Genomic DNA, 243,793 nt, shown 5'->3' with positions numbered 1-243,793 from the left:
GCAACGGAGGGGGGGGGGCAAAAAAGAGGGGGGCGTCCTTCGGCCTAGCGCGACCCCCCGCCTCTTCTTCTCCTCCTCCTCCCCCCCTTCCTCCCTCCCTCCCCCCCCCCAGACAGCGAATGGTCGCTTCCAAGCCGGGTGGCCATGTTCCCGCTTATAGTCGCGAGCGAGCGCAAGCGAAAGCCGAGGAAGGGGAGGAGGAGGAGGAGTGGGGAGAGAGAGAGAAGAGCCAGAAGGAGTGGCCGTGCCGGGCGGAGGCGAAGGGCGGCGGAAGGCGAGGCAGCGTGAGAGGAGAGAGAGAGAGAGAGAGAGAGACGCCGGACGGAGCCTCCTTTGCGCCCGCAAACAGACCCCAGCGCGAAGCATGGCCGTGGCGGTGGGCAGACCCGCGGTGAGTCCAACGGGGAGGGTTGGTGGGGGGGGGAAGTGTGTGGTGAAAAAAAAGCGACCCCCCCCCCCCCGCCCAGCGCTGGAAGCTTGAGCCGGCCGGGGCCGAAAAAAACACGTGTCCACTGAATGCCGTCTGCCTGCCAAGCGGCCGCTGGTGCCGACGGCGGGAGGGCGCGAAAAAGCTTCGCCCGGGAAGGCGGAGAGAGCTCGAGCGTCCTCCCGTGGGGTGGTGGTGGGGGGGACAGGTGGTGGTGGGGGGCTTCGGAGGAACCCTGGACCTGAGGAGCCGAAGGAGGTTTTTTTTTTTTTTTCCCTTCCTTCCTTCCCGCCGTTCAGTGCCCCGGGAAAGCCCGCATGAAGGGGGGGAGAGCGGCGGGGCATTGGGCTGTGGTGGGGGAGGAGGAGCCGTGGGCCTCTTCAGACGTTACGGGACACGTGGGTTTGAGCTCTCTGGGGTGGGAGGGTGGGAGAATGGACCGTATAATGGACCATATAAAAATATTTTTATTTTTATTATTTGATTTATATGCCGCCCTTCTCCGGAGACTCAGGGCGGCTTACAATGGGCTAAGCAATTTTTATTTTATTTATATTTAAAAGCCTAGCGGGTTTTTTTTTTTTAAAAAAAAAGGCAAACGCTTTGCTTTTTGGAAGGTATTCCAGGGTTGGGGGTTATTTGGGGGGGTGGGGGGTTATGCAGTGGCGGGGAACGAGGATGGGGGGTGTGGGGGGGTGAAAGCAGCGTATTTCTCGGGGTTTTAGATACGTGTTTGGGTTACAATGGCAATCCTAATGATAATACAAACACCCACATACACAACAATCCTTGCAATAGGCTTTTGCAATGGGCTGGGCATCCCTCCCATACAACTGTGAATTAATAGAGCTTTTTTTTTTATACACGTGTGAATGCATCTTTGGGGCTTTTGCAATGGGCTGGGCATCCCTCTGATACAATTGGGATTTAATTAAGAGTTTTTTTCTACACGTGTGAATGCATCTTTGGGCTTTTTGCAACGTGCTGGGCATCCCTCTGATACAATTGGGATTTAATAAGAGTTTTTTTTCTACACGTGTGAATGCATCTTGGGGTTTTTGCAATAGGCTGGGCATCACTCCCATACAACTGTGAATTAACAGAGTTTTTTTCTACACGTGTGAATGCATCTTTGGGCTTTTTGCAATGGGCTGGGCATCCCTCTGATAGGACTGTGAATGAACAAGCTTCTTTCCGCCCGTGTGAATGCATCTTTGCAGCTGCCAACTTGGGCTCCAGCGCTGTTGAACCCGGAAAAGCTTCTGCCATCTTCCTTTCTCTCCTCCCCCCCCCACTTGCTGCCCTAAAGGTCCGTGGGAGGAGAACCTTTCAAAATATATTTATTTAGGAAATTTATTTGTCACCCGTCTCATATCCCGACGACTTTTCCCAGTGCAGCCTTCATCTGCAATCTTTTCCCGCCAACCTCCTCCTTTTCCTTCCCACCCACACACCCCTTCTCCCTATTCCCTTCTTTTTTCTCATAGCTCTTCTTTTGGGGGGAAATTAAGTGCAAGCACAGTTCTAAATTCCCAAAGATGAATTAAGTGAGCTGTCAAGCCAGAAATTCCTAGCCTAATTCTCTCCTCCCGCTATCCTGCCGTTTTTTTTTTTTTGGGGCAGTTCAGTCTCTCCCATCCTTTATGTCTCCCATCTGTTCTACAGGAACAATACGGATGAAAGTTTTTGTAAGTCTAAAAAATGTGGGCCGCTCTGATAAATTCATAATCCTAATTGAACAGGGCAGATGGATTTCTTTTCGCGGATTCTGACCTAGTCGCCAAACATATAGGCTTTCTCTCAACCCTTATATTTCTGGACTGATTTCATCTCCTTGGTATTTATACAAGGAAGTGGAAAACTCTCTGGGGATTCAGCACAGTTGATACTACAAGGGCAAAATCTGGTGCAAGAACAGATGAGAAACAGACGGTCCATCTGCGGGTTTCGAAGCATTACTTTATAGGGAAATGGTAAAAACCTTTCTTCCAAACAACTCCAGAAAGTTGTTGGGAGAATGTATACAGAAATGAATATATTGTGATTTTGATGGCCTCTTATCGTATTTTTGAATAAAGGCAAAATGTAACACCGTAGCGTTGGAGGTCTGCCTTTCAAGACTGAATTCTTAGAAGGGTTTCAGACGCCCTCTGTGCTAAAAGCAGTGATGTAAGTCAGTATTATAGACCCACAAGATTAATTTAATCTCTTTCTATCACCGCCCCTCCCAAATTTCATGCAACATTTAGCCAAAGAGTTCTGGTGTGCTCTGTGACTAGAGCAGATCTGTATTTTGGGAGGAGGGGACTGTAAAATCAGCCCTAGAGAAGGAACTGTAAAACACCCCCCAGTTGGAGTTGCATTTCAGTTGTGTGTTCTTCTCTGTGTGTGGCACTCAGGAAAATGAAGACCAGAATATGAAGTTAATGACTCAGTTCATTTAGCTGATTTCTATATTTTTCAGAAAATTTCCTAGGTAGTGAAAAGGTTCATCTGGTGGATTCCACAGTTGTGGTGGATATGTGTGTGCACACAAAAAAATCGAAATGTTAATGCATGTTCATGTTAATTCGTTATTGCAAAACCATATCTAGTTTCTGTAGTTTTGTGAAGGCTATTGACGCGCCAAAGAACAAGGTGGCATTATAGATGTTAATTAGTGTTATTGGTGAAATTGTTAAACAGAGATTGAAAGTGAGCCATTTTGGTCTAGTGGATAAGGCACCAGGCTAAAAAGCAGGAAATCCTGAGTTCAAGTCCCACCTTAGCTATGAAAGTGAGTTGGGTGACTTTGGGCCAATCAACAGGATACTGAAAGTTCTAGTCCCGCCTTAGGCGTGAAAGCCAGCTGAATGACTTTCGGCCAATCAACAGGATACTGAGAGTTCTAGTCCCGCCTTAGACGTGAAAGCCAGTTGGGTGAATTTGAACCAGTCCCTCTCTCAGCCTAACCCACCTCACAGGGTTGTTGCTGAGGGGAAAATAGGAAGAAGAAAATGTGTTGGTTATGCTCACTGTTTTGGGTTATTTGTAAACATAATAAAAGTGGGATACAAATAAATAATTTTTTAAAAAAATTAGAGGGTGTTTGTGTGTTTCCAAAGACAGCTTCACTCCTTTCCCTCTTCCTCTCTCCTTTTTTTAAACGCCTTTTGAAATTTACTAATAATAAATCGGTAACAATTTACTATCAGTAAATTACTAATTATTATTTGATACTATTATTTAATAATACTGATTATAAATTAGTAACTCTTGAGAAAAATGTGGGCTTGATCTCTTGTGACCTACCAGTGAGCCTAATATGAGGATTCTTACTAAAAAAGAGAGAAAAATGAACGTCTTGTTATGTCTATAATGCATATAGAGATGTCGGTGAAAGTAAATTCTAAACATATGAAGGTAATCTTACTACATCCTCGGGAGGAAGGAGGGAGGAAAAAAAAAGATTTGATTGACTTTTCCTGCTTACTTTTTTTTAAAAAATGTGCATGCCTGTAGAACAGATGTTATACATGAGCAAATGACTTTACTGTGGCTCCTTTCAGATTGTGGAAAAATAGATCTCTGTTTAAGACGAAGTCTGGCCTTATCTGGTTTCTTTGGCCATTTATAATGCAGTGTTTAGCTGTAATATAGGCTCACGCATGATCTATTTTCCTTTCAGCCAACATTGTGGATTTGACAGTAGGAAAAGGGGGATTGTTCAGCCTAAATCAGTTCGCAAACTCCAAAGTTTGTACCATAAAAAGATCTCTTGAGTTTTGTCCATCTTTTATAGGAAGAGGCGGGGGAGGGGGGAGGGAATACAGATAGTCCTTGACTTAACAACAGTTAGTCGGGTGTAGGGGTCTGCAGCCTTAAATACTCAAAGAGCCATTTGGACCCGTTTTCCACATAAAAGAAAACACCGGGAGTCACAAAACCTGGGTGGGCGTGGCCAACTCGATGTCACTCACTTCCACCAGTCACATGACCCCCTAGCCATGCCTACCCAGCCGGTCATTAGGGGGAACCACACAATCCTTTTGACATCTCTCTCTCCCCCCTCCCTCCCTCTCTCCCCCCTCTCTCCCTCTCTCTCTGTATCTCTCTCTGTCTCTCTCTCTCCCCCTCTATGTCTCTCTCTCTCCCCCTCTCTCTGTATCTCTCTGTCTCTCACCCTCCCTCTCTCTGTATCTCTCTCTGTCTCTCTCTCTCCCCCTCTCTCTGTATCTCTCTGTCTCTCTGTCTCTCTCTCTCCCCCTCTCTCTGTCTCTCTGTCTCTCTCCCCTCCCTCTCTCCCTCTCCCCCTCTCTATGTCTCTCTCTCTCCCTCTCTCTGTTTCTCTCTATGTCTCTCCCCCTCCCCCTCTCTCTGTATCTCTCTATGTCTCTCACCCTCTCTCTCTCTCTCCCCCCCTCTCTCTGTCTCTCTCCCCTCCCTCTCTCCCTCTCCCCCTCTCTATGTCTCTCTCTCTCTCCCTCTCTCTGTTTCTCTCTGTCTCTGCCCTGGCTGCTTCTCCATCCCCCACTGTCACCCTTACCTTCTCAGGCCAGGCGAGGAATGACTGGGAGGGGAGGGTGAGGGGCAGGGCCAGCCAGTGGTGGGATCACCTGACAGGGAGCCACAGCAGAGGGCCCAAAGAGCCGCATGCAGCTCCGGGGCCACAGGTTGCTAACCCCTGGTCTAACGACTATTTGAAGTTGCAACGGCACTGGAAAAAGTGACTTACAACCATTTTTCACACTTGCGACCATTGCGGCATCCCCATGGTCAAAATTCAGACACTTGGCAACTGACTCATATTTATGACGGTTGCAGGGTCCCAGGGTCACGTGATCCCCTTTTGCGACCTTCTGGCAAGCAAACCAGAGAAACCAACCAGATTCACTTAACAACCATGTTACCAACTGAACAACTTGCAGTGATTCACTTAACAACGGTGGCAAGAAAAGTCGTAAAATGGGGCAACGTTTGCTTAACAAATGTCTCACTTAGCAGCCCTAAATTTTGGCCTCAATTGTGGCCATAAGTTGAGGACTACCTGTGTAGCCATTAAACTTAAATTCACATTTCCACAACTCTTTTTTTTAATAATAATAACAATTGCTGTCACTAGAATTTGTATACTGGGGCAGATTTACAGCTTGGAATAATCTGTTTTGAAAAATCCCACTGGCAAGGCTGCATAAAAAGGAAACTAGACCCCAGTAGGTGGTTGGGAGAGTTTATAAAAAGAGCAGAAATATTCTCTAGGTCAGAGTGTGCAAGTTTCTGGCAACAGGCAGCCACATTGTTTATATTACATTTTTTGCATAGCTGAGGGTCACAGTGGGCCCTTGTGATTTTGTGTGCTGAGAAAAGAAGAATTTAAACCAGATGTGGCTGTAAAAGGTAACGAAGATGTGTTTGGCTTAGTGTGTCATATGAATGCAGACACTGTCACTAAAAATCACCCTGAATACTGACTCGTATTTATGACGGTTGCGCTGTCCTGGAGTTTTGTGGTCATCTTTTGTGACCTCCTGGCAAGGAAAGTCAATGGGGAATTCAGGTTCACTTAACAACAATGTTACTAATTTAACAACTGTAGTGATTCACTTAACAACTGTGGCAAGAAAGGTCGTGAAACGGGGCAAAATTCGCTGAACAAATATTTCACTTAGCAACAGAAATTTTGGGCTCAGTTGTGGTTGTAAGCCGAGGACTGTCTGTATATCATCAAAGAAGTACAGTATAATTTATTATTTATTCATTGTTGGAAATCGCTGCTCATCTGGCATTCAGGACCACCTATATAAAGCATGCTGTGTTTTTAAAATTCTTTTGTCTTTCAGTGTTCTTTTTTGTCTTCTTCCTTCCTTCCTTCCTTCCTTCCTTCCTTCCTTCCTTCCTTCCTTCCTTCCTTCTTATCCTTCCCTTTCTAATCTCCCTACCTTCTTCCTTTCCTAACCTTTCTCCCTCCCTTGCTCTCTTCTTATCTCTCTCTTCCTAACCTTCCTTCCTTCCTTCTTATCCTTCCCTTTCTAACCTCCCTCCCTCCTTCCTTTCCTAACCTTTCTCCCTCCCTCGCTCTCTTCTTCTTATCTCTCTCTTCCTAACCTTCCTTCCTTCCTTCCTTCCTTCCTTCTTATCCTTCCCTTTCTAACCTCCCTCCCTCCTTCCTTTCCTAACCTTTCTCCCTCCCTCGCTCTCTTCTTCTTATCTCTCTCTTCCTAACCTTCCTTCCTTCTTATCCTTCCCTTTCTAACCTCCCTTTCTCCCTCCCTCGCTCTCTTCTTATCTCTCTTCCTAACCCTTCCTTCCTTCCCTTTCTAACCTACCTACCTCCTTTCCTAACCTTTCTGCCTCTCTCTTTCTCTTCTTATGTCTCTTCCTAACCTTCCCTCCCTTATATGTGATATATTTTATAGATAGCCCTTTATTTGTATGACATTTAAGTGCAAGATGATTGATTCCATCTTCTTGCTCGATCTTCGGGAGGGGAATCCATTGTGATGCTCTTCGACCAAGATAATTGGCTTAATCGTTAAAACACTGCTGTTACGTGTAGAAGGGTTTTCTCTCCGCGCCCCCCCCCCCCCCGCATCGTAGTTTGCAAGTAGGAGGCAGGGCACAAATCGAGGAAAAATCTGCGATCTGTTCAGTTTGATTAACTCAAACCACGATAAACCGTGTTGAGTCAGAAGCTTTTATCAGGCAATATGATGTTACATTAAGAGCACCCTTCAAAAGTAGCTAGCAGAAACATTATAAAGAAACTATACTGTTCCATAACAATGTTTCCTTTGGTTACTTTTATAAAGTAACTTTAGCCTAATGGGTTACATTTTTCTTCAGTGGAAGCAGAGTTGTTACTATGTGGTTTCAGTTTGCAACAATGACCTGGCTGTGAATTTTATTTTTATCCTTAAGCTTCTGATACTTCAAACCAAGATCCACTTTAAACCACTTCCTGTGGAATCGTCATACTTTCTCTTCTGCTTGGTCTTTGTCCCACCACTGGTGTTTTTTTTTTTTTAATTTCAATTCCTATCCCTGTGTCGTTGTTTTTAATCAAGCAAACATTTAAAAATGGAAAAGCAAACTTTTAAAAATACACCTTTAAAAATACAAGTAGTCCTCGACTTAACAATAATTCATTTAGTAACCGTTCAAAGTTACAGCGGCCCTGAAAAATGAGACTTATGACCAATTTTCCAACTTAAGACTGTTGCAGCATCCCCATGATAGCAATAGCACTTAGACTTATATACCGCTTCACAGTGCTTTACAGCCCCCTCTAAGCGGTTTACGGAGTCAGCCTATGGCCCCCAAACAATCTGGGTCCTCATTTTACCCACCTCGGAAGGATGGAAGGCTGAGTCAACCTGAATGATCATGTGGTTTACATTCAGAGGATTGACACCTGATTCATATTTATGACCGTCACAATGTCCTAAGGTCATGTGATCCCCCTTTTTTTGTGACCTCCTCACAAGCAAACTCAATGGGGAGGCCAGATTCACTTAACAACCCTGTTACTAACTTAATAACTGCAGTGGTTCACTTAACAAACGTGGCAAGAAAAGTTGTAAAATGGGGGCAAAACTCACTTAACAAATTCCTCCCTTAGCAATCCAAATTTTGGGCTCAATTGTGGTCATATGTTGAGGATTACCTGTATATGTCTATTTGCATCATGTTACAAACCATTAGCTTGATGTGAAGTTTCACAAAGTAGCAATACCTACCAGCATGATTTATAGCAAGTTTCTTAAGCTTATTTTAACACAACGATTCCAGGGATCTCTAGTTTTACTGATGAATAAATATACTCTCATACAGCGGTCACCAACTGGTGGTCCGTGGACCACTGGTTGTCCGTGAGAAAATTTTGGTAGTCCTCAGAAAAATTATTTGCATTTTTTATATTGCACTAAATCAGGAGTTCTCAAACTACGGCCCTTGGGCTGGATACGTGCAATTAACATTTGTGTTCCTGCAGAGAGTCTCCCCCTTTGGGGTCTTTTTGTGTAGGTCGAAGGGGGCAGAAATTCTGATTTGGGGTCTGCTTCAGCCTCCTGGTGTGGGGCGAAGGCTGCAGGGAAGTGCCACTGGTGGCAAAGAGCCGGAGGGCCTCGTTCCAGTGGGACTGCATCATGGCCTGGAACTGGCTGACCATCTCAGCTCGCTGAGCCTCCAGGCACCAGTACCTGGCCTTGCACTCCCCCAGGTCTTCCCCCTGCTTGGAAAGCCTATGCTCCTAGTCCTCAGTGAAGTGCTTCTGCTGAGCCTCCTTCTTGGCCAGATCCAGTTTGAACTGAGCCAGCTGTTTTGCCAACTCTTTCTCATGATGGCTGCTTAGCTCCAACAGCTGCTTCCTGTTGGGGCCCTAAGAAGTCTGGGCGGGCAGGCGAGGAGTGCCTGGGAAGGGGAGGGGTGAGTAGAGGCTGGCGAGGTGCCCCTTGACGTGAGTGACATTGAGTTGGCCATGCCCACCCAGTCACATGCCCACCTAGCCACGCCCACCCAGTCGGTCATTAGGCAGATCATATTAGTGGTCTGCCGGATTTAAAATTATGAATTTAGTGGTCCCTGGGATCTGAAAGGTTGGGGACCCCTGCTCTAAAAATCATATTATTCTGGACTCATTTTGAGAAGGTGACTCTAGAGAGCTGGTTAGCCAGAAGGCAGGTAAATAGCTCCCAACATTTATTCATATTTGGAACATATGTTTCTAATAATTTAGAATCAGTGGTAAAGATATTGGACTGGAACTGGAGAAACTGAGGTTGAAGGTATAGGCAGCCCTTGCTAAGCAAGGTGGCCATTAAGTGAATTTTGCTTCATTTTACCACCTTTCTTGCCCCCATTATTAAGTGAATCACTGACGTTGTTAAATTAATAACCCAGTTGTTAAATGAATCTGCCTTCCCCATTGACTTTGTTTGTCAGAAGGCTGCAATAGGGGATCATGTGACCTTGGGACATAAATTCCAGTTGCCGAGCTTCTGAATTTTGATCACATGTTGTTGGGGATGCTGCAGTTGTTGTAAGTGTGAAAAACGGTCACAAGTCACTTTTTTCAGTGCCGTGGTAACCTTGGATGGTCATTAAATGAATGGCTGAAAGTCAAGGATGATTACCTGTAGTCTTCAGCCGCAGGGGATCCCCGAGTGACTTTGGAGCAGTCATGCTCTGCCAGTCCATCCTAGCTCTAAGGTTGTTCTTGTGAGCATAAAAATGTAAGACAATCCCTCTGCAAGATGCTTTCAGTCTCCAGAGGAACACAGGATAGAAATCTAACAAATAACTGGGAAATAGCAGTGTTGGAGACTTGATTTCTAGTACCCTGAGAATCCTTTGATTTGAGTGGATAGGTCTCCTGCCTTCAATTCTGCTTTGAAAACATGCTTAGGTTTTTCTGTCTGCAAACTCTGGAAATAAATGATGCAAATCAGCTTCTTAAGAAGAAAGGATTTTGCAGAAGTCATTAGCCTGTGGTCCAAGTAGATAAGAAGAGCTTTTCTGCTGGAATCACTTACCTCCTTTTGCCAATAGCGCTCCAAAGATTCTAACTAGAGGATCATAATGGATTTTAGCTTAGTGTATCGTATGAATCCAGATATAATGGCTTTGCATATCGTTTACAGATATGTAAGGTTGCATGAACCCAACAAGGTATGGCTTATTTAACCAATCGTGATTTACAAAATCCTTTCATTAGGACACAGTGTAAACCCAATGAGTAATGTACTAGTATGTGCTTATGGTACTTTTTTTTTTAATTTGATTTATATGCCGCCCTTCTCCGGAGACTCAGGGCGGCTTACAATGTGTTAAACAATAGCCTTCATACTTTTGTATATTTATACAAAGTCAGCTTATTGCCCCCACAAACTGGGTCCTCATTTCACCTACCTTTAGAAAGGATGGAAGGCTGAGTCAACCTTGAGCCTTGGAGAGATTCGAACCAGCAGTAATTGAACTTGTTCTCACTGGCTGCCATTGGTAACTGTACAGGTAGTCCTTGCTTAGTGACCACAGTTGGGATTGGCAACTCTGTTGCTAAGTGCCATGGTCACTAAGTGAAAAATCACATGCCAGAGAAAGATAGCGTCACTTCCCATTCAGTTGTTAATTGAGTCACCATGGTTGTTAAGCGAAACATGTAATTGTGACTTGCAATTTGACTTCTGCGTTCTCCACTAACTCTGCTTCTTCCAAGCAATTCTGTTGCTAAGTGCCATGTCACTAAGTGGAAAATCACACCGGAGAAAGACAGTGTCACTTCCCATTCAGTCATTAATCAAATCACCACAGTTGCTAAGTGAAACATCACGTAATTGTGACTTGCAATTTGACTTCTGTGTTCTCCACTAACTCTGCTTCTTGCAAGCAACTCTGTTGCTAATTGCCATGGTCACCAAGTGGAAAATCACACAACGGAGTAAGACAGTGTCACTTCCCATTCAGTCGTAAATTGAGTCATCACAGTTGTTAAGTGAAACATCATGTCGCCTTCCGTCGCGCGCTTAAGACGTTCCTATTTCATCAAGCTGGCCTGACCTAAACTTTTCCTCTTTTTAAATGGGAATTTTAAATTTGGTTTTAAATTATTGGGGTTTTAAAATGGTTCAGCCAAATTTATTTAATTTGTTTTATCTCTATTTTAAATTTTGTATCTACATGTTTTATTTTATGGCTGTTCACCGCCCTGAGTCCTCCGGGAGTAGGGCGGTATACAAATTTAATAAAATGAAATGAAATGTAACCGCGACTTGCAATTCGACTTCTGCATTCTCCACTAACTCTTGGGAAGCAGGTAAAATGTCAGTCAGGTAATTGCAGGATGCTGTGATGATTATAAATGTGAGGTTTGGTCCCAAAGCTGGTTTGTTATACTGTTGTTACGTTGAATAGTCCCTAAACCAGGCAGTCAGTAAGCTATCCAGGTAATCCTCAATTTACGACTGTAATTAAACATCTGTCCTTGGTGTTTGCGTTGTATTAGCCTTCACTACCTTGTTATGCTCCACATGAGCTGAGATCACTATTGCCAGGATTCCCAGCCAGTGTGACTAACTGCTAATAGCCATACTATCTGGGAATTCCAGAGCAATAAGAAGAGGAACATATTGGCAGAACGTCCGCAAATTCTCATGGCAACAAATTCTGGAATGGTGCATTGTATTAAAAATAACTTCTTTGTTCTTTTGAAAGCGCTTGCCAATCGGCTTCGTTGGCAAAGCTCACGTTCTCAAATCGTGAAAGAAGCAAATGGGACCCTTTCCCAGCTTAATCTTTCCATGCCGTGCCCAGTTCGATAAGACTTCAGCCAGGTTGCCACTTCTTTTATTTTTCTTTCTTTAAAAACTGTTTATGCTTTCGTTGGACAAGCACAGACGCTTGATGATTTTGACTGCTTTTTCCTGAACTTTTTCCAAGTGATTAAGTTAGGTAAACAGAATGATACCCAGTATTCCAAAAATAGTTAGAAGCCTAGGTTTTGCTTCATAGCATTGTGATGTTAGCAATCCTATTTTCCATCTAAAAAAGGTAAAGATTTCCTTGTCCAAGAGTGTCCAATTTTGGGGCGTGGTGCTCATCTTAGTTTCTTGACCAAGGGACCCATTATTGTCCGAAGACATTTCCGTGATAGTGTGGCCAGCATGGCTATAGGCCAAAGGCCCATGAAACGCTGTTACCTTCCCACCAAAGTGGTATAAAAGTCACATACTTACATACATACATACATACCCTGTTTTCCCCAAAATAAGGGGTGAAATGCTCCCGGCTTGGACCGGATCGCCTGATCCAGTAGCGATGGAGGCGGGTGGTTCGGAGAACCGGTAGCAAAAATCCCTGCCGGCGGCCCCCCCCCCCCATGCCCAGCTGAGCTGCACAATCATCAGAGGCTTTTTTTTTTTTACTTTTAAAAGCATTTTTTCTACAAGCTCTTTGGCCAAAAAATGCTTTTAAAAGTTAAAAAAAAGCCTCTGATGATCACGAGGCTCAGCTATGGTGCTATGCCATCCTATTTAGTCATGTTTATTAAGCCGCATGCATGCATGGAAGCTGCATGGAAGCTGCAGCTAAGCGCATGCACGGAAGGCTGTGCACATGTGCTGAAGGCACGTGCACACATTTTCAGTGCTGGGCGAACCGGTAGGTAAATTATATCAATCCCATCTCTGATCCCTGGCCCTTTGTAGCTCCATCTTAGAAGCAGACACCATTTTCAAAGTGGCTGCTATGAACCTCTGAACATCTGTCATGTTTTGCAACCCTAATCAGAAGGCTCCGTTATGGCCATGAGTCAAGGACTACCTGTAGACAGTTTGCCATGATAGCGACAGGAATTCTAGATGGGGCAGTTAACTATTTATTCTAAGGACGTCTTCATTTTAGACGCTCTAATCCCCGGTGTCCCTGAACATTTTGCACCTAAATATGCTAACTAAAAGTGTTGCCAACTAAAAATATTGCCAATTTAAAATGTTGCCAATTGAAAATATTGCCAACTAAAATGTTGCAGAGTGAAGTAACCAAGTGCCCAATAACAAGTTAAGCTGAAGAGAGCCAGTTTGGCGGAATGGTTAAGGTGCTAGCCTAGAAACCGGGAGACTGTGAGTTCTAGTCCTGCTTTATGCATGAGAATGGGCTGGGTGATTTTGGGCCAGTCACACACACACTCAACCCAAGTCACTTCACAAGGGGAAAACACGAGGAGGGAGAAGCATTACGTATATTTGCTGCCCTGAGTTACTTACAATGTAATAAAGTTAGGAATAAAAAGTCAAATAAACAGGGTGGATTTGATTTAAATCAAGTTGATTTAAATCACAATTTAAATCATGATTTAAATCACCAGTAAAAAGGCTTGATTTAAATCAACTCGATTTAAATCATAATTTTTAAAGAGCAACTGTCATCTCTGCTACTCCTTTGACCCACTGTTGACTCACCGATAGTCCCAGTGCTGCAGAATATACAGCCTCATGCTACATAACTAAGCTCCATTTCATGCTGAATAAACTAAATTATTTATGTATCTTAAATAGAAAACTCTCTTACGATAGATTTTTACCCCCAAAGTTTTTTATTAAAATAAATTCAATAAAAATAAAAAAATCTGATTTAAATCAAAAAAATCTGATTATTTTGATTTTTTTTAGAAAAATCATTGATTTTTATCCACCCTGCAAATAAATAAATAAGATAGTTATTCCTGCATGAAAAGGCACTTGTGAACTAATTCTAAATCTGCATTTAGAGAGCACTCTTCATATGCTTTTGAGCTCGAGGGATAAGAGGCAAAAAGCAGAACTCAAGGAAATTATAAGTACACGCATCGGAATCAGTTCATCTGGTTTCAGGGTGAACATTTAATCACAGCTTTACCGTTCTTGTAAACTGTTATTGCTACAAGAATTTGCTCCTGTATGCTGGAGGCATTCAGGCTGGGTGCAGAGAGAGACATACGATTCTTGCTTTGGAATATCTATTCCTTCGGAACTTGGTCAGTATGCCATGCGTACAAGGAATAGAAGTAGGCGCTGCATATCTATTTAAGTATATCTCCCAACCAAATGGAATATTGTAGTCAGGTTTTGATTTTTTCCTCCCTGTTCTCTACAGATAGTCCTCGATTTACAATAGCTCGTTTAGTGACTTTTCAAGTTATAACGGCACTGGAAAAAGTGACTTATGGCCATTTTTCACACTTACGATGGTTGCAGCATTCCTAAGGTCACATGATGGCCTATGCTCCATGGCATAGGGCCTAGTTATCTTCGAGACCGCCTGCTGCTACTGATGATCTCCCACCGACCCATGCGCTCCCACAGAGAGGGCCTCCTCGGGGTGCCATCAGCCAAACAGTGTAGGCTGGTGACCCCCAGGGGGAGGGCCTTCTCTGTGGGGGCACCTACCCTCTGGAATCAGCTGCCCCCTGAGATAAGGAGAATCCATGACCTCAGTGCCTTCCGCCATGCCCTTAAAACCTTCTTTTTCCAGCAAGCTGGGCTGGCCTAATTTTTTAAGTGTTTTAATTGTTTTGTTTATCGTTTTTAATTAATGGGGCCAAATTTATATATATATTTTAACTGTATTTTAATATTTGTATTTGATGTTTTTACTTGGCTATTCACCGCCCTGAGTCCTCAGGGAGAAGGGCGGTATACAAATTCAAAATAAAATAAAAAATAAAATAAAATAAATGATGCTTTGGCAACTGATTCATATTTATGATAGTTGCGACCTTCCAACAAGCAAAGTCATTGGGGATGCCATTTTCACTTAACAACCGTGTTTATTAACAGCTGCAGTGATTCACTTTATAATGTGGCAAGAAAGGTCGTAAAATGGGTCAAAAGCTCACTTAACCAATGTCTCGCTTAGCGACAGAAATTTTGGGCTCAGTTGCAAGCCGTAAGTTGAGAAGTACCTGTTTTAGTGAGTATGATTGCATTCATTGTAATAAGGTTAATTAGTATCAGTTAATTTTATATTGCATTGAAATAGTATTTCTGAAACAGACAAGTTTGAGGCTAAGGTAGATTGCCATCATTTTCTGCTTTTTGCAACTTTTGCACACCTTGCTGGTCTCAGACTTCGTCTGTTCATAATAGGAAAAGTGGGAAAAAAAGAAACATTTAAAAAAAATTAAAGTATTAGCCCTATCTACATGTGCGTTAGTTCCCTTCTTTAACTGAAAGCTGATTTAACCATTTTTCAAACAATACGAATCCATGAAACATTATGAGAAAAGTTGCATGGATCTTGAGCACGTTAGCGATTCTGTGGGTTGTTTTTTTTTAATAAAATCTATTTGCGCAGAAATTATTAGCTAAGCACAATTTGGGGAACGTTGTAATATTATACAACTTGCTTGCGATTGCAGACAGACCCTTGCTTCATAGCCATTTTCATCCCTATGGAGTGGACTCCTTGCTTGCAGCCAGCCCCTTTTAAACATAAAATGATTTTTTAGCAAAGTCTGTTAACTTTTCAGTGCTTTTTCAGTTGCTTGACTCCAGGGAAGCTGTGTGAGAGAGTTGAGTGTCAAGGGAGCGTGGGAAGTTCTTAAACATCTTCCTTAGCAAAAGAAGACGGGGTTGCCAGATTAGGAGTTTCCATCAGACCCCTTAAATGCCGACAATGACTCTGTCACGTTGCAGTTTGTCGGGGGAAACCCGTTTGGATTTTAACAATAATTAATTGAATCATTTTCATCTGTAAAGCAACAGGCCCTGAGAGAAATCTGAGTGTGTGTGTGTGTGTATAATTGTATAAAAGGGGAGATTATGCTTTGCCTCCCTCCCTCGTTGGCATTTATTCTTCGTTCTTTAGAAATGGCTCCAGGGCGCTTACAAAAGGGTTCCTTTTGTAAGGAGCGCAAATCACATTGTCTGTGGGATGCTGGGAACATGGGAGCCCACTTCTTCTCGTATGTGGACAACTTGGCAGTGGCCACAGCCTTTCACACAGTGCAAGTCTGAGTTGTTTCTTCTCTGAAAAAAAGAAAGCATAATAATTATTATTATTATTCCTTTGGTCAGTGAGAGCTCTGCTCAGCTCTTCCCCAAGGCTATTGCAAAGCGGGGTGTGTGTGTTCTGTCTCTCTCTCGGATTCTATTCTATGCTCCCTAAATATAACATGTTTCTCTCTAGATAAAAAAAAACTGGGGTTTTATGTTTTGAGCCAGTTTCTTCCCTGTTACAATTGTTGGAAGAAACAACAATTGGGTTCAGTTCCAAGTGGGGAGAAAGACGCTGGAAACATGGTGGCTGTTTGGAAAGATGGATTTTAATGGTGGACAGGATCACATGCCTTGAAAATCTTGGATGAAGAAAAAAAAAAGGGGGGGGGGAGAGATGCTGAGACTGCCTGAGTTTTATACCCTCTCTGGGCTTTGGAATTTGAGCTTGTATTCTAATTGGTTGTCAGACTCCCATGGAGCCATGCAAGGGCAACTCTGTAGGCTGTCCTGCGTTCCAAGCTTGGTTGAGCCTTGCTGGGTGATGTAATCTTCCCAGGTGCCATGTGGTGAGATGGGTAGAGGGTTAATCTTACCTTTGTTGGATCTTGGGTGAGGGCATTTGCCTATGAATAGACCTAAAGGTAAAGGTTCCCCTCGCACATATGTGCTAGTCATTCCCGACTCTAGGAGGCAGTGCTCATCTCCGTTTCAAAGCCGAAGAGCCAGCGCTGTCCGAAGACGTCTCCATGGTCATGTGGCCGGCATGACTCAACGCGAAAGGCGCACGGAACGCTATTACCTTCCCACCAAAGGTGGTCCCTATTTTTCTATTTGCATTTTTTTTTACGTGCTTTCGAACTGCTAGGTTGGCAGAAGCTGGGACAAGTAACGGGAGCTCACCCCATTACGTGGCACTAGGGATTCGAACCGCTGAACTGCCGACCTTTCAATCGACAAGCTCAGCGTCTTAGCCACTGAGCCACCACATCCCTTATGAATAGACCTAGCTATCTCTTAAGTGCGGACATCTGCTGTGGACTATTGAGGAAGGTGGGGGCTATTAAGAGTGAGTCTGCTTCCTGCCTAAAAAACATGTTTCTCCATTTCTCATCCAGGGAAATATAATATTCTGCCTTTTTAATATTTCCTAGAATATTTCATTTTTCTAGGAGAGGGGTGGGTGCTAACTTCCTAGACATGCAATTCCTTTTCATGTTGTTATGCCTACAGTATTATGCCTGTAGCTTAGGAGACCAATACACTACAACAGCATTGTAGAGATAGTCCTTGACATGGGACCAGAATTTACACTGCTAAGTGAGGCAGTTATTAAATGAGTCACGCCTGATTTTTCTACCTTTTTTTTTTTTGCCACGGTTGTTAAGGAGATCATTCCAGTTGTTAAGTGAGTCATGTGGTCCTTAAATGAATCCGGCTGCACCCATTGACTGCTTGCTGGAAGCCAGCTGAGATTGCAAGCATCAGTCATTTGACCCAAGAATGTTATAACTGTAATAAATACATACCGGTTGCCAAGCATTCCAATTTTAAACCATTTAAATATTAACCCATATTTAATATTTTTTTCTGATATGTAGACTGAACACAGTGCTGAGAATCCTTTCGTTGTTGAAAATTCAAGCATGCTGATGAAAATTCAAAGTTTTCTGCACCCATGGATATCATACTCCCAAAGGTGCTTTTTTGCAAACTGGACTTTCTTTGTTTTTCCTTGGAGGCGTTTTGCTTCTCATCCAAGAAGCTTCCTCAGTTCTGTCTTCTTGGATGAGAAGCAAAATGTCTTCAAAGAAAAAAAAAACCCCAAGAAAATCCAGTTGCCTCTTGAAAAAACACCTTTGGGACAGCCATGACCTGGATGATTTTGAGAATCTCCATAGATACCGATGTTACCAATTGCTAATTTGTCCTGTTAAGGACCGCGGTCTACCCATTTTCAGGCATGGGAATGCCACGTTGCTTTGTTTTGAGTGGATGTGGAAGAAACAAAAGAGGTTTTAGCTTTGTAAGCTGCTCATACAGGAAATATTTACTCACTGATCACAGGGGTTAAATTCCTTGGAATTTGTATTTTCCCCCCATAAAGATCTTGTAACTTAAGGAACAAACCTCTATACCCTGTTTCCCCAAAAATAAGACATTCCCTGATAATAAGCCCAATCGGGCTTTTGAGCAATGTGCTAAAATAAGCCCTCCACGAAAATATTTAAACGCAGAGCTGGAAATTAGGTAAGACGGCAAGAGGAGCCCCCTCTTGTTCCACGTGCCCCAAAATAAAAGACCTTCCCAAAAATAAGGCCAAGCGCTTATTTCGGGGTTTAAAAAAATATAAGACAGGGTCTTATTTTCAGGGAAACATGGTATTCAGCCCATTGAATCTGTGCCCAATAATCTTGATATCCAGTCGTGTTTTTCAACCTTGGGCAACTTGAAGATGTGTGTCCTTCAATTCTCAGAATGATTTGAAATCTATACATCTTCAGATTGCCAAAGCTGAAAAACACAGTTATAAAGGATCTCTTGTTCCAAAAGATATTGCTGCTATCCACCTGACCTTGGCTAATCTCAGAAAACTAATTGGAGTCAGATATCAATAGAAGAGAACATTCGTAGCTCAGGGTTGAACTGTGGGGTCCTTGGTGCTCCCTGAGTGGGTGATTTTCTTGCAAATGTTTCATTACTTGACTTGAATTGGAGAAATTGCAAATAACTACTCTGCTACACAGCACATATCTACCACTAATATTTGAGGGGCTGCCACAAAGAAGAGGAGTTAAGCTATTCTCCAAAGCACATGAAAACAGAGCAAGAAGCAATGGGTGGAAATTAACAAAGGAGAGAACCAACCTAGAACTAAATTTTCTGACAGTTTAGAACAGGGGTCAGCAACCTGCAGCTCTGGAGCCGCATGTGGCTCTTTCACCCCTCTGCTGTGGCTCCTTCTTGTCACTCAAAATATGCATCACAACCACCAATGTGTGACATCTACCGGCACACGATTTGTTGAGCTTTTCAACCCCCGGTAGTCCAACCATGGATAAATCCAAGAAAAGAAAAGTTTCAGAAGAAAACAGAATGTTTAATTCAACTACATATGCTAGTTTTGTGGCCACTCAAGAAATAGTCAGGCACGGGAAAGGTTTTGTGGCTCCCGGTGTTTTCTTTTCTGTGGGAAACAGGTCCAAATGGCTCTTTGAGTGCTTAAGGTTGCAGACCCCTGGTTTAGAACAATTAATCAGTGGCACGACTTGTCTCCAAAAATTGTGGTGCTCCAACCAAAATTTTAAGAAGAAATTGGACAATCATTTGTGTTCTGTCCCCGTCCCACACACGCACCCCCACAGACGGCCCGGAGTTAATAAGCCACACGACAAAATCTGCCGAGGGTCCAGCCAGCACTTATCTCCTTCATCACTGTCCACCTGTGGCTGCGGGGACGTGCTTGGCTCTGGGCCTATCTCTTGGCCTTCGGTGTCCTCCGGAGGCATTGCCAGAGAGGAGGGTCCTGGAGAGGGAGGCCTTGCCAACTCCTCTCCCTTACTCTCAGAGTCTGCATCTGTCGATAGCCCAGGCTCACGCAATGGAGCCACAACAATTTGTCTGAAATGGTATATCTCCTGCTTGAGAAGGGGGTTGGACTATAAGACCTCCAAGGTCCCTTCCAACTCTCTCATTATGTTATTCTAGCAGCACATTTGTATGCATATGGGGGCATCACTGATCAAAGTCTATGTTTCACTGAATTCTGGAGTGAAGCGACAGTGTAAACTTCAGCACATTTTTCCTACAAATTTAAATGGATGCTTGCTTTTTTTTTTTTTTTTAGGTCTTGCTGTTTAAAGATTCAAAATAAGAAAACAGTGAATATGGTGGGCCCAGAAATTTGGGATTCCTTTCAGACAATTCTTTGTTACACCTCATTGACCCAAATAATTTAGCGCACTTGTGTTAACATTCTTCAGCCAGGTGTTCTCCAGATGTTTTGGAACTTCAGCTCACAGAATTCATAGCTAGAAGTAAAAGAAAGATGATACACAGTTACCGGTAATATGGAGGTTTTGCTCTCTTAAGATGTGGCAGTGACCACTGGCCAAAGTAAAAGGCAGTTGTGCACCATATGTGAAAGTAAGCAGTTTGGTAGCTATTAAAGTGATAACTAAATAGAGTCTCCATATCAAGAAGCAGTTTAACCCTGAATGCCAATTGCAGGGGAACAAGAGTATAGAAGAATTACAGGTAGTACTCGAATTATGACCATAATGGTCATAAGTCATGATGGTTATAAAGTGGGTCATCATGTGACCAACCTAATTTTACAAGGTTTTTTTGCAGTGGTCATTAAGCAAATCACCATGTTTTAAGTGAATTGGCGCTCGTTAAGAGAACCGATTGTTTGCTGTAGGGTGTTTTATCTGAAAATCGGAAGTAAATGCTGGGTTTTGGCAAAAATGTAAATTGTCATGTGACTGCAGTCGAAGTCGTAATGGCAGGTTGGTTACTGAGCGCTCGAAATGCAATCAAATGATCACCTGGGAGGGGAGTTGGTATCTATCATCTCTATCTATCTATCTATCTATCTATCTATCTATCTATCTATCTATCTATCTATCATCAATCAGTCTTACCACCTATCTCTATCATCTCTATCTCTATATCATCAATCAATCAGTCTGTTGGTCTATATCCTTCCTTCCTTCCTTCCTTCCTTCCTTCCTTCCTTCCTTCCTTCCTTCCTTCCTTCCTTCCTTCCTTCCTGTCATCTATCTATCATCAATCAGTTTATATCTATCTCTCATCTATCTCTATATCCATCTCTATCATCAGTCTGTCTGTCTGTCTGTCTGTCTCTTATTTGCTGGCAACTCTGAGCAGTGTCATCAGAATTTTGAAATCAGATCCTAGGTTTCAAACCTTTATGGGGTCAGTCGCTTATTGGACCGGTCATAAACCGAGGACTACCTGTGTTGCATTTATATTGTTGGGAATGAGATATTGACAAGAAGGACCCTCTAGTCTTATTAAGCAGAACTCCTCTCTGGTGCTTACGTACTCTCTAAATGGATGCTGTCATGCTTGCTTAGTTTTCCAGACATCCTGTGCGTGGATACGAAAAATATCAAGACATTCCCATGATAATTTCAGCAAGAAGGAAAAAACGGAGAGGTTTCGTGCATTGCAATTTGGCTCCCGGTGCCTGTGATGTGGGTTGGGTTTTTTTGTTTGTTTGTTTGTTTGTTTGTTTGTTTTTAATTTGATTTATATGCCGCCCTTCTCCGGAGACTCAGGGCGGCTTACAATGTGCTCAGCAATAGCCTTCATACTTTTGTATATTTTACACAAAGTCAGCTTATTGCCCCCACAAACTGGGTCCTCATTTAACCTACCTTAGAAAGGATGGAAGGCTGAGTCAACCTTGAGCCTTGGAGAGATTCGAACCAGCAGTAAATTGCAGGCAGCTGTGTTAATAACAGGGTGCTTTAAACCACTGTAGTACCAAGGCTCTTTTGTTGTAAATGTTTTGCATTTACAAGTGAGAAATAATCCCTTGAAATGACACAGTGCTGGTCTGTGGTCCTATTTCTGCCTGGTTATTTTCTTGCCCTATAACACTGAGAGAAGGGGAATCCCTGTTCCTTCTCCAGAACCTCAGACTTACGTCTCCTTCTCCTGTCCTTCCATGGTGCCGTCCTTCGACTTGCTCATTGGTCAATCACCTGCCCGATGTTTGGATAACTGCTTTGTCCCATCTCAAGAGTTTGTTTCTTGGCCTTGACAGTTTTGGAACTCGTTGGAACCACATGTTTTCTGTGGAAGGCAGTTCTCGTGAAATTGATGGGCTTTGCTTGGGTGGAGCTGGCACAAAGAATGGAAAAAATAAAATAACTGGATGCCAGTCACTCAAATACCCATTTTATTTGTGTCTGCTCAGATTTCCATTGGGCAGAATTTTACTCCCGCTGAATAAAGTTCTCACTGACCACTTTTTTCTCTGTCTCCTTGATTTATTTCTGTTCTTTCCTTTGTTCTGCTAATGGAAAGTTTTCATGCCTCCCTTTTGTGAGTAAATGAGGCCGTTTTGACTAGTTGCATACTGTACTCGCAGAAAGAGTTGTATTATTGGCAATTGGGATGGATGCCGGAATACTCGAATGAATTTTTTTGGTGTCCCTGTTAGGTTGCCCAAAATTAACCTTCTCTGGCAAAAGGTGTTTTCCAGATTTGTAGGATTGCATCCCAACAGTTGGCTAAGGATTATGAGGGTTGATGTCCAGCCCATTGGCTTAGAGTATCACATTTCTATTCCTCATTCTTGCCAATTGTTTTATCCATTCCAAATGCTTTTCCGCTTCAGCTCTCAACCCACATTGTGCTGAAACTTAGTGAAACAAAAACTGCCAGTGAAGTCAGCTAAGGAGATCCAAACGGGCGACCTTTTCAAGGAATAGTTTGGAAGTTAAGACTTGGGGTTCCCCCCACCTTTTTTTTTTTGTTCTTCCCTGGGCCTATACCTGGCTGGGGACCCTGTCAAAGCCTGCTGACAAACAATTTAAAATTTAAATTGAGTTACCACTACAGCAGTCTAATTAAATACAGTTAATTTGTTTATTTTCTGTCTCCCTCCCTTCCTCCCTCTCTCTGTCTTTCTCTCTCACTGTCTCTGTCTCTCTTTCACTGTCTTATCTCCCTGTGTCTTTCTCACTGTCTCTCTTTCTTTGTCTTTCTTTCTCTGTCTCTCTCACTGTCTCTGTCTCTCTCTTGCCCTCTCTGTCTGTCTTTCTGTGTCTCTCTGTCTCTGTCTCTCTCTCACTGTCTGCCTCTCTGTCTCTTTCTGTGTCTCTGTCTCACTCTCTCTGTCTCTCTTTCTCTGTCTCTTTCTGACTCTGTCTCTCTCTCGCTCTTTCTGTCTCTTACTGTCTCTGTCTCTGTCTTTCTTTCTCTGTCTCTCTTTTTTTGTCTTTCTTTCTCTGTCTCTCACTGTCTCTGTCTCTCTCTCGCCCTCTCTGTCTGTCTTTCTGTGTCTCTCTTTCTCTGTCTCTGTCTCTCTCTCACTGTCTGCCTCTCTGTCTCTTTCTGTGTCTCTGTCTCACTCTCTCTGTCTCTCTTTCTCTGTCTCTTTCTGTCTCTGTCTCTCTCTCTCTCGCTCTTTCTGTCTCTTACTGTCTCTGTCTCTGTCTTTCTTTCTCTGTCTCTCTTTCTTTGTCTTTCTTTCTCTGTCTCTCTCACTGTCTCTGTCTCTCTCTCGCCCTCTCTGTCTGTCTTTCTGTGTCTCTCTTTCTCTGTCTCTGTCTCTCTCTCACTGTCTGCCTCTCTGTCTCTTTCTGTGTCTCTGTCTCACTCTCTCTGTCTCTCTTTCTCTGTCTCTGTCTCTCTCTCTCTCGCTCTTTCTGTCTCTCTGTCTCTTACTGTCTCTGTCTCTGTCTTTCTCTGTCTCTCTTTCTCTGTCTCTCTGTCTCTCTCTCACTGTCTCTCTCTCTCGCGCTCTCTGTCTCTGTGTGTGTGTGTGTGTGTGTGTGTGTGTGTGTGTGTGTGTCTGGCTGGCTGGCTGGCTGGCTGGCTGGTAGGTACTCTCTCTGCACAGGTAGTCCTCAACTTAACAATAGTATTGTTTAGCTACCATTCGAAGTTACAATGGCACTGAAAAAAGTGACATGACTCTTTTTTCACACTTACGGCCAATGCAGCATTCCCATGTTCATGTGATCAAAATTCACATACTTGATAACTGACTCACATTTATGACGGTTGCAGTTTCCTGGAGTCATGTGATCCCCTTTTGCGACCTTCTGACAAGCAAAGTCAACGGGGAAGCCAGATTCAATTAACAACCGTGTTATTCATTTCACAACTGCCAACGATTCGCTTAACCACTGTGGCAAGGAAGGTCGTAAAACGAGGCGAAACTCACTTAACAAATGTCTCGCTTAGTCGCAAAAATTTTGAGCTCAGTTGTGATCGTAAAATCGAGGAATTACCTGCATGTGCAATTTCTCTCTTCCGTCACATTAAAAAAATGTAGTTTGGAAGTATAAGTAGGCCTCTGGTTTCATCCATTCGTTCAACGACCATTTAAAGTTATGAGTTTATGCCCGGGCCTTCAAAATTCCGCTGCTGCAGCATAATCAGAATTCAGGCACTTGGTGTGTAGGCCACATTGGTCTCTCTCTCTCTCTCTCTCTCTCTCTCTCACACACACACACACACACACACACACACACACACACACACTGTGTCCAGTGGTGAAATCCAAATTTTTTTACTACTGATTCTGTGGGCGTGGCTTGGTAGGCATGGCAGGGGAAGGATATTGCAAAATCCCCATTCCTATCCCACTCTGGGGCCAGCCAGAGGTAGTATTTGCCGGTTCTCTGAACTACTCAAAATTTCTGCTACTGGTTCTCCAGAACCTGTCAGAACCTGCTGGATTTTACTCCTACCTGTGTCCCTACCTGGCTTTCCTTGTCTCCCCTCCCCCTCCACTGGGCCCACGGAGGTATCAGATTGGGGGAAACAAGAGGTACAAGATTTCCTGTGATCTTCTTTTGAGCACAGAGTATTGTAGAAAATGCAAATTAACCAGCCAGCATACGTTGAGCAAGGAGAAGACCACATCCTGTGCCAATTTTTGGTGGTCAGTTGCTTTAATATGCAGGTTTGTCTCGTTTCGCCAAGGTAGACCTAAAGTCTACGAAGGAAAGTTTTGAGTGGCTGCTGTTAAAAAAAGGTAGCAACCAGGCAAAATAAAAATAAAAATGCTTCTATGAATTCCCACTATGGCTTTAGAAGTGATCATCCTTAAGGGGACTTTTCCTCAGCTTCTATGTTGTATCATGACTCTTTCCAAATTTCCTGGGGAACGTTGGATCAAGAGAATGGCTAACATTTTACACGTAGATGTCCTGATTTTACCCTCATTAAGATACAAAGTTAGTCTTTCTCTGCTTCATCCGTCTCGTTAATATAACATGCCACTTTCATATGGTATTTGATGCAGGCGTTTTCTGCAAATATCACAACAGTCGATGTAGAAATTAGAATTTCCCCCTCCTTCTGGAGGAAGCAGCTGCTGTATGTATAAAAATAATTGGCATTTTTGGGTAGCACGTGATTTGCTTTTCTTCGTTTCCTCAACTGCTTTTTAAGAAACCTCAGTTAAGACAAAACGTTATGCAGGTTCTCTTTATTTCTTTGTCAAAAAAGAATGGAGCTCAGCTAAACACGGAAATTAAAAGTGTGCAAAGATAGAGATTAATATTTCCCATCATGCTATATATAGGTAGTTCTCAACTTACAACCACAATTGGAACTTTGTTGCTAAATGAGGTAGTTGTTAAGTGAGTGGCACCCAATTTTTCAAACGCTTTTTGCTTTGGTCATTAAATGAATCACCACAGTTGTTAAATAAATCACATGGATGTTAAACGAACTTGGCTTTCCCCGTTGATTTTGCTTTTTGGAAGATTGCAAATGGTGATCGTGTGACCCCGGGATGCTGCAACCATCATAAATACATGGAGATTAGCAATGCCCAAATTTTGATTATGTGACTGTGGGGATGCTGCAATGGTGATAAGTGTGAGGACTGGTCATAAATACGAGGACCTGACTTTTTTTTTTTTTTTAAGCACTGCCGTAGCTTCGAATAGTCGTAAGCCAGGATCTGTATCTTCAGACATTGAGATATACAAAGCTTTGAAGATATTTTTAAGTATCTTAACAAGGGAATAGAATAGAATAAGGACAAGAATCTTACAGTGGCCCATTTGGAAAACTGAGAGTGTGGTGGGAGGACGCTCTTACGAAATGGCTGCCCTGGGAGACTTGCCTTTTTGCAAAATGGCTGCCTCACAGGATGTAGGATGCAGACTAAGCCCACCTTTTCACCAAGCTAAAAGGAGCTTTGTGAGACCAGTGGCATTGCTGCAAATAAATATGACACTAGAGATTGGAATTTCATTTTTGGAACCTCCCAGTCTTCCTGTTTCTATCTACCTGTTTGTCAGTCTTATCTAATGCATTGTTTCTCAATCTTGGCTACTTGAAGATGTGTGGAGATAGTCTTAAGAGAATTCTGGGAATCGAAGAAGTCCTTGCATCTTCAAGCTGCCAAGGTTGAGAAACACTGATCTAATTAATGCATATTAAACAGGAGAGTCAAGTTGACATGAAGAAATCTATTCCCAGCTTGGAAGCATCCCTGCAGTAGGATACAGTCTTTGAAATGATGTTTAGTTGTAATTAAAAGTGTTTAGACAAGTGGTATCAGACACATGAAGATGTGGAAAATGGCGTTTTGTTTGTTTGTTTGTTTGTGCTTGTGTAAACACCCTGACACACTTGTATGTCCTCCATGCTCTAGGGCCGTGATGGCAAACCTATGGCACGCGTGCCACAGGTGGCACGTGGAGCCATATCAGTGGGCATGCAAGCATTGCCCTAGCTCAACTGCAGCACGCATGCACGCACCAGCCAGCTAATTTTCGGGCCTTTCGGGCCCACCGGAAGTCGGGAAATGGACCGCTTCCAGCCTCCGAGGGTGTGGGGAAGGCCGTTTTCGCCCTCCCCAGGCTCCAAGAAAGCCTCTGGAGCCTGGGGAGGGCGAAAAAATTGGCCTACCGGGCCCACTGTGCCATCACGTGCCAAAACCGTAGGAAGCACCGGGGGGGCGGGGTCATGCGCACATGTATGGGGGGGGCGGGGTACATTGAATTATGGGTGTGGGCATACACGCATGTGACACCCCCCCCCCCCATGCTTTTGGCACGCGACAACAAAAAGGTTACCATCACTGCTCTAGGGAGAGTTTGAACAAGTTTGAACAAGACTATCTTGAGATGTTTCTCAATATATTTCTTAAGAAGATTCACCAGTTCAGAAGAATTAAGAAATCCCTCTGAACGATGGTAGAAAACTCTAGGATTTCAGGGTTAGGAGAGTTTTATGTGGGCATTGGTGAAGTGGTCCCTATTTGCTTAACTTCCACAAGTAAGATGCCTTCTTAAATTAACTGGTTTTATGGGTTTAGGTTGCACAAAGTATAATATCAACAAGAACAGCAGCTCTGGTGGCCTAATGGTTGGCAGAATTCGTTTTATTGCAGAGACGTATCATAATTCCATCTTGGAACCAACCAATATGCAACTCTATTATTTATTTTATATTGGAATTAGATTTCACAGGGCTGTCTGCTTTTTGTTTTCTCTCTGCAACCAGAAGGAGACATTTGGATGGTACTTTGCCAACATCTACCACTCACTGTTATGGAATACGAGCAGATGCCTTTCGCAATAGGCTGCTCTCGAAACCTTGCTCAGATTGAACAACTGAGGGAAAATTGCAGACCCAGACAGAAGACAATGCAGTTCGTCCTCGACTTATGACCACAACTGAGCCTAATATTTCGGTTGCTAAGCGAGACCGTTGTTACGAGTTTTTCTCCATTTTACAACCTTTCCTGCCACATAAGTTGCACCATATATTGGTGCAATATATCACAATGCAATGTTACGCAGATATATGTATAGGGGATTGTGTGTTGTTAGTATGATTTATTGGGTTAGGGATTTTCTTTCACTGTGAGTTATTGATGTGTATTTATGTTGGGAGGGGTGCACGAAGGGAGGCTCAGCCAATCTCATTGTACATGTGTTGTGCTTTGGCAATAAAGGTTGAATTGAAGTTGAATTGAATAAAATAGGAATATAAAATAGGTCATAAATATGAAGCAGTTGCCAAGTGTCCCGAATTTTAATCATGTGACCAAAGGGACGCTGCAAGAATAGAATAGAATAGAATAGAATAGAATAGAATAGAATAGAATAGAATAGAATAGAATAGAATAGAATAGAATAGAATAGAATAGAATAGAATAGGAATAGGAATAGGAATAGGAATAGGAATAGGAATAGGAATAGAATAGAATAGAATAGAATAGAATAGAATAGAATAGAATAGAATTCTTTATTGGCCAAGTGTGATTGGACACACAAGGAATTTGTCTTTGGTGCATATGCTCTCAGTGTACATAAAAGAAAAGATACGTTCATCAAGAATCATAAGGTACAACACTTAATGATAGCCATAGGGTACAAATAAGCAATCAAATCATATTCGGAAACAGTCAATATAAATTGTAAGGATACAAGCAACAAAGTTACAGTCATGCAGTCATAAGTGGGAGGAGATGGGTGATAGGAACGATGAGAAGATTAATAGTAATGCAGACTTAGTGAATAGTTTGACAGTGTTGAGGGAATTATTTGTTTAGCAGAGTGATGGCGTTCAGGAAAAAACTGTCCTTGTGTCTAGTTGTTCTGGTGTGCAGTACTCTATAGCGTCGTTTTGAGGGTAGCAGTTGAAATAGTTTATGTCCAGGATGCGAGGGGATCTGTAAATATTTTCACAGCCCTCTTTTTGACTCGTGCAGTATACAGGTTCTCAATGGAAATGTGAAAAATGGACATAAATCATTTTTTTCCCAGTGATGTTGTAACTTCAAATGATCACTAAATGGATGGCCATTTAGGCCAAGTAATAATGCCAACTGTACAGTAGTAAGGGCTCTGAGCAGTAGACATGCTGCAAATGTAAGAAATTATTGCTTTTAAAACATTTTCCTTCTATGTCTATGGAGATTCTCGGCCATCCAGGTCATGGTTGTCCCAGAATTGCTTTTTCAAGACTGGACTTTCTGGTTTTTCTTTGAAGACATTTTGCTTCTCATCCAAGAAGCTTCTTCAGCTCTGATTGAATCATTCCCCACCATCCAGTCAGAGCTGAAGAAGCTTCTTGGATGAGAAGCAAAATGTCTTCAAAGAAAAACCAGAAAGTCAGTTGCTGCTTGAAGAAGCATCTTTGGGACATTTTTCTTCTACCGTATATTTATTCCAAAGCCTTGATTTCTGGTAACCTCATGGGCATGTCTCTTCGTTTTTCTAGTGGCAATGCTCTCTATATGGGACTCCCCTTGAGGAGCACCCGGAGGTTCCAACTGGTCCAGAATGCAGCCGCACGGGTGATTATGGGGGTGACATGGCGCTCCCATGTAACACCTCTCCTGCGTGAGCTGCACTGGCTTCCGGTGGTCTTCCGGGTGCGCTTCAAGGTTTTGGTTCTTATCTTTAAAGCGCTCCATGGCTTAGGGCCTGGGTATCTACGAGTCCACCTTCTGCCACTGATAACCTCCCACCGGCCAATACGCTCCCACAGAGAGGGTCTCCTCAGGGTGCCGTCCGTCAAGCAATGTCGACTGGCGACCCCCAGGGGGAGAGCCTTCTCTGTGGGGGCACCCGCCCTCTGGAACGAGCTACCCCCAGGGATACGACTGATCCCGGACCTCCGTACTTTCCGCCGGGCTCTGAAGACTTTCTTGTTTCAGCAAGCCGGGCTGGCTTAAAATTTTAATTGATTAATTTTATGGGCAAGGGTTTTTAAAATTGGGAAGCCAAATTGATTTAATTATTTTTAAAATTATTTTAATTTTCATATTGTATGTATTTTAATCCTGGCTGTTCACTGCCCTGAGTCCTTCGGGAGAAGGGCGGTATAAAATTTTAATTAATTAATTAATTAATAATGATGATGATGATGATGATGATGTTCGGCACTGCTGTCTTCTGGAGGTCTCCCCTCCAAGGACAAACTGGGGCAACCTTGCTTAGTTTCTAAATCCAGGCAAGATTTCCCAATAGCTTTTTTAAGAAAAGGGGGAAAAAAAAGAAATTAAAACCTCTGTGCCTATCTTGAATCTGCACAGCCTTTGATTCTGAATCATCTCAGCAGTTCAGGTTTTAAGTTGCCACACTGTGTAGGAGATAAAATGATGGTGTAGTCATGTTTACACATTGGAAAGCTTTGGAGGTAGAATTCAGCTGGGCCTTTTAAACCGTGTTCCTGCAGCTTATGATCAGCTCCAGTTCTGCACTGTCTATCATCTGTTCTAATTGCAGAGAAGAATCTCATATCAGATGGTGTGGGGGCAGAGGAGGGATGAAAAAAAAATAAAAATAACCAGAAATAGCTTTGCGATGTGTAAGTCATCTTAGGGACAGAGTTGTACTGTAATATGTTTGCTCCAATGCTGGTTGGCCTTGACTTTTACAACCACAATTAAGCACATTATTTCTGTTGCTAAGCAATTCAGTTTGTTAAGTGAGTTTGGCCTTTCTTGCCACAGTTGTAAAGTGGATCGCTTGTGAAAAGTGATCATGGGACCCTGCAACCATCATAAATACACTCCCCATTGCTAAGTGCCCAAATTTTGATCCTGTGACCGCAGGGATGTTGCAACGGTCGTAAGTGTGAAAAATGGTGATAGGTCACATTTTTCAGAGCTGTTGTAACTTCAGTCACGAAACAAATGGTAGTAAGTTGAGGGCTACTTGTAACTTACTAACTTAGTTAATTGGACAGTAAATGCATTTCACCAAGAACAGTAAACATTGTGTGCTATACTTGGAAAATAAAAATCCTTAGAAATGGATATAATAGCATCGGGAATGATGGATTTAGGAGAGTTGAAAAGCAATTATCAGTGTTGTCTAGAACAGTGTCTCTCAACTTTAGCAACTTTAAGATATGTCGACTTCAAATCCCAGAATTCCCCAACCAGCTGGCTGCGGAATTCTGGGAGTTGAAGTCCACATATCTGAAAGTTGTCAAATTTGAGACGCAATAGTCAACTCTAGAGTATTCATTCCAAGTACAGTGATATGGGGATGTCCTCAAACTTTTTTGTTCATTGTTTCAACCATCAAGAGCCTTGGTGGTGCAGCAGACTAACGCACTGTTAAGTAACACCAGCTGCCTGCAATTACTGCAAGTTCAAATCTCACCAGGCTCAAGGTTGACTCAGTCTTCCATCCTTTCAAGGTAGGTAAAATGAGGACTCGGATTGTGGGGGCAATAAACTGACTTTGTATAAAAAAGAACACCGGTTAGGGGGGGCCCGAAAGCCCTACTAAGCAGGTATATACAAAAGTATGAAGGCTATTGCTTAACACACTGTAAGCCACCCTGAGTCTCCGGAAAAGGGCGGCATATAAATTGAACCAATGAATGAATGAATGAATGAATGAATGAATAAATAAATAATAAACAAACAAACAAACAAACAAACAAATAAATGGAAAATAATTATGGAAAATAATCCCCTTACCTTTGTTATTATTTATCTGTTTACTCATCTTCTTCCCTAAAGACTCTTTATAGAGTCTAGTCTAATGAGTCAGTGTCTGAAAAATTCTAGTTCTATGTTTATAAAACTTGCACAACCAGATATGTATCTTCATGCGTTGCGTAGTTTTATTGGATCATCCAGTCATAAACATAAGTCATGCCGAAGGCCAAATTTTACTTTAGAGCTAGTCTTCCTCCTCCCCCTCCCCTTCCTCTTCCTCCTCCTTTTTAAAAAGAATCCTTAATATCAAATCCAGTAGAAACCTATTTCTGTTAGCTTTTATTTTAGTTTAGATTTTTAAAAAATCCTGTTATTTTTTATTTTTATAAATAACTCAAGGCAGTGAATGTACCTAATGCTTTTCCTCCTCCTATTTTCCCCACAACAACAATCCTTTGAGGTAGTTTAAATGACTGGACCAAAGTCCTTCAGTTGTTTTTCATGCCTAAGGTGAGACTAGAACGCACTGTCTTCTGGTGCTTGGCCCAAAGTCACCCAATTGACTTTCATGCCTAAGGCGGGACTAGAACTCATTGTCTTCTGGTGATTGGCCCAAAGTCACTCAATTGACTTTCATGCCTAAGGCGGGACTAGAACTCACTGTCTTCTGGTGATTGGCCCAAAGTAACCCAATTGACTTTCATGCCTAAGGCGGGACTAGAACTCACTGTCTTCTGGTGCTTGGCCCAAAGTCACCCAATTGACTTTCATGCCTAAGGCGGGACTAGAACTCATTGTCTTCTGGTGATTGGCCCAAAGTCACTCAATTGACTTTCATGCCTAAGGCGGGACTAGAACTCACTGTCTTCTGGTGATTGGCCCAAAGTCACCCAATTGACTTTCATGCCTAAGGCGGGACTAGAACTCACTGTCTTCTGGTGCTTGGCCCAAAGTCACCCAATTGACTTTCATGCCTAAGGCGGGACTAGAACTCACAGTCTACTTTGGTTGGCTCAAAGTCATCCAGTTGGTTTTCCTGCCTGAGGCTGTGCTAGAACTCACCGTCTCCTGGTTTCTAACCCTGGTGCCTTAACCACTAGATTAAACCGGCTTTTATCTTACTATGATGTGTAGTTTGACTGTTAATTGGTTAGGTTTGCCCTGCATATTTTTTATCAATTTTTTTTCTGAGCATGTTACGTTGTTGATGGTCTATTGTAAATATTTTATTGCTTCAAATCTGCAGTCAGTTTGGTGAGGTACAAATGGCCGGAATAAATAAATGAAGCCAGTGATCCCAGATTTAAAAGCATTGAGCCACAGTGGCACAGTTGGTTAGAGTGCAGTACTGCAGGCTACTTCTGTTGACTGCCGGCTGCCTGCAATTTGGCAGTTCAAATCTCACCAGGCTCAAGGTTGACTCAGCCTTCCATCCTTCCGAGGTGGTTAAAATGAGGACCCAGATTGTTGGGGGCAATAGGCTGACTCTGTAAACTGCTTAAGAGAGTGTTAAGCACTATGAAGCGGCATATATGTCTATTGCTAGTAATGAGTAAGGTGGAAGTCCTATTACTCTGTTAGGCAAGTTAACATAGGGAGGGAGGGAGGAGGAGGGAAGAGATAGTTGGGGGGCAATATGCTGACTCTGTGAACTGCTTAGAGAGGGCTGTAAAAACACTATGAAGCGGTATATAAGTCTAAGTCTAAGTGTTAAGTGCTATTCAACCTGGAAAGCACATTCAGGAGACTTCCTATTCTGATATCTGCTTCTACATGCAGTTTATATGTAAATACGGTGTGGCTTAAATCCCACCCAGGAACAATGATGGCTGGTCTAATTCCTGAGTTGTTTCTTCAACGAACTTGGGACAATTCCAGCGAAAGGCTGATGCTTTAGCTACTGGCTTCTTTTTTAGAAAGCAGCTCTTCAGTGAGCTGCTTTGTGTCTGTTCTGAATCCAAAATGAAACCTGAACTGAAGGATGAAATCAAATCATTTCCCCCTCAAATATTGTAAAGCCTTGCAGGCACATGATGATGGGAGCGTAGAGGCAGGAGAGAAAAAAAACAGAGCTTTTCCAGAAAAAAAAAAAGGCATTGCAGGCCATTTACAAGAATTCTTATCTTGTGTTTGAAGTTGTTTTGCCTTTAGTCTCTTGTTCATTTTGATTGAAGTAATTCTTCCTAATGCTTATTTATAGAATACGCTCCAAGATGCAGTGAGGTCTTTGCCACTAATATGCCTATTTTACTAGACAATACAAGTCGTCCTCAACTTTCGACCACAGTCGAGCCCAAAATTTATGTTGCAAAGTGAGAAATTTACTAAGTGAGTTTTTAGAACTTTTCCTGCCACATTTGTTAAGTGAATCAATCCAGTTGTAACATGGTTGTTAAGGGAATCTGGTTTCTCCCTTGATTTTGCTTCTCAGAAGGTTGCAAAACGTGACTCCAGGACACTGCAACTGTCATAAATGTGAGTCAGTTGTCAGTTGTCATCTGATTGCAAATCATGTGACCACGGGGATGCTGGAGCGGACATAAGGGTGAAAAATGGTCATAAGTCACTTTTTTCAATGCCTTTGTAACTTTGAACGGTCGCTAAACAAATTGTTGTAAGTTGAGGACTATCTGTAATGTCAGGGCTTTTATTGTACAGATAGCCGACAATTGAGCCCCGAATTTCCATTGCTAAGTGAGACAGTTAACTTTGCCCCATTTTGCAATCTTCCTTGCCACAATTGTTAAGTTAGTAATAGCAATAGCACTTAGACTTATATACCGCTTCACAGGGCTTTACAGCCCTCTCTAAGCGGTTTACAGAGTCAGCCTATTGCCCCCCCCCAACAATCTGGGGGGGTAATCCTCATTTTACCGACCTTGGAAGGATGGAAGGCTGAGTCAACCTTGAGCCTGGTGAGAATCGAACTGCCAAACTGCTGGCAGCTGGCAGTCAGCAGAAGTAGCCTGCAGTACTGCACTCTAACCGCTGCGCCACCGCGGCTCTTAACACAGTTGTTGAGTGAATCTGGCTTCCCCACTGACTTCGTTGTGAGAAGGTCACAAAAGGTGAACCTGAGGCATTGCAACCATCATAAATACACACCAGTTGCCAAGAATCTGAATTTTGATCACGTGACCATGGGGGGGGGGGTGCTGCAACGGTCATAAGTATGAAAAATGGCTGTAAGTCACTTTTTTCAGTGCCGTTGCAGCTTCAAGCAGTCACTAAATGAACGGTTGTAAGTCAAGGACTATCTATACTGGGCTGCAGTGTGCAGCTTAGGAAGCCATCTAAAATAAACCCCGTCCAGCCAGTTAGAATTTGATTGCAATTTTTTAGCTTGCTCATTATATGATAGTAAGCAAAGGGGGTAACAGGCAATCCTTAACTTACACCATTTGTTTAAGGACCATTCTAAGTTACAACAGTAACGAAAAAAAAGTGACTTTTGGCTAGTTTTCACACGTAATGATCCTTGTAGCATCCCCATGGTCATGTGATAAAAATTCGGGCTCTTGGCAACTGGCATGTACTTACGACAGTTGCACTGTCCCAGTGATCACTGCTTGTAACCTTGCCAGCTGACTTTCAACAAGCAGAGTCAGTGGGTGAAGCCAGATTCGTTTCTAACTCTTGAGTAAGAATCCAGGAAACGCCAGCTACTAAATAACCACATTAACAGAGGAGAAATACAGATTTTAAAATCATTTTCTACAGGAAAAATTAAAAAGCTGCCAAATAATCCCTCTTGAGTTGTTACGGAATAAATGTTCATCGTTTTGGAGACTAGGCATATGTGCGTTCTATATTTTCTGTTGTTGTCATTATTTTCCTAATTTAATTTTAAAAAATACGGTTCCTTAAACGCTGAGCGCTCCATATGCTTCCTTTTAAACCAAGTCAGCCAGAAAACCCGAAAAGTAAATCCAGCAGGACTAAAGATGATTCCCTCTTTTGAAAACTAGGTTGGAATTCTTTTTAGAAAATGCTCCTTCACCACCAACCACCCGTTATGGATCAGAGTAAGAGATTGTACGCTCCAATGGCGTGCTTTAACTTAAATTCCTTTAAAAGGTAATGCCAATTGGGACATGACTTTGCTAGGCTGGCTTTGTTTACACAGCACACATTAAAGTAAAATAAGTACAGGTAGTCCTTAATAATGGACCCTCGAATTTCCATTGTTAAGTCCTGACAGTCATTTCTTAGTCTAGACTACAGGTGTCAAACTCAATTTAACTGAGAGCTGCATCAGGGTTGTGTTTGACCTCTGGGGAGGGGGGGGGCGTGTCGGGGGCGTGGCCAGCTCGACATCACTCGTGTCGGGGGCACCTGTGGTGGCCAGGTATTCAGGAATGACTTCCTTCAGACCCTCCCTCCCTCTCATTATAATCTCTTTCCTTCCTTCCTTCCTTCCTTCCTTCCTTCCTTCCTTCCTTCCTTCCTTCCTTTTTCTTTCCCCCCTTCCCTCTTCATTTTCCAGAGTGCTGCTCCCACTGTCCATGGCTGGGATCTTCACTTCATATCCTGTCAGTAACTGAGTGAGAGCTGTTAAACTCTCCCTGTTAGGACACGCCTCCAGTCCCATGATCCCCCAGTCTATCACTCAGTTACTGCCAAGAACTGAAGTGAATTTCAGAGCTGTGCTGTTTTAGACTTTAGTCTGTTAATTTCACTGCTCTCCCTGACTTCTTTTCTCCTCGTTTAGGTTTTTGTTTTTTTATTGTTGATTATTCCTTTTTCGTGCTTCTGTGAAATTATTTCTGGCTGCTGTTGCGTGCGGTGAGTCTTCGGGCCGCCCACGCCTGGAGCGTCGCAGCCGCCGGATTCCGACTCTTCGGGGCGGATCCGGCAAGCTATTATTGGCCGCTAGCGAGGGGATGAGCGTGCAGGCTTGTCGCTCTCCCCGCTGACTTTTGGACATCGGCGGCGGCTTCGGGGCAGCGTCACACGGTCAGTGCGCTCCCCGTCCTCTGGGCTCCCGGCAACGGCGTGAGTCAAGAATTCGGCGCGCAGGCTTGCCGCCGTTTTAAAATTGCCGCTTTTCCCTTGCGTTTGGAGGAGCGTCATTCTCGAGGTGCGCCCTCCGTTTGATAGCGCTTCCACCGGACCGGTGAGCAACGTTCCGGTTGGACTTTGAGGGGCTTGCAGGTTGCCTGGATCGGGCCTGAGGGCGACAGCGGGCGCCATTTTGAGAGACCTTTGAGCGCCGCCATTTTGCCTGAGCTTGAGCCCGCCATTCTACTGCAGTGAGGGGCGGAGTTTGGCCTTGGAAGCCTTTTGTCTCAGCAACAGACAGTTTAGGCCTTGGTCATTTGAAATACTTCTACGTCTCAATCTAGACCAGAGGAGCTCTCGGCCTCTTAGTATTGGACTTCCTCCTCTCTTCTGTATATAGTTACGCCTGTTCTTTTACAAAAAAAAAAAAAAAAAAAAAAAAAAGAGAGAGAGAAAAGGAATTAATCTTGCTGTTTGCATGCTAACTGCATCATTTAACATACCCCTTCATTATTAATATTTACTACAAAAAAAAAAAAAATTGTTATTGATATTTGTATATATAAAATACCTAAAAGGACAGTTGGCATCTGTGGACTACATCCAAGACCCGGTCCCCTTATACTTACCTGCCAGTCCCGTGCCTCCTTGGTCGGTCTGAGCAATTTATCAACATGGCTGACCATGCACTATCATCTGACTTTGAGCCAGACCTTAGCCCGCCACACAGCCCAGCCAAGCGGGCCAAAAAGGCATCCAAGAAACGCTCCACGTCTTCCAGCCACACCTCTCGGAAGTCAAAATCTTCCAAGGCTTTGGACAGAGACGCTCAACGCCGCCACAATGCGCTGGAGAAACAGTGGGACAAGGCGAGGTTGGCGGCTGTGGCAGAAGTGGGTCTGGGCACAAGCGCAACTCAGCGAGACTCCATTGTCCGGGACTCTTCGTCTTCGGACTCTCCTGCCTCATCTCCAGAGAGGCACGCCATCGAGGCTACCCAACAAGCCCGACAGTTACACCTTGCCAAGGGTGTCTCTCAGTCGCTACCTGATGTGTCTAGGGCGGGGATCATTCCCTCCCAGAGACCTGCTTGTCGCCCCCCTGAGGCCACGTTTACCCCTACTGCGGCTGGACTTCGGGGCCCTGATGGGGCGCTTACCCCGGCACCTGTTGACATGCAAGCCTTTTTCGCATCAGCTTTTTCTTCGTTTTTGGCTGCCGGAATGCAACAAGTGTCTCAGCCTCCATCGGTCGCATCCTCGGCTCAGCCCGCTCAACTGGGTCATCAAGTCACCTCGACCCGTGCTGATAGGAAACAGTCTGCCTCCTCTTCCCGGGCTGGCTCTGACCAAGGTGAAGAATGCCCGGAAGATATCGAATTTTCAGAAGATGAGGACTTACCTCCGGATTCCCCGGCTTTCACGGGGTTGTTCCGTCCATCAATGTTTAAGTCGCTGCTGCACAAAGCTCGTCTTACCACCAATTTGAACACTCCTGGCGTAGACCCGGCTGGCGCTTCTACGTCCGCGGGACCCCACGACGCTTTATTTATGTCTGCTAAACCGGACAAGGAGGTGATTCCGTGTCCCCGCCTGTTCCTGGACGTTCTTCAGTCGCCTTGGGGCCAACCCGGATCACTAACATCGCCCAGCACCCTTGACAGGAAGTTGTACTGTTCTGCACCTGAATTGGAGGACCTCTTGGCTCTTCCTACCGTTGATCCACCTGTAGCGTCCTTGGCCTCCAACTCCTCAGTGTCTACTGACTCTCTAGATGGTCTCAAGTCAGAAGACCGCAGAGCGGAGCTAGCCTTCCGGAGGTCCCATCAAGCAGTAGCCTGGGCGATCAGGACGGCGACTGCTACTTCCTTCTTCAACAGGGCCACGCTGATTTGGCTTAAACAGCTCCAACAGAGACTGCCTCCGGAAGAGACTAGGTTACACCAGGACATAAATAAAATTGTGGCTGCCACCGAGTATTCGGCAGACGCCTCTCTTAACTCGGTGAAGTTTGCGTCCAGGGCTTTGGCATCATCTGTCTCTTCCAGACGTCTGTTCTGGCTTCGACATTGGAAGGCGGACCTCAGGGCAAAGTGGAGGTTGGCATCTGCTTCCTATAAGGTTCCGAATTTGTTTGGACCTGCCTTGGACCCGCTCCTGGTGGAGGATCGTGACAAGTGCAAGGTCCTCCCGACAGCATACCGACGCACAGAGAGGAGGTACACTCCTTACAGCCAGCGCCCGTCCTTTCGTCCCTTTCAAGGTTCAGGCGGCTCCTTCTCCCGCAGGCCCTCTTTTGCTGGCCCTGACAGGGCACAGGGAAGGGATTCCTTTCGGGACCGAAGCAAGTTCCAGCCACAACCTAAGCGCCCCTTCCGTGGTTCCAACTTCAGGCAGTCTCGCAGAGGCAAATGACTCGCCTCTCACAGGGCCCATAGGCGGGAGACTTCAATTGTTCCATCACCAGTGGGCCCTTTCCACCAAGGACTCTTGGGTGCTGCGCACCATTTCTTCTGGTCTCTCTATCGACTTTATCGGAACTCCGCCGAGTCGCTTCGTCTCCTGCCCAGTTCCAACGTCTGTGGAGCGGCACCATCTGATGCTGCAAGAGATTGCCCATCTGTTGAGCATCAGGGCAATAGAACCGGTCCCCCATTCGGAACGGGGATTGGGCTTCTATTCGACTTTCTTTCTTGTCCCCAAAAACTCGGGGGGCTGGCGCGGTATCCTGAACTTAAAGCTATTGAACCTGTCGGTGGAGTACCGCAGGTTCAAAATGCATTCGCTTCGGTCGATACTAGCGGGGGTTCGGTCGGGAGACCTGCTCCAATCGGTGGACCTGAAAGAAGCCTACCTACATGTTCCGGTTCACCCTCTACACAGATGCTTCCTGAGGTTCGAGTACGACGGGAGGCACTTCCAATACCGGGCGATGCCGTTCGGTCTCTCCTCCGCTCCCCGCACATTCACCAAGCTCGTGGCGGTGGTGGCTGCTTCTCTCCGCATTCAGTCGGTGCGAGTGATGTGCTATCTCGACGATGTCTTGATTCTTTCTTCCTTTCCAGACCAAGCATCGTGCGACCGGGACCTGGTACTGGACACATTCCAACGCCACGGATTCTCGATAAATCTGGAAAAGAGCCACCTTGTTCCAGCTACAAGACTGCTTCACCTCGGAGCCCTGATCGATTCGGTCAAAGGACAGGTCTTTCTCTCGCCAGAAAGGGCTCAAAGCATCACCGACCTGATTCGACAAATCCTACCACTGGGGAAGGTACCGCTCTCGCTCTTATCACAACTGCTGGGGAAAATGGTGTCCTGCTACAACATCGTTCCGTGGGCACGCAGACACTCCCGAGCGTTACAGTGGTTCCTCCTTCCCTTCCAAAAATCGGGCCGTGCCAGTTCGAGTCACCGGGTGTTCTTGCCCCCTCAGATCCGCCTGTCGATGTCTTGGTGGCTGTCACCGGCGATTCTACAGGGCTGCGACTTCACAGAGCCGGACAGGCTGACCCTAACGTCGGACGCCAGTCTACGGGGCTGGGGAGCACATCTGGACAGCCTTGTGACTCAAGGGCAGTGGTCAACAACGGAGAGCCGCTGCAGTATAAATCTACTCGAGCTGAGGGCGGTGAGGCTGGCGCTTTGTCACTTCAAGGCGGCGGTGGAAGGTCGACACGTCTTGATTCTTACCGACAACACCGCAGCAAAAGCGCACATAAACAAGGAAGGCGGCACAAGATCGAAGTCGCTAATGTTCGAGTCGGAACATCTGTTCAGCTGGGCGGAGCGTCATCTAAGGTCAATAAAGGCGGACCACATCTCGGGTGTGGACAATGTCCGGGCCGACTGGCTAAGCAGGGAACAAATAGATCCAGCAGAGTGGCAACTCCACCCTCGCTTGTTTCAGGAGATCTGCCAGAGGTTCGGTACCCCCGATGATCGACCTATTCGCTTCACGAAAGAATGCCCAACTGCCTCGCTTTGTATCCCGGTATCCAGATCCATCGGCGGAGGACAGCGACGCCCTGAGGTGTCGGTGGCCGGAGGGCCTCCTATATGCATTTCCCCCCATTCCTCTGATGTCACGAGTCGTGAGGAAATTGCTGAGGGAGCAGGCAGACCTGATTCTGGTGGCACCCAATTGGCCACGCAGGGCCTGGTATGCGGACCTTCTATCCCTCTCGGTGTCTCCGCCCTGGGTGATTCCGCCCACTCAAGTAGTCCTACTCCAAGGGGCCGTCTGTCATCCGGAGCCCCAATGGCTCCACTTGGCCGTTTGGCGTTTGAGCGCGTGCTCCTAAAAAAGTCACATCTGTCAGACGGAGTTGTCAAGATTATACAGGCTGCTAGACGACCGTCCACTTGCCGTATCTACGAGGCTTCCTGGAGATCCTTCTGCGCTTGGGGGGCCTCGAGGCATGTGGATCCCACCTCAGCGACGGTGGAGGAGGTCTTAGAATTCCTGCATTCCGGCCTCCAGAAAGGCCTGGCCCCGGCGACTTTGCGGCGACAAACTGCGGCCTTGTCTACCGTTTTGAAGTGTCCTCCCTACGACTCTCTTTCGCGACACCCGCTCATCAGAGGCTTTCTTCACGGTGCGACCAATCTCTGTCCACCACAGGTCCACAGATACCCTACCTGGGACCTCTCCCTGGTGCTTCGGGCTCTGACAGCTTCCCCTTTTGAACCTATTAGGACGGCTACGCTGAAACATCTGTCGTTCAAGATAACATTCCTGTTGGCTATCACCTCCGCACGTAGAGTGTCAGAACTCTCGGCACTCTCTATTCGGGAGGACCTTTGTCTTTTCCGGGACAGTTTGGTGATTCTCAGGCTTGACCCTGCGTTCCTTCCGAAAGTAAATACTCCTTTTCACCGGGCGCAGGAACTTTCCTTGCCAGACTTCTGCCCGTCTCCACGGAATTCTACGGAACGACGCTGGCATAAACTGGACGTAAAGAGGGCTTTACGCATCTATATCCGTCGGACCGCTTCATTTCGTCGGACAGAGGCTCTGCTTATTTCTTTCCACCCAACCTCGATGGGGCAGAAGATTTCTGCGGCCACGGTGGGCAGGTGGCTTAAGGCGTGTATCTCTTTGGCGTATGAGTTATCGGGAAAGCCTGTGCCGGGAAGAATTCTACCACACTCCACTCGCAGCGCGGCTACCTCAGCTGCGTGGGCGTCTCAAGCCTCGGTGGAAGATATCTGCCGGGCGGCCACGTGGTCCTCGGTGTCACAGTTTATTCGTCACTATCGGATTGACTCATATGCTTCTTCGGACGCCGCCTTCGGGCGACGAGTTCTACAGAGAGTAGCCTTGGACACGGGTTCGGGGCATCCAGTCTCCCACCCTAGTAATTAAGCTTGGGTATGTCCCAGCCATGGACAGTGGGAGCAGCACTCTGGAAAATGGACGTTGACTTACCTGAACGTCCCTTTTAGGAGTGCTGCGACCACTGTCCATTCCCTCCCTTGTTTGTTATGTTCTTTGCTGTTGCAGTTTTTTTCAGACTGTCTGCCGTGTATCCAGTTCCCGTGTTTGGATTATTTGTTGGAAGTTTCTCCTGGAGTTTTGCTGTGTCTTCGTGATAGACTGGAGGATCATGGGACTGGAGGCGTGTCCTAACAGGGAGAGTTTAACAGCTCTCACTCAGTTACTGACAGGATATGAAGTGAAGATCCCAGCCATGGACAGTGGTCGCAGCACTCCTAAAAGGGACGTTCAGGTAAGTCAACGTCCATTCTCCTTTCTTCTTCCTTCCCCTCTTTCCTTATTTTTTCCTTGCTCTCTTCCCATTTTTCTTTCTTTGTCTTTGTCTTTCCACTTTCCTTTTCTCCTTTCCTGTCCCTTCTTGGATGCACAAATGCAAAAGGGGAAACATTTCTCCTTTTGTTGTGTTTTTAGCTTGCTTTGCTAGCCCTCCGCCAGCGAAAACGGAGCCTGAGAGGCAGAGGCAACACGGGCCAGTCCTTCGCTGTTTCCAGGGTGCCCCACGGGCTAGATCTAAGGACCCTGTGGGCCGCATCCGGCCTGCGGGCTTTGAGTTTGACACCTCTGGTCTAGACAGTTAGTCTAGGTGCCTACGTGTCAAGACCTGATTTTACAATATTTTTTTATGGTGGTCATTAAACGAATTACCACAGTTGTTAAGTGAGCACCATGGTTGCTAAGTGAGTGCTGTGGTTGTTGACCAAATCAGTGTATTCTATGACATATTTTGCCCGAAACCAGCAAAGAATTTAAATTGTGGTCACACGGCGATGGAACATTGCAACTGGCTGTACATATGAGTCGATTTCCAAGCAACCAAAATGTAGCCACATGTGACCGCAGGGGTGTTTGCAGCCATTGGAACTCCTGTCATAAGTAGGGTTTCTTTTTGGGGGGGGGGGCTCAGTTGTAGCTTAGAATGGATGCTAAGTGACCAGTTGTTAGTTGAGGGCTACCTATTTTAGTTTGGTTTGGTTAGGCTTGGCTGAATGAGCTGTGTGAACCCAAACAAATTAGTTTGCAGTGCAGATCAGGCCCTACAGTGGTGTGATGGATAGGGCCCCAAATATTTGTGGACCTTGAGCACATTTGGCATAATGATATTGGTATCTAGTATCCAAACAGACCATCTCGCACAAATGAATTATAAAATTAAAAATGAACTCTCCAAGCTGAGCTTGGATAATATTCATTCATGAGCCATTGTGGCGCAGTGGTTAGAGTGCAGTACTGCAGGCTACTTCTGCTGACTGCCAGCTGCCTGCAATTTGGCAGTTCAAACCTCACCAGGCTCAAGGTTAACTCAGCCTTCCATCCTTCCGAGGTGGGTAAAATGAGGACCCAGATTGTTGGGGACAATAGGCTGACTCTGTAAACCGCTTAGACAGGGCTGTAAAGCACTGTGAAGCGGTATATAAGTCTTAAGTGCTATTGCCATTCATTCATTCATTCATTCATTCATTCATTCATTCATCATCAAAATCCTATAGGACTCTACAAGTTTTCTTGGCAACATTGTGGTTTGCCATTGTAGTCCTCTTGGACATTTTTTTTTTTTTAATATATATCTTCTTGGTCTAGTCTACAACCCAGGAATTTTGTGGTGGTTTTCCATCTGAATACCTGGGAGTTGACTTACCGTATTTTTCGGAGTATAAGACGCACTGGAGTATAAAACATACCTACCTTTTTTGGTGAGGAAAAGAAGAAAAAGGTGTGTCTTATACTCCGAAAAATACAGTAGGAATCAGTTATCATGAATTAGATTTTGCATTTTTGCAAATGCATCAGTTAAAATTCTAAGCTTGCACACTTTTCCTGGGTTGTGTCAAAGAGAGTAGATCATTCCTCCCAGTAATAAGCAGACCTCAGTCTTTACATATGAAAAAGATTTTAATTCCAGAAATTACAACTGTGATTATAAAGTAAAATTAAGTGATGAAACTACTCCAATTATAAATGGTACCTTTTAAAAATTGTGCTGTAAAAATCTATCTTCATCGCGGCAATTTAAAGCTTATACTTTCAAATAAAATCATAAACAATTCTCTTATTTTTTTTATGACTTAATGATGTACGGCCTACGTATACCTTACTGCAATTAACACATATTGTAGATTACTACTACAGTACATTAGGACTTTGATCTTTAATGTGCACCCACATTTGCATGAGATACTGGTCTGTTTCCAAGCTGAGTTCAAAGTCTTGGTATTGTTGGAAAATTACAGTAGGTAATTTCCAGTTGAATTTGCCCCCCAGCACTATCGCAGCCCAACTCCGTATCCGGATTAGACAGGCACCTATGCCACTCAGTTCAGCTACGAAAAATATAGCTTGAGGTTTGTTTATTAAACATCAAAACTTGGCAAACATGGATGAAAGCAGAGAAGAGGGGAAAGGAGATGATCAACAGGGAACAGATAAAAGATAAAAAGAGTTAATAGCAACAATCTACACAGTATCTATATCCAAAAGGCAAAACTTTCCAGAGCCACTGGAAACAATTGCAATTTAACACAAATTGTCCTAAAGGAAGCGGCTTTTGGTTGTTCCAGATTTTACTCTTTTATATACAGTAGTGGCCAAAATTGTGGAAATCTTTTGGGAAAAGTGTATTTTCTAAAACTACCTAATAACACCACTTTTTTTTTTAGTAGTACCATAAAATTATATATCAATGGAAAGATAATTTAATCAAGAATGTAATGCAGTAACTTTTATGAAGGATTTGCTATTAGAATAGCAGTTGCAGTATTAAAGAAAAGTGAAACACATAGAAAAAAACGAGATACACAAAAATTATCACCGTGTCAGTTAATACTTAGTTGGGTAACCTTTAGCATGAATTACGGCCTTACAATGTCTTCCCATGGAGTGAACCAAGCCTTTTAGTTCTGCAGCTGTTCTAATGTGAAACCAAGATTGAAGGATTGCTTCTATTAACTGGGTTTCATTGCTGGGTCACTTCTGACTAATAAGTTTCTTTAGTCGGCTCCATAGATTTTCAATTGGGTTAAGGTCTGGGCTATTCCCAGGCCTTTCCAGCAGTGGAATAGGATTATCTTGAAACTTCAAAAAGGTGGTGTTATTAGCCATCAAACCTCAAAAATATACTTTTCCCAAAAGGTTTCCACAATTTTAGACGCTACTGTACATAGAAAATAAAGATGGAAAGTAAGACACCAGCTGATCCCTTCTTTATTTTGTACCAAGAAGGAAGGAATTTGCTAAACAGGGATGGTATATTTAATAGGTTTTAACTTTTAGAACCTAAATGGATTGGGGCCATGTTACTTTAAAAAAGTTTTCTCCCATAGCTACAGAGAGAGCAAAGCAATGGTATCATTGCCCAAAGTAAGAAGTTACTTTAGTAACTTCTAAATGAAGCAAATTGAGAATCTTAAGACAGCCTTTTTAATAAGCCCATTAACATCTGGTAGTCATTCCTTCATAAGTTCACTTTGTTTTCCAGGTAGTCCTCGAGTTACGACCACAGTTTAGCCCAAAATTTGTTTTGCTAAGTGAAACATTTGTTAAGTGACTTTGCCCCATTTTACACTTTTCGTGCCACAGTTGTTAAGGGAATCATAGCATTTATTAACTTAGTATCATGTTTGTTAAGTGAATCTGGCTTCCCCCATTGATTTTGCTTGTCGGAAGGTCAATCACATGACCCTGGGACACGCAATTGTCGTAAATATGAAACCACTTGCCAAGCATCTGAATTTTGATCATGGAACCATCGGGTTGTAAGTGTGAAAAATGGTCATAAGTCACTTTTTTCAGTGCAGTCACTAAATGAACTGTTATAAGTGGAGGACTACCCATACTTTACTGCTGTAGGTTTCTTTTAATGTGCATTTTTTTAAAAAAATTGATTTATATGCCGCCCTTCTCCGGAGACTCAGGGCAGCTTACAATGCGTTAAGCAATAGCCTTCATCCTTTTGTATATTTATACAAAGTCAACTTATTGCCCCCACAAACTGGGTCCTCAATTTACCTACCTTAGAAAGGATGGAAGGCTGAGTCAACCTTGAGCCTGGTGAGATTTGAACTTACAGTAATTGCAGACAGCTGGTGTTAATCACAATGCTTTCAGTCTGCAGAGCCACCAGGCTGTGTTGTGATTATTGTTTTAAAAAAGAATAGTAATAGTAATAACCTAGTTAGCTGTTACAAGGAGATTGCCCAGATTGGTTGCAAACAGCAGCATTGCCCAGATTGGTTGCAAAGTAGCAACAATAGTGTATTGGAACACATGCAAGAAATACCACTTGCCCATAAGCAAGAATTGGCAAAACTGCAAAAATCGATAAAGTAATAGAGAAGAAGTTAAAATGCTCTGGGACCTTAGAAATTCAAATGGACAAGCACCTACAACATAACTTCTCAGACTTAATAATTGCTGATAAGGTAAAGGTTCCCCTCGCACCTATGTGCTAGTCGTTCCTGACTCTAGGGGGTGGTGCTCATCTCCGTTTCAAAGCCGAAGAGCCAGTGCTGTCGGAAGACATCTCCGTGGTCATGTGGCCGGCATGACTCAACACCAAAGGTGCACGGAACGCTGTTCCCTTCCCACCAAAGATGGTCCCTATTTTTCTACTTGCATTTTTAACGTGCTTCCGAACTGCTAGGCTGGCAGAAGCTGGGACATGTAATGGGAGCTCACCCCATTACGCGGCACTAGGGATTTGAACCGCTGAACTGCCGACCTTTAGATCGACAAGCTCAACATCTTAGCCACTGAGCAACCATGTCCCTTTAATAATTGCTGATAAGAAAGACCAAAAAAGTCTAGATTCTTGATATGGCAGTACCCTGGAGACAGCAGGTAGGTATAGGTAGTCCTTGGCTTGCAACCATTCGTTTAGTGACCATTTGAAGTTACAACAGGATTCTGGGGTCATGTGATCTCCTTTTGCAACCTTCTGACAAGTAAAGTCAGTGGGAATGCCAGATTCACTCAATCATGTTACTAACTTATTAGTTACTAACTAGTTACTAACAAGTGCAGTGATTCACTTAACAACTGTGCCATTAAAGGTGGTAAAATGGGGCACAACTCACTTAACAATCATCTTGCTTAGCAATGGAAATTTTGGGCTAAATTGTGTTCATAAGTCGAGGACTACCTGTAGAAGAAAAAGACCTGCAAATAGAAGTAGAACAACTATGGCAAAAGAAAGCAAAGATAGTATCAATAGTACAGGTAGTCCTTGACTTACAACAATTCATTTTAGTGACCGTTCAAAGTTACAACGGCACCGAAAAAAGTGACTTATGACTGTTTTTCAGTTACAACCTTCGCAGCATCTCCAAGATCACATGATCAAAATTCAGATGCTTAGCAACTGGTTCATATTTACGACCGTTGCGGAGTCCCAGGGTCACATGATCATCTCTCGCAACCTTCTGACAAGCCAACTCAATGGGGGTGGCCAGATTCACTTAACAACCGGCTTGCTAATTTATCAACTCCAGTGATTCACTTAACAACTGTGGCAAGGAAGGTCGTAAAACGGGGCAAAACTCACTTAAAAAATGTCTCAATTAGCCGCAGAAATGTTGGGCTCAATGGTGGCCGTAAGGCTGAGGACTACCTGTAATAATGCACCTTCGTTCCAGTCCCAAAACATCTGAAACACCTCTCGAAACCCGTCAACATCCACAAAATCGCCATCGGTCAATTGCAGAAGGCAGCCTTGTTTGGAACAGCTTACATCTGGTGGAAATCCCTTTAATATTATTAAACAGCCTATTCCAGGTCCTTGGAAAGGACTTGATAAATAGACAAAAATGCCAGTTCCAATGCTAAACATCTGTCTGTGCGGCCAACCATCATAATAATACAGACATTTTGTAGCTTGGTGTTTTGTGTTAATGTCGCTTTGGTTCTTAACCATTTTGGTTGCAGTGACTGTATATCTGTCAGCAAAGGTCTTTTAAAAGCTATTTGGAATCGTCTTTGACATTTTAAAAATCAGTACAGCAAAGAGCTTGGGTTCGTGTTGCTGCCATTCCTTTCACTTGATCTACACCCTAGATCCGTGATGGCGAACCTATGGCACGCGTGCCCGAAGTGCCACGTGGAGCCATGTCTCTTGGCATGCACGGCGTCACCCGTTCCTCTTCCGGATTTCTGCCATGCATGCGCGTGTGATGATCAGCTGGTCTTTTTACTTGTAGCAGTGCTGGTAACTGGAAGAGCTGGTCTTCCCTTTTCCTGCATGAGCATGCACGCCGTCCAGCTGATTGTTGTGAGCGCATTCACAAGAGAAACCCGGAAGACTAGCTGGCTGGGGACCATGCGCGTGCTGGAAACAGGAAGTTCATTTTTGGGCGCGTGCATGCGCCATTGGCAGCTCCTCTTCCGAGTTGCGGCTCAGACGAGCACGCGTGCTAGGTGCCGAAAAGGTTCGCCATCACTGCCCGAGATCGAATGTTCCAGGAAGTAGCTGGTGAGAAATTGTAGAGCATGGTTCGATGAACACATTGTAGGGTCATAATTCCAGAGTTAATCAAAGTTGTTGTGTTTCGTTTTTGGCAAGATTTTTGCCGTTGCTGTTTTCTTGGGTTTTGTGACCCCGATTCCTGAGCCTATCCTAATAGAGGAAGAGGACTCAGATGGGGAGGAACTGACAAGGCCTCCCTCTCCAGGAGCCTCCTTTCTGGCAATGCCTCAGGTTCCATCCGAAGGCCAGGAGGAACAGGCTGGGATGTGCCAGGAGGAACAGCCTGGGATGTGCCAGGAGGAAGGACCAATTGATAGGGAGCGAGGATGATGAATTCTGGCTTGATCCCAGGCAGCGTCGGAGGGAGAATCGTGCGCAGCAACGGAAGAGGCGTGGGAGGGCCAGAGATTGAGCTGAGTCACTGAGCCACGCCCCACCAGGAATAAAAGTGGGTGGGATTGCTGCAAGTCACATCGTGATCTCTGAAATTCGGCTTGGATATATTTTGGATTGAACATTGACTAAACTCTTGTCTCGTGGATGATTTGTTGCTCCTGGAACGGATTGAAGATAAGTCCTCTTCTGCTTTATGGGAGTGAAAACGGTCTTGGCAGGCATTCGGCAGCTTGCGGCCAAAACCTTGGTCTGCCAAGAATTCTAATCTCTTTACCTAATAAAATATTGGCAGGCGTGCTTGGTATTACGTTTGCCTGTGTGAGGAAGGGGGACAGAACATTGGGACTGACAGTGAGTGATTTGTTCAAGGTCACCCATTTGGCTTCGTGCATAAGGTAGAACTAGAACTCCCAGTCTCTTGATTTCTAGCCTGGTACCTTAAGAACGACATCAAAGTGTCTCTGTTCTTAATTACTTGTCTTTAAAGTTGCAGGTGGTAAGCGTTTCCCCTTCAGAGGGTTTCTATTTAATTCAATAGCATTACCTAGAATCACAAGTATTGGTAACCACAGCCTTGGTTCGGCAATGCAATAGGACTTTGATTAAAAGATTAAGAAACTTTGCAGAATGCATGTCTTGTTTTAATAGAGATTACAGATTAACAGAGTTGGAAGGGGCCTTGTAGGTCATCTAGTCCAACCCCCCGCCCAAGCAAGGAGACCCTAGACCATTTCTGACAGACGGCATTCCAATCTCTTCTTGAAAGCCTCCAGTGATGAAGCTCCTACAACTTCTGAAGGCAACTTCTGTTCCATGGGTTGATTGTTCTCACTGTCAGGAAATTTCTCCTAATTTCCAGGTTGAATCTCTCCTTGGTCAGTTTCCATCCATTATTCCTTGGATTAGTGTTGAGGTCCACAACATAAAATTCTGGGTTTAACCAAAAAGTGGATTCCATATTAGTGATGAATTCATTGTTTCTTTGTAAAAGGATATGAGTGGTGGGATTCAAATTTTTTTACTACCGGTTCTGTGGGCTGGCTTGGTGGGCGTGACATTACTTGGTGGGTGTGGCAGGGGAAGGATGCTGTAAAATCTCCATTCCCACCCCACTCCAGGGAAAGGTTACTGCAAAATCCCCATTTCTTCCCAATCAACTGGGACTCGGGAGGCAGAGAATAGATGGGGGCGGGGCCAGTCAGAAGTGGTGTTTACCGGTTCTCCGAACTACTCAAAATTTCCGCTACCGGTTCTCCAGAACTGGTCAGAACCTGCTGAATAGCACCTCTGGCGTGAGTGAGTGTTATATGTGCAGTCCCCTTACATTTCTTACATATTATTTTGTTTTCATAAATTCAGAGCAAGATAGAAATATGTTAACAATCTCCTTTTGCTTTCATTGGGTCAAGCATATCAAATATTGAGTTATTGTCCCATCTTTCTTTTTTTTTGCCATAGTCCAGCATGGGACAACACATTTTGCAGCCTGAAACCTTTATTAACTACTGTTTATATATAGGTTATCTTTGCATAATACCTTAGGCTAGTATAGTTATTTTATTGTTCAACATGCAATGCAAACTCAGCCATCTGAATTAATTTAACAAACCATGTTTTAATTGACATGGATTTACTAAACCTTTCTTGGCTTTCTCTATTTTGCGTTTTTGTTTATTCCAGAATAGCCCTGGTTTTTCCCGCTTTTAAGCAAAATATAAGCAGGATTTGATTAATCTGGGACAGTTTATAATTTCTCAGTATTTTTTTTAATAACGACACGAATGGAAGTGGAAGGAAGTCACATCACATTTAGAAAATATTAAAAAAAAAAATCCCAGAAGATTAGAAACATAAGAAGCTTCAAATGTTTTTAGTAGGAGGTGTAACTGAATTGCATTAAAAAATTAAAAAAAAAGTGAAACTCAATAGAGACAAGATGCAATGGTACAAATTTGTACTTTTAGAATTGGAGAACTGTAGTTTGGATATATTGTGAAAAGGATCTTAAGATCACAGTCATTTCAAAAGCCCAACGTAAGCTGTGTTGCTTCTGCAAAGATGATATATATGGTATTCTGCTATACTACAGTACTTGTAGTCCTTGACTTACAACAGTTTAGTGACTGTTTGAAGTTACAACAGCACTGAAAAAAGGGACTGATAGCCTTTTTTCACACTTACAACCATTGCAGCATCCACATGTTCAAAATTCAGATACTTGGCAATTGATTCATATTTATGATGATTGCATGTGATCCCTTTTTATGACCTTATTGTAAAGATCATGTTACTAACAACTGCAGTGATTCACTTAACAACTATGGCAAGGGAGGTCATAAAATGGAGCAAATCCTACTTAATAACTGTCTTGCCTAGCAGCAGAAATTTTGGGCTCAGCTGTTAGTCATAAGTCAAGGAGTACCTGTAATAAACATTCCTGAATATTTTGTGTCAGTTTGTCATCTGGAATAGCGCTCACATCTGAGTGGAGATGCTCAGGAATAATGGGAAACATCCTGAAAAACCATATGGAAAAGAAGAGTTGGCTTAGAGGTGAAATGTGGTGGGAACCAAAAAAACAGATTTAGCGTCTGCACAATCACTTAATCATTTCCACAAAAGTTGGGTCCGATCATTTTAGTATCATCATGACTTACGACCATAATTGCCAGGCTCAATTACAGTCATAAGTTGGGGACTACTTGCATCTCTTTTGTATTCCAGCTTTGTGGTCATTCCTTGGCTGTACTTCCTGAGAATGCTCAGGAAGATAAATCTATCTCAGCATTTACTTCTGTCCTACTATCGCAGCACCATTGAGTGTCCTGACATACGGCATTCTTGCATGGTATGGGAGCAGCTCTGTAGCAGACAAAAATGCTCTACACTGAGAATCATTAAAACTGCCCAGAATATCATCGGACTCCAGCTACCAGCCCTGGATGACATCTTCGAATCTCGCTGTTTGAGAAAGTTGCATAACATTCTCAGGGACTCTTCCCATCCTGCTTACAATCTTTTTGGACTGTTGCCTTCTGGCAGAAGATACAGAACAATTAAAACTCAGACCACACGTTTTCTGAATAGTTTTTATCCCAGAGCTATAATTGCATTCAACAATGAACTAAAGGGCCACCATCGGTGAGCTCTTGGACAGCATGACTTGGTCTGTTGAGTGGATGTTTGGGTAGTTTAGGGGTGGGGAATTGTGGTGGGTGAGAGTGTGTTTGGGGATTGTTATGTGTGTTGGACCTGGTCTTTGGGTGTTAAATGAATTTCGTTGTATGGGTATACTGGGTATACATGTACAATGACAATAAAGTTATTATTATTATTGATGACATTGTAACTCTCTGAAGCATTTCATGGACTGGACAGTCAGTGTGAGAATGTAAAATATCAACAATGTACTTAAAACTAGTGGGATTAAATGCATGATATCCTTGATAATAGATCAGGAGAGGATGGTGAGAATAGAATTAGAATAGAATAGAATAGAATAGAATAGAATAGAATAGAATAGAATAGAATAGAATAGAATAGAATAGAATAGAATAGAATAGAATTCTTTATTGGCCAAGTGTGACTGGACACACAATGAATTTGTCTTCTACATGTTCTACATGTTGATGGGGGTAATGAAGTTTAAAGATTCTTAGTTTCTACGCTCATCTATTAATGCAGTAACAAAAAGGAGGAATTACTTTATCGGATGACATCATGGTTCATTCTAACCCCTCCCCTCAAATGCCTCAATTAAGCTATTTTTTATGACTCTGTTTTGCTTCTTGGCAATTTATTTTTGCTGAATTCTCTCATGCACAACTAATATATATTTGCCTTTGACTGTGTGTCAGAGCTAAGCACTTAGCTCCAAAAGCTTAAAACACGGTTTAACGCCCAGAGATACTGGTTCATTTGAATAGATTGATTTTGCACATATTTTCTTGTTAAAAGAATCAGTGGCTTAGATTAAAATTGAGGAGTACATCCGTGGAAAGGAACAAGGGGTGTTTACTGACACTGAAGAATTTTTGCATTTTTGCTTTGAAAGTGCAGAAAAGAAAAATCCAGTAACACCTCTATAAATAAAATGAAATTGTGCGCCTTTAAAACAACCTCAACTCCTGGATAAGCTTTTTCAGTTTTCTTGGCATCATTTTGTCAGTGGTTTCCTAGGGCTGAGAAAAAGGAATTGGCTCACAGTCTTGCAGTTGGCTTGGTGCCTAAGGTAAGACTAGAAATCACGGTCTCCCAGTCTCTAGCCGGATACGTCAAGCTGACTCTTAAAGTATAATAACACAAGATACATATGAATTGAATTCCATCCGCGTTTCCCGATTTAAAACTATATTTATCTTCTTGTGCCATGGCTGTTAAGAAAGGGATTGGAACGTTAGAGATTTAACACTTCTCAGCAGCCCATCATTTCCAATGATAGTTTGTTTATTGATGTTCTCTCTTGCTGCCCACCATTCTTTATGCAAGGTAACTCGAGACTTTTTAATGATATGGGCAGCCTTGAGTGCCTTCCGTCTGGTGGCAAAACTATCCCTGACTCCAAGAGAATCTTGCTCTGTGAAAAGTTTAAGACAGCTGCTTGTTAAAAAAAAAATGGCTCGCTAGATGTACATTGGTTGTGCCATTGAAAATTTAGTTTTGTTGACTAGCCCTATTCGAGAATTAAGTAGGATAGATTTTGATAAGTTAAAACAGATAGTTTTCTCTCTGTCTCCCTTATATATATTTGTGTGTGTACGTCCATGATTCCAACCAGAGTTGAGCACAAATTTTCTGTTGTTAAGCAAGGCGGTTAAGTGAGTTGTGTCTCATTTTATGTTCCCTTCATGCAGTCGTTAAGTAAATCTGAGAAGGTTGCAAAATCACATGACATTGTGACAGTGCCACCGATATAAATACATGCTAGTTGCCAAGCGCCAAAATTTGATCACATGACCAATGGGCTTGCTGCAACAATTGTAAGTGTGAAAAATAGCAATGGCATTTAAGACTTCTATAGTGATCCTCTCTAAGCGGTTTACAGAGTCAGACTATTGGCCCCAAGAATCTGGATCCTCATTTTACCCACCTCGGAAGGACGGAAGACTGAGTCAACCTTGAACCAGTCAGGATCGAACTGCTGAACTGTAGGCAGCCGGCAGTCCGCAGAAGTAGCCTGCAGTACTGCATTCTAATCACTGCACCACCATGGCTCATGACCATACATTATTTTCAGTGCTATTGTAATACACGCACACGCATACATTACCTTCTCCCCCTTATGGGGTGGTCTGTCTTGTGCTCAGTTTGGGGTCTTCTACCAGAGGCCTAGAGACGCAGTCACTCAGTGGCTAAGATGCTGAGCTTGTCAATCAGGTCGGCAGTTCAGCGGTTTGAATACCTAGCGCCGTGTAACGGAGTGAGCCAGTAATGGGTTGCCCCCAGTTTGGTCCGGTTCTATAGAACCGGTAGTAAAACTGGCGGGAGACTCCGCCCACCCACCATGATGTCATCACGGGTGATCTGCGCAGGCGCAGAAGCGCACACACTCCCGTTGCGAACAGTAAAGATAATTAGAACCCACCTCTGGAGTGAGCTCCCGTTACTCATCCCAGCTTCTGCCAACCTAGAGGTTCGAAAGCACGTAAAAAATGCAAGTAGAAAAATAGGGACCACTTTGGTGGGAAGGTAACAACGTTCTGTGCGCCTTTGGCATTTAGTCATGCCGGCCACATGACCACGGAGACATCTTCAGACGTCTTCTCTCTCCATGTGGGAGATGCACACATTGCGTGGGGTCATGCACACGTGTGGGTCGGGAGTGCGGAGGACGGCGCACCCCCTCAGCCCATTTTTTGCTCCCAGAAAGCTGCAGGGAGGCCTACTGGACCAAAAACGGGGCGTTGGGGGATTGCGCATGCATGCAGCGAGGGCAGGGTGTATGTGTCGCACTGCATTATGGGTGCTTTCAGCCTGCGACGACAAAAAGGTTAGCCATGCCTGTCCTAAACCCTCCTGCCTGCATCTTACACCTTGTCTTGGATTATCTCTGAGGCCTCTCTGCTTATATGAAAATCCCCACTGTTAAAAGGGGGTATTTTTCCAGCCCCATTAATTTTAGACTTCCTATCCAGAGTCCTGTTATTGTAATCAAGGCAGTTACAGAGGTAAACACGCGAGTCCCTTCTCCTTTGCCCTTGAAATATTTGGCTTTGGCTTTTCTTATTCTAAAAAGGGAAGGAAAATTTCGGGAAGCGAATGGGCACGGAATCCAAGAGTAGTTCAGCCAGTTGCAATTGGAAATATTAAGCTCTAGAGTCTCTCTGGTTTTCCTTAAGTCATTAGGACTTGGGTTATTTTAGCTCTCAAACATGAAACTGGCAGTTGGAATAGCAATTTGGCACTTCCACTAGGGAGTTTTGGATATGACTGATTTATGTTCCTCCTTATCAGCTTAAATGCAGCAATTCAGTTAAAGACAGGCCTGTAATGGCAGAATAAAATCTGGTTTTGATTGGAGTTTGGAAATTCTTTGTATTTCTTTGTCACGTTGCTGTGGCGCGTTTTCCCTTTTCTCTCCCCTCTGTTCCTCCTTTTTTTTAACAAGTTTTACAAGCCTTGCAAAGAACGATTCTTAGCTTGTTTCTTTCCTTTTGCTGTTTTGCTATAAAAAAATAATAATGCTGATAAAATTCAAATTTTTCTTCCTGGTTAGGAAGTTGAAATGAGAACCGTGATATACAGGAATCACTTCTATTCCAAATAAGAAACATTAGTGGTTTTGTTTAAAAGCCTTAAGGAAAATAACCTTTTTATATCTCTTCTTGGCAGAAGTTCTGTGTTGCTGTTTTGAGTTTGAATTGACCTTCTAACCAAACAACTTTGCCTTGAAAATCCATGTTCTGGTCTCACTATAGAAAACAGAGTTGGATTATTGTGCTTAAGGGGGAATATTTGTAAAAAGATAATAATAACACTCTCTACAGAAAGTGCTCTCGGCAAAGTGGAACAAAGAACCATCTTTTTCAAAGTGAAGGTTGAGGAGGTAAAATAGTAACCCTTTTTCGATTGCTTTCTCATGAATCGGTAGTACAAATAGTCCTTGAGTTACAACCACAATTGAGACTGGAACTTTGGTTGCTAAGCAAGGCAGTTATTAAATGAGTCACATCCAATTTTATGACCTTTTTTTTGTCGTGGATGTTAAGCGAATCACTGAAGTTAAATAAGTCATGTACTCAGTAAGCGAATGGACATAAATGAATGATTGTAAGTCGACTACTTATATCAGGGATGGCTAACCTTTTTGCCGTCGTGTGTCAAAAGCGGGGGGAGCGGGGGGGTCGTGTGCACGCATGCCCACATCCATAATTCGATGTCCCCTGTCCCCCCCCCGTGCATGCGTGCATGACCCCCTGCGCTCCCGCCGCTTTTGGCAAGCGGCACAGTGGGCCTGGTAGGCCCTTTTTCAAGGAGCCTGGGGAGAGAGAAAACGGCCTCCCCCCCACCCCGAATGCCCTCCAAAGGCCGGAAACGGCCCATTTTCCGACTTCCAATAGGACCGGAAATCCCATTTTTTGCTCTCCCCAGGCACCAGAGGCTTTCTAGGAGCTTGGGGAGGACGAAAACTGCCTTCTCCACTCCCTGGAGGCCCTCCAGAGGCCGGAAACAGCCCATTTCGTGACTTCCGGTGGGCCCGGAAGGCCCAGAAATCAGCTGGCTGGCGTGCACATGCACGCTGAAGCTGAGCTGAGGCAACACTTGTGTGCCCACAGATATGACTCTGTGTTCCACCTGTGCACGCGTGCCATAAGTTCGCCATCACGGATCTATATAGTCCTCGACTTACAACAGTTCACTTAGTGACCATTTGAAGTTACAACAGCACTGGAAAAAAAAGTGATCTAGGACCATTTTTCATACTGCAGGATCCCCATGGCCACGTGATTTACATTCGGTCTTGACTACTGGTTCATATTTATGACGGTTGCAGTATCTGGGGGGTCATGTGATCCCCTTTTGCGACCTTCTGACAAGCAAAGTCAATGGGGAAGCCAGATTCACTTAACAACCATGGGACTAACTTAACAACTTAAGTGATTCACTTAACAAGCGTGGCAAGAAAAGACATAAAATGGGGCATAACTCACTTTAACAAATTTCTCCCTTAGCAACATACATTTTGGGCTCAGTTGTGGTCGTTCGTTGAGGACTACCTGCAGTTAGTCCTCAATTTGCAGCAATTCATATAGCGAATGTGCAAAGTTGCAGCGGCAGTGAAAAAAACTTATACCACCAATCCTTGTGCTTACAACCATTATCCCCGCAGTCATGTGATCAAAATTTAGGTACTTGGCAACAGGCATGTACTTACGCTGATTGCAGCATCCCGGGAGTCACATGATTGACTTTTTTACCTTTCCCAACTCGCTTTTGACTAGCACAGTTAATGGGTGGGGAGAAACCCGGTTTCGCTTAATGACCGAAAGATTCACTGAACAACTGCAGTGGTTTGTTTACTCCAAAAGCACTTTATTAAAATAAATTTGATTAAAAAAAATAAATTTTTCAAAATAAATTTGAAATTTTGATTTCAAATTGATACATTTGAAAAAAAAAATCCAATTTAAAATTGAAAAATCTGATTTTTTTTTATTTTTTTTAAAAAAATCAATTTTTATCCATCCTGGTTTCCATCCATTGCTTCTTATCAAAGCATCTCAGGTGCTTTGGAGAATACATGACTCCCTCTTCTTTGTGGCAGCCCCTGAGATATTGAAACACTGCTATCATGTCACCCCTAGTCCTTCTTTTCATTAAATTAGACACACCCAGTTCCTGCAACCGTTCTTCATATGTTTTGGTCTCCGGTCCCCTAATCGTCTCTGTTGCTCTTCTCTGCACTCTTTCTAGAGCAGGGGTCAGCAACCTGCGGCTCTGGAGCCTCATGTGGCTCTTTCATCCCTCTGCTGCGGCTCCCTGTCGCTCAAAATATGCGTCACAACTGTCAATGTGCAACACCCACTGACGCGCAATTTATTAACCTCCAGTAGGCCAACCATGGATAAATCCAAGAAAAGAAAAGTTTCGGAAGAAAACAGAATCTTTAATTCAACTACCTATGCTAGTTTTGTGGCCGCTCAGGAAATAGTCAGGCATGGGAAGGGTTTTGTGGCTCCCGGTGTTTTCTTTTCTGTGGGAAACTGGTCCAAATGCCTCTCCGAGTGTTTAAGGTTGCTGACTCCTATTCTAGAGTGTCAACATCTTTTTACATCGTGACGACCGATACTGGATGCAGTAGTCCAAAGTGTGGCCTAACCAAGGCATTATAAAGTAGTATTAACAGCAGGGTGGATAAAAATCAATGATTTTTTTTTTAAAAATAAAAAAATCATTTTTTTTAATTTAAATCGGATTTTTTTTATTTTTATCAAATTTATTTTAATAAAAAACTTTTGGGGTAAAAATCTATTGTAAGATTTAAGATACATAAATAATTTAGTTTATTCAGCATGAAATGGAGCTTAGTTATGTAGCATGAGGCTATATATTCTGCAACACTGGGACTATCGGTGAGTCAACAGCGGGTCAAAGGAGTAGCAGAGATGACAGTTGCTCTTTAAAAATTATGATTTAAATCGAGTTGATTTAAATCAAGCCTTTTTACTAGTGATTTAAATCATGATTTAAATTGTGATTTAAATCAACTCGATTTAAATCAAATCCACCCTGATTAACAGTCATAACTCACTTTTTCAATGCCTTTGTAACTTTGCTACCAGTAGTAGCAAAAAGAGTTGTATCAATGACAGGCTGAGAAGCTTTTTATCATTTGTTGGGATCCCTAGTACGTTTCCCACCAGCTGCCCCACGTGACTAAATAGTTGTAACAGGTTTTTTTTTTTTTAATTTTAGCAGGGTGTCTTAAGAAGAGCAATGATTTTCAACTTCTAAGCGTTTCCTTGGCAAGGAAAAGCTAGGGAGGAAGAGCTGATTCCTTGGAGGGAAGAACTTAAATGAAATCAAGAGATTGCTTTGTTAGGGTTTCTTCTTGTGTTTGTTGGCTGGATCAAGTTTGCCTATGTGGCATCTTTTAAAATTAGCACGAGCTGGAAAAGGGAGCCAAGGGAAAGCATCGGAACTTGGCAAGTTTATAAACTGAGCAAAGAGGCTTTGGAGGTAGAAAAAGGATGATGTACCAAAGCTTTGAAATAACTCAGTGTTTAAACTAGCGGTGTCCAACCTTGGCCACTTTAAGACCTGCAAAAGGCTGCATAAACAGAGGGATAGAATCAAGATCACGTGAAGTGTTAATAATACCACTTTATAATGCCTTGGTAAGGCCACACTTGGAATATTGCATCCAGTTTTGGTCGCCACAATGTAAAAAAGATGTGGAGACTCTAGAAAGAAGAGCAGAGAAGAGCAATAAAGGTGATTAAGGGACTGGAGGCTAAAATATATGAAGAACAGTTGCAGGAACTGGGTATGTCTAGTTTAATAAAAAAAGAAGGACTTAGGGGAGACATGATAGCAGCGTTCCAATATCTCAGGGGCTGCCACAAAGAAGAGGGAGTCAAGTTATTCTCCAAAGCACCTGAGGGCAGGACAAGAAGCAATGGGTGGAAACTAACCAAGGAGAGAAGCAATTTAGAACTAAGGAGAAATTTCCTGACAGTGAGAACAATTAACCAGTGGAACAACTTGCCTCCAGAAGTTGTGAATGCTCCAACACTGGAAGTTTTTAAGAAGATGTTGGATAACCATTTGTCTGAAGTGGTGTAGGGTTTCCTGCTTAAGCAGGGGGTTGGACTAGAAGACCTCCAAGGTCCCTTCCAACTCTTCCTGTTATTCTCTTAATTTCTCACCCCTATCCTAAATATTGTCATTTTCCATCACCCTCGTTTCTTTGAAACTGATGTAATAGAAGTCTCTATTATTGGATCAGGTAATCTGATTCTTTATATAACACTTTATTGAGGATTTGGACAGTATCTAGCAGCTGCCAAAAAGCCAACACAACGGAAGGATAGTATCAAAGTCACTTGAAGAGCTAGTACCGCTTTATATTGCTTTGAAATATTGCATCCAGTTTTTGTCACCATGGTTCAAAAAAAAAAAGTTGAGATTTTAGAAAGAGTATGGAGAGCAACAAAGGTGATTAGGGGGCTGGAGGCTGAAACATATGGAGAATGGTGGCACGAATTGAATATGTCTAGTCTAATGAAGTGAAGAGGGGTGACATGATAGCAGTCTTCCAATACTTAAGGGGTTGCCACAAGGAAGAGGGAGTCAAGCTATTCTCCAAAGCACCTGAGGGCAGGACAAGAAGCAATGGGTGGAAACTAATCAAGGAGAGATTCAACCTTGAATCAAGGAGAAATTTCCTGAAAGTTAGAACAATTAATCAGTGGAACGACTTGCCTCCAGAGTGCTCCATCATTGCAGGTTATGGGTGCTCCATCATTGCAGGTTTCAAAGAGACTGGAGAGTCATTTGTCTGGAATGGCATAGGGCAGTGATGGCTAACCTTTTTGCTGTCACGTGCCAAAAAGAGGGGGACCTGGGAGGGTCAAACACACACACACGTACCCATACCCATAATTCAATGCCCCCCGCGCATGCGACCCCAGTACGCTCCCACTGCTTTTGACACACGATGGCAAGGTGGACCTGGTAGACCCGTTTTTCGCCCTCCCCAGGCTCCAGAAGCTTTCTTGGAGCCTGGGGAGGGCAAAAACAGTTCTCCCCCCCACCGAGGCCCTCTGGAGGCAGAAAATGGTCCGTTTCCCTACTTCTGGTGGGTCCAGAAGGCCCGAAAATCAGCTGGCCGGCATGCGCATGCACGCCGGAGCTGAGCTCGCGTGCCCACCGATATGGCTCCACGTGCCACCTGTGGCACGCATGCCATAGGTTCGCCATCACGGGTATAGGGTCTCCTGCTTGAGCAGGGGATGGACTAAAACAGGGGTCCCCAACCCTGTTAGGAGCTAGGCCACACAAGCATGTGAAGCGTTATCGCCTTGTGCCTTCATGAATCTAGGTAGCACACAAAACCGTTTCCCCCAACCCACCTCAGGTCTGTAGAAAAATTGTCTTCCACGAAACCAGTCCCTGGTGCCAAAAGGGTTGGGGACCGCTGGACTAGAAGACCTCCAAGGTCTCTTCCAGCTCTTATTATTCTATATTCTGTTTTGTATGATTTTTCTGCTTGCACATGACCTCTTGAACTGCCTGGCTGTGGCCTCCAGGTATCCTTAGTTGCATCAGAAATGCTTCGAACTCTTGATAGGAGTAAAAAGCCTTATAATAAATTATATAAATGTTCTTACGAGTTAATTCTTATGCCACTGTTTGAAGATTCCAAAAAAATAAATAAATCTGTTTTGACATATCCACAGTGAATAAAATTTTACAACCCGGGGCAGAGGGTGAATATGTCTCTCTTGAGGCTTTTTAAGAGCCTGGCATTTAGGACATTTTTTTAAAAAAATTTGATTTATATGCCGCCCTTCTCCGGAGACTCAGGGCGGCTTACAGTGCGTTAAGCAATAGCCTTCATACTTTTGTATATTTATACAAAGTCAGCTTATTGCCCCCACAAACTGGGTCCTCATTTAACCTACCTTAGAAAGGATGGAAGGCTGAGTCAACCTTGAGCCTGGTGAGATTCTAACTTACAGTAATTGCAGACAGCTGGTGTTAATCACAATGCTTTTAGTCTGCAGAGCTAGCCAGGCTCCTAGGCTCCAGGCTCCTAGGACATGTAGGAAGCTAACTCAAGTAGCCCTTTAGATGACTAGAACAGAACAGTAAATGTTTCTGTAACTAGGACGGCCTCCTTTCTTTATTTTCAAGCTGCCAGTTGTATAACGAATGACTAATATAAACAGGAAAAAGGTTGTGAATGACTAGCTTGTGGAGAGTTGTGTTGAAAGATGAATCTGAAGGGTGTTTCTGGTTTGGTCTGAAGGTCAGGATGGGGGAAAAAGTACCTTATACCAGCGTGTTAGATATGAATTACACCGCTTAATATTATATACAATGTTTAAGAAAATTGGAAATAATAATTGATAAGTGAATTGGATGAAGAGCCTTGGTGGCGCAGCAGACTAAAGTGCTGTTAAAGTAGCACTTAGCTGCCAGCTGCCTGCAATTACTGTGAGTTCAAATCTCACCAGGCTCAAGGTTGACTTAGCCTTCCATCCTTTCGAGGTAGGTAAAATGAAGACCCGGATTGTGGGGGCAATAAGCTGACTTTGTATAAAAAGGAACACCGCTTGGGGGGGGGCAAAAGCCCTACTAAGCAGGTATATACAAAAATATGAAGGCTATTGCTTAACGCATTGTAAGCCGCCCTGAGTCTCCGGAGAAGGGTGGCATATAAATCGAACCAATAAATAAATAAATCGAACCAATAAAGTGCTGCTTGGCACAGAACAGAAATGAGAGGTAAAATGCTTTCTCTAATATTAGAAATATATTCATGTTTATTGCTTTCCTGCCTCACCTGGAATAAACCACAGTGATCCCAAATGGTGCTTTTTTTAAAAAAAGCAACTGGACTTTCTTGTTATACTTTGAAGACGTTTCGCTCCTCATTGAAGAAGCTTCTTCAGTTCTGACTGCTGAAGAAACTTCTTGGATGAGAACTGAAATGTCTTCAAAGAATAACAAGAAAGTGCAGTTGCCTCTTGAAAAAAGCACCTTTGGTATAACCATGACCTGGATGACTGAGAATCTCCATAGAAACCACAGTCATCTTTAGCGCTAGGAAAACTGTGGAAGAATTAATTTTGCCTGCTCCATGGAGCGCGATGTCTCAGTGATGAAAGATGTTGAGCTTGTCAGTGGGTTTGAGACCCAAGCAATGTGCGACAAGGTGAGCTCCCGTTACTTACCTCAGCTCCTGCCCGCTTAGCAGTTTGAAAGCATGCAAATGCAAGTAGATAAATAGGTACCACTTCAGTGGGAAGGTAACCACATTCCTTGCACCTTGGCATATAGGTATGATGGCCACATGGCTGTGGACATTGTCTTTAGACAATGCTGGCTCCCTCGGCCAAGAAATGGAGATGAGCACTGGGCCCTAGAGACAGATACGATTGGACAGGGGAAACCTTCATCTTTTCAATATAAATGAGGTTTTAAAGGGACAATTCTATTGTGGTCACTCTAAGAAAATGGGAAAAAATGCAACAGAAAGAACATAAACATGAGAGCAGGGAAAAAGAGACCTTATGAATATTTCCTTTGCAAACAGACAAAATGCGCAGAAAGAAACTTGGTTAAATGTTTGGCAGTCATGTAGTAGTAGATTTAGTAGATCCATGGTGAACTGCTATTTATAAGGATGCTTGGCAACCGATATGTATTTATGATGATTTCAACATCTTGGGGTGATAGAAAGAGAGGGGGGGGAGAGAGAGAGGGAGAGAGAGAGGTGAAATCCAGCAGGTTCTGTCGGAAAACCGGTAGCGGAAATTTTGAGTAGTTTGGAAAACCGGCAAATACCACCTCTGGCTGGACCCAGAGTGGGGTGGGAATGGAGATTTTGCAATATCCTTCCCCCAGGATTGGGGAGGGAATGGGAATTTTGCAGTATCCTTCCCCAACCAAGCCACCCCCACAGAACCGGTAGGAAAAAAAATTGGATTTCACCGATGGATGGAGAGAGAGAGAGAAAGAATAACTTTATTGTCACTTGAAATGTACACTAATTGGCATTCATTAAAATGGAATTTTGTTGCATACAGCTCCCAAAGAATCACCACTTCCAATATACACTACAGTCATAAACATAACAAAATAATAAATAAATATAAAATTATGCACATACTCACATATATTATATGACATTGTGATGTATGCGATTGCCATTTTCACCTTCCCAGCTGGCTTCCAACAAGCAAAGTCAAAGGGAAAAGCCAGATTCACTTAGTAACCATGTTTTTCACTCAACAACTTCACTTAAATCCCACAGCAAAAGAAAGGCCATAAAATGAGGCACAACTCACTTAACAACTGCTTGCTTAGCTACAGAAATTCTGGTCCCAATTGTAGTCATAAGTCAAAGACTACCTTCCCCTCCTCCCACCCTTTTAATTTTAATACTGTTGTTATTTTTTTGCTTCATTACATTATTTTAATGTGTAGTAGTTTTAATGTTTCTAAGGTACCCAGAGTCATCCTCTAGAGAAGATGGGTGGCACATAAATTTAATGAATAAATATTAAATAATAATAATAAATAAAGCATTCTGGTTTGGATTAGAGGAGGCAATACATTGAAATGCCACAACTGTGTCTTAAGTAACCTGCTCTTTGACGCCCCCTGGAGGTAAAAGGTAAAGGTTTCTCCTGTCCAGTTGTATCCGACTCTAGGGGGCAGTGTTCCTAGCTGAGGGAGCCAGCGTTGTTCGAAGACACTTCCGTGGTCACGTGGCCAGCATGACTATATACCAAAGGCGCACGAAACCCTCTTACCTTCCCACTGAAGTGGTACCTATTTATCTACTTGCATTTGCATGCTTTCAAAGTACTAGGCGGGCAGGAGATGAGACAAGTAACGGGAACTCACCTTATCGCACATCGCCCGGGTCTCGAACCCAGGATGTCAGCTTTTCACTGACAAGCTCAGCCACTTTAACCACTGAGCCATCGCGCTCCATGGAGGAGGCAAAATTAATTCTTCCATAAACACTAGTTTTCCTGCAGCAAAAGATGACTGTGGTTTCTATGGAGATTCTCCGGTCATCCAAGCCATGGATGCATCTTTATGATTTATATTATTTAGTTTCCTAGCATGATTTTGATTGCTTATTTAGTATCCTATGACTATCACTAAGTGTTGTATTTTAGGATTTACGATAAATGTGTTTTATTTTTCCTTCATGTACATTGAGAGTTTATGCACCAAAGACAAATTCCTTGGGTGTCCAATCACACTTGGCCAATAAAGAATTCTATTCCTATTCCTATTCCTATTCCTATTCCTATTCCTATTCCTATTCCTATTCCTATTCCTATTCCTATTCCTATTCCTATTCCCACTCCCATCCCCATCCCCATCCCCATTCCCTTTCCCTATTCTACTCTACTCTACTCTACTCTACTCTACTCTACTCTACTCTACTCTACTCTACTCTACTCTACTCTACTCTACTCTACTCTACTCTACTCTACCCTACCCTACCCTACCCTATCCTACCCTACCCTACCCTACCCTACCCTATCCTATGATTATTTTGTCCTATCAACTGAATGCTTTCTCCTTACATTAAAAAAAAAGAAAAAACCTTAGAAAAGCATTGTAACCTTTGAGACACATTGTGGCATGATATCTTTTCCTGCCAGCAGTTTCCAAGCGCTTCCTTTAATGCAGGTCACTACATCCTTAAAAGTCTCGGGGACCACCCTATAAGCATGTTGTTTTAAATTTGTCTATCATGAACATATTAGATAACAGTCATTGCTACAGTTTGGGATTCCCATGTCCTAACCGCAAAATGATGCATAAAAAAACATTGGGTTATGATGATACTGCATAAGGAGCGCCTATTAAAATTCGGAGAAAGTTGGGTTATGAATGTTTGTGAGTCAATAGCATTTCAAATAATCATGTCATCTCCAGTTTACTTAGCAATCAGCATGAATCGAAAATGGATCCTGGAGTACAAATTGGAGGTGATAACATAAAAATTGGTTGCTTGCTGGAACAAAGTTGGGGTAGTCCTCAATTTAGGACCACATTTGAGCCCAACTGTTGCTAAGCAAGACAATTATTATGAGGCTTTTTTTCTGAAGCTCTGTTTTGGAGGCATTCAGAGGAAGAAAAAAAAGGCTCTGAAACAGAGGTTTCAGAGACTGAAAAAAAAAGCAAGGCACAGAGCTCACAACCAACAAACCCATTGCTAAAATTCACCTCTGGGAACAGCTGATTGGGGATATTCCGGGAGGCCGATCCACCTGCCAATCAGCTTTTTTCTTATTTTCCTCCCCAAAAACTAAGGTGCGTCTTATACTCCGGTGCGTCTTATATTCTGAAAAATATGGTAGTTCTGCAGAGGCCTTCAAACCTTTTCTCTTTGGACTTGCAGAATGACGACCTTCGAAATCTCGCCTTGTCAGGCCATGTCGGCTTCGACAGTCTCCCTGATCAGCTGGTGAACAAGTCAACCTCACAAGGTTTCTGCTTCAACATCCTTTGTGTTGGTAAGTCCCACTTTTGAGACACCACTGAAGCAATTTTCTGCAGTAATTTCCAAATGCAACAAGCTGGGTTTGTGATACGGAATTCCTTCCTCTTAAAGATAACCATGTGTAAGACAGGAAGCACCGCTAAGAATATATTAGCAGGATCTGTGCCAACGCCTGTGTTCACCGGAAGGGCAAATGGCAACACGTCATACATATAATACCAATTACATCATTATGGTACATAATTTGCATCATTTGCAAAATCAAACTCCTTCAGTGTTCAAAATGTGACATTTTCTACATTTAATTTAATTTAATTTAATTTAATTTAATTTAATTTAATTTAATTAATTTAATTTAATTTAATTTAATTTAATTTCCAATTTATATACCGCCCTTCTCCCTGAGGACTCAGGGCGGTGTACAGCCAGAATTAAGAACATGAAATACAAATATTAAAAAACAATTAAAAATATATATAAATTTGGCCCTAAAATTAAAATCACAAACCAATTAAAACGTTTAAAAAAAATTCTTCTTAAGCCAGCCCGGCTTGCTGGGAAAAATGGGTTTTAAGGGCACGGCGGAAGGCACTGAGGTCACCCCAATTTCAGTTCCTTTGAAACTATTAAATTTTTCTGACAGGCAGTCCTTGATTTAGGATCACAGCTGAGCCCCAAAATTTATGTTGCTAAGCAAGACAGTTAAGTGAGTTTTGCTCTGTTTTACGACCTTTCTTGCCACCATTGTTAAGTGAATCGCTGCAGATGTTACGTCAGTAATACGGTTGTTAGGAGAATCTGGCTTCCCCATTGACGTTGCTGGTTGCAAAAGGTGATCGCATGATCCTAGGATAGGGCAGCCATCATAAATACATGCCCCTTGCCAAGGATCTGAATTTTGATCACATGACCACAGGAACGCTCATAATTGTGAGAAATGGCCACAAGTCACTTTTTCCAGTGCCATTGTAACTTCGGGTGACCGAATGAATGGTTGTAAATTGAGAACTACCTGTAATTGTTGGATTCCCAGACTTTTGAAGTTTGGAAAACTTCAAAAGTTAGGTCAGTATCCTTATGCACTCAACTTGAATTTGCTCTGCCCTGAGTTAATTTTGCTGTTGACTGCCCTAACTTTCTCAGCTTAGTCCTAATGTTTCAAACTAGGCAACTTTAAGATGAGTAGAATTCAACTAAAAGAGTGCAGAGAACAGCAACAACGAGGATTAGGGGACTGGAGGCTAAAGCAAATGAAGAACGGTTGCAGGAACTGGGCATGGCTAGTCTAGTGAAGAGAAGGACTAGGGGAGGCATGACAGCAGTGTTCCAATATCTCAGGGGCTGCCACAAAGAAGAGGGAGCCAAGTTGTTCTCCAAAGCACCTGAGGGTAGGACAAGAAGCAATGGGTGGAAACTGATCAAGGAGAGATTCAACCTAGGAATAAGGAAGGATTTTCTGACAGTGAGAACAATCAACCAGTGGAATAGCTTGCCTTCAGAAGTTGTGGGAGCTTCATCACTGGAAGCTTTCAAGAAGAAACTGGGCTGCCATCTGTCAGAAATGGTGTAGGGTCTCCTGCTTGGGCAGAGGGTTGGACCAGAGGACCTCCAAGGTCCCTTCCAACTCTGTTATTCTGTTAACTTCCAGAATTCCCCAGCCAGTATGAGGGGTTAATACTTCTGCCATTATTAAAAGACTAATATGGCTTCCCCTTTTAAGAGACACAATTCTGACCGTCCACTGCTGAGGTACAAAACAAAAACACTCTAAAAACAATGAAAGTAGAGGTGAAATCCAGCAGGTTCTGGAGAACCGGTAGTGGAAATTCTGAGCAGTTTGGAGAACCGGTAGCTGAAATTTAGAGTAGTTCGGAGAACTGGCAAATACCACCTCTGGCTGGCCCCAGAGTGGGGTGGGAATGGAGATTTCACAATATCCTTCCCCTGCCACGCCCACCAAGCCAAGCCACGCCCACAGAACCGGTAGTAAAAAAAATTGGATTTCACCACTGAATAAAAGCAAAGTGATTAAGGTATAAAAACCTAGCATCCCAACCAATTTCGGACAAAGCAGCTAGCATCACCATTTCCAATCAACCTCACCCCATTTAAGCACATAGAGATTATTTCTAAGCATAAAAACTTTCAAAAGTTCTCTTCGGCAAATGTTATTAAGCCCTTGTGATACAAGAATTCAAGCGAGTGAACTAATTTCCGTTTGCAACTAGTATATTCATATGTACATCAGGGCCAAGACTTTTCAAAACTGTTATTCCAGCTTTATGGGGCTCTGGAATGGAGGTCAGCACCTTCCCTGATAAAGAAGGAATCTACAGCAATGCATTATTTACATAATGGTTTCCTGACTGGTTTATCAGTCTGAGAAGCAAATTCTACAACCTAAATTATAATTGCAAAGCAGCATCTGGATTTTGCTGCTTTTAAAAGCAGGGGCTGAAGTACTACATTTTAAAATGCCTCCTTGTATCTAAGCCATCTTTGGTTTAGAAAGTTGGGATAGTACAGAGAACAGACTTTTTCCTTGATGTTTTAATCTTCTACATGCAAATAATTTTATTCTTGTTAAATGTGGGAAGCATTTAAAAAAATGTAATAATTTACTAGAGTTTAGAGTTTTGTCATATTCCTCTACTTTAATATATTATAGAATAGGAATAGAACAGAACAGAACATTTTATTTGTCCAAGTGTGATTTGACACACAAGGAATTTGTCTCCGGTGCATAAGTGTACCACAAGAAAAATGGGTGATGTAAGATATTCTCCAGAACATATTTGAGCGTTTTAATCATATGAATATGTTTTAGATTCCTAAAGAACATTGGGAGTTGGATGTTTACAGGTAGTCCTTAACTTACAACCATTTGCTTAGTGACCATTTGAACTTACAATAGCGTTGAAGAAAGAAGCGTACATTTTTCACACTTACGACCGTTGGAGCATCTCCTTAGTCACGTGATCAAAACTCAGATGCTTGAAAACTGATTCATGTTTATGACGGTTGCCATGTCCCAGGGTCATGTCATCCCCTTTTGCGACCTTCTAACAAGCAAAGTCAATGGAGAAGCCAGATTCACTTAACAACATGTGCAACTAACTTAACAACTGAAGTGATTCACTTAACAACGGTGGCAAGAAAAGTTGTAAAATGGGGCAAAACTCACTTAACAACGGTCTGGCTTAGCAATGAAAATTTTGGGCTCAATTTTGGTTAAGGCGAGGACTGCTTGTATTTTATGTTTTTTTAGACACTAAAAGTTCAATTTTGGAGCTAGAAAAGGCTGATTCTATGTAATGTACAAATTACATTAAAGTGCACCATTTTTTTTGCAGGGCTATTTAGAAACGGCTAGTTCTGAGGAAATTGGCATTTGATTGCAGCCTATTCCATGTGTGTTAGTTGAAGTCATTTTCCAAAACTTTTTCAGGCTCTCAAGATTATATTTACTGCTTCTTCATTCACATACATTTGCGTTTGACTTTTGTATAAACTGACTGCTACATTTGATACTGTATCCTGAATTTTAACTCATGGTTTCCTCGTGATTGCTCGTGCAAGTTTTTTTTTTCTTTTGAGATACTGAAACAAATTTAAAGTTGGGATCAAAGTCACTGTGCCAAACAAAGAAGCTATGGAATATCCAAATCAAATGTCTCCAGAGATTTGAGTGTCTCTGGAATGCAAAAAAGTTGCTTCCTCCCAGCAACATTAGTCTCTTCTCTTCTCTTCTCTTCTCTTCTCTTCTCTTCTCTTCTCTTCTCTTCTCTTCTCTTCTCTTCTCTTCTCTTCTCTTCTCTTCTCTTCGAGTCAAGCTATTCTCCAAAGCACCTGAGGGCAGGACAAGAAGCAATGGGTGGAAATTAATCAAGGAGAGAAGCAACTTAGAAATAAGAATAAATTTCCTGACAGTGAGAAACATTGATCAGTGGAACAACTTGCCTCCAGAAGTTGCAAATGCTCCAACACTGGAAGTTTTTAAGAAGATATTGGATAACCATTTGTCTGAAGTGGTGTAGGGTTTCCTGCCTAAGCAGAGGGTTGGACTAGAAGACCTCCAAGGTCCCTTCCAACTCTGTTATTCTCCTCTCCTCTTTCTTTCTTTCTTTCTTTCTTTCTTTCTTTCTTTCTTTCTTTCTTTCTTTCTTTCTTTCTTTCTTTCTTTCTTTCTTTCTTTCTTTCCTTCCTTCCTTCCTTCCTTCCTTCCTTCCTTCCTTCCTTCCTTCCTTCCTTCCTTTTTGTGGTTAATCTGCTGCAAGCTATATAACCAAGTAGTTTAGTCTTCTAACTCCTCGGTGTGACTGATAACTGTCTTGAGACCTCTTGCATTCCTGAAAAACCATTTTTTGTGCGCAAGAGTGAAATAGTTGATCTCTGCCCTTTCTTTGGCAGAGATGAGCTATTCCCATTTCTGTCCCTTTATCTGATATCTGATTTGTTTTTACAGTAAAACTTCGTTTATTTCTTTAGAAAGAGACCAACATTGACTGAAGCCTTATGCGCTTTAAAACATTTAGCCTGTGGAGACAGATTTCATTGTTGAATTCCTCTCTCTTTTTTTTTCCCCCAAATCAATGTTTAGGGGAAAAAATAACAGAAATTGCACTTAGGGATATTTAAGGCATGCCAGGAAACTTCTGATTATAATGATGTGAAGCTGACAAAAATTAGTTGCCTTTTTTCCTCTTGCCATTCCTGTTCTTTGGCCAAATGCAATTTTGGAAACACAACTAGCAAAAGATGAGGAGGTCTGTTCAGTGCAATGTCATGACAAACAAAAGTTCAAGAGCCAGTACAGTTGGTCCTTCACTTATGACCGGTCACTTAACAACTGGTTGAAGTTATGACAGACCCTCCCAAAGGTACTTACAATCGTTTCTAAAATTCTGATCAATTGTTCCTCCTACACAGACATGTGACATTTATGACTATTTGCGGTGTCTTGTGCTCGTGTGATTGCAATTAACAACACTTTTTGTCAGTTTCCAGTATCTTGAGCTGGTTTCAGGCAAAAAATGACCCTAGGAATGCATTGCATCATTTAATGACCTGGGCATTCATGTAACAACCATTGTATTTACTTAATGAATTCTGCTAAACAGTGATAAACTCCCTGCTTTGCTTTTGCTGAAAATCAAGATTTATTTCCATTGTTTTTGGCAAAAATGCCCCATTACAAACAGTGGGTTTGCTTTATAACTGCTGCATTCAGTTATAATTGCAACAAAAAAGTCATAAAATCAGATCGGTCTTGTAGGTGACTTTTCAACCGTCCTGACTTATAACCATAATGGACAAGCTTCATTGTGGTCATATAATTGTTAATAAAACAAAGGAGATCATTGTAGATTTTAGGAAGAGCCGGCATGGTCCTACTCCACTCAGTATCAAGGATGCAGCTGTAGAGGTAGTTGACAGTATTAAGTATCTGGGGGTACAGATAACTAACAATCTGAACTGATCTCTCTGCACGTCATCCTTAGTGGAGCATGCAAACCAGCATCTGCATTTCCTGCATCTCATGAGGAGAGTACATCTTTCTCCTTCTGTGCTGGCCACTTTTTACAGAGGCACAATTGAGAGCATTTCAACAAACTGCATTCCTGTTTGGTTTGTTGGCAGCAGCGCCTCAGATAGAAAGTCCATACAGAGAGTGGTGAGGACAGCAGAGAAGATTTTAGGAAGCTCGCTTCCTGTCATTCAGGATACTGCTTCTGAGTGCTATGTGCTTAGAGCTCAAAGCATTGTTAGAGACCCCACATACCTACTTTACGGTCTGTTTCTGTTGCTCCCCTCTGGGAGGAGGTTTCGAAGTATTTCTAGCAGGACTACCAGGTTTTGTAACAACTTTGTTCCCTAGATCATCCGTCTGGTAAACTTGCAAGTTTCATTTTTCTCGCCATGTACAGGTATACATCTGAACTAGACTGTATTGTTACTCTGTATCATATAATATATCTGGGTATATGCATAATTTGGTATTTATTTATATTGTCATGTGTATGTAGTGTATATTGGCGGTGGTAACCCTTCGAGAGCTGTATGCAATGAAATTTCATTTTAATGTATGCCGATTAGTGTACATTCAAAGTGACAATAAGTCTAAGTCTATATATCCTTCTCAAAAGCTCTCAGCTGGAAAGTTTTAGATGAGTGGACTTAAAAGGGTTTGTCTCATCTTCAATCTTAATCCAGTCACTATGGTGGTCATAAGCATGAAAGCACTTAATTTCACATTTTCACTGTCGTAATTCACAGGAGCTGTAAACGGCAGCAGAAGAACAGTGGTGTGGCATCTGGAAATTCTCTGGAAGCTTTTAAATGTTTTTGTGTACAGTTTTATAATTCAGTTTTCCTTGTGTAGTTTCTCATCATAACAACCCCTCAAAGTGTCATACAGATTGCAAGGCATATGCACGCAAAGCCGGGTCCTGAAATACATTCTTTTTTTCTAGGATGTCCTTAAAAAAAAATCTTGGTACCAGCAATTTATTTTATTTCCTGTTTGATCAGAGAGGGGTTGAGAAATTTTTTTTAAAAAAAATTGCTTAAGGAGACAGTTATCTACTGCTTCTTCAAGAAGCCATAGTTGAACCCTTTTTGGACAAGGTTCTGGAGAAGGTGGTGGGCCTATAGCCGTGATGGCGAACCTATGGCACACGTGCCACAGGTGGCACTCGGTGCCATATCGGTGGGCATGCAAGCTCAGCTCCCGCCACCTGATTTTTGGGCCTTCTGGGCCACCAGAAGTAGGGAAACAGGCTGTTTCCAGCCTCTGGAAGGCTTCGGGAGGGTGGGGAAGGCCCGTTTTTTCGCTTTTCCCAGGCTCCAGAGCCTTTCTAGGAGCCTGGGGAGGGCTAAAATGGCCTTTTCCACACACCCCCGGAGACCCTCCAAAGGCCGGAAAGTTGGCAAATGGGTCATTTCCGGCCTCCGGAGGGCCTCCATGGGGGTGGGGAAGGCCATTTTCACCCTCCCCGGGCTCCTAGAAGGGCTCTGGAGCCTGGGGAGAGCAAAAAAATGGGCCCACCGTGCCATCTCGTGCACGGAAGGGGAGCACGGGGGGGGCGTCATGCGCGCATGCGCAGGGGGCATAGAATTATGGGTGTGGGCATGAGGGCGGGCGGCCCCCCCTACTCCCCTCACTTTGGGCACATGATGGCAAAAAGGTTAGCCATCACTGGCCTATAGCTTCAGAAGATTCTGAGGGAAACAGATTATCTAAAACAGGGGTATCAAACTCAAGGCCCATGGGCTGGATCCGGCCTGCAGAGTGCTTATATCTGGCCTGGAAATAACAATGGACCAGCGCGTGGTGCCTCTGGCAGCCAAAACAGGGCATGGGGAGAGGCATGTACCCTCTTTTTGGCCTGGACGGCCACCTGTAGCATTCACGGGGTCTGCATGTGGCCCCTGCGTGCCCCATTTTTGGCCTGGATGATGGCCTGCAGCACTCTGGCAGCCAAAATGGGGTGCGGGCGCCCGTGCGCAGCCCTCCCACACCTCGTTTTGGCCAGCAAAATGCTGCAGGAGGCCGTCCAGGCCGAAAACAATGTTACGGTGTGGTGGGTTGGGCTGAGAGAGAGTAATTGCCCTGAAGTCCCCAGTTAGCTTTCATGCCTAAGGCGGGACTAGAACTCACAGTCTCCTGGTAATTGGCCCAAAATCACCCAGCTGGGTTTTTTTTTTTTTTCATGTCTGAGGCAGGACTACAACTCACAATCTCCTGGTGATTGGCCCAAAGTCACCCAGCTGTTTTTTTTCCCATGCCTAAGGCAGGACTACAACTCACAGTCTCCTGGTGATTGGCTCAAGAGCTCACTTTCATGCTTAAGGTGGGACTACAACTCAGTCTCTTGGTGATTGGCTCAACAGCTCACTTTCATGCTTAAGGCAGGACTAGAACTCACAGTCTCCTGGTAATTGGCCCAAAGTCATCTAGATGGCATTTTTTTTTCCCATGCCTAAGGCAGGACTACAACTCACAGTCTCCTGGTGATTGGCTCAACAGCTCACTTTCATGCTTAAGGCAGGACTACAACTCACAGTCTCCTGATGATTGGTTTAAGAGCTCACTTTCATGCTTAAGGTGGGACTAGAACTCACAGTTTCCTGGTAATTGGCCCAAAGTCACCCAGCTGTTTTTTTTTTCCATGCCTAAGGAAGGCTACAACTCACAGTCTCCTGGTGATTGACCCAAAGTCACCAACTCACTTTCATGCCTGAGCCAGGACTAGTACTCACAGTCTCCTGGTTTCTAAGAAGTAGCCACTAATCCATATCAGCTCTCAGTTTCTGGTAGTTTCAAACTGCTCTCTGAGGGATTGGAGATAGAAATCCATCATATGGCAAATACTCAGGCTTCCTGTTCAGAAATATCTATGAATTTAAACATCTCTTGCCCAATTGAACTAGGCAGATCAGTCTAAGTTCTAAACATGATTTGGTGAGAAATGAATGTACCGGTTTTAGTATTTCCCAGATCTACTAAATAGGCAAAATAAACCACATTTCTTTGTGCCAATATTTGTCTTTTGTATGCGGATTATGGAAATGTGCATATTTCAGAGATTTTTCGTAGGAAAATTTCTTAGAAAAATGCCAGTGGATAGGGGATGACAAATCTTCAGGTTAAAACAAATGAAATGGGTAAATGCAAATTCAACAGATTCTGCCATCTCTATTCCAGCATAAACCTCACTGAATATGGTGGGGGGGGGGGTGTACTGAAAATTACATTGTTAGCAAACATGAATAGAATTGTATTGCATTAAAAGTTCTCTTGGGCTGTTGGTGGATTTTCTGAAGGCAATTTTGTTAGCTAGTTTAGGAAGTGAAATTGTGGGTCAGCGGGAACAGGAAGGCTTTGTAGGGTCTGCTAAACCCAAAATATGAATTTCGTATTGGATAAGGCAGTTTAGCTTTACAAGAGAAAGCGATTTGCAAATATTGGTGGTTTTTTCTTCTGTTGCAGACCAAAACCCAAAGATTGTAAAAATAAATAAGGGAGATACCCACAATCTGAAATCTATACTTTTAAGTATGCTTTTAAAAAACGTTTTCCCCATAAACCATAAGTTACGGTGATTAAGAGTGTATCCCCATTGCTCATCAATTGATATCTTTGTTGTTGTGTTGGTTTCAGAGTGAAGCCTGCCATGAAAAGCAGCTGATTTCCTTCTTCAAAAAAAATGTGACTCTCCTTATGCAAAGACGAGACGTATTGTAGAATGTCGGAGCAAAACGCAAATTGCATTTGTGCGTTCTGTCGCTCTGCACTCGTGATTTATTTTTTTAAAAACAAAAATCTGACATTTTAAACTATTTTTTTTTCTTGGTAGCTAAACATAGGTTTGGAATGGAAAGTGTGGGAGGAGAATGAATTTAAAGGGGTAATTGGAAATGGTTTGAAGGAGTAAATACAGTGTAGTCCTCAACTTCCGACACTATTCGGCCCAAAATTTCTGTTGCTAAGCGAGACATTTGTTAAGTGAATCACTGCAGTTGTTAAATTGGTGACATGGTTGTTACGTGAATCTGGCTTCCTCGTTGACTTTGCTTGCCATAAATATGAACCAGTGGCCTAGTGTTTGAATTTTGATCACATGATCAGTGGTCGTAAGTCTGAAAAACAGTTGTAAGTCACTCTTTTAGGGCTATTGTAACTTTGAATGGTCACTAAATGAACGGTTGTAAGTTAAGTGTGTTAAGTGTGTTTTGTCTCTTGCTAGAGACAAAATGGAAAACTGGAAATTGCCGTTCCTTTTGATCTGTTTTATTTAGTCTCATTGAGCCTTCATGAATAAGCAACAAGACCAATTCCTGCTCCAAAGATGCATGCAAATTGTTCCTTTTTCCTCTTTTTTTAAAATCTGGATTGGCACCATATTGTAAGGAAATTGGGAATATTAATCCTGATCTTCCAGAGCAGGGGTCTCCAAACGTGGCAACTTTAAGACTTGTGGACTTCAACTCTCAGAATTCTGGGAGTTGAAGTCCACAAGTCTTAAAGTTGCCAAGTTTGGAGACCCCTGTTCCAGAGCAATTATACAATCTGGGGAAATATTCTGAACCAAAGTACAAAACTACCATTTTTAAAAAATCCACTCTGACATCACAAGTCTAAAACGATCATGTCTTCTACTTTCAATTATCATCTACTCTACACTGACTTTCAATTTGAGTTAAACGTGTTTACGTGGAAATGATCCAACAAGAACATGTTTACATTCTAATCATGTGCTTTGCAACAAGAAATACAGTTAATTTAGATTAAATGTCTGTTCCTACCAGATTTCTTGTCTGTTCCGTCCCAAAATTGTAGTTTCTGTCTCTTGTGTTATGTTTTCATGCTAGTAAAGAACAAATTTTTAGCAATTGTACTTGGCTGTAACTTCTGTCTGTAATTTAACTTGTTAGCAGAAATGCTATGCCGTGCCAAAAATATTCACATACTGCAGGTAGTTCTTGATTTACAACCACAATCGGGAACCAGAATGTTGGTTGCTAAGCAAGGTCGTTGTTAAATGAATCACGTCCAATTTTTGACCTTTTTTTTTTTTTTTGCTACAGTTGTTAAGTGAATTATAGGTAGTCCTTTACTTATGACCACAATTGGGATCAGAATTTCCACTGTTAAGCAAGGCAGTTAAGTGGAGTCACGGCCTATTTTATGACCTTTTCTGCTATGGTTGTTAAGCAAGTCATTGCATTTGTTAAGTCAATCATGTCAATATGAGGTGAATCTGGCTTCCACATTGACTTTGCTTGTGAGGAGGTTGCAAAAGGAGATCCTGGGACACAGCAATGGTCATAAGTACGAGTTACCTGCCAAGCGGCTGAATTTTGATCACATGATCATAGGGATGCCGCAAAGGTCGTTAAGTGTGAAAAACAGTCATAAGTCACTTTTTCCAGTGCCCTATTTAACTTTGAATGGTTGCTAAATGAACTGTTATAAGTCGAGGACTACATGTATTAGTACCCATCTCGTTTCAAAGCGACTTTGGGTGGCTTACAGCATTAAAAGCATTGATGACTGTTAGAAAATGACTATTACCTAACTTGTTGGGTTGGCAATATATAAACCCTCAATATAGCTTTAAGACTGCTGTACTGCATCATACTGTGTCCTGATTGGTTAGCTCTGTAGCCAGTGTCCTTAAGAGGGAGCTAGAGACATTGTTTGTTTCTCTTTGCTGTTCTTGCTCTCTGATATCTCTGTATGCTACTATTTGCAAATCCAGAAGAACAGTTTATTGTGAATGACTATGACGACTGGTAAGAAGACTTTGTTATTGGATTATCCCTGGACTGTCGTTTTGCTATCTCCTGCTTTATATGTGTATGACCTGGACTGTTTATTGGACTGTGCCTTACTATTTCCTGAAAGTAAACACAGCTGAGTGTATCTCTGTGTTGGCTGTATTTATTCGTAATTACTCTCAATTGCTTTCATCTGCACACCCTTGCTATTCAAGGGTTACTCTGCGAATTCCTTAACAATGACTTTAGTATTCTTGCTATTCTCTTAGAGAGAACATCCAGTTCTTCAAATGAAGCAGAAACTTTTGGGATTGGGATGTCCTAATCTAGATGTCTTTTTTCCAGGGGAAACCGGCATTGGCAAATCAACCCTCATGGACACGCTGTTCAACACGAAATTCGAAAGCGATGCCGCCACCCACAAGGAGCCAGGCGTACGGTTGAAAGCAAGGAGTTATGAACTTCAGGAGAGCAACGTCCGTCTCAAGCTGACCATTGTCGATACAGTGGGATTTGGAGACCAGATCAATAAGGATGACAGGTAATGTGAAAGATGATGATGATTCATTCACAGTCGGCAAGGCCTGTTCAAACAGTTTATATTTATCAACACAGACCTTATCTCGCTTGGAAAGCTGCCAGGTAACTAGTTTCCAAACACAGTACAAGGCAAAACTTGGCACAGAGTCTCTCAGAGTCACGGAACGAATGAATTGCTTCCTGCAAAAGCCCACGCCTTGTTTGCTCCTCTTTTATTTCCTGTGGGAGGGGCCAATCTCCAAGGTGTGGTTTTACTTCCAAGTCGACCCTGCTTTCTGAGTTGTTCTGGCAGCTCTGTGCATGCACACACTGGGAACAGGCTCCAGCTCTTCTTCTGCCTCACTGCTGTCTATCTCCCTCTCTGCCTCCGACGCAGAGCCCTCGTCCAAGCTTTCCCCAGCCCCCAAGATTGGCCCATATTCAGGGGTGGGTTCTACTTATCTTTACTACCGGTTTGCAATGGGGTCGTGCGTGCGCGCTTGCTTCGCTCGCGCATGCGCAGATCACTTCTGATGACATCAGGGTCAGTGGGTGGAGCCTCCCACCGGTTTTACTACCGGTTCTATAGAATCGGTCCGAACCGGGGGCAACCCACCACTGTCCATATTCCTCCCCAACCTCCTCACTGTCCAACTCTGCTGCCAACTCGACTGGCCACCGGCGGCCCACAACAGATAATGATGGTATCTATTCAGTCATGTCCGACACTTGGTGATTCTGTGGGCCAGGGCTCTCCACATCTTCTGATCCTGCACTACTTCTTTGACCCAAAGTTGCCTTTTCAGGAGGGACTTTCATGTTTCTTGTCTACTTCGCATCTGATTTAATCCGGGAAGGGTAAGCAGCAAGCTTTCCTTCATCTGTCAAGATCTTCTTTGTTAAAAAGGCACCCTCTGAAGGTGATATAAATAGGCAAGCTGCTATCCCAATAGGCCTTGACACAATCGAAGGCTTGTTTCAAATAAACATTAGCCAAAGCTGGCAACCATAGTTAATCTCCTTTCATAGTTGCTTTAAAAAAAAAAAACACCTGTGACGTCTAAACAGCTGCTAATCAAAGATGGTGATTGAATCCTATATTTGGAAAACCTTCATAACAGTAACAGAGTTGGAAGGGACCTTGGAGGTCATCTAGTCCAACCCCCTGCTCACTCAGGAGACCTATACTAAGGATTCGAACCGCCGAACTGCCGAGCTTAGGTTGCTGAGGTTGTTGATCGAAAAGTCGGCAGTTCAGCGGTTCGAATCCCTAGTGCCGTGTAACGGGGTGAGCTCCCGTGACTTGTCCCAGCTTCTGCCAACCTAGCAGTTCGAAAACACCTAAAAAATGCAAGTAGAAAAATAGGAACCATCTTGGTGGGAAGGGAACAGCGTTCCTTGTGCCTTTGGCATTTAGTCATGCTGGCCACATGACCACGGAGACATCTTCAGACAGTGCGGGCTCTTCGGATTTGAAACGGAGATGAGCACTGCCCCCTAGAGTCGGGAACGGCTAGCACATATGTGCGAGGGGAACCTTTACCTTTACCTTTTAGCACAGTGTAGGTTTATTTCAGGCCTAAATAAAAATACTCATTTCAACCAATGGTGATAATTTAAAAGTTATCTTTTTGGGCATCTCTTGTAACTTTGAACAGTCGCTAAGCAATTGGTCATAAGTCAAGAACCACCTTTACCATTCTTGCATGTTTCTTCTCAAATGAGTGAGGTTTGTGGGCTGCCGAAGGAAGATTGGATGAGTTCATGTCATCCTTCTTCCGTCTCTGATAGAAAGGGCCTTGTATAAATTATGTTTAATGCAAAGTGAATAAGATTTGCAGTGCAATAGTTACCCAGCTAGATAAGCAAGCTCGTTCCATATATGGTGAGCCAAAACCATTCTTTTTTTTTTTTTAATGTTTTCGTTTGTGCAGTGACCCACAATTTGAAATCTCTTACTTTGCTTGTCTTTATACTAGACCATTCTGGTGTAAAGAAAAAGATTATTTCCACACAAGCACACTGTGGGAAATGTGGATTTGTTTCACATGGATTTGAAAGTTTATAGCCTACCTAGTATGTTGGGTGGTTGAGTTGATTTTAGCTAACAGCCGGACTATTTTAACAATTCTGACTGATTTTTCCTAAATAGGGAATAAGTCTTTCACTAGGAATTTGTGGAATGTGTGGTTTGGGGGGAAAAAAGGAAGAAATTCAAGATGCGTCATTTTAAGACCGTGGAAGCATAGAATGGGAAAGTGTTGGGTGGAAGTCTCTCTCCCTCCCTCCCTCCCTCCTCTCTCTCTCTCTCTCTCTCTCTCTCTCTCTCTCTCTCTGTGTGTGTGTGTGTGTGTGTGTGTGTATAAAATAGCATGGGTGATCTCTAGCAGATCCTGTCTTTATTAGTTTCATTCCTCTGTGAAATTTAGCATTCTTTTCTTTTTCTGCCATCAGCTTTCCATGCTTCTCCAATACACGTATATTTTGGAATAAGGAATACTGTGTGAGCAAATCAGCTTTTTCATTATTATTACATTGGATACCAGATCACAAAATCATCACTGGATTTCATTGGATCCTGGGTTCACACCGTATCGGCTGATGCTCTGGTCTGTTATCTAGTTGCTTTCACAAGATCCATCTAGGCCTGTGATCAGACTTTATCACAGGGTTGTCAAACTCGATTTCATTGAGGGCTGCATCAGGGTTGTGTTTGACCCTGGGGAGTGGTGGGGGGGTTCTGGGGGGCGTGGCCAGCTCGATGTCACTCGTGTTGGCCAGCCTGTAGTGGCTCGAGGGCTCTGCCAGAGAAAACAGGCTCCCGAGCTCCATTTTTGGCTGCGGCGGCCTCCTGCAACCCTCCACCAGCAGAAATGGAGCTTGGGGGGCCCCTTGTAAGCTCTGTTTTCGCTGTCAGAGGCACAGCGGGTCCCCGCAGGCCAGATCTAAGCACCCCACGGGCCCCCAGTCTTGAGTTTGACACCCCTGTTTCTATTAGACTCTCTGAGGCTCTGGAAAGAGTGCAGAAAGGAGCAACAAAGATGGGGGCTGAAGGCTAAAACATATGAAGAACGGTTGCAGGAATTGGGTGTGTCTAGTCTTGTAAAAGAAGGACTAAGGGAGATATGACAGTAGTGTTCCAGTATTTGACAGGCTGTCACAAAGATCAGGTGGGGGCGAAACTATTTACCAAAGCACAAGAAGGCATGACAAGAACCAGTGGATGGAAAGCTAATTAAGGAGAGAAGCAACCTAGAATTAAAGAGAAATTTCCTAACAGTGAGAACAATTAATCAGTGGAACAGTTTGCCTTCAGAAGTTGTGGGTGCTTCATCACTGGAGGTTTTCAAGAAGAGACTGGACAGCCACTTGCCTGGAAGGACATAGGGTCTCCTGCTTATGCAGGGAGTGGAATAGATGACCTCCAAGATCCCTTCCAAATCTGTTATTCTGTGTTGTGTCACCCTTTTGTGGGAATGCCTCAAAGCACATTCTGCTATGTTTCTGTTTTGTATGTGAAATTTATTTTCTTGAGCATCTCTTCAGTTCTCTTGAAGGGAAGAATGCCTGGTCGTTTTGTCTCTGGACAAGTTCCACGGCATAATAAATAAGTCTGGTAGAGTCTGGGAAGCCAAAAGATTCTGCTTTTCAATATCAAAAGCCAAAAACAGATTTTTTTTCGCCATGAATTCAGATGGAGTTTAAGTATCATAGGTTACTCCTTGTCTTTTCCCATGATTAATAAAACAGTAGACAATTGAACAAATGGCATTTGCAGATAAACATGAATTATTTCCTAAATTTGCATTATATATGCAAGTTATGACCCGTTTTATGACAAAAACGGGATGCACAATCACAGGATGCTTCTTTTTATAACAACATGGACACATTGTGTCATCTCCAGGGCTGTCTTGTCTTCTTGTAGAAGATGCTTATAGCGATCTTCTAAAGCAGTGTTTCTCAACCTTAGCAATTTTAAGATGCAAGGACTTCAACTCCCAGAATTCCCCCCCCCCCCTTTTGCTGGCATGCCAAAAATTGAGCTTCAAATTTTCTGTTATGGAATCTAGAAATGAATTATAACACTGTACAGAGCAAGGGTCTCCAACCTTGGCAAGTTTAAGACTTGTGGACTTCAACTCCCAGAATTCCTCAGCCAGCTTTGGGGTCTCCAACCTTGGCAAGTTTAAGACTGTGGAGTCAGTTGCCAAGTGTCTGAATCTTGATCATGTAACCACAGAGATGCTACAGTGGTTGTAAGTGTGAAAAACGGGCAGACGTTGCTTTTTCCAATGCTTTGGTAACTTCGAATGGTCACTAAACGAACTGTTGTAAGTCGAGAACTACCTGTATCGTTGCTGCAGGAGCAAGGTGAATTTGAACTCGTGAGTTGGACCTAATATCCAGAATAGGTTAAGCTCTCCAAGCCAATGAGCTGATTGAGGCTGCGGAAGATCTGACTTTGGACTGTGCATAGGGCAATGTCCGAAATTGTTGCTTATTCAGATTTGAGCATTTCTAACCACAAGATGAAGTCCAAGAAGGGACAACTCAGTCACATAAATCTATTCTCCTATTTTATGCTGGGTCAGCTTCTGTTATAATTTCAGCTGCATCCTATAAAACCTTCCTTATCTTTAAACTTGGAATTCACTATAAGCCCTCTTCATTCCCTCAGTGTAAAGTTTCTTCCTTGTTTAATGCTGACGTGGGGGAGATTGGGAACAGCTGTCAGAAGATGCTGGCAGTTTCTTTTTAAAAAAATTCCAATGAGATGCCCTGATAAACAGACCCTGAATCAGAGCATCCTGCAGCTCATTAGGAGCTATTTGGATACGAAGAGTTCATCCTCAGTTGAAGAGCCAGCTGTCGCAAAAATGTTTCTGAAAAAGAATAGCTCACTGGCCCCCTTAGTATACAAAGATGCTCACGAACTGTGTAGAAAGTTGTTCAGAAGCAGCACATTACTAAATGGGGGAGAGGACCAGACTGGGCCCGAGGGCGGTGGGCCCGAGGACGCCCGAGGGCGGTGTCAAACACATCATTAGTCTGGAATCTCTACACCTCCATAAGAGGCCTAAATCCAGCTCTCCTTAATGTTTAGTTTAGTTTAGTTTAATGCGATTTATATGCCGCCCTATCTCCAATGGACTCAGGGTGGCTCACAACAATAAAATGCACAATTGCACATTAAAACAATATAAAATTAAAAGTCCAAATTAAAACTATTTAAAATCTATTAAGAAAACCCCCCCATCAGTCCAGGCTGCGAAACAGCCAGGTCTTCAAATCATGGCGGAACGAGCGAAGGTCAGGGGCCATCCAGAGCTCCAAAGGAAGTTGGTTCCAAAGGGTGGGTGCACCCACAGAGAAAGGTCTCCCCCTGGGGGTCGCCAGCCGACATTGTCTGGCCGACGGCACCCTGAGGAGGCCCTGTCTGTGGGAAAGCACCGGGCGATTGGAGATTGTTGTTAGCTGCAGGGGGTCCGACAAATATCCCGGGCCTAGACCAAGAAGGGCTTTATAGGTGATAACCAGCACCTTGAACCTCACCCGAAGGGCAACCGGTAGCCAATGCAGGTCGCGCAGGAGGGGTGTAACATGGTAGTGTCGGGACACTCCCATCACAACCCGCGTGTCCTTTGACTCTTCTCCGGTGCCAGTTTGCTTTGACTGTTAGTAGTTCAGATTCTTATGTAGAGCTATTATGAAATAAACTTGTAGCACTTTTGAACTCTATCCTCTAATCCAGTGTTGAAATTCAGCCGGTTCTATCCGACTCGGGAGAACTGGTAGAGCCAGCGGTGGGAGACTCCACCCACCCAGCCGGATGTCATCATGTCCCGTTTTTTACCCTCCACGCATGCGCAGAAGGCTCTGCACGTGCGTGGAGGAGGTGCGCGGTCACATTTCCGAACCGGTAGCGAAGGTAAGTAAATTTCACCCCTGCTCTAATCCTTGCCTAGCACTTCCTACGCCTCGGTTCCCAAAAGGCTGCGGCCTGGCACTGGGCCATGGCTTGGAGGTTGGGTACCCCTGCTCTAGCCTATCCCGGTTCCTTTTTTTTTTTTTAAATTAATTACATTTCTTAGTGCTTAATAAACATCGTGTTGTCTGGGTATTTAATTTGCTTAACAATACTAATCTTAATCGCCACCCCTTTTTTCCAACCACTGGTAGAATGAATTCCATGTTCGATAGTATTCCGCGTCTTCTTTCTGCCTAATTTTCAATGTCAATCTATCCATTTCTGCACAATCTAGTATCTTCTTAATTATCTCTTCATCTCGCGGTGTTTCTTCATTGTTCGAATGTTGTGCGGATATAATCCTCGCTGCTGTTACAACATGTAATATTAAATACCTACTTTTCTTATCTAATTTTTCTGATATTATGCCTAATAAAAACAGTTCAGGTTTAAAATGTACATGTTTCCTTATCATCTTTTCTAGCCACCTGTGTATCTTTGCCCAATTTTTTTTTGTTTTTATCACAAATCCACTATATATAATAAAATGTGCCCGTCTCTTGTGAAAATATTTACAGACCCCTCACATCCTGGACATAAACGGTTTCAACTCCTATCCTCAAAACGACGCTATAGAGCACTGCACACCAAAACAACTAGACACAAGAACAGTTTTTTCCCGAACGCCATCACTCTGCTAAACAAATAATTCCCTCAACGTTGTGAAACTATTTACTAAGTCTGCACTACTATTAATCTTCTCATCTTCTCATCACCCATCTCCTCCCACTTATGACTGTAACCTTGTTGCTGGTATCCTTACGATTTATATTGATATTGTTTCCTGATTGCTTATTTGTACCCTATGACTATCATTAAGTGTTGTTCCTTATGATTCTTGATGAACGTATCTTTTATTTTATGTACACTGAGAGCATATGCACCAAGACAAATTCCTTGTGTGTCTAATCACACTTGGCCAATAAAAAATTCTATTCTATTCTAATAAAAAATTCTATTCTAATAAAAAATTCTATTCTATTCTATTCTATTTTGATTACATTTCCAGCATTTGCTAGACATATTTTTAAACATTTTAGCTAACCTAGCAGGTGGTAAATGCCATCGATAAACATTTTATATAAATTTTCTTTATAAGAAGTTGCCATTGTTATCTGTCCTTTTAACTCTATCTTGGTTCCTGACTTCTTGCACCTGACCATTGAGATGACATCACCTGTTGTTGAGCAACTATGATTAGCATAAATATATGTAAATATATTTAAATGCCACACGATTAGCATAATATGTAAATGTTGTTCCCATGTGGGTTGTTCGGAGTCATGAATACAAATAATCCTCTATTTAAAATTGTATTGGAACCTGTCCATTATGGTCGTAAGTCGTGACAGTTGTAAAGTGGATTGTCACATGACCAGATCACATTTTTTACAACTTAATGGCAGTTGTTAAGCAAATGCCACAGAAATGAAGGGAACCTATTGTTCACTATGGGGCAGTTTTGCCAAAAATAAATGGCAGTTTACACCAAAAACATTGTAGAATTGGATATTGCAGATGACTATATATATAGGCCAGTTGCCAAATGCCATCACATGATTGGGACAGTGGTGGCCATTGGAACTTTGGACCATGTCATAAGTACCCCTGGGGAGATCCGTCATAATTGTGAACGGTTGCTAAGTGACCAGACGTAAGTGGAGAACTAAGTGAGCAAACTGGGCCAGTTTCCCGTTCTTCTGATCTGTTTGATATAGTTATTCAAGATGGATGGGTAGCAGAGGAAGTTAAATCCCATTCAACACCTTTTATAATCCCAAATCAAGGAGAATAAATAATTCTACTTTACTTTGCTGCATGGAAAGATATGTTAGTTAGAAGCCTGTTAACAATGGCAATTGCTCCTGTTCTGAATGTGAATTCTTTTGTTTCAGCTACAAGCCCATTGTGGAATACATAGATGCACAATTCGAGGCCTACCTGCAGGAAGAGCTGAAGATCAAGCGGTCCCTGTTTAATTATCACGACACCAGGATCCACGCGTGCTTATATTTCATTGCCCCAACTGGGCACTCGCTGAAATCTCTTGACCTGGTCACCATGAAGAAACTCGACAGCAAGGTACTGTTCACCTAGATGAGATAAGAGTTCAGTTCTTGTTTTATCATCACATAGTTAATCTAGACCAGAGGTCTCCAACCTTGGCAACTTTAAGACTTGTGGACTTCAACTCCCAGAGTTGAAGTCCACAAGTCTTAAAGTTGCCAAGGTTGGAGACCCCTGGTCTAGGGAAGATCCTTGTTTTCCGAAATGAAGATGGAATTTGGAAGGTGAGGCAGAGTCTGAGATTGGTTTTCTTGAGGAGGGGGTGAGCCAATGCCTCCTTAAGAGGCCAAAGGGACATGCCCCTCTCTCAAGGTTGAACTAATCATCACCAGAAGCCACATGTCCCCCACCAGGCAGCCTTAACTATGCAGGAAAAGTATGCATCTAAGAAGCAGGGGAAGTCTTAAAGACCCTGTCCATTTTCTCAGGTTTAAACTGTTTCCAGATAACAGATTGAAACTGGGTTTGTTTTATTTGCCACTCTGCAGATGCTTGTGTTCCCAAAGGTATTCTTCAAAATAAAAAATGATCCTGGTAACTGGGGCTGACACTTTAATTTAAGCTGGTCCAGAACGCAGCAGCGCGGGTAGTGACAGGAGCAGCATGGCGCTCCCATGTAACACCGCTCCTGCGTGAGCTGCACTGGCTCCCGGTGGTCTTCCGGGTGCGCTTCAAGGTGTTGGTTATCACCTTTAAAGCGCTCCATGGCATAGGGCCTAGCTATCTTCGAGACCGCCTGCTGCTACCGACGACCTCCCATCGACCCGTGCGCTCCCACAGAGAGGGCCTCCTCGGGGTGCCATCAGCCAAACAGTGCAGGGGGAGGGCCTTCTCTATGGGGGCACCTACCCTCTGGAATCAGCTGCCCCCAGAGATAAGGAGAATCCAAGACCTCAGTGCCTTCCGCCGTGCCCTTAAAACCCATTTTTTCAAGCAAGCCGGGCTGGCTTAGGAAGAAATTTTTAAATGTTTTAATTGGTAGTGAGTTTTAATTGGGCCAAATTTATATATCTTTTAATTGTTTTTAATATTTGTACTGCATGTTTTTTAATTTTGGCTGTACACCGCCCTGAGTCCTCAGGGAGAAGGGCGGTATAGAAATTTAAAATAAAATAAATAAATAAATAAAATAAATAATTTGCAAAAAAAATAATTTCTGAAATATATTAAAGCCCAGGTGAGGCTGAGCACCTGATAGGTCTGAAGGGAAATATCCCCAACTGCAGTGTTGCTCCCTAGAGCGTATTCAGAATTATAGCTAAAAGGTGCATCATGTCACTTCAATACAGGGAGTCCTCAACTTACGACAGTTCACTTAGTGACTGTTTGAAGTTACAACAGTACTGGAAAAAAAGTGACTTATGATCATGTTTCACACATATGACCGTTGCAGCATCCCCATGGTCATGAATCCCACATGTGATCAAAATCCAGATCCTTGGCAACTGCTTCACACTTATGACCGTCGTTGTGTCCCAAGGTCATATGATCCCCTTTTGCAATATTCTGACAAGCAAAGTCAAGGGGGGGAGGTAACCAGATTCACTGAACAAACCATGTTACTAATTTAACAACCAGTGATTCGCTTAATAAAAGTGGCAGGAAACGTTGAAAAAAGGGGGCAAAACTTACGTAACAAATTTCTCACTTAACAACATAAATTTTGGGCTCGATGGCGGTTGTAAGTTGAGGACTACCTGTATATATTATTTATTTATTTATTCGGTTTGTATAGCTGCCCATCTCAAACAAGTGACTGGGAAGCAAAACCTCCTATGTCTAATTTGGAAAAGCAACACAGATTCCAATGGAATGTTTCTGCCAAGTTGTAATGGCTTCAATTTCCCAGCAAGTATGTGTTGATTATATTTGGAAATTACTTTATGAGATAAGCAGCTTGCCAAAACTTTTTTTTAAATGGTTACTTGTTTGGATTTAGTAATTAGTTGAACAAGCTTGCACAAAATCTCAGTTGTGTCCTGGGCCCCCTCTGGCGTGGTTATAAGAAACAAAGTGGAAAATTTTCTTCTCTTGTTGACTTCTGATACACAAACACAAGGCAAGATGTGATTAGTATTTCCTATGCTTTGTGAAATAAATTTAAACTTAGTACATGAACTTCGATGCCGTGGAACAATTCTTGGAATTTACTTTCACAGCGATTCTTATCTCCTTCCTTTAAAATAGTTGCTAATAGTTTATGAGGCGTATAATATTTCCTGTATAAAGCATATGCTATAGAGAGAGGAAATAGGGAATTGTGTTACTCTACTTACTTTGTTTGCAGCTGTCTTCTATATGCATAGTCCTTGGCTTACGGCCACAAATGAGCTCAAATTTTCTGTTGCTAAGCGAGACATTGGTTAAGTGAGTCTTGCCCCCATATACCTTCTTTGCTGCTGTTGTTAAGTTAGTAACATGGTTGTTAAGTGAATCCGGCTTCCCCATTGACATTGTTTGTCACAAAAGCTGAACACGTGATCTTGGGACACAGCGACGGTCATAAGTATGAACCAGTTGCCAAGCATCTGAATTTTTATCACGTGACCATGGGGATGCTGCAACGGTCATGCCATTTTTCTCCCCCCCCCCAGAGCCATTGTATTTTTGAACGGTCACTAAATGAACTGTTTATAAGCCGAGGACTGCCTGTACTCTGAAACGCAAATTAATGGATCTGATTTTATGAATGCTGCCATTATTGGAATTTTTTTAAAGAAAAAAATGAAAAGTGTTGTTCTGAAAAGTGTTAAAAAAATTTAAAGTGTGTCTGATAGGAGGACCCTCTTCATTTTATAATGCAAATTTCATCATCCAAATTTGACAGCTTGACTATGAACTAAATAGGTAATTGAGGTAAATAAATTAAGAATGTAAGACTCTAGCACAGGGGTGTCAAACTCAAGGCCCGGTGCTTAGATCTGGCCTACACGGCTGTCCTGAAAACAACGAAGAACTGACCCGTGGTGCCTCTGCCACCGAAAACAGAGCTCCGGAGTGCCGGGTGTGGCCCTCCGGAGCTCTATTTTCACTGGCAGAGGGTTGCAGGAGGCCATCGCAGCTGAAAATGGAGCTTGGAAGGGCCACAGGTAGCCCTCCCAAGCTCCGTTTTTGCTGGCAGAGGGTTGCAAGAGGCCATCGCAGCCGAAAACAGCTCAGGAACCCATTTTCTCTGGCAGAGTGCTCAGATCACCACAGGCGCCCCTGACACGAGTGACATTGAGCTGGCCACGCCTACCCTGGCCACGCCCCCCCTCGAGGTCAAACACAACCCTGATGCGGCCCTCAATGAAATTGAGTTTGACACCCCTTAAGCCTTATCAGGTTAAGCCTAATATTGATTGATTGATTGATTGATTGATTCGATTTATATGCCACCGTTCTCCGGAGACTCAGGGCGGCTTACAATGCGTTAAGCAATAGCCTTCATACTTTTGTATATACCTGCTTAGTAGGGCTTTCGGGCCCCCCCAAGCGGTGTTCTTTTTTATACAAAGTCAGCTTATTGCTCCCACAATCCGGGTCCAATCTAGTCCAGCCTTCTTTATTATATAACACTCAGATGGCTATAATAAAGAAACACACAAACAGGATGGGAAAGTGTCCGTCCTTTTGACAAGCGAATTAATATACCACACAACCTCTAAAATTAGTAACTTTGCTCAGTTTCTTGGCTTAGATGGGTCTAGCCCCCTACAAGGAAGATGTGAATTTTGTTCTGATATTGTTACTATCTTTTATTCCTTGTTTTTAGTATTTAGGATTGTTTTATTGGTTTTTTTTTCCCTCTGTGAGTTTACTTGTGAGCCATCCAGAGGTATTAGGAGTCTGGCAGTGTCCAAATTTAATCAATCAGTTTAACCAATCAAGTGTTGATAATCCCATCCTCTATGAATTTGTTCACTTATCCACTAAAAACATCTAACACTAGTGGTCATTGCCACACCCAGTGGCAGCAAATTCCAACTTGGATATTTGATATATAAAGAAAGAAATCCTGAGTCATCCCATAATTGCTTTTGGTGCTGATCCCAAGTTTTTAATACAGCAAGGAAAAATCTTTCCTGACCAACTTTTCATGCCATGCATGATTTTAGAGTAAATATCGCTACCGTGTTTTCCTTTGCTAACATTCTTTTTTAAGCAAGAAATCCACCAAACTCTTAATTTGGTAGCCACTTTTTGTACTTTTTCCAGCCGAATGGCATTTTTTTTCTTGAGATCTGAAAATGAGAATTGTTCTCTGAATGCAATTGTGCCGTAGATTTATACAGAGGCATCACTGCCACTGGTAGTTTTATTTGCCTAACGTGAAGTTTGCCCTTTTAAAATGTAGCAGTATGCTAATTACTTCCACTCAAACGGAGACCACAACTCACAATAAAATAAGGCATGTATCTTGGATGGTAACCTAGAGTGAAAGAGAGATTTGATTCATTAAAAGGATCTACTGTGCAGTTCAGTCAAAAGCCAGCATGTAGTTTTTCGACAAATATTGGGGCACAATATTAAAGCAGGAAGATCTGGACTCCATACTAAAACAATGCATCATTAACCTGGTGATGGCTTTAAAAGGGGTATGGATGAATTCATGCATAACCATCCGTCTTGTTACTTCTAAGTAGAGGAAATCTGTTCCCAGAACAATGGTGGGAGAAGGATATATCTCATCTTCTTCTGATAAGGACCAAAGAGGCATCTGGTTGGACAGTGTGAGAAATAAAATGTTGGACCATGATCCAGCAAGATTGCTGTTATATTCATATGTAACCCGTGAAGAGGCTGGACATCTTTCCATCCTAGTTTAATTAAAGCATGCGTTGCTTCCAGATTTGATTGAAAGTGGGGGAAGGAGAGATTTCAAGGCACATAGAGAGCCAAATTGCATGTTGTATTGCATCTCCAAATAGGTGGAATCCAGCAGCTCTTTCTCAGCTGCAGGATGCCTTCATATGCCATTATAGCTCTGTTCAGATTCATGGGTGGAAATTAAAAAGCTAAGGAAGGCTGCTGATTCAGTTCTACAGAGGAATGATTGAGTCTGTCATCTGCACCTCTATAATTGTCTGGTTTGGCTCTGCAACCCAACAAGACAGACACAGACTTCAGGGGATAATTAGATCTGCAGAAAAAACCATGGCTACCAACCTGCCTTCCATGGAGGACCTGTATACTGCACGAGTCAAAAAGAGGGCTTGAAAATAGTTACAGACCCCTCACATCCTGGACATAAACTGTTTCAATTCCTACCCTCAAAACTATAGGGCTCTGCACACCAGAAGAACTAGACACAAGAACAGTTTTTTCCCGAACACCATCACCCTGCTAAACAAATAATTCCCTCAACACTGTCAAATAATTTACTAAGACTGTATTAATATTATTCTTCTCTTCCTTACTAGTATCTATCTCTTCCTACTTATTACTATAACTAGTACATACTAATATATAACATACTATACAAGCAACATACTATACTATATGTTGCTTGTATCTTCCAATTACATTGTTTTTATTTGTTTCCTAGTACAATTTGATAGCTTATTAGTAACCTTGACTATCACTAAATTGTATCTTTTTATTCTCGATGAATGTGTTTTATTCTCCTTATGTACACTGAGAGCATACGCACCTAAAACAAATTCCTTGTGTGTCCAATCACACTTGGCCAATAAAGAATTCTATTCTATTCTATTCTATTCTATTCTATTCTATTCTACTCTACTCTACTCTACTCTACTCTACTCTACTCTACTCTACTCTCTATTCTACTCTACTCTACTCTACTACTCTAATCTAATCTAATCTAATCTAATCTAATCTAATCTAATCTAATCTATTCTATCAGTTGTCTAATATAACTTAGCATGAAGGGAGCTATCATGATTGTCTACTTCAAGTGGCCAACGTGATCCAGGTAGCTTAATAAAAGTGATTATTTTCAGGGTCTCCATGAATCTTACTACAGATAGCCTTCGACTTACAAGAGCCACAGTTGTTAGAACGTAGTGTTGCAGCTAATTCTGCTGACTGCCAGCTGCCAGCAGTTTGATTTGTCACGAGCTCAAGATTGACTCAGCCTTCCATCCTTCTGAGGTCGGTAAAATGAAGAGCCAGATTGTTGGGGTGCAATAGGCTGACTCTGTAAACCGCTTAGAGAGGGCTGTAAAGCACTGCAAAGCGGTATATAAGTCTAAGTGCTGTTGCTATTGCTACAACAGTTCATTTAGTAACGGTTCAAAGTTACAGCGGCACTGGAAAAAAGTGACTTATGACCATTTTTCACACTTACAACCATTGTAGCATCTCTGTCATTCATTTAATGACCAGTATTAAAAAAAAATGTAAAATCAGGTTGGACACGTGATGACCCACTTAATGATGGCATGACTTAATTCTGGGCTCAGGTACAGTCATAAATTGAGGACTACCTTTATCTATGTCCTTGTATTTTTTTTACCTTCTTATTGGGATCGCTTTTCTTTTCTCTTCTGCCATCGCCAGGAACTAATGCAGTATGTTAGTTATAATAAATAAATAAATAAATAAAATAAATAATGATCCTTTGTTTTGCAGGTGAATATCATCCCAATAATAGCCAAGGCTGACACCATTGCCAAAAACGAGCTACATAAATTCAAAAGCAAAATCATGAGCGAGCTGGTGAGCAACGGGGTCCAGATTTATCAGTTTCCAACTGACGAAGAGACGGTGGCTGAGATTAACGCCACGATGAGCGTAAGTCTTACTTACTTTTCATCTTCCAAATTCGCCTTGGGATAAATGGCTGCATTGTTATATTTTTATTTTTTTTATATACTACCGAAGCCAATACATCTTGAATTTTACACATTCTATCCGGTGGTGGGATTCAAAAATTTTTACTACCAGTTCTGTGGGTGTGGCTTGGTGGGTGTGGCATGGCTTGGTGGGCATGGCGGGAAGGATACTGTAAAATCTCCATTTCCTCCCTACTCCAGGGGAAGGTTACTGCAAAATCCCCATTTCCTCCTGATCAGCTGGGACTCGGAGGCAGAGAATAGATGGGGGCAGGGCCAGTCAGAGATGGTATTTACCGGTTCTTTGAACTACTCAAAATTTCCACTACCGGTTCTCCAGAACTGGTCAGAACCTGCTGAAACCCACCTCTGATTCTATCTGTGTGCATATGTGTGTGTGCATACCAGGGGTGTCAAACTCGAAGCCCACAGGCTGGATGTGTCACGCACTGGCCATGCCCAACCTCGGTTTAGCGAAGGGGGGGAAAGTTGTGATACATCACGTGATGACAACGTGTCGTCGTGAGTTTGACACGCCTGCCCTATACCATGTCAGACAAGACATCTGTAACAGCCTTTTTCATCAGTTGCTCTGAATGAGTTTGTAGCAAAGCAGCTGAAATGTATAAAAGTGAAACCTGAAGGAATAACCTGAAGTTTTTGGTTCATCTGAAAGAGATGCTTTGAAATTAGTTCAGTCCCATCATATTCACGTACTTCCATGCCGTGCGGCTGGAAAGTTTATACTTTCCTAGGCAGACTTGAGAGCAGGAAAGAAAGACCACAAAAATACCAGTTGCAATCATCCCACGGATCGTGGGCCAAAGTCTTGTCACACCCATATGCCCAGTTCTTAACCCAGTTTATGAAAATGGACACGGCTGCCAACTTGCTCAAAATGGAAACTGAAAACCGCAGAATGAAAACAGCACCTGGAAAACTCTCCAGAGATGGAAAGAAACAAATGTTCACTTCCTCTGCCTTTGGGTCTCCACTTCAAAATGTATAATATCCCGGAAGGGGAAAGAACCCCAAATATATACTTTATGGCTTCCTTGGTGAGGCTGGAGATGTCCCTTTTTCTTTAGGCAGAGGTTCAGATGTTGTTTACTGTAAAAATTCCCAAGCCTCCAGGGTGGTTTTGAGGTTTTGGTTTGAAGCTTAAGAAATGGAGGAAATTCATTGTAGACCAGATCAGGCTTTGAGGTGCGTGTGAGAGGGAGAGAGAGAGAGAGAATATGAATGAATGCATGTGTGTATATTTTGAAACTGTCAAGAGTTTGTTGCAAAAATCAAATCCAGAAGCACACACAGATAACTGAATCAGCTGGATTCATTAACTTCTTTATATTCCTAATAACACATAACGTATATTTACAATACCAACAGTTGATTCTTCAACTCAGATCAGCAGACATGTTCACACACACTGGTTTTACATCTCAGAGGTTAACATGCACTGGTTTCAGTTTCCCTTTCTCTGCACAGAATCAGAAGCTGCAGACTAAGACCCACCTTGGCTCCAGTCTGTCTCAGCTCCCAATTGGCTGACCTTGTTACCATGTCTTTCCAGTCATGAATATTCTGACAGGAATTAATTGCATGCTTTAAAAAAATAAATAAATCGGTGGCTTTGGGCCAGATCTGGTCTTCTGGGTGTTGTCACAAACCTTGCTAATTAAATTAAACCATCTTGCCAAAGAAGGCCAGAGAGGAGCTCTCATAAAGAAAAAAAAGATTAAATGAAACCGTTTTCAGAAAACCCTCAAAATTTAATATAAAGGGACAATCAAAATGAAACGTCTTTAAAAGACAAGAGTAGTTCCCCAGCGGCAGTTCTTTTTTAATATGCAAGTGAACAACATGTTGAGGTTGTGAGTTAAAAAATAGACAGGGTGGAGGCCAGGTGTGGTGCAGCATGCATCAATGGGAAGGTCCTTACGCATTTTATTTACTTATTTGTACCGCGCCTTTATTATTTTTACAAGCAACTCGTGCAAGTGGAGTCCCACCCAGATCCCTCCCAAATTATCTGCATTAGTAATCTAAGTGGTAGTGGAATAGCAAGAGTCCTGAAGACGTGTTGGCTCCCTCTTTTCTGTAATGTTATCTTCAGATAGATAAAATACCAAACAACGAATAAATAAAAATGCAGTCTGAGCCATGCAAACGTTAACCTTTCCCTCTGACATTTGCAAGAATTCTCCAAAAGGTTTTAAATCAAACGGTCTTTGGCATTTCCAGTCATATGACATACAGACTGCAACAACTACTTCCTCCCCCTCCTCCTCCTCCTCCTCCTCCTCCTCCTCCTCCTCCTCCTCCTCCTCCTCCTCCTCCTCTCCTCCTTCTCCTTCTCCTTCTCCTTCTCCTTCTCCTTCTCCTTCTCCTTCTCCTTCTTCTTCTTCTTCTTCCATATCTGTCATTGGACGTTGGCGATCTTATTTTTATCAACAACCGCACGAAAAAGTGCTGCTGAATTTCATCCAAACAAGTCCCTTAGATTTTGAAGCCATGATGATGTTCTTCTGCCTGGACCTCGTTTGCCTTCAATCTTTCCTTCTGCAACTTATATCTGCTTACAATTTCAAGTGTTCCTGTTTTTATGGCACAGCTGTGACTTTTGACAAATACTGTGCCTGATAATAGAGTATTTATTACTGAGAAGAAGACTATTGCAGGTGCTTTTGCCTTTATCTGTTGCTCCTTCATTCTACTCCTCTCCCCCTCTCTCCCTCCCTCCCTCCCTTTTTTCCTTCCTTTTCTCATCTCTGCCTCCAAAGCACCTGAAGCAGGACAAGAAGCAATGGATGGAAACTAATCAAGGAGAGAAGCAACCAAGGACTAAGGAGAAATTTCCTGACAGTTAGAACAATTAATCAGTGGAACTACTTGCCTCCAGAAGTTTTTTTTTTATAAAAAGTTTTTTTATTTTTTACACAAACACACAAGCAAACATACAATGTATTTTTTCTGAACAGAGGTATTGGCCGGTTCTCAAATTTAAACAATTTTTAATCATCTCCAACACACAGTTTTTGCCATAGTGTTTATTCTCTCTAGTTTTTATAGACCAATATTACCCTTTCTCCCAACCTCTAGTCTTAATAAAATTCAATTTTTCCCTTCTCATCTCTAAGTTAAACCCCTTAAATTTAAAATCTCACAACATAAAATAATTCCTAATATTTCCTTGAATTCCCTTATTATAATCACAAATATTTTTCATTATCAACTGTTCCAAATAATACAATCTGACATCTTAATAAAAATCAGTTAATTATATAGCATTACAATCATTCATTTCGTTTCTATTGTTTTCTTTTTTTCCTCATATATAACAATCTTTTCTTATTAAGTAATAATAATAAGCTAGCCTCCAGAAGTTGTGAATGCTCCAACAATGGAAGCTTTTAAGAAGAGATTGGACAACCATTTATATGCAGCTTCCTCTGATTGCTAATCTGTGGATTCTCCCTCAAATATTGCATTGGCTAACTGGTTTGAGAACCTTGCAATGCAGACTTTTTATTACATCCTCTCTTCCTTCCTCTTTTAGTAGAGGGCTATAAAATAGGGTGGGGTGTGGGCCTGGCCAAGCGTTGACTTCCTTCAATTCACCATAACCGACTTCCTAGGAAACGTCAACAGTCAACTCGTATTATAGACTGTCAGAGTTTAAATTGAATGCACGTTCCGAAGCGTAGGAGAGCAAGCAACGAGCCCTGAATTTATTTAAAAGTGTAATTTTCGTCACCGTTCCTTTTTTTGGGGCCCAGATATTACTTGGGTTATTTTGAAGGAGAGCAGACGAAGAAGCTTTTTTTTTTTGGCCGCTTATAAAGTTGAGTCAAAGTATTCAGTAGCCATGTTTCCCATGATAATTTACGGCTATGTGAAAGTTCCGTGGAACGAAGGATGCATAACAAAGAAAGGCGATTTTCACAAGAAAGAAGTGACAGGATTCCTTTGGGTAGACGGAGTGTGGGAGGGTTTATGATTTACGTTATAGATCTTAATTTGGATATTCTTAGAAAAAGATGTTATTCTCGCTGTCGTTCTCTGAAGCACAGAATAATACAAAGCATCGTTTCTCACTTGTCTTGAGAATCCACTTCTTAAAAAGTGTCAGCGATCGTTTTAGACGTGCGAAGATAGCTTGAAGATGTTTGATCGTTGCTGGTTGGAACCTTTTCAGAACATCAGGGTGTTTTTCATGCTTGTGCTTTGCTCTTTTTTGCTCCTCTGTGTGCAACTGGGTGGTGTGTGCTGTAATGAGCTCTCTTCAGATATTGTTGCATAATGCAATTAGGTGTTGTGACTTAGGCTTCCTGAGTCATTAAAACACACCAGTAGTCCCAAAAACCTCTTTTATTGCAACAGCTGTGAATTACGTTCATTCACAGCTGAGTCCCAATTGGTTGCAAAAAGTCCTTCGGGAGAAGCCGTTCAGGATAATCACCAACCTTTCTCTCCCTTGACATTCTGCCAAAGACCTACTTGGCAAAGCCACACGGAGTCCAGAATCAAACAGAGATGCCGACTGGGAACAGACTTAGCAACATTGCTTTCCTGCAAAGGGCCCACGTGCCTTTGCTCCTCTTTTAAGCCTTATGGGAGGGGCCAATCATCTCCAGGCCTTACTCCCGAGTCGTCCCTTTAGTTTTAATTGTTCTTGCCTTCTGGCAGCTCTGCGCATGCGCACACTAGGAACAGGCTCCTCCTGTTCCTCTGCCTCTCTGATATCCGACTCTGGAGGCTCCGGTGTCTACGCATAACTCCCAGATGGCCCTGGCCCCATCTCTGCCTCCGACGCAGAGCCCTCATCCAGACCTTCCCCAGACTCTAGGACTGACCCATGTTCCTCCCCAGCCTCCTCACTGTTCGACTCCGCTGCCAGCTCTGCAGGCTGCTGGTGGACCACAACATTAGGGTTGTAATGAACTCTGGAGAAGAAGTTGTTTTGATGTCAAACCTGCTGTCTCTGATACACACCCCCTTCAAAGACTACAGCTGTATTCCAGAGATGCTTTAATCCCACCCCCCACCCCAAAAAAAGCCAGCACAGTGTCCTGAATGTTGCCTTTTTCTCCACCCGGCTCTTTCTTAAAGGAAACTGTTTTTGGCAGGAGAACACAGAGCCACCATGTTTGTTCTGGGTGGTGTGCAAAACATCGAATGACTTCAAATTCAAAACGCCACACTTTCAAGTCTGAGCCCATTCATCAGGTTGCAGAATGCCCCCTTTTATTTCCAAAATAATAATAAACAGCTGCCTCAAACATGGGACTGCTACTTTGAACCTTTAAAACAAATGTTTTGAAATAAAAGTGAGATTTTTCTACCAAATAACAGAGTCGAAAAGGCCTTGGGGGTAGAATAGGGATAGAGATAGAGATAGAGATAGAATAGAATAGAATAGAATAGAATAGAATAGAATAGAATAGAATAGAATAGAATAGAATAGAATAGAATAGAATAGAATAGAATAGAATAGAATAGAATAGAATAGAATAACAGAGTGGGAAGGGACCTTGGAGGTCTTCTAGTCCAACCTCCTGCTTAGGCAGGAAACCCTACACCACTTCAGACAAATGGTTATCCAATCTCTTCTTAAAAACTTCCAGTGTTGGAGCATTCACAACTTCTGGAGGCAAGTTGTTCCACTGATTCATTGTTCTAACTGTCAGGAAATTAGTTCTCCAAGTTGCTTTTCTCCTTGATTAGATTCCACTCGTTGCTTCTTGTCCTGGCTTCAGGTGCTTTGGAGAATAGTTTGACTCCACCTCTTTGTGGCAGCACCTTCTAGTCCAACCTCCTGCTCAACCAGGAGAGGCCTTATGCCATTTCAGACAAATGGCTGTCTAATCTCTTCTTTAAAACTTCCAGTGATGACCCACCTATTAAGAATGTCTGCCCCGACAAATAACTTTGGGTTGTCCTATACCCACTTTAACCGGGGGGAGCGTGATGGCTCAGTGGTTAAAGACGCTGAGCTTCTCAGTTGGAAAGCTGACACTGCACGATGGGATGAGCTCCTGTTACTTGCCCCAGCTCCTGCCCACCTAGCAGTTCAAAAGTATGCAAATGCGAGTAGATAAATAGGTACCACTTTGGTGGGAAGGTAACAGCATTCCATGTGCTTTAGTGTTTAGTCATGCTGGCCACATGACCACAGAAATATCTTCAGACAATGTTGGCTTCCTTGGTTAAGAATTGGAGATAAGCACTGTCCCCTATCATTTCACCTGGATTTAGAAAGTCTCTAAAGGTCCAAAGTCAGTGGTGGTATTCCGCGGGTTCGGGCCGGTTTGAGAGAACCGGTAGTTAAATTGCTGGTTGGCTCTGCCCTTTCCTGCCCTGCCCGTTCCAGGAGTCCCCACGTGCCCCATTTTGGCTCCCAGGTAAGTGTAGGCCCAAAACAGGCCATGGGGGTGGGGGGGAATGTGGCTCCCCTCCCATGGCCCATTTTCGCTCCCAGGAGGCTGCAGGGAGGCCTACTAGGCCCAAAACGGGGTGTGGGAGGCAGTTTTTGCTGCCAGGGCGGTGAAGGGGACCGAGTGCTGCCTGGCCACGCCCACCATGGCCACGCCCAACCAACTGGTCATTAGGGCAGAGAATCGGTTGTTAAATTATTTGAATCTTACCACTGTCCAAAACTAATGTTTGGATGCAGGAGTGGGCCAACGGCAGAAAGGAGACTAAATCTTGGGATAGTGTTTCATTGGAAGCGTTTCCTGGTGAAGGAAATAAGTAGCTTGGCTCTTCAGAGCTGAGTTGGGCTCTTTCTGATGGATAAGTGGCATCGGTCAAGAGTGGCACAGAACCTGTCACTCCAGACCCAGGTGATCAGTCGCGGCAATGAGGGCACCTTTTGTAATCCCTGTGGGGCCTTGGTGCGCTCTGAGCTTGGTTGTTTTCTTGCAAACATTTCATCACCCAACTAGGTAACATTATCAGGGCCAGAAGGGAGTGGGGTTTGCTCTAATTCAGGCTGGTTTTGGGGAATACCTGACCTGTCTTATGTCAACCTAATTGCAGGTCCATCTCCCATTTGCCGTGGTTGGCAGCACTGAAGAAGTGAAGATTGGCAATAAAATGGCCAAAGCTAGACAATATCCATGGGGAGTGGTCCAAGGTATGTTGATGGGGACAGATAAATCTTTGTACGTTTTATACGAATGGTACCAAAAAAAAAATATTAAACTAGGGTGGGCAGGTGGCAGCTATCCAAGTTTTCTTAAATCAGCAGGAAAGCAAAACAACAGACGTGAAGTTTGTGACTGAGATCTGGAGAATTGCATCGGATGCACACCAAGAAAATGTGTCCTTTTAGATTTCAGCACATGGGGTTTCTAATTTGTAAATTTAAAGATTGTAATTAGACTAATTTGCCTTTATTGCTAATAAAAGAGCTACTAATTTTAGATGAATATAAATTTAGCACATTGATCACAATGGACACAAATATAGTAAATATATTTCTGAATCACAGAGGAGATTGAGCAATCAATCTAGCTCATTATGAATTCTCAGAAGTCAACTCAATATCTGTAAAGCAAAAGGACTTTTCCACCTCCAGAACTGTTGATTCCTGGAATAATGGAAAACAAATAATATAAGCTCTTAGAAAAATCTTTTGGAGATATAATTATGGAGATATCATCACCTTTTAATGACCCCATAATCCCTTGCGGGGTGGAGTCTGGGCAACTGAATGGAGCTGAGTGTTTACTGGCCAGATGCCCTTCCTGTCACCAATGTGGAATTTTATTCAGCAGATATATTCTCATTGTGCCCAGAGAGAAATGTCTGCCTCTACCTAGGATCGAACCCACAGCCTCCTGATTGTGAGGCAAGAGCTCCACCTCTAGGCCACTGCACCACTCATATAATTATGGAGATATAATGACAATAAATCCTGGTTTTGATTTTTTTTTTAATGAAAAATAGGTTTTTGTGTTAAGAAAAAAAAAAAGGGAAAATCGGGTTTCCACCATATCCTTGACCTACATTTCCACATTTTTATGATTTATTTTTTTTAAATAGTTGAAAATGAAAACCACTGTGATTTTGTAAAGTTACGCGAAATGCTGATCAGAGTGAACATGGAAGACCTGAGGGAGCAGACTCACAGCCGACATTACGAGCTCTACCGCCGGTGCAAACTGGAAGAGATGGGATTCAAAGACACAGATCCCGACAGCAAACCGTTCAGGTAGGTAAGGAGTAGGTGAGCTCCCAAACTAACTCCAAAAGAAGTTCGGAGCAAGTACTTACTGGGTAAAGAGAAGGGAGGGAGGAGGGGGGGAGGGAGGGAAGGAAGGAAGGAAGGAATTATGGCTGTCAGATGAATATTTCTGGCCTTGGTGGTACAGGGGTTTAAAGCACCCTGTTATTAAGCTTATTAAGACCAGCTGCCTGCAATTACTGCAGGGTTCGAATCTCGCCAAGGCTCAAGGTTGACTCAGCCTTCCATCCTTTCTAAGGTAGGTGAAATGAGGACCCAGTTGTGGGGGCAATAAGCTGACTTTGTATAAATATACAAAAGGATGAAGGCTATTGCTGAGCACATTGTAAGCCGCCCTGAGTCTTCGGAGAAGGGCGGCATATAAATCAAATTAAAAAAAATAAAAAATAAAAAATAAAAATATAGTCTACCATCTACTTGAACAAGATGCTTTATTGGTTTGCTCTATTAAAACAAAACCTGGGTAATTTTGCCAAGTGACAGATGATTCTGAATTCCCTTTCACCACCTACTTTGTCTTATTTTCTTTCTCCTCAACCATGTGGTGAAGCAGTTCCTCATTACAGCTTGCCAAGTCCTATTTAATGGATCTGGTCTGGAGCCAAACCCTCGTTCCTGTTTCACTGCCACTGTATCAGCCCATGTTTAATCAGATTCTTATGAGCGTATTCCCCCACCCCCACCCCACCCGAACTGTTCCCACACAATAAATGATGTAATGTTGTTTAAGAGCCTTGATAGTACAGTGGTTTAGTGCACCCTGTTATTAACACAGCTGCCTGCAATTTCTGCTGGTTCGAATCTCTCCAAGGCTCAAGGTTGACTCAGCCTTCCATCCTTTCTAAGGTAGGTGAAATGAGGACCCAGTTTGTGGGGGCAATAAGCTGACTTTGTATAAAATATACAAAAGAATGAAGGCTATTGCTTAACGCATTGTAAGCCGCCCTGAGTCTCCGGAGAAGGGCGGCATATAAATCAAATTAAAAAAAAAAAAATTGGGCAAAGGAATATCTATCTATACCAGGGGTCTCCAATCTTGGCAACTTTTAAGACTTGTGGACTCCAACTCCCAGAATTCCTCAGCCAGCATGTCCACAAGTCTTTAAAGTTGCCAGATTTGGAGACCCCTGAAATAAATAAATCCACCACATAGGCAGCATGAGTGTCTGTGGTAGGACAGGACCCAATTTGCATCCTTTAAACCAGTTGTTTCTCAACCTTGAGAGCTTTTAAGGTGTGTGGACTTCGACTCCCAGAATTCCCTAGCCAGCATGAGGGATTCTAGGAGTTGAAGTCCACATGCGTTAAAGTTCTCAATGGTGGAGAAACACCATTGTTTCTCCACCATTGGTGGAGAAACCAGGGGTCTCCAACCTTGACAACTTTAAGCCTGGCGGACTTCAACTCCCAAAATTCCCCAGCCAGCCGGCTGTGGTTGAAGTCCACAAGCCTTAAAGTTGCCAAGATTGGAGACCCCTGATCTATACCATTCCCTTGGATTCAATTTCTGGCATACAGCACCAGGTACAACAGCATGATTCCAATCAGACGTATGAAACATAGTGCTTCATATTTTTCCAATTATTCAGATAATTGGGTATCTTCAGATAAAAATTCCTTATTCCCCTGAATTGGTTGTGTCTATGTCGCTGAGCAAAATGATAACAGGATCACAGAAAGGAAAGTGGGTATTTAAGCCAACAGATCAAGATTTATGCTTCCAGGACTGGAATTCAAATTATTCCAATTAAAAGAGGAAGCAGCTCTTTTAACAGCTACTGTACTTATTTAGAAGAATAAATCCGGAGGTATCCACGAATTAAACTAGTTACGCAAATGGCAACTGGGTCAGGTGAAGATCATTGACATCCTTCAGTCTCAAAAGACTATGGTATCATGCCCTGGAAAGAGGTCCTAAAACAGCATCTGGTGTGACTAAACAGGCCAATTCGAGAGAGGGAATCCCTTCCACACTGAGGGCAGATACATTCTGTCCCCTGCCCAGCCCTCCGGATTTCGCTGGTTCCGGGACTGCCTCTTTGCCTCAGCCTGCCGAACAAGCGTCTCTTCGAATGGGAGAAGGCCATGCTGCGTCTTTAGCCTCCAAGCTGAACGATCGGAGGTCAAGGTTTCCCAGTTGTTAATGTCTATTCCCAGGGCCTTTAGGTCCCTCTTACAGATATCCTTATATCGTAGCTGTGGTCTCCCTCTGAGGCGCTTTCCCTGCACTAATTCTCCGTACAGGAGATCTTTCGGAATGCGACCAGGTGAAGGTGGAGATAAAAGATAGAAATTCACAAGTATTATTTTTATTTAATTTTAAATAAAAATTAAACATTTTATAATCTGAGTTCATCGCCCTCCCTTCCTCTCCACCAGGTTTTTAAGGAAAAGGTTAGGATCGCCGAATACCGCTTTTATTTGAATTAAAAACAAGTTGATTTCAGTCGTGGTTTGTCTTTGGAAAAACAGCTTTTTCATGCCAAGAGTTAAATTTGGCTTCTAAATAGCATGTTGAGAGATGCCTTCCAGTTAAGAGAACAAGGCCAGGACAAAACTTTATTTTTTTAAAAAAAATACAATTCGTATATTAACTAGTTTATTATTTTTCCCTTCCTGCCACATTAACAATCACTGCGACCTTTGGAGGAATTTCTGAAGGCACGCATGCAGATTGTAGGTTTATCGAAATAAACCAAGGTGATAAATTAGAGATTTAAGTTCTCTGTGCTGCTAATCTAGTATCACGTAAACTAGTTTGGTGTAGTAGTTAAGACACCAGGCTAGAAACTGGGATACGGTGAGTTCAGCCTTAGGCATGAAACCTAGCTGGGTGACTTTGGGCCAATCACCAGGAGACTGTGAGTTTTGTCCCGCCTTAGGCGTGAAACCCAGCTGGGTGACTTTGGGCCAATCACCAGGAGACTGTGAGTTTTAGTCCCTCCTTAGGCGTGAAACCCAGCTGGGTGACTTTGGGCCAATCACCGGGAGACTGAGTTTTAGTCCCTCCTTAGGCGTGAAACCCAGCTGGATGACTTTGGGCCAATCACCAGGTGACTGTGAGTTCTAGTCCCGCCTTAGGCATGAAACCCAGCTGAGTGACTTTGGCCCAGTTCCTCTCTCTCAGCCCAGCCGACCTCACAGGGTTGTTGTGGAGAAAATAGGTTTGTTCGCTGCTTGGAGTTATTTATGAAATTAATATTTATAAAAATAGTAAAAGAGATTTTAAAGAATCTTTAAAAAATTTACCAAGGGTAGAGTTCAACTTATGACTGGTTGCTTAGCAACTATTTGAAGTTCTGAGAGACCCTACCGGGGGGGGGGGCAGAGAGGTTACTTTTGATCTGAATTTGAAGTTCCAACGATCAGTGCCCTTCCCCCCATGGTCACACGTTGGGTGCTCAACTGCCCACAGTGAATCATTGGTTCGGTTAATAACTGCAGTGTTCATTTAACAACTGAAACAGCCCCTGTAGCAACCACCATAGTTGCTCAATAACTGCTGCAAAAAAATGCTGTAAAATTGGGTAGGTCATGTGACCGACCTGCTTTACAACCATCACGAGTTACGACCTTTATGGGCAGGCTGCATTATACCCTGTTTCCCTGAAAATAAGACATCCCCTGATAATAAGCCCAATCAGGCTTTTGAGCGCATGCACTAAAATAAGTCCCCCACCTCCCGAAAATAAGCCCTCCCTGAAAATATTTAAATGCATGCCCAGCCGGTCCCCGCCATTTCCTCTGGTTGGGGTTAGGGAGACAGAGCTGGAAATCAGGTAAGACAGCAAGAGGAGCCCCGTCTTGCTCCACACACCCCAAAATAATAAGACCTCCTCGAAAATAATGCCAAGCGCTTATTTCGGGGTTCAAAAAAATATAAGACATTTTCTTATATTTTCGAAATCTTATTTTTGAAGAAACATGGTAGTTGTAGCTTGAAGACTGCCTATACTTCAATTTCCTCCCCCCCCCCATGACTATCTCGAACAGAGAACAAAAGGCTTGCTGCGTTCCTCTTTTGTTCATAGAAATTTTATTTATTTATAAATAAATATCATTTATCTCTCTATTGTCTCTATCATTTTAGAGACTTTCATAAGAATTCCTTCTGGTGTTAAAGGTTAGTCTTTTTTTTTCTTCCTTACTTCCCTCTTCTTCTCATCACTTCCAACCATTCTCTTTGGGGGTCGTTGTGTTGGAAACAAGCCTACAAGAAACCTACGAAGCCAAGAGAAATGAATTTCTGGGTGAACTACAGAAGAAAGAAGAAGAAATGAGGCAGATGTTTGTCATGAGAGTGAAGGAGAAGGAAGCGGAGCTGAAGGAAGCAGAAAAAGATGTAAGTAGAACCCAGAGAGGAAAAAGGAAATGAAGGCCAGATTTTAGGGGGTTGCTGAACCTCAACCAACTGGCCTTCACTCCTCCCCTTTTTTTTTTTTTTTTGCTCTCCAACACAGGTGGAGGAAAAAAACAAAACCTATTGTTGAAATTTTTTTCCTAAACCAGATAGATCCAAAGAGAAGAACATAAAGTGATTTGAAAAACATAAGCTGTGGTTGTGATCTGCATTTCAACATCTACATTCTTTGTGCCTTTTGGATAAACCAGTATCCACAAAATAATCTCTTCTTAGATGCATCTCTTTTCTCCCAAAAAGTGGAGAAAGGTCTGGTATGAGACAAAGTGAAGTAAGCTGAAGATAATACTTTTATTGATCAGGCAAACCTGGATCAAATCTATTTATAGTTCTTCAATTACATGGTACTAAAAACGTTGTGTATTCTGTTGCCCTCTGACCTTGAAGAGGGCAGCCGAATATTTAGCTTATATTCTAGAATATTAGAATAGAATAGAGCTGGAAGGGACCTTGGAGGTCTTCTAGTCCAGCCCCCTGCTCAAGCAGGAGAACCTATAGAGTCTCAGACAAGTGACTATCTAGTCTCTTCTTTAAAACCTCCAGTGATGGTGCGCCCACGATTTCTGAAGGCAAGCTGTTCCACTGGTTAATTGTCCTTACTGTTAGGAAGTTTCTCCTTGATTCCAGTGGACCGGTTCTAGCGAACCAGTAGGTCCGACCATCAGCTGGCCCCGTCCACTTGCCCCCGCCCTATCCTGTCCTATATTTCCTTCTTTCTGGCTCAGCTGATTTGCGCAGCACAGCTGATTTCCATGCCTCCGCTGTTCTACTTACGGGGCTTCCTTAGAAGATAAGCAGCTGAGCTTCAAATTGCTGTACTTTGAAGGCTGTGCGCAAGCGTGTTAGGCGCGCTCACGCTCTCACAGAACCAGTTATTAAACTGGTTGCAGCCCACCACTGCTTACCATGACTAATACAGGTAGTGGTATATAAGGCCAAGTGCTATTAATATGGCTAGTCCTTGACTTACAACCGGTCATGACCATTCGAAGTTATAAGGGCACTGAAAAAGTGACATGATCATTTTTCACACTTACGACTGTTGCAGTATCCCTGTGGTCACACGATTGAAATTCAGACGCTTATATTTATGACAGTTGCAATGTCCCGGGGTCATGTGATCCTCTTTTGCGACCTTCTGACAAAAAAATGTCAAGTGGGGAAGCCAGATTCACGTAACTACTTACTAATTTAACAGCTGCAGAGATTCACTCAACAACTGTGGCAAGAAAGATTGTAAAATGAGGCAAAGCGCCATTGGGCTCAATCGTGTTGTAAGTCAAAGACTACCACTGTCAGGGCTCCAACGAATGCCCTGATTAACTCATGAGCCTCGAGCCAAGTTTCAAAAGAAATCCAGTTATTTATTAGGAGCAACATGTCGGCAGCTTCCCAAGTGCAGTCAACTCTGCTGCAGGTAATTTACGGCTCAACTATGACCCTGTTTCCCCCCCTCCTCTCAGGCTGTGTCATAAATCACATTCTCCAATGAGGCACTTTCATGGGCTGTAGAAACCACACCTCACAAACTGGCTCTGGTAATCTGAGATCCAACCTTGGAATTGCGTGGAATGTACTTGTGAACGTAGCTGCTGAACTGCTCCGACAGATCCTCCTCCCTTTCTGCCCATGACAACTTGAGAGCAGACTAGAAATGCTTTGCGAGTTGACAACCTGTATATATTGACTGACTTCCCACCTGAGGTCCTGAATTACCCAGTACAAGCCATTATGGCCCTATCTCCCCTACTCTCGATTTTCCGTTATTATTTCCTTTGTCCGGTGACCGTCCTATCTTTCTCTCTTTTCGCCTTTTCCCTTTGAGCAGCTTCATGAGAAGTTTGACCATCTAAAGCGGACTCACCAAGAGGAGAAGAAGAAAGTAGAAGACAAGAAGAAGGAACTTGAGGAGGAGCTGAACAACTTCCAAAAAAAGAAAGCAGCAGCTCAGCTATTACAATCACAGGCCCAACAGGCTGGCTCTCAACCCACCAAGAAAGACAAAGACAAGAAAAAGTAAGCCGTTATCCAAGGTTGAGCTCTGTGGGCATCTGTTCCAGTGTGCTATCTTCTGTTGCATGTCTGTATTTGCTTCTTCCCATTTATCAGACTGGAAACTGGGCTCCCCCCACTTCTAAACCCAGACTGAATTTTTTTTTTTTTTTGAAACACTATTTTTCCAAGAGAAAAGAGGGACGGGGATGGGAGGGCGGTAGGGCTTCGACTTTATTTTTTTATACCTGAAATATTTTTTGACTTATTATTTTTTTTTTCAACGAGATGGGGAAGCAGAGAGACCAAAAGCCAAGCCACGAAATTGGCTTTAATATACTGTACTCACCGATTTTTGATAACTGACGCAACACCCAGGAGCTGTTAAAATTCTCAACTGTCTTCTCTGGTAAAGTTCTTAAAAGCGTTTGCTAATTGTGTAGAATCCAAAGCAGGAGAGGTTGGTGCAGGTGTGACATCATCTTGGATGCGGTAACTAGGGTGAAGGGTTTGATTTTTGGACCTTGGGAAGAATTGAGAATTACCCAGGTTTACTTTATCAACAGTTGAGGAAGAGAAAATTAATAGCTGGAGAGGGAGGAGGGAGGGAAGGAAGGAAGAAAAGTGTGAACCTGCGGTCCAATCTCTTAATTTTATCTAATTATGGATTTTCTTGTGCCAAAGATCTGAAAGAGCTAGGAACGCTATTCGTGATATCGCCATCTACATTCTGAACTCTCTGTAGGGTGTTAATTAAATAACGAAGCACAACATTAGGGAACAGTACAACATTAATCCTGTTAGATGGGCTGCCATTGCACAGTGATTTGGGGAGGGGAAGGTAATTTGAGGCCTTGGTGATGTGAGAAGGATCCAAGTATTTGCAGTGGAAGTGGAACAAAATTTGGCGAGCGGAATCAGAGTGCCATACGTAGAACATGGGTGGATCTTGTAAAATTGGCTGTATAAGGTTCATGATGCCTTTCTCTTGAATAGAAGCCTGTTTGAAGCGCTGATGCGAGGTTCGTTTCAAAGGAAGATGGAGTAGAGCGTAACTGACCTGGCTTTGCACAGATAACAGCACACTCCCTCTGCATTTTCAGTGCTTTGTCTCCTTCTGGTGGCCAGCTGGGCTTCATTTAGATTCTTCATACAGCCTTCTCCACATTCTAGATCAGGGGTGTCAAACTCAATTTCATTGAGGGCCGCATCAGGGTTGTGTTTGACCTCGGGGTGGGGGGTGGAGTGGGTATCGCCAGGGTGGGCATGGCCAGCTCGACGTCACTCGTGTCGGGGGCGCTATGGTGGCCCGAGCGCTCTGCCAGCAAAAACGGGCTCCCAAGCTCCATTTTCGGCTGCGACAACCTCCTGCAACCCTCTACCAGTGAAAATGAAGCTCAGGAAGGCCACCACAAGCTCCGTTTTAGGTTGCGACAGTTTCCTGCAACCCTCCACCCGCAGCCTTCCCGAGCTCTGTTTTCACTGGGAGAGGCACCACAGGACAGTCCTTCGCTGTTTCCAGAACGGCTCCGCGGGCCAGAACTAAGCACCCCACAGGCCAGATCTGGCCCACGGGCCTTGAGTTTGACATCCCTGTTCTAGATCAATGTTTCTCAACCTGGGCAACTTGAAGATGTGTGGGTTTCGACTACCAGAATTCCCCCGCCAGCATGCTGGCTAGGGAATTTTGGGAGCTGAACTCCACTCATCTTCAATTTGCCAAGATTGAAAAACGCCGATCTAGCTATCTCTATGGATCAACTCTCAGAATTTTTCACAGTGAACATGTTGGCTGAGAATTGATATCAAGGCGTAATATTCCATGCAGGCATAATTAGAGTGGTTGAAAAAATCAACGATTTTGTGCCATGGACATTGGGCAGCCTAACGTGTCCCAAACAATGCGCTTTTTAAGACACTTTCCTCTTTACATTGGTGCTCCTGAAAGTCACAAAAAGAACTGAAAAAAAATGCCAATCGTAAATTTGCTCCTAATCATGTTTTGAATCGGTTAATGGTTTTGAAGGGCGAGAGCATTAAGTGATGTATAAATAGCACCAATAAATACATATGTATGTAACTGTACCCAGAACCTTTATAAAGTGTGGCTATGAGCATGACTTGAAGGAGCCATCTAATGTTCTTGAGATGTCATCTGAAAGAAGATATCTCCTTTACCGCAAGTGGCTTTTCTGAGTTGAGTAGGCATAATGGTTAGTTAACAACCCATAATAGCTGAGTTTACCAACCAGGGTTCACATTCATTGCCTACTGTGCCAATGTGGGGGTCCATGGGTGCCCACAGAATGGTAATGAAAGTCAAAACGGCAAGCATAACATTGCAAGCAAAGCTCCAGCTTTTTTTTGTAGATTTTCACCTGAAAAGCAGACAGGGCATTGAACATTGATCGTTGTGGCTGCCATCTTGACTTTATGTCCCTCTGGACATTCCTCTTAGTAGCCGTAAGAATATTTGGATCAGAAGATTGTTAGCTGCCTAGTTTCCAACTTAACGTTAGTCATCCGAAAAGCATTTTCGTATCCATTCCATTCTTTTCTCTTTAAGAGTCCCAAACATGGATTAAATTTTCTTCCTACCATAAGTAGAATGTAAAATTAGGTGCTATCTTAACATCTAGAAATTTTCCTTATAAATGTTTGTGACTAGATAACATTTTTTTAAAAAAAAAATGTATAATACTTCTTTGTATGGATATATAAAGGGAGTCAGAGAATTGTTTTGCCAAATACTTTTGAAGTACAAAGGACGCTAGCTAATTTGTGACATTTCTATAAAATGTAAATAACTTCCAAGGTAATATAATACTTCCTCCATTTGTTGATTTAGATTCCCTGGAAGCTTATTCTCCCAAAAAGTGCATGGTATTTAACAAGACATGATGCTTTGTTTTTGCTGTGGCAGACTGCTCTCTGCTGCTAAGGAGCCTTCAAAATTGCAAAATTGTACAAGGAGCAAAACGAAATTTGTATTGATAGCATCTGTGATTCAGCTCTGTTTTCCTAAGGAGCAGCGATGAACGTGTAGACGTGAACGTTAATCATTTTTTAAATGAAGGATTCTATTTTTGATAACGCTGCATGCCAATGGCCGTGTGCAAACGTATGCACACTCGAGCAGTGTGCAAAAATGGGTGTGAAGTTCTATCTTTGTAGATTATGATTGTGTTCAAATGAAGGATTCTTTGATGGCACTGTTTCGCAAGGAAGAAGCTGTGCATGCGTGTGTGTATGTACACAGACTGTGGTGTGCAAAAAAAAAAAAAAAAACCCTTTTGAATTGCCACACCGCTGGTTATGGACCGAACAAGGGCTGGAAAACTTCCAGTTGAGGTCAGAATAATCGATATAAACATTATCTCTGATTCACATCGATTATGTTTTTGGTTGATGTATTTATGGGGAAATCCCAGGTTCAGTCCTATTTGCAAATAAAGAATTTAACGCAGGAGATTGTTTCCGCCTGAAAATCATTGCCACCATATTGCATGATTTCAGCCTACACTCAAATGTGTTATGCTTGCGACTTCCCTGCCATTTTGAGCAACATCTATGGTGGGTGACAATATCTTTCATTTCCCGCACATCTGGAGAATGATGTCAAGGAAACGGCAGTAGCTCATTTCAACATGGACCTTTTTAGTCTTGTTCTCAATGCCATCTCTCTTTTTTTCCCCCCTCTATTGCAAACAGTGTGTGGACAGTCCATCCAGAAACTCTTTTTGCAGAACCCACTGAAACAAATGGAAGGGCCTGAGAAAGCTCTAACATCCATTCTGTTCACTGAGACTGATGAAGGAGAATCACTCGATAGATTAAAACTGAAGTCTTGAAAGAATGTTAGCATTCCAGCAGCGTTCCGGTTTTTAAAATTGGAGGATTTGCACCACCTGGATATTGTTTTCTAGGATTTGGAGAGTCATTGTAGCTCTTCACTAAGACTTGAGCATGAAGTTTGTCTCCTTGTGGCTTCGTACTTGAATTCTTGGTAATATTATGAAATTACCTTCTTGTAACACATTATTTTGACTTCTCATTCTAACCAACTTCCCTGAAATTCTATTGACAGTCTCTCATCTAAGGACAAGCCAGGCTGAAGTTTATAAGGGACAAATATTCTGTAAGCTCAAAGCCACCTCCCTACAGTCACATCTCATCTTCCAGAGCTGAAAACAGCCAGTGAAATATTTCTGTGGTTCCTTTATAACTCAGATCAAGCTGAGTGTTCCATAACTTGTTTTCTATACAAGATTGTTACTACAGATATCAAAGCAAACCCTTTGTTCTCTTGTAATTTCCCACATCTCGCTAGCTGACACAGTCTTGGTGATCCTGCAAGTTGGAAGTTCATTTCCACACGTGATACTCCACAATAGCGTCTTTTCAAATAGCACCATCTCTTTCTTTCAAAAGAAGAAATAATTTGCTTTGATCCTAGTCTAGATCTGCATTACCATGTCCTTGTTTGACTGTGCACTGAAAACACATCATTGTTTGATGCAGTTGTGAAGGATTCTATCAGGGCTCAGTCCAGTTTGCAAATAAAACGAATAACGTTTTGAGCTTGAAACTCTTGAACTGAACACTTTGTCATAGATTATGAAGAGGTTTCTCTTTGGAGAATGCAAACACTTCTTAAAAGTACCTCAAGAGAACATTTATATTAATTAATTGTGTGTTCGTAACATGACTCCTCTTCTTGTGGAATCTAGTTTTTCAAACAATTTGGTTCTTCTACAAAGAAAAGTGTTCTGAAACCTAGGTTGGGAAAGACCAGGAACTTTTGAAAATAATTCTGACACTTCCACTTGAGCTGCAGTCCTACCCAGGGACACAGTCCTGTACTGCAGCTAGAAAGTGGAGGTCACCAGAGCAAATAATTGTATTATTATACCTCATTGTAAGATTTTTTTTTCCTGCAACAATAAGAGGTATAGTTTTTAAAAACAAAATGGAAGTCTTTTAGACTTCTTGCAAGTCCATAAAACCCTAATTGCAAGTACAATTTCTTTTGTATTCATGGAGTTCCCCCCTGTGGTTATAATCTCGCATTGCAGTTTATAAATGGAGGGAGCAGTTCACACGTACAACTTGATTTGTGTGGGCCATTTTCAATACACTTACATTTGTTTCTGTGCTGATATAAGCATCCTGCTAAGCAGCAGTTTAAAACCTCTTCTTTACATGGGCATCTAAACGGGCATCATTGTTAGGTCCAGCGCAGAATGGCAGGTAGCTACGCTTAACTCAGATTTCCACAATCCATGGCTAGAATAGGACCACTATTGGATTTTAGCTATTCATAACACACTTGTGCAACACAAAAGGGGGTGCGATGGCTCAGTGGTTAAAGAGCCCAAGTTTGAGTGCTGCGCAAAAGGAGTGCCCTGCTCCAGCTCCTGCCAACCTAGCAATTCAAAAGCATACAAATGCGATATAGATACCAATTTGGTGGGAAGGTAATAGTAGGCACCTTTGATGTATAACCATGCTGGCCATATGACCATGGACAATGTCATTGGACAATGCTGGTTCCCTTGACCAAGAAACAGAGATGAGCACGCACACCTCAAATGCAATGCATATGCACCCCCTGCACATACCACCACCACCCCGTGCATGGGCATGCGTCCCTGCACACGCCCCACCCCCCACGCATGCGTGGCAGAGACCCGAAGACCAGCTGGCCAGCAGGAGGTGTGAACGCATGCACAGCAGAGCTGAACTGGGATGACGGCTCGTGTGCCATCAGAGATGGCCCTGCGTGCCACCTTTGGCATGCGTGCCATAGGTTCGCAATCGCGGCCCTAGAGAGTCACACATAACTAGACAGGGAAACCTTCGCTTTTTGTGCAACACAGGATCTTTATGGTGTATCCCTAATGCAAGGATCAATGCTTTTGGTGTCAAGAAACAGTTCTGCTTCAGCATAAGAGTCTAAAATGCCAAATGCAAGGTGCTAACAAAAAAAAATTTTTTTTTAATCGTCTCAGTTGAATTGCTTGCTAATTCCTATAAAAAATTTCTTTCTGGCAAGCTGCCTTTTCAAAAAAGAACTGGTCTATATCAGAGGCTTTCAATCTAACATTTGCTGTAGGATGCTTTAAGTAGGAAACTGAGGAAAGATTTGCTTGTGGCAGCCGACAGTAGTGGCCAAAATTATGGAAACCTTTTGGGAAAAGTGTGTTTTTGAGGTTTGATGACTGATAACACCACTTTTTTTTTGGAATTTCAAGATAATCCTATTCCACTGCTGGAATGGCCTGGGAATAGCCCAGACCTGAACCCAATTGAAAATCTATGGAGCTGACTAAAGAAACTTCTGAGTCAGAAGCGACCCAGCGATAAAACCCAGTTAATAGAAGCAATCCTTCAATCTTGGTTTCACATTATAACAGCTGCAGAACTAAAAGACTTGGTTCACTCCATGGGAAGACATTGTAAGGCCATAATTCATGCTAACGGTTACCCAACTAAGTATTAATTGACGTGATAATTTTTGTATATCTCCTTTTTTCTTTTTTCTTTTTTTTTTCTTTTTTTCTATGTGTTTCCCTTTTCCCTTTTCTTCTTTATACTGTAACTGCTATTCTAATAGCAAATCCTTCATAAATGTTATTGCATTACATTCTTGATTAAATTATCTTTCCATTGATATATAATTTTATGGTACTACTCCCCCCAAAAAAGTGGTGTTATTAGCTAGTTTTAGAAAATACACTTTCCCCAAAAGGTTTCCACAATTTTGGCCACTACTGTAGTCTGGAGTTCTACTCCTGAAAGTTTTTGTGTTTCCTTTTAAGGAATTGCTCCAATTTCCTTAGATAAGAATTGAAGCTTGAAGCTTTCTTGGTGACAAAATTACGATGGCATGGCTGCACTGCGATTTAAATCCATTCGCTAAGACTAACTTCACATCTAAATCCAATAGGTTACAGTGCCAATCAGGCAGGTGAGATTGTCCATACACTATTAACCAAAGCAAAGCAGTGTAGAGCACAGGAATTAAATTGGGCTTGCATAAGAGTTTTCCAAACTGGAGTAGTCTTTTATTATTTTTGTGAAGATCATGCTTAGTGTAAGACTATCCTTAGGACTTCCTAAGTTCAGGTTCCACGTTAAAGTATGTTAGAGAAAGACTTCTTACTATTGACATTGATGGATAATATTCTGGTTTTAAATTGTGTTCTCATGTTAGAAATCTTTGCATCAGGGGTGAAATGCTCCCGGTTCGGACCGGATCACTTGATCCAGTAGCGATGGAGGCAGGTGGTTTGGAGAACCGGTAGCAAAAATCCCTGCCCACCCCCCATGCCCAGGTGTGCCTCATGATCATCAGAGGCTTTTTTTTTTTTTTAACTTTTAAAAGCATTTTTTCTTCGGCCGAAAAAATGCTTTTAAAAGTAAAAAAAAAAAAAAGCCACTAATGATTGCGCGACTCAGCTGGGATCGCCAGAGCCTTTTAAAAGCATTTTTTCTACAACCTCTACAACCTCTTTTTAAAAGTTAAAATGGCCATGCCCACCCAGTTACATTACACACACCCCCAAGCCACACCCACAGAACCGGTAGTAACAAATTTTACATTTCACCACTGCTTTGCATCTATAGTAAGACTCTTTGTCCATGGTAGAAAACATACCATGAGAAACAGTGTAGAGTCAGATCTAGAATATGGAGAGAGAGATCTTATTTGCAAATATATCTCTGAAATTTCAATAAATATGACTCATAAAATGCTGTTGGCAGGCAAACTGTTTTCAGCGGTTACAGGTTTTAGAAAGGAAACCTTGCAAATTTGGCTTTTTAACGTCATTGATTTGGATTGAATTCAACTGTCACGTGACACAGGGGTGGGTTCTACTTACCTTTACTACCGGTTCACAACGGGACTGCATGCATACACAGAAACTTCCTGATGACATCTGGGTCGGTGGGCGGAACCTCCTGCCGGTTTTACTACCGGTTCTTGTGAACCGGTCCGAACCGGGGGCAACCCACCACTGACGTGAAATCTAGGAAAGAATAAAGATACCTGCTTGTGAAGTTCTGAGGTTCTTTGAGGGTTAAATCAGAACAGATATTTTAGGTTAGTTCCCAATCTGGATCATAAATCAGATTTAAAATTCTGTTTAGCAACTCATAAACCAGGGAATTATTTCACCTGAAATCATTTTCTCCCTTAGATTTTGAACTATAAACCAACAAAGTTCCAAGCTGGTCCAATAGCGGGAAAATATTTTTAATACTTCCAACTACTCAATAGGAATGACTTATTTTTATTTCATGAAAAAGCAGCATTTAAGGCAGAGACACATACATTCAGAAATAAGCCACTTTCTCAGTGCTTTACTTTTTTTTTCTTCTTGCATCATAGATTAGATGTCATTATTTCAAATATACATTTCTGTCCCATCAATGAATCACTGATTTAATAGGAACAGATCACTGGTTTTATTAGAGACTACATCCAGGCATAAAAAAATATCAGGAAGAGGGATTTTCTTCTTAGATTAGTATTGCCTATGCAAGGAGTTTTTTGCCTCCTCTATAGAGCATAGAAACAAGATATATTTCTGTTACAACCCTGGAAAAGCTGTATTTTCTAGTTACTGTAAAAGGGATTGCAATATATATTGTTTAGCTGTGATTTAAAATACAGCAGCTTGTTTAAGTCGGGGAATTATGTACCGTGCCCAATTCAGAGTATAGCTAAAAATTATTTCCACCACAATCCAGTGGCTGAGTCCTCCAGTGTTATTTAATCTACTTTGCTCAAGTGCTTTTAATCCAAAATTCAATGTATTGCACAGAAATACCTATTTTGCCTGTTAACTGATTAATACTTTCTAAATTCTGCATGGATTTACATAATCTGTCATAGCTTTTGCATTCTTGCAAAATAGGGAATCCCCATCTAGGTGTGTTGATATGTCCAAAGTTACGTTCAATAAATCTAGGTGAATAACTGCATTCAATTTATGGTCATACCAGAACAGCAACTGCAAAAATAGGTTTTGCGTGGTAAGGGAGCTCAAGTTAAATTGCTCCCTGGAGCACAGTTGGGGAAAAACTTCTGTCTGAGAGTTTTTAGAGGGACGTAGAAAAGCTGCCTTAAACTGACCTACTTTGGACATCATACTGCACTTTTAAGTACAAATCATTCAAATAGTCTCAGTTGGCTGGGTCAGGATAACTCAATCAGCCATATTTTGATTTTCAAGCGGCACCAATGTCCTTTGTGCAGTCAGTTTAAAACAAAGCCAACCTCCTGATGGTTTAATGCAATGGGAAAAATCGAGCGGTTAAGTCAGACTGCAGATCCATTTGGCTGTTGTTCGGTTTTGAAGCGTCTTGTTTTCTCTGCGTTTTAACTATGCAAGTGTCATCATCAGTCAATCAAAACAACTCTGCTTTTGGACTTTCTCTTTCCTCAGAGAAAGTGCTCATCTGTAAACAGCTGGCAAATTCGGTTTGCGGTGTTGTATCCTTTGCACAAGATCTTTCCTGCAGTCAAGACGAGGAAGGAGCGATTTGTGGTTTTGCTTCCTTTTATTTTACGTTCCGTAATAATTCCTTTGCATGGGTCTCCGCCATGATGCAAGAAACAAATGTCGACTCTTTTCTTTTCTGCCCGTTGTTCCCCCTCCCTTTATTTTCCCCTCCTTTTGAGTTGCTATGATTTCTAACATTTCTATTTTCGTGTTTGTTTTTTAATTTGCAGTTCAAGCTTCACATAAAGGCTGCCAAGTCAAAGGATGTTCCTGCATTCCCCTGCTTTTGCAGTAATGTGTTTCAGCCATCTTATATTTCTATTTCTTTTAAACACAAATCCTTCTGATTAGTGTCTTAGTATTAAGGGGGCGGGTGGGTGAAGCGAGAGGCTTCTTCCTCCTCCTCCTCCCTCTCCTCCTCCTTCTTCCTTCCTTCTGTTTTCTTCTTCCTCCCCTTCCTTCCTTTCCTCCTTCTCCTCCTCCTCCTCTCTTCTTCCTCCTCCTCCTCCCTCTTCCTTTCCTCCTCCTCACCTTCTTCTCCTCCTCCCTCTTCTTCCTCTTCCTCCTTCTCCTCCCCTTCCTTCCTTTCCTCCTCTTCTTTTCCTTCTCCCTCTTCTTCCTCCTCCTCCCTCTTCCTTCCTTTCCTCCTCCTCCTCGCCTTCTTCTCCTCCTCCCTCTTCTTCCTCCTTCTCCCTCTTCCTTCCTTTCCTCCTCCTCCTCACCTTCTTCTCCTCCTCCCTCTTCTTCCTCTTCCTCCTTCTCCTCCCCTTCCTTCCTTTCCTCCTCTTCTTTTCCTTCTCCCTCTTCTTCCTCCTCCTCCCTCTTCCTTCCTTTCCTCCTCCTCCTCACCTTCTTCTCCTCCTCCCTCTTCTTCCTCCTCCTCCCTCTTCTTCCTCCTCCTCCTTCCTCTTCCTCCTTCTCCTCCCCTTTTTTCCTTCCTTTCCTCCTCTTCTTCTCCTCCTCCCTCTTCTTCCTCCTCCTCCCTCTTCTTCCTCCTCCTCCTCCAAAGACCAGCAATGGTGATCAAAAGTTCATGAATTTAGTCCCTTGGGTTCAGGGGTGTCAGCAGAGAGGGAGTCAAAAAATCAAGAGAATAGCCATAACCGTACAATCCCTGTCCTTTTTTTTTTTTTTTTTTTTACATCCATCACAATTCTCAAAAAGAGATGACAGGGCTTCAATCAACGGTTGTGATCACCATATTGATGTTGTTTGGAGAACAACAGGTAGTCCTCGACTTACGACCACAATGTATCTCAAACATTTCTGTTGCTAAGCGAGATAGTTGTTAAGTGAGTTTTGCCCCCTTTTTATAACCTTTGATGCCACAGTGGTTAAGTGAATTACTGCAGTTGATAAATTAGTAACCCAGTTGTTAAAGTGAATCTGGAATCTGGTTGTAAGTCAAAGACTAGCTGTACATCCATGGGAGACTTGCCTGTTGATCTCTGGGTCAACAGAGATCCTCTTGAATGAAACATGGTGGCTGATGAATATCTTTAATGGCAGACTTGGCTCCTTTCTGTCTTGCAACATCCTATAGAGGAGCAGGGAGGACTAAAACCAAGTCCTTGACTATCCTAATATTTTAACAGAAAGCAACACCTTTATCTGGCAGTCCCATTGAAGTCGATGGGATCGTCTTCTGAGTTCACATATGAAGGATCGCATGAGCCTTAATTTTTAATTCCCATTAAAACCACTCGTATTTTACAAATTTGATTGTGCCTTGATTTTCTTCAAGAAGGTATTCTCTTTAGGACTTTAGACATGTAATATCCTTCTGTGGCTTCAATTTGTCACACATTTTTCTCAATAAGGATCATATTTTTTAGAAACCCATCATCATAGTTCTATTTGCCTTGCCTTTTTGTACCTTTTTGTCCGTTTTTCTAAAGCTAGCAGCAATGAAAATCATTGCAGTCTTTGAGTAACTGTATGAATTATGTCCTTCCAAAAGCCTCTTAAGATATTGCAGAGATCTAGCATGGAAGGATTGCTGATTTTCTCTAGAACTCTCCAAGATAACTTCAATTACAAATACATGTTTTTTTGCCTCTCTGGAGAAAAATATGATCAGGCTAAATTCCAAGTCGCATTCTGTCATTGAGGAATTCCAAAGTCAGAGTGCAAATGCCTAGTAAGAACATCATCCTTATCTCCTACAGCGGTGTGGCCGAGAAACTTAAGCAGACCGATTCTTGGAGCGTCACTGGTGCATTCATTTTGGTTGCCATGAATCTCCTTGAGACCCAACTTTAAGGTCCCAGGCTCAGATCTTTGAATAGTGGCTCTCCATCCATGAGTCAGTGCAATCACGGAAGTCCAGAACATTGTCTCTGACTTTGTTTAGGCTTTGTACTGGAATTCTCAGCAGGAAACAAGACATATTTTGTGTACCAAAAAAAAAACAAAAACAAAACCCTGTGAAGGAACTTGTTTGTACTTCTTAACCCCATCTTATAAATCACCTGATGATTATAAGTGAGGAACAATAAGGACTTTTCAACCTTACACGAAAGCTATGCTGTTGTGTTCTGCTTTCATAAAGTCCTATTCAATCCAGTGCTTCTTCCAAGGAAGAATTATAAGATGATAGAAAAAACTAGGAACTTATTGCATGTTGTTTTCTGTTTTGCATGGCTTTCCACTGGCATAATACTTTTGAATTTCCCTGGGTGTTATTACATGGGCTTCCTGCTTCTTGATTTTTTTTTTCTTTAACCAATCAGCTAAAGGGAGGTCGTAAAACTTAACAAATGCAACCTATATCCAATGCAGAGTTGCAATGGTTTTTTTTTTTTTTTGATTGATGATTGATTCCATTTTGGTTTCTTCATCTAAGGCAGTATTTCCAACCTGAGTCATTTTAAGATGGGTGGACAACTCCCAGAATGCTGGCTGAGGTATTCTTGGGAGTTGAAGTCCACATGTTTTAAAATGGCTCAGGTTGGAAAACACTGACCTAAAGGAAGAATAGGGCATCAAGTAACTCCTTGCAAAAGACTCTGGAATTCTAGATTTTCCAAAATCAAAGGGTGTATGAAGGAATTACTTAACTGCCTATTCGGAAAAAGAGAAACATAATCCATTAGAGTTGGGATCAAACTTAATGGAATAATGGATATTAGTGCTATGCCTAGTCACCTGACTTTAATTCAATAGCACTATGTACCTGAATGTCAAAGGAAGTATTTCATACAAATTTTTTTTAAAAAAAAAATTCTTGCCAATTCTAGTAAGTATGCAGAAGCCTTTTCCAACAGCTACCCTCTAATTAAAGGAGATATCAAACTTTTTGGTACAACAACCTGCTGAAATGATAAATAACCCAATGAACAAAATAGATGATGACTTCCTTGTGGATAATATTGGTAGAAAATGCACTTTTAATACTTGCTTTTTTCTTTTTAACTCCATCCAATAAAATGGTAGAACAGCACATTATAAAACAGAACTCGTTTGCTGAATTTTTTTTAAGGTCTCAAAAGGATCAGCTTGCCTACTCTTGCATAAATCCTAAAATCTGGATTTCATCTTTGTGACGCAGTGTCTACTGTATGTGAGAATCTTGTCCATTTCAATTGTTTTGAGCCACAAAATAAATTGCCCTTCCATCCAAGCAAATGACAATACTTCACTGTTGATTGGACATAATAGTCTTTAAAGGAGTCATTCAGACTTTCTGAAAAATAAGCAGACATACAAGCATAAGAAAGATCATTTTCAAAATAATGTTCTGTGACATTTAAATGATGCAATATTACTAGGGGTTTGCGGAATCCTTACGCCACTACTAAGAAAAGGGGGCAAGTGGAAAGAAGGTTTGTAAGTTTAGTAATACTCAAAAGTTAGTAGTTTGGGAATCTTTTCTGAGATGACACCTGTCACAATCCACAGATAACATTGGTGAAATTGATGCTGGATATGAATTCCTGGAATTGTGGTCTAACTTTTCTGGTTTCCTGTAACTTCAGACAATGATGGAAATCTTGGTTTGGCAGATGGACATCTTGGCATACTGGTTAAAACTGCACTTTTCCAAGGGTCTTGAGAAAAAAAAAAAGAGCCGTGAGTACTGAGCCAGTTGAAAACCTGTGAAAATGTTCAGTGTAGACTTCGGATAGGGAAAAAAGGAAGTTATTTTGCCAGTATGATTTTTTTACTTTCATCATTGTTAAATGGCGAGTGCCAGCAAAGTTGAATGTACAAATAAAATATATCCTCTGTTTTTATGAAGTTCTGCAAAGATGAAGTGTTGAATTATTTCTGCTGGATAGATTCTTTTCCTTTCTGATATATTGTGACCTCTATTCAGCTCCTTGGCTTCTGAATTCCTTTGTGTTTTCAGCTGATGTCCTATCAACTTTGTCTCGGCATCTTCTGTTTCTTGCCTTCTTAAACCGCTTTTGGAATATATACCAATCCGCTGAGTCTTTGCTCACTTTCCGCATTCCATTGCTTCTCCTTTCCAACAGTTGAGATGGATTTCAAGGTTTTCTTGCTCTTAACTGATGCAAAAACTAACCCGTGATGAAGCTCGATCTTTCTTCAACTAAACAGGGTTTTTTGGGGGAAGGGAGGAAGAGGTAACAGGCTAAGCATGGAGTTGAGCTATCACAAAAGATAAAACAGATAGAAGGTATAGTGTGTTCCTCAAAATTGGTAACTTTAAACTGTATGGATTCCGACTCCCAGAATTCCTCAGCCAAGCTGGCTAGCTGGGGGATTCTGGAAGTTGAAGTCCATACAGCTTAAAGTGTCCGAGATTGAGGAACACCAGGCAAGAGAGTGAAGTGACTAAAAAGCTTTTACGATGAACAGTTGCAGGAACTGGGCATGGCTAGTCTAGTGAAGAGAAGGACCAGAGGAGACATGATAGCAGTCTTCCAATATTTTGGGGGATGCCACAGAGAGGAGGGGGGTCAAGCTATTTTCCAAGACACCCAAAGGTCAGACAAGGAATAATGGATGGAAACTGATCAAGGAAAGACTCAACCTGGAAATAAGGAGACATTTTCTGACAGTGAGAACAATCAACCCATGGAACAGAAGTTGCCTTCGGAAGTTGTGGGAGCTTCATCACTGGAGGCTTTCAAGAAGAGACTGGACGGCCATCTGTCAGAAATGGTGTAAGGGCTCCTGCTTGGGCGGGGGGGGAGAGGGTTGGACTAGATGACCTACAAGGTCCCTTCCAACTCTGTTAATCTGTATCTGTCTCTCTCTCTCTGCTGGTAGACCTTAACTTTTCCCAGACTTAAAAATTGGAGCCAGTTTCCTAACCATGCCCTTGTTCGACGCCTTTTGTGCAATTCTCCGGAGTTTGAGTGCTTTTGTTATGGTGTGCTTCTGCCAACCGTGTCTGTCTGTTGTCCTATTTTTCATTGGCTTCCGTGCCTGCTGAATTTGTTCTTCTCCTGCTTAGTTTTGTGGAACTTGTGTGACACCCCAGTGCACATGCACACATTGGTTGGGGGAGATGTAGACAACCGTTTGCTAAAGATGGTACTTTTCACAAGATGTGTGGGAAACTTAACGGGCTACCCAGTCTTCCATGACATCCTTTTTGTTCGTGTTCAATGAGTCAAAAATTAGCAGGAGGGTGATGACAATGGGGTCCTCATTTAGTGGGGAGATCCCCACCTGCAGAAGGGCCCTGACCCTTCCTCCAAATGAAATTGGGAAAAACAATTAGGTTAGTCCATAAACAAGCAGACCTGCCCCCCCCCACTTACTTAACTGTCATTAAGTAAGGAAATGACTGCTAAATATCAACTGTGTTAAGTGTCAGGATATTGAAGGTAGTAGCTGGAACAGCAAAGTGTACAATAGGCCAGAACACCAATAAGTTGTACAGGTCGTCCTCGACTTACGACCGCAATTGAGGCCAACATTTCTGTCGTTAAGTGAGACATGGGTGAAGTGAGTTTTGCCCCGTTTTTACGACTTCTCTTGCCACATTTGTTAAGTGCATCGCTGCAGTTGTTCAATGAATGACATGGTTGTGAAGGGAATTTGGCCTCCTCCCCACCCCAACCCACCCCCGCCATTGACTTTGCTTGTCAGAAGGTCGCAAAAGGGGATCACAGGACCTTGGGACACAAGCAACGGTCGTAACTATGAAATGAGTTGCCAAACGTTTGAATTTTGATCACGTGACCGTGGGGATGCTGGAAAGGTCGGAAGTGTGGGAAAAACGGTCGTAAGTCACATTTTTCAGTGCCGTTGTAACTTGGGACGGTCACTAAACGAACGGTTGTAAGTCGAGGACTGCCTGTAAGTTGATTAGTTAGAGAGTGCTGACTCATGCATGCGGCGATCGACGCTGTGATTGGTTGCTGTAAGCATAAAGGGGGCGTTTCCCTTTTTTCCCGCCTTTTTCTCTTCAGTGGGTTCTATATACTGTTCAGTTTTACCTCATGATGTTCCTTGCGATCCCAACTATCTTACATTGTTTCTTTCTGATTACAAAAGACTCCTGAGCAATTCCATGATATTCAGTTAGCCAGGAATCATTGCTTGTGTACTAACACAGTTGTAAAAGTTTGGCCCTTTTCACTTTTCATAGACAAGTCCTCGACTTACGGCCACAGTTTAGCCCAAAATTTCTGTTGCTAACTAAGCGAAACATTTGTTAAGTGACTTTTGCCCCATTTTACTCTCCTGTCACAGTTGTTAAGCGAATCCCTGCAATTAAGTTAGTAACATGGTCGTTAAGTGAATCTGGCTTCCCCATGTTCTTTGCTGGTCAAAAGGCAATCACATGACCCCGGGACACTGCAACTGTCATAAGTATTGAGGGCCACACAATATGGACTTGGTAATACTTGCAATATGGTTTTTGTAGTACTGTTACACTGGGCAGCTGACTTGGGTTTTCTGGTATTTTAAAGCTTACGGCAAATCATTAGCTGTCCATTTTGAAAAATGGCAAATTTAAAACACAAGAAAGCCCATGTTAGTTGGCCAGTGTAACAGTACTACGAAAACCATATTGCAAGTGTTACAAAGTCCATATTGTGTGGCCCTCCATATGCCAAGGGTCCGAATTTTGATCACGTGATAATGGAGATGCTTGCAACGGTCGTTTAGTGTGGGAAAACGGTGCATAAGTCACTTCTTTTCAGTGCCGTTGGTCACTAAATGAACTCTTGTTAAATCGAGGACTACCTGTATTATGGAAGGCCCTGGTCAGAGATTTCCCCATGCTAGTAATACAGTTTGTTCAGTGAACAAATCTGGGTTTGTTTGTTTTTAAAAAAAAAACTTTGTCAGCTTTCAGGGTCCATCATTTTTTGCACAATTGATGTTGCAAATCATTTGGACTAACATTGGTAGGAGAGTTGCTGTGATACTTTTAATGTCTCTGTTAAAGCTAAAAGAAAAGTTCCTGATGGACAGTCGTGCATTTAGGCTTCCTCTGCTTTCATAGGGCATTCACAGACACACTCAGCTTTTGTGTGGCTCCTGTAAAGCTAATCACAACCCAGCCTTGTTTGCTGTCTCATTGGCCCTTAATAAAAAAGTAACCTTCTTCAGCATTATCAAATCATCTGAAGCAGGTTTTCCAACCTAGGCACTTTGAAGAAATGTGGACTTTCAATTCCCAACATGGCTGGCTGGGGAATTCTGGGAGTTGAAATCCATATGTCTTCGAGGTATCAAGGTTGGAAAACCCTGAATCTAAGGGATTCATTTATTTGCAAATCTTTGCCCAGTGAGTTTTGTTTTTGATTGAACTAGACAGGGTGGTAGCCAAATATGGTGAAAAAGAACTGAGAAAAAAAGAACTCAGTGAGTTTACTGAAGAAAATAATCCCCCTCTGTTGCCATATTAGAAAGAAACTTGGCATCATAAAAAGCCTACCATTTTCTGCTCCTAGTGCCCTAGATACTTAGGATTCAATTCCCTTTTATTTCAGATAAAAGGTAAATGTTCCCCTCGCACATATGTGCTAGTCGTTCCCGACTTTAGGGGGCGGTACTCATCTCTGTTTCAAAGCCGAAGAGCCAACGCTATCCGAAGACATCTCTGTGATCATGTGGCCAGCATGACTAAACACCAAAGGCGCACGGAATGCTGTTACCTTCCCACCAAAGGTGGTCCCTATTTTTCTATTTGCATTTTTTACGTGCTTTTGAACTGCTAGATTGGCAGAAGCTGGGACAAGTAATGGGAGCTCACCCCGTTACGCGGCACTAGGGATTTGAACCGCTGAACTGTTGACCTTTTGATCAACAAGCTCAGTGTCTCATCTACCGCGTCCCAGTTATTCCAGATAGCCTTAGACTGTGACAAAGAACTTCAAAGTGCAAAATATCTAGAAGACACCAGGTTGTAACCTGGGTGTAATCACTACAATTCCCATTCAGCTCTGCTTGCCATATTCACCCCATGAATTTTAGTTAATTTCCCTCCAATATTTTTTTCTCCTTCTAGGGCCCATCAAGACACAGTGCAAATAAAATCTGTTAGAAAAGTTAAAAGTCTTTTCTCCCCATTTATCTTGTAATTGCACCAGCCCGTAGGGTGTAAATGTCCTCCAGGAAAATTGGCGGAAGTAAATAGGATGCAAATGTCTATGTACACTGGATCTGCAGCCCTCATTCCAGACCCAGTAAATCAGGGGTTCCTAAACCTTGGTCCGCAACTTGGTACCAGGCCACGGCCCGTTGGGAACCAGGCCGCACAAAGAGCAGGTGAACGCACAAAGCTCAAATTGTGTAAGCGGCAGACGCATGCATGAAACCATCGCCTCTCCCCTACCTGTCAGTCTGCAGAGCCAGAAAGGTTGGGGACCACTGCAGTAAATGATAGAAAATGGGGAGGCTGTTTTTCTTATTTTTAACTCTGCAGATTAGGGAACTAAATAACAACGAAACGAGAATCTTGTCCTGTTTTATGGCACTCTCTGAGCTATGTGTAGTTCGTTGACTCCTGCACTTGCTTTTCCTTTCTGCATCTATCTATGCCTTTCTTCACAGTAACCCTTGGCTGTGCACAGAATAATGTCTCTCCTCACCACTTTTGGGATGTGCTTTCACTCTGCATGTAAGTACAGCTTGAGAAGAAAAAGTTTGTCTGTTTTTGGAGGGAGCTTACAGGCATAATGAGTATGGTTCAGAATAAGTCTCTGCTTCTCTTGGCCAGGTTAAACAAGCATTTCTAATTGGAACATACGGTAAACATACTGATTCCACCTTCAGGAGCTGATGAGTTTTCAGCCCCTTTGAGACCAGAGGCACAGAAAAGTCCCATAGATTTCAGTGGGAAATAAAAAAAATAACAAACCAAATTCATACAGTAGCAAATAGATCTGATCTACTTCATTCCCCATTACCTATGCTTACCCTGGTAGTTTCCCCACACCATAAACTTTCTAATTTTGAAATAAATTCAGTAAATTCCAGTTATTGCCTGAATTTCAGTTGCTTCAGTGAGAAATCCCATCTAGAGCCATTGCAACTTCATTCTTTCGTGGTTTAACCTAAAGTATTTTGCATTATAGTGGGAAATCCCTTAAAGGAATTAGCGTTGACCTGTTAATTCAGTTTCCAGATAGGTTTCAGTAAACAACCCTTGAAACACAATCGGGGGTGAAATCCAGCAGCTTCTGACAGGTTCTGGAGAACCAGTAGCAGAAATTTTGAGCAGTTCGGAGAACTGGTAGCGGAAATTTTGAATAGTTTGAAGAACCGGCAAATACCACCTCTGGCTGGCCCCAGACGGGGGTGGGAATGAAGATTTTGCAATATCCTTCCCCCAGGAGTGGGGAAAGAATGGGGATTTTGCAGTATCCTTCCCCTGGAGTGGGGAGGGAATGGAGATTTTGCAATATCCTTCCCCTGCCACGCCCACTAAACTACGCCCACCAGGCCACACCACACCCACCAAGCCACGCCCACAGAACCGGTAGTAAAAAAAATTGGATTTCACCACTGAACACAACGCTACATATTTTAATATTAGGTTGTTGGATACTGACAGAATTAGGGGAGGGGTGTATTAATATGTGTACGTGTAAACAAAAAAAGATTCAGACATTCACCCAACTATTTTAAGGGTTAATCTCATATTAGTATTTCAAGTACCAGAATATAGAAATCAAATTTTAAAATAGCATGGCTGGCTCAGGAATTCTGGAAGTTGAAGTCCACTAGTCATAAAAGGACCATCATTCACCATCCCTGATCTAAAACTACCTTAGCATTTCGCTCACATAGGCTTTGCTTATTTAGTCCTATGTCTAATTTCTTCTCTCCTCCTAAAAGCCCCTGAAATGCTATTTACATTTCAGTCCCATGGATTCTAAACTATGGAACAGTGATCTCCAGATATGGATGTCCCCAAAAAGGACAATTACCAGGACAGAAAATAAACCAAGAGTAATTAGGTAGGTAGGAGATAAAAGTGTCTTCAAAATATTGAAGTTGAAATAATACAAAATTGGGTTTACCTAGGATATGATCTTCACAGTGAACAACTGAACAAGAAATACTAATTGTAGGCTACTAGGCATTACCACTTTAGTAGGATCCTTGATCAAATGGCATCAAAATTGATCCTGATTGATGAATTCATAAGCAAATAGACAAATCAGACATGGTGCCCATAGGCACAACTTCAAGGAGGGGAAAAAAGATGAGTGTTGAGATGATGGAACATCTCCCTGAAATTCCCCAGCTTCAAGGATTATTTGAATGAAGTGGGCACAACACATTCAAAAATAGGATTCCTCAACTTAAGTACCATCCAGATACATCATCTTCAAATCCCCAGAATTCTTTGAGGTAGACAGGCTTGAATAGGGAATTCTGGGATTTGAAGCTTCAACATGGACCAGATGGCTTCAGTGGGGCTGAAAATCTTAGATCCAAGACCTTTCTCCCAGCTGGTTAGAGATCTGCTAGTAAATACTACATTTTGCAAACATTGGTGTACTTGTGAGCTTGTGTTGTTTCTGAACATGTGAATTGTATGTGTGACTTACCATTCTTTGGAGTTGTATTGTTTTTACTAGAACTTTGCCTCAAAAAATGGAATCAAAATCGCAGCTATATTTACAGTCTGTCTATAACTGTCTAGCTTGAGCCTGGCAGTGTATTTTTAAAATTTATATGAAGGTTTATGTTTTACCTCTCTCTCTCCCAGCTTATTGAAAAATAAAACTGTGAACAACAGTAGGAATATATTGTTTGTATACTTCTATTTTTGTGGGGTGTTCTTTTTAAGTTTACACAAGAGCCTTAAAACTTTTTAGGTCTACCTTGTTTATTAACTTTCTAAATATCCTGTTTTTACCAGAATGAACTTGTAACCAATTTACCATGGCTAATGTATGTTATGTATCTGTCCATTAGACTTTTGTTATCAAAGTCAAAAAAGTCTTCATTTTTTTCAAAATACACTAATGCTGGGAATTTTCTGCATTTGAAGAAGCTGGGGCTTTTTGTATATGTTCTTAAGTGTCCACTTCCCAAGAGCCTGAACACCTAAAGTGGGAAGGAGAAAATACATTTAAAGAGAGGGGAAAAAACCCCAGCCAAGTAATTAATACTGCTTTGTGTGTATGTGCCTTTTTTAAACAAAGGATGTTTTGATTTTTGATTTATTATTCAGTATTTGTATGGGTTGGGAATGGGGAGGGAACCTGACAACAAAATAATTGATGGATTTTTACATTTATTTTTCCCATATTTCTTTGAAAACACACCCATTTTTGTTTCACTCTGTTTTTCTGATAGTTTACAGATTTCACATATCATCTTGTGCTCCTTTGTTCAAGTAAAAACATTCTGGCAAGGTTCAAACATTCTGTTTCATGTGTTTTCATGTGCTGGGCATGTATATTCAGGTCTAGTTTTGACCCTATGAATTTCCTCGCCTCAAGAGCCAAGACATTTTGGACAGCACGAAAGGGCTGTCGAAATAGTGGCAGCCCAGTTTGTCACCTGATTGTAGGAATAACCATTTATTTCCCCTGTCCTGTGTGGGAAACCATATCAAATACAGAACAGAAATAAAATATCCTGAAAGAAAATTATCAGTTTGCTGGCTTTAGTTTCTTTGGGGGATGAAAGTTTCAATACTAGTAGACCATTTGGTCGAGTGGTTAAGGCACCCAGCTAGAGAACTGGAGATAGTGAATTCTAGTCCTGCCTTGGGCATGGAAGGCAGCTGGTTGATTTTGGGCCAGTCACCAGGAGATAGTGAGTTCTAGTCCCACCTTAGGCATGGAGGCCAGTTATTCTCTCAACCCAATTCATCTCACGAGGTTCTGGGAATAGGAGAAGGAAGGTGTGCTATATGATTGTCACCTTCTGTTATTTCTAAAAACAATAAAGGTGCAATACAATTTTTTTATTTAAAAAAGTATGCAGATCCCAGTAGCTAGACTTGACTATATCATCCCATTTTTCATGTCTACATTCACACCTTTACTTTGGAAAACAAACAATAGCTTGTTTATTTTTCTGTTGTGTTATTTTCCCTTTCTTTGTATTCTGAACCTTTTTCCTTTTCTTCTCTTTTTTCTGTAGCTTCTTCTTTATGTAGCTGTCAGTCACCTTGCCAAGTTCCACTTCCCTTCTAATGGACTATAGCGCATTAGAAGAACCATCAGGGTTTCTCTCACAAACCCTCCCCCAATTGGGAGACAAGTTACCTCATTTTCTTCCACCTCCTCCGCCTTTGTGGTCTTTGAAAAATTAACTTGTTGGGCTCTTTGCATTCACGTCTTTGACAACTCTCAGTCCACATTCAGACTTTTCACTTTTCTGCCCAGATTGGTAGGCAGAAAGGTGTCAGAGAACCTGGGCGCCATCATAGTTTGTTGCACTGAGGAACTTTCTAGGTTCTCCTTTGGGGTGATGCAAGGAGAAAGGACTCCTGAAGTGGATCTGCGGATGTGTGTGTGTGCGTGTGTGTGTCTATGCATGTCAGAGGGTTGGGTGTATTTATATGCAAACTCCAGATACTTGCTGAAGTATCTTGCTGAAGTGTTAGACCAAATCTAGCACTCAGTCTTAATTCTTTCTGAGAGGGACTATATCCTAGTCACTTTGAAAGCCATATGAATTCGCACAAGTTCCTAAAGTTTGTCTTCACAACACTCCTTAACCCGAGCCTACGGAGACTCAGACTTCAAACTTAAGGATGGAGCCACCATTTTGGATGACACTCTATTTTTAATCCAGTTTAAATCAGCCTGACCACTATAGCTTTAGGAAATTCCTATGAACATGACTAGTCTCTTTGCTGTCTGGTCAACACTTCATGTACAGGTAGTCCTCAACGTACGACCACAACGGAGCCCCAAATTTCCATTGTTAAGCAAGACAGTTGTTAAATGAGTCACACCTCATTTTATGATATTTCTGTCACAGCTGTTAAGCGTATCACTGCAGTTAAGCAAATATGGATTCCCTCGTGGGCTTTGCTTGTCGGAAACCTGGCTGAGAAGGTTACAAATGGTGATCGCATAATCCCAGAACAGTCATAAATACATGCCAGTTGCCAAGTTGTCCAAATTTTGATCACGTGACCATGGGGATGTTGCAAGGATCGTATAAAAACTGGTCACAAATCACTTTCCTCAGTGGTGTTGTAATCTTGAACAGTCACTAAAGGAATGGTTATCAGCTCAGGTCTACCTGTATTGCATATTAGGAAATCATTGTTTACCTTTGGTACTCGAGGAATTGTTGACGATTCTGACTTTTGCATCTCTACGGGGATTTGTTCTGTTCCGCTTTAAAAGTTCATCCCTGTCAATTTAAAACACAGTAAACATGTCCTGAAAACAAGTTCAGAACTGTGTGTGGAACAGAGAATATCCTCTAAGGAGTTCAACCTGATTAATGATTGTTTCACTCACCATACCTCTGTTTTCTGGATCAATAAGCAAGGAATTTGGTAGTTGAAACACTCCACAATTTTCATCCCTAAGGCCTAAAGTGCCCTAGAGTCCATTCTTTTTGTTATTACTTATATTTTTCAAGCCAAACTCTAACCAAGCAGTTCCAATTAAGTCAAAAATTAAAAACTAGTTGCAATAAAATGCAGTGAAAAATCAAAGCAATGAAATAACACTCAAAGATGCTGTGTCAACATTAAGCAGACTTGTCCAAGATTGGGTGAATTCTCCAGTTCTGTGTGGATTACACAAATAGTTTGAGTCAGAAGCAACATATGGGTTGTGGAGTGTCCAGTCACACAACAGGCTGACTTACTGTGAGAACGATGAAACCTGAAAATACATGTGACGGGGTAGGAATTCTCGGCCAAAACTATAAATGGATTATCTCCCACTTTTTTTTCAGTCTTAAAACCTGGATTGTAAATCTGTTCACTTTATATCCTGGTATGTAAATTACATTTCTTGTACGAGGTATGTCAACCCTGGCTCAGCTGTACTAGTGGGATCCCTGAAGAGTGAATCTCTGTGGGCACAGTACGATTCATTTTCAGAATTGTTCTAGTAGTGTTTATTCCACTTATTTATTTTTCAGGCGTGCAGAATCCTGCACAAAACCCAGACTGATTCTGAGCAGCAGGAAAATGTAGTCCTGTAAATCGGGTATAGAAATCAAAATATAAACCATGGAAGATACAAAATTCAATAAACAAAACCACAAATACACAGTATAAGATGCAGTCCAGGAATAAACCATACAGTATGTACACAAAGGCACTCTGCTACACACTCGCACAATTCCGGCAGATGACTCACTTCTGATCTAGCTTGATTCCAATTCTGATTCTGAATCCCCCGAGCATCGAGATCAGGAAAATAATGCATGCACAAGTTGAAGATGCCAAAGAGGGTCCTGGAGAATGTAGAAGAAGCCGGGAAGGCAAGGTTTTGGGCCCATGTTCGGTGCCAGATTTGGGGTCGGCGGGGAAGCTTTAACTATTGGAGAAGAATTGAATTTTCTGCATTGCTTGCTGGGTCTAGAATTATGGCTGCAATCATCTTGGAAAAAGAAGGTACAATTCTTACTGGAACCTTGAAAAGAAGAAATGTGATGCAACAGGATTTCCACTTGTCTTGGAGTGAAGTGAGAGAAAGCAGTGGGCACGCCATGGATTGTGAAATGTCTCTTTATGGTGTTCTAATGCTTTGAAGCTAAAAGCTCCATAGCTTTTAGTTCTTTGTTCAATTGATTAAACAGGCCTAACGACTCTTTAAAATGTTTTATAGTTTGCCCCTACTTATCTGGAAAGTACTAGATAATCTTATTTTTAATATAAATTATTACCATTTCAGGGAGTAAAAAGTTTTATCGACTTAGCTGTTGCTGTTACCAGGATGAATGTGGAGCAGTGATGTGTTAATGTTGTTTTATGGCTCTTGTTTATTGTGATCGCCGTTTCTAAATCCTTTTGATTTGTCTCTGAAAAGATGTGCATTTTTGCCATACGGCGATGTTCACCTAATGTCTTATTGCCTTGATATGAAATACACGTTTCCGACGTTTAAAAAGACGTTTTTGCAACAGTGAAAGTCCAGAGCTTATTCCTACGGTGTATTTTTATGCATAATCAAAGCGCATTGACGATGTCTCCTCGAACGGTGATGAAATGTTTGCAACCAAATTGCTCAGACCAACAGCCCAATTAAATTTCATGTTGTTGGATAAGGCCCATTGTTCAAGTCTGTCAAGATCCTTTTTGGATCCTGAGCTTCCTACCACTCAGAATCACAATATGTCCATCTTGATTCCCATAGCTGGACACTCTCCAGCTTTTTTTTATATAGCTAAAGATTCCCCTTGCACATATGTGCTAGTCGTTCCTGACTCTAGGGGGCAGTGCTGTCCGAAGACGTCTCCGTGGTCATGTGGCTAGCATGACAGCGCACGGAACGCTGTTTCCTTCCCACCAAAGGTGGTCCCTATTTTTCTACTTGCATTTTTTAATGTGCTTTTGAACCACTAGGTTGGCAGAAGCTAGGACAAGTAATGGGAGCTCACCCCGTTACGTGGCACTAGGGATTCGAACTGCTGAACTGCTGACCTTTCGATTGACAAGCTCATTTTTATATATACTAAATCCATTTAGCCAGCATGACTTGACACTGGGAATCGTGGTGCGAAATCATAAAAGACTCTGAAAGCTGTGTGTGGCGGCTGATTTTTTTTCTGCTCAGAGTAGCTACGCTGCAATACTGCCTCAAGCGTGGTGGTAGGCATAGGTCACTAACGAAATGTGTGTAAGTTGAGACTTGTGTACTATGGACACAAGTCAAGAAATTCTGTACTGGGCCAAGGGATGAATTCCATGAGCTTCTCCCGATTGCTGACTTGGGCTTTTAAGTCCCTACTTGGCACCTTAAAAATGTGGTACCGCTTCGCGATTTCCCATCGAGAGCTGCGTAATATGCAGGCCCAAGTATGCGGAGCAGTGAAGCCGATTCTTCAGTTTCAAGGCAGGCCGTTCATTCTACGACCTTCTTTTGTTTCAAAGTTCTCTCTCTCTCCTGGCCGGAGAGATCCAGTTCCAGGCACAGCTGCTTCCCTAGTTGCTTTGCTTAAATAGCCAAGGCGGGGATCAACTAAGCTACCCTTTGTATTTATTCTTGAGACGCTCACAGCGGGTGGGGGGGGGCTTAGCTGTCATTCTGTTGTAGCCCAGATGAATCAACATCCATGCAAGTGCTTGGTCTGCAGAATCACAGTCTGGATGAAGTACAGAGGGGATGAAGAGCAGGATGACAGGAGCTGCTGTGATCTATTGTCTTCTAAAGCTTGCAGTCAGAAGAAGACTGTTCTGCTTTCGGATTGCGAAAATTGTAATTTTCACAATCCTTATATAATTTTAATTTTCACAATCCCTGGCCAAGCAGAATGGCCATATTGTATATAATATGCATAAATACAAGTATAAATATATAAACCACGCCTGTAATTTTATCAATTCGTGGAGTTGCCTTTGTCTAAATTGTAGGCAAACAGCCACAATGGATTTGAATGGGGAACCCCAAATGAAAAAGTCCCAGTTCAAGCAAGGGACTTTGGGCTACTCATTTGACTTGGCCCAAACGAACGTGGTAGAGCAACAAGTGAGGATTTGTTGATATACAGGTAATCCTCAATTTACAACCACAACTGAGCTCAAAATATATGTTAAATGAATTTGTCCGGTAGGCCCGTTATTTACCCTCCCCAGGTTCCAGAGCCTTTCTTGGAGCCTGGGAAGGGTGAAAATGGCCTCCCCCCCCCCCCCCGGGGGAGGCTGGAAACAGCCCGTTTCCAGACTTCCGGTGGACCCAGGCAGCCTGAAAATGAGCTGGCTGGCGCACGCATGCGCGCGGGAGATAAGCTAGGGCAACGCCATAGGTTCGTCATCACGGTCTTAGAGAAAGAGGAAAAGTTGTATTTTAAACCCCTTAATATGAGTAAGCCAGGGGCAGGGGTGAGCTGCTGGGGGTTCGGGAGAACCTCTAGCTAAGATTCTGTGCAGTTCAGAGAACCCCCAAATCCCATTCCTGGTTGGCCCTGCCGCCCCTTCCCATCCTCGGAGTCCCCATGCGGCCCGTTTTGGATGCAGGTAAGTGCAGTGTGCAGTGTGTGCGCGGAGTCTCGGGGAGGGCAGAAAACGGGCCTACTGGAAGTTTGGGAAGGCCAGAAACGGACCCGTTTCAGCCTCCAGAGGGCCTCCGGAGCCTGGGGAAGGCAAAAATGCCCCTGCCATGGTGCAGGAGGCCGACTAGGCCACATTCACCCAGCAACCGGGCAGAGAACCCCTTGCTAAAATTTTTGAAGCCCACCCCTGGCCAGGGATCTACAAATTTGGCAACTGTAAGACTTGTGCACTTCAGCTCCTAGAATCCCCCAGCCAGTATGTCTGGCTGAGGAATTTGTTGAGTTGGAAGTCCAGAAGTCTTAAAAGTTTGGAGAGCCCTGAAGTAAGTAATGGAAAAAGCTGCCTTAACAGTTGACCAAAGGGGAGCAGAGAAGAGAAACGGCTATAAGGCTGAGCTACTCATTTATTCCAGCCAGACTTTTTTCTTTTTCTTTTCGTTCCCCCTTCGAAAGAAATCCAAGACTCAGAAACTGAAGGACAACGTATTTGTTTTTATTGCTACCCGAAGCCTTTCTCCGCGAGACTGGCAAACACAGTACCTTCCACGAGGGGAACTGTGAAGAGAGCTTTAAAATCAAGGAGATCCTTTCAAAAGAAGGCTATTCCAAGAAGCAGTGCATTTAGAATCGAAACAGAAGATCTTTAAAAGTCTTTTTTTTTTTCTTCCTTTCTTTTTGTCCCTGTCTTAAAAGTTGTAAATTTACACAAACATAAAAGGTCAGGGAGAAAACATAAGGAAAGGGGAAATCTAAGATCGTTTATACACAAAGCTACAAAAATGGCCTAAAGGACACAGGTGCTTTCAATGCCCACCATTTGTTTTGTTTCGTTTATATTTTGCATTTGATGCACAAAACTTTTTCTGTATATAAAAACACAAAGGAAGGCGTTACGTTTCGGTTTGGTCAGTCCACAAACGGCAGCCAAAGAGGTTTTCTGTAAAATTAAAATCGTAATTATTGTTCAGCTTAACCCTTTTCCAAACCCAAACATAGAGCCGTTCTCAAGTGTCCATTTTTTTTTTACTTCCTACGAATAGGACAGCTTATACAAAGGTTTTTTCGTTAAAAAGGAAAGCTTAATTTTTAAAAGCAAGTTTTAGTTTGAAGCTACCACAGTCAAAAGACCAAAAGCGATCGAATGACAGAAAAGAGGAGAACTCGACAAAAGAGAAAATGTTTTCTCTTTTGTTCGTGAAAGATTATCAAGGGAATCTTACCCAAAATAAAAGTGCAAAACAAAACAAAACAAAACAAAAATATCTAGGAAGTCATACAATTTTGGAAATCATTTTTAAAAGAAGTTATAGGCGAAGGGAGTTCTTTTTAAAAAAAAAAAAAAGGAAGGAAATTTGGAAGAGAACACAGACAGAAATCTGAAAAGCATTCAGCACACTCCGTGTCAATTCTTCAAAACAAGACGTGAGAGATTACGATACACAACAGTCGATCGAAACGGTGGAAACGAACAACACTACAGAAAACGATTTTTTGCTACTATTATTTTTTTTTTTTGGTTGGTTTTTGGGGTCTTTTTTTTTTTTTTAAAGGACTTAAAATCAAGAGTTTTGAATGTGGAACAGAGTTAAAACTATCATTAGCCGCCAAAGGAAAATGAGGGAAAAGGGGGAAGATATATATATATATTGTGTGTGGTTTTTTTTTTTAAAGGATAGCTAGCTCCCTTCTGCTTAACCCTGTTAAGGTACGGCCTTCCCACCATTAGCCCAAAAGGCCAGTGGCTGCCTGATGTTGGTTGCATCTGCATGAACAGCCTTTCCACCGAAGGCGCATGAAGACATAGGACTACACCCATGTTTCTCAACCTAACCAACTTGAAGATGTGTGGACTTCAACTCCCAGAATTCCCCAGCCAGCTCTGCTGGCTGGGGAATTCTGGGAGTTGAAGTCCACACATCTTCCAAGTTGCTGGAGTTTGAGGAACACTGGACTACATGACAGAAACAGGCTGCAATGGAGGGCAAGAAGAAATGCTCCCTCCTTGCCACGAGACGTCGACACCACACCCGGCGGCGGCTTTGCCATCCCCGCCATCCGGAGGACTCTCTTCGTTGTACAGCCGCTTGATCCCGTCGTAGAAGTCGTCCACCTCCATCTCTTCCACTTTGCGCTTGGCCGTCGCGGGTTTGCACCTGCCGGGAGGGAGCCGGCGGCGGCAGAGCGAGGCGGATCCTTTGGCTGGCACTACCGGCTTGTTGCTGTTGTCCTGCAAATCGGGGACTGGGACCGCGGGGGCGTGGAATCGGAAGGCCCCCGTGGGGCAAGTCACCAGGTTGTGCTTGAGGGGACTGTAGACGTAGACCGAGTTGGGCAGCAGAGGAGGCTGCAGAGTGCAAAGGTGCTTGGATACCAACTCCCGACAGTGGATCAGCTGGGAGCTATCCATCTGGGTTGGGGGGGAAGGAGAAAAAAAAAACGATTCTTTAAAGTTGTTACTTTTGGGATTGGAAGCATTGGAAGGGACTTTAGAGATCATCTAGTCCAGGGGACCCCGGACTGTGGCCCATTATTGTGCTATGGCCTATTCCAGTGATGACTAAACTTTTACGTCACTGCGTGCTGGAAATAGCACCCAAAACCATCCGGTCTACACCGTGTAGCTTCGCTGGCCTTCGCATGCACAGGAGCACCGTTTTGGCACATACCCAAACTTCCGGTTTCTGGTGCAGATGCACGCCTGACGAACAGCTGGCCATCACACATGTGCACAACAGAAACCTGTAAGTTTGGTTGCCGGGGCGTATGCGCACCAGGACGCTGCTCTTTTGGCACTCCTGCACGTGTGAAGGCCAGCTGACTGGCGCGCATGTGCACAGGAACACGGGAGAGGAGCCAGCGAGGATGCACGTCCCACGCAGGATGGTTCTGCATGCCACTTCCAGCATGCGTTCCATAGCTTCGCCAACACAGACCTATTCGGAACGGGGCCACGCAAGAGGCGGACTGGTGTGCACGCGCAGCTCAACATGCAGTCCAGCTGTGTGTGCAAGCACGAGAGCCGGCCTGCTACACGCATGAGTTGAGCTGCACATGTGCCAGCCCACCTCTTGCACAGCCCAGGTCCCCTCTCCGCCCCCCCACCCCCAGCCAAACCGCAAAGGTTAGGGACCACTGATCTAGGCCAACATATACAAGAGGGTATCAACCTATTCTCCTAAGCACTGGAAGGCAGGACAAGAAGCAATGGATGGAAACTAATCAAGGAGAGAACCAACCTACAGTAGTGGCCAAAATTGTGGAAACCTTTTGAGAAAAGTGTATTTTCTAAAACTAGCTAATAATACCACTTTTTTTGTAGCAGTACCATAAAATTATATATCAATTGAAAAATAATTTAATAAAGAATGTAATGCAATAACTTTTATGAAGAGTTTGCTATTAGAATAGCAATTACAGTGTAAAGAAGAAAAACGAAACATGGAGAAAAAATGAGATATTCAAAAATTATCACCATGTCAGTAAATACTTCGTTGGGTAACCTTTAGCATGAATTACGGCTTTACAACGTCTTCCCAACTAAAGTCTTTTAGTTCTGCAGCTGTTATTATAATGTGAGACCAAGATTGAAGGATGGCTTCTATTTACTGGGTTTTATTGCTGGGTGGCTTCTGACTAACAAGTTTCTTTAGTCAGCTCCATAGATTTTCAATTGGGTTAAGGTCTGGGCTATTCCCAGGTCATTCCAGCAGTGGAATAGGATTATCTTGAAACTCCAAAAAAAAAAGTGGGGTTATTAGCCACCGAACCTCAAAAATACACTTTTCCCAAAAGGTTTCCACAATTTTGGCCACTACTGTACAACTAAGGAGATATTTCCTGTTATTGAGAACAATTAATCACCGGAACTGCTTGCCTCCAGAAGTTGTGAATGCTCCAACAAGTTCCTTCCAACTCTGCTATTCTGTAGGATTTCTAGTGATGGTGATAGTGAACTCGTGACATGCCTATCACAAGTGACACCCTATGTCATTTTTCGTGACATGCCAAAACTGGATGTTGCACAAGAGGGCCTTGCTCTCACGAAGCCACTGAAGTGTCCAAAAATTCACACACATTTTTCTGAGGCTCCAGAGGACCCGTGAGAACAGGACCTCTGAAAACCCCTTTGGAACTGGAGTTAAAATAAGAGCAATCCCTACACCCTTCTAGCACTGATGATGTTACCTAGTTTGGTCATGAAATGTCTGTAAGCCCAAAGAGCACCAAGGACCCCAAAGTAACTCCAAGTACAGAGGCCCATTTGCTCATTGCGGTCCCATCCCAGGGACTCGCAGCTGAACAAGTCTTTGGTTCCTGCAATTTACAGATTAACAGAGTTGGAAGGGACCTTGTAGGTCATCTAGTCCAACCCCTCCACCCAAGCAGGAGACAATACACCGTTCCTGACAAATGGCAGTCCAGTCTCTTCTGGAAAGCCTCCAGTGATGAAGCTCCCACAACTTCCAAAGGCAACTTCTGTTCCATGGGTTGATTGCTCTCACTGTCAGAAAATGTCTCCTTATTTCTAGGTTGAGTCTCTCCTTGATCAGTTTCCATCCATTATTCCTTGTCTGGCCTTCAGGTGCTTTGGAGAATAGCTTGACTCCCTCTTCTCTGTGGCAGCCCCTCAAATATTGGAAGACTGCTATCCTGTCTCCCCTGGTCCTTCTCTTCACTAGACTAGCCATGCCCAGTTCCTGCAACTCTTCTTCACATGTTCCAAAATTCCAAGACAGCATCAAGATAAAAGCTCCACCTTTTCACCTAAGGTTCAAAGGTCTGGTCCTACCTGTGCCTTGTGGAGCAGCTCAATGATGAGAGCCAGCCAATCAGGGATCAGCTTCTCCACTTCCAGGCTCACAATGGCCAGAGCCAACATGGAGCCCTTGAACTGAAGGAGTTGGTAGCAGGCTAGGCAATGCAGTAAGTGCTTGGTCAACAAAGCAACGTGCTGGGACGGATTCACCTTGGGCAAGCTGGTTAGCAGTTGAGGCCTGGTGGACAAGGCGACTGCATGGAACTGGAATGCGATGAGAAAGAGAAGAGTGAACCTTAGCATCTCACCTGGGGAAGGCATGTTCTGATCTGCAGGTAAGCTCCAAATCTTCTCTCCCTTCTTTTGACACAGGGGTTTTATTGGGAGTGATGGTGCTAGGAAGTTTATTTTCTCTCTAGCGGATTCTTCCACTTCTGTTTTATGTCCTGTTTTAGACTGCAGTTTATTCCATTCTCCCCTTTTTCCGTTTTTTTTTTCCCTCTTAATTTTTTAGGTTTTTCTATGACAGGTATTTCTTTATTGAATCAATATCCTGCCTTTATTATTCTTTTTATATACAACTCAAGGCAGCCTAAAATATGTGTGTCAGGTTTCGAGGTCGTCTCAAATAAATTGCATTTCAAACCAAGTCTTTGATGAAAAACTCCCATTTATTAAGCACGACATTCTAACTCCGACTCCATCGCAGCCAACACTGACTTCCAGACCCAAAACCCTCCCTTTCCATTCCCCACTCCTCTGCACTCATTGGCCATCTTCCAAGTCACTCTACTCCTAATCTACTGCTCCAGCTCAAAGGAATTTCCCCCCTTCCATCCCATCTCCTAGGGCAGTGATGGCTAACCTTTTTGCCATCACATGCCAAAAGCGGGAGGAGCGCAGGGGTGTTGCGCATGCATGTGCCCACACCCATAATTCAGTGCACCCTGCCCTACCGTGCATGTGTGTGCGACCCCCCGCGCTCTCCCTGCTATTGGCACGCGATGGCACAGTGGGACTAGAAGGCCCGTTTTTCGCCCTCCCTAGGATCCAGAGCCTTTCTAGGAGCCTGGGAGAGCCTTTCTAGGAGCCTGGGGAGGGCAAACCCCCCCCAGAGGCCCTCTGGAGGCCAGAAATGGCCCATTTCCCGACTTCCGGTGGGCCCGGAAGGCCCGAAAATCAGCTGGCCTGCATGTGCATGCGCACTGGAGCTGAGCTAGGGCAATGCTCGCGTGCCCACAGATATGGCTCCGCGTGCCACCTGTGGCATGCATGCCATAGGTTTGCCATCATGGTCCTAGGGGATATTATCTCCAGGGAAAATAAGTAGGTGAAAAGTCAAACGTCCCTTTCCAGATGCCTCCGCTTCTCCTTCTTATGTCAGCACTAGAGTAAATGCAGCTTGAAGTGCTGACAATGTGATTCAAAAGGAGGGCTAACATACTTACTCTGATGGTACCCTGAAATCCGTTTAGGGGGAAAAAAATCTGGCAAGTATCATTTGGGGGGGACGGGGACGGGGGGGACAATTGAGAGACTAAAACCAGCCATCTTTCCTGCACCCTCCAGCTGAGACATGTTTCTAACAGTAGAATAAGTTTTTGTCCCAAATATTTACAATGTGAAGGAAATCCAACGCAGTTGCCGTGTGAAGATCCCAGTTCAACTTATCCAGAATAATCTTCTCCATTCTCCGAATCTCTGCTGGAGAACAGCCACAAAAACTGTCTCTGGCCAAGATCTTCAGCACTGGAATCTTCTGAAAGATTAAAGCAGAGAAGAAAATGGGGATTAAGAGCATCCTTCAAGAAACGCCCTGCAGACCATTGAGGAAAAGCGTTCCCAATCTGGCAACCTTCCAATGGTGCTAAACTACCATAACCGAATTGGAAGGGACCTTGGAGGTCTTCTAATCCAGGGGTCTCCAACCTTGGCAACTTTAAGACTTGCGGACTTCAACTCCCAGAGTTCCTCAGCCAGCTGAGGAACTCTGGGAGTTGAAGTCCGCAAGTCTTAAAGTTGCCAAGGTTGGAGACCCCTGTTCTAGTCCAACCCTTGCTCAAGCAGGAAAGGTAGTCCTAGACTTACAACAGTTCATTTAGTGACCATTCAAAGTTGCAACAGCACTGAAAAATGTGACTTGACCATTTTTCAACTTTACAACCTTTGCAGCAATCCCCGTGTGGTCAGGTGATCAAAATTCAGAGCCTTGGCAACTGGTTCTCTATTTATGACCATTGCTGTGTCCGTCCGTCCGTCCCCCCACAGGCATTGTCATGGGTTGCAGAAGCACAAAAATGTATTTTTGGGCTTCTGAATTCTGCTTGTTGTTTAAAAGGCACAGAAGAGGAAGAAAGAACCTCATTGAAGAGACAAAAATGTGGGGTTATTTTGAGACAGCATTAAGAAGCTTGCCCATTGATGGCTTTAGGGCCTAGCAAATGGTGATGATCCTGAGTGGAAATAAATATTGGTAAACATGGAGCTCATTTCATAAATCAAATTAAAATAAATTAAAATAAATAAATAAAATAAATTTCAAGAATGATTTCCTTTGTTTGCTTTATTAAAACATCCTTATCAAAAATCAAGTTATGCAGGTGGAGCCATGACTTTTTATTCAAACTGGAATAACCCAGACTTGATACCTAGAATAACCCAGAATAGTAGTAACTGTGAGAGGGATCTTGGAGTCCTAGTGGACAACCATTTAAATATGAGCCAGCTGTGTGCAGCAGCTGCCAAAAAAGCCAACACAGTTCTAGGCTGCATAAACAGAGGGATAGAATCAAGATCACGTGAAGTGTTAATACCACTTTATAAGGCCTTGGTAAGGCCACACTTGGAATATTGCATTCAGTTTTGGTCGCCATGATGTAAAAAAGATGTGGAGACTCTAGAAAGTGCAGAGAAGGGCAACAAAGATGATTAGGGGACTGGAAACTAAAACATAGGAAGAACGGTTGCAGGAACTGGGTATGTCTAGTTTAATGAAAAGAAGGACTAGGGGAGACATGATAGCAGTCTTCCAATATCTCAGGGGCTGCCCCAAAGAAGAGGGAGTCAAGCTATTCTCCAAAGCACCTGAGGGCAGGAGAAGAAGCAATGGGTGGAAACTAATCAAGGAGAGAAGCAACTTGGAACTAAGGAGAAATTTCCTGACAGTTAGAACAGTGAATCAGTGGAACAACTTGCCTCCAGAAGTTGTGAATGCTCCAACACTGGAAGTTTTAAAGAAGAGGTTGGATAACCATTTGTCTGAAGTGGTGTAGGGTTTCCTGCCTAAGCAGGGGGTTGGACTAGAAGACCTCCAAGGTCCCTTCCAACTCCGTTATTCTATTCTATTCTATTGATGAAAGGAGATAATGACAAGACAGGCTGACTTGGTGGAGAAAGTGTAAGCCAACTTTCTAATACCATCAATCTTGGTAAATGTTTGTGCTAACTGAACTTTGGAAACAACGTTTCCCCCGGTCCCTGATCAAAATTTAGGCAAAATCAGAGTTTTAGTAGCAGGCAGTATGGAAAGGTGTAAAGGTACCATAATTTCTTTTAAAAAGTTTAAAAGTTGTTAAAAAGTTGTTTTAAACAAAATTGAAGGACCCACATAATGTCTACACAGGGAAAAATTTTAAGGTGTTGATATTGACTTTTAAAGTCACAGTTTACAGCATGATTTCCTAAGCAATCTCTCTCCCATTTCATTATGCCAGGAGAATCTCCTTCCACATTAGATGAAAGAAGTTTTATGTAAGCTTAAAGATTAAAAAGAATAACTTTAATTTTTGGAAAAAGAAAACAGCAAAAATGGATATTAGAAATCTTGATTTTGGAAAACTAAGGTGTTAGATAGACTTTTGAAATTATTTGTAAAAAAAATCCTCCCATGGGAAAATTTTGCTAATTGGAAAACAAACAGATGGTAAGAGGGGACCAGAGAAAACTAAGGATTATAATTAAAGAAGAGACCCATTAAAACAATGGAACAATATTATTTGACTTCAGAAAAATAAAATAAAAAGACTGATTGGAAACAATGTACTCAAAAATTACTTAATAGATTGTCTGATACCATAAAAGACGATATAGAAGAACAACGGATTTTACTGGAGAGACTGAGGCTGATTTGAATATGGATTTGGATGTATTAAAAATGCCAGATTACAAAAGTGATGTGGAAACAGATGTTGTGGATCTAAATCTGGATTTTAAAATGCCAGAATATAACGTGGAGAAAAGATACCAGAATCCATTTACAAATGATGCCTTAATGATTAAAAGAGAGCATAGAAATAATAAATCAGAAGAACAATTTGAACAGCCTTCTTATCTTGGATTTATTAGTCTTTTATCTTTTCTAAACTCTAATAAAATTATTACGTTTAGATGACTGACAGACACCTCTGTTTAGTCAGTGTTTATTCAATTTTAGTATGAATGTGTTCCATTTTTAAAAAATATTAAAACCGTTCACCTTATTCCACTATGTTTTTCTGACTTCCCAGTGTTATTTACCATTCTGGGATTTCTTAGTGGTCTCCTGTCCAAATACTTAAAACTTGGCTTGGCTTTCGGAAATAAACTAAAATCAACTAGGAGTTACCCCCTGCTGCAGGCTTGAATATTAATTAGGCTAAATCATCTACCAGTTACAATTTGCAGAAAACTGTTTATCAAATTATTAGTAATCCCTCCTTAATCCAAATTTCTCTATAAACTCGGAGGCCATATTTAAGGTAAACAGCTAGGCAAAAACTCTTTTAATTAAAGAATAACAACAATAATATCTGGCAGCAAATATACCTTACAGATGACAAGGTATTTGCCTGCCGCTATTAAATTTCCCCCAGTCTTTTTTAGGAGCAGCTCCAAAGCCTATTTCAGCTGACAAAGCAAAGTTGAAATGATCTAATTAAAAAAAGAAATATGATGACTCCTTGCAGTAGAAAACCGGGCATCATGGCCCGATCTTTAATAAATGTAATAAAGAGCATGTAATAAAGAGAGCAAAGTCAAAATGTTTCCGTAAGCAAGTATTAGTGTTAGCAGCAATACGAGAGGTATTCTTGTATTTGGTTAGCTTCGCCAGCAATATGAAGTTGCTTCCAGCAGTTGAAAAGATTAAGGGAACCTTCTCTGCACCGTCTCCATCGTGATGGGGAGAACTTCAAGTGGGGGGGGGGTTCAATTCTTTTTCTAAAGCCTACGAGACCTCAGGCCTCTCCCCCCCCCCACATTTTAATCCCTACAGCACTGTGGGTGGTCTAGGAAACTCGCACATTTTGGAGAGAGTAATTGGAAACCTCAACAAAACCTTCTCCAGATTTTGCCCCTAAGTCATTCCTGCCACAACAGTTCGGACTCTGGGTGGCCTCATGAGGCCTTGGACCTAGGTGGTCCATCAACCATCTCAAGAGAGGTAGAAGAGAAGAATGCTTGAAGTTTAGGGTTGAATTGCAGGGTCCCTGGTCAGACGTTTCATTACCCAACTAGGTAACATCATCAGTGCTAGAAGGGAGTGGGTTTAAATAAAAAAATATCCCCATTCCCTTCTAACACCCATGATGTTACCTAGAACGTTTCATTACCCAACTTGATAACATCATCAGTGCTAGAAACAGTGGAGTGAAATTCAATTTTTTTTACTACCGGTTCTGTGGGCGTGATGTGGCTTGGTGGGCATGGCAGGAGAAGCAAAATCTCCATTCCTACCCCACTCCAGGGGAAGGATACCACAAAATCCCCATTACCACCCCACTCCAGGGGAAGGATACTGCAAAATCTCCATTCCCACCTCACTCTGGGACCAGCCAGAGGTGGTATTTGCCAGTTCTCCAAACTACTCAAAATTTCCGCTACCAGTTCTCCAGAACCTGTCAGAACCTGCTGGATTTCACCCCTGGTTTGATCCCCGTTTATGTAGAAGTATATTACACTGTTGGTACCAACACTGACCGGGCAAGCCACTGCATATAAACAAGAGAGCAAACCGCACTGCCTTCTAGCACTGATGATCTTACCTAGTTGGGTGATGAAAGGTCTTCAAGAAAAATAACCTAGCTCAGAGAACACCAAGAGGTAGAAATAGCGGAGATGCTTCCTTGATTTGCTACATGAGCCAACGTCAAAGCAAATGTCCAAAGCCAAGCAAATTCCCGCTCACTCCAACCTCAGCAAACAGCGGCCGTCACAATTCCAAGCTTTTGAGAAGACTTACCTCGTCTTCCTCAATGGTTTTGGTGGCAAGGAAGAAGCAGCTGATCGCAATACAGTTCAGATACTTTGGACGAGCCTGCAAGGGAGAAAGAAGAAAGTAGGACAATTAAAAAATAAAAAAGGTACCTGCAGCCATTCCCCAAAGAAACCTGGATGCCAAGCACAGGTTATCTCAGTCCAGAAGTTCACTGCTCTTTACAGCTGCTTTCAGAAAGCAATTTGGGGGGGCGGGGGGGCGGAGGAGGCAATCAATATTCCATTATGAGAAGCAAGCCTGGAATCCACCAAGTCTTTTTAGCATAATTGGCACCCGGTGAGAGTTTCCACGTCTTCGGGTGGGGGAGGGGTGTGTGCTCACTGCTAGCTGAGGAGATCCATAGAGAGCAAAAATCAATGAAGGGGGTTAAGTGAAGCGCAGTGAATGCCAAATGGCATTAAATGCAACCGAAGACCTGGCTGGAATTTTGCATTATCATCTCTGCCTTGCCAGAGTCAGTCAGTCTTGGGGGGTAGATCACTGGAGACGGGTCGTCCTCGACTTACGACCACAACTGAGCCCAAAATGCCTGTCCTTAAGTGAGGCCATTTGTTAAAGCGAATTCTTTCTTGCCACAGTTGTTAAAAGTGAATCCCTGCAGTTGATAAAAGTTAGTAACCTGGTTGTTAATAAGTGAATCTGGCTTCCAATAACTGACATTGCTTGTCAGGTCACAAAAGCTGATCACATGACCTCGAGACACAGCGACGGTCGTTAAGTATGAATTTTGATCACATGAACATGGGGAGGCTGAGAAAAAGGGTCATAAGTCGGGTTTTTTTCCACTTTGAACGGTCACTAAATGAACTGTTGTTAATGTCGAGGACTACCTGTATTACAAATTTTAAGAGGAAGCGGAGAGGGGTAGGGGGAAAATGACATAATCCAAATAGGCCAGAGGTGGGCAACTGTGGCCCTTTTACAACCTGTGGACTTCAACTCCCAGAATTCCTGAGCCAGCAGGCTCAGGAATTCTGGGAGTTGAAGTCCACAGGTTGTAAAAGGGCCACAGTTGCCCACCCCTGAAATAGGCCACTGAATACAGGTAGTCCTCAACTTACGACCACAATTGAGCCCAAAATCTTATGTTGCTGAGTTGTGAAATTTGTTCAGTCAGTTTTGCCCGGTTTTACCACCTTTCTTGCCACAGTTGTTGAGCGAATCACTGCAGTCCTTAAATTAGTAACACGGTTGTTAAGTGAATCTGGCTTCCCCATTGACTTTGTTTGTCAGAAGGTCGCAAAAAGAAATCACAAGTTCCCGGGACACTGCAACCGTCATAAATATGAGTCAGTTGCCAAGTGACTGAATTGTTATTATGACCATGGATTGCAAGTGTGAAAAATGGCTGTAAGTCCCTTTTTCCAGTGCCGTTGTAACTTTGAACGGTCACTAATTGTTATAAGTCGAGGACTATCCGTATTGACTCCTACCCTACCCATGTGGGGAGGGAGCCATTAATAAAGTTGTTTTTCTGAAGAGCCCCGAAATAAAGAGATGATAACAGGGATACCACCACCACTTTGGGCCTGCATGTTTCAGCTGTCCCTCAGGGTGCTGTTTATTTATTTTTATTAATTTATGAAATATATAACGCCCATCTTGCTATCTTGTGATTCTCTTGCTGGGTATGATGGCTTCTATTCTAATTGAGTATTGTTGTTGTTGTTGTTGTTGTTGTTGTGAGCCACTCTTGAGCCTTGCTGGGTTCCGTGTGGCGTGTAAACTGTACCAAATAAGCACATAAATAACTAAATAAATATGAAACTCCGTGAGGCAACCTCCACACCCCTACGACAATAATTACCAAACTGTAATTTTTAATAAGACGGGAAGATTGTGAAACGCATAATTAAAGAGTCATCATCTTCGCTCTATTTAAATCAAATTAAATTTAAATGTAAACGAAATGGGTTTAAGTTTTTTTTTTTCCCCCGGCCCCACCCAGGACTTTCTGGTACGCAGCTACGGGCACACGACTCGCAAATCAAGGGCAGGCCTTGCTGCGGAACATCTACACAAATCCACTGTATTCCTCATCTATCAGAATGGGCAATTTAGGGACGCTAGGCGGGCATCCTAAACATTGTTTCTGCAGGTGGGATTAAATCTTTCAACCCATCATCCTTTTAACAACACCATTATCCCTTGCGGGATGGAGTCTGGGCAACTGAATGGAGCTAGCAGACTGTTTACTGGCCAGATGCCCTTCCTGTCGCCAATGCGGGGTTTTGTTCAGCAGATATATTCTCAGTGTGCCCAGAGAGAGAAATATCTGCCTCTACCTAGGATCGAACTCAGAGCCTCCTGATTGTGAGGCGAGAGCTAGGCCACTGCACCACTCCATTAAATCTTTCAACCCATCTGGAGAGCTTTCAGCTACTACGATCTAAACCAAGAGCTCTGGAAGTCGCTGAAAAAGAACAGGAGGTCAGATCGCTGCCAATTTCTGCCAGGAATTCACGGGTGGATTCCGGCTCCAAACTGCTACTAAAGCAGGCAAGGAAGAGGATGGATGGATCTATATCCATAGGTCTCTGTGGTACAGGTAGTCCTTGACTTACGACTACAATTAAGCCAAACATTTCTGTTGCTAAGCAAGGCAGTTGTTAAGTGAGCGTTGATCTTTCTTGCCACAGTTGTAAAGTGAATTATTGCAGCAGTTAAGTTAGGAACAGGGTCATGAAGGGAATCTAGCTTTCCCATTGACTTTGCTTGTCAGAAGGTCGCAAATGGGGATCACACGACCGCCAACACTGCAACTCGTCATAAATACGAGTCAGTTGCCAAGTGTCTGAATTTTGATCCTGTAACCATGGGGATGTTGCAACGGTCGTTAAGTGTGGAAAAACAGTCATGAGTTACTTTTTTCAGTGCCGCCGTAACGGTCACTAAATGAATACTGAGGACTATCTGTAGTCATCCAAACGTGAAGGAGATGGCAGGTTGAAAAATGTGAAAAATAAAATAAAAATGAGAATTTGCCCCAGATAGAGAAGTTCAGAGAGCATGACATTTCATAAGAACTTGTTCATCATTAAATAAACCCAATAGCATCCCCATTCTAGAGACTTTGTTTATTCCTTAATGTACTTATTTATACCCCGCTTTATTATTTTTATAAATAATTCAAGGTAGCAGACATATCTAATATTTCTTCCCCCTCCGATTTTCCCCACAACAACCTTGTGAGGTAGGTTGTGCTGAGAGAGAGAGCGATTGCCCAACCCCCTTGTTGACTTTCTTGCCTAGGTAGAACTCCCAGTCTCCTGGTGATTGGCCCCAAGTTTCCCAAGTTGGCTTTCATGCCTAAAGCAGATACTAGAACTCCTAGTCTCCTGGTGCCTGGCCCCAAGTCTCCCACAGTTGGCTTTTGTGCCTAAGGTGAAACTAGAACTCACTGCCTCCTGGTTTTTAGATCATCCCCTATATCCGTGATGGCGAACCTATGGCACGCATGCCACAGCTGGCACGCGTAACCATATCAGTGGGCAAACAAGCTCAGCTTCCGGTGAGACTGGAAGTTGTCAAACGGGCCATTTTTGGCCTCCGAAGGGTCTCCGAAGGGGTGGGGAAGGCTGTTTTTGCCCTCCCCAGACGCCTAGAGAGGTCCTGGAGCCAGGTGAGAAAGAAAAACGGGCCACTGTGTGCCAGGAGTGGGGTGAGCAGGGGGTGGGTGGGTCGCATAGAATTATGGGTATGAGCACGCACGCGCGCGACCCCCCTGCCCCCCCCCTTCCTGGCATGTGATGGCAAAAAGGTTAGCCATCACTGCCCTATATGAAACAGGCTCTCAACAACAGGATATGGCGTAGAAATGTTTCTAAGAAGACGATTTCAAGTGAGGCATGAATTCTACCTGCTGAAGGACACACGTCGGATCTAATTCAAGAGACGCTTGCTCCCAACGATTTGCTTCCATTGTCTAAATGCTGACAGCACTTACTTCCTTCCTCCCTCACTCTCAGATCTTTCAACGAGCGGCGTGCGAATTGCAACTAATTTCAGGAGGAGAAAACCCAAAACTCTGCAGGTACAAGAAACTTTTTTTAAAAAAATGTTTTGTGCGGTGCTTAAGGATCAGAGGAGAAACCTGTGAGTTCTAATCCCACACCTCAGGCGCCAAAGCCCGTTGAGTGACCTTGGGCCAATCACGCCCTCTCCACCCTAGGAAACAGTCAATAGTTAAAAAAAAACCACTTCTGAAAAATCTTGCCAAGAAAACTGCAGGGACTTGTCCGGCCGGGAGTCAGAAACTGACTCAGAGGCATATACTAAGTTCCATCAACAGAAATCAAGAGCTGTGCCCTCTGAAGCATAAACGGCTCCGCCGTTTCCTTCTCTCAAGCCCGGAGAAGGTAGACGATGAAAGAAAAGGACTGAAAAATTATTTGGAAGAGGGAGAAAAATAAGGGAGGTTTCTGAGTAAGCAAAAGCTCCGTTTCTAGCTGGAAACTATTCGAAGGCTTAATTTGGGCCAGATGGTAAAGCTGCAAGCTGGGGGAGTCCATCAACAAGGCTTAAAGAAAGAGCATTAGGACTGCTAAAAAAATGAGACAGATTTCGGAGTTGAGCAACTGGGGGGAAAAAAAAGTTTATATTTTCTATTAAAGTCTCTCTTTGTAGAACTTTCTAAATTACATTTCCGTGCTGGCTGATGATACTGGTCTCCAGTTCTCTGGAATCTATTGGTCCAAATACCGTATTTTTCACAGTATAAGACACAACTTTTTCCCCCCTAAAAGTGGGTGAAATTTTAGGTGCGTCTTATACACCAAATGTAGCCCCACCCACCCTTTGGCCTCTGCCTCCCAGCAGTTTACCTCCTTGCAGCAAGCAGCAAGAAGAAACAGCTCCTTTCAGCTTCAGCACAGCCTAATTAGCACAAGTTGATTGGATCGGCTCCTGACTCTCAGCTGTTTTTGCCTTGCTGCAAGGAGGTAAATTGCTGGAGCAGATTTTTTTTTTTCCTTGTGCAAATCAAGCTATGCTGAAAATGAAAATGAAAGTAAAGCAGGCTGTTTGCTGTAATGAGGCAAAATTGCTGGGAAGCAGAGGCAGATTTCTTCTTGTTTTCCTCACCAAAAAAGGTAGGCGCGTCTTATAGTCTGGTGCATCTTATACTCCGAAAAATATGGTAGGTTTATAAATGTATATGTGGTATTATAGAGGCAGGGAGAGATATTTCTTTTAAAGAATATAATTTAGGATCAAAAACGATAAAAGAGGCAAACAAATCACAGACTAAGGACCTTCACTCTCTGCTAAAAAGTATATCATCATCATCCTCTTTTAACGACCCCATAATCCCTTGCAGATAGTGTCTGACAACTGAATGGAGCTGAGTGTTTACTGGCTAGATGCCTTTCCTGTCGTCAATGCGGAGTTTTTTTTCAGCAGATATATTCTCAGTACGCCCAGAGAAATATCTGCCCCTACCTAGGATCAAACTCACAGCCTCCTGATTGTGAGGCGAGAGCTCCACCTCTAAGCCACTGCACCACTCCCTCTGCTAAAAAGTATATGGCAATGGGAATATATATCCCTATTAGGAGATATGCAGGCAGTCCTCACTTAAGGACTATAATTTTTCACTTAACGACCACCACGCAAAAAATTGGGTATGGTCACATGGTGAGCCATTTTAATGACTGCAACGACTTATGACTGTAATTCTGGGTCAATTACAGACGTAAGTCAAGGACGACCTATATTCCAGTTTCCACCACTCTGGTGCCTTTCAATGTGCTGGATTCCTGTCCCATAATCCCCAATGATTGTTTAGGTGCGGTGGGAATTATAGGGAAGGAAATTTCAATAGATCTGGAAGGCACCGGATTGGGCAAGGCTGCTCGGCACGTTCCTGCAAATAGAAATCCGGCTGTTGTTTCGTAAGGTTTTGCTCCCAGCAAAGTTGGCACGAGATTTCTATCTTTAATTTCTGTTGGAGGCTTAATTTAGCTTGGTAAACATGGAACACGTTGCTTTCGTTCCTTCCCCTGTTCAAATAAGGGAGCGAGGGAAATATATATATATTTTGTTGGTAGACATTAATTCCAGGCAAGAAAATAGATCCAGTCCCTAAAATGGAAACAGAAGCAGCCCAAAATGATCTTGATTTAGTGTAAGCAACAGGCTCTTTGGGTTGAAAATAGAAAAAGGGCTGTTCCCAGCTTCTATGGAAATTCTCAATCATCCCCATCATGGTTGTGCCCCACGGTGTTTTTTTCAAAAAGGCAACCGAACTTTCTTGGTTTGTTTTTCCTTGAAAACATTTTGCTTCTCATCCAAGAAGCTTCTTCGGTTCTAACTGAAGGGTGGGGAACGGAAGGATTTAAACCAGAGCTGTCTAGAGCGAACGATGACCTTCAGAGTACTAACAACCAGAGGACTGCAAAGAATATAAACCCTTCCATTCCTCATCAAAAAAAAAGTCACTTTTTTCAGGGCTGTTGTAACTTGGAACTGACACTAAACCAATGGTTGTTAAGTTGAAGAATGCTTGAAATGCTCTGAGCTACAGGGGCCTACAAACACGGCAACTTTACGACTTGTGGACTTCAACTCCCAGAATCCCTCAGCCAGCCGGCCATGCTGGCTGAGGGATTCTGGGAGTTGAAGTCCACAAGTCGTAAAGTCGCCATGTTTGGAGATCCCCCTGAAATAAGCCATTGAAGAAAGAAACAGAGATTGGAGAGCAATGGAAACTGTTCAGTTCTGGCCATGAAGAACTACCGTATTTTTCGGAGTATAAGACGCACCGGAGTATAAGAGGCACTTAGTTTTTGGGGAGGAAAATAAGAAAAAATAAGAAAGAGCTGAGGTGGCGCAGTGGTTAGAGTGCTGTACTGCAGCTACTTCAGCTGACTGCTAGTTCAGCAGATCAGCAGATCAAATCTCACCGGCTCAAGGTTGACTCAGCCTTCCATCCTTCCGAGGTGGGTAAAATGAGGACCCAGATTGTTGGGGACAATATGCTATTTAGTATACTGTCGATTGTTGTAAGCCGCCCAGAGTCCTCGGAGAGTGGGCGGCATAGAAATATGATTAATAAAATAAAAATAAAATAATAAAAAAGCTGATTGGCAGGTGGATCAGCCTCCTGGAATACCCCCAATCAACTGTTCTCAGAGGTGAATTTTAGCAACAGGTTTCTTGGTTGTGAGCTCTGTGCCTTGCTTTTTTTTTCTACATCTGAAACTCCATTTCAGAAAAAAAAGTTTTTCCTGCCTCTGAAAGCCTCCGAAACAGAGCTTCAGAAAAAAAGCCTCTGAAGCTCTGTTTGGGGTTTTTTTTCTGAAGCTTCGTTTCTGATGCTTTTTTCAGCCTCTGAAACCTCCGTTTGAGAAGCTGGGTGGGGCTACATTCAGAGTACGCACCCTGATTTTCACCCTCTTTTTTGGGGGGGGGGGAAGGTGCGTCTTATACTCCGAAAAATACGGTATGTAAGCACAGAGAAGAACATGGACACCCCCCTGTGGTCTCCACAGCAGAGTTAAGTCAAGCATCAAGAGTCCAAGTGAACAGGAGATGTTAAGATTTTATCTGAAAAGGCTTTGCTCAGCCTGGGACGGAGCCAACGACCAGCCCTTTGCAAAGATCTTAGAGGTCGAACTGTTACCTTCACAGCAGCTAAAAACCTGTCCAAGAGGCTGACGGCCAGAGACAGTGTTTCCGGATAAAGGTGGAACTGGCATCTGAGTTTGGCCAGCCACTGAATCACTTCGTCCCGCTGGGATGGAGAAATGCCTGCATCCTGTAGAATAAAAAGAAAAATAACATTAAAAACAATCTATCTCTGTCTCTCTCTCTCTCTCACACACACACACACTCTCACTCACACAAATTCTCACAACCACTTATTTAGTAATACATTCTTAACCCACCTATTTTTCATCTCTATTTATCAATCTGTACCCATCTCCTCAAATGCCTCTCCGTTTTCTGATACTATAGGTAGCCCTCGCTTAATGAATGGTCCAGGGGTCAGCAACCTACGGCTTCAGAGCCACATGCGGCTCTTTGGGCCCTCTGCTGTGGCTCCCTGTCGGGCAATCCCACCACTGGCTGGCCCCACCCATCGCCCTCCTCTCCCAGTCACTCCTCACCTGGCCTGAGAAGGTAAGGGTGATGGCGGGGGATGGATAAGCAGCCAGGACAGAGAGATACAGAGAGAGTGGGAGAGAGAGGGGGGAGGAAGGGGGGGGGAGAGAGAAGTATGTCAAAAGGGTTTTGTGGTTCCCGGTGTTTTTTAACAACTGGTTCTCTGCCTTAATGACCGGCTGAATAGGCGTGGCTAGGGGGGGTGTCATGTGACTGGTGGAAGTGAGTTACATCGAGTTGGCCACGCCCACCCAGGTTTTGTGGCTCCGGGTGTTTTCTTTTTTGTGGGAAACGGGTCCAAATGGCTCTGAGTGCTTAAGGTTGCAGACCCCTGGACTGGTCACTAAACAACCATTGAAACTTACAACAGCCTCCAAAAACCTACTTATGACCCACTTCTGGAGTTCCAAAGGCGGAACCACTCTCTGTAGTAACGTGATCACATTTTGGGCACTTGCCAACCGCCTCATCTTTCTGGCATTCTGCAGTCACCTGACCAAAATTTGCGATGGTTTCTGTCAGTTATACAAAATGCCCACGGGATTGAATGGATTTCGCTTTACAGCTAGGTTCATTTCACGACCGCCACAAAAAAAAAAGATCATAAAATTAGGTCAGTCATATCGATGGCTCCACTTACAGCCATTGTGACTTACAAATGAAATTTGGGGTTCCATTACAGTTATAAGTTGAGGACTACGTAGTATACAGTTGTAAGTTGAGGACTATGTAGTATACAGGATAGTAGTATACTACATTTCTGGGTCAACCTAAACGGAATGATCTGGAAATTTTTGCCACAGTAAAAGAAAATCGGTCCCTCAATTAAGTCCTGGGATGTCCACCTACTGTATAATTTGGTGTGCCCTGTGTGCGGTTGTTTGTGCTGGGAAACCATAATATGTGATGATTCCGTCCTACGGTGGGTTTGACATTTTGTTACCACTGGTTCGCTGCACGCTCGCTTCATGTGTGCGCGTGCCCAGTTCACGCACATGCCTACCTTCCGCACATGCACCCGATCTCAAAAACATGCCTAAATAGGACGGCATAGAGCCGGGGGGAAGGGGGTGTATTTTCTGGGGAAGGTTTATTATCTGGGGAAGTCTTATTTTCGGGGAAACACGATAGAGGGAAGCGGAATAACAGAATTGGAAGGCACTTGGAGGTCTTCTTATCCAGCTCCCTGCTCAGGCAGGAAACCCTATGCCAGTGATGGCTAACCTTTTTGCCACTGCGTGCCAAAAGCGGGGGTCACGCGGGTGGGGTCGCGCATGTGTGCCCACCCATACTTCAATGTGCCCCACCTCCCACACATGCGCACGACCCCCCCGCTGCGCTCTCCCCGCTTTTGGCACGCAATGGCACAGTGGGCCCAGTAGGCCCATTTTTCGCCCTCCCCAGGCTCCAGAGGCTCCGGAAGTTGGCTAACCGGCCATTTCCAGCCTCCAGAGGGCCTCTGGGGGGGTGGGGAAGGCCGTTTTCGCCCTCCCCAGGCTCCTAGAAAGCTTCTGAAGCCTGGGGAGAGTGAAAAACAGGCCTTCCCCACCCCCCGGAGGCCCTCTGGAGGCCAGAAACAGCCTAATTCCCGATTTCCGGTGGGCCCAGAATGCCTGAAAATCAGCTGGCTGGCGCACGCATGCACACTGCAGCTGAACTAGGGCAATGCTTCTGTGCCCACTGATATGGCTCCACGTGCCACCTGTGGCACGTGTGCCATAGGTTCGCCATCCCGGCCCTATGCCACTTCAGAAAAACGGTGGACCAATCTCTTCTTTAAAAAAACCTCCAGTGTTGGCGCACCCACAACTTCTGGAGGCAAATTGTTTCCACTGATGAATTGTTCTAACAGTCACGAAATTTCTCCTTAGTTCTAGGTGGCTTCTCTCGATTAATTTCCATCCATTGCTTCTTGTTCTGTTTGCTTTGGAGAACAGGTTGACCCCCTCTTCTTTGTTTCTTATTGGAACACAGGTATCATGTCACCAGAGATATTCTTTAGGGTTTTTGGGGTCCTATTTGCCCTTAAGGGATGGTGCACACACATGGTGCAGGGTAATAAGTCCAGATCTTCCAACCGAGTTACTTTTTAGCCAACTGCAAAGCCGGTCCAACAACACCGGCAACTCAAGTTATGACTTCAGGCATTTTTGAGGCGTGGCAGTGAGGCTGCACCTCAGAAAGCTGTGAAGCTTCTCAGAGAACCCCGGGGGGGTAAAACTGTCAAGACTCTGCACAACCCGTGGAAGGACGTTTCGGATGTGGGGTGGTGCAGCTGCTCACAGAAACTCCACAGATTGCCTCAGACTTGCAAGGTGTCCAAACGTGCAAAATTACATCGCCGATAAAACGGCGCTTCTAAAAAAGTCATGACGTAGAGTAAAATCCTGCAAAGAAAGGCCTAAGTTAAACACAATGACAAAAAAAAGTGAGGGGGCTGGAGTCCCAAACCCCATCCCACACCACACTACACTACAAAAAAGATGTTGAGACTTTGGAATAAGTTCAGAGAAGAGCAATTAAGATGATTGAAGGCCTGGAAACTAAAACAAATGAAGAAAAGGCTGCGGGATTTCGATTTGGCTAGCCTATAGAGAAAAGAAGAATTAGGGGTGACATGATAGCAGTATTCCAGTACTTGAGGGGCTGCCACAAAGAAGAGAGGGGTCAAATTATTCTCCAAAGCACCAGAGGGCAGGACAAGAAACAACGGATGGAAACTAATCAAGGAGGGAAGCAACCTGGAATTAAGGAGAAACTTCCTAAGAGTGAGAAAAATTAACCAGTGGAACGACTTGCCCTTCAGAAGTTGTAGGTGCTCCATCACTGGAGGTTTTAAAGAAGAGTAGACAGTCACCTCTTGAAGTGATAATAGGTTCTGCTTGAAGAGTGGGCTGGACTAGAAGACCTCAAAGGTCCCTTCCAGCTCATTCATTCATTCATTCATTCATTCATTCATTCATTCATTCATTCATTCATTCCTCCTTGCTGGAGCATCCAGATCCGCAGATGTCCCACAAGTGGTTTTGGGGGGGGGAAAGTCTTGTTAAGAGATTACAAAAAAATATTCTGAATTCCTCAGAGGAGAATCGAGTAGCCATGTTATAATTAGGACTGCGAATTTAGAAAAATAAGCCATGTTCTGGCTGGGATCCAAACAGCTACAGATAGTTCTCGACTTACAACAGGTTCGTTTAGTGACCATTCAAAGTTAAAACGGCATTGGAAAAAAGTGACTTATGACCGTTTTTGACATTTATGAGTGTTGTAGCATCCCATGGTCACGTGATCAGTTTCATCCGCTTAGCAACTGACTCGTATTTATGACGGTTGCAGTATTCCCGGGGTCATGTGATCACTTTTTGCGACCTTCTGACAAGCCAAGTCAATGGAGAAGCCAGATTCACTTAACAACCGTGTTACTAGCTTAACAACTGCAATGATTCCGTTAACAACTGTGGCAAGAAAGGTCGTTAAACGGGGCAAAACTCACTTAACAAATGTCTCACTTAGTGACAGAAATTTTGGACTCAATTATGGTCGTAAATTGAGGATTATCTATATTTTCAGGGCTTTCAAGAATCTGGGCATTGTTGGTAAAATGTCTAAGTACTTTATACAAGGGACCAATCTCATCATCAATATAACCCTTCAGGTAAAAATATTTTTGAAACTCTTTCAGGTTCCAAAATGCTCTTAAGGACAGGGCCTTGCTGGCTCAGGAATTCAGAGAGTTGAAGTCCGCAGGTCATAAAGGGGCCATAGTAGGGGTGAAATGCTCCCGGTTCGGACCGAATCGTCCAATCTGGTAGCGATGGAGGCAGGTGGTTTGGAGAACCGGTAGCAGAAATCCCTGCCCCCCCCATTGCCCAGCTGAGCCGCGCAATCATCAGAAGCTTTTTTTTTAATTTTTAAAAGCATTTGTTCTACATCCTCTTTGGCCGAAAAAATGCTTTTAAAAGTAAAAAAAAAAAAAAAAGCCTCTTGATGATCATGCAGCTCAGCTGGAATCATCAGATTAAAATGCTTTTAGAAGCATTTTTTCTACAACCTCTTCCGCCGAAGAGGTTATAGAAAAAATGTTTTTAAAAGGAAAAAAAGCTTCTGCCTATCAGGCAAGTCAGCTGGGATCATCAGAGGCTTTAAAAGCATTTTTTTATAACCTCTTCAGATGAAGAGGTTGTAGAAAAAATGTTTTTAAAAGGAAAAAAAGCCTCTGCCAATCAGGCAAGTCAGCTGGGATCGTCAGAGGCTTAAAAAAAAAAAAAAAAGCTTCTGCCTATCAGGCAAGTCAGCTGGGATCATCAGAGGCTTTAAAAGCATTTTTTTATAACCTCTTCAGATGAAGAGGTTGTAGAAAAAATGGTTTTAAAAGGAAAAAAAGCCTCTGCCTATCAGGCAAGTCAGCTGGGATCGTCAGAGGCTTTAAAAGCATTTTTTTATAACCTCTTCAGATGAAGAGGTTGTAGAAAAAATGGTTTTAAAAGTAAAAAAAAAAAAGGTTGGCCACTCCCACTCAGTCATATTACCCACCCACCCACCCCCACCAAGCCATGCCCACAGAACCGGTAGTAACAAATTTTACATTTCACCATTGGGCCATAGGTGCCCACATGATAGCAATATCTAAGGGGCTACCACAAAGAAGAGAGGGGGGGGTCAATCCATTTTCCAAAGCACTTGAAGGCAGAACAAGAAGCAACGGATGGAAACTAATGAAGGAAGAAACCTAAAACTAAGGAGAAACTTCCCGACAGTGACAACAATAAACTAGTGGAATGACTTGCTTTCAGAAGTTGTGGGTGTTTCATCAATGGAAATTTTTCAGGAGTGACTGGATAATCATTTGTCTGAAATAGTATAGGGCAGTGATGGCTAACCTTTTTGCCATTGTGTGCCAAAAGCGGGGGGAGGGTCACGTGCTTGTGTGCCTACACCCATAATTCTATGCCCCCCGCCCCTCCGCGCATGCGTGCGCAACCCCCCTGCATTCCCCCTGCTTTTGGCACGAGATGGCACAGTGGGCCCGGTAAGCCCGTTTTTTGCCCTCCCCAGCCTCCGGAAGCTTTCTTGGAGCCTGGGGAGGGCAAAAACGGCCTCCCCCCCCCCGGAGGCCCTCTGGAGGCCAGAAATGGCTCGTTTGCTGACTTCCGGTGAGCCCAGAAGGCCCGAAAAATCAGCTGGCTGACGTGTGCATGCGTGCCGGACGTGAGTTCACGTGCCCACTGATATGGCTTCGCGTGCCACCTGTGGCACGCGTGCCATAGGTTCGCCATCACGGGTATAGGGTTTCCTGCTTGAGCAGGAGGTTGGACTAGAAGACCTCCAAGGTCCCTTCCAACTCTGTTATTCTCTTCTTCTTCACGAGACCAAACTAGGGCTCTCCCTATCGAAAAGTTCCAGGGCTTTTTGGGACATAAGCAGAATGGAAAATTCCACCTTCAGTTTTTTTTTTTTTTTCCTATTTTATAAAGAAGGTGATGGAACAGAATTTCAAGGCTGAACAGTCTGGCTTGCTGCTGGTTCCATGTGGGAGGCCTGTCAATCTCAAAATATTTACATTCAGCTGCCCACAAGAATTTCCCCCTGGGATGGTTTTGAAAAACCTGCAGATCTGGACTGTTGGCTGGAGAGATGCCAAAGCTCTCCTTAACCATCTGTGACTGGAGTTTTTGGCGTGACTGCAGCAGAGGGTGAGCGAAGACCCCAGATGCACCACGCACCGTTGGCAAAGAGAGCGGGAAGCCACAGGTGAGGTCCTCAGCTGGCCGGACAACCCTGTGCCCCACCGATTTGGGGGCTCTGACATGGCAGTCCCCATTTCCACCTTTTGTGGCTATTGTTCAGTCGCTAAGACGTATCCGACTCTTCACGATCCCAAGGACCATAGCATACCAGGCCCCTCCTGTCCTCCATTGTCTCCCACAGTTTGCCCAAATTCATATTCACTGTGTCAATGACACTATCTAACCATCTCATTGTCTGCTGTCCCCCTTCTCCTTTTGCCCTCCATCTTTTCCAATGAGGCCTTCCCTCATTTGGTGGCCAGAGTATTTGAGCTTCGGCTTCAGTATCTGTCCTTCCAAAGGACAGTCAAGGCTGCTTTCCTTTAGGATCGACTGACTGGATCGCCTTGCAATCCGAGGGACTCCCAAGAGCCTTCTCTTATTGCTCATTGTTGGTACATAATTCAATCACCTTCATATATAACGGCCCTGGTGGCTCAGCAGGCTGATGGCATTGTGATTAACACCAGCTGCCTGCAATTACTGTAAGTTCGAATCTCACCAAGCTCAAGGTCGACTCAGCCTTCCATCCTTTCTAAGGTAGGTAAATTGAGGACCCAGTTTGTGGGGGCAATAAACTGACTTTGTATAAAATATACAAAAGTATGAAGGCTATTGCTTAACGCATTGTAAGCCGCCCTGAGTCTCCGGAGAAGGGTGGCATATAAATCAAATTTAAAAAATAAAAATAAAAAATAAAAAATAAAAAAAATATATGGGCAGAGAAGAACATTCTATGTCAGTGATGGCGAACCTAAGGTTGTGTGGAAACGTCATGCGCGCACAGGGCCATGCTCCAGAAAAGCTGAACTTCCGGGGTTCTGGCGCGCATGCGCACCCAACAATCAGCTGGCTGGCATGTATGCGCACACCGGCTTTTGACACTGCCGCGCATACTTAGGATAGCTGATTGTCACACGCACATGTGCACCAGAAACCTGTAAAACTCACGTTCACCACTGGATCCCCATGGATCAGTTACACATTCAACTCTCACTGTAAGATGGGGACCATCACTTCATCCTCTCCCTCCCCACACTCTGTGTGCGTGCGTGTGTGTGTGTCCGTCCATCTGTCATTTTTCATATATTTATAGATAGATAGATAGATAGATAGATAGATAGATAGATAGATAGATAAAGTTATTTAGTATAATAGTTCTATACATATTTTGTGGACAGTGTATTGACTGGGTCAAGTCTTTTTTTAAACAACGCTAACAATAATAATACAACTAAGTATATATAATCCTAACCTTCCAACTTCAACAATACTGTTCTCTCTTCATAATCCTGTATCATTTTTCCCGTTAATTCATTTAAACATAGTTAACATTTCTTTACGCCATGTATTTGTTATCCCCTACTAAATTACTTATTATTTAATATTTTAAGCATTACTCATTATTCCACAGTAACTTCAATATTCCAAATGGATAGGATTACTAATAACGCCAAATATTAACATTTAATCAATCCCAGGAGTGTATCTCAAAATCCCCACAATTTCTAATCCTTAATCTTTTAAATTCACAATATACTTTAACACACTATTAATATTAATAATACAACTAAATTACCTAATCCTAAATTTCCATCTACTAATCTTAACTTATTTTTAGTTATGATAAGTCATATTATCTATTAATATATATACCGCTATTTTCCCTATTTGTGTTTTCCCATTTTATTAATATATTTTCTCATTATCCATCATCTCTTAACTTTTTTAAAATTCCATCATTTATTGACTTATTGACGTGTGTGTGTCATTTTTCACCTGTCTGTCTGTCTATTTCTCTCTCCCTCCCTCCCTCCCTCCCTCCATCTATCTTTATAAAGGTAGTTGACTTACAATCACAATCAAGTCCAAAATTTCCACTGCTAAGCAAGACATTTGTTAAGTGAGTTTGGCCCCATTTTACCAACTTTCTTGCAACAGCTGTTAAAGAGAATCACAGCAGTTGTTAAGTTAGCAACACAGTTGTTAAGTGACTTGGACTTCCCCTTTTACTTTGCTTATCAGAAGGTTGCAAAAAAAAAAATCATACGACCCTGAGACACTGTAATCAGGGCTGAAATCCAGCAGGTTCTAACAGGTTCTGGAGAACCGGCAGCGGAAATTTTGAGTAGTTCGGGGAACCGGCAAATGCCACCTCTGGCTGGCCCCCGAGTGGGGTGGGAATGGAGATTTTGCAGTATCCTTCCTGCGGAGTGGGGTGGGAATAAAGATTTTGCAGTATCCTTTCCCTGCCACGCCCACCAAGCCACGCCCACCAAGACATGCCACGTACACAGAACCAGTAGTAAACAAATTTGGATTTTACCACTGACTGTAATTATCATTAAATACAGTTGCCAAGCATCTGAATTTTGATCACCTGATCCCAGGGATGCTGCAACGATTGTCAAAAAGCGGTGATAAGTCACTTTTTTCTCCAGTGCCATTGTAACTTCGGTCACCAAATGAATTGTTGTTTAAGTCCAGGGCTATCTGTACTAGCTATCCAGATTAGTGGATTCTGAGCTCAAATATCTTGCACCACTGATATGATTCTACGCAGGGCACCCTGCCCAGAGACCTAGTATAAAACTGAAGCAAAGAAGTGTCTAATAATAGCAGAAGAGTAAGCACTGGGGGGTAAATTCAACCCTTCCAAAGCAGTGCCTGACAATACTGAGATTATGACTTGATCCAAATTAAGCGCTTAGTACAGGGTGTACCGACCTCAGCACACCGCTGCCAATGCTGAATCGCCTGGAATTTGCAAGGGAAGCTGCGGTGGGGACACCCTGTGCCAGGCCTTTATTTTGGACTGGGTCTTCAAGAAGAAAGTCGCGTGGATGTAAACAAGACTCTTCTGAGTCAACATTTGCAATGTGGGTATTTTATTTGGCCACACGCTGCAGGTTATGTCTCGTCTGGGTCAGAGATTCTGTAAAAAGGTTTAGGAAAGCAAAGTTAAAGTTATCCAAAGGAGAGGTGTTCCCTCTATTAATATGGTGACACGGGATAAAGGATGAACACAGGGGAGAAGTCTCCAACCTTGGCAATTTTTGAGCAGGTGGATAAAAATTGATTTAAAAAAAAAATAATTAAAAATCAGATTTTTTTTATTTCAATCGCATTTTTTTAATTTAAATTGGGCTTTTTTTATTTTTATCAAATTTATTTTAATAAAATGCTTTTGGAGTTAAAAAAAACCTATCTAAAGATAGTTTTCTATTTAAGATACATTAATAATTTAGTTCAGCATGAAATGGAGCTTAGTTATGTACCCTGTTTCCCCGAAAATAAGACATTCCCCCGATAATAAGCCTGATTGGGCTTTTGAGCGCATGCGCTAAAATAAGCCTCCCCTCCCTGAAAATAAGCCCTCCCCAAAAATATTTAAACGCAGAAATCAGGTAAGAAGGCAAGATGAGCCCCGTCTTGCTCCACACACCCCAAAATAATAAGACCTCCCCAAAAAGAAGGCCAAGCGCTTATTTCGGGGTTCAAAAAAATATAAGACAGGGTCTTATTTTTGGGGAAACCCGGTAGCATGAGGCTGTATATTCTGCAATATTTACATTTTTGTTAAACTCATTCAATGAATCCAAGGCTCTGCAAGCTGAGATAACATGCACAGCATTGATTCATTCACACAATTTCACAGTATCCATGAGATAAATCATAAAAAAAAGTTCAGGAATATTCTTTTATCCCATTGTTTTTGCAAATCTATGTACACTCCAAACTGTATGATTGTTTGAAGAGAAATGCATCTGTACCACCAGGCTCTAAGTGTGAGGAGGAAGAGCAAGCAGTAAAAATGAAAGTGAAACCTTCTAAGCAGCTTATAAATATAATATTAAAGGGCACCTGTCATTTCAGATCCATCATGGCAACCTGTTAGTGGGCATCCACTCAGCTGCTGCCTGCCACGTACCTCACCTTGTTGTGTCACTGCCATATCACCATCCATCCCATTAAAGTGAATGGGACTGTCGGTGATTTAACAGCGGGTCAGAGGAAGAGCCGCTGCGGGACAGAGATGACAGTTGCTCTTAAAAATTATGATTTAAATCAAGTTTAAATCAAGACTTTTTACTAGTTATTTAAATCATGATTTAAGTCAACTTGATTTACCATATTTTTCGGAGTATAAGATGCTCCAGACTATAAAACGCACCTACCTTTTTGGGGGAGGAAAATAAGAAAAAAAAAAATCTGCCTCTGCCTCCCAGCAATTTTCCTCCTTGCAGCAAACAGCAAACAGCCTGCTTTAGTTTCATTTTCATCCCAGCCTGATTAGCACAAGAAAAAACAAAAAATCTGCCTCCCAGCAATTTGCCTCCTTGCAGCAAACACCGGAGGCCCACGCGGCAATAGGCAATGGCAATACCTGCAGCCTAAAACAGCTGAGGGTCGGGAGGCCGATCCAACCGACAATCCAATCAGCTGCTTGTGCTAATCAGGCTGTGCTGAAGCTGAAACAGGCCGCTTGCTGCAAGGAGGTAAATTGCTGGGAGGCAGAAGCCAAAGGGTGGGGGCCGGCAGGCGGGCTACATTTGGTGTATAAGACGCACCCAAATTTTTACCCTCTTTTGGGGGGGGGGAGGAAGTGTGTCTTATACTCTGAAAAATATGGTAAATTAAATCCACCCTGACTTTAAGACTTATGGACTTCAACTCCCAGAATGCCCTAGCTATCCAGAGCAGTTGGGTCCAATCTGGGCAACTTTTAAGGCCTGTGGAGCTCAATTCCCATAATTCCCCAGCCAGCCATGCTAGATGTATCCAACCCTGGCAATTTTAAGACTTGTAGACTTCAACTCCCAGAATTCCCTAGCCAGTCAGTGCAGATGTGTCTGACGTTGGTAACTTCAAACCTGTGGACTTCAACTCCCAGAATTCTCCTGCCTAAGAATTGAAGTCCACAAGTCTTAAAAGTTGCCAAGGTTCTGGACACTCTTACTCTAGAAGAGAAATATTCCAAGTAGCAGAAGGAATCTATTTTGGACGGTGCCTGCCATATGGATGGACCCTCCTGAGTCCAATCTGTCGTTCGGATTATGCAATAGAGGCTGGGAGCCAAACAGGAAAGATTTACTAACAAATGTCGACCAGCCTCACAATGAGTTGTGAAGAACACACATTATGCTGTGACTGGATGGACAGCTGGAAAAGGGCAGCAGCACACACTGCAACCGTCATAAATACGAGTCCGTTGCCAAGCGTCTGATTTTTTTATCATATGGCCATGGAGATACTGCAACAGTCATAAAGTGTGAAAAATGGTTGTAACTCGCTTTTTCCGATTCTTTTGTAACTTTACCTGGTCACTAAACAAATTGTTTTAAGTCGAGGACTACTTGACACAACCTATTTTCACCCTAAAATCTTTGAGACTTGCTTCATTCCAATTGGGAAATTAATTATTGCTGAGCACATTGTAAGCCGCCCTGAGTCTCCGGAGAAGGGCGGCATATAAATCAAATTAAAAAAAAAAAAAAAGACTTCAGAGGATAATTAGAACTGCAGAAAAAACAATGGCTACCAACCTGCCTTCCATTGAGGACCTGTATGCTGCACGAGTCAAAAAGAGGGCTGTGAAAATATTTACAGACCCCTCGCATCCTGGACATAAACTGTTTCAACTCCTACCCTCAAAACGATGCTATAGAGCACTGCACACCAGAACAACTAGATACAAGAACATTTTTTTCCCCAAAATTCAATTTTCTCCTCATTTGTTCTTATTGGGTATAGTCAAGGGTTTTTCACTGGGTGAAACAAAACTGATATTCTATATGGTGTCAGCAGCCAGGTTATTGATTGGTCAATATTGGAAAAGGGTTGATGTGCCTACAATTCAAGAATGGACCTTGAAGATGGCCAGTTTCGCAGAAATGGCGAAGATATCAGCATACTTAAAAGACCGGACTCAAGAGAGTTATGTATGGGAGTGGAAGAATTGGATATATTATATGGAGAATAAATACCAAACCAGGAAGTACCAGATAGTTTTCAGCTAAATGTTGTGTAGAAATGTATAGTTTATAAGGGGCGAAATAGTTTATTGTGATGTAAAAATTTATAGTGCACAGGGAGGGGAATAGAGGGGTGGTAAAGTATGACATAATATAATATGGATGGATTTCACCTTGGGGAAGTCATGGGGAGGGAGGGGTTGGGGGGGTTGGGAAGGGATGGGGGGGAAATGGGGGAAAAATGTGTTGTTTGTAAAACTTTTTCAATAAAAAAAAATTGGGGTTGGGGAATTGGCATGTGACATTTTCAACAGCAGAGAAAGAAAAATAAATAAAGTGTCACGAAGGATGTTTGCAGCATGAATTACTCTGATTTTGAACACAGAACGGTGCTAGGCTTTCTGGAGAGGGAAGCAACTTTTGCCAAATCTGCTTCAGTGGACTTTCCGTTCTCACCCACCAGCCCAATTGCAGGAGCCAGAAATGAAAAGCAAATAAAATCTGAAGGATAAATTAAAAAATGATCTACGCTGCCAGATTAAAATGAAGAATTGGGCTACATGGGTAGTCCTCGATTTACAACCATTCGTTTAGTGATTATTCAAAGTTACAACGGCACTGAAAAAAGTGGCTTATGACCCTTGTAGCATCCCCATGATCATGTGACAAAAATTCGGCCGCTTCGCAATTGGTATTTATTTATGACCATTGTAGTCCTGGAGTCATATGATTCCCTTTTGCAAGCCTTCTGACAAGCGAAGTCCATGGGGAAACCAGATTCATTTAACAACCGTGTTACTAACTTAATCTCCCCAGTGATTCACTTAACAACTGTGGCAAGAAAGGTTGCAAAATGGGACAAAACTCACTTGACCACTATCTCGCTTAGCAACAGACGTTTTGGGCTCAATTATGGTCGTACGTCGAGGACTACCTGGCTGTACTTCAGTCAGTCAAAACGCTGAACAAGTCCACAGCTCCACTGGATGCAATGTATTTATTTAATTTACTACATTTTTATGCTGCCCGTCTCTCCTAGAAGGTTTTCTTTACAAAAGAAAAAACCAGAAAGTCCAGTTGCCTCCTGAAAAAGCACCTCTGGGACAACCATGACCTGGATGACTGAGAATCTCTACAGACCTTTAGCTATACAATTTGGGATGAACATCCTTTGAATGGTGTGGGAGTAGGAATAGATTTCAAAAGAAAAAATTGCAGACTATAGGAACCAGGAGCACCACTCAGGTGACCCTGAGGGCACAGATAAACCTCCGAGTACTTCAACGGCCCTCTAAAAGGATGCAAATGTCCAGCTGTCTGCAAGGAGTATAAATCCCTCCATTCGCCACTATCCTATCAGAGCTGAAGAAGCTTCTTGGATGAGAAGCGAAATGTCTTCAAAGAAAAAACAAGTACCATATTTTTTGGAGTATAAGACGCACTTTAGGTTTTGGGGAGAAAAATAAGAAAAAAGCTGATTGTGGGATCGGCCTCCCTGAATATCCCCAATCAGCTGTTCCAAGAGGTGAATTTTAGCAACAGGTTCATTGGTTATGAGTTGTGTGCCTTGCTTTTTTTTTTCAGCCTCTGAAACTTCTGAAACTCTGTTTCAGAAAAAACTTTTTTTTCCTGCCTCTAAAAGCCTCCAAAAGAGCTTCAGAAAAAAGGGCTTTTTTTCTGAAGCTTCTTTCAGAGGCTTTTTTCAGCCTCTGAAATCTCCGTTTGAGAGGCTGGGCGAGGCTACATTCAGAGTATAAGACCAAGATGGATTTGATTTAATTCAAGTCGATTTAAATCATGATTTAAATCACTAGTAAAAAGACTTGATTTAAATCAACTCGATTTAAATCATAATTTTTAAAGAGCAACTGTCATCTCTGCTACTCCTTTGACCCGCTGTTGACTCACCGATAGTCCCAGTGTTGCAGGATATACAGCCTTGTGCTACATAACTAAGCTCCATTTCATGCTGAATAAACTAAATTATTTATGCATCTTAAATAGAAAACTATCTTACGATAGATTTTTACCCCAAAAGTTTATTATTAAAATAAATTCAATAAAAATCAAAAAAATCTGATTTAAATTGAAAAAATCCGATTTAATAAAAAAAAATCCATTTTTTTTGATTTTTTTTTAAAAAATCATTGATTTTTATCCACCCTGTATAAGACGCACCCAAATTTTCACCCTCTTTTTGGGGGGAAAAAGGTGCGTCTTATACTCCGAAAAATACGTTAAGTCCAGTTGCCGCCTGAAAAAACACCTTTGGGACATCTCTCCTATAAGGTGACTCTGAACAGCAATGGAAGAGAGTCTGTCTCTTGCAACCTAAGAGCCAAAAATCCTCTATAGGCAAACTCAATCCCACTTTTTCTACCAAGCAGAAAACATTCAGAAAAGCTCTGGATGAATCATATGGAATAGCTGCCATGGGCAAAGCGGTTGCCATGGTTTCCAAACAATCTTGGCTCTAGAGACAAAATATTCACGCCCACACAAATTGTGCCCATACCCCAAACCTGACATCTGGCCAACTGCAATCATGAATGTATACAACTATGAAGTTGTTTCTGCCAAGGCAAGAGCAAGCAGGACCTTGGCACCCTAAGCGATTTGTCTGTTTCTTGGCAAAGCGAGTCCCAGTTCTGTCACAGGTCGTCCTCGACTTACGACCACAACGAGGCCCAATGTTTTCTGTTGTTAAGGGAGACATTCGTTAAGTGAGTTTTTGCCTCCGTTTTATGAACTTTCTTGCCAAAATTTGTAAGTTGAATCGCTGCAGTTGATAAGTTAGTAATACGGACGTTAAGCGAATCTGGCTTCTCCCCCCTCCCCCATTGATTTTGCTTGTCCATAGGTCGTAAAAGGGGATCACGTGACCCTGGGACACAGCAACGGTCGTAAGTGTGAACCAGTCTAGCTGCCTTTTAGAAAAAGTACCTTTGAGACAACATGACCTGGATGATTGAGAATCTCCATAGATATCCTGCCTTTTAATTTTTTTCTTCTTCTTCCTGGCTTCCGAGTGACTGATAGTGTGATGAGGTCACTAAAATCAGCACTACTCAAAATTTAAGGTAAAGGTTCCCCTCACACATATGGGCTACTCGTTCCCGACTCTAGGGGGCGGTGCTCATCTCCGTTTCAAAGCCGAAGAGTCAGCGCTGTCCGAAGACGTCTCCGTGGTCATGTAGCCGACATGACTCAACAGCAAAGGCGCACGGAACACTGTTACCTTCCCACCAAAGGTGGTCCCTATTTTTCTACTTGCATTTTTTTATGTGCTTTCGAACTGCTAGGTTGGGAGAAGCTGGGACAAGTAACGGGAGCTCACCCCGTTACGCAGCACTAGGGATTCGAACCGCTGAACTGCCGACCTTTCGATCGACAAGCTCAGTGTCTTAGCCACTGAGCCACCGCGTCCCTAATTTAAGATTTATAGCCTGCTTTTTTCCATATAGAGAGGGACAGTCTGTGAGGAGTATTAATAAGCCTTCCTTCCGCCAGCTCAACTTTCAACCACTGCTGTGTAAAAACATAGTAGAATTCTATTTTAATCAGGAAGTGCTGCTATAAAAGGGACACAGAGCAGAATCTTTCTAACGAAGGGATGATCCATGCTATGTGTTAGCCCTTTCCCCGTTTGCTTTGTACGACAGAAGCTTTGAGGACAATATGTCTATGGGGATTCTCAGTCATCCAGGTCATGGTAGTCCCAAAGGTGCTTTTTACGAAAGGGGAATTTTTCCTTGAAGACGTATCACTTCTCATCTAAGAAGCTTCTTCCGTTCTGACAGAACGGTTAAGAGAATGGAAGGAATATATTCCTTGCAGAAAAAGAGTACTAACAACCAGAGGACTGCAAGGAATGTAAGTCCTCCCATTCTCCGCCATTTGGCCAGAACGGAAGAAGCTTCTTAGATGAAAAGCGAAATGTCTTCAAGAAAAAAAAAAAGGCAAAGAAAGGCCAGTTGCCTTTCGAAACAGCACCTTTGGGGCTTAAGATAGCCTTTCCCAAATGTGTTAGACTACAAGACCCATTACACATAGTCCTCGACTTACAACAGTTCATTTAGTGACCGTTCAAAGTTACAACAGCAGTGAAAAAAGTGACTTTGGTCCAATTTTCAGTTACAATCTTTGCAGCATCCCCGTAGTCATGTGACAGAAATTCAGAGGTTTGGCAGCTGGTTCACATTTATGACCTCTGCTGTGTCTCAGGATGATCTGATCCCCTTTTGCGACAAGCAAAATCAATGGGGAAACCAGATTCACTTAACCACCGTGTTACTAATTTACCAACTGCAGTGATTCGCTTTAACAACTGTGGGAAGAAATGTGGCAAAATAGGGCAAAACTCACTTAACAAACGTCTCGCTTAGCAACATAAATTGGGGGCTCCATTGTGGTCGTAAATCAAGGACTACCTGTATTCCAAGCTAGCTCCACTAACAATGGCATAGAGAGGCAGAGTCTACTCCTTCTGATGAATCACCGATTACTGATTTATTGTCCCACTTATAGATCATTCCAACTGGGAATAATTCTTGAGCAGCATTCGCCCAAATCTCCATAAATTGCAATACGATAACAACAACAAAAGCGCAATTCAATATTATTACTCCACCCATATACAATAGCATTGGGTTTAAGGAAAGCTATTTCCAAAGAGATGATGTCCCTTGAATGCTAAAGGCATACGTAAGGCAGCAGGAAATTTCTTAACTCTTTCAAGGAACAAGCCGGTTTATTCTCACTAAGCTGCTACAAGGAAGTAGCCTTTTAATAACAATGACTTAACCCCCGTTGTAGCACAGCACAATATGTTCTTCGAAGCCACGGGATGTTCCCCAAACAAAACATTGCTCAACTGGAAAAATTAAACGATAAGGTTCTCCTTATTTAAAATTAAACGATAAGGGCATAAACTGCTAAACAAATAAGGCCCGATGTGCCACCAGGAGATGAGATGGACTCCATATCAAGCCAGCTCCTCAGAAGCATGAAGAGTCTTAGAAATATAGAATAGAGTTGGAAGGGACCTTGGAGGTCTTCTAGTCCAACCCCGTTTAGGCAGGAAACCCTACACCGCTTCAGACAAATGGTTATCCCAACATCTTCTTAAAAACTTCCAGTGTTGGAGCATTCACAACTTCTGGAGGCAAGTTGCTCCACTGGTTAATTGTTCTAACTGTCAGGAAATTTCTCCTTAGTTCTAAGTTGCTTCTCTCCTTGATTAGTTTCCACCCATTGCTTCTTCTCTTGCCCTCAGGTGCTTTGGAGACTAGCCTGACTCCCTCTTCTTTGTGGCAACCCCTGAGATATTGGAAGATTGCTATCATGTTACTCCTAGTCCTTCTTTTCATTAAACTAGACATATCCAGTTCCTGCAATCGCTCTTTGTATGTTTTAGCCTCCAGTCCCCTAATCGTCTTTGTTGCTCTTCTCTGCACTCTTTCTAGAGTCTCCACATCTTTTTTACATAGTGGCGACCAAAACTGCATGCAGTATTCCAAGCGTGGCCTTACCAAGGCATTATAAAGTGGTATTATTAACACTTCACGTGATCTTGATTCTATCCCTCTGTTTATGCAGCCTAGAACTGTCTTCTGCAATTTTGTCAAAACAAACTATAAAGAGGCAGAGCAAAAGTGACGAAGGTTTTACCTGATTGGGCTGAATTCTGGGCACATACACCTTCCACGTCTGAGCTTCCCTAGAGATTGCCATCTCTAGGAGGACGGACAACCTCTGGCTCTCCAGGGGCCCTGAAAACTTCATGGTACCCCTTGGGTCTGCCGGCCACCCAACTGGACACAGCTACCTGCGAATGAAGAAGAGAATGAAACAAACAATGAGCGATGTGAAAAGAAGCAAATCCTGCACCATTTCCCATCATCATCATCATCATCATCATCATTATTACTATTATTATTATTTACTTTATTCATTAAACATGAAACTCAGTCAACTGAACATTCAGAAATGCATCACAAATATCATTGACTGGCGCTAATGGTTGATACGGGTTGCTGTCAGCCTCCTAGGTATCAACCAAGTACCTTCTTAAGATGTACGATGTCCTGAGTAGCGCAGTTTTTTGCAGTTCCGCTGGTGTTATTGCAGGAAGCTGAAATTTGCTGATGTATCTTATAAAATTCTTGGACATGGTACCAAGGGCCCCAGTGACAATGGGTATCACTGTTACATGTTTCATCTATAGCCATGTAGTTTCAATGGCCAGGTCGCGATATTTCATCATTTTTTCCAGTTCTTTTTCTTCGACTCTGGCATCTCCTGGTACCGCGATGTCAATAAATTGTACATTTTGGTTTTCGACAACTGTGATATCTGGCGTATTGTGTTCCAAGTGACGATCCGTCTGTATTCGAAAGTCCCACAAGAGCTTCACCTTCTCATTTTCTATAACTTTTTCCCACTTTATGTTCCCATGACTTTTTGGATACAGGTAAGTCGTATTTTTTACATAATGACCAGTGGATTAATTTAGCAACTCGGTCATGTCTAGCTTTGTAATCAGTTTGTGCGATTTTGCTCCATTCACATATTAAATGTGAAACAGTTTCAACTTTGTTGTTGCAAAGTCGGCAGTTTGATATTGTCGGTGGATTTTTGTATCTTTGCTTTCATGGCATTAGTTTGTAGTGCTTGTTCTTGAGCAGCCAGTATTAAACCTTCCGTTTCTTTCTTGATGGTTCCCATCTTAAGCCATGCCCATGTAAAATTGTCATCACATTTTCCTTCAATGTTTTTCAAGTGCTGTCCATGTAAAGCTTTGGTTTTCCATCTATTTAATCTGTCATCCAGCTGTTTTTCCTTATATTTTGCCTTTGTTTCTGTTGTTTTTATAATGTTCTCCATTTTCACAGCCTGTTTTTTCTGTATAATAATATTATTATTATTATTATTATTATTATTATTATTATTATTATTATTGTTCACTTCCAATCTGAACATCTTCTTTTGTCTCCAGAAAAAAAACACTCCAGGATCCCTGCTCCCATAGTAATTTTTTTTTCTGATTTGTTCCCTCAATTGCTTACCCAAGATTCCTCAATGAGATTAGAAATGGCAGATAAGCTTCTCCAAAGAGCCAAAAAATCCCTGTAAAATCCAGGCATAGAAGACTAGCAACTAGTTCAGTTACCACGGCACTGAAAAATGTGACTTGTGTCAGTTTTTTTCACCTTGCAGCATCCCCAAGGTATTGTGATCGAAGTTCAGATGCTTGGCAAAATGACTCATGTTTATGACAGTTGCAGTGTCCCAGGATCATGCAATCACCTTTTGTGACCTTCTGACAAGTAAAGTCAATGGGGAAAGCCAGATTCACTTAACAACCATGTTATTAACCGAACAAACGCAATGATTCAAGATCTGTGGCAAGAAAGGTCATAAAATGGAGCAGAACTCACTTAATAGCTCCCTTAACAACAAAAATTTGGGGTCAATTGCGGCCTTTTAAATCAAGGCCTACCTTGTAACATCTGTCTTATCGGAGGTGCATGTTCCTCCTGGAAAGTACCGTATTTTTCGGAGTATAAGACGCACCTTTTTCCCCTCTAAAAGGGGGTGAAAATTTAGGTGCGTCTTATACACCGAATGTAGCCCTGCCCACCCACTGGCCCCCACCCTTTGGCCTCTGCCTCCTAGCAGTTACCTCCTTGCAAGCAAACAGCAAGAAAAAACAGCTCCTTTCAGCTTCAGCACAGACTAATTAGCACAAGTTGATCGGATCGGCTTCCAACTCTCAGCTGATTTGCTCTCAGCTGTTTTGCGCAGGGCTCTGCTGCTTGCTGCAAAGAGGTAAATTTCTGGAGCAGATTTTTTTTTCCCTTTTGCTAATCAAGCTCTGCTGAAAACGAAAATGAAAGTAAAGCAGGCTGTTTGCTGTTTGCTGCAAGGAGGCAAAATTGCTCAGAGGCAGAGGGAGATTTCTTTTTCTTCTTTTCCTCACTAAAAAAGGTAGGTGTGTCTTATACTCCGAAAAATACAGTACTTCAGTAGCCAAGTTGCAAAATTTTTATTGTCCTAAAAAGATTTCACATTGTAGAGGTAGTCCTTGATTTACAACATGTCACTTAGTGACCGTTCAAAGTTACAACGGCCCTGAAAAAAAGTGACTTAGGACCACTTTTCACACTGATGACTATTGCATCAGCCCCCATGGCCACGTGATTTACATTCAGAGCCTCGGCAACTGACTCACATTTATGACGGCTGCAGTGACACGTGATCCCCTTTGCCGACCTTCTGACAAGCAAAGTCAAGGGGAGAACCAGATTCACTTAACAACCGCGTTGATAATTTAACCCCTGCGGTGATTCGCTTAACAACGGTGACAAGAAAAGTGGTAAAATAGAGCAAAACTCACTTAACTAACGTTTCACTTAGCAACGTACATTTGGGGCTCAATTGTGGTCGTAAGTCAAGGACTGCCTGTATTGGGATATATTTTTTTCCTGACTAATGGCATATGTGCCCTCTGACGTCCATGCCAAGAATCATCCCTTGAAAAACTGCCAGCGCCCTGAAGAGAATTACCAATCACTGTCGTAAGCGACATCTATTTTATAAGAGGGCAGGGCCCTCCACACATTCACTCTTTCATCATTTATGGCTTGCTGCAATCTCTAGAATGAGCAGACGGCATCAATTATGCATCAGCAGAAAAGCAGCTCGGCAGAAAATCTTCAGAATGATCCAGGGGTGAAATGCTCCCGGTTCGGACCAGATCGCCCGATCCGGTAGCGATGGAAGTGGGTGGTTCAGAGAACCGGTAGCAAAAGTCCCTGCCCCCCATCCCCCGCCCAGCTGAGCCGCACAATCATCAGAGCCTTTTTTTTTTAATTTTTAAAAGTATTTTTTCTACAACCTCTTCTTCGGAAAAAATGCTTTTAAAAGTAAAAAAAAAGCCTCTGATGATCACGCGGCTCAGCTGGGATCGTCAAATGCTTTTAAAAGCCTCTGATGATCCCAGCTGAGTTGCCTGATCGGCAGAGGCTTTTTTTTCTTTTAAATGCCTCTGACGATCCAAGCTGAGTTCCCTGATCGGCAGAGGCTTTTTTTCTTTTAAATGCCTCTGACGATCCAAGCTGAGTTGCCTGATCGGCAGAGGCTTTTAAAAGAAAAAAAGCCTCTGCCGATCAGGCAACTCAGCTGGGATCGTCAGAGCCTTTTGAAAGCATTTTTTAATTTTTTAAGCATTTTTTAATTTTTTAAGCATTTTTCGCCGAAGAGGTTGTAGAAAAAATGGTTTTAAAGGATTTTTTTTAAAAAAAATGGCCACGCCCACCCAGTCACATTACCCACCAAGCCACGCCCACAGAACCGGTAGTAACAAATTTTAGATTTCACCACTGGAATGATCCTGCTCCAAGACTGGCATGCACTCTCACTTGAACTTTCAAGCATGTTGAGCAACTCAAGTCCTAGGTTGCGTGAACCGAGGGGTTAGAATCAAGATCAAGGGAAGTGTTAGTACCGCTTGAATAATGCCTTGGTTAAGATCACACTTGGAATAATACTGCATCCATTTTGAGTCCAATGCGAGTTCCACCAATCGCGGCTAGACTACTTAGGTTACCGAGTGTCAAACGAGGGGATAGAGATGGACCCGGCTAAAGTACGATCAGTCCTAAACTGGCGACCCCCTCGCATCCGCAGACAACTGCAAAGCTTCCTGGGGTTCGCAAATTTCTACAGGCAATTCATCCCCTCCTTTCCAAGAATTGCCAAACCTCTGACAGACCTCCTAAAAACAGGGAGTCCGCCAACAAACCCCCCCCGGGAGAACCTCTACAGTGGGACCCGGCCTGCCAACGGGCATTCGAGACACTAAAAGAGATGTTTGCAAAAGAACCTGTCTTAAAGCATCCTGACCCTGAACAGCCCTTCGTCATCCAAGCAGATGCAAGCGATGTGGTAGTGGGGGGCCGTGCTGCTCCAAAAAGAACAGCCAAGGTAATCTACAACCTTGTGCCTACACCTCCCGCAAGCTCATCGACACGGAGAGGCGATGGGCGGCGTGGGAGAAGGAAGCGTTCGCGGTGATGGTGTCAGTGCTGGGACGCTGACAGACACAATATTAAAAAAAAAGAAAGAAACTCTTGGAAGAGTGCAGAGAAGAGCAACGAAGATAATTAGGAGACTGGAGGCCAAAATTTACAAAGAACAGTCACTGGAATTGGGTATGTCTACCCTGTTTCCCCGAAAATAAGACCCAACCAGAAAATAAGTCCTAGCATGATTTTTCAGGATGCTCGTAATATATGCCCTAACCCCAAAATAAGCGCCAGTTAAGATTGTCAGCCAGGTGGATGCATTTAGTACCGTATTTTCCCCCAAAATAAGACCTAACCGGAAAATAAGCCCTAATGCATCTTTTGGAGCAAAAATTAATATAAGACCCGGTCTTATTTTCGGGGAAACACAGTAGTTTAATGAAAAGGAGGAGTAGGGATGACATGTCTATCAGTATCTAAAGGATTGCCACAAAAAAGAGAGGGCCAATTTATTTTCCAAAGCACCAGAAGGCAGGATAAGAAGCAACGGATGGAAACTAATCAAGGAAACAACTTAGAACTATGGAGAAATTTCCTGTCATTGAGAACAATTAATCAATGCAACTGCTTGCCTCCAGAAGTTGTAAATGCTCCAACACTGGAAGTTTTTAAGAAGAGATTGGACAAACATTTGTCTGAAATGGTATAGGACAGTGATGGCTAACCTTTTTGCCATCGTGTGCCAGGAGAGGGGGGGGCGGGGGAGGGTCGCGTGCGCACGTGCCCACGCGCATGTGTGTGCAACCCCCTCCCCCCTGCTCCTGGCACATGATGGCCTGGTAGGCCCGTTTTTCTTTCTTACCTGGTTCCAGATCCTCTCTGTGTATCTGGGAACGGCGAAAACAGCCTTTTCCACTCCCTTGGAGGCTCTACGGAGGCTGAAAGGGCCCATTTCCCAACTCCCGGTGTGACAGGAAGTGACATGTTTTGCTGTCCCCAGCCTCCAGAATCTCTCTAGGAGTCTGTAGGAGCCTCTCTAGGAGTCTGTAGGAGCCTCTCTAGGAGTCTCTGGAGGCTGGGGACAGGAAAAAACGTCACTTCCTGTCCCACCGGGAGTCGGGAAATGGGCCCTTTCAGCCTCCGTAGGGCCTCCAAGGGAGTGGGAAAGGCTGTTTTCGCCATTCCCAGATACACGGAGAGGATCTGGAGCCAGGTAAGAAAGAAAAACGGGCCTTCCCCACCCACCCCCAGGCCTTCCAGAGGCAGGAAACAGCCTGTTTCCCTACTTCTGGTGGGCCCAGAAGGCCCGAAAATCAGCTGGCTGGCGCGCACATGCGCCCCAGAGCTGAGCTGGCGTGCCCACTAATATGGCTCCACGTGCCACCTGTGGCACATGTGCCATAGGTTCGCCATCACGGGTATAGGACTTCCTGCTCGAGCAGGAGGTTAGATTAGAAGACCTCTAAGGTTCCTTTCAACTGTTATTCTGTTAATTCTTGAAGGTAACAGCAAAACGGGGCGTCCTCCTGGACTCACGGCTGTCTTTAGAAGAGCACTTGACGGCCGTGACCGGGAGGATTTTTCATCAGGTTCGCCTGATTCGCCAGTTGCGTCCCTTTCTAGATCGGGACTCGTTATGCACAGTCACTCATGCCCTCGTCACCTCTCGTCTGGACTATTGTAATGCTCTCTACATGGGGCTCCCCTTGAGGTGCACCCGGAGGCTCCAACTGGCGCAGAGTGCGGCCGCGCGGGTGGTTATGGGAGCAACATGGAGCTCCCATGTAACACCTCTCCTGCGCGAGCTGCACTGGCTCCCGGTGGTCTTCCGGGTGCGCTTCAAGGTTCTGGTTACCACCTTTAAAGCGCTCCATGGCTTGGGACCTGGTTACTTACGGGACCGCCTACTACCATCATCAGCCTCCCACCGACCAGTACGCTCCCACAGAGAGGGGCTCCTCCAGGTGCCGTCGGCCAAACAATGTCGGCTGTCGGCCCCTAGGGGGAGAGCCTTCTCTGTGGGGGCACCGACGATCTGGAATGAGCTCCCCCCAGAGATACGGAGGATTCTGGATCTGCGCACCTTCCGCCGCGAGTTGAAGACGCTTTTATTTCATCAAGCTGGCCTCGCCTAAATCTTCTCCCTTTTAAATGTAAATTCTAAATTTTAATGGATTTTAAAATATGGGTATTTTTAAATGGGTATTAATTCAGCCAAATTTATTTAATCCGTTTTATTCGATTTTAAATTTTGTATATTTATGTGTTTTACTTCATGGCTGTGCACCGCCCTGAGTCCTTCGGGAGTAGGGCGGTATAGAAATTCAATAAAATAAATAAATAAATAAATAAATAAATAAAACAGCTTGAGCACAATAGAAATAAAGCAAGAATAAAAAATAATAAACGTTCATACATTAATTCTGCCCTTTTTCTGTCTCTGGACTTTTCCTTCAGGGCACCAGAAGTGGGAGGACGGAGAATGATCAGCAATTTTATTTATTCTGCCTATCATGTATATTTAAAAATCATCCAGCAAGCATACTTCTTGTCCTCTCACATTTTTTCCCAAACATCCATGCATCCATCTTCTATCACTGCACAGGAAGATGCTAGAAGCAGAATGTATAAACCTGTGTCATCTTGAGATTTTAACTCAGTCGTTTATATTTCATCATATGCTAAATAATAAAGAAGCTGTTTATGAAGATAAAGGACTAGTAAAATAAGCTATTTAAGGGCATTTCTCCATGTCATGTATGTGGGTACAGGCATAAGTTTGTATTTATTTATTTTGTCATGTTTATGTGAAATATATTAGAGATGGAGATCCTTTGAGAGCTGTATGCAATGAATTTTCATTTTAATGTATGCCGATTAGTGTGCACTCAAAGCAGGGGTGAAATGCTCCTGGTTCGGACTGCCCGATCCGGTAGCGATAGCAGCGGGTGGCTCGGAGAACCGGTAGCAAAAATCCCTGCCCCCCCATGCCCAGCTGAGCCGGACGATCATCAGAGGCTTTTTTTTTTAACTTTTAAAAGCATTTTTTCTACCTCTTCCGACCAAAAAATGCTTTTAAAAGTAAAAAAAAAAAAAGCCTCTGATGATCGCGTGGCTCAGCTGGGATCGTCAGAGGCTTTTCAAAGCATTTTTTTCTGCAACCTCTTGGCCGAAGAGGTGGTAAAAAAAATGCTTTGAAAAGTCTCTGACGATCCCAGCTGAGTTGCCTAATCGGCAGAGGCTTTTCAAACCATTAGAAAAAATGCTTTGAAATGTTTTTTTAAAAAAAAGTTGGCCACACCCACCGTCACATTACTCCCGCCACCAAGCCACGCCCACAGAACCGGTAGTAACAAATTTTACATTTCACCCCGATTCAACGTGACAATAAAGTTGTCCTAAATTCATCTGGAGAGGCAACATTCCAATCACAAACCCTACAGATCCTCAACTTATTATTCAAACCAGATGCATTTGCCTCCATAAGGACTCCCCAACTTACAATGATTCATTTAGCGACTGTTTGAAGTTGCAACAGCACTGAAAAAGTGACTGATGAGCGTTTTTTTCACACTTACAACCTTCACAGCGTCCCGTGATCAAAATTTGGTCAGTGTCCGAATTTGCAGTATCCCGAGGTCGTATGATCCTCTTTTGGCGACCTTCTGACCAGCAAAATCAATGGGGAAGCCAGATTTCACTTTAACAACTTAATCATTGCAGTGATTCACTTAATGACGGTGGCAAGAAAGGTAGTGAAAGGGGGCAAAAATTCACGGAACAGCTGCCTGGCTTAGCAATAGAAATTTGGGGCTCACCTGTGGTCCTTAAGTCGAGGACAGATCTGTACTCCTCTCTAACAGCAAACCTTGCTAAAAAAATCTTGGAGGCTGCTACAGGACCAAGGCCATGGGAAAGAATCTGAAGCTTGGAATTTCTTCTGCCAAATGCTGAAAATTGAAACCCATCACCCGGGAAACTCTGACCCTGACAGATTTAAATCTAGATGGCTTCACTTGCCGGCTTATTTGCAAGCAACCATTCCGACCATCAAAGTTGGCAAAGAAAGCAAAAGTTGTTCCAACAACTTGTAACCAAATTTTCTGAAAAACAGCCAATTCCGTATTTCTAGAGCAATTTACAAATTGGAGAGATTAGAGGGGGAAGACTTTTGATGAAAAGGAGTATTGCAAAGTATTTCCAACTTTTTATCTTCGGGACAAGCCAACAAAATCTTATTTACTTCTTCCAAGCCTGGCAAGTAAATATAGTAAACTGTGTTCTCCATTTTTGGAGAATAGAGTTAATCCTCGGTGTCTGACCATTCGTTTAGTGACCGAGGTTACAACAGCACTGAAAAAAGTGTGACTTATGACTGTTTTTCACATAATGGACCCTTGCAGCATCCCCGTAATCACGTGATCGAAATGCAGACACTTGGCAACTGACTCATATTTATGACACTTAGTGTCATGTGATCACCGTTTTGTGACCTTTTGACAGGAATAGTCAGTGGGGAAGCCAGATTCACTGAAGAACTATGTCACTAACCTAATATCTGCAGTGATTCACTTACAGTATTTTTCGGAGTATAAGACGCACCTTTTTCCTCCCTAAAAGGGGGTGAAAATTTAGGTGCGTCTCATACACCGAATGTAGCCCCGCCCACCCACTGGCTCCCACCCTTTGGCCTCTGCCTCGCAGCAGTTACCTCCTTGCAGCAAGCAGCAAGAAAAAACAGCTCCTTTCAGCTTCAGCACAGGCTAATTAGCACAAGTTGATTGTATCAGCCACCCGACTCTCAGCTGATTTGCTCTCAGCTGTTTTGCGCAGGGCTCTGCTGCTTGCTGCAAAGAGGTAAATTGCTGAAGCAGAGTTTTTTTTTCCTTGTGCAAATCAAGCTATGCTGAAAACGAAAATGAAAGTAAAGCAGACTGTTTGCTATAATGAGGCAAAATTGCTGAGGCAGAGGGAGATTTCTTTTTCTTCTTTTCCTCACCAAAAAAGGTAGGTGCGTCTTATACTCTGAAAAATACGGTAACATCTGTGGCAAAGAAGGTCTTAAAATGGTGTAAAAGTTACTTAACAACCCATTTTGCTTAGCAACAGAAAATTTGGCCTCAATTGTGGTTGTTCAGTCAAGGACTACCTATGAGAAGTTCCTACTTCCAAGGTCAATTTTCACCAATTTTCACATGTCCCGTCTCCATGACTTGACCACTTGGTTGGAGAAGATTGTTCTGAACTCTTTGCAAAGAGTTGAAGGTTTGGGAACATTATATTTACATCTGATCTTGAAGGAAGAGCAGCTGATTTCCAACTAAGGGTTAGTAATTAAGATAAGACGACCAGACCTGGAATATTGCATCCAGTTTTGGTCACCACGATACAAAAAAAGATGTTGAGACTTCGGGAAACAGTGCAGAGAAAAGGAACTTAAGAGGATTAAAGGCCCGGAGACTAAAACATACGAAGAACGGTTGATGGAGTTGGGTCTGGCTAGTCTAGAGAAAAGAAGGAGTTGACGGGACATGATAGCAGGATTCCAGTATTTGAGGGGCTGTCACAAAGAAGAGGGGGGGAGGAAGGACCAGAAGGCGAGACAAGAAACCATGGATGGAAACTACTCAATATTAGAAGCAATCTGGAATTAAGGAGAAACTTCCTAACAGTGAGAACAATTAACCAGTGGAACAACTTGCCTCCAGAAGTTAGGGGTGCTTCATCACTGGAGGCTTTTAAGAAGAGACTGGACAGCGACTTGTCTGAAATGGTGTAGGACAGGGGTCTGCAACCTTAAACACTCAAAGAGCCATTTGGGCCCGTTTCCCACAAAAAAAAAAAAAACCCACCGGGTCCGGGAGCCACAAAACTTGGCTGGGCGTGGTCAACTCCACGTCACTCACTCCCACCCAGTCACATGACACCCCCCCTAGCCACACCTACCCAGCCAATCTTTAGGGCAAAGAAACACCGGGAACCACGAAAACCTTTTCTCTCTCCCCCCCCCTCTGTATTTCTCTATGTCTCTCTCTCTCTCTCCCTGCCCCTCTCTGTATCTCTCTCTCTCTGTATCTATGTCCATCTCTCCCGCTCTCTCTGTATCTCTCTGATTTCCAAGGCCAGGCAAGGAGTGACTGGGAGGGGAGGACGAGGGGTGGGGCCAGCCAGTGATGGGACAGGGAGTTGCAGCAGAGGGCCCAAAGAGCCGCATGCGGCTCCGGAGCCGCAGGTTGCTGACACCCGGTATAGGGTCTTCTGCTTGAATGAGGGTTGGACTAGAAGCAGGGGTGGTATTCACTTAAATTACCTACCGGTTCGCAAATGTGAACGTGTATATCCACGCATGCACACGCCTTTCCGCGTATGCGCTTTGCTCGTTCGTGCGCCTTCCACGAATGTGCCCAGCCTCAAAAAAGTGCCTAAATAGGACGGCATAGAGCCGGGGCAGATGGGCAGGTGGACACACCTGCGATTTCCGCTACCGGTTCGGGCAAACCGGTCCGAACCGGCTAAATTCCACCTCTGACTAGAAAACCTCCAACGTCCCTTCCAGCTCTATTCTGATTCTGAATTTCATTTGTTGATAGATGCTGGCCCACTTACCTTGACTTTCTGTAAACTGCTGTGGTCCATGATACAGACCAACCAATAAGCCTTAAGTTTATTGGGGTGCCCATTCTTTCTCTCCTGCCATCCTGATGTGCGTCCTCTTGCTACTTCTTCCAGTCAGAAGTGATCAGAAGTGAGTGAGGAAAGAGGAAGTAACTTTGGGTGATGCAAGCAGAGAGTCAGGGATGAGAAACTAAGTGACTCACAGGGAGAAAAAAAAAACCCCACGAGTGTCACCAACTTTATCCACTGATAACCTATCTTAACAACGGGGACCTCCAAATGGAGACTTTAACACCCATAATCCTTAACCAGGATGCAGCCATTTTTTTTCAAGGTTTAATTTTTAAACTTAAAACGTGGACAGGTAGTCCTCGGCTTACGACCACAATTGAGCCCCAAACCTCTGTGGCTAAGTGAGACAGATGTTTAAGTGAGTTTTGCCCCGTTTTAAGACCTTCCTTGCCACAGAGTTATTAAATGAATCACTGCAGTTAAGCTAGTAACAGGGTTAAGCTTCCACGTTGACTTTGATGGTTAGAAGGTCCACAAAAGGGGATCACATGACCCCAGGACACTGCAACCGTCGTAAATATGAGCCAGCCGCCAAGCATCCAAATTTTGATCATGTGACCATGGGGATGCTGTAAGCGTGAAAAACAAGTGTAAGCTACTTTTTTTCAGTGCCATTGTACCCTCGGTCACTAAAAGAATGGTTATAAATCGAGGATTACCTACAGTATATATCTGTTTTCATTTATATTAGAATTGTTTTCACTGGCAAGCCTGTTTGGGTGCTTTTCAGGAACAGAAAATCCGCATGTAAATCCAACAGTCCTTTTTTAAAAAATAGAAAAGAAGTGGGGATTATCTTTAATGCCTAAAATTGCTTGGGCCTACATTACGGGAGAGATTAGTTTTTCTTCCCTATAAACCCAAGCTGAAAAATTGCAAACCTTAGATGGGACAGCAATTTTCATTAGCAGAGGTCTTACTCCATTAAAAACCATGGAAACGGCCTGGAGACTACCAAATATATACAGTATTGTCTCAGTACCCATCGTTAATTGATTCCAAGAGGCGTGATGAGTACCAAAAACTATGAGTACCAAACAAGTACCGTGTTTCCCTGAAAATAAGACCCTGACTTATATTTTTTTGAACCCTGACATAAGCACTTGGCCTTATTTTCGGGGAGGTCTGATTATTTTGGGGCACATGGAGCAAGATGGGGCTCCTCTTGCCGTCTTACCTGATTTCCAGCTCTGCATTTAAATATTTTCAGGGAGGGTTTATTTTCGGGGGGAGGCTTATTTTAGTGCATGCGCTCAAAAGCCCGATTGAGCTTATTATCAGGGGATGTCTTACTTTTGGAGAAACAGGGTATTTCCTATAAGGCAACAATCCCCAACCTTTCTACCTTGGAGTTCCAGCGTGGGGGGGGGGGGTTATGTGAGCAGCAGGCGCACACATACGCCCAGCTCCAATGGAAAGGGGAAGAAAGGGGGAAGACAGAAGTAGGTACAAGGGGAAATTAAAATAAAATAGCATGGACTAACAACTTTTTGCAGTGCAGTAAAATACACAGAATTGGAAGGGACCTTAGAGGTCCTCTAGTCCAACCCCGGCACCCAAAGGTTTAAAAGAATTAAACAGAAACCTAAAAGCCAAGAGGATGGACAACACAGACTGAGGCTTGCCCGCAAAACTCCAACTCGAGCGAATGAAGGGCTCAAGTACTCTTCGCTCATGCGAGTGGAGCTTCACGCATGAGCACAAGGGGCCACCGCTCAGGCGAGTGGAGCTTCGCACGGGCATTTGCCCATCACTTGTGCGGCCCAGTTTCAAACAGGCTGCGGCCCAGTAGTGACCTACAACCCCGTGGGTTGGGAACCCCTGCCATAAGGAATAATATAGTGAGTCATTGACATGTTCTAGCCTGTGCGTCAAGTACTAAACAAACGATGAGTACCGGGACAAAATGTTCACATCAAAATGAGTACCAAACTACGTGAGTTTCAAAGCAGCTGAGTACCAAGGGTACCACTGTAAGTAGATGTCAACATTCATCAGATTTGAGATAGTCATTTCCATGGCTTCGAAATAAAGAAATGGAGGGCAGAAAATATTTTTCTTTTTTCAGTCCTAAAGCTTGTGAGAAATAGTGAGTAGGCATGAAAACCTGGACCAAACCTCTGGTTCGGCTACTCCAGACCCGTGGAAAAGCAGTTGATGGTTCACGGAGGAAGATGGAAGCCCATAAAAGATCTTGCTGAGTCTCTTGAGTACAGAAGGTCCAACTGAGTAGGACTACTAGTAGATCCTCTCCCAAAGGTGAGGAGGAGCAGCTTTGGCTGAAGATTTCACAGATGCCATTACAACTTACTGGGAGAAGAACAAGGTGTGACTTCTGAAGAACCTTACCACAATTGATCCTCGGTTTCAAATAGAGGACAAAGGAGAACTATCTGGAAGGTCCACCTCAGGAAGTCACTTGAGTGCCCTAACAAAACGTACCACGGTGACAACCAGACAACTGTTTTGGTCAGTTGATCATGTTCCGTTTCCATTCCGTTCTGTTCTCCTTCATTCTTGGTGTTCCAATTTTTCTCCATTGTTCAGAGACCACTAAGTCTTCGGTAAATTTTTCCTTGGGATTACGCTCTGATCGTTTTTTCACCCTTTTGAACTCTTACTAAGATTTCCTTCTCAAGGGTGAATATGAAGAAGACCTCTCTTGTGCATTTTTTCCCTTACTTTTACAAAGTCCAGCATTTGCTCCAAATAGATGACGGCTGGAATAGGACAGATCTGTTCCAGTGACAGGGGTTTGACGACATATCCACCACACACCAGCTGGTTGCTAAGGACAAACTTTGCACAACGCTGGAGAAAGACATGGGACCCATCACCTCTGACGGGGAACTTAAATTTGGAGAATGTGATCACATATCCAGAGATGCTGCAACCCGTCGAAAATAGGGGCATCCTGTTAGGGAGTTAGCAAGGTAGAGAAAATACCCCCCACCTGACACACACCTCTATGTTGTCCATTTTTTGGTTTTTAGGTTTCTTGTTTAATTCTCTTAATGCCTTGGCTGCAAGGGTTGGACTAGAGGACCTCTAAGGTCCCTTCCAACTCTATATATTTTACTGCACTGAAAAAAGTCGGAAATCTACGCTATTTTTTCCTTTCCCCCTGCATCTTCATCTGTCTTCTCCCTTTCTTCCCGTTACCCATTTTCCTATTATCTTTATTGCCATTTGTATTTTATATTGTGATAATTTTAATAAAAGTATTCTAAAAGTCACGACGAGAATCTTCATGTAGTTCTGGGTAACCCTGATGCCAATATTCAATAATACTGAGGGTCATAACCCCTTCAAAATACACACATACACATATGTACACATACATGTGGGTGTTTGTGTGTACCGTGTTACCGTGAAAATAAACCGGGTCTTATATTAATTTTTCCTTCAAAAGACGCATTAGGGCTTATTTTCTGGTTAGGTCTTACTTTGGGGGAAATACGGTACTTACGAGACCACCTGCTGCTACCAATAACCTCCCACCGGCCAATACGCTCTCACAGAGAGGGCCTCCTCAGGGTGCCGTCGGTCAAACAATGTCGGCTGGCGGCCCCCAGGGGGAGAGCCTTCTCTGTGGGGGCACCCGCCCTGTGGAATGAACTGCCTCCTGGAATACGACTGATCCCGGACCTCCGGACCTTCCGTAAGGCCCTGAAGACTTATATTATTCCAGCAAGCCGGCCTAGCCTAAAGGGTTTTTAATGGGATTTTTTTAAATTTTATAGACTTGGGGTTTTAAAATGGGAGGCCGATTGATTTAATTTTTTTTAATTATCTTAACTTTTGTATTGTATGTATTTTAATTTTGGCTGTTCACTGCCCTGAGTCCCTTTTGGGAAAAGGGCGGTATACTTACTTACTTACAAACAAACAAACAAACAAACAAATAATAAATAAATAATAAATAAATAAATAAATAAATAAATAAATAAATAAATAAATAAATAAATGCATCCATTTGGCTGACAATCTTAACTGGGGTTTATGTTGGGGAAAGGGCTTATATTATGAATATCCTGAAAAATCATGCTAGGACTTATTTTCCGGTTGGGTCTTATTTTGGGGGAAATAGGGTATATTGTGTATGTATATGTATCAGTATATGTACGATATATGTACAATATGTATATGTGTCAGTGTTTGGAATGTTGAGATGCCCAGATAATTTTTAAAGAAAGCATGTTTATTAAATTTGAAGCAAAGCTAAACCATTTCACCCTCTTCCCTTGCAATGCAATGTCACGGCAGCCTTGTGAAATAAGGAAGCAATTGTTGAGATTGGCTCATAAAATGTAGATTTCTGCCATTTGCCAAGATGACTCATCCTTTGGTATAAAGGGCATCTCTTTAAGATGCTGTAGAGATGCGTCTCAATTAGTAAGCAATTCCAACACTTGCTCAGGTTCTTCTACTAAGGAAGGTAAATCTTTCAAATTCCCCAGGATTGATATTTTAAGGCTGGATTTGACAGCCACTGTGAGGTAAGTGGTTAGAGCAACGTTTATTTTCAAGATGGGTGGACTTCAACTCCCAGAATTCCACCTGCCAATATAGGGCTCGAGACTGAAACCGAATGCTGCAAATCACAACTTGCCCATGGGCCTATAGGTAGTCCTCGAATTATGACAATTGAGCCCAAAATCTCTGTTGCTCAGCAAAACGGTCCCCCATTTTACAACCTTTCTTGCCACAGCTGTTAAGTGAATCGCTGCAATTGCCGCCTCAGGACACTGCAACCGTCATAAATATGAGTCATTTTGCCAAGCGTCTGAAAATTGTGATCACATGGCCACGGGGAGGCTGCAGCGGTCGTGTGAAAAATGGTTGTAAGTCACTTTTTTCAGGGCCGTTGTCACTTTAAACGGTCACTAAACAAACTAAATGTTGTACGTCAAGGACTTCCTGTATTGATTTGCAAGGATGATTTCCCCCTTTTTTTCCCCCTGAATTCTGGCTTGGGAATTCTGGGAATTGAAATCCACGCATCTTAAAATTGTCAAGGTTGAGAAACACTTGTCAGAAGGAAAAGTTTCGCATCTTTTAAGCAAATACCAGAAGCCATTTTTCAGTTCTCCTTACATGACAATCTACCGTGGCAGAGCATCTCCCAACACAAAAAGAGGTAGCTAAATTTGGGCCTCTCCTTACACCAGCCAGGAAACTCAATCAAAAAGGTTTTTGATTACACTTTTGGTGTAAATTACTTTTGTTGTTGTTGTTGTTGTTGTTGTTTTTACATAATTCATATATGCACAGCTTTTATTTTCTTTCCCCGTAAATGCTGGCTTCATATGGATGACATGTATTCATACTCAAGAATATAATCAAAGCTGCTAGCAACTGTATAAACCAGGGGTGAAATCCAGCAGGTTCTGACAGGTTCTGGAGAACCAGTAGCGGAAATTTTGCGCAGTTCGGACAACCGGCAAATACTACCTCTGGCTGGCTCCACAGTGGGGAGGGAATGGGGATTTTGCAATATCCTTCCCCCTGGAGTGGGGAGGGAGTGGAGATTTTGCAGTATCCTTCCCCTGGAGTGGGGAGGGAATGGGGATTTTGCAGTATCCTTCCCCTGGAGTGGGGAGGGAATGGAGATTTTACAGTATCCTTCCCCTGGAGTTGGGAGGGAATGAAGATTTTGCAATATCCTTCTCCCAGGAGTGGGGAGGGAATGGGGATTTTATAGTATCCTTCCCCTGGAGTGGGGAGGAAATGGGGATTTTGTAGTATCCTTCCCCTGGAGTGGGGAGGGAATGGGGATTTTGCAGTATCCTTCCCCTGCCACGCCCACCAAACCACATCACGCCCAAGCCACGCCCACAGAACCGGTAGTTAAAGAAATTTGGATTTCACCACTGGTATAAACCCAGATCATATGACAGCAACCAAATCCACGGACACACCAGGATGCAGTATTAAAAAAATGGGCACAGGTTTAGATATCAAAAACAATGCACAAAAAGAAACCATTGGCAAAAAGTGCTTTCGGCCAGGAGCGCAAGCCTGGATGGCTTTTAAGGAATAATTGGGTGCATTAATGACGATGGCAAACAGCCACGGCGTTAATAGCCAGCACATGCATTTTGTATACGAATTGCCCCTGGCATTTTGTCTTTTAAAAGGCAAAGAACACAACTTCGTTCTTACTAGCCAAAATAGCGGCCAATATGAAGCTAAATGGTCCAAGGAGCGGAGTTAGTCCTAGGAACTAAATGGGTCCGTTCAGACCATCAGGTTCAGCCGGTGCTCACCGTAAGAATCCAAATTTAAGCAATATAAACCGATGGTTGCCCAAACCTATGTTCAAACATCAATCCTCTAGATATGACTCTAATGGAGCCTACCCGTGTAGATTCGCGTTGGCACAGTGCTTAGAATGCAGTACTGCAAGCTACTTCTGCTGACTGCCAGCTACCTGCAATTTGGCGGTTCAAATCTCACCAGGCTCAAGGTGAACCTTCCATCCTTCCGAGGTGGGTCAAATGAGGACCCAGATTGTTGGGGGCAATAGGCTGACTCTGTAAACCGCTTAGAGAGGGCTGTGAAGGACTGTGAAGCGGTATGTAAGTCTAAGTGCTATTGCTATTGTTACCCATTACGGTCTCGTGTCACAACAACGGTTAAATGAAGCATCTCCCTTAGCAATAGCAATAACATTTGCTTCATAGTGCTTTTACAGCCTTCTCTAAGCGGTTTAGAGTCAGCCTATTGCCCCCAACAATCTGGGTCCTCATTTGACCCACCTCGGAAGGATGGAAGGCTGAGTCAACCGTGAGCCGATGAGATTTGAACTGCTGAACTGCAGCTAACAGTCAGCTGAAGTAACCTGCAGTAGTGCACTCTAACCACTGCACCACCTCGGCTCTTAATGATCTCCCCACACCTGCTCTTGCCAATGAATCATTTAATGAATACAGGAGTCATTAAGCAAAGCACGGGATGCCTCAGGGTTGGGGGGGGTGCCTCCAAGGCCTCCCCCATCCAGTGAGATAACCCATGCTCCACTTCCTGGAGACATAGGCCGTGAGTAGCTTCTGGGAGGGTCCGTTGTAGCTTTGAACATTCGCTGGGTAACCAGTCATAAAGTGAGGACTACCCTGAACCAGAAAAGGGCTGGAAGGTTTTTTGAAAGATGCAGCATTTTAATCCCATTTCTGGGATGGCCGTGAATGTGATGCTAAACACAAGAGCTGCCACGGGAGAAAAAATCCTCACTCACCCACACAAAATATTAATGTTCACTCAAGAGATTTATGCCGTCATTTCTGGGAGCCAATAATGGGCCACGGAGGAGGAGGAAAAATGTGCCCAGCGTGTCTAAGTATTATGTGAGGAGGCTACATAAAATACACTCCCACAAGGGCTGCAATTTTGAAAAACAACCCTACAGCTCAAGATTGTAACTAATTCTGCTCTTTGGGCCAACTGGTTTGCATAGCACCTCTTTCTTCCGCTAGTTTCTTCTTCAATCTCTTCTTCCTTAGTCTTAATTTAGGAGAGGACACCCAATTGAAATTGGACCTTGGAAGAATCAGGACAGACGAAAAGGAAATATGTTTTTTGCACAATGTGTGACTCAACATTGGCACTTGCTACTATGAGATGTATTTTTTGGAGTATAAGAATTTTTGGGTGAGAAAAAGAAGAAAAAGAAATCTCCCTCTGTTTCTGAGCAATTTTGCCTCGTTGCAGCAAACAACGAACAGCCTGCTTAACTTTCAGTTTCGTTTTCAGCATAGCTTGATTAGCACAAGGGAAAAAAAAATCTGCTCCAGCAATTTACCTCTTTGCAGCAAGCATCAGAGCCCTGCGCAAAACAGCTGAGAGCAAATCAGCTGAGAGTCGGGAGGCCGATCCAATCAACCTGTGCTAATTAGTCTGTGCTGAAGCTGAAAGGAGCTATTTTTTCTTGCTGTTTGCTTGCAAGGAGGTAACTGCTGCGAGGCAGAGGCCAAAGGGTGGGGGCCAGTGGGTGGGCGGAGCTACATTCGGTGTATAAGACGCACCTAAATTTTCACCCCTTTAGTGGAGAAAAAGGTGCATCTTATACGCCGAAAAATACGGTACTTTGGCCACCTAATGAGAAGGAAGGACTCACTGGAGAAGTGCCTAATGCTGGGAAAGATTGAGGGCAAAAGAAGAAGGGCTTAAATGGACTCCTGAGGATGGTAAAGGACAGGAAGGCCTGGAGAAACGTTGTCCATGGGGTCGCGATGGGTCAGACACGACTTCGCAACTAACAACCATGAGATGTGGTGATGACCAGCATAGTTGGCTTCGAAACAGGGTTCAATCAATCAACCAATCAATCAGAATAGAGCTGGAAGGGACCTTGGAGGTCTTCTAATCCAATCCTCTGCTCTAGCAGGAGACCCTAGATTATTCCAGACAAATGGTTGTCTACTCTCTTCCCAAAAACCTCCCATGTTGGAGCACCCACAACTTTTGAAGACAAGGCCATTCCACTGGTTAATTGTCCTCACTGTTAGGAAGTTTCTCCTTCATTCCAGGTTGCTTCTCTCCTTGATTGGTTTCCATCCATTGTTTCTTCTCTTGCCTTCTGGTGCTTTGGAGAATAAGTTGACCCCCTCTTCTTTGTGGCAGCCCCTCAAAGATTGGAATACTGCTATCGTGTCACCCCTTCTTTTCACCAGACTACCTATATCCAATTCCTGCATCCGTTCTTTGTATCTTTTATGAAACATATGAAGAACTATTCGATTGTAGACATCCTAAGGTCAATGGGTTACAGGTAGACCTTGAGTTACAATGGAGGCCCCCCCCCCAAAAAAGATACAACTCAGATTCACAGTTCCAACAGGCCCCTGCTCAGTCACATGTTTGCATTTTGGGTGCTTGGCAACCAGTCCACATTTACGGCCATTTACAGCAGATTAATGTTATATGCAAAGGATCAAGACCATATAAGCTGCAATTCAAACATGTACCGTGTTTCCCTGAAAACAAGACAAGAACCATGAAATAAGCACTTGGCTTCATTGCCATGCGCTCAAAAGCCTGATTGGGCTTATTATCAGGGGATGTCTTATTTTGGGGAAAACAGGGTAATGAGCCTTGGTGGCGCAGCAGACTAAAGTGCTGTTAAGTAGCACCAGCTGCCTGCAATTACTGCAAATTCAAATCTCACCAGGCTCAAGGTTGACTCAGTCTTCCATCTTTTCGAGGTAGGTAAAATGAGGACCCGGATTGTGGGGGTAATAAGCTGAAGTTGTATAAAAAAGAACACCGCTTGGGGGGGGGCGAAAGCCCTACTAAGCAGGTATATACAAAAAAAGTATGAAGGTTATTGGTTAACGCATTGTAAGCCGCCCTGAGTCTCCGGAAAAGGGCGGCATATAAATCGAACCAATCAATCCATACATACATACATACATACATACATACATACATACATACAATGCTCAAGTCTTTACACCAGAATCTTAGTCAACTCAAGTTCAATATTAAATTGGCACAGATGAGGGCCAACAGAATCCAAGTGAAGTTGGGTTTGGATGTTTGTGGCAATGTAACAACCCTAAGCTGATGGCATGCTTGACTCCACCCCCTTAACTCTGCCTGCTCTTCTCCTACATGGACATGTTTCGCCTGGAGACATCAAGAAGGCATCACAGATGCCTCCAAGTATCCAAAGAATTGTCATGTAGAAAGCAGGGAGAAATTGTTCAACGTTATTCCAGAAGATAAAGGAGTTCAAATTGCAAGTACGTTTTCGCTGGACACCAGGAAAACATTCCTAAGATTCGTTCAACCATGAGGCAATCCTTAGGAGATGGTAGACTCCCATTCACAGGAGGACTTCAAACAGAGATTGACTTCGCCATCTGTCATTTCTGCACTGGGTAGAGTATTGTGCTCCTTTAGACAACTTCCAACCCTTGGCATTCTTTGCTTCTATGATTACAGTTCGGAAATCATCTCCCCCCTCCGCAAAATAAAATTGCTATATTACTTTGAACAGATTGCTGGATACGTGCAATGAACATTTGTGTTGCTGCAGAGAGTCTTCTTGTGTGGGTCAGGGGGGGAAGAAATTTCAACTTAGGATCTGCTTCAGCCTCCTGGTGTGGGGCTTTGGGCGAAGGCTGGAGGGAAGTGCCGCTGGTGGCGAAGAGCCGGAGGACCTCGTTCCAGTGGGACTGCATCATGGCCTGGAACTGGCTGACCATCTCAGCCCGCTGAGCCTCCAGGTGCCGGTACCTGGCCTTGCACTCCCAAAAGTCTTCGCTCTGCTTGGAAAGCCTATGCTCCTAGTCCTCAGTGAGGTGCTTCTGCTGAGCCTCCTTCTCGGTCAGATCCAATTTGAACTGAGCTGTTTTGCCAGCTCTTTCTCGTGGTGGCTGCTTAGCTCCAACAACTGCTTCCTGTTGGGGCCCTAAGGAGTCCGGGTGGGGAGGTGAGAAGGGGCAAGTAGAGGCCGGCAAGGTGCCCCTCAATGTGACATCAAATTGACCACGCCTACCCAGTCACATGACCACCTAGCCACGCCCACCCAGCCAGTCATTAGGCAGATCGTATTAGTGGTCCGTGGGATTTAAAACTATGAATTTAGTAGTCCCTGAGGTCTGAAAGGTTGGTGACCCCCAGGGTGGATAAAAATCAATGATTTTTTTAAAAAAATCAAAAAAATCAGATTTTTTTTTATTTAAATCGGATTTTTTTTATTTTTTTTTTTTTTTTTATTGCAAAAGTTTTACAATTACATTTTCACCCCTTTTTTCACCCCCCCACCTCCCTCCCCAAACTTCCCCTCCACCCTAACCCTCCCTAACCCTCCCCCCCCAGACTTCCCTATTACATACTCATAACTAATAACACTAATATATAAACCTGAACCCATCCCTCCCCCTATATAATTTTTCCTCTTTGTCTCTTTACATAAAAATATTTCTAATACATTATTTTCAAATAAAAGCTATTTGATACTTTCTGGTTTGGTATTTGTTCTGAACATATTCTATCCACCTTTTCCATTCCCATTCGTAAGTCTCTTGTGAACAATCTTTTAGATACGCTGAAATCTTCGCCATCTCTGCAAAGCTGGCCATCTTCAAAGTCCATTCCTCGATAGTAGGCAAAGCTTCATTCTTCCAATATTTACCTATCAACAATCTAGCTGCTGTTATCATATACAATACTAGTTTTATTTCACCCCGTGTAAAACCCTTAACTATACCCAATAAAAACAATTGTGGAGAAAATTGAATTTTTTTCTTCAAAACATTCTGCATGACCCACCAAATTTTTATCCAAAAAGCCTTAACTTTCCTACAGGTCCACCAAACATGATAATATGTAGCATCTACACAATCACATCTCCAACATTTTGGCTGAACATTAGGGTACATACATGACAACTTTTTAGGATCTAAATGCCATCTATAAAACATTTTATAAAAATTTTCTCTCAGGTTTTGCGACTGTGTAAATTTAACATTCTGAACCCAAATTTTTTCCCAAGTTTCCAGCATCACTGGTTCTTCAAAATTCTGTGCCCACTTAATCATACAATCTTTAACTAATTCCGTTTCTGAATCTCTTTCTAACAAAACATTATACAGCCTTTTAATATGCATTGGACCTTTCTCTCTTATATGTCTAACCAATTCTTCCTCATGCAACATAATACCAGTTTTTTGGTCCTCTTTCCATCTCATTTGTAATTGATTATATTGTAACCAGGTTAAATTAATCCCTTCGTCCAACAGTGTCTGCAATGTCTTCAGCTGCCATCTGCCCGCATCTGTAAAAAGAACCTCTTTGTATAAAAACCCCCCGAGTGACATTATATTTGTATTCCACAAGGTATGACCAAGATCCAGCCATAGCGGTATTTTATAATCCCATTTGAGTCGGTGCTTCTTCCAAACTCTCATCAAAGAATCTCTGAGTATATGACTTTTAAATACTTTATCAACTTTATCATCATAAAATAAATAAGCATGCCATCCAAATTCAAGATCAAAACTTTCTGCATTCAATATTCCAGCCTTTTTATTTCCAAACCAGTCACTTGTTAAAGTTAAAGCTGCTGCATCATAATATAACTGTAGGTTTGGGAGTTTAAGGCCTCCTCTTTCTGGAACATCTTGCATAATTTTCAATTTCACTCTCGGCTTTTTCTCGTTCCAGACAAACTTATTCACACCAGACTGCCAGACTTTCAGTTGTTTATCACTTTTAAGCACCGGAATCATTTGAAACAAAAACAGAAATCTTGGCAAAATATTCATCTTAACTGCTGCTATTCTTCCAAGTAAAGACAGTTGCAGCTTTTTCCAGGTCTCCATGTCTTTCTGAACCTCTCGCCACAACACCTCGTAATTATTTTGAAACAATTTCATATTTGATTCTGCAACCTGAATTCCAAGATATTTTACCTTAGGTACAATTTCAAAACCTGCCCTCCTTTCAAGCTCATGTTTACGATCTTGTGTCATATTCTTAACTATCATTTTAGTCTTTTTTGAGTTCAGTTTAAAACCTGAAACTCTACCATAGTCTTGTATAATGTCGTTCATCAGGATTATTGATTCCATTGGTTGTGATAGGGTAACAACCAGATCATCTGCAAATGCCTTTATTCTATAATCCTCTTGCCTTATCACTATACCTTTCAAGATTTTTGAGTCCCGTATTATATTTAGCAAGACTTCCAATGTTAATATAAATAAAAGTGGGGACAACGGACATCCCTGTCTTGTTCCTTTTTCAATTTTAAACTCTGTCGTCAAACTTCCATTAATAATAATCTGTGCTTTTTGCTCTTGATAAATTGCTGAAATCGCCTGTATAAATTGGTCCCCAAAGCCCATCTTTTTTAAAGTCTTTAGTAGAAAGTTCCAATCCACTCTATCAAAGGCTTTCTCCGCATCCAAGAAAACCAGCACTGCAGAAATCTGTTTATTCTTATCAAGATATTCCAATAAGTCTATTACTTGCCTTACATTATCCTTCATATATCTGCCCTCAATAAATCCCGCTTGGTCCTCATGAATCACTTTTTGAATTACTGGCATCAACCTGTTGGCTAATACCTTCGCATAAATTTTATAGTCTGTATTCAAAAGAGATATTGGTCTGTAGTTCTCTGGTTTTTTAGGACCGACTTGTTCCTTTGGTATCAAAGATATATAAGCAGTTGTCCAAGATGGGGGTATTTTACCCCCTTGTTGAATATTACAAAATAAATCTCTAAGTTGTTCCACCATTTCAGCTTGTAAAGTTTTGTAATACACTGCTGTCAAACCATCCGTGCCAGGCGCTTTAGCTGTTTTTAGCTGCTTAATTGCTGCTATTATCTCCTCCACTGTTATAGGGTAATTCATTCTTTCCTTTTGTTGATCAGTAATTTTTGTAATTCTCTTATCCTTTAAATATTTTTCTATAAGTCCATTCTGCACCTCTTCTTTGGCATATAATTTAGTATAATAATCCACAAAAGCTTCTTTAATTAATTTTTGTTGAAAAATTTCTTTCCCTCCAATGTCAATACTATCAATAGTCCGTATACTTTGTTTTTTCCTCAGTGTGTAAGCCAACCATCTGCCCGGTTTATTAGCATTGCAAAATGTATTATGCTTTGCGTATTGTAAACTTGTTGCAACTTGTTCCGCCATAAGCATTTGAAATTGGTCTTTCAAAAGTTTTATAGCACTTCTTATTCTTTCATCTGTTGGGTTTTTAATAAGTAACTGTTCCTTATTCTTTATTTCCATTTCCAACTCAGATCTTTTCTTTTGTCGGAACAGTCTGTGTTTAGAATTCATGTAGATAAGTACCCCTCTCATATAAGCTTTACTAGCGTCCCAAACAATTTCAATTGGGGTACCTTTATTCAAATTTATTTCAAAAAATTCTTTCAAATGCTTTTTAAGTTCTATTGTATTTTTTTCATATCTAAACAAGTTCTCATTTAATCTCCAAGAACGTCTCTCAACCTTATCCATCTCAATTTCTATCCATACAGGGCTATGGTCAGTCAAAGTTCTTGGAAAAATCTTTGTTCTTTTTGTCTTAATAAGTAAATCATTTGACAACAGAATAAAATCAATCCTAGAAAAGGATCTATGTCTATCGGAAAAAAAAGTGTAATCCAATTCATTCGGATTATGTATTCTCCAAACATCTTTTAGTTCCATATCTTCTTTCATATCAAAAAAAGTCTGCGGTAGTCTAATTCTAGACTTTGCCAAGCTCTTTTTATCTAATTTAGAATCAGTTACTCCATTCCAGTCTCCCATAAATAAAATAGATCTATAGTCCCATTGCAATATTTTAATATGTAACATCTTGTAAAAACAATCCTGTTGTTGGTTAGGAGCATAAATTCCAATCAAAAGAATTTGACCATTTGCTGTAAGCAATTCAATTGCTACAAACCTACCATCTTGATCTACTTCTATAATTTTTGCTGTTAATTTTTTATTTACATAAATAACCACACCATTCTTTTTCTGCGAAGTTGAAGATATATAATGCACTCCTAATTTTGAATTTATCAAATATTTCTGATCTTGAGTTGTAATATGTGTTTCTTGTAAGCAAATTATATCATTATTAAATTGTTTCAAATATGTAAATATTTTCTTCCTTTTCTGTGCTGAATTCAACCCATTAACATTCCAAGATAGACACTTAAGGGTCATCGGCCTGTTTCTGGAGCGCAGAGCAAAATATTTGAAGTTCATCCAAAAGCTTCGATCTTGCTCTTCCCATAGCTCCACTCTCTTGTGGGATACTCTTAGCTGCCATCTTGTCTTGTCTTTCCTGTTGTTGTTGTTGCTTTTGTTTAAGTAGCTTGGATTGAGCTCTAGTTATACGTTGATCTTTAACTTCAGTCAGCTGAATCAAATCCAAAATTGGAGAAGAATCCAGCAAGGGCTCACTCAGAAAACCTCCTTCTGCACCTTGCACATTTTCTAATTCTTGCTTGGGCTGTTCTTCCGACTGCCTCTCTTCACTCTCCTTAATCTCCAAAACTGTAGATGTACGTGGAGATGGTGTTCTTTCCTTAAGAATAGTACTATAAAAATGTTGTGCCTTCTCCACGGTATTCAATCGATATCCTTCTCCCTTATATCTAAAAATTATCCCAGCTGGTGCATCCCACCGGAAGGGTATCTGTAAGTCTTTCAGTTCCTTAACAAGAAAACCAAACTCTTTTCTAGCTTTCAGCATTTTAGGAGGTAATTCTTTAAAAATTACAAGTCGTGAGCCCCCCACTTCTACAGAGGTGTGAAAAGATTTTTGGAGGATTTCATTTCTAATTTCTCTCTCAGTAAAGTATATGACCACATCTCTAGGCAATTGTCTTTGTCTGGCCACCCAAGAGTTGACTCTGTAAATTTTATCTATTTTGTGAAATACCAAATCAGGGTTAACTTGTAAGATCTTAGCCAGGGCTTCAGAGCAAACTTGTCTCAAATCCTGTCTCTCCTCCTCTCGAATTCCCCGAAGCCGTATGGCAAATTCCATCGCCCGGAATTGTATCATGACAATCTCATCTTCAATTCTCTGCATTTTATTATCAGCTTCTTCAATTTTATAGTCATTATCTTTCATCCTAACATTAACTTCTAATTTGAGTTCTTCAACTTTAAAATCAACTTTCCCAATAAAATTTGCCAGGCCAGACGCCACTTCTGATATTTTTTTGGTCACCATATTTTGATTCTGCTTCACCATATCTTTAACTTCATTAATTTCCTGCAGAAATTCCTCATGTGATTTTTGAAGTTTATGATCTATTTCCTGTTGAGATTCTTGAAATTTTTCATCCAAAGTTTTAGCAATAAAGTCTTTTAAATCTCCCACATCAAGTTCTTTTTTCTGAGTTTGTAGTTGTTGAGCAGGGGGAAGTTGCGTTTGATGTTTGTGTGTGGGGGATCCCCCCCCTGATACCTTCCCTTCCTGCTTCTTTGAAGCCATTGTGCCACGTAGGCTAATTTTTCTAGAGAGGGAAGTTCTTTTTCCTTTCCCTCTTCCACAAAAGCTTCTAAAAAAGTCCCCCAAATTTAGTCAAATAAAACTGAAGTAAAGCAAAGTCAAATTTTAGCAAAAAGAAATGTTTTCCTTTAGGTAAGACAACTTTGTAGCAACTTTTCAACTTTGTAGCAAAGCAGAGAGGCTTCACAAATTCACTTTCACTAGCTCGTTAACTCAAGCGCTGGACGCCATATTTTTTCCAAATCACTTTCACTCGCTCACTTTCTCTTGATTTAAAAAGTCAATAAAGCACTAATACTTGCAATTTTCAGGTTTCTGGATTCAAGTTGGTATTCCGCTATTTGTTAGAATTAGTTCCTCTCACTTTAAGAGTTTGCTGCTGTCGGCTTGTTCTGCTGAAGGCAGAATCGTCCCACGCCGCCCGGAGTCTCCGCAGGTTGGAAGGGAGCCGCTCCTGTTTTCACCCCCAGAAACAATTCCCTGGGGGGGTTACAGGGGCTCAACCTGTGCCCTGCTGTCTCTGCTCCTGCAATCTTCAAGATTTCGGAGTTTTCGAGCCGCTCCTCGTTCGCGGGGCGGCTCTACAGGCGGCGGGGCTGGCGGTCTTAGAAAATCACCGCCGTCGCCGAAGCTCGCAAACCGGAAGTCCGGATTTTTTTTATTTTTATCGAATTTATTTTAATAAAAAACTTTTGGGGTAACAATCTATCGTAAGATAGTTTTCTATTTAAGATACATAAATAATTTAGTTTATTCAGCATGAAATGGAGCTTAGTTATGTAGCATGAGGCTGTATATTCTGCAACACTGGGACTATCGGTGAGTCAACAGTGGGTCAAAGGAGTAGCAGAGATGACAGTTGCTCTTTAAAAATTATGATTTAAATCGAGTTGATCAAGCCTTTTTACTAGTGATTTAAATCATGATTTAAATCAACTCGATTTAAATCAAATCCACCCTGGTTCCTTCCAGCTCTATTCTGATTGAATAATGGGTATAGCTTGCAGCTATCTCACTTTTATTTAAAACTTTCTGAATGTTAAAAGAGATACTCAACACAGGGAAGTTGTAGGTTCTCCATCTATGAAGATCCTTAAGAAAAAGCTAGACATCACCTCCCGAAAACAAACGAACTGTCAGCATTCTGATGCTGCCATAAAAAGACGAGGCTTCACTTTTCACCTACTTATTTTCTCTGTAGATAATATCCCCTAGGAGATGGGATGGGTGGGGGAACATTCCTGTGGGGTGAGGTCAGAAGCTGGGGAGACTGACTTGGAAGATGGCCAATGAGAAGATGAGAATTGGGGAACAGAAAGGGAAGGGTTTGGGGGTCAGACGGTTAGTATGGCTACGATGAAGTCGGGGCCAGATCTGTCGTATTTAATAAATGGAATATTTCAGCAAAGATTAATTGTTTGGGAGTGCAATTTATTTGAGATGACATCGAAACCTGACACGAACTTGCTTTCTGCAGACTGCAGAGGGTTAGACTAAATGATCCTTGAGGTTCTTCCAGTTTGACAATTCTGTGATTCTGTGAAAGGACATAATCTTGATCAGGAAACACAATTTGCCATCATCTCAGGAAATAAAATTCTTCCTTGCATCCTTAAGGTTTGATGATGAAACACTTAAAGTCGGTTGTTAACTTTCTTAAGAGGCATAATTTTTTTAAAGCAGGTTTCTATCAAAAGCTACACGGTACTGTCTTTAACCAAAAGGCAAACTTCGAAATGGTTTTAAAGCAAAATCCAAATACATGCATTCTCTGCAGGTTGCGTGCTATATACTGAGCCACATCTGCCCACCAACCAGCAGGGAACCGGGTTTACATTTAGACTAGAATCATTATTGTAATTTATCACCACAGGCCATTTTTTAAAGTCTGAACTGGATTGAGTCGCTACTTAGCGAATTCACGGAATGCAGCGGAAAAGTTTAAGTGGACATACAAATGCAGATCGGTCTAGCCTTCATTTATCCCTTAACAGTTCAGCAAATATTTAACATGGGATTGGAAAATTCCCAGACATCTTTCAGGTTACCCTGGTTACAACATACTTGGTCGTAATAGCAAACACCTGGATCTACAGGACTCTATTTTCCAACCAATGTTGACCTCTCCACCACTAGTATAAAATTATTAGTGGTTCTGCTGGGACTACGGTTAGCCCCAAATCCTGTGGGTTTTTTTGCAGTAGCATCAATGCTATGAAATTCTCTGCCTCTTTATATCCTTATCTGCTCTTATTTTATTAGGCGTCAGAAAATTCTTCAAAATTTAAGACTTTAAGAGGGTTTTGGAATTACAGATGTCACCACTTGCTTGTATGGCTTACTGACATTGTTTTATCATTTTTTTTTTCTTGTCATTTAATTTGGGACGATTCTTTGTTATGTAATTTTACTTGCGCCACTGATATTTTATCATTCTGATTATAATCCTTTGAGAATCTCTTGACTGCGGCAAATGAAAAATTGCCAGAATGAATAAATAAGTAAATGTTTGGAAAGATTAAATATTTTGTTCTCATATAGGTTTACAGCTTCCGGGCAAATGGTCAAAGGATAATCTTTCAGGATATTCATACTTGGTAAATATACTCATAAAAAGGGAATCTTTAAATTTTTCCCTTCTCCTCTCTCTCTCTCTCTACATATATGGTGTTTCCCCGAAAATAAGACAGGGTCTTATTTTCTTTTGTCCCCCAAAATATGGCCTTGGCCTTATTATTGGGGGGTCCGGCAGAGAGAGGCTCCCTCTGTGTGCCATCAAGTCCCATCCCTCCTACCGGGGGGGGGGGGGGGAGAGAGAATGTAATCGGGCCGAAGGCACCAAGCCGTGCGAGCGCCTGTTCCGTCCCCCGCTTGCGCACCTCCCAGATCTCACCATGTTGATGTGGGCGAAGCCAGTGAGCACCCAGCTGGAAGCTGCTGGAAACGGGGAAGACGCCGGTTGGGTCAGCCGCCTGCTGCCAGGTCTTCTGGCAGCCAGGGCAGAGAGTCTTCCGGCAGCCGGGGCAGAGAGGCGTTGAAAGACAAAGGGAGTTGAAGCCCCACATGGGGAGACTGCGCCGCCGCCATCCGGCACTGAGAATGGCTTCTTCTGCGGCTTCCAAAACCTGGCTGGAAGCTGAGAAGATGCCAGTCGGGCCAGCTGCCTGCTGTCGAGTCTTCCAGGAGCCAGGGCAACCGCATGGAGTTGGAACCATAGAGCGGGAAGCGGCCCGCTCTATGGTTCCAACTCCATGCGACTGCTGGAGGACTCTCTGCCCTGGTTCCCGGAAGACTTGGCAGCAGACAGCTGGCCCGACTGGTGTCTTCTCCGCTTCCAGCCAGGTTCTCACCAGCTTCACCCACATCGACATGGTGAGATCTGGGAGGCACGCAAGCGGGGGAGGGAACAGCCAGGGTTTGGAAGCTGCAGGGGAAGCCATCTTCAATGTTGGGTGGGCACCATGTGGCAAAAGGGCCAGACGGCTGCTCTCTTGCAAGCAGGGCAGGAGTTTGCAAGTGAGGGGGATGGATGGATGGATGAATGAATGGGAGGGAGGCAGGCGAGCGCCAAGAACACTGGGAGGAAAGAGAATGAGAGGCAGCTCCCGATCAGCTCAGCTGATCCGCAGGTCGCAATTAAGGGCAGCTGCCATTAGCTGATGGGGGAAGAGAAGGGCTGCCTCCTATGCTGGCCACGCCCACCCCTTCATTAGGGCTTATTTTCAGGGGAGGGCGTATGTTTACACCCACCCCAAAAATCTGGTTTGGCCTTATTTTCGGGACATGTCCTGTTTTTGGGGAAACACAGTATATATTTTACTGGAGAGAAGGAAGGAAGGAAGGAAGGAAGGAAGGAAGGAAGGAAGGAAGGAAGGAAGGAAGGAAGGAGAAGGAAGGAAGATGGGAGGGAGGGAGGAAAGAAGGAAGGAAGGAGTATGGATGGGAGGGAGGGTGGAAAGAAGGAGGGGATGGATGGATGGATGGATGGATGGATGGATGGATGGAAGGAAGGAAGGAAGGAAGGAAGATGGGAGGGAGGGAGGGAGGGAGGAAAGAAGGAAGGAAGGAAGGAGTATGGATGGGAGGGAGGGTGGAAAGAAGGGATGGATGGATGGAAAGAAGGAAGGAAGGAAGATAGATGTGTGGATGGGAGGGAGGGTGGATGAAATGGATGGAAGGAAGGGAGGGAGGGAGGGTACTGCAGAGCTACAGGGATGTTTTCTCTCCAAGATTAAACACTGAAACACCATATACTTTATCTTGGATATAGCAAAAGCGAACACCAAAAATAAAATTCTCTCAGAACTGCTTGAAAACCAGAAGTAACATGGAGAAAGAAGCATTTGTGAGTATCAATCTTGGAGCAAGCCTCGCCAAACAAAAGGCTTTGCTTACCTACCCTGCAGGCTGCCGACTGCTGCAGTGAGACACAGCAGGAGGTATTTCAGGTTGAACAGAGAGAGAACAGGCTGAACAAATAATATTGCTGGCTGATTTTGTAGACACCTTCACAGCCAGAACTTCTAAACGGATACTAAAGAACTGGCGAGTGTTATACAGGTTAAGTCCTTGACTTACAACCGCTTGTGTAGTGACCGTTCAAACTTCATTTTTATCATGAGGATGATGCTGCAACCATCGTTAAGTACGAGAAACGGTCACAAGTCACTTTTTCGGTGACTTTTTCGGTGCCACTGTCACATCAAACAGTCACTAAATGAATGGCGTGGAAGTCGAGAACTACCTGTACACATCGCACCCTCTTACAACTCGCTTTTCTTCTCTTGCTCCATACAAGTTATTCAGCAATTTTTACCATTTTGCACAATTTGTCTAGAATGCTCCCAGTCGCGGGAAGGAACATGAAATTTTGCTGACTTCTAAGTTTCCTCACCAAATACTAATATGTTGTCACCACCCACGCGTATGAGATTTCAACAGTCATTTTCAAGCAATTTCTAGATTTACGGTGAAGGAAAACTACACCTCTCTGAACAGTGTCTAGGAGGCTGTGGTTGCTGCTGCACAAAACGTTGATCATCAAAAGATCAAGAAACCGACAGACTCAATGAATGGAAGATTTATGACTGTAACTGAAAAGAGAAGTGTGGCTATATTGGTCACCGATTTTTTTTTATTTATTTTTTTTATGTCAGAAATGTTTATTTGTACATTTTGAGTTGTTCGCTTATTATTCTCACTTCCAACAGATGGAAATGAACAAGTGAAATGGGAAAATTTTTGTTTTTCATTTAGCTGCATAATAATTCTGCACACAAATAGTTGCCCAATAATTGTTACACCCAAAAGCTTTTACTTTCACTTTTACTTTCTTAAATGTTCCAAGTTTGAGGTTTATTAACATTTTGGATGGACTTGAGAGCAATTGTAGTTTGGTTCAATCATAAAAGCAATCCTCAAAAATACAACTTGCCTAATAATTGTGCACACAGAGTAATCTGTTTCAACTGCTCCCCTCAGAAGGCCGCTATAGGGCATTGAATGCCAAAACAACTAGACTCAAAGATAGTTTTTTTCCCTCATGCCATCACTCTGATGAACACCTAATTCCCACAGCACTGACTTAAGTGGTGTGGGAATTTCTTAATCACTGCCTAAGAAATTTACCCATGTAGTAGGCGGTATTGCTATAATCACCTTTCTCATTTCTCATCTTCCCTACTATCTTCTCTTGTTGGTATCTTATCTTATCTTATCTCTGTTTTATCACTTGTTTCTATTTTAAGATTAATGACTGTAACCACGATTTATGATCTATGACCTATCACTTTGCTGTTGTAGGTAGGTGCACTGAGATGCACTGGAGACAAATTCCTTGAGGGAATAAACATCACACTAGGCCCGTGATGGCGAATCTACAGCACACATTTCACAGCTGGCACGTGGAGCCCTTTCTGCAGGGTCAGTTCCACTGCGCATGCGTGCACGCCTCCTGCCAGCAAGCTGATTTTCGGGATGCGCAGGGGGGCGAATGCGGGAGATACCCAAGGTGCAGTGCCCCCCTGCGCCCATTTTTGGGTCCAGGAGGCTGCAGGGAGGCTTCTTATGCCCAAAACGGGGGGCAGGGGGAGCATGAGTCGCATGCGCATGCATGGGAGGAATGGGGGCAGTGGTGGGTTGCCCCAGGTTCGAACCGGTTCTATAGAACCGGTAGTAAAACCGGAGGGAGGCTCCGCCCACCGACCCCGTCATCAGAACGCTTCTGCGCACACGCACGGCCCGTTACGAAACGGTAGTAAAGGTAAGTAGAACTCACCCGAGGGGGTTGTGCGCGCATGCCCAGCAGGGGAACGCATTGCATTATAGGTGCTGGCACGCATGTGTTCTGTTGCGTGCACATGAAAAGAAAAAGGTTAGCCATCACTGCATTAGGCCAACAAAGAATTCAATTCAATTCAGTAAGTGCCGGAAACTTTGGGAGGGGAGAAGTTGCTAGTGAATCCAGAGGGTCACAAGAGAATTGTATGCGATGTAGGATGTCACATTTGGGGCATTTTCTATAGTCTTGTGAGGAACACACCACTCTCTAAATTAACTGAGGAACACGCCACCCTCAAAAGTAATGTTATCTGTGCCAGCTCTTTCTCCGCTGGGAACTTTGCGAGAATTGGTGCAAACCAATGAATGCTCAGGATAAACACTTCAGGGCAAACATTCATTTGCTCTTTCCTCTCCTTGAACTTCACGCAAATAAACAGAACGTCACATTAAATAATTGTTTGGCATCCGATGTCCAATTTTTGGCAACAAGGCCTCAACCCCAGCCAGGGGTTTTCTTTTTTTAATTAATATTTGGCAGAGGCTTATGCATGACACTCAACACCCGTGCAATAAGATCTCTCGCCCGGTTGGCCCAGATCCATGCAGATTGTAGTCCAGCCCCTGACACACCCCTCACGGCCTGCCCACTTGTGCCACAAACTGTGTCAAACGTACACAGCAGGGCACCTTTTCGAGAGGAGTGGACCCGATCTGCAAACGGCCTTTGCTCCTCGCTAGTTGTAAAACACTGTATTGTTGATCAAGAGGTTTTAAGGTTTTGGAAAGCACCTTAGCCTTGCAAAGCAAAGCAGATTTCATTTTTTTTCGGGAAGAGAGGCAAACCAGAGATGCCAAAGGAAGGCCGCCATTTAAGCCATGGCTCGGAACTCCGGGGCAATTGCTGCAGCAGGGGCGCATCCAATCTGGGAAATGCAGCTGTGTGCATTTATTTGCAAGACTGTTAGGCTGTGACGTCAAGAAAAGAAAAGAAAAGAAAAGAAAAGAAAAGAAAAGAAAAGAAAAGAAAAGAAAAGAAAAGAAAAGAAAAGGGAAGAGAAGGAAGGAGAAGGAAGGAAAGAAAATAAAGAGGAAGGAAGGAATGAAAGAAAAAAGAAGGAAGAAAAGGAAGGAAGGATGGGAGGGAGGGAGAGAGAGAGAGAGAAAGAAAGAAAGAGAGGGTGGGAGGGAGGGAAGAAAGAAAAAGACAGGGAGGGAAGGGAGAAAGAAAGAAAGAGAGGGAGGAAAGAAAGAAAGAAAGAAAGAAAGAAAGAAAGAAAGAAAGAAAGAAAGAAAGAAAGAAAGAAAGAAAGAAAGAGACAAGAGGGAGGGAGGGGGGAAAGAAAGAGAGGGAGGGAAGAAAGAAAGAAAGAAAGAAAGAAAGAAAGAAAGAAAGAAAGAAAGAAAGAAAGAAAGAAAGAAAGAAAGAAAGAAAGAAAGAAAGAAAAAAAGGCTGGACATAAACAAGGAAACTGAATCCCATCCTCAGCAGGATGGGGTTTAAAATAAAATTCAAACCGCCTTATTTTTTTAAAATATATTCCCGTTCCCCTGCAGGAGTTCTACAGAAATCCTTCGAATGGCCTCGGTGCAAAGTGACTCCTAAAATCTCATATCCCAGGCAGGCAAAGTTGAGCAGGTCATTTATTTAAAAAATAATAATAAAAAAGCATTGGAGAGAAACGATCCAAAGCCTCATCTTTGCACAGTCACTTTTTGCACCGTTGCAAGTCCCGTGCGATGCACTTGGGGGGGGGGGGTGGCTCTACTCGCCTCCCCCGACCGCCCCCCCCAAACAAGCCCGCCGAAATTCCCGGGGCCCGCCGCCTTCCCGGTTCTCTCCCCTCCCACCCCCGTGTCCACTGCAATATCTAAATAACAGCCACTTTTTGCGACGCGTTGCAAACCCTCCCGCCGGCCGTTTCTATGGCACAAAGCTCGGCGCTCGCGACACACTGCTAGGACCTTCCCCGGGTCCCCGCATGCATTTATACGTCAACAACAACAGCAACGCCACAAAGGAAGAGCTTTGACCCCCCACCCCCACCCCAGCCTTGGTTTTAAAAGCGCAAACACCCCCTCCCCCCCCCAAAAAAAATAACCCCAAAGCAACCGCGCGCGGGGAAAGCAAGTTTTGCGTTTTACTATGTCCTTGTTCCCCCCCCAAAAAGAGCAAGGTTTCTTTCGTGCAAAATAAAAGGGCAGCCCTTGAAAAAGAAAAAAAAAAAAAAGGCTTCCAAAATTGAATGGCCGGCCTAGATTGCAATACGGGGGGGGTTGCAAAAAACGGGCCCCACTCGGCCCGTCCAGGATGCAAGGGTGCAAATGCACAGGCTCGAAGTGAAACAAACAAACAAACAAACAAAAAAAAACACAGAAAACAAAAAAGTGCATTTAAAAAGGCTTGAAAATGTCAGGACTGGAGCAATTCATTGCGGGAGAGAGGCGTCCCCGGATTGCATTTCGCAGACCACACATACATACACACACACACACACACACAACAAAAGGATCGTTGCAGATCGGCTTTCCTACCTGCAAAAAAAACTACTAAGCAAATCATTTATTTTATTTTTTAAATAAATGCCTCGATGGCCATCGAAGCCACCCCGAAAGGAAGCCGCGCGGCAAAAAAAGGCCAACTAACCAGGACGAATTTGATTTCGGGAAAACTCCTAACTTGGAAATAATAATAATAATAATAATAAAATAATAATGATGATGATGATGATGTACTTGCTTGATACTAGGACGCTGGCAACAACCCGTATCAACCATTAGCACCAGTCAATGGTATTTGTGATGCATTTTTGAATGTTCAGTTGACAAGAGTTTCATGTTTAATGAATAAAGTAAATAATAATAATAATAATAATAATAATAATAATAATAATACAAATCAACCCATATCAACCATTAGCATCAACAATAGTCAATGGTATTTGTGATGCATTTTTGAATGTTCAGTTGATGTTTAATGAATAAAGTAAATAATAATAATCCCTATCAACCATTAGCATCAACAATAGTCAATGGTATTTATGATGCATTTTTGAATATTTAGTTGATTTGAGTTTCATGTTTAATGAATGAAGTAAATAATAATAATACTGATAATACTAATACTAATCAAACCGTATCAACCATTAACATCAACAATAGTCAATGGTATTTATGATGCATTTTTGAATGTTCAGTTGACTTGAGTTTCATGTTTAATGAATAAAGTAAATGATAACAAATAACAAACAAATAACAAACAAATAACAAACAAATAACAAATAATAATAATAATAATAATAATAATAATAATAATAATAATAATAATAATAATAATAATAATAATAATAATAATAATAATAATAATAATAATAATAATAAAAGTCCCAACACATATTTCTGTACGTCCAACCAATGCTCACCTTCTCCCCTGCAAAGCTGTAAAAATCTCCCGTTGCAACCGGCCGGCATTCGGTCCATTAAACTAGCATGATGGTTGTTGGTTCCCACCAAGGCCCAAGCTGGCTTGTTTCTTTGTTAGTTCCCTGCTTGCTCCATCTTAGAGACCCGGGAGAAAGAGAGGAGGAGGAAGCGGCGGGGTTCATTTCGCCATGGTGGGTGGGTGGGTGTGGATGGAGTAGGGGGTGTGGGGGGGGGCTTCCTTGTCGTTTGGGGAAGGCGGAGGGAGTTAAGGATCGCGGTTTCTTTTGGGGGGCGGGAAGAAGAATTGGGGAGAGAGGGGGTCCCCCACCAAGGCCGAGTTTGCAAAGCAGCGGCTCTTCTTCTTCCTCCGGGGTTTGCAATGGCAGCTCCCGCCGCCGCTGCTTGCTGCTGCTGCTGCTGCTTGGGAGCCGCCAGCAAAGTGGGTGCAAAAAAGAAAAAAAGAAAAAAAAAGGGGGGGGGAAGAAAAAAAAAGAGGGGAGGGGAAAAAGGGGTGGAAAGCAACCAAAAAAAAAAAAAAACCCGAGAGGCAGAAAGGAGCGGAGCGCAGAGCAAGCCGCTTCCCGGGGGGGTAGCAGGGGAGGGAAAGAAGAGCCGGCAGCGGGGCGGCTCAGCCTCCTTCTCCTCCTCCTCCCTCCCCCCGCAGGGAGCTGCCTGCTTTGCTTTGGCTCCTCCTCCGCCTCCTGCGCGCCGGGCGGCTGAGCGAACGAGCGGAGGAGGAGAAGGAGGAGGAGGGGAGAGGAAAGCTGGCGCGCGGCCGAGAGGAGGGACCGCGCGCGGGGCCGCGGCCGCGCTCGGGGCTTTTTTTGTTTGTTTGTTTCCTACTCGGTGGCCTGGAGGGTGCGCGCGCGGCCGAGGCCAAGATCTTTAAAAAAAAAAAACGGCGCTGAACACACGCACACCTCTCTCTCTCTCTCTCTCTCTCTCTCTCCATTCGCTTGGCTTTTGAGAGGCGCGCTTCTGAGGGAGAATCTTTGTAGCTCTGGTTCCCCCAAAGGCGCTTTTTTTTCCCCAAGAGGCAAACTCAACTGTCTTTGTTTTTCCTTCAAAAGACGTTTCGCTTCTCATCCCAAGAAGCTTCTTCAGTTCTGTTGAGGAAGAATAGAATAGAATAGAATAGAATAGAATAGAATAGAATAGAATAGAATAGAATAGAATACACAAATAACTTTATTGACACTAAATGTACACTAAGGCATGTCAGAAAGGAGGAAGAAGAAAGAAAGAAAAAGAAAAGAAAAGAAAGGAGGAAGATGTTTCGCTTCTCTTGAGGAAGAAGACGTTTCCCTTCTCATCCAAGAAGCTTCTTCACTTCTGTTGAGGAAGATGTTTCCCATCTCTTGAGGAAGAAGAAGTTTCCCTTCTCATCCAAGAAGCTTCTTCACTTCTGTTGAGGAAGAAGAAGATGTTTCCCTTCTCATCCAAGAAGCTTCTTCGGTTCTGTTGAGGAAGAAGATATTTTGCTTCTCTTGAGGAAGAAGTTGTTTCCCTTCTCATCCAAGAAGCTTCTTCAGTTCTATTGAGGAAGAAGATGTTTCCCTTCTCATCCAAGAAGCTTCTTCGGTTCTGTTGAGGAAGAAGATGTTTCGCTTCTCATCCAAGAAACTTCTTCACTTCTGGTGAGGAAGAAGCTTCTTCAGTTCTGTTGAAGAAGAAGAAGATGTTTCCCTTCTCATCCAAGAAACTTCTTCACTTCTGTTGAGGAAGAAGATGTTTCGCTTCTCTTGAGGAAGAAGATGTTTCCCTTCTTATCCAAGAAACTTCTTCACTTCTGTTGAGGAAGAAGCTTCTTCAGTTCTGTTCAGGAAGAAGAAGATGTTTCCCTTCTCATCCAAGAAGCTTCTTCAGTTCTGTTGAGGAAGAAGATATTTTGCTTCTCTTGAGGAAGAAGACATTTCCCCTCTCATCCAAGAAACTTCTTCACTTCTATTGAGGAAGAAGCTTCTTCAGTTCTGTTGAGGAAGAAGAAGATGTTTCTCTTCTCATCCAAGAAACTTCTTCACTTCTGCTGGGGAAGAAGATGTTTTGCTTCTCTTGAGGAAGAAGATGTTTCCCTTCTTATCCAAGAAGCTTCTTCACTTCTGTTGAGGAAGAAGAAAATGTCCCAAAGGTGCTTTTTCAGAAGGCAACTGGACTTTCTTGTTTTTTTCTTTTGAAGACGTTTTGCTTCTCATCCAAGAAGCTTCTTCAGTTCTGTTGAGGAAGAAGGTATTTCGCTTCTCTTGAGAAAGAAGGTGTTTTCCTTCTCATCCAAGAAGCTTCTTCAGCTCTGACAGGATAGTGGGGAATGGAAGGAATGGAACTATCCAGTCAGAGCTGAAGAAGCTTCTTGGATGAGAAGCAAAATGTCTTCAAAAGAAAAAACAAGAAAGTCCAGTTGCCTCCTAAAAAAGCACCTTTGGGACAACCATGACCTGGATGACTCGGAATCTCTACAAACTTAAAGAAGAAGATGATTTGCTTCTCTTGAGCAAGAAGACGTTTCCCTTCTCATCCAAGAAGCTTCTTCAGTTCTGTTGAGGAAGAAGATTCGCTTCTATTAAGGAAGAAAATGTTTCCTTTCTCATACAAGAAGCTTCAGTTATGACTGAATGTAATGTAAATGACAAGCAGAGATGTAAGACACTCTGATTCACAAGCTGAAGAGATTATCTTTGCAGAAAAATCCAAAGGCAACCCATGTTTTTACATTTGTTCTTACATTTCAGACATGTTAAATCAGATAGGAAAAATGATTCATTGCATAAGAACAAAAACATGAGTTCAGTTTATACATGTAATAAAAGCACTCATAGAGAAGACACTACAGGTAGTCCTCGACTTGAGACCACAATTGAGCCCAACATTTATATTGCTAAGTGAGATATTTGTTAAGTGAGTTTTGCCCCATTGTACAACCTTTCTTGCCACAGTTGTTAAGTGAATCACTGCAGTTGATAGGTTAGTAAAAGGATTGCTAAGTGAATCTGGCTTCCCCATGGACTTTGCTTGTCAGAAGGTCGCAAAAGGGGATCACATAACCCTGGGACACTGCAACTGTCATAAATATGAGTCATTTGCCAAGCAAGTCTGAATTTTGATCATGTGAACATGGGGATGCTGCAATGGTTGTAAGTGTGAAAAACTGTCGTAGGTCACTTTTTCAGTGCCGTTGTAACTTTCGTCACTAAATGAACTGTAGTAAGTCAAGGACTACCTGTACAAACTGTAGGATAATCAGCCAAATGTAGGATAGTGAACGGTGACTGGTTGTAAGTCAAGGACTACCTGTATACAGCCATTTGTCCAGAATGTGTAGGGTCTTCTTGAGCAGAAGGCTAATTAGAAGATCTATAAGGTCTCTTCCAACTCCTTTATTCTATATTCTATGGTGCTTCTACAAAATGCATATTTTTCAAAGGCCCAACCAAAGCATTACAGATAGTCCTCATCTTATGACTACAAAATTTATGTTGCCATGTGAGACATTTGTTAAATCAGATTTTCCCCATTTTATGACCTTTCTTGCTAGTGTTTTTTTTTTATTATTTATTATTTATTTTTTTAAATTTGATTTATATGCCGCCCTTCTCCGGAGACTCAGGGCGGCTTACAGTGTGCTAAGCAATAGCCTTCATCCTTTTGTATATTTATACAAAGTCAGCTTATTGCCCCCATAACTGGGTCCTCAATTTACCTACCTTAGAAAGGATGGAAGGCTGAGTCAACCTTGAGCCTGGCGAGATTCGAACCTGCAGTAATTGCAGGCAGCTGGTCTTAATAACAGGGTGCTTTAGACCACTGTACTACCAAATCTCTTCAGATTTGTTAAATGAACCACATCAGTTGTTAAATTAGTAGCACGGTTATTAAGTGAATCTGGCTTCCCCACTGTTTGTCAGAAGGTCATAAAAGAAGACCACATGATCCCAGGACACTGCAAATGTCATAAATATAATTAGTGGTTTTCACTTACTTTCGCTACCGGTTCAGAACTGTGAGCGTGTTTGCAAGTGGTGCTTCTGCATATACGCAGAACCTTCTGCGCATTCACAGAGCGTCCGTGATGACGTCCAGGTGGGTGGGCAGAGCCTCCGAACCAGGGCGAACCGGTAGAAACCCACCACTGATAAATATGAGTCAGTTGCTGAGTGTCCGAATTTTGAGCATGGGACCATTAAGATGCCACAATGGTCATAAATGTGAAAAATGGTCATATGTCACTTTTTTCAGTATGTTGTAACTTTGAACGTTCTCTAAAAGAACTCTTAAGTCAAGGGCTACCTGTATTTAGGACTAATGAGTAGAAATTAGTCAAGGGGGTTGCATTATGCTATTTACTGGGAAGAGAATTCAGATTGTCGGAGTCTTTCATCTCCATTGTTCCATTCTGAAACCCTTTGTGTTGAAAAGGCCTTTGTTTAGGGGAGAAGAAAAAAGGAAAGCACTGACTTTTGATTTTTTGCCAAAGTAGAATATGGTAATAACATACAATCACAATTTTTTACTTTTTCATAATAATATATACCAGCCCATCTCTATAACAACAAACCTATTTAATCAGCAAAACCACCTCAAGCCCACGTTTATTCATCCAGGCCCCAGCGGAAGGATCAGAAGTAGGAAACCATCAGCTGCATGCAGAGACTTGTTGGGTTGCAAATCTGCCTTCCTGCTCACAGTTCATAGCAAGACCAGGACTGCGCATGCACAGGAGTGACGAGTCAAGGGGAAAATAAGGGGGCAGGGAGGAAACAGTCGATCCAAGCTGCTTCAGTTTCATCTAATGTTAAGCTCAATTCGTTGCACAGAACCAACCCAGGATATGTTTTTGTGAACTCACTAGAATGCTGAGTTTATCCATATTCAAAGAATGAAACCTTGCTTTGATTGGAGACATTTGCCTGCAAAGCTGCTCTGATTCCAGGATGCTTTTGAATTTCCCCAGTAAAAGAGATGTAGAATTATTTTTTGTCCTAAGAAAAAAGATAATGCAGGGCCGTCAAACTCGCATCGTCATGGTGTTGTCACATGACATATCGGGACTTTTTCCCCCTTCGCTAAACCAGGCGGGGCTGGAGCCAGCACGTGACGCAACTGGGCCGCAGGCCACGAGTTTGACACCCCTGCTATAATGTATACATATGCAAGTAAACCTCCCCATACAACTATAATTGGGACCGTAAAATCCATTACTAAGTGAAGTGGTTGTTAAATGAGTTGCTCTAGATTTTATAACCTTGCTTTGTCATTAAACAAAGCATGCAGTTGTTAAGCAAATCATCCTGTCATTAAACATCCGGCTTCCCCCTTTGACCTCACTTGTTAGAAACCTACCAGGAAGATTGTAAAAGTGATCATGTGAACCCAGGATGCTGCAATTGTGACCGCAGGACTGTCATAAAAAAAGCACTTTGCCAAGTGGCCAGATTTGATCATGTGACTGTGGGGATGCTGCGATGGTCATGAGTGTGAGGATTGGATATAAGTCACTTTTTTCAGTGCCATTGTAACTTTGGTCACTAAATGAATGGTTGTACGTCGAGAATTACCTGTATTCTCTTCTATTTAAAATGTATTGTATTCCATTCCACTTCTTCACAGCCCAAGTTCTACATCACAGGATTGTTGTGGGAAAGATCTGGAGTAGAAATTACCACCTTGACTTTTGTGCAATTACTACCCTGCTCTCAGCTCCCTGGGCCTCTGATATTATATTATTTCTCCTGTGTGAAAAACCTGTCAGACTAAAAAAATAATTAACAATGCATGCAATCAGATTTTAAGCCGGCTAGATGGTTTCTGGAGACACTGCTTAAGATATTGGATTCTCGCCTTGCATAACACCACATCTAATTCTAGTGTCATTTAATGTTGACAAAGGATTGACAAACTATAATTTGGGCCAGATCAAATTTGAATAGGGAAGAGAATAATAATAATGATAATTTGAGATGCAGAAGTGACCATCGTATATCGCTGGATTTCATTCAAGCCCAAAGGATACAGAGGCAGCCATTCAAGTTGGTGCAGAGTTCAGATTTCATCCCATTAGCAATTTTTTTTCAATGTGGGTGGAAACGTGACTCTTTTCTTTTAACCACTCTGGCTACTGGACAATGCCAGAGGGCACTAAACTACTGGTTGCAATTCTTGCAGTGCATCCATCGAATGGAAAGGAGGGAGCTGCAAAACAGAAAGGAGAGGAAAGGGGGTGGGGGGAAACCAAGATAATGTAACAAGCTCCAATTAAACCTCAAGCTTCAACTTTTAATTTCTGGTGAACAACTTCCCTCCTAGATGTATTTCACAACGCAGCCCTTTCTTTCCTCCTCCCAGTTAATGTGCCACGGACCCATCTTTGAGTCGGCCTCAAACAAAGCTGGCCTAAGACGGATTGTCTCCCTTGCCAAACCTTCTTTGTCTTTGCACCATCTGTTCTGAGCCGTTGCTGAGTGATGCGGCCCTGATCTCTCTGCATGTCACACACTTTCTCCTCGGGCTTTGCTGCAAAACTGGACACAGTATTCCATTCCTGCCTTAACCACTAGGCAAACTTTTTTTTTTTATATACTTTATTGATTTTTTAAAAAAGATTTTTAAAAAGAAAACATCAAATCTCAGTTAACATCTGAGGTGTCGTGCGGTTACATATTTACATTATGTACATATCAAGTATCTTCAAATCTATCATTATTAGAAATAGACATATCCTTATAGTCTTGTTCTATTATTCCACCATTTGTACCACCTTTCCCATACTGCCTTAAATTTTGAGTTCTCTTTTTTTTTTTTTTTTTTTTTTTAATTAGATTTTATTATAACATATAGTAATACAATCGGTACATTTTCGGTTCATTGGTGCAGTTATATACATATATAATGGATGGGGGAAAGAAATAAAGAAGGTAATAGAGATTAAATTTTAACTAATTAACAAAATCTATATGAATAGTATTAGATTTAGTCTGAGGGAGCTGAGCACTATTATTTTTAAGTGTTTGAAATTAAATCTAGCTCCAAGAAACAATATCAACAAAAGACAAGCAATAATGTATGCAGATGTATATATGTATATAAATTTTGAGTTCTCATCGTCTTTAAGAACACTAGTTAATTTTGCCATTTCTGCGCATTCTAGGATTTTATTTATTATTGTCGGCACCTTCTTTCATATGTGGTGGTCCTGCCCAGAGACAAAAAAGTTTTGGACAAAAATACGAATTTGGCTACGAGAAATAGTGGAAGAAGATATAAAACTTTCCCCCGAAATCTTTTTATTAGGAATGATGGGAGACGGACTCTCTAAGGACAAGATACAATTAATTATACATGTTATAACAGCGGCCAGATTAACCTTTGCAAAATACTGGAAGGATAAACAAACCCCTCCAGAGATGACAATAATAAATAACCACTAGGCAAACTTATTCTCGTGCATTTAGGTATGAGCGTCACCTGGACATTAAAAAGGGCAAGACAGGAAGAAAACTGAGTCATATGAGACTGTGGTGCTGGAGAAGGCTCCTGGGTATTCCCTAGACAGCAAAGGTGACTAACAAGCAAGTACTGGAGCGCATAACACCAGATGTCACTGGAAGACAAAATGCATCTCTCTTATTTTGGCCATTGTCACGTGGGAGAATTCACTAGAAGCAATTATGTTTGGAAGCGTTAGCGGCAAAAGGAACCAGGCAACCAAAGAACGCAGTGGCTGGACACTATCAAAGATGACACCAGCCAGAGCATAGAACAACTCAAAGAAGCAGTGCAAGATCGGAAGATGTAGAGAGACCTAGCCCATAGAATCACCAAAAGTCGGACTTGACTGAATGGATAACATCAGCATCAGCATCATGGGTATCACCTATCAAACAGAGGACTTTGAATCAAAACTTCTCTGGTCCAGATCTATCCATCACTACATCATTTGTTCCCGTGCTCCATCACCAAGGAGCCAAAGATTGGCCTGACAATCCTTGTAACTGTTGCATCTTCAGGACATTGAATTCTGTTACAGGTGGGATGCATGACTGACACAGGACTACCAATAGAAAAGAAAATACAAATAGAAAATGGCTCAGGGTTGAACCGTGTAGTCCTTGGTGCTGTCTGAGCTTGGGTCTTTTCTTGCAAACGTTTCATTACCCAACTAGGTAACATCATCAGTGCTAGAAGGCAACAGAGGGCAATCCCCACTCCCTCTATCTCTGCTAATGTTACCTAGTTGATACAGTACATTATGTTGCTCAAAGACTATTTCACATGATATATGAAGGTTTAAGATTAGGGTTCTTCACTCAAATTCCAATTATAGTTTTGTGTACCACTGCAAAATCTTAAACGTAAATCACAACTAGGGTTTTTAAAATAGAATCTCCCTCATCTTGATGCCAGAGAAAAGCTGTCCAGAGGTGAAAGCCATACTGACTAAATCCTTGGCATGAAGTGATGCACTTTGCTAATTTTTATTTCTCAAGAACTTTTAAAATGCCCTTTGGGGAAAAGGAAGAAATTAACCTGAGCCTAAATTAAATCTGTGCGTGTTGCTGAATATCTAAGTGTGACATTGAAAGACATACGGTATCTGGCTGCATTAGATCAGCCTTAGCAATATCTTGATTTAAAGTGTCTCAGGCAAAAGCATCAGAAGTGAGTTTCACAGCTAATGGATCAATCAATCTAAGGTCAAGTATTTTTGGAATAGCAATCTTTCTTTTAGTGCTTTTCCCACAATGATTTCCTCTTTCCGGGATACATTTCTCTTTTGCTGAGCTAAATCTAATCAAAATGTGCCGGAGCCTTTGGTTCTTTTCTTACCGCTTCTATAATTTGCAGTCTTTGCAAAATAGGAAGTAGTTATTAACTTTTGATGGCCAAATCTGGCTTTAGGTCCCACCCAGGGACCTGGGGGTTTGCAGGGGCTCAGGAGAACCTCTAGCTAAGATTCTGTGCAGTTCTGAGAACCCCCAAATCCCACTGCCCCATCCACCCTGCCCCTCCCCGCCCCTCCCAGGAGTCCCCACACGGCCCATTTTGGATGCAGATAAGTGCAGGGCGTGCGCGGAGGCTCGGGGAGGGCAAAAACAGGCCTACCGGAAGTTTGGGAAGTTTGGGAAGGCCGGAAACGGGCCTCCCGGAGGCTCGAAGAAACCCTCCGGAGCCCTGGGATGGCAAAAACACCCCCCCCCCTGTGGTGCAGGAGGCCAACTAGGCCACGCCCACCATGGCCACGCCCCCCAGCAACCTTGCTAAAATTTTTGAAGTCCACCCCTGGTCCCACCTTGGCTTACCTTTTCCAACAAGCAACGGAGTCGGAAGATCATGTAAAAGCAATTTATTAGAATACTCTGATAAAGCAGGACCTCCCTGGGAAAACAGGGAACTGGGAAAAATGGCTTACATTTACTTTTATAGTTAGCACAACAAAGAACTTCAAAAGCTGTTTGGTTTAGAAACTGTCCAGTTATATCACAAAAATTAAAAGTATCCAATAACAGGTGAGCAGTCATAGAAAAGAGGATTGTAATTCTGAGTAAAAGAAACATTTGTAAAGGAAAAACATCAAACTCGGTATGGATAAGATACGTTCTCAGCGCTTCCCAAAATTGGGCTTGAATATTTTTTCTTTGTTCATGGAGGCTTGGAAACAGCTAAAACGGTTATCTACAGTGTAGCGAATGTTCTCCTGCTACTCCTGGGTTTCTAAAAGAAGGACTGTTCTTGAAACTCAAGCCTCATAGCAAAATTATTAGCCTTACATTTGAAAAAAAGCAAATTTAACATTTAAATTTAAAAAGAAAACCCATGTTAGTTACCGTAACTAGGGGAACAGTACTACACAAATCAAGTTTCAAGTATTTCAAAGTCCATCCTGCGTGACCCACACTTACTTATTCTGTTTGGACAATCTCTCACTTGTAGAGAAGCAGAAGGGAATTTTCCAGGCGTCCAAAGCATTTTTATTTTCCATTTTGTTTTCCAGTAAAACCCAGACAGGCTATAAGCCCAGAGCGAGAAGCCACAGACCGCTGCTTCCTCTGAAGATTTGTTGGCACTAATAAAATAAGATTCTTGTAGACCAAGAGAGATTCGTATCTTTCTACTCTAGACGACTAAGCCTGTTCTGGTTCTCACCAGCAGAGTTTCTTAAGACAAAATGCAGGAGAAATTTGCCACCTGCCAACCAAGAGAGCTGGACAGATCCGAGCCTGTGCTACATCATTACAGGTAGTCTTCAACTTACAACCATTCATTTAGCGAACATTCAAAGTTACACCACCATTAAAAAAAAAGTTCACTTACAACCAGTCCTTGCACTTATGACCATTGCAGCATCCCCATGGTAACATGATCAGAATTTAAACACTTGGCAACTGGCATGTATTTATGACTCTTGCATTGTTCTGCGGGTCATGTGATTGTCATTTGCAACTAGCTTCTAACAAGCAAAATCAACAGAGGAAGCCAAATTTTCTTAAAGACCATGTGATTCACTTAACAACCGTGGCAAAAAAAGGTCATAATCAGGTACAACTCAGTTAATAACCATCTTGCTTAACAATAGAAATTCGGGTCCTAATTGTTGTAAGACAAATTAAATTAAATTAAGTTGAGGACTACCTGGACTATGGATTGTGACCGGGGCAATATTTGTGGCAGGAAAAACTGGAAAAATACCAATTTCACCCCAGATCATATAGCTCTGAAGTTAGATGGCAGCGTAGGCTTCAGGCTGGAGTTCAGGGGAAAATTATGTTAGAGCAATGGTTAGTGAGGTGGTCCTTGAACCCAAATTAGTGGGAAACAGTACAGGTAGTCCTTGACTTACAACAGTTCGTTTAGTGATGGTTCAAAGTTACAACGGCACTGAAAAAAGTGACTTATGACCATTTCTCACATGACTGTTTCATGGTCATGTGACCAAAATTCAGCCACTTGGCAACTGACTCATATTTATGATAGCTGCAGTGTTCTGGGATCATGGGACCGTCACTTTCTGATAAGCGAAGTCAATGGGGAAGCCAGATTCACTTAACAACCATATTACTAGCTTAACAACTGCAGTGATTCATTTTAACTATGTGGCGAGAAAGGTTGCAAAATGGGACAGAACCAGGGGTGAAATCCAGCAGGTTCTGACAAGCTCTGGAGAACCGGTAGCAGAACTTTTTAGCAGTTCGGAGAACCGGTAGCAGAAATTTTGAGTAGTTCAGAGAACCAGTACATACCACCTCTGGCTGGCCCCAGATTGGGGTGGGAATGGGGATTTTGCAGTATCCTTCCCCTAGGAGTGGGATGGGAATGGGGATTTTGCAGTATCCTTCCCCTAGGAGTGGGGTGGGAATGGGGATTTTGCAGTATCCTTCTCCTGGAGTGGGGAGGGAATGGGGATTTTGCAGTATCCTTCCTCTGGAGTGCGGTGGGAATGGAGATCTTGCAGTATCCTTCCCCTGGAGTGGGGTGGGAATGGAGATTTTGCAGTATCCTTCCCCTGGAGTGGGGTGGGAATGGGGATTTTGCAGTATCCTTCCTCTGGAGTGCGGTGGGAATGGAGATCTTGCAGTATCCTTCCCCTACCATGCCCACCAAGCCATGCCCACAGAATCGGTAGTAAAAAAAATTTGGATTTCACTACTGGACAGAACTCACTTAACAAACGTCTCACTTAGCAACAGAAATTTTGAGCTCAATTGTGTTTGTAAGACAAGGACCACCTTTTTGTTGTTGTTAGTTGCGAAGTCACGTCCAACCCAATGGACAACGTTCCTCCAGACCTTCCTGTCCTCTACCATACACTTGAATAAATACTTCAATTCTGTGTGCTTTAAGTGTGTTGATGAAGAAGTCTTATAGCTGAATTACATTATTGTATATTTCTCAGTTCAGTTTAATTGATGGAGACATCCACTAGCCCGTTCTTAAGATTACTCTTTGGTTCGCCGTTATGTTGCTCCATTGCAGCATTTTTCCAAACTTGGCAATTTTAATGCTGGCTATGGAATTCTGGGAGTTGAAGTTCACCCATCTTTAAATGGCGAAGTTTGAAAAACACTGCTCTATTTTGCAGGATAGCTTTTGCAAGGTTACATTATCATTGGACCCAGGTGGGGTTTGTTCCCCCCCCCACACACACTTCCAAACATCTCTGCTTGCAAAAGAGGAGTAAGCCAAACGTAATCCTTGTGCAATCTTCATACATAATGTGCATATTGACAGCTCGCAGTATCTGTCGCAATATGTTTTGCTGAGCAGCTCCAGCCAATCTTGATGCTCAGAGGTAAATTATTTTAACTAAGTCATCAGAACTGACCAAGCCACTTAATGTGTTAATTAATTCTAATCACTGTTTGTCTCCATTTAATTGTACAGTCTTGCTAAGACCGGGAGTATTTAGCACATCCACTCCAGCAGATTCATGCCTGATTTTGCTGCAGGCTATAGTTAAAATTCCTACTATTACAAATGCAGGCACACAATCTTGCTGGTATATATGCCAATCTGGAAAACTCTGGATTCCCAAGTCTGAAAAGTCAGCTGGGAGTTTTGTTTCTGTTAACCTTTACATTCATTTTAGCACTGATGAAAATCAGATATTTTTTTATTTTTATTTTTAAAGGCCAAGCAGAGACTATTTAACACATGACCTTAAGTTGTTCAGAAGCTGCTCTTCTCAGTTCTTTACCCTAAGCCACGATAAACTTTCCATTTGGACTTTTACAAGGTTGGTTAGAAGGTTCTTCTTTTGAAGCAAACAGAAAATATCAGATAGATATCCCTTTGCCCTACTCATTCAAACGGCAGATCTTTTTGTCCTTTGGTTAAAAGAAAACATGTTTTCTTGCTGGGTGGTTTTTTTTTCCTGTGGAAAGATAGTAAAATACCGAGCTTTGTAAAATGCATACATCTCACACAACATTGCTTCTGGATCTTCTATTTATCTGCAGGTAGTCCTCGACATACGACCACAATTGAGCCCAACATTTCTGTTGCTAAGTGAGACATTTGTTAAGTGAGTTTTGCCCCCCATTTCACAACCTTTCTTGCCCTGGTTGTTAACTGACTCACTGCAGTGGTTAAATTAATAGCAAGGTTGTTGAACCCCAGGACACTGCAACGGTCATAAATATAAACCAGTTGCCAAGCATCTGAATTTTATTCCCATGAATGTGGGGATGCTACAATGGTTGTAAGCAGTGGTGAAATCCATTTTTTTTTTACTACTGGTTCTGTGGGCGTGGCTTGGTGGGCGTGGTGTGGCTTGGTGGGTGTGGCTTGGTGGGCATGGCAGGGGAAGGATACTGCAAAATCCCCATTCCCTCCCACCTCCTGGGGGGAGGATATTTCAAAATCTCCATTCCCACCCGACTCTGAGGCCAGCCAGAGGTGGTATTTGCCGGTTCTCCGAACTGCTCAAAATTTCCGCTACTGGTTCGCCAGAACCTGTCAGAACCTGCTGGATTTCACCCCTGGTTGTAAGGGTGAAAAATGGTCATAAGCCACTTTTGTAACCATTGTTACCATTGTAACTCTGAATGGTCACTAAACGAACTGTTGTAAGTTGAGGGCTTACTTACTGTACTTCTGAGACAGGGTTGGTTTGCACATAATAAATCATTAGCTGGCAGGCCCATAATACATCTTATCCCATCTGATAAACTGCCAAAATACAGTAGAGTCTCTCAGAAAAATTACCCCAAATTCAACTTGATTTATTTTTAGAAGAGTATGATTCTGACAATGGGGATGAGTGGCAGATGTTAGGTTATCTCACCTGAGAACTGGGAAAAATTTGTCCATTCCCACCCCCCACCCCCCCATCCCAAAGTTATAATGTGTTTAGATGTCCATTAACAACAATATGGAAGTAATTTTGGTATTGCTGCCTGCAGTGGTTTTCTTGGCTTGTACTGCTGTCTTCCAAGTCCAACCTACATCTTGGATTTTTGGGTTGCGCTCTATCCAAGCATTAACCAACACTGTCTTTCTTTAGCTTTCACGACCAGCTAAGATTATTTAAGTTCAATTACAATCTACTACAATGTTTCTCAGCCTTGGGAATTTTCAGATGCGTGGACTTCCCCAGCAAAGCTGGCTGGGAAATTTGGGGAGTTGAAGTCCACACATCTTAAAATTCCACTGATCTACTATGTTCAAGTCAACTGGAATGGGCAGTACAGCCAACACTAATCATCGACACACAGTTTTTCCTCTTTTTTTTCCCTAAGGTCTCCCATTAATATTTAGAGCAGACCAGTAGTGGGTTTCACCTACTTTCGCTACCGGTTTGGAACTGTGAGCGTATGCACGCGCTCGCTTCGGTCGTGCTCGGCGCTTCTGCGCATGCGCAGAGCGTCCGTGATGACATCCGGGCGGGTGGGTGGAGCCTCCCGCCGCCATCGCTACCGGTTCGCCCAAACTGGGGCGAACCGGTAGAAACCCATCACTGGAGCAGACATACCATGCGATAACACTACACAGAACTCCCAAACTTCACATCCTACAGGCAAACGAGCAGGAATGGAGAAATTCTGCACACAACAACGTCCTGTTTTAATCCTTAGCTTTAGCATCCTTGCCGTGGGCAGTCCGAGCTTTCAAAATGGTGACATGTGAAGAAAGACCCGCCTCTCCTAGAAGAATGAAATATTTCGAGAAATATTAAAAAGGCAGAATATTATATTTCCCTGAAGGAGGAACGGAGAAACATGCTCTTGGAGACAGAAATAATTTTCTTAATAGCCCCCAGCAGATATTCTTTGCCCATTAAGAAAGATTGGGCCATCCTATCTACAAAACAAAAGACCTTCAGCTCCAGGATGATGGGATTAAGACAGGGCCCTCCTGGACATAATAGGATTAGCAGCGGAGCTCACTACATTGCACAATATCTCTTAAGGACATTGCCTCATCCTCAGAAACATCAACCCAACTTCTCAGGCAACCTACAGAGCCAGCTATGACCCCTGTATAGCCCCATGTGGAGTCTGAGAACAGCCAATAGAATACATGTTCTTGCACAGGAACAGGAAGCTCAAGTTCAAAGCCCAAGAGAAGGTATAAAAACCCCTCACACTCAACTCCGTGTGGTCATTTTACCCAGAACCACTCGTGCTCGGTGGTTCTGCTTCACCATTAAACCATCTTTCCAATCAGCCTCCATGTTTCCAGTGTCTTTCTCCCGGCTTGGAACTGAACCAGATGGATATTTCTTCCAACACGTGTTTTGCAGATGGTCTAGCTATGCAGGGTTGATGAGATCTCATGGGCCTCAGCCTTTGTCAGAGACAAGTACCTTGCCCTACTTTTCCAGCCAAGAGCCTAAGGTTGTTTACACCATTGCATGATGTGATGGTTGTAAGAAGTGCTTCCAACTGAAGCAGGTGGAAAATAAACTGTGCTATCAGCACATTGCCTTTCGTGGCATGTTAAGTTTGTGGACTTTGCTCTCATTTCTGGCGGGCGATGACGTCAAGGAGGGTTGGTGCCTAGTTAGCACTTATTTGTGTGTGGGGGGAATGTTGAGGATCTTAGAGACCTAATCACTCCAGCAGGATAATAAAAATGGGAGCAGAATATTGGCGAGTGTCTGGACAATATCCTGTTTTTTTGTTTGTAACAGCAAAAATTGTACAGGTAGTTCGCAACCCACGACCATAATTGAGCAACAAAATTTCTGTTGCTGAGGGGGGAAATTGTTAAGACAGTTTGTCCCATTTTACAACCTTTTTTGCCACCATTGTTAAGTGAATCTCTGCAGGAAACGAGTTCTTCCACAATTTACGACCACATTTGAGCCCCACATTTCTGCTGCTAAGCGAGACAATTGTTTAAGTGAGTTTTGTCCCATCTTACAACCTTTCTTGCCACAGTTGTTAAGCGAATCACCACAGTTGTTAAGTTAGTAACATGGTTGTTAAGTGAATCTGCCTTCTCCATTGACTTTGCTTTGTCAGAAGGTCACAAAAGGGGATCCCATGACCCCAGGATACTGTGATCGTCATAAATCTGAATCAATTGCCAAGCCTCCAAATTTTGATCCCATGACCATGGCGATGTATAAAAAACGGTCATCGGTCACTTTATTCAGTGCCGTTGTAACTTCAAACGGTCACTAAATGAATGGTTGTATGTCAAGAACTACCTAAGTTACCACTAAAAGTGACTCTTATTGAATCCACTTGGGAGCAAATACTGTAGAATTTTTGTCTGCACTTCTAGACAATGATAGCCAAATTAAAAAAGGAACTACAATATTTCAGAGATTTCTGTCTGAGAAGATACCACTTTCCCTTAGGACAGTGATGGTTAATCTTTTTGGTGTGGAGCAGCCAAAGCGCGCGCCCGCAAGCACAAATGCACGCACGCGTGCCCAAGCCCCCTAAATGCTATGTGAGCACCCCCACGCATGCGCCCTGCCCTGCACATGCGTGCATGTCCTCCACGCATGCACACCGCCCCCCAGTGGTGGATTTAAAAAAAAAAAAAATATTCCCAGTTCTGTGGGTGTGGCTTGGTGGGCGTGACATGGCTTGGTGGGCGTGGCAGGGGAAGGATACTGCAAAATCCCCATTTCCTCCCAATTAGCTGGGACTCGGGAGACAGAGAATAGATGGGGGCGGGGCCAGTCAGAATTTTTACTACTGGTTCTCTGAACTACTCAAAATTTCCGCTACCGGTTCCCCAGAACTGGTCAGAACCTGCTGAAACCCACCTCTACTGCCCACCCCCTGCATGCACCCCCCCTTCTGCACATGCACCCCGCCCCCCACGCATGCACCCCATTCCTGTGCATGCACCCCCCCCCGCATGCACCCCCCCCCGCATGCACCCCGTTCCCCACCCCCAACATGCAACTCCGTGCGCCCTGTTCTGGGCCTGGAAAGCCTCCTGCACCAACCTGGAAGCCAAAATGGGGTGCAGGGGCGCAGCGCAAGATCCCCTGCACCATTTTAGGCCTGGAAAGCTTCCTGCACAAGGTGCATGCGCCCCACCCACCCCCGTGCATGCATGCTCCCCCACCCCCTCATTCGCCCCTGCACATGCACGGCAGAGACACGAAGAACAGTTGGCTGGCGGGTGGCACACACGTGTGCATACGCGGAGAAGCTGGGCTGGGGCGATTGCTGGCGTGCGCACAGAGAGGGCTCTGTGTGCCACTTGTGGCACGCGTGCCATAGGGTTCGCTACCACCGCCCTAGGACTTGATTTCAATCAATCTTTTGGCTCTGTTTGAATAAATTTGTTAACACAGTGTTTCTCAACCTTGGAAGCTTGAAGATGGGTGGACTTCAACTCCCAGAATCCCCCAGCCAGCAGCGCTGGCTGGGGGATTCTGGGAGTTGAAGTCCACCCATCTTCAAGCTACCAAGGTTGAAAAACATTGTGTTAACAGTTACTAGAGAAACCATTCTTGTGAGTTGGCTATTCAGCTAATTTTTTCTTTCCTCCAGCTTGTTTCCATCCTCATGAGAATGATAACTATGTGACTTGCAATCCTTGCAGAGTTTTTTTTTTTTAAGCGCCAAGAATGCACTCGTTCCTATATTTGACCCACAAAGCCCACTTCTAAAAGGAATAGAAGTAGATGTGTGGGGGGTGTCTTGGATGTTTGGCATACTTTTAAGACAGAAAGAGTAAAGGGTCAGTTCTTGCGCTACCGGCATTCAATCCACTGCACAATTTCTTTTTTTTTTTCTCTACATTATTCGAGAAGAGTATAAGTCAAGACTCAAAAGGGTGGGAGATTTGTCTTAGCATTTTCAGCCAATACATTTAGAGAAGTGTTTTTCACAACCTCAGCTTAAGTTTAAGATGTGTGGGATTCAACTCCGAGGCTGTCTGGGGAATTCTGGGAATGAGTTGAAGGCCAGTGGCTGTTGTGGCCCCGCCCTCTGAGCCTATCTCATTGGAGGAAGAAGGTTCCGAACATGAGGGAGAGGAGTCAGCCAGACCTCCCTATCCAGGCCCCTCCCCTCTGGCACTGTCTCAGGTGCCGGCCGAGGGAGAGGAGATTAGCCAGGAGCCAGGTGTCTCGGATGAGAGCGAGGAAGGAGAGCCGTCGTTCTTGGATACACGCCAACGAAGGCGTGATAAATGGTTGCAGCAGTTAAGGAGGCGTGCTAGGGATTAGAACTGAGTCACTGGACCACACCCCAGAGACTATATAAGAGAGGGTGGTGGCTGGTAAAACTCCGTGACGAACAAAAACTAACTCTGGCTAGTCACTTGAACAACGTCTGAAGCTGCCGAAGGGATATTTTGCTGGACTATTTGCAATGCGTATGTAATTTTATGTTATCTGTTGCAGTAAAGCTCTTGGCAGACAGTGCTTATATTGTTGCCAAGTTTGAGATAACGACCTGTGTGCGTGCCAAGTGTTTTCTTAACCCTCGGCTGGCTGTGTTTGTGTGTGTGTGTAGACGGGGACAGATCAGTGGCCAAGCAGTCTGAATTTTGATTGTGTGACCACAAGGGATGCTGCAATGGTGGTACATGTGAAAAACGGTCATAAGTCTTTTTTTTTTCAGTGCCGTCGTAACTTCGAATGGTCACTAAGCGAACTGCTAAAAGTCAAAGACTACTTGTATGATCCTGTTAATGTCCCTTGTCATACTCGGGAAAGTGTATTTCCCATATTATAATGAGTTTACAAGCTCGTAGACTTCAAATCCTTGGACAGTTCTTGCCTTCAGCCAGTTTGAACCAGTCCTTCTCAAAACTGCACATTCACACGGAGAACTTTCTTTCTTACTTCGAACAATTAAAAACCTTAATCGAAGAGAGACTCCTTGTTACTTGAAAACATTATTCAAAGGGGCCTCCCCTCTCCTGCCCCCATCACCTTTGCTGCCCAATGATTTTTATTTGATCAATGTGGGCCTTTCTCCTCTACAAGTTGTAGAGTTGTACTGCCCTAAATAAATAAATAAAATAAAATAAATAACTTTATTGTCATTGTACATGTATACACAGTATACCCATACATCGAAATTCACTTAACACCCAAAGACCAGGTCCAACACACATAATAATCCCCAAACACACTCCCACCCACCACAAATTCCCCACCCCTAAACCACCCAAACATCCACACAACAGACCAAGTCATGCTGTCCAACAGCTCACTGATGGTGGCCCTTTAGTTCATTGTTGAGTGCAATTATAGCTCTGGGATAAAAACTATTCAGGAAATGTGTGGTCCGCGTTTTAATTTTGCAGCACAAGTAGTCCTCAACTTACAACCATTCATTTAGTGACTGTTCACAGTTACAATGGCAATGTGAACAAAGTGACTTATGATCGTTTTTCACATTGACAAGTTAAGCTTTAAGAGGTGTGGACTTCAACTCCCAGAATTCCCCAGCCAGCCATGCAGCTGAAGTTCACAAGTTCAACTTTAAGAGGTGTGGACTTCAACTCCCAGAATTCCCCAGCCAGCCTGGCTGGGGAATTCTGGGACTTGAAATCCACACCTCTTAAAGTTGCCAAGTTTGGAGACTCCTGTTCTAGACCAGGGAAGGTTCTTGGCTGAGGCCCAAACCTGTATTACTCATCTCTGCACTCTAAATTTAGGAAGCTGCTTCTTCTTCTACTCCTAAACAGATGTTGGAATATAATTGTTTGATTGATACGCAAGCCATTCCTTCTCCATTCCAGGACCGCCTACATATGCAACACGCATGCAAAATAGGTGGAGCTTCAGTCATGCCATCATGGCCAACGTCTTGATATTTTTCACCACACCTTGTCGACACGCCTGCAAACTCTCCCTTTTCTTCTTAGGAAACAAGTGAAGTCGTTTTTAATTTTGGAAGACCAAAGTAAACAAAGGTGGGATTCTTGGTTTATTTCCTTCACCTAGATAGTAATTTTGTACTTTCGCTCTGATGCAATTTGTTTTGTTTTGCTATGCCCGTGGTTATTTTTAGGAACAAGGACTGGGCATGCCATCTCTGTGTATTCAAGTCGCACCAACTTCAGCAGCGATGCTATTACATGACTCCCTTGAGGGAGTTGAAACCTCTAGCAGCAGGTGAGAGAAAAAGATGTCATCTCTAGAAAATATATACGCCATGCCTGTACAGGTAGTCCTCTACTTACGACCACAATTGAACGCCAAATTTTTGTGGCTGAGCGCAACAATTGTTCCGTGAATTTTGCCCCAATTTACAAACTTTCTTAGGTTCACAACTCGCTGAACCACTTTTACAAATTGATCCCAAAAGCATGGGCTTTAAAATTAAACCTTAGTCATCTTTTAGAAGGGATTTTATTATTATTTTTTACAATGGAAAGACTTCTCAGGATAAACGCATTGTTAATTTGAGCAGAACACAGACAAAGATATTAATGCTTGCATTCTGTACATACTGTTTTCTAACTTACCATCTCATGAGTTTGTTTATTATTGCTTATGTCCCAAAGGTGCTTTTTTTCAAGAGGCAACTGGACTTTCTGGTTTTTCTTTGGAGGCATTTCGCTTCTCATCCAAGAAGCTTCTTCAGCTCTGGCGGGAATTCCCCACCATCCAGTCAGAGCTGAAGAAGCTTCTTGGATGAGAAGTGAAACATCTTCAAAGAAAAACCAGAAATCCCAGTTGCCTCTTGAAAAAGCACCTTTGGGACAACCATGACCTGGGATCAGAGGTGGGTTTCAGCAGGTTCTGACCAGTTCTGGAGAACCCGTAGTGGAAATTTTGAGTAGTTCGGAGAACCGGTAGTAAAAATTCTGACTGGCCCTGCCCCCATCTATTCTCTGCCTCCCGAGTCCCAGCTGATTGGAAGGAAATGGGGATTTTGCAATAACCTTCCCCTGCCACGCCCACCAAGCCATGCCATGCCCACCAAGCCACACTCACAGAATCAGTAGTAAAAATTTTTGAAACCCACCACTGCCTGGGATGATTGAGACTCTCCAGAGACATTATTGCTTATGCTTTTTTTGGTATGTACCTGCATTGAACAGACACGTGTGATGTAAGCATTGGAGAGGCAGTCACTATCAGTGCATTAAACACACACACACACACACACACACACACACAAAAACAGGTGGCAAAGGAAGACTTGCCAAGTTAAATCTGGAATCATCTCATCTGCCCTGTTTTTCTGCTGACGGGAACTCTTGATTGACATAGGAGCATCGCACGTTCCAGAACAGGAGAAAAAAAAATTAGAGTACCACCTGTCTCTTGCATACATAAAAAGGGGTGTGAACATCGGATAGCTCTGTGTTTAGGGAGGGAGCCCCATATTGCCAAAGCATGTGATGAAGGCAACATGTTGCACATAAGTGTACTTCCTCCGCATTTAATAGATACTGGCAATTCCCTGTGGAGCGATGTGTGTTGGTGGAAGGAGGCGGAAGAATGGAAGGCTGAGTCAAAACCTGGTGAGATTCGAATTGCCAAATTGCAGGCAGACGGCAGTCAGCAGAAATAGCCTGCAGTATTGCACTCTTAACTACTGCGCCACCACAGCTCTCAGTCGTAAGTGTGAAAACGATCGCAAATCACTTTTCCTGATGCCATTGTAACTTCAAGCAGTTGCTAAATGAACTATTGCACATCACGGACTACCTGTATTCACCTGCCTTTCACCGTGAGTTTGATACCCCTGCTTTAGGCCAATCACCAGGAGATTGTGAGTTCTACAAGAGAGAGGGGAAGGAGTAGAGAGAGAGGAAGGGAGAAGAGAGGAGAGGAGAGGAGAAAGGAGAAAGGGAAAAGGAGAGGAAGAAAAGGGAGGGGAAAGAGGAGTAGAAAAGAGAAGGTTAGACCGGGGGAAGAAGAGAGGAGTGGGGGAAGGGGAAGTAGGAAAGAGAAGGAGAGGAAGAAAGAAGAAAGTAGGAGGAGAAAGAGGAAGGAAGAGAAGGGGGGGAGGAGAAGAAGAAAGGTTGGAGTAAAGGTAAAAGGTAAAAGAGCAGCCCCGAAAAAGTAAAAATTAACAATGAAAGTTAAAAGATAAGATGAATGAAAAATGATGGATAAATGACTGTACATGTAAATGTGTTTATGAGAAAGAAAAATAAAAAACTTTGTTGAAAAAAAAAAGAGATTGTGAGTTCTAGTCCTGCTTTAGACGTGAAAGCCAGCAGTGACATTGGGCCAGTCCTCTCTCTCAGCCCAACCTACCTCACAGGGTTGTTGTTGTAGGGAAAAAAGGAGGAGGAAAGTGCGTTGTACATGTTTGCCATCTTGAATTGTTTGTAAAAATAATAAAGGCAGGATGCAACAAACAGACAAACAAATCAGCAAAAGATTTCAGCCCCTGAATATGTCATCCTCCAGCCTTATTGATGAGGCACGACAGATCATGTCCCGGTCAAGACATGTGTCGGGAGAAAAAAAAAAAGGAAAAATGCTACTTTTAAACCAGAACAGCGAAAATCAAATACGGGCTGTGTGGGCTGCAAATGAGACAAGGCAGCACTATGAGGCCGTGTCATTTGAGATCAATTAGTGAGGCATTTTTTGTGTTGCAATTAGAGGGCTGTGAGGATGAGGGAGACCTAAATAGAGAAGTCATTGGAAGAGAAATGCCTGTCATCTCTTGCCAAATAAGGAGGTTTGTGGCGAGGAGAAAAATGCGCAACCAGAATGGAAAAATTAGGCTTGAGAAGGAAAGACTTTGATGTAAACCGGAGGTGGGATATGATGGCCCCTTCATGACTTGTGGACTTCAACTCCCAAAATTCCTGAGCCAGCCATGCTCAGGAATTCTGGGACTTGACGTCCACAAGCATGGCTGGCTCAGGAATTCTGGGAGTTGAAATCCACAAGCATGGCTGGCTCAGGAATTCTGGGAGTTGAAGTCCACAAGCATGGCTGGCTCAGGAATTCTGGGACTTAAAGTCCACAAGCATGGCTGGCTCAGGAATTCTGGGAGTTGAAGTTCACAAGTCATAAAGGGCCATAGTTCCTCACTCATGAGGTAAACACTTCATCATCGAACAAGAAAGTTATATAGGCAGTATAAAAAATCCATCTTTGCTTTATGTTTTTACCACAATCTATTCAAGGATAGAAAAAAAAATAATAATGGAGGAGACAAACTTGATTGTGCCAATTGGAGGAAATCCTTGCTTAAACTGCATTTTTTTCCAGTGTGAGAAGGGCATGCACAGCTGCCAGAACAGCTGTTTTGATACAGAGACTAGCTCAAGATGTACTTGGCTGAATGCATAGCTGCCAAAATCGGAACTGTGAGAAATATAAGTAGCAAAATACAATCTTCCCTTGTTTTGTCTAGAATTATAGTTGATTTTTTTTAATGACAGTCTATACAAAAATGGAACAGGGGCTTAGCTATGGCACAAAACTTCTGAGACAAGGAGAAATCAGACTATGTATACATAGCATTGTAGGAAGTAAGCACCCACCCACCCCTTTAGAAGAAAGAAATATTCTAGGAAATATTAAAAAGGCAGAATATTATATTTTCCCTAAAGGAGAAACATGTTTCTAAAGACAAACTCAGAGCCTCAGCTCCCTACCCTCCTCCCCAACCCCAGCAGATATTTTGGTGCCAGGCTGAGCCAGCTTATCTACAACACAAAAGACATGGCCCTCAGGATATGATAGGATTAGCCCTCACTCAAAATCCAAACCAGGACAAAGCCATTAAGCCATAATAGGAATTGCCCAAAGCCCCTTCATTACAACATCACCCAGCAAGATTCAACCAAGCTTGGGACAACATACAAAGTTACCCCTGCATGGCCCCATGGGAGTCTGACAACCAATTAGAATACAAGCTCAAATTCAAAGCCGAACAGAGGGTATAAATCTCTCTCTCTCTCTCTCTCACCCATGTGCTTTTTTGCCCAGGACCTCAAAACCATGTGGTCCTGTCCACCATTAAAAACCCTCTTTCCAATCAGCCACCATGTTCCCAGTGCCTTTCTCCCCACTTGGAACTGAACCCACATGGACATTTCTTCCAACAGCATGCTAAATACTTTGTACTTCTACACACATTCGCAGACATACACCAAATTCTCCTATTGTTATGAGAAACGGGCAAATTCTGGTCCTTCAGAATAGCCATTTATGAGAGATAGTTGGAACTGAAGTTCAGGGACACCAACCAGAAGCCACTAATATTACAGTTAATCTTCTTCTTCTCCTCCTCCTCCTCCTCCTCCTCCTCCTCCTCCTCCTCCTTTCTCCACCTCCTCCTCCTTCTCCTTCTTTCTCCTCCTCCTCCTTCTTTCTCCTCCTCCTCCTCCTTTCTCCTCCTTCTCCTCCTCCTCCTCCTTTCTCCTCCTTCTCCTCCTCCTTCTTCTTTCTCCTCCTCCTCCCTTTCCTTTCTCCTCCTCCTCCTTTCTCCACCTCCTCTTCTTCTTCTTTCTCCTCCTCCTTCTCCTCCTTTCTCCTCCTCCTCCTTCTTTCTCCTCCTCCTCCTCCTTTCTCCTCCTTCTCCTCCTCCTTCTTCTTTCTCCTCCTCCTCCTTCTTCTTTCTCCTCCTCCTCCTTTCTCCACCTCCTCCTCCTCCCTTTCCTTTCTCCTCCTCCTCCTTTCTCCACCTCCTCTTCTCCTTCTTCTTTCTCCTCCTCCTCCTTCTTCTTTCTCCTTCTCCTCCTCCTTTCTCCACCTCCTCCTCCTCCTCCCTTTCCTTTCTCCTCCTCCTCCTTTCTCCACCTCCTCTTCTCCTTCTTCTTTCTCCTCCTCCTCCTCCTTCTTTCTCCTTCTCCTCCTCCTTTCTCCAGCTCCTCCTCCTCCTCCTTCTTCTTTCTCCTCCTCCTCCTTTCTCCTCCTCCTCCTCCTTCTTCTTTCTCCTCCTCCTCCTCCTTCTTTCTCCTCCTCCTCCTCCTTCTTTCTCCTCCTCTCCTCCTCCTCCTCCATCTTCTTCCATTACAGTGTTGAAAGCGATACAAAGTTCTGCTTCTTGCCGTTCTGGTGGCCCTCACCCATTGTTATTTGATGTTGTTGTAATGCCTCTTTGATGTTGTCTCTCCATCTTCTTCTGGATCTGCCTCAAGTTTCTTGACCTTCTTCTCTTTTCATATATGCATTGTATAGTATGCAATCCCAAGGTATCTTCTCTAGCTGAGCAAACTACTTAACTCACTCTCTTTGGATGTAATTCGTGACCACAAGTATGTACTGGTGGAAATATCCACTACAAAACAGAGAACTTCACATTATTTCTATTTCAGACCATCTCAAAAAAAAAAAAAAGATTAGACATATCATCCCCTCTATCTCCAACTGGTGTGACCACATTTCCAAGAGTAAAGCTTTGCTTAGGAGTCTCATGAACTACATCTAGTAATTGACACATCTACATAATATTCTGGGCTTTGTGGTCTCTCTAAGCTTGGTTAGTTTCTTGCAGACTTCTACCACTAGATGTTACCTAGTTGGGTAATGAAACATCTGCAAGAAAACAACTAAGCTCGGAGAGCACCAAGTTTCCCACAGTTCCACCCTGAGCTACAAATATTCTCTTCTATTGGAAAAGCAACATTTTCTGCCAATTTGAATGCACGTTTACTATATATGTGTAGTTATTAAAGATTCAGTATAAGAAAACATAGAACATGGTGGATACAATTGTTTGACAGCCCTTCTAGATAGTAGTTAAATGTTTTAACCATTTAACAAAGTGGTTAGAATGCAGTGTTGCAAACTAACTCTGCCGACTGCCAGCAGTTCGATCCTGAGTGACTCAAAGTTGACTCAGCCATCCATCCTTCTGAGGTCAGTAAAATGAGGACCCAGATTGTTGGGGGCAATATGCTGATTCTGTAAACCTCTCAGACTGGGCTGTGGTATGTAAGTCTAAGTCTACAGTGGTGTGTAAGTCTAAGTGTTATTGGTATTGCTACTTCCTTATAACTGTTTCCAATCACTTCCTGTAGCAAACTAAGAGTCTTTCTATTCTTTTGAATTTTACTTCTCCTTTCTTCAGTCTCTTTGCACCTGTTGGTGGTTTTACCCACCATTCAAAAGAGAAAATACAAAAGAATACAAAATAAGAAGCAAATAAAAAGACCAGGACATATTCTCTCTAGCAATCTAGATAAGCAGGGATTAACACCAGACAAACAATCAAGCAGAGAACAATACCCTAATCAAAGAAGTACCAAAGGGAAAACCACATCCCCACTAACACTGACAGGGCAAGCTACTGTATATAAATGGGGGGGGGACCCACACCTACTCACACTGATCATTTACCTGGTTGGGTAATGAGACGTCTGCAAGAAAACAACCAAGATCAGCCAAGGAATTCACAAAAACAAAACTGTTATGTCACAACTACACAAAATATATTTAGAGGAGTAGAAATTTGAAGAAAAGGTTTGCCAAACATTAAGCAAGGGGGTGGGTCTATTATGCTTTGTAGCAGCCAGTGGAACATGAATTACCATGTGGGCGGAAGGAAGAATGGATTAAGTTAAATAGTAAGATATCCCAGAAACTAATACCTAATAATTAGCGAAGAAACTGGAGTTGGATATTTTAATATGGCAAAACACATACATACATACATAGATACATTTTTCCATTACTCAATTCCTCAAGAGCGTAAGACAAACATTAGAAAGAAAGCCCTTTAAACGGTCAATTTTTTTCCCGTTTGCACAAAATCTGACAAAAAGGCAAGTCCTTTTGTGTAGAATGATTGTTTTGAAGGAAACTTGTTTTTAAAGACCACACTGAAGGATTCAGCACAGCTGTGATTACAGCAGACGTCTCAAGATAAACAGTGATTTTAGAATTGCCAATTTTCTCATCTGTCCAGTTATTATTCCTACTGGGGGAAAAAAAAATCTGCTCTGTTGGTGCAACATGACAAATTCTGTTTGAAATTCAATAGTCTTTAAGGCTCGTCTGTCCAGATTTTTCCACCCATCATTCATCTGTTGCTGTGCCATTTCTCCCCCTAATTCCATGCTGCTATTTAATCTATAACAATGGGTAATGTCTGTGGAGATTCTCAGTCAGCCTCATAGTTGTCCCAAAAGTGCTTTTTCAAAAAGCAACTGGGCTTTGAAGAAGAACACATTTTGCTCCTCATCCAAGAGGCTTCATCCAGAGGTGGTATTCAGCTGGTTCGCACAGGTTCAGGCGAATTGATAGTGGCGATCGCGGGTGAGCCCGCCCTCCCACCCCGGCTCCAAGTTGTGCTATTTAGGCATGTTTTTGAGGCCGGGCGCATATGCATGAGTGAGCAAAGTGCATGCATCAAAGGCCGGGCGCATGCACAGACAGCACGCACACGCGTGAGCAACAGTGCACGCCAGCAGTGAAATTCAGCCGGTTCTATCCGGATCGCGTGATACGGTAGGGCCGACTGCGCGAAGCCCCGCCCACCCGCGTGGATGTCATGATGTCCCTTTTTTGTGATGATTTTCAGCCTCTACCGATAGGGAAGATAAGTGAATTTCACTCCTGGTTCGCGCGCGGGGTGAACTGGTGGTAAAGGTAAGTGAAACCCACCCCTGGCTTCATCGCTTCATCAATTCCCGGAACCTGTGAAGCCTCTTAAATGAGAAGCAAAATGCCTTCTTCTTCTTCTTCCTTAAGGGAAAAAGCAGTCCAGTTGCCTTTTGGAAAAAGCACCTTTGTTTTTATTCCTTTATATTCTAATTTTATAATTTTTGTTGTTATTTAAGCCTGAGGTTTTTAATATTGGGATACGGTTTTAACTGTTATTCTGGTTGTTAAGCTGCCCAGAGTCACTTGTTGTGAGCTGGGTGGCTATATAATTTTGATAATTAAATAAATACATCCGTAGAAATTTGAATTACTACTATTATAATTATTTGCACCACCCAGAATCGCTGACAAATTGGGCGGCTTTAGAAACATTAGCTTATAAATAAGCTACTAACAACTTCTTTTCTCTGAGACAGAAAGTCCCATCCGATAAAAGTATTGTGTATTGGATTAAAAAGTAAAAAATAGTTCTCTGGTGATAGATGATAGATAGATAGATAGATAGATAGATAGATAGATAGATAGATAGATGATAGAGAGAGAGAGAGGGAGAGAGAGAGAGAGAGAGAGAGAGAGAGAGAGAGAGATGATAGAGAGATGATATAGATAGATAGGCAGACGATAGAGAGATGAGATAGATAGATAGATAGATAGATAGATAGATAGATAGATAGGCAGATGATAGATAGATAGATAGATAGATAGATAGATAGATAGATAGATAGATGGATGGATGGATGGATGGATGGATGGATGGATGGATAGATAGATAGATAGATAGATAGATAGATAGATAGATAGATAGATAGATGATGGATGGGCGGGCGGGCAGGCAGGCAGGCAGGCAGGCAGATAATAAAAAAGGAACTGAATGCCCAGCTATTTTTTTTTTTACTGCCAATGAGAATTGAAGCTCACAACTCATTTTCTTATTCAGTTTTACCGGTTTTCTCCACATTTCAACATAAACACCCTCAGAATAATTTAACCTGGTTATATAGGTATAAAACCAAATATTCTCCCAAATGGAGGATACTCCTCAGAAAGTAAACTATGTGGTTTCGTAAGAAACCAAACCTCCCTCAAATAACAAAAACCAGACGAGCCAATCGGAAGGCTGGTTGCTACAAGGACGAACAGGTATGTTTAGGGAGGTGATAATAGGGATTGGACTAGAATAATATCAACTCTGCACATGAAGTTTGATTTGATTACCATGTACGTCATGATAAAGCCGCATCCTGCCAAGTCCCTACATTTTAAAAAAAATGACTGTGGGATGATTCAAAAGGAAGCCATACCTATTTTCCCAGACAAAAAAAAAATGTTCAGTTTCACAAATTCATGTTGTGTGATTCAACAACCGGGATAAGTCACACTGACCAAGCAAATGTTTCATACTAACTTGACAACTTTCAGTACGAAATGTATTGCTATAAATACCTAGTGTAAATGGCTATTACGCCATAAATTACAGCCACAGGGATGTAAATATTCAGGAAAAGCAACGTGAGAGGGGGAAATTATGGGAAAGCTATCTGTTGAATATTTTTAGTCGTTAGGGAAGTTATTCTCCAAATTCTTGTTTTCCTTTGATAACAACTAGGGCGGGGTTTTTTTAGATCAATCATCTTGATTTTTTTTTTTTAAATTAACTTTTAAAAAAGGAGTGTTACAAAGCAGCGTGCCAGTCTGGAACTAGAGGATATTAAAGGAGACATCGTCACATATTTGTCTTGCGATAAGTGGATATTTTGGAGATGGAGATTTTGCAATATCCTTCCCCCAGGAATGGGGAGGGAATGGGGATTTTGCAGTATCCTTCCCCTGCCACACCCACCAAGCCACGCCCACCAAGCCACACCACGCACATCAAGCCACGCCCACAGAACCCATAGTAAAAAAAAATTCTAAAGGTTCTGACAAGTTCTGGAGAACCGGTAGCGGAAATTTTGAGTAGTTCGGAGAACCGGTAGCGGAAATTTTGAGCAGTTTGGAGAACCCGCAAATGCCACCTCTGGCTGGCCCCAGAGTGGGGTGGGAATGGAGATTTTGCAATATCCTTTCCCCAGGAGTGGGGAGGGAATGGGAATTTTGCAGTATCCTTCCCCAGCCACGCCTGCCAAGCCAAGCCAAGCCACGCCCACCAAGCCACGGCCACAGAGCCGATAGTATAAAAATTTGGATTTCACTACTTGGTCTTATCAGCTGGTTGAATAATTAATTAATTGATTAATTAATTTTTTGTTGGGCATAGGAGATAAAGGTGCATCATTACCTTCCGTGAATACTTTTCTTTAGAAAAGAACATAAAAATAAGAGGAAGAAAACTGTTGTGGCTCCGACCCCCGAGGCTGACTTATTGGAGGGAGAAGGCTCCGAACATGAAGGAGAGGAGTTGGCCAGGCCTCCCTCTCCAGGACCCTCCTCTCTGGCAATGCCTCAGGTGTCTCCCGTAGGAGAAGAGATTGGCCAGGAGCCAGATATCTCCTCACAGTCGGACAGTGAAGGAGATAAGTCTTGGCTGGATCCACGCCAGCATCGGAGAGACAAGCGCACGCAACAGAAAAGGAGGCGTGCCAGAGATTAAGCTGAGTCACTGGACCACAGGGGATATAAGGGGGTGAGGTGGCCATTCAGACTCTGTGACGGACAAAACTAACTACTATCGAGTCACATTGCATCTTTGGAAACAACGTTATCTGCCTTGGATTTAATTACGGACTGGACTTGACAATTCTTGAACTGTGTGTATCTTGTTTATGAGTAAAGTTCTTGGCAAGCAGCTACTGGGTTGCTGCCAATCCTCTTATCGAAAGAATTTGTTGTCTGCCAGTTTATTTAACCCCCGGCTGTCTGTTTGTGTGCGTGTGTGAGACGGGGACAGAACAAAAACTGTGAAAAAATAACCACATAGAATGCTTTCCTGGGTCTTGTTAAAAGCAGGTAAACTTTTAAAAAGCTGTTTATATGAAATCTTACAATTTTACAGCTTTCCCCTGCAGTATGAAAAAAGGAAGTTTGGTCCAGTGGTTAAGGCACCAGGCTAGAAAGCAGGAGACAGTGAGTTATAGTTCCACCTCAGGGATGAAAGTTAGCTGGGTGACTTTGGGCCAATCACCAGAAAACAGTGAGTTCTAGTCCCGCCTTCAGCATGACAGCCAGTTGGGCGAGTTTGGGCCAATCACCAGGAGACTGAGAGTTCTAATCCCACTTAAGGCATGAAATCCAGCTGGATGATTTTGGGCCAATCACCAGGAGACAGTGAGTTCTAGTCCCACCTCAGGCATGAAAGCTGACTGGGTGAGTTGGACCACTCTCTCTTAGCCCAACCCAGCCCACCTCACAGGCTTCTTGTGGAGAAAATAGGAGGAAGGTACCGGTATGTTGGATATGTTCACCACTTTGGGGAGATATAAATACATAATCCCACCGACCAGTTCGCTCCCACAGAGAGGGGCTCCTCAGGATGCCGTCAGCCAAACAATGCCGGCTGGCGGCCCCCAGGAGGAGAGCCTTCTCTGTGGGGGCACCTACCCTCTGGAACGAGCTGCCCCCGGAGATACGGCGGATCCCGGATCTGCGCACTTTCCGCCGTGCCCTAAAGACGTTTCTGTTTCATCAAGCCGGGCTGGGCTGACCTGACCTAACTTTTTTAAATTGCTTTAATTTTAAATTGTTAAATTATGGGTTTTAATATAGGGGTGTTTTAACTGTGGGCCAAATTAATTTAATTGGATTTTAATATTGTTTTAAATTTTGTATTTTTTGTATTTTATCTGCTGGCTGTTCACCGCCCCAAGTCCTTCGGGAGAAGGGCGGTATACCAATATAATAAACATAACATAATAAACATAACATAAATAGACAAAACCAACATATAGTATTATTTATTATCATTTATGCTTGGATTGCATATTTTTCCCTGTCTTTGAAAATCTGTCTGTGCAACACTTAAAGAGGGATTACAGTGTTTGGGTGTTAACAAATGCTTTTAAATATTTTTATCAATATACTTGTTTACAGGACGTAAATATAATATTTTGCTATGGTCACATGACAGCCTTTTTTCCCCCAGGGCTGTATGAAGGACTCGTTTCTTGTTCTTGAGTTGGCAGAAAATTGATGTGACATTTCTGTTTTTGTTGCTCATTCATTCATTCATTCATTCATTCATTCAAATATAAATATATTTTGTCCAACTCAAGAAAAAGTGACTGTAGCAGGCCTACTTCTGTTGTCTCTGGTGCCAGTCACTGCCAGTCACCTGATTTCCATACACAGTCATTGGGGACAAAGTCTAACAGATTTTATATATATACCTTGAAGCTGACTTTGAATGGTGTCAGAAGAAAGGGTAAACTATTATGTCAACAGCTAAGAATGATTTAAGGCGACCTCACTCCTGGGAGGACAGATTTGGTTGAGGTACTTTTTTTTTCAAGTTTTATTGATTTTTTTAATAATCATAATAATAATTTTATTTCTATACCGCCCCTCTCCCGAAGGACTCAGGGCGGTGTACAGCCTATTAAAACAAAAAATATACAAATATCAAAATTTAAAATTATTAAAAATATTACACAATTTCGGCCCAGATTAAAACCCCCAATTTAAAACTCCCAATTTAAAATAATTACATAGTTAGCCCTGCTTGGCGAAACAGTAGGGTCTTAAGGGCACAGCGAAACACACGGAGGTCGGAGATCTTGCGTATTTCCAGGGGCAGTTTGTTCCAAAGGGCAGGAGCTCCCACAAAGAAGGCTCTCCCCCTGGGTGTCGCCAGCTGATATTGCTTGGCCGACGGCACCCTGAGGAGTCCCTCTCTGTGTGAGCGGACTGGCCGGTGAGAGGCTATTGGTGGCAAAAGTCGGTCTCGCAAGTACCCGGGTCCTAAGCCATGGAGCGCTTTAAAGGTGGTAACCAACACCTTGAATCGCACCCGGAAGACCACTGGGAGCCAGTGCAGCTCACGCAGGAGAGGTGTCACATGGGCACAACGAGTCGCGCCCATAACCACCTGCGCGGCCGCATTCTGGACCAGTTGGAGCCTCCGAGTGCTCTTCAAGGGGAGCCCCATGTAGAGAGCATTACAGTAGTCCAGCCGTGAGGTGACAAGGGCATGAGTGACCGTGCGCAAGGCGTCCCGATCCAGAAAGGGCCGCAACTGGCGTACCAGGCGAACCTGATAAAAAGCCCACCTGGCCATGGCCGTCATATGCTCTTCTAAAGACAGCCATGCATCCAGGAGGAAACCCAGATTGCGAGCCCTCTCTGTGGGGGGCAAAGATTCACCCCCAATAGTCAGCGATGGCACCAGCTGACTATACCGGGACGCCGGGAGCCACAGCCACTCGGTCTTGGAAGAGTTGAACCTGCGCCTATTTCTCCTCATCCAGACCCGCATGGTCTCCAGGCAGCGGGACATCACATCAAGGGCATCATTGGTGTTAGATCAGGCGCCTGAAGCTCCGTTTTGTTTTTTGGGCTTGGAGCTTCATGGATTGCTTCCACTTTTGATTTGGTGGGGTGGATGCCAGTGCTATCAATGAGATAGCCCAGGAACTCGACTTCCTGTACTCCTAATGGTGCACTTGTTCCGCCTGACTCTCAAGCCCTTGGCCTTGAACCGCTGCAGGACAAGCCTGAGCCGTTCAAGGAGTTGAGCTCGTGAATCACCTGAGACGAGCACATCGTCGAAGTAAGGTACCACCCGTGGAACGCCTTGGAGAAGGCGTTCCATCATAGATTGGAAAATGCCTGGGGCAGCGCTGACTCCAAATTGGAGGCGGTTACATTTGAATGCCCCCCTGTGCGTGACAATTGTTTGTGCCTCCGCCGTTTTTTCATCCACTGGCAGTTGCTGGTAAGCCTGGGCCAGGTCCAGTTTCGCGAAAATTGAGCCAGATCCCAGGGAATGCAGCAGGTGTTGCACCACTGGGACTGGGTATGCGCTCTGTGCCAACGCCTTGTTGATGATACAACGGTAGTCGGCGCAGATGCGCACAGACCCATCATGCTTCAGTGGGGTCACAATGGGGGTCTCCCATGAGGCATGATCGATCGGTTCCAGGACGCCCTGGGCGATCAGCTTATCCAGCTGCTCGTCTACTTTAGGCCGCAGGGCAAACGGAACTCGGCGGGGCTTGAGCCTGATTGGGGTGATTCCCTTGTCCAGATTGAAGGAAATTGGCCTCCCCACAAATTTCCCCAGCTTACCATTGAAGACTTCTTTGAACTCTTCGAGGATGGTGTCGAGTTCGTCCCTATGGATTTCGTGGATGCCCTCAATGGAAAGCCCCAGCGGCTTAAACCACTCCACTCCCAACAGGTTCGGTCGGCTGTTCTCCATGATGGTGATGGGCAGCTCTCCGTTAAAGTCCTTGTATTTGATGTGGATGTTGGTTCTGCCCAGGATTCCGATGGGATTTCCGTTGAAGTCCACAAGCCTCGACTTAGGGGTTTTCAGCTGGGTCTTCTTGCAGGATGGTTTCAGCTGCTGTAGGTGCTGCCAGTCCATGATGGAGTAGGCGGACCCGGAGTCTACCTCCATCTTGCACGGTGACCCTTCCGCCATCAGCGTCACGTGGAACTTGGTGGTCCCCTCATCACTTGTGTGAGCGATGGTTGTCTGGTGCACCGTTCTGCTGCGGGGATAGTCATCCTCCCCGCGCCGGGACTGGTTCGAGGACCGTTTGGATGTCCTCTGGTTATCTTTGCGATTCTCGCGGAATCGTGGTCTGGGCGGTTCCGGGGCTAGATCTGCTGCTCTGCAGGCCTCGGCGATGTGCCCCCTCTTCAGGCATCGGCGGCAGGTCGCGTCCCTCCTTCTGCAGGTTGCCCTGGGGTGGTCGCCTTTGCAGCTGCCGCATCGTTCTCCCCGGTCGCCCTGCTGTGGGTTTTCCCGCCTGGGGGGACGGGAAACCTTGTGGACGGCCCTTTCCTCATCAGACTCGGATTGCGTTGTTGAGTCGTCTGATGAGGTCAGAGCCGACTTGTGGATCTTATGGATCCCTCTAGCTTTTACCATCGCGGCGGCTGCCTTCTCGGATGTTTCAGCCGCTGTTGCTTCGTCGAGGATGTCTTTGAGTGGTATCCTCTTCCGGCTGAGGAACTTCTTTTGCAGACCCACATCCCTCATTCCAAAAACAACGCGGTCTCGGATGGTGTTGTCCACATTATCGAACTCGCAGTTGGCAGCGATCTGGCGAAGCGCTGCCACGAATTCTTTGATGGATTCACCTTCCCGCTGGTTTCTCTGCTGGAAGGTGAACCTGTTTGCGATTGGGGTGCCTGTGGGTGCGTAATGCTCCTGCAGGGCTTCTTGCAGGTCGTTCCAGGACATCTCCTCAATGTCCCTGGGTGCCACGAGGTCAATCGCCATCTCCAAAACGTCCGATCCGCAGTGAGCCAGGAAGAGGGCTCCTTTCCGCTCATCATCGAGGTTCTGGTAGCCATTGCCTCGCAGGAACTGCCGAAATCGGACCATGTACGATCTCCACTTCTCTCGGGATGGGTCGAATGGGTTCAGTGCAGCAATCGGAGCTTGCGGAGTTGCCATTCTGAGGGTCGCTGTGGTTTCGGGTCTTCAGCTGGGTGGCGATCGTGCCACGAGTCTTGTTCGGGTTCTCCTCTCTAGTCCTTCGTCGCCAGTGTTAGATCAGGCGCAGGAAAGGAAGACGTGACCAGCTCGATACATTAAGTAACTTTAATAGCTACAAAAGTAACAAGACAAGACTGCAGGCGCGCTGCCGGGGCTCTCCTTATATTCGCTCCCGGCAGACGCACCGCCCCTTGACAGGGATTCAAATCTCCCGCCCTATGGCTCGCAGCCAATCCGGGCAGATGTCCTTATAAGGACATAACAATTGGGGTGGTCTGGAGTGGAGATGTACAGCTGGGTGTCATCAGGGTACTGATGGACTCTCACCCCAAAACCATGGATGATCTCACCTAGCGGCTTCACATAAATGTTGAACAGAAGGGGCGAGAGGACCGACCCTTGCAGCACTCCCCAAGCGAGGCGCCTCGAGGTCCACCTTTGCCCCTCTCCCACATTCACCCACATCTTTTTTTCTTTTGAACAGTGTTGGCCGTTTCTTATCTTATACAATTAATCAAATTCAAATACATTTTACTTAATTACTATTTTTGCCAAAATCGTCTTCCCCCCCTTTTTTTAAACATATCTCAATATTTCTATACTTGCATACATAAACACCATCTTCATTTGTCCCTAAATTCTAACTTTACTGTACTATTCGTATTTATTCTCTTTTATTCTTAAACAGTTAATTCTTTATCTTAATATATTTATATTTATTTGTTCAGTATTGCCTTTCTTCCACTTCATCTTTTTGATTTGGTTGAGGTACTTGATGGGCTGTATCAGAGGTGGGTTTCAGCAGGTTCTGACCAGTTCTGGAGAACCGGTAGCGGAAATTTTGAGTAGTTCAGAGAACCAGTAGTAAAAATTCTGACTGGCCTCGCCCCCATCTATTCTCTGCCTCCCGAGTCCCATCTGATCGGGAGGAAATGGGGATTTTGCAGTAACCTTCCCTTGGATTGGGGAGAGAATGGAATTTTACAGTATCCTTCCCCTGCCACGCCCACCAAGCCACGCCCACCAAGCCATGTCACGCAGTGGTGGGTTTCAACATTTTTTACTACCGGTTCTGTGGGTGTGGCTTGGTGGGCGTGGCAGGAGAAGGATACTGTAAAATTTCCATTCCTTCCCCACTCCTTTACTTTAGGAATAGGGAGAGCGCCCACTCCACTCCATTCCATTCCATCCCATCCATCCCATCCCATCCTATCATATTCCATTCCATTCCATTCCATTCCAATTCCATTCCATTCTATTCTAAAAAAATAAATTTCATAATAAATAATAAGTAAATAAATTAGAAATTAAAGTACTTCAATAGAAGTTTGTATTTACAGCTGCAATATGGGCTCTAAATGTTCAGTGTGCTTGGGGAAAAAATAAACATTAAGAGCATGGCTTATTAGTGGTTTGTCTCTGGCACACTCTGGCCAGTGCTTTTGAAAAGATTTGAGCTATCTTAA

The 243,793-nt window shown here is 43.0% G+C and overlaps 2 protein-coding genes across 3 annotated transcripts; one reads left to right on the top strand and one right to left on the bottom strand.

Annotated features, from left to right (window-relative positions):
• Window positions 1–257: 257 nt before the first annotated feature.
• SEPTIN11 (septin 11) lies at window positions 258–130,170 on the top strand. 2 transcript variants are annotated; one of them, XM_070948712.1, is made up of 10 exons: window positions 258–391; window positions 65,458–65,572; window positions 77,188–77,383; window positions 85,288–85,474; window positions 92,036–92,197; window positions 99,280–99,376; window positions 100,288–100,456; window positions 104,699–104,831; window positions 106,738–106,925; window positions 128,954–130,170. In XM_070948712.1, the coding sequence occupies exons 1-10, from the start codon at window positions 365–367 to the stop codon at window positions 128,967–128,969; spliced, it is 1,290 nt and encodes a 429-aa protein (XP_070804813.1). In that variant the 5' UTR covers window positions 258–364; the 3' UTR covers window positions 128,970–130,170. The 2 variants fall into 2 exon arrangements, with proteins under 2 accessions (XP_070804813.1, XP_070804812.1); XM_070948711.1 differs by lacking the exon at window positions 128,954–130,170 and adding an exon at window positions 125,399–125,716.
• A 4,301-nt stretch (window positions 130,171–134,471) lies between these two features.
• Window positions 134,472–207,865, bottom strand: CCNI (cyclin I). Its single transcript, XM_070948713.1, has 7 exons — window positions 207,276–207,865; window positions 170,543–170,699; window positions 152,630–152,764; window positions 144,973–145,047; window positions 140,374–140,514; window positions 138,789–139,019; window positions 134,472–136,406 (listed from the first exon to the last, which is right to left on the bottom strand). The coding sequence occupies exons 2-7, from the start codon at window positions 170,654–170,656 to the stop codon at window positions 135,951–135,953; spliced, it is 1,152 nt and encodes a 383-aa protein (XP_070804814.1). The 5' UTR covers window positions 170,657–170,699; window positions 207,276–207,865; the 3' UTR covers window positions 134,472–135,950.
• Window positions 207,866–243,793: the final 35,928 nt, after the last annotated feature.

This window comes from Pituophis catenifer, unplaced genomic scaffold, assembly GCF_029215685.1.
Source record: "Pituophis catenifer annectens isolate HBS135680 unplaced genomic scaffold, rPitCat1.0.hap2 SCAF_8, whole genome shotgun sequence".
Lineage (NCBI taxonomy): Eukaryota > Metazoa > Chordata > Lepidosauria > Squamata > Colubridae > Pituophis > Pituophis catenifer.
This window is presented reverse-complemented; position numbering and strand designations above follow the sequence as displayed.

Excerpts from the sequence above, each read along its gene's own strand:
- SEPTIN11 (XM_070948711.1), top strand. The coding sequence starts at position 365 with ATGGCCGTGGCGGTGGGCAGACCCGCG. Across the intron at positions 65,573-77,187 it reads CTTCAACATCCTTTGTGTTG|GGGAAACCGGCATTGGCAAA; the intron begins GTAAGTCCCACT and ends TCTTTTTTCCAG. Across the intron at positions 77,384-85,287 it reads CAGATCAATAAGGATGACAG|CTACAAGCCCATTGTGGAAT; the intron begins GTAATGTGAAAG and ends CTTTTGTTTCAG.
- CCNI (XM_070948713.1), bottom strand. The coding sequence starts at position 170,656 with ATGAAGTTTTCAGGGCCCCTGGAGAGCCAGAGGTTGTCCGTCCTCCTA. Across the intron at positions 152,765-170,542 it reads CCAGAATTCAGCCCAATCAG|GATGCAGGCATTTCTCCATC; the intron begins GTAAAACCTTCG and ends TTTATTCTACAG. Across the intron at positions 145,048-152,629 it reads GGTTTTTAGCTGCTGTGAAG|GCTCGTCCAAAGTATCTGAA; the intron begins GTAACAGTTCGA and ends TCTCCCTTGCAG.